The 288,358-nt window shown below is 43.4% G+C and overlaps 3 protein-coding genes, 1 long non-coding RNA gene and 1 other non-coding gene across 15 annotated transcripts; 2 read left to right on the top strand and 3 right to left on the bottom strand.

Annotated features, from left to right (window-relative positions):
- Positions 1 to 8,254: 8,254 nt before the first annotated feature.
- On the bottom strand, positions 8,255 to 12,936 carry LOC118587402. 2 transcript variants are annotated; one of them, XR_004945455.1, is made up of 3 exons: positions 12,603 to 12,936; positions 9,531 to 9,653; positions 8,255 to 8,586 (listed from the first exon to the last, which is right to left on the bottom strand). It is a non-coding gene; the product is annotated as an uncharacterized LOC118587402 (long non-coding RNA). The 2 variants fall into 2 exon arrangements; XR_004945454.1 differs by lacking the exon at positions 8,255 to 8,586 and adding an exon at positions 8,988 to 9,017.
- A 98,665-nt stretch (positions 12,937 to 111,601) lies between these two features.
- LOC118587635 (translation initiation factor IF-2-like) lies at positions 111,602 to 112,733 on the bottom strand. Its single transcript, XM_036193638.1, has 3 exons — positions 112,633 to 112,733; positions 112,134 to 112,589; positions 111,602 to 111,862 (listed from the first exon to the last, which is right to left on the bottom strand). The coding sequence occupies exons 1-3, from the start codon at positions 112,731 to 112,733 to the stop codon at positions 111,724 to 111,726; spliced, it is 696 nt and encodes a 231-aa protein (XP_036049531.1). The 3' UTR covers positions 111,602 to 111,723.
- On the top strand, positions 112,466 to 144,974 carry Atp1b3 (ATPase Na+/K+ transporting subunit beta 3). Of its 4 annotated transcripts, none has more exons than XM_036191816.1 (8): positions 112,789 to 112,840; positions 128,028 to 128,126; positions 129,706 to 129,834; positions 132,822 to 132,929; positions 137,513 to 137,697; positions 139,348 to 139,398; positions 142,653 to 142,739; positions 144,333 to 144,974. In XM_036191816.1, the coding sequence occupies exons 3-8, from the start codon at positions 129,768 to 129,770 to the stop codon at positions 144,501 to 144,503; spliced, it is 669 nt and encodes a 222-aa protein (XP_036047709.1). In that variant the 5' UTR covers positions 112,789 to 112,840; positions 128,028 to 128,126; positions 129,706 to 129,767; the 3' UTR covers positions 144,504 to 144,974. The 4 variants fall into 4 exon arrangements, with proteins under 4 accessions (XP_036047708.1, XP_036047709.1, XP_036047710.1 ...); XM_036191817.1 differs by having other exon boundaries at positions 112,826 to 112,840; positions 128,025 to 128,126; XM_036191815.1 differs by lacking the exon at positions 128,028 to 128,126 and having other exon boundaries at positions 112,466 to 112,840.
- A 14,726-nt stretch (positions 144,975 to 159,700) lies between these two features.
- Positions 159,701 to 278,039, bottom strand: Tfdp2 (transcription factor Dp-2). Of its 7 annotated transcripts, XM_036192393.1 has the most exons (15): positions 277,796 to 277,852; positions 272,508 to 272,665; positions 272,071 to 272,132; positions 249,434 to 249,537; positions 239,801 to 239,867; positions 203,369 to 203,472; positions 188,630 to 188,751; positions 185,804 to 185,851; positions 181,968 to 182,130; positions 179,227 to 179,373; positions 176,565 to 176,633; positions 169,625 to 169,776; positions 166,031 to 166,197; positions 160,988 to 161,093; positions 159,701 to 160,778 (listed from the first exon to the last, which is right to left on the bottom strand). In XM_036192393.1, exons 4-15 carry the CDS (start codon positions 249,446 to 249,448, stop codon positions 160,595 to 160,597), a joined length of 1,344 nt encoding a protein of 447 aa, XP_036048286.1. In that variant the 5' UTR covers positions 249,449 to 249,537; positions 272,071 to 272,132; positions 272,508 to 272,665; positions 277,796 to 277,852; the 3' UTR covers positions 159,701 to 160,594. The 7 variants fall into 7 exon arrangements, with proteins under 7 accessions (XP_036048286.1, XP_036048285.1, XP_036048287.1 ...); XM_036192392.1 differs by lacking the exon at positions 272,508 to 272,665 and having other exon boundaries at positions 277,796 to 277,857; XM_036192394.1 differs by lacking the exon at positions 272,508 to 272,665 and having other exon boundaries at positions 179,227 to 179,370; positions 277,796 to 277,857.
- Positions 278,040 to 285,414: 7,375 nt separating this feature from the next.
- Positions 285,415 to 285,518, top strand: LOC118588091. The gene has a single exon (XR_004945498.1). It is a non-coding gene; the product is annotated as a U6 spliceosomal RNA (small nuclear RNA).
- Positions 285,519 to 288,358: the final 2,840 nt, after the last annotated feature.

Here is a 288,358-nt window from a genome sequence, read left to right as displayed (position 1 = left end):
CGTGGGACCTTTTACAAGTAAAATAATCACCTTTATAATTGTCCTAACAAAATTTAACCATTTGGAAAGATCCAAATCCGCTACTTGTATCCAGCTCTCCTTTCCTCCCACAGCTGCCCCAGCTGCTGTACAGTAGTTAGTCCTCTACTGACTAGAGAGGCAGGGCTGGGGTCCAGTTCAGTTGGTAGAATGCTTGCTCAGCCTGTAGAAGGCCTGGGTTCCATCCCTGTCATGGAGTATACTGGTCTTAGTGGCCAATACCTGTAATCCTAGCACTGAGAAAGCAGAGTCAGGAAGATCAGAAGGAAATCCAAGGTTATCCTCAACCACACTTAGGGTGCCAGTTCAAGGTTAGTCTGGGCCCAGGTCCTTGTCCCAGAAACAATAACATAAGAATATGACAGGAGAGTGGAGCATGGCATACATGCATGCCTTTAATCCCAGCAGAGGCAGGTGGATCTCTATGAGTTCAAGGCTAGCCTGGTCTACATAGTGAGTGCCCCAGGGTGACCCTCTCTTAAAAAAAAAAAAAAAGGACAGGAGACATGGAAAGGGGCAAAGGTACCCAAATTGCTCATGGAAAAATCAACCTGAAAACTAGAAAGCCGTGGCTCAGTGGTTAAGGCACATACTACTCAGGAGTCTGTTCAGTTCCTTGAAACTACATCCTAACCACCTGTAACGCCAATTCTGAGGGAACTGATGCCCTCTTCTGGCCACCATGGGAACTGCATGCATATGGTGCACAGACATTCAGATGAAGTACTTAAAAATAGTAATAAATTGGTTGGGGATTTAACTGAGTGGTAGAGCGCTTGCCTAGCAAGCCGCAAGGCCCTGGGTTCGATCCTCAGCTCAAAAAAAAAAAATAGTAACAACCCCACCCCCCAAAAAAACCTCTTTAAAATCACAATGACATACCAGTAAGGTTTAGCCCCCACCCACTACCAGACACAAAAACTCAAGTTTAAAAGGCTGGTAACAGTCAGTTAGCAGTACTGGAGAAAGTACAGGGAAAGTGGGGTAACCACTTGAGAACAGTGGGGCAGTATTTTTGAAAAGTTTGATATAGGGATTAGTGAGATAGCTCGGCAGCAAAGGGCACTTGCTGTCAAAACCGACAAACTGAGGTTGATCCCCAAGACCCACATCAAGGGCGAAGAAGGTCAACTCCCATTGTCTGTCCTCTAAGCTCACATGTGTGCTCTGGCAAGAATCTACACACATGCAGTAATTCAAGAAAGAAAAGGAAAAAGAGTAAGTTTGGTACACACATATGCTGTGAGCTAGCAATTCTTTCCACAGGTGCTTGCCAAAAAGCAGTGAAGACTGGTGACCACAAAAAGACCTTTAAGGGATTACTCAAAGCTGTGGTTTCATGTTATATTAGTAATAATGGCCTTGTCCTAGTTAGAGTTCAGCTGCCGACCAGAACAAGCCCCAATCTAGAAACAGCACGCATGTCAAACAATAGAATGGTATAAAATAGAGGTGAATCCAGAGCAGGGAAGAACAATCTAGAAACAGCACAAATGTCAAACAATAGAATGGTATAAAGTAGAGGTGAATCCAGAGCACGGAAGAACATCAATAGCTAAGAGCAAAACACCACAGGAAAGCATTGGGTGTGTGATGGAAACATTGTCTTCCTTCGGAGACAGTGCATGAGTATATACATTTGCCCAAATGCATGGCCCGCTACACTTAAGGTCTGTGTATTTCTCTCTACAGGAAATAGACTTGAGGAGCTGGGTGTGTAGCTCAGTGACTGAGCATTTGTCTAGCAAGCAAGTAGGTTCAATTCCTTGCACCAGGAAAGAACAAAAAAGCAGTAAACCAGAATGCTTTTAAACTTACAAGTGCTTACTTAAGAGCTCATCAGCAAACACCCTTTTAAGTTTGCTAAGTGCAAATGTGGGAAACTGTAAATGGTGTTCCATTTGTCTTAATGCTCAAGTCTTCAAGGAGGCACTTGAATCAAAATAATTGCGCTTCTCTTCTTGTTCTGGTCCCCTGTGGAGGCAATCTGAGAAAGCTCCGTGGAGTTCATTAGAGGCTCTGCATTTCAGAGGCTTATCAAAATGGACAAGAAGTAAGAGGTGGAAGAGGTATTTCTTGGGGGAAAATATTTAATTCATGCCATGTGACTTTGGGAATGTGTCTCAGGGACTTAAGGGTTGGTGTGGTCTGAAGTTTTCCTCTGCCTTCTGGCCTCTCTGACAAGAGGCTTAGCATGTCTTTGACTTTTTGAGTTTTAAGTCTTTTTTATTTGGGGGAACAGAGTCTCAGTCTGCAGCCCAGGCTGGCCTTTTTGTCGGCCTCTCAATGGCTGGGATTACAGGTGTGAGCCAACATGTACAGCTCTCTCTCTCTTTCCTGTAAAGTGCTGGGGTCTATCCAGAGCCTCAGATGTGCAGGTAAGCTCTCTACCACTCAGCTGTAGCCGCCACCTTAGGTTCACTTTGTGTTGGTTAGTTGGTTTTAAGAAAGGAAGAGTTAATTTGGGCTCATAGCTTGAAGGCACAGTCTGGCATGGCAGGGTGTCATGATCCTGAGGCAGCAGGATCAGGAGACAGCTGGTCACATCATGTCCCACTTCTGAGTGTAGGAAGCAGAGAAATGTCTGCTGTTGCTGCGCAACTCAACTCTCGGGCTCCCCCACCCCCACCCCCCGCCCTTTTATTCAGTCTGGGGCCCTAATCTGTGAGATGGAGCTACTCACATTCAGGGTAAGTTTTCCCTCCTCTGTTAAACCTTTTTAAAAACACCTTCCTTCACAGGCGTTCCAGAGCTGTAGAGGATACTCAGTCTAGTCAGGTTGGCCGTGAAGATTACCCATAACACTGCCCACCCCCATTCCCCATGTCTTATACTTAAAATAGCTCTTCCTGGCCCTGAGGCTGGAGTGTTATCTGTGAACCCATAACTAAGGTCATGTGAATGCATATAGTCATCTCTATAAAGCCCAGGATCTCCGGGGTCCTTCCAAATCCACCGTGTGACACTGTTAGGTCACACAGTAAGACACTGTCTCAAACCAATAAGTAAATAAATATATTCATGTCCCAGAATCCTCGTGCCTTGCTTTCTTTTCCTCAGCACTTGCCATCTAGAGTGTGGCTACAGTATTGAGCAGCTCCTCTTATCAATCTAAGGCGGTTTTGTCCTGACCAAGAGAACATAGAAGCCGTGATGCTCCAGTACCTCAGGACCAAGTCTCTGCCTGGGTCCTTTTGGAAAGCAGCCCTGAAGCCATGATGCTTTTAGGATGCCTGAGAGGAGAGACCACAGGAGTCAGGTAGCTGAGCTACTGCCCCACCCCCACCTGCTGCACACAGCCCTGACTGAGCCTGCGCAGAACCAGAAATGGCTTCACTGTAAGCAAACAGTTGCCCAGCCAAAGCAAATATCAGTACGCAGATGTGTACGTTCTTGTGAAATGAACGCAGAGATGGAAGAGATCAATGAAAAGCGTGCGGGAGACTAATATGGGGCAAAGTGACCTGGTATGACTACACCATCACCAACAATGGGCTGGAGATAACTTTGGCCCGGGGTGGTGATAAGGAAATAAGCGAAGGCAGTGATAGCTGGGTCTGTGGTGGGGTGATGGATTGTTAACACTCCCTAGCTGGGCGGCGGGGAGGGGACACAGGCGTACTTGGGGAAGCAGATCCCACCCTCCACTCCCTCTTGCTTCCCAGCTGCAGGTGGTCTTGGGAGCACCTAGGGTACACCATACGAGATACAAAATGTTAACTGAAGGACTCCGTGATAAATCTAAATCTGCTGTGAGGATCACCCATGATGGGTCAGAATTTTGATGATTCATTTGTCTGGGGTGTCTGTCACCCATAGTCTTGTAAGCAGCCCCTCATCTATACTCTTAGAAAGCCCAGTGAACACAATGCCTTCCCAAGCTGGGCTTGGATGGACTCCTCTGTCTGTCAGGGTACCCTGTGTAGCAAATGGATGTTTGCTCATGTGCCCCAGGAAAAGTAACACAACACGTGGGTTTCGTTCGCCGCGTCGTGGTAACACCCACACTACTAATTTCTTCTTATGCATCACGGGATGCGGTGTTGGGTGAGGTGGTAAAGTGTCACTGAGTTGGGTGTAGTGCATGCCCTGAGTCCAGCTTTCTGTCCTGGCCGCTGCCTGGGGACATACAGACTCCAGTTACTTCGTTTATGAAACTTGGGTTTGACATATTTCTTAGCATAACTCCTCCCCGAGCCGTGTGGTCCAGACACTTAAATTTTTCACTCTTTTCTTGTAATGCCTTCATTCTTGCAATTCTCAAATATTTTAATTTTCCACAGAGTGGGGGAGGGAGACTTTTACAGAGTTGACTTGCTAAAATTTAGAGCAAACCCTTCCCATCTCTCTATTCCAGAATACAGTGTTTTATAGTCTTCTAAAAATAACCTGAACTCTGGTGCCCTCGTTTCGTTCTTACATCCACAGAGCTTTTTCCCACACAGTTCCCATGGATTTCCCGCAGATGAAATCAACGTCTTGTGGAACTGAGTTTGCTGTGCCCGCTAACATGGCTGTTTAGTTCCTTCTGATCTCTCCCTTCCAGAGCGGTAAGAGAACTCTGAACTCACAGTTCGTCTTAGATTTCATAGTTACCATAACTCACTCCACGCTGACTCTCTGTCAGGACGTATGTGTCATCTCCTTCCAGTAAACCAATCACTCTCTCAGCTTTCGTTTTTATTTTTAATTCTTTAGACAGGGCCTCCCATTGTAGCCATAGCTGGCCTCACACAGAGATCTGCCTGCCTGCCTCAGCCTCCCAAGTGGAAGGCTCCACTTTTTGTTAGGAAGCATACTCCTAGCTGGATGTTGTAGCTCATACCTTTAATCCCGGCACTGTGGAGGCAAAGGCAGGTGGATCTCTGTGAGTTCAAGACCAGCCTGGTCTACATAGTGAATTTGAGGACAGCCAGGGCTATTATGTAGAGAGATCTTGTTTCAAAAACTAAACGTAATAATAATAATTTTTTTAAAAGCACACTTCTTGTTATGGGTGTGTGGTCATTGTTTAAATAATTCGCGTCTCATTCAGAAAGGACAATGTTTATGTTATGCCAGACTATAGATCCTAAAGGTCGATGTTTATGTTATAGATGTAAGTTAGAGTGGAAATAAGAAACTCGGAGCAGGGCTACAGATTTGATCTTTCTTCTTAGAGCACGTGAGCTTCTGTCTGAAGTAGCTTCAAAGAGCACAGTTCTCAATCTGTGCCAGTACGAACTGGGAAGTGGGTCCGGCTGCCTGTGGAAAGGGTGTTTTCTTTAGATGCACAGAACTTTTCACTGTTGACTGGAGAAACCAGGGACTCAGCTGTTAGCTCCATACCACAGTACCACTGAGCTTGAGGCCTCGCAGGAAAGTTCTGTCGTTTTCGTGGGAGTTAGCATCCTGTATCATTTGTAAATGTCAGGCTGTATTCGTTTATCTCAAGAGCTCTCTGCGGGGGAGGGTGCACCATGAGATGAACCCAGATCAGAAAGTGACACCCTGAGTTCTAGTCCGAGTCTAAGGCTAATTTATTTCATTTTATTCTTCTGGTCTCAGTTTTTGTCACATGCAGTAAGACCTCAGAACGGGTCCATGCTAGGGCTACTGGCATTTAACAAGCAAGCGTGTGATTGGCAGACAATGCTTGCAGTTAATAGGAAAACACTTCGTGGTTTTTGTTTGGTTGTTTGGGTATTTTTGTTTGTTTGTTTGTTTTGAGACAGGGTTCTCTCTGTAGCCCTGGATGTCCTGGAACTCCCTCTATGGAGTGGCTGGCCTAGATTATCTGCCTGCCTACTGAGATTAAAGGCATGTGCCACCACCACCTGGCTGAAAACACTTTCTGGCATTCCCAGCAGACTGGAGCATTAATTGCTCTCTCTTGCTCATTACACTTGGTGCCTGCCTGTATAATAGCTTTTAAGCACACTGTATCCTGGTGTTTACATAATTGAGTTCCCAGTCATCAAGCCTTTACAGTCAGACTCTCTCTTCTCTCCCTTCTGGGCTTCCAAGGCCCCCTGCCAACTTCCCAGGAAACTTGAGTACTTTTTCCTCTATTTCAGCCTTGTTCCACTTACCAGCTTTCGGTGTGTATTAAGAAGCACCACTGTTTTTCTCCCGTCCCACATCTGTATTAAGAAGCACCACTGTTTTTCTCCCCTTCCCACATCTGTATTAAGAAGCACCACTGTTTTTCTCCCGTCCCACATCTGTATTAAGAAGCACCAGTTTTTCTCCCCTTCCCACATCTGTATTAAGAAGCACCACTGTTTTTCTCCCGTCCCCACATCTGTATTAAGAAGCACCAGTTTTTCTCCCCTTCCCACATGTGTATTAAGAAGCACCACTGTTTGTCTCCCGTCCCACATCTGTATTAAGAAGCACCACTGTTTTTCTCCCCTTCCCACATCTGTATTAAGAAGCACCACTGTTTTTCTCCCCTTCCCACATCTGTATTAAGAAGCACCAGTTTTTCTCCCCTTCCCACATCTGCATTAAGAAGCACCACTGTTTTTCTCCCATCCCACATCTGTATTAAGAAGCACCACTGTTTGTCTCCCGTCCCACATCTGTATTAAGAAGCACCACTGTTTTTCTCCCCGTCCCACATCTGTATTAAGAAGCACCACTGTTTTTCTCCCCTTCCCACATCTGTATTAAGAAGCACCACTGTTTGTCTCCCGTCCCACATCTGTATTAAGAAGCACCACTGTTTTTCTCCCATCCCCACATCTGTATTAAGAAGCACCAGTTTGTCTCCCGTCCCACATCTGTATTAAGAAGCACCACTGTTTTTCTCCCATCCCACATCTGTATTAAGAAGCACCACTGTTTTTCTCCCGTCCCACATCTGTATTAAGAAGCACCACTGTTTTTCTCCCGTCCCCACATCTGTATTAAGAAGCACCACTGTTTTTCTCCCGTCCCCACATCTCTGGTTCCTTCACCGACTAGGGTCTGCTGCAGCTACAGCTTTTCTCTCTTCCATCTGCTGCTTCCGCTTGCAACCCTGCTGTGCCACTGAGAGTGTCATTGAAAGCCAGGGTGCAGTAGTGAATGCTTTTGATACCAGCTCTCTCCGGAGGCAGAGGCAGGGGGATCTCTATGAGTTCAAGGCTGGCCTGGTCTACATAGTGATTCTAGGACAGCCAGGACTATATAGTAAGACCTTGACTCAAAGAAGAAAAAAAAAAAAAAAAGGTGTGTGTGTGGGGGGGTGTATTCCAGAATCCCACACTGTTGCTGACATTTCTCTGCCATCTGCTTTCCAGCCTCCAAGCAGTATTCCAGGAGTCAGCCATCACTAAGGAGTCAGCTTAGCCTGTGCACCATACTTTCCTGGACATTCCTTTGCAGGACTGGTCCCCCCTTCCCTTACTTTTAAATGTTAATGATCCCCAAGGCTCAACTCCTGTCCTGTTGTGTATCTCTCAATAGTTTCTCCCTTGGATTCTTCAGTACCCACAGCAGTTACCTCACACCACTGAGACTGGATATTGTTTGTCTGGCCAGGCTCCCCTCGGAGCTCCCTCCAACTCCCCACGCAGCAACCCCATCTGGATGCCTCACAAGCACCCCCAATCTGAACACAAACTGAACCTTTTCCTGTCTTGGTGGATGACGTAACTGTTGCATTTTAAAAATGGTGCTGCACGGCAGGAAGGAGTCACACCATACAACAGGCCCCCGTGGGAGGCTTATTGAGGGGAGGGGAGAGAAGGGGCAGAGAAGGGGGCAGAGACCGGTCCCTGGGGATGAGACAAGGAAGAGAAAGAGAAGGGAGATGTAAAGGCCCACCTTCTCTAAGGAAGCAGAGCAAATGCTCACAGGCGGTGCTCATAGTGGCTGCTGCTGAGGTCTATCCTGTCAGGACCCTAAGGGCGGTCAGTACAGAAGCCTAAATGCTGACATTCCTCCCTTTTGTTTATTATAATAAGGTGAGGGGTTAGAAAGGGGTAGCAGGTGAGGCGGGGATGAGGGCACCATGTTCTCAAGACTGCTTCCTGCTGGCCTGGGGGGCATCAATCATCTGTGGGGGATCTGAGAAAAGTAGGGTGCTGGCCACGTCCTGGGGTAGCTGGCTGTTTCACTTCACTGTCCAGGCTCTGTGGAACCGTCCAACACCTCTTGAACCTGGCAAGATGCTGTTCTGATGGATTCAAGTTGACTCCCTGGAGCTCACAAGAAATCATGAGGAGGTCACCAGCCAAGATGGAGGAGAGCCACGTGGTTGCTGTTAATAGTCACATGCACACACACACAGGATAAACAGGAGTTGAGTAAATAGAAGGGGAGAACCGGTGTGTGCTGAGCAAGACGAAGCTGGCTTCTCCCTCTCTGCTTCGCACGTTGCAGCAAACAGGACATTTAGAGAGAAAGAGCAGACAGACACAGCAGGTCTTGGAGCAAAGAAAAAGAAAGTGGACAGTTCTTTCTTGGTTCCCCGACTGCCTGGTCCACGGAATACTGAGGTCAGTCTCACACCCAGGGGAATGGTCAGAGGCGGGTAGCCCCACCAGAGACCCAACTGTTGGTACTGGATGGAAGGCGAAGCTGTTGGTGAATGAGAAAGCAGATTTGTTACAAGTGGAGGAGAGCAAATTTGCTGCGGGTAGGGTCCTAGCATGAAGTGGGCATCCTTGGCGGGCCCTGCCAAGCATACAGCACTAAACAAACACACCCACAGGCAACAAGGTTACTACAAGAGGTTTTTGTTGTTGTTTTTGTTTGTAAGGATTTATTTATTATATATATAGTATATATAATGATATATAACATAAATAATATATATAATTTACTTATTTGTTGTAAAATATATACACACACACATATATATTTTGTCTGCATGTATGCCTGTAGGCCAGAAGAGGGCGCCAGATCTCATTACAGATGGTTTCTTCACAACCATGTAGTTGCTGGGACTTGAACTCAGGACCTCAGGAAGACTAGCCAGTGTTCTTAACCCCTGAGTCATCTCTCCAGCCCTAGTACAAGTGGTTTGAAGGAGGGGGAGAGCAAATGAGTAAAAGGTTGCGTTAGAGAAGGGACTTGATAAGAGAAAGCTTGAAAGTCGGGTACCCGCTTCTGGCAGAAGTTGCAAGGGCCCTGTGAAATACAGGGATATGGGGGACAGATAAGTGGCCATTTTGATTGGCATCGAGTCTGACTGCAAAGGCGGGTAAGTTAAGCCCTTAAATCAGGTGCTGGACATGGAGGTGGGCGTCTTTTCCATGAGTGAGGTATAGAAGGTCCAAGGGCTGGAATCTCCAGCATCCCAGAAATTCAGCAAGAACTGACAAGGAGGCACAAGCTGCTCGGTGGACCGTCATCCAAAAAAGCAGAGGCCGATGAGCTACGAGCCCAAGTAAGATGCAATCGCCTGGTACCAGGGCTTCGAGAAAAGCCAGCAGGCGACCACCGTGCTCAGGAAATGAAGACTCATTCTGGGAAATGGCCAGAAGCGGGGGTGGGTGGGGTGTGGAGGTGGAGATGCTTACCAGTCCTTGGTGTTGAAGGGAGAGAATGGGGAGCCCAGCCATTCATTAGGTGGGAAAGTGGGGTTGGCACCAGCAGCCTGGGTTCCAGGTCCCGGCATGTCTCAGACGGTCAGAAGAGCCTAGCTGAGTCATGACACAAAAAGTTGTATTTTAAAAGTGATGCGGTGGTAGGAGGGAGTCACGCCATACAACAGGCCCAAGTGGGAGATTTATTGACAGAAAGGGAGAGAAAGGGCAGAGACTGGTCCCTGGGGAAGAGAGTGAAGGGAGAGCAGGGAGGTAGGTGTACAAGGCCTGCCTTTTATAAGGAAACTTAGCGAATGTGCACAGGTGGTACTCTTAATGGCTACAGTTGAGGATATAGCCTGTCAGGACCCCAAGGGTCCTTACAGATACCTAAGTGCTAATAATAACCAAGGCAGAAACCCCAGAATCTCCCTTCATTGCTATCATCCTTACCCTCTACGTCAACAGATCCGGTCCACTTTTTTTTGTTTGTTTCTTTGTTTTTCGAGACTGGATTTCTCTATGTAGCTTTGTGCCTTTTCTGGCTCTCACTCTGTAGACCAGGCTGGCCTCGAACTCACAAAGATCCGCCTGCCTCTGCCTCCTGAGTGCTGGGATTAAAGGTGTGTGCCACCACCGCCCGGCTCCGTCCATTTTGTCTTTAGAATAACTTTAGACTCCTGATTTCTATTTGTTTGCCCAGGTTGGTCTTGAACTTAAGACTCTCCTGTCTTGAACTCCAAGTGCTGGCATAGCAACCCTGCTAAACTGGACTTGCCAGGATCTTTGGGGTTTTTGTTTGTTTGAGAGTTCTCTCTCTCTCTCTCTCTCTCTCTCTCTCTCTCTCTCTCTCTCTCACACACACACACACACACACACACACACACACACACACACACACACACATGATTATATTTATCCCCATTTCCCCCAACACTAGGGTCATTTGAAACACATGTTGCAGATCTAAACGCCAGTGGTCTCCAGTTGTTCTCAGGTGACAGATCAAATCCTTAGAAGGATACCTCTCCATGGATAATGGCATGGGAATTGTTCAGACCATGATCCTATTTACTCCAGGTATTTCTCTGATACGTACCCCTCATGGGGGGTTACCTCATACAACCTTGAAATCTCCATTTCCCAGCCTCCCCTCCTCTCTACTTGCTGAGCAGAATTTGCCAATGGAGAGAGATGCCAGATCCTCTGTCCCTCTTCAGCTTCCTGGATAAGGTCTCTGGCAGATGAGGCCTCTCCTCCACTATTTCTGCTCCTGCTGCAGGCCCTGTGTTCCTGTGGCTGCGGAGTGGATTGACACAGACTGAGTGTCACAGAATCCCCCCAAACTGACCCTCTCATCATTTGCCATTAGCACTCTAAAATCCAGCTGTTCGGCCGGCTCCCTAGGAACCCGAGGGAGACTTCCACCCCCCTGCCTGGTGCTGATGGTGCCAGGCACCCTGGTGTTGTCTGGCTTCTCAAAGCATCTCCCTCCACCCTGCCTCTCATCCAAGCTGCTTTTTCTGTGTTTCCTCTATGTTTCTGTTCTCCCCCTTGTCTTATGAACACACCATTCTTTGGATTTAGGGTCCACTCTACTCCAGAATGATGTCAATTAAATTTTATTACCTCTACAGAGTCCCTATTGATAAACGAGGTCACATTCACTGGTACCTGGCACTAAGATTTTATTGCATCTGGTTTTTGGGGGGGGGATAGGAGAAGGGACACATACATACTCATGAAACACACACACACACACACACACACACACACACACACACACACACACACACTGTTTACATCTTAAGATGCCACAGGGCAGGTGAGATGTCTGGATAGGTAAAGACATTTGCCATGGATCCCTCTGGAACTGGAGCTATGGATGGCTGTGAGCCACCAGGAAGGTGCTTGGAACCAAGCCTGGTTGCTCTGCAAGACCAGGTGCTCTTAATGATTGAGCCATCTCTCCAGCCCTTGTCAGGTAATTTTTAATTAATAAAAGTAAGATTTTTGTTATTGTTTTCTTATTTTTATGACAGAATCTCATGTAGCCCAGGGTAGCTGTAAACTTGCTATGTGGCTGGGGATGATCTTGAACTTTGGATCCTGTCTGCACCTTTTTAGTGCTGAGGTTACAGGCATGTGCCACCACACTTGGTTTTATGCCTATAACTCCAGTTTCAAGGGTCCTGTCCTCCTTAGGCACTGCACACAGAAAGTGCACATACAAACAGGCACACACACACACACACACACACACACACACACACACACATACAAGTAAATAAATCTTTTTTAAGAAGTTCAGCATGCTGAATGATGATGGTACATGCACTTAGGAGGAAGAGCAGGTAGATCTCTGAGTTCAAGGACAGCCTGGTCTACAGAGTGAGTTCTAGGACAGCCAGAGCTATGTAGAGAGATCCTGTCTTGAAAAACCCAATAGAAAAAAAGTCCAGTCTATGCTGTACAGGAAGTGGTCATAGAGCATTACCATGTGGCTACTTTGAATTGAGAAATGCTATAAACATAAAATATAAACCAGAATGTAGGTGGACTTTTCTGTCCTGCCAGTCTGCTCCAAAATAACCACACAGAGATTTACTATTATTATAAATAATCAGCCAGTAGCTTAGGTTTGTTACTAACTAGCTTACAACTTAAATTAACTCATATTTCTTATCTATGCTCTACCACCTAGCAGTACCTTTTTGCAGCATGGCATGTTCATCTCCTGCTTCCTCTGCATCTGGCTGGCCTACTCTACCCTCCTACTTCCCAGCATTCTCTCAGTCTGGCCCTCTCACCTAATCTCTTTCTGCCTAGCTATTGGCCAGTTATCTTTTTATTAAACCAATGAGAGCAAAACATCTTCACAGTGTACAAAAGGATTATTCCCCAACACCAGGATCTGAAGACTCAAAAAAGATTAGATAGCCTACTGGTGTTGTGTGACAGTTCCTGACAAGACACAACAAATGTCTACTAACCCCAGACATGGAACCCATGACAGACCAAAGTATGGAGGCCACAAAAATCCAGCTTGGTGAGCCAGTTACTTACAGGATCAGAAATGACTCAGCCACATCACCAAAGCCCACCCCAGCATGGGTGACAGCTCACAAAAGCTGAGAACCTGGAGCACACTGCATAGGCTGCAGGCAGCCCAAGGGGTTGGAGAGTGTCCTTTCTGGGGGCTCAGTTGGTCTCAGCCTCTTCTGAGCAACAAGGTCTTTGTTTCTTCTAGGCAGTTCAGCCAGTGTCTGTTTGCAGTTGGCTTATCTTCTCTCAGCTCCTTCCAGGCTGCTCAGTCTGAGACTCTCCTAAGCAGCTCGTCTTGTCTGAGAATGGCTTGTAGATGTAACCGTCTTGTTAAATAAGAAACACAGAACCAATTGCACAGTTAAAAACCACGAGGTCAGAGCAAGAGCGGGAAAACCTTACCCTTCACTGCTTCTGCAGTTCCTCCTCTCCGCAAGAGACCTACTTCTGTGTGTCCTGTCTATTTAAAGACTTTCTGTTCTGTTTTCTCATTGGTTGTAAACCCAGCCACATGACCTCCTTGTCACTGCCTGTTTGTACAGACCTCCAGGTCTTCTGTGGTTAGTATTGAGATTAAAGGCGTGTGTCTGCCATGCTGGCTGTGTCCTTGAACACACAGAGATCTACCTAGCTCTGCCTCCCAAGTGCTTGGATTAAAGGCATGCACCACTACCGCTCAGCTTCTGCTCTGGCTTGTTCTGACCTCAAGGCAATTTTATTAACATACAAGTAAAATCACATTTCAATACAAATAAAATATCACTATAATGGCTCACATCAGTCTTTGATTGTATTCTTTTTTTCCCCTCAAATAATTTATTTATGCTTATTTTGTGTGCATTAGTGCTTTGTCTGCATGTATGTCTGTGTGAGGGTGTCAGATCTTGAAGTTACAAGCAGTTATGAGCCACCATGTGGGTGCTGGGAATTGAACCCAGGTCCTCTGGAAGAGCAGTCATCTCATTGAGCCAGTCCCTCACAACTGTCTTTATCACTTACATACTTTTAGGGAGGGAGGGACCTAGTGAATTTGGTCAGACTCAGGGACTTCCTGAAGCTATTTTGAGTCACTTACTTTCTGAGCTTCCTCCCTGCAGGATGGGAGTGTTTCACCTCTTCTCAGAACATCCTGTTGTCTCCCCATCACTCTGTATAAATAAAGTGCTGATTGGCTAGTAGCCAGGCAGGAAGGATAGGGTAGGCGGGACAAGGAAGAGGAGAAGGCTGGGAGGAGACACTGCCAGCCTCTGCCATGAGAAGCAACATGTAAAGACACCGTAAGCCACAAGCCATGTGGCAAAGTATAGACTAACAGAAATGGGCTAAATATAAGAGTAAGAGCTAGACAATGGTAGGCCTGAGCTAATGGCCAAGCAGTTTAAATAACATTGAGTGTCTGTATGATTATTTTATACGTGGGTTGTGGGACCGCGGGGGCTTGGTGGAACCTGGAGAGAAGCTCTCCAACTACAATACCCTGTTGTTTTCCTTCCCTTCCACATTCTGTCTTAAGTTTCCTCCAGGATGGAAGGTTTTAATCAGAGGAAACTGCTATGCAATAATTGACAACCTCAGTATCAAAGGAGCGTGCTAGGTTAAGTGACTCACTGGTTTAAAAAGGATCCACAGAGGCCCACAGCACATACCGTTGTCAGTGAGGTACTTTTCCACTGATGATCTCATCAGATGTCTGTGTGGTGGGAAAGGTACTTTTTCCTCAAATGTCTGCCCTGTGGGTTGCTGTGGCATTCCTAAGAATCACAGGAAAGGGCTTTCCCTCCGTGGAAGACATTCTCATACTGATTTTTCACTACTAAGAAACGTGGGTCTGGGATAATAGATTAAGTACAACAAAGCAGGGCTGGAGGGATGCTCACACTTGCTGTTCATCCAGAAGACCCAAGTTCAGTTCTCAGCACCCTGTAAATCTAGCTCCTGGGGATCCAATGCCCTGGACTCTGTAGGTCCCTGTGCATGCATGCATGCACACACGCACGTGCACACACACACACACACACACACACACACACACACACTTTTAACAGACCTATAATAAAAGAGAAAAAAACAAAGTTGGGCCCTCCTACAGGTATTAGAGCAGATGGCATGAGGCCCCTGGTGCCCCTCACCCATCTCTGTGACACAGGTGATTGCAGCTCAGAAGGCAAAGCCAAAGGGTCGCCTCAAGTTCATTACATAATTCTCTGAGCTGCATCTGCTCTGGGAAATAGTAGGGGCTGACTGGCAGTCACTGCAATGTTTTGACAGTGTGAGAGAGGTTGTTTGGGGGAAAAACATCTCTCTCTCCCTCCCTCCTTCCCCCCCCCCCTCTCCTTCTCCCTCTCTCTCTCCTTCTCCCCCCCCCCCCACCACTGTGCCTTCATACTGAATGACTTTGTTTTTAAGCTGTCTTAGCCTTGATGTGTAAAGGCCTGGCTATTCTCCCCCTCAGGACACAGTTGTTATTTTTGGAGCAGAGGTACTACTAAAACAATTTCTGCCCTTTGTGAGCTCCCAGGCCCCTTGCGCTCCGACCTGAGAGACTTCCCTGTCCTCCAGCCTTGCTTCTGGAGGCAGGGATGTAGACCAGCCCCCTGGAACATCATTGCTCTGGTGTCCCACAGACTCCTTGGCACCCACAGTCCATTTGTTAGACTGTGTCCTTGAAACAGTCAGACCACGTGCTCCAGGGCGGTCTGCTTCCTGTCTTTGGAGTCATGGAAAATTCCTTCCTCATTCAGAGCCCACACTCCAAGCTGATTCCCTTGTCTCTTTGTTTTAGGAATTTGGCCTTTTCTGCTTTTATCACTTACTGTTTAGGGTCAGGATGACCCTCCTGTTTCGTTTTAATGGAAGGTGTGCCAGGTCACCACGTCCTCAGGCCCAACCCAGCTTTAGGTGAAGGATTTTGCAGGCTGCCGGGATGCATCTTGTATGGAGAAGCAGCAGTGCTGCGGATATCCAGAGTAGCCAAGTGTGGTGGGTTGAAAGAAAATGGCCCCCAAAGGGAGTGGCACTATTAGGAGGTGTGGCTTTGTTGGAGCAGGTGTGGCCTCCTTGGAGGAAGTGTGTCACTGTGGAGGTGGGCTTTGAAGTCTCAAGATACCACCCAGTATCTTAGACTACTTCCTGTTGCCTGCAAAATGTAGGACACTCAGCTACTTCTCCGGCACCATGTCTGTGTGCACGCCACAATGTTGTACCTTGATGATAATGAATTAAACCTCTGAAACTGTAAGCCACCACAATTAAATATTTTCCTTTATAAGAGTTGCTGTGGTCATGGTGTCTCTTCACAGTAATAGAAACTCTAACTAAGACATCAGGCTTCTTACTGGAAACCTCTTTGTTGGCCTTGGTGGGTCCCAGTTGCAGACCAGCTGCCCCATGGTCAGTCCCTGCATATCAGTTAACTCAGGCAGCACACAAGTCATTTGGTACATAACCATGGTGGACATGGGAACCTGAACATGCTGCTCTCTACTCCACTGACCTGCGGGGCCTAGAATTACACTGCACAGGCTGTGGACAAAGAACCCCCAGGAAGAGGGACAGGCCCTGGTGATCTGACCAAGGTCCATGCCCAGATTCCTGGACTTCCTGGCCAATCCCTTCAATCTCAGGTGTCTGCCATGGAAACTCTTGGAGAGGTGATCTGAGTTAGACAGTATCTCACCCAGTTCTGTGTGCTGGGGAAAGGTGCCTGGGGATGGATAAATGTCCCTGAAAGCAGGCTGGAGGAGGAACCTCCAAGCCCCAAAGCCACTTATCTATTTATTGGTTTCAAAGACAGCACAAGAGACAAACAAAATGTGGACTTTCTGAACTCTTGCTACATGTCTTTGACACCTGCGAGAATGACATAGTATGAGATGGAATTCTTTTTGAGTTAGCTGTCACAGTGGTGGTGTGAGAAGGATATCTCACTAAGAAAATACACATCTTTAAGAGTGCCATGGCCACTGGGCAGTGATGGCGCACACCTTTAATTCCCGCACTTAGAGGACAGAGACAAGGGAATCTCTGAGTTCGAGGCCAGCCTGGTCTACAAAGTGAGTTCCAGGACAGTAAAGACTAAACAGAGAAACCTTGTCTTGAAAAACCACACACACACACACACACACACACACACACACACACACACACACACCAAAAACAAAAAGCAAAACAGCTGGGCAGTGATGGTGCACGCCTGTAATCCCAGCACTTGGGAGGCAGAGGCAAATGGATCTCTGTGAGTTCGAGGCCAGCCTGGTCTCCAAATCGAGTTTCAGGAAAGACACAAAGCTACACAGAGAAACCCTGTCTCAAAAAACCAAACCAAAACAAAACAACAACAACAAAAAAACCCAAAAAGCAAAACAAAACAAAATGCTGTGGCCAGCTCATCAGTGTAGAAAGCCATTCTGATGGGAAGTTCATAAGATGTAAAATTAATCCACCATCCTCCCCACCCGGACAGTTCTAAAGTGTCCAGTCCAGTGAGATTCAGCATTCACAATGCTGTGAGCCATTCTCTCTAATTCTAAGACATTTTCATCACTTCTATACTCACTAAAAACTGTTCCCCACTCTCCTACTTCAGCCACTGACCATCACTGGTCTGCTTTCTGTCACCGTACACTTGCCTCTTTGGGACCATGTTCATGCTCCCATGATGGAATGCCTGGCGTAAACAGCTAAAAGGAGGAGACTTTCCTTTGGCTCATGGCTTCGTGGCTCCGAAGATTTCAGTCATGCTAGGTTAGCGCCGTTGTTACCGGGCCTACAGAATACAAGAGCATCGTGGAGAGGGTATACTAGAGCAGAACAGCTCAAGGAAGGCAGGAAGTGAGGGAATGGTGGAGGGTTGGAGGAAGGGGGAGAGGGGAGAGGGTGAAGGGGAGGAGGAGGAAGATGGGAAGGCAGCAGCGGACACCAACAGCAGCCTTCATTGTCTACCGCTCTGAGCCTTTTCCTAGTCCTACTGCTTCCTAATAAAGTCATTAAATTATAAACCCACCAAGGGACTAATCTCTGGTTAGATTAGAACCTTTATGATCCAATCACTTCCCAAAAGTCCACCAGCTGGCAACCACACCTTTACCACCTGCGCCATCAGGAGACAGCTCAGATCCAAACCAGAACGTGGATTTTCCTCCAGTGTGTGGCCTTTGCGTCCTATTATCTGAATATGCAGCGTATCATGTATCCACCCACCTGATGGTGGGCACTGGGTTGCTTCTACCTTTGTGCTGTCGTGTGTATCAACACTGTGGACATTCATGGGCAGGCATTGTTTGACATGTTACTTTCATTCTCCGTAGCATATGCTTAGAGAGGGTGTGGGGGAATTTTGAGTCATATGCCGATTCTTAAGCTGTGAGGGACCTCTGAACTCTCTTCCATATTTCTGTTCCCACCAACATGTCTTCATGTCTTTGCCATCTCTTGGCATTTTCTGTTTTGAGTTGTTTTGTGTCGGGGGATGGGATGCCGGCCATCCAACCTAGATCAAGGCAAGCCCTCCACCCCCAGCTTTTTCCTTTTCTTTTCCATTTATGGCCAGGCAAGTAGTTGTTCTCTTGGACCGATTTCCAAACACTTTTCTTCTTCCTTTCTCGTGGCCATCTATTTTTACTTCTTCCTCTCTCTTTCTTTCTCTCCTTTAAGGTCTTTATGGTCCTGGTGAGAAATACTGGTAAGATGTATACCCATAAGAAACTGGACAAGGAGCTGGGTGGTGGTGGTGCTCACCTTTAATCCCAGCACTCAGCAGGCAGAGGTAGGTGGATCACTGTGAGTTCAAGGCCAGCCTGGTCTACAGAGTGAGATCCAGGAAGAAGAAGAAGAAGTTCTAGCTAGCTCAGAAGAATTTGGAAGGTGGGTGGGAGTCAGGAAAACTAGATGCGGGGTTACAGCAGAGGCCCAGGCAGAGACCACGGGGCCTGTACAGACAGTGGACTGAAGGAGACCACGGGAACTGTACAGACAGTGGACTGAAGGAGTGGGAGCAAGCTGCAGCCTTTGGGAAGAGCTCCTATGGGACTTGGGGACTTACTTTGTGTGAGAGGGTTTGTAGCTCCAGGGGTCAGAGGAGAGTTACCTGAAGAGGTGTGTGCAGCAGCTTATTCTGTCCGTGGTGCTCTTAGAGTGGAGGTGGGAGTAGAGCTCTCTGGGCATCTGAACCTGCACTTCTGATGCTGTGAGGAGGGACCGACATCTCCAGATAGAGATCTGGAGTCATCGTGGGAAGCTTCAAGCTCTACTAAATCAGTTAGGAAACAGCCAGGGAGGGAAGAGGAGCAGAGACAGAAGCGGGTAAACACTGAGAGCTGGGTGGGGGCTGTGTGTCACAGGGCCAATGGGACAGACTAGACAGGACTTTTAGATTCCTGTGGAACAAGGTGAGGGACCGGACATTATTCCATCAGTTCATCAGTTAAAAGGTGATAAGATCAGCCGGGTGGTGGTCGCGAACGCCTGTAATCCTAGCACTGGGGAGGCAGAGGCAGGTGGATCTCTGAGAGTTCAAGGCTAGCCTGGTCTACCAGTCGAGTTCCAGGAAAGGCGCAAAGCTACACAGAGAAACCCTGTCTCAAAAAACAAACAAACAAATAACAACAACAACAAAAAAAAAAAAGGTGATAAGATCGACTTCTGTATAATTTCGGCTTTTTCTGTGCCTTATAAGATGCTGCTGTGGCTCCAGCCATCAGGATCATGTTCCAGGCAGAAGAAATAAGGAAGCAAAAGTGGAAACACATTCTTGTCATCCCAGTCCTTGAGAGGGGAAGGGGAGAGAATTGTGAGTTTTAGGCTAGCCTAGGCTGCATGACCTTGTGTCAAAAAGGAGAGGAGAAGAGGAGGAAATTGGAAAAGGGTACACATGGGGCTGCTGATTGTGCCTGTCATACGAGCTTTCTTCAAAGCACATCCAGCAGCCTACACCAGCTCTCATTGGCTGGGCCTGCATCCCATCGATCCTGCCTGCAGGGAACCTATCATGGCATGGTTTTCAGGTTTGCTGTTTGGTTTTCGGGAGCAGAGGACGCTCTGGTCAGGTGAGGAGAAGCCAGGCTGGCTCTCAGCGGTAACTGGCGACCTGGCTTAGTCAGGTTTTCTATCTCTGCGACAAAACACCATGACTGAAAAGCAGATTGGGGAGGAAAGGGTTTGTTCTGCTTACACTTCCATATTGCTATTCATTGTTTCATCATCAAAGGAAGTCAGGACAGGAACTCAAGCAGGGCAGGCACCTGGAGGCAGGAGCTGATGCAGAGGTCATGGAGGGGAGCTGCTTAATGACTTGCTCCCCATGGCTTGCTCAACTGGCTTTCTTATGGAATCCAGGACCACCAGCTCTAGCTGTCCCAGAACTCAAATTGTAGACCAGGCTGACCTCAAACTCAGAGCAATCTACCTACCTCTGCCTCCTGAGTGCTGAGATAAAAAGGCTTGAGCCAGCACTCCTGGCTGAAGACATTTTCTTAACTGAGGCTCCCTCCTCTCAGATGACTTTAGCTTGTGTAAGTTGACATGAAACTGGCCAGCATGTGGCCTCTGGGAAGGGGACCAGAAGAGAGGAAAGAGCTCATAGGGGAGAGTGGTGGGCAGTCTGACTGCCGCAGAGGCCACATCCTGGGGGGGATTCACAAGTAAGGAACCCCAGGATCCTCAGCAAAAGCACACTCTTTTCATTTATTTATTTATTCATTCATTCTTTGTAGTTAGAGTTTTCCTGCCTGGCCCACAGTCAGGACAAATCTCTCTTACCCGCCAGTCCCACAGTCGCTCAGACCCAACCAAGAAAGCACACAGAAACTTATATTGCTTATAAACTGTATGGCCGTGGCAGGCTGCTTGTTATCTACCTTTTCTATCTTAAATTAACTCATTTCTGTTAATCTATACTTTGCCACATGGCATGTGGCTTACCAGTGTCTTTACATGTTGCTTCTCATGGCGGCGGCTGGTGGTGTCTCCCCAGCCTTCTACTTCCCAGAATTCTCTTCTCTCTTGTCCCGCCTATACTTCCTGCCTAGCCACTGGCCAAACAGCATTTTATTTGTACAGAGTGATATCCACAGCACTTCCCCTTTTCTTTTTTTTTTTTTTTTAAGGAAGGTTTTAACTTTTACATAGTAAAATTACATATAACAAAACAATTGTCAAGCAAGAATTACAGTTACAATATTAAAGAAGATATCCTATCTATCTTGTATTTGTGAGTCTAAGGTTTTATATCTAACTTATCTTTTATCATAACTGAGGAAATTATAACTATCTAGTCTTCAACCACATCAAAGACCTCAGAAGGATATAATATTACCTGAGAACCGGGAGAAGGATGTAAGCATTTTTCAGGAGTCTTGCAGGGTAGACAGAGACAGCTGGCAGCCTGGACAGTCACCTAATGTTCCTTTGTAAAGTTGGGGCATGTGTCTTCAGCCCACAAGGGCTAGAGTCTCTTGGTCACTTCTCTCAGTGTCCTGTAGAATGTCTGGCAGTTTCCTCTGCGAAGCAGGAACCTGAAGGACCATTTTGTCAAGCAAAGTTCAGTGGTCAACTTTCTATGGGTCCTGCATGTCCAGTTGATCAAGCAGTCCAGGCAAGAACAGTTTCTTGCCCAAATGGCTATTTTTGCCAAGGTGAAGATAAACTCCATACGAAGTGTCTTCAATGCCCATCCTCCTCTCTGAAGTAAATCGGTGCTGCCAGGAGCAGACATGTCTCACTGTCCAGAAAGTCTAAATTTTAAAAAGCCATATTCTGTAGGTCTTTGAAGTATTTGAAGATTACCTATCTATCTGAAATATGTCTATGTATATCTACAAGACTTAACTAACATGGCTACGAGTATGATTATCATAGATGACTAATTATTAATCTATTTTTAATTATCCATTTCAATTTAAAATGAGCTATACAGACATAATACCTTAAACACGATTAGAAATATACACACAGTATAACAAAATTAACTTTAAGTTTGTATCAATAAACTAAAATCTAAACCAATGTAAAACATTTTAAACAAGTTGTTGCTCTTTAGAAGTAAGTTCCCTAATCTACCCTTCATCCTATTATATCTATATCATATCCCCCTTTCTTCTTTAGAAAGAGATCTCATTTATAATCAACCTGCTTTAAAGAAAAATATTGGTTTTTCTCTGTCCCACACCAGAGGGCTCTTCTGATTTGGGACACAAGAATCTCTTAACCATTTCTTTTAGCAATATGTCTGGGTTTAGAGAAGGAGTGAGCCAATTCCATCTCCAAAGCCAGCTTGATAATTTTGGGAATGTGGGCGTAGTTTCTCTTACTACTTCCTGCTGGAGGGGGGCGCTGTATCTTATGGGAATACAAAGAAAATTTTAGGATTATAGAGTAGTCCATTAGGGTGAACCTCTGAGCCAGTTGCCTTGAAACCATTCTGGATGTCAGATCATCTGGGCCATGGTGCCATCGGAGACCTTTCAGGTGGTCTTGGCTGATCAAACCTGATGTATCTTAATCTGGAACAAATCCATAGCCTCTGGCTTTCTGTGGAAACAAAAGCAGAGACTCTTTTCCAAAGCAACATATCCTTATATCCAAATTTTGAAGTCAAGCTAACTTTAAAATTTACATAATTGTTTAACTCAACAGCTTTTATGATCAAATCTTTTCCTGTAGTTAAAAATCCCAAAGACAACATAAACCAGATTCTCTGTGTAATATTCATCTGTGGTTGCTGGCTCCGCCCACCTCAACTTCCCAACATGGCGGTGGTACAGTTTACCGCCAGCTCTGGGTCTGGAGCCATGTGTACCATCAACTCTCAGAAGCAGTTCTATCAAAGCAGCGCATAGCCCAGAAATCTTTTTTTTTTTTTTTTTTTTTTTTTTTTTTAACTAGCAAAGGCTAAATCCACCACGCAGCAGAGTAAAGTGTCGCTTATAGATTCCTCATTCCCGCGATCACGCCAGGAACTCGCCATAGTAGCTCAAACCCGCAGGCTGCTGCTAACTTGAGAGAGACAGTTAGGAAGCTGTTTTTAGCTCCGTTTTAAATTCTTTTTTCTCAGGTTTTAGGTGGAAACTCTTGCCAACACGTTGGGCGCCATTTGTAGTTAGAGTTTTCCTGCCTGGCCCACAGTCAGGACAAATCTCTCTTACCCGCCAGTCCCACAGTCGCTCAGACCCAACCAAGAAAGCACACAGAAACTTATATTGCTTATAAACTGTATGGCCGTGGCAGGCTGCTTGTTATCTACCTTTTCTATCTTAAATTAACCCATTTCTGTTAGTCTATACTTTGCCACATGGCTTGTGGCTTACCAGTGTCTTTACATGTTGCTTCTCATGGCGGCGGCTGGTGGTGTCTCCCCAGCCTTCTACTTCCCAGAATTCTCTTCTCTCTTGTCCCGCCTATACTTCCTGCCTAGCCACTGGCCAAACAGCATTTTATTTGTACAGAGTGATATCCACAGCAATTCATTCATTCATTTATTTATTATCTATTTTTTGGTTTTTTTGAGATAGTAGCTTTGTGCCTTTTCCTGGAACTCACTTGGTAGCCCTGGCCGGCCTCAAATTCACAGAGATTCTCTTGGCTCTACCTCCCAAGTGCTGGAATTAAAGGCGTGTGCCACCATGGCCCGGCTTTCATTTATTTCTCTCTCTCTCTCTCTCTCTCTCTCTCTCTCTCTCTCTCTCTCTGACTCTCTGTCACTCTCTCTGTCTCTCTCTCTGTGTCTCTGTCTGTCTGTCTGTCTGTCTCTTTCTCATTCATTTTTAGATCTATTTATTTTATTCTACCTGGATGAGTGTTTTGCTTGTGTGTAAGTATGTGCACACCCCTGGCTGTGTCTATGGCAACATTTTCAGAAAGATTTAATGGAGGAGGGAAGACCTGTCCTGAATGTAGGTGGCTCCGTCCCAGAGCTGGAGTCCCAGGCTGAATTAAAAGGAGACCTGCTGAGAACCAGGATTCTCTACATGCTCCGTGGCTGTGGGCATGACCAGCCGCCTCACGCTCCTGTGGACAGTGGAGCTGTTCTTACCACCTTCCACACTGTGCAGCATGGCTTCTATTAACTTGACACAAGCTGAAGTCATCGAGAGGAGGGACCCTCAGTCAAGATCAGGCTGCAGGCAAGCCTCCAGGGCAATTTTTATTTTGTTTTTCGAAACAAGGTTTCTCTGGGTAACAGCCCTGGCTGTCCTGGAACTCTCTCTGTAGATGAGGCTGGTCTCAAACTCAGAAATCTGCAAGAAAGCTGGCTGAGCAAGCCATGAGGAGCAAGCCAGTGAGCAGCACTCCCCCATGGCCTCTGCATCAGCTCCTACCTCCAGGTTCCTGCCCTGCTTGAGTTCCTGTCCTGACTTCCTTTGGTGATGAACGGCATTAAGGAAGCATAAGCTGAATAAACCCTTTCCTCCCCAACTGGCTGTTTGGTTCTGGTGTTTCATCACAGCAACAGTCACCCTAACTGAGACACTGAGACAGGATCCTTCTATATAGTTCTGGTTGTCCTGGAACTCTCTATATAGACCAGGCTCACTTCATAGAGATCTATCTGCCTCTGGCTTTCGGGTGCCATTATTAAAGGCATGTGCCACTAAACCCAGCTACAAAGCCTCGTTTTTAATGGCCTAAAGGGCTCAGTAAAGCTCAGAAGGTTGGGCCAGTGGAATGGCTCAGCTGATGAAGGCACTTGCCACCAAGCTGACAAGCTGAGTTTTAAGATCCCATATGGTCAAAGGAATGACTCCTGCATATTATACTCTGGTGGGCACACACACACCACCCTCAACACACACCAAATAAGAACAAACTCAGGAGGCTCCCTCTGCCTGCATGAAAGCCAAGTGGAGGGAGCAGGAACATGTGGGCTGAAGCACGAGAGAGAGAGAGAGAGAGAGAGAGAGAGAGAGAGAGAGAGAGAGGAGGCAGAGGTCCAAGTCACTTGCTTGTGTGTGCACCCACAGCACAGGGGGACTGAAACAAGAATCCAGGAGGGGAAGGCTGGAACAAGTTGTTAAGCTGCGTGCTGCTGTCTAGAGCTGGCTTCTTGCTTGACCTCGGCTGACAAGCTCACCTCCTAGGGACCCACCATGCCCTGCCCAAAACACTCCCAGCTGCTCCTGTCTCTGCACTCTCTGTTCTTGGTTGGCTGAGTATGTAGTGCGTGTATTATAATTAGCTGCTCTCCTCCCTCCCGCCCCGCCCTTCCTCTCCCCCACCCCTTCCTCTTTATAAGGCTATGTAGTACACAGTGACTTTGAATTTCGGATCCCTTTACTTTGACTGATTCTATAGCCTTAATTAAAAAAAAAAAAAAAAAAAAAAAAAAAGCCAAACCTCAAATAAGAAGGCTAGATATAGTGACATATATGTATGTAATCCTAGCACTTAGGAGGCTGGTCAAGAGTTCAAGGCCAGCCTAAGCTACAGGAGACTCTGTCTCAGAAAATAAATGAATAAATAAACAGACAAGTAAATAAATAAACAGGCAAACAAACAGTGGTGGTGACGCACATCTTTAATCCTGGGTAGAAGCAGACGGATCTCTGTGAGTTTGAGGCCAGCTTGGTCTACAGAGGGAGTTCCAGGACAGAGAGCCAGGGCTACACAGAGAAACCCTGTCTCGAAAAAGTCAAAACGAACAAAACAACTCAGGTAAGCATGTGATGATACTAGACTATTGTGCCAATCTGCGGGCGGTGGTGGCGCATGCCTGTAATCCCAGCACTCGGGAGGCAGAGGCAGGCAGATCTCTGTGAGTTCGAGGCCAGCCTGGTCTACAGAGCTAGTCCAGGACAGGCTCCAAAGCTACAAAGAAACCCTGTCTTGAAAAAAAAAAAAAAAAAAAAAAAAAAGAATATTGTGCCAATCTAGTCCAATGTAAACACTAACCAAAAGCTTAACTGAACCTCCAGCAGAGGAGGCCCTCAGAAAAGAATATCGTGACCACACAGAACAATGGTGACTGGTGTCCCAGAGCCAGCCTCCCACACAGGCACGACACAATAAAATGTTGCCCTGGCCACTATTGACCTTTATTTTTGTTTTGTTTGAGACAGTGTCTTACTCTGTAGCCCAGGCTGGAAAATGATTCTCCTACCTCAGTCTCCTAAGTGCTCCGATGACAGGCCTGAGCCACCATGCCCAACTGGCATTCATTTTTAATGTCTTTGAGCTACCCCTGCCTGGGCCTGGCTGGCAATGACATATGCACAGTGAAACGGACACATATTAATTTTCAGTGAATCTGGAGAAATGTAATTGGAAAAATAGACAGAGGAGCAAACACTGGGAGTTTTCAAACTCCCAACATTCTATTTAGGGAACAATGACCTTCAGATTTTATGCAACATGAGTCATTAAAACTTGATATTTTGTCAGGAATGGGAGTGAAATTGGAGCAGGAACTTAGCAGCTTGCTCCCTGTGAGCTCTCCCCAGCCTGAAGCAGGGACTGACTTCTCATACACTGAAGGACCATGGGAGGCAGAGGTTAGCCATTCTGTTTGTTCTGAAGCCTCCATTTTTACCTGGTATAGTGTCAAAGAAATTGTGCTTTGTAAGAAGCTTTGAACATTTCCTTTGAAATGTCCACTCACATCTCAGTCCATGGGAGGTAAAGAGTGAAGGATCAGGAATTCAAGGTCGCCCTTAGCTACATAGAAAGTTGGAGGCCAGCCTGGGCTACATGAGAATCTGGCTCAAGAAAAACCAAACAAAAAAGAACTTACCACTATCGTCTGGTACAGTGTTGTGGTTGCTGAGACTCAAACCCAGAACCTCAAACTTGCTAGACAAGCATGCTACCATTAGACTACACTCCAGTCCTCAGGATTGGTCTTAATGCTTTTTCATTCCATAGGCATCCATCGGTTCATTCACTCACACATCCAGGATGTAGCACCTCCTGCCTGACAAGACCATGCTAGGTGCTAAGCAGCATGCTAGGACAAAGCATGGGCCCACTGATGTTCACAGTGCTTCCATCTGACAGAAGAGACAGAACTTACATAACCAGGCATCTAATAGGCTGAGCATGGTGTCTGAGGCAGGAGGATTATAACAATTTAGAGGCTACCCTCAGTTACAAAGAAAGACCCTGTCTCAAAATAAAAATAAAGCACACGACAACAAATCACATTCAATGGGCATATGATAACAACAAATACCAAGTGGACATGTGGTTTCAGTTACAGCAAGAGTGTTGTGGAGCTTGACTTTCTGAGGAGGGGTTAATATGTGATCATCAGAAAGTCAGTCATGCAGAAATCCTTGCTGTCAGGATCAGAATGGATAGGGTTGTTTTTACCTAAGTTGTTCTATTTACCAATAAAGACGCAGCATTCAAATACGGGGTTGAAAACCTGCTAGATCAGAGAAGCTGAGAAGCAACCAGTTGACCCTTCCTTTTCAGCTGGAGACCCAGCAAGAGAGCATCTCTCCATACTGTCCCAAACCAAAGAGGCCCTCGACTCAAGCGTCTCCCTTCTCCTTCCTATGTATCTGTCTAACCTGTCTTGCCAGGTCTTCAGTATTCTCTATAGTTAATTCTTGTCAACTAGTGGCTGGCTCTGCCCCTGATCCAAGGTTACTTTTATTAACACACTCTCAGAGTTTCACAGTGCAATCAAATATCTCACACAAGGATAGGCTTGGTTTGTTAGTTGCCTGGGTTTTGAGAGAGGGTCTTAGTTTGTTGTTTGTTTTTGTTTGTCTGAGACAGGGTCTCTTACATAGCCCTGGCTGTCATGAAACTCACTATGTAGACCAGGCTGGCCTGGAACTCACAGAGAACCACCTGCCTCTGCTCCCTGACTGCTGGGATTAAGGTATGTGCCAACATGCCCAGCAAGAGAAGGTCTTACCATATGATCCTCCAGCCTGGTCTATCAAGTGTTGAAATTACAGGAATGTACCCCTCAATCCAGCAACAGGTAGGATTTCACTCAGTACAGTGGATGAGTTTGTGTCTCCAATAGGGTTCCTTAAATCAAACTCTGCTTCAGATTATTCATGGATTTTAGGGGGCAGAATTCTTGTGGGTTTCAGGCAAGGCAGGCTTGGGAAGAGGGAGAAGGTGACCTTTAAAAAAGGGGGCAAAAAAGCCTGAGCCAGTCCTTCAGGGAACTGGAGTTGGATGGTTGTTCTGAGCTGTCCCAAACTGAGGTGGGATCCAGGCCTCCAGATCTCTAAGGGACCCAGTCAATGACTTGAACAGCTTCAAGAAAGAGGTGGAAGCCCAGGAGACAGTTCCCTTCTACAGAAGAGTGCAGATGTTAGCCATGGGCAGTTAGTGGCCTTATCACAACTGTCAACATGATTTGCAGGGCTCAGTATGAAAAGAAAATGTGGTACTCCTTATGAGAATATCAAGGAAATACCCAAGCTCTAGTCATCTGGCCATAGTGTTCACCTCTCTTTTTTGTTTTTAAAGGTAGGGTCTCACTTTTGTAGCTCAATCATCCAGCTTCAGCCCTCAGAGGGAGTGGCACTATTAGGAGATGTGGCCTTGTTGGAGGAAGTGCGTCACTGTGGTGGTGGATTTTGAGGTCTCTTATGCTCAAGCTACACCCAGTGTCACAGTTTACATCCTGTTGCCTGCAGATCAAGATGAAGAACTCTCAGCTGCCTCTCTTGTACCATGTCTGCCTGTAACAGGAATCTTAAAGTTACTTGATAAAAATAAACCCGAGGCCAGTTATCGGGGTGAATGCTGGAAGATCAGAGAAGCAGAACAAGCCACGGCTATCTCACCTTGCTAGTTCCTCAGGTGATCCTGTTTCCTCAGGCTGGAAGCTTCTGAGTCCTCCTCCACATGAATCTCAGCTGAACTGTGTTGCTCCAAAGTCTGAACACTTAACCAACCAAATGCTTAACTAACTACATGCTTTACTCCTTACTTCCTGGTCCTCATGCTTTATATGCCTTTTTCTTCCTGCCCTCACTCCCTGGGATTAAAGGTTGGGTTTCTGGGATTAAAAGCTTGTGTCACCAGGTTTAGCTGTTTCTAAAGTGGCCTTGAACACACAGATATCCACCTGGCTCTGCCTCCCAAGTGCTGGGATTAAAGGTGTGCACCACCACCGCCCAACTTCTGTTATGGCTTGCTCTGACCCATTTTCTAGCTACCATTTTTGGCTTTGTTCTAGTGGCTGTCTGTTCTCTGACCCCAGATAAATTTATTTTGGGGAACACACAATATTTTGAGGAACACAATACCACCACATCTGACTGCATGCTGCCATGTCTCACTATGATGATAATGGACTGAACCTCTGAACTATAAGCCAACCAATTAAATGTTTTCCTTTGTCAGAGTTGCTGTGGCTATGGTGTCTCTTCACAGCAACAAAAACCTAAGACAGAAGTTGGTACCAGGGACTGGAGTATTGATGTGATAGGCTTGACTATGCTTTTGTTTGGAAGAATTTGGACATTGGTACATTAGAGGGTTAGGAAAGCAGTGGGATGCTTTAAGCGCTGCTTAATGGACCACACTAGTAGAAGCATGGAAGACAGAGGTGCTGAGTGTGATTTGATGAACTGTGGGGCCTGGCTCTAGAGGTTTTAGAGGAGAAGAATATTAATATGTGTCTTAGAGATCATTCTTGTGATATTTTTGGTGACAAAGGTGGCTGCTTTTTGCCCTGCTCCAAAAAGTTTGCTTACGACTAAAGTGAAAAGTTTTAGATTAATTCCTGTGAAAGAGGAAATCTCAAAACAGTCTAGTATTGATTCTGTTGTGCGGTTATTAGTGTTAACTCTAAGGAAGATTTATAATGAAAAGGCGCAGGCTGAGAAAGGAAAATACAAAATGTACAATTTGAGGAGAAAAGGACCTCAGGGCAAGATCCCATCCAGCTAAGCCTATAATTTGTGAAAAAGAATTAAAGAAAAGTTCAGAGCTAGGTGTGGTGGTACACACCTTTAATACCAACACTCTAGAGGCAGAGGTGTGGTGATATATTGTGTACCCTAATAAAATTTACCTGAAGATCAGAGAACAGAACAAGCCACTACATTAAATATAGAGGCCAGGTAGTGGTCGCACACACCTTTAATCCTAGCACTGGGGAGGCAGAAATCCATCTGGATCTCTGTGAATTCAAAGTCACCCTGGACTACATGAGATTGATTCAATCTAGGAGAGAAACAGAGCTAGGCAGGGAGTCACATGCCTTTAATCCCAGTACCTGAGATCTCATGCCTTTGCTACCAGTATTTGGGAAGCACACACGCCTTCAATCCTAGCACTAAGAAGGAAGTGATGGCTGGATGGAGAAAGGTGAATGAGGCATGAGGAGACAGGAACTAAAAAAGCCTTTTGGCAGAGAGAGTTCTTTCAGCTGAAGACTCATTTAGTCATTTAGTCAGATTATTGGTGGAGTTGGCAGGTAAGAGGTAGCTGTGGTTTGTTCCTTTGTCTCTCTGATCTTTCAGTATTTACCCCAATATCTGGCTCCAGATTTTTTATTAAAGACTGTTTAAGGGATTGGGGATTTAGCTCAGTGGTAGAGTGCTTGCCTAGCAAGTGCAAGGCCCTGGGTTCGATCCCCAGCTCCACATACATACATACATACATACATACATACATACATACATACATACATACGTAAAGACCGTTTAAAATTCATACAACACAGAGGCAGGTAGATCTCTGAGTTTGAGGTCAGCCTGGTCTACAGAGCAAGCTCCAGGACAGCAAAGTTTAGGCAGTGAAGGTAACCATAGAAAACAGAAAGCTGGTAAAGATGTAATGGAAGGGGAGGGCCATGTTCCAGCCCCACCAAGCAGCAGAACTTGGCAGCTTTGGCCAGCCACATGGTTCTGGGTTTACATTCAAAGATAGAAGAAAGGGAATGTGGAACTTTCCTCTGTGACTAAGAAAAGCTGCTGAGGCTAGGCATGTGTCAGGGATGTCTCAGAATGGAGGCCTTAAAGAAGCCATTTCATGAAGCTGTGAATTCATGAAGCCTAGATTTCCATGGAGACTCCAAGATGTTGGAGATGCCAGAATCAAGGGGTACCTGCCAAGGAGAGCTGCTAACAGAGAGTGGAACCAGCCCAAGAGAGAGAAGTGTGTTGCAGTCAACAAAGCTGAGAGAAGTTGGAGATCTGAAGAGCGCTTTGATACCAGACAGGGAGATGCAGAGTTTGCAGTTTGCCCAGCTGGTTTTCAGCCTTGCTTTGGTCCAGTATTTCCTCACTATGCTCCCTTCCCCATGTTTTGGAATAATAATATATATCCTGTGCCATTGTCTGTTGGAAGTATGTGATCTGCCTTTTAATTTTGATTTTATAGGTGATTACAGTTAAGAGATTGCCTAAATCTCAGAATAGATTTTGAACTTTAAAACATTGTTTAGACTGTGATAGACTATGGGGACTTCTGAAGTTAAACTAAATGCTTTTTACATTATGATATGGTTACAAGTTTATGGGGGCCAGGGGGTAGAATGTGATAGTTTGGATGTAATTGCCCACCCCCTCATACAGAATGACACTATTAGGAGGCGTGAGTATTAGAGGGTGATAATGTTATACCCCCTCAGACTCTGGAATTCCCAACCAAGTGTATGGAAGAAACTCTCACAGGAACCCAACTCCCACTGTACATGACTTTAGGGGCCAAACTAGTAAAAGTCATTGGGATAGGGAAATAGACAACCAAGAACTCATTCCTAGAAGTCAACGATATGGTAGCAGGTGGTACTGTGTATGCTGAGGCTCCAAGTCCTGGACCCTCTGCTTCATGCCTCACTGTTAAGAAACATAAATTTGCCAGGCAGTGGTGGTGCACGCCTTTAATCCCAGCACTTGGAGGCAGAGGCAGGTGGATCTCAATGAGTTCAAGGCCAGCCTGGTCTACAAAGTGAGTTCCAGGACAGCCAGGACAGAGAAACCCTGTCTTGCAAAACAACAACAACAAAAAACAAACAAACAAAAAACCCAAAAACAAAAAACGTAAATTCAAAGAAAAATTATCACAGATGCCAACAATCACTACACAGCGTGAAGCTTAAGTATAGGGATGTGGCTAAATTCGGGGTCCTGTTCAAGATCACTAGAAGCTGTTCTGGGCTCAACCACTGGGTAGAAGAGGCTGAGATGGATCCAGAGTGAGAGTGTTGGTCCATTATCCACACTCTGGCATGATGGGAACAGCCAGAGAAGTGGTCTCTGCTCTGTGGAAATGAGGAAAAGCATGTAGTAAAATGCTTCATGGACCAAACAAAGCCTGTGAGTGGTGGGGGCCATGCTGAGCCTGGTATTGCAGGCCATGAAAGGATTTCCGTTGTTAGTACCTTGGAGCCCTGCAAAGCCTTTAAAAAGATTTAGCCAGGGGAGCAATCTGCTTAGCATTTTGCTTCGGAAAGGTTATCCCCAGCGGAAGTGAGAACTGATTAGAGGGACTTAGGGAATGTGGTCATTTGAAATCCACAGGAGGTATGGCATGGCTCAAGAGGTAATGGTGTAGGCAGAGCACGGTGGATACATTTGGGGATTAGCTGGATGGCTGTGGGGTCAAGAGAGAGGAGATGTCAAGGATGGTCTACCACATGTGTCTGGCTGCCTCAGTGGCATAGATTTAGGTCCCGGGTATACAACAGAGAACCAGGGAACAGTCTGGGTTTTCACGAAGCCTCAGGACAGGGAAGAACCCAGCAAGCCAGTCGGCAGCGACCATACTGTTTCTGTTTACTGACAAAAATGCCTGAGTTTAGAACATAGGAAAGTTTCCCAACCCTCCATGGGGACATGGGGTCACAGGACCTGGAAGGGCTTACAGGACGAACTAACAACCAAGTAGAAGTGCAGAAAGCTAGAGAGAAAGGGGGGCACAGGTGACCAGTCTGCTGCTGCCACAGCAAGGCCAAACCTTCCGAAGGTGTGAGTCAATGTCTGGAGACAGCTTTGGTTGTCACTACTGGGAATGTGCTTTCAGCATCTACTGAATCGGGGGCAGAACAGCCCAGCGCAGCCCTAATACAAAAACGAGCCAGTTCACAGTGGCCAGGGGCAGCTGAAATACCCTAAGTGTGAGGCCCACTGCCCAGCCCCAGAACAAAGAGCTCTGCACCTGCCCGGAGCATGGAGTCACAGGGACAAGGGGGTGACAAGGATTCAGACAGAGAGCCTAGTGGGTGCCAGGTCTTAAAGGGCTGAAGGCATTGGACACGGGCATTTGAACCCAATGCCAAGGGTGCTGGGGGGGCAATGAAGGTTTCTGAGCAATGAAATGGGGGGAAAGAGGCAATGTCCAAGCTTGGACTCAGGGACTCAGTTTTTCCTGCTATGTGCTTACAACACAGGCACTTCTGCCCCAGGTGTATGTAACGCGTAGATCAAGCGAGCAAGCATCTTCGCTGTGGACCTCAGCTGGGTCCCCCAATTTAACTCAATTCTTTTCAATTTATTTACTTACATTCATTTTGAGAGAGGGTCTCATATAACTTAGTCTGGCCTTGAATTCCATATGTAACAGAACATGACCTTGAACTCAACTCCAATTCTTCTGCCTCCACCTCCAGAGTGCTGGTATTACAGGCATGCAGCACCACACCTGGCCCTCATTTCACTCAATTCCGACTCTCTACCTGGAGACAGCATCAGATCCCACAGACTGAGGGCAGAGTCCCCAAGACTTCACCCCTCCCTACTTCCATTTCAGATATCAATTACAAGCTCAGTTTGCTTCTTTGTTTCTTTGGTGTGGTGTGTGTGCGCGTGCGTGTGCGCGCATGCCTGACCCTTTGCAACCCCACATGGAGACCTGAAAGGGATACCAGGTACTCTACTCTATCACTGTCCACCTTTTCCCTTGAGACAAGTGGACCTGGGGCTAGGCTGGCAGCAAGCCCCGGGAGTCTCCTGTTCCTGCCCTTCATAACACTGATGTTACCAATATGCATGGCCACACCCAGCTTATGACAAGCCAGGATCTGAACTCAGATCCTCTGCACAGTGAGCAACCCTACTACCCACTGAGCCACTTCCCCCATCCCATCAAGTTGGCTTATCTGTGGTCCTGACCTGTCTACTAAAAATTCAGTTCCTATCACCCCTCTTTGGTGTTGATATATACTCAAGCAGCTCACAGAACCTGGGGACGCATGCTTGCTAGTTTGTTAGTACAGCCACTATAAAAGGTACATACTGAGCTAGCCGCCTGGGGTAAGGAATGAGGAAAGAGGGCATTGAGAAACCCCCAGCCTTGTCCTGTCCTGACACCTTCACAGCCTCCATGTTTTCAGATCGCTGAAAGCTCTGAACTCTGCCCTGGGGGCTTTACAGAGTTTTCACTGAAGTATGGGAGGAAATATAACTGGACAAAGGGTGTGAGCTAATGCTGACAGATCAGACGGGAAGCCAGTGAGGCCTGTCCATGTAAACTCTTCCCTCAGTAATGGGGCCCAATCCTATCACCTACTATCAGCGAAGCTAGGTGATGGTGTGTGTGTGTGTGTGTGTGTGTGTGTGTGTGTGTGTGTGTGCGTGCGTGCGTGTGTCTTCTGTTACTTTCTTGGCGGGAAGTTTTGAACCCAGAAGTATAGAGGAAAGGAAAAGCAGAGAGGTAGCTCAACATCCTCAAAGGAAAATCAGAAAGAGGGAGGGGTGAAGCAGAGGCTTGGGGACGCAGATGCATAAGGACATACCTCCAGGAAGCTGTGGGAGTTTGAATGGAGAGGCCTGCCGGGGATGAAAGGAGCAAGCTGTCCTGTGGCGTAAGGGTCTAGGTGATGGCATCTAACTTGATAAAGATAGGGGTTGGAAGCCCAGAGTACCCACTTTGCTCACACACAGTGAGTGAAATGTGGTCCTGGAGCAAATTGGAGTGGTAGAATCCTGCATGCAGATGGGCAGGCTGACTCCTCATGAGGGGTGCCAAGCTATGGGACAGGGAAGGGGTGTCCCATCCAGCCAGTGCCCCACACACCAGACCCATCAGAGTGTCTTCCTGTTGGCATAGATTAGCCACACAGGCCCATCACAGCCCAGCATAAAGACCCAGGTAGTTCAGACATCTTCTCTAAGCCTGGTCATAAGGCATGTCTGTCTAGTCAGGCTGACGGGATGACTGAGACACAGGAGGGACCCAAGTGAAGTGGCATAATCCTATAATCCCAGCATTTGGGAGGCTGAGACAGGAGAATTGCACGGTGCAGGCCAGCTGGAGCTGCTTAAGTGAGGCTCCTGTTTCAAAAGGAAGGAGAGGGAATCAATTGGAAGAGTGTACGTCTAGGACGTACTAAGCCTTGGTTGGGTCCGATCCCCAGAACTTCATTATCTTGGTATGGTGGGCACACCCGTGATCCCAGCACTTAAGAAATAGAGACAGGAATATCAGAAGTTCAAGGTCATCCAAGTCTGGGCTGCCTGAAACACAGTCTCAAAACAAACAAAAATGAAGACGTCGATGCAAGCCCCTTGGCCACAGTCCCCACTGGTGCAGAGCAGTGGTCTCTGCAGTTGGATCTGAGGGACCATGGGCCTCCAGGTCCTCAATGCCCAGGCTGGGTGAATGTAGTTAGCCTAGCCCTTGTCTTTTGGCTGAACCCGGGCACCTGCAGTTGTCTTGCCTCCTCTCAGCCAAAAAATGCAACCACGTGGGGTCCGACTTGCAGTTTTATTCAGCCGAATTAGAGGCACAGTCGGAAATCTGCCACATCTTGGGGGAGGGAGCGTGTGTGGAGCGGAGGGAGGGTGAGGGAGGAGGATTGAGAGGATCATGAAAACACTGCAGAACACTCGGTGAAAGCCCAGCTGCTGAGCGCTGAGTGTGCCACGCCCTCTCTTCAAAATGATGGCGCCTCAAAGGGTTGTTTGGTTCTCTTGTGTCGCTGAAAGTAACCAAAAACCCAGGCATAGTGACAATTGGCTAACACCTGTTGAGAGCCCTCTGGGGCCAAGATTTGGGAAGGCCTCCAAATCTCGGATGGGGCTTTAATCTTCCCTAGGTGGCTATTGAGGCTCAGAGAGGTTAAGCAGCTGGTGTGACCGGCTAGAAACCACTAGAGCTAAGATCTGAACCAGGGCAAACGGATGCCAGGACGAACAGATTCCGCCCTAGACAATCACGGCACGAGACATCACTATACTAGGACACCCCTCTTTGGACTCCTTGTGAGACTCTCTGAAACTCTGTCCTCCCAGGGTTGTCAAAGAAAACAGGAAGCCCCCCTGGGGCGGCTCACCCTCCCTCTCCCACAAGCCAGGAAGTGGCTGGCAGAAAGACCGATACCTAGCAAGGCCAGGAGCACCCGGGTTGGGAGCCTGGGGCCGTCATCGGGCGGAGCCCGGAGCCAAGTCCCCTGGGGTCCTAGGGCTGCATTCCTCCGAGGTCTGCAGAGGCCACCGCTTAAAGGCGCAGAGGAGCAGCTGGGAACGAGAACAAAGCGGCCAGGCCCCCCTCGGAGGAAGGAAGGAGCGAGCCCCAGGAAGCAGCTGATAGCGCTAAGCTCAGCTTGTTTTTTCCTCTGCTCAACAGTTCTCCTGCCACGGCAAACAAAAGATGTACGTTCTGATTCCCTCCGGTGTTTGGATTGCGCCGCGGACTGGGTCTGCTTTGTGATGAGCTAGGGGAGAGGCATCCCGGGCGGCTTCTGGCTCGCCTTGCCAGATGATGGCAGCGCTGTCCGCCCTGCCTGTCCTCTGCCTAGACGCCTAGCCACACCAGGCGAGCATTGCTCTTGAGGATGGAATGTGATGTAGTGAGTGCTGCAGGTTGACTCGTGACCTTGGCTTTGGAGGGACTGCAGCTCAGAACACGTAAAACTGTTAAGATGGGAACCCTGGCCTCTCTCAGCTCCATCGAGAGGCCCCGCCCGGCTATGGTCTCAGCCAAAGTCACATCCCACTGTGGTGCAAGGGCCGCGCTGGGAATACACAGGGTGCAGTGTGCCCTGCCCGGACCGTGCCATCTTTCTCCCATGGGTCACAGCAGTAGTAATAGAGGGCAGGTGCAGGATCCGGGTCTGTCCACCTTCAAGGTCACCTGTGAGTGACAGGTGGGTCTAAGCAATCCACTGAGTTTGCAGAACTAGAGTGAGTTCGTACTGGGGTCTGAGGGAGGGAGTAGATCTTACCAGCGTTCTAAACCCTGGACCCAGGCAGGCTGAAGTGCGATGGCGATGTTGGGTATGCTTTGTTTTGCCTGAGCAGGTGTGGAGCGTGTGGCAGTACCAAAGGGTAACTAAAGCCAACGGCAAACGCACACGAAGCAAACACAGGGCTCCCACTGGTAGGTCTGTGGGATCCCTACAGCCCGGGACCGGGGCAGTTCTGGTCACTTGGACCAAGGGACTGTTTTGATGACAGAGATAAATGTGCAGGACGATCTGTCACCACGGGAGTTAAGAGAGCAGCAAGAGACCAGCGTGGTTGGACCCTGCGCCCAGCTGCCTGGCGTTCTCTCCGCCCACCCCACTCTGTGGAGGTAGTTCACATGCAGAAGACAAAGGGCATAAAGAGCAGGCAACTAATTTTTTCAGCTGGAGGCTGTGATGGAATGTGGGTGTCTGGCATGCGCCTTTGCCTCTGCCTCTATTCTCAGGGAAATAGCTCCCAGGGGGGCCCTTCAGATTCCAAATTTTCTCTTTAGGAACAATAGGTAATTTAGTCCTGAAAATCATTTGGAATGACTATAAGGCTACCCCGAAGGTGATCTTGTGATCTTTTTGCTACATCAAGGGCCCAAGGACTGCACAGACGACAGGCCAGTTCTTCTGTTTGTGGTTTTTGTTTACTGACACAAGGTTTCATGTAGCTCAGGCTGGCCCCAGACTTACTGTGTAGACAAGGCTGACCTTGAAATCCTGGTCCTCTCAGGTGCTGGGATAACAGATGAGTATCACCATGCCTATCTGAGGGGACACTTCTTCATGTGTTTCCTTGGGGAGGGAGAAAGGTTGTCTCAGAGTACACCTCAGGGTCTAGTTTCCTAGTCTCTGGAACCTCTGTTGGGTGGATAGGAGAGCCAGCCTAGTGAGCAAAGACAGGCAAAGCATGGAGAATGTACTAGAATAGAACGCAAAGAAGCATGTTGGGCAGTGGTGGCGCATGCCTTCAATCCCAGCACTCCAGAGGCAAGTGGATCTCTGAGTTCCAGGCCAGCCTGGTCTACAGAGGGAGTTCTAGGACAGCCAGGGCTACACAGAGAAACCTTGTCTGGGGGAGGGGGAGAAGGACGCAGGGAAGCATCTTAACATAACAATGGATGGGACTTGGGACTGAAGAAAAGCTACTAGACTTTTCTATTGAGGTATTGTGATGGAGGGCTGAGGGTAAAGCTCAATAGTGGGGCACGAGGGCCTGGGTTCAAAGTCAAGTGCTGCTACTGCTGCTGCTGCTGATGATGAGGAGGACAATGATGGTGGTGATATATGTCTGTTGGGATGGGATGTGTGGTGATATTTTGTTGTACTCTAATAAAATGTGCCTGAAGATCAGAGGACAGAACCAGCCATTAGATTTAACAGAGGTCAGGCAGTGGTGGCACACATGCCTTTAATCCTAGCACTCGAGAGGCAGAGATCCGTCTGGATGTCTTGTGAGTTCAAGGCCACTCTGGGCTACATAAGATTGATCCAGTGTAGGAGAGAAACAGAGCCAGGCAGTGGTGACACATGCCTTTAATCCCAGTATTTGGGAAGCACACACACCATTAATCCCAGCACTAGGAAGGTTGAGATAGGAAGTGAAATGGATGGGCGGAGAAAGGCGTACAAGGTGTGAGGAGACAGGACCTAGAGACCCTAGGCTGAGGACTCAGAGGTACTCAGTGTGAGGATTCATGGAAATAGGATCTTCTCTTTTCAGCTGAGGAGTTGGTGAGGTGAGAAGTGGCTGTGACTTGTTTCCTCTGATCTTTCGGCATTTATCCTAATATCTGGGTCTGAGGTTTTCTTTTTTATAAAATCATCTAGGATTCATGCAACAGGGGTGTAGCTCAGTGTTAAAGCATGTGCTCAACCTTAAATTTGATTCCCAGAACCATATTAACAAAACAGACAGGTGTGGTGGCACATGTAGGCATTTAGGAAGAAGAGGCAGGAGGATCAGGAATTCAAGACCAGCCTGGGCTACATAGGACCCTTTAAAAAAAGAAAGAAAGAAAAGAAAACAACAACAACAACAAAGACACCAAATAAACAAAATACAGGCTTGTGTTGGAAATTTAGGAGGGCAACTTTAGGCAATATTCAATATCCTTTTTTTTTTCTTCTTTCTTTCTTTCTTTTTTTTTTCTTGGTTTTCGTTTCTCAGAACAGAGTTTCTCCTGGAGCTCTATAGACGAGGCTGGCCTGGAACTCACAGAGATCCACCTGCCTCTGTCTGCTGAGTGCTGGGATTAAAGGCGTGTGTCACCATAGCACAGCTAATATTTAATGTATTGTTATTCTGTTTTCTGAGCTGCAAAATGAGGAGAAATGGCTGTCTCATAGGGTCAATATGAAGACTAAATAAGAAACAAATTTCAGCCGGGCAGTGGTGACGCACACCTTTAATCCCAGCACTCGGGAGGCAGAGCCAGGCAGATCTTTGTGAGTTCGAGGCAATACAGACTCCATCTTAGGTAGGGCCACCATCTTAGACCACCTGCTATACTCAGGAAGGACCTCAGGGATGTACCATGACAACTTGAACAGATATAGGGCAGTATGCTCCTGCAGACATTCTGTCTGCGGTTTATGGCCCTTGAAGCTATCTAGATAATCCTATTGAGCAGTCCAGATAATCCTGCTCAGCAAGTTGAGGTTCCCCGCCAAAAAGTCTAACCCAATGGCTTCAAATGTGGTTTTGTGCCCAAAATCTAGACCAATAATTTCAAAAACTCACCTTGCCCTATATCCCATCTACCTAATCACAAATTGCCAAAGCATGAGGTTTGAGGTTTTTTTTCTCCCAGTTTGAGGTTTTTTTCCCTATAAAAACTCTCTACTCCTGGGCCCACCAATGCTTCTGCATTTCCCCTCATCTGCCATGTGGTGGCTCAGGTTCAAACCTGACAATAAAAGGACCTGTATGTGCTTGCATCAGAAACTGGCTCCTTGGTGGTCTCTGGGGGTTTCTTGAAACGGGTACAACAGAGGAAGTTTCTCTCCAGCCTGCCTGTTCCCAAATACCCAGCAGCCACTTCCCAAATAATTGACTCAGAGGCTTAATATTATTTATAAATGCTCGGCCAATAGCTCGGGCTTGTTAAATAACTAGCTCTTAGATTTAAATTAACCCATAATTCTTATCTGTTTAGCCATGTGACTTGGTACTGTGGTGGGGGTAGAGGCCCCAAACAGCTTGACCACACAGCTGCATGACAGGCTTAGAGGCCCTGATACACCTTCTGGCAGGCAACACCCTGACCTAGGAAAAGCCATAAGCTGACCCCACCTGCATCTAAAGGAGCCTGCATCTAAGAGGAAATACCTGACATTCTAAACAGTCCCTATACCCCTAGACAAATGTCAGCCAATCAGGGTCCTGAACCCTAGAAATCCCCTCACTCCAATCTCTGCTATGATAAAAACAAACAAACAACAACAACAACAACGAAAAACCCACCCTGCCTGTGCTGTGGATGATTGATTGGTGAATAAAACACCAATTGGCCAGTAGCCAGGCAGGAAGTATAAGCGGGACTAACAGAGGAGAACTGAGAAAACAGGAAGGCACAAGGGGACACTGCCAGCAGCCGCCAGGACAAGGAAGATGTAAGGTACCGATAAGCCACGAGCCACGTGACAAAGTATAGATTAACAGAAATGGGCTGAATATAAGAGTAAGAGCTAGACAATGGTAGGCCTGAGCTAATAGCCAAGCAGTTTAAATAATATAAGCGTCTGAATGATTATTTTATAAGTGGGCTGTCGGACTGCCAGGGCTTGTCGGGGCTGGAGAGAAGGTCTCCAGCTACAAATGGCACACAACGGCTCGAGTTTCCACCTTAAACCTGAGAATATTTAATAAGCAATTCAAAACAGAGCTAAAAACAGCTTCCTAGTTGTCTCTTTCAAGTTGGCGGGTTCCTGGTGTGCACAGTTGACCACCAGTATGGCGGGAATGAGGCGTCGGCTAGCGGCACATTATGCTGAGTGGTAGATTTAGCCTTTGCTAGTATTAAAAAAAAAAAAAAGAAAAGAAATGGTTTCTGGGCTACACGCTGCTTTGATAGAACTGCTTCTGATAGTTGATGGTACACATGGCTCCAGACCCAGAGCTGGCGGTAAACTGTACCACCGACACTTTGGGAAGCTGAGGTGGGAGGAGCCAGCAGCCACGGTAGCTGTTTCAGTCCTAGAAATGCTGCAGTTTAAACCCATAGGTTCACAATAAGGCAGATTCAGATAAAACAAGACTTTAAATGCTTTACAATGTGCATTAAAATGTATGTAGGCTTGAAAGAGAGAGAAAAAAGGAATATATACAGTTATATAAAAAATACATAGTTTTAAAAAATAAAGTCTTTAAAGAGACAGTAAAGGTAGTATAAAAAATAAGCCACATAAAGATGGATATTACACAGAGAATCTGGATTGTGCTGTCTTTGGGATTTTTTTTTAAAGATTTATTTATTTATTATGTATACAGAAGAGGGCGTCAGATATCATTACAGATACCAGTTTAAACTTAATTTTGCTATACTGTATATATATATATATATATATATATATATATATATATATATATGTTTCTACTCTTATTTGAGGTATTATGTTTATGTAACTCATTTAAATTGTAATGGATAATTAAATAGATTAATAATTAATCTTCTTTGATAGTCAATCTTGTAACCATGTTAGTTAAGTTTTCTAGGTATACATAGATATATTTCAGATAGACAGGTAATCTTCAACTACATCAAAGACCTCAGAAGGATATAATATTACCTGAGAAATGGGGGAAGGATCCACCTAATATCCATTCATTTGTAAGTTACGCCACTAAATAAACCTCCCTTTAAAAAAAAAAAAAAAATGGAATGGATAGGTAGGTTGCAGGGTCTGGGAAAGGTGTGGCGCAGTCTGTCAGTGTTCTCTGGAGAACTCTGCTCGGTCTACCTCCAGCGTCCAGGGTTCAGCATCCTCTCTCAGCCCCACTTTGTAGGTGTGACCATTACCGAAGTCTCAATGGGGGTTGGAACTTCCAGGTCAAAGCTGGAATGGCTACCCACTACACTGCCTGGGCTCTGGGCTCTCTGTCCCCACTGCTGCATCAAACAGAGAGCCCAAGCTTTGAGCTTGAAAATAAAGGCTCTTTGCTTTTATATATGGGATTTGGTCTCCTTGGTGGACTTTTGGGGGTCCCTGAGATCTGGGCATAACAGTACCTTTTCTCAAAACAACATTCTTATCTTGCTTCCTCTGTGACTGGCTGGCGACTCCCGACTCCACCCTCCTTCTTCCCAGCATTCTCAGTTTGGTTTTCCTGCCCTGCTACCGGCCCATCATTGTTTTATTAAAACAATTCAAATGACAAATCTTTACAGTGTACAAGAAGATTATTCCACAGCAGTTATCTTTCAGAGATTGACTGTGAAGCACCAATAATATGATGACTGGTGTCAGGGGAGGGAGAATAAGGCCCCAGAAGGAACAGGATTGCCCATGCTTGGCAGTCACTGAAGCCAGGCAGAGGGTACAATCTGTTCTAGATAGGCTGCTTTTGGATGTCTGAAATCTCCTGTGATAAAATGTCTTTTTGTGGGCTGGAGAGATGGCTCAGAGGTTAAGAGTGCTGACTGCTCTTCCAGAGGTCCTAAGTTCAATTCCCAGCAACCACATGGTGGCTCACAACCATCTGTAATAAGATCTTGTGCCCTCTTCTGTATACATAATAAATAAATTTTTTAAAATGTCTTTTTGTTTGTTTTTTTAAGTAGAAGATTGTATAAAAAATAAAGGAAGGAGGCTGGAGAGATGGCTTGGTGGTTAAGAGCACTGGCTCCTCTTCCAGAGGACCCAGGTTCAAGTCCCAGCACCCACATGGTAGCTCACAACTGTCTGTAACTCCAGTTCCAGGGGACCTGACACCCTAACACAGACATACATGCAAGCAAAACACCAATGCTCGTAAAATAAAAATAAATTATTAAAAATGAATAAGTAAAAATAAAAATGCTCAAGATGGTGTTATGGTTCCTAAGTATAAAACCCAAGATTCACCATCAAAAAAAAAAAAACAAAAAAACAAAACAAAACAAAAAAAACCATAGAGGAAGCCCCTCCCACTTTAAAGAGTAGAAGAGAGGAATGGATGTGTCTGGGACTTGTTTTTTAAAGATGGGATCTGAGTATTAGACCAGGCTGGCCTCGGACTCAGAGATCTGTCTGCCTCTGTCATTCATCACTAAGTTTGGGAATCATCAAAACGGTGAAAATAATAAATCAACATTTACTCCACTAAATTAAAAAATAAGAAAAGTTTTTAAAAGGTTAAGAAACAGGGAAAAACAGAAGAGAGAAAACGACCAATTGTAGAAGGAGATTGGTTTCTGCTTTGAGGAGTCCATTCAGAACCAGCACAGAGCCATGCTAGAGTCCACAACTGGAGAAACTTCATAATGTCAGGCCCTGTCCCACTGGCCGCAAACCCCTCTACACAGCCCTCTGCCTTGGGCCGACCCTGTTAGGACTGCTCTAGGTCAGGTTGCCTTCACGTTCTCAGCAGGATGAAGTGTCATGCTGTGCAGTGGTTGAATGCTAAGTCTGGGGGTACAGACCTGTTAGCTTGGGGATAAGTGCTTGACTACCTGTTTGGGAGATGGGAGGGACTTGGTTCTCCCTCTGATCTCTCGTGGCCCCTTTCAGAAGAGTCTCTCAGGCCTGATCGGCGGCCAGCCCAGCATTTCCCACCTCTATATTCTAGTATAAAAAAATTTCAAATACACAAGAAAGTTGAGATATTTTTACACCCAGGACCTGGGAAATACCCACTGTCCAGAGTTCACTTTTGGTCACTTTACTGAGCTGTAATTTAAAATAAAAGAAAATCTACCCATGGAAAGTCTGTTGGGTTTGTTTGATTTTAATTTAAAAAAATTTAAATGTATGTGAATGGGTGTTTTACCTGTGTATATGTCTGCGCACCACATGCATGCCTGGTATCCAGAAAGGCAGGAAGAGGACATCCCCTGGGACTGGAGTTATAGAGGGTTATGAGCCACATGTGGGTGCTGGGAATTGAACCTGGGTCCTCTGGAAGAATAGACAGTGTTCTTAACCACTGAGTTATCTCTCCCTCCAAATTGACTGCTTATAACAGTCATAGAGATAAGCACATGCTATCAAAATCAATCTTAGAACATTCCTTTGCCCTACCCTCAAGAAACCATGTACTTTTAGCATTCACGCCTGTTCCTCCCCCCTCCTCAGCAACCAACAGTCTACATCCTATCTCTGTGGAACTGTTTTGGACCTCTGATATTAATATGCTTATATAAAATACAGTCATTTGTGACTAGTTTCCTTTTGAACATAAGGTTTTCATGGTCCATCAATGTCATAGAAATTACTGATGCTTTGTATAACCAACAATATTCCATTTTCTGCCATTAACAGACTAGATTTATCACATGTCTATCCAAGTAACCATCCTCCATCCATTTTACCCATCATATGTCAGTTCTGTTTCCAAGCAAGCCCCTCGCTCTTTTCCAGTTCTTAGCATCTTCCACTTGTACACCTCTCAAAGCTCACACCACACCATACTACTCAAAGGTACAACAAATGTGGCAAGTTGCCATCTTCAGGCATTTGGCTTGTATGGTAGGTGGAGGCAGAGAGATGGGGAGTGGAATTTGCTATATTGTCACAGAATTTCTCAATCTCATCCATACCTCTGATTGTAATAGCCCACCCCCCAGACCTTAGCACAACTGACTCCATGATGGAAGTACCATTCACTCCATAAGAATCAGCAAGAAGACAGCACCACCTGCCAAAACTAAAACAAAGTCCCTCAAAGTCTGTAGTTCTGAGACACTCTCTAAATGTACTAACCTGCTTTCCGGCATCTGTAGGTCCACTTCTGGCTAAATGTTCTTGAACTGAAGTGTGTCAATCCAGGATATGGTTTTTGTGCTGAAAAGCTCACTCTGAGGAAGCCTCAGAGCTTTATTGGGATTCAGAACGCCCAGTGTAGTCCTCTGCTGGCTAATGCTTTCTGTTGACTTAACCCCATGTCTGAACAGTCTTCTCTGGTAGATAGCCCTCAACAGACAGACTCCACATCCATTACAGCATACCACAGATTCACAGATTTCACATTCCTGAAATACGGATTCCTCTAAATTTCCCTGGATATTTTCCGTATTTCCCCTGGTTCTATGTCTTGCAATGCTCATTACCTGGATGGCCTTTCAAGTGTGACAGATCCACTCTCTCACCATGGTAGAGCTCTGTGAATTACCCAACACACACACACACACACACACACACACACACACACACACACACACACACACACACACACACACACACACACACACACCACTTTATCCTTGTTCCACATTCCATTTTACCATTTACTCCACTTTATTGAATTGACCTTTTGACCTGTCTGGCTCCACCAGTCTAAATTATCAAAGGCAGAGTGAACTTTCTATGTCTCGATATCCTGGGAACTCATTGCAGAGTATGGCTTAATAAATGCTTGCTGCACACTGACCTGGAAAATAGCTCCTTGCTGTTGTTTACTTAACAATCATGGTGTTGGATGTGCACCAAGGAAAACTCTGTGCTAAGTGTCTGGGTTTGGATACAAAGATGAATAAGGCCATTCTGGGCCTCAGAGACGACCACAGGATCCTCTTGTCTGGACAAATGCAAAATCAGATGAGATGTCAGGATGACAAATGTAAACCAGGACTGTCCCAGGCAAACTGGACTATGGTCACCCAAATTATATACTGGCTGTGGTGACAACAGCAGTGTCACGCTGATTTATGCCAGCCTGTCGACCCAGTCATTGCCAGCCTTTTTCTCCCCCCCTAATAAGACAGGGTCTCACTATGTAGCCCTGGCTGGCCTGGAACTCTGTGTCCACCAGGCTGGCCCCAAACTCACAGAGATCTGCTGCTCATCTGTGCCTCTCGAGTGCTCAGATGAAAGTTGTGTGCCACATGCCCCACCAGAACTTTTTTTTAAAGAGGGGGTTTCATGCAACTCAGGCCAGCCTTGAACCTACTATGTGGATCAGGACATCCTCAGATTCCTGATCCTGTTGCTGTGTATACATCACTATATCTGGTTCGTGTGATGCTGGGAATCATACATGGGGTTAGTACACAGGCAAGCTACATGCCCAACTTTCAAAGTTGTCCAAAAATATGTTTATGAATTTGTTGAGAGTTTCTTGTAATATATTGTGATCATATTCACCTCCCACCAGTCTCCTTAACTCCTCCGGAACAGACCACACCTCCTTGTCCTCTCCTTTTATCCTCCTTTTTATCATTTGAGACAAGGTCTTACTATGTAGTCCTGGTTAGCCTGGAACTCGATATGTAGACCAGCCTCAAAACTTACAGAGATCTACCTGCCTCTGCCTCCGGGTTCTGGGTGTGAACAGCCATCCATAGCTGACCTTCTTTTATTTTCCTTCTTTCTTTCTTTCTTTCTTTCTTTCTTTCTTTCTTTCTTTCTTTCTTTCTTCCTTCCTTCCTTCCTTCCTTCCTTCCTTCCTTTCTTTCTCCTGTCTTTTTTTTAAATAACCCACTGTCTAAGTTGCTTTTTGTTGTTGTTGTTTTGTTTTGTTGCTATGAGGAGACACCCTGACCAAGACAACTCTTGGAAAGCATTTAATTGGGGGTGAGTTTACAAGTTCAGAGGGTTAATCTATCTGATACGTAAAAATAGCTCCCATTAGTGGGTAGCTCTGCCAATGCAATAAGCCAATCAAGTTGAATTAATAAGTCCAGGTTTAATAAAAGAGCAGAGCAACTCCGAGGTGACTCTCGGAAAGGCAGGAGAGAAAATCACGTGGCAGATCTGGGGACCAGGTCTTGAATGCCCTGTAGGTGTGGTCTTGAGCAGCCCAGGGGAGGAGCTGACCCTTGGCAGCTTTCTGAGGGTGGGGTTTGGAGAGGGCAGCTCCAGGGGAGACCCCCAACACTATCATCACCGTGGTGGGGAGCATAGTGGCAGGCAGGCACGATGCTAGAGAAGAAGCTGAGAGCTGTGTCCTGACCCACAGACAGCAGGCAGGGAGACGCTGGGTCTGGCAGGGGCTTTTGAAACGTCAAAGCTCACCCCCAGTGACACACTTCTCTAACTGAGGCCACACCTTCTACTTATTCTAATCCTCAAACAGTTCCACTCTCTGTTAACTAAGCATTCAAATATATGAGCCTATGGGGACCATTTTCATGCAAACCACCACGCCCACCAAGTTTAGTGTGTTGCCCCTCCACTCCTGGGGGTCAGGCTACTCACTGGGACTAGTTACTGGGACGCGGACTACATACTAGGAGGCACACCTTTAAGGAAAACTGACTTCCCACTAAGAAGCCATTGGCTGTCCATAGCTCCTCAGAAGTGGAAGGTTAGAAATCATCCTTTCATGCTAGGAGGTTGACCGGCTCGATCTGGTGCAGGTCTTCTGCGGGCAACCTCAGCTGCCGGGAGGTCCTGAGTGCAGCAACCTGTCATGTCCAGAAGACACCGTTGGCTTGAGTCTTCCCTGACCTCTGACTCTCAGCTTTCAGGTTTTTAAGAGGAAAAGAAGCAGAGAGAAAGGAATTCATGCATCTCAGAGGCTTGTGGACACAGGAGGTGGGATGGCTCAGCTCAGCTCTGGGTAACACTGTCCAGGCATCTGCCTTGGCTCAGGAGGACACCTCCTCATACAGCAAACATCGTCTCATTCAGATGAATTCTTCCAAAACACAGCGTTGGAATGGAAGTGTTGGCAGGCTTCCCCTTTCACAGAGCAGCTGTTCCCTGTAAGCTTTTCCTGCAATGTCACAGTTTTATTTGAAACAGTCACAACAACAGATGCTTTCCGAGAGGGGTTTGCTGGGTGAAGCACTGCTGGCAATGACCCAAGATAGCATTTTTCCCCCGAGGAAGTTTGTCAATATTTCAAACTTGTAGAACCAAAGTGTACTGGCTTGCTTTCTCTTTTCTTTCTTCCTTCCTTCTCTGATTGGGCTAAACTGGCTGGTCAGCAAGCCCAGTATTCTGGCATGCATCAGTAGGCTCAGAGTTGTTATTATTATTATTACTATTATGATGATTAGCTGTTCTTTGTTTCTGTTTTTCAAAACAGGGTTTCATGGGGTGGTGGTGGCACACGCCTTGAATCCCAGCACTTGGGAGGCAGAGCCAGGTGGATCTCTGTGAGTGTGAGGCCAGCCTGGGCTACAGAGTGAGATCCAGGACAGGCACCAAAACTACACAGAGAAACCCTGTCTCAAACTGCCTCCCCCCACCCACCCCCCCAAAAAAGACAGGGTTTCTCTGTGTAGTTTTGGTGCCTGTCCTGGATTTCGCTCTGTAGACCAGGCTGGCCTCGAACTCACAGAGATCTGCCTGACTCTGCCTCCCCCGAGTGCTGGGATTCAAGGCTTGAGCCACCACCATCTGGCTGAGTTATTTTTGTATTGCTTCATTGTTACTGTTTTTGAGAGAGGTCTCTCCCTACCTAGTGTATTAATTATGCTCTGTTGTGATAAAATACTATGAATTAAGCAACTGAAGTAAGCAGAGGTTTGTTTTGGCTTATGGTTCCAGGGAGATAGAGTCTGTTGTGGCCGAGAAGGTAGAGCAGCAGGAGGATCACATTTCATCTGCAAGAACTGGCAAGGTTAAAGCCGGACTCCACTGACATACTTCCTCCAGACAGGCTGTATCTTCTAAATGTTCCATAACCTCTCCCAAACAGCGCCACCAACTGGAGACAAATGGTAACTACATGAGCCGGTGGGGGACCATTTCTCATTCAACCCATCATACCCAGGCTGGTCTGGAACTCCGTGCAGCCAAGGATGAATTTGGTCCTTCTGCTCCTACCTCTCCAGTGCTGGGATTACAGTGTGTCTCACCACTCTCTTTACAGGTTCTGGAGTTTGAGCACAGTGCCTCGTGCATACTAGGCAAGAGTTCTAACTGAGCAACCCCCAATTTCTCCAAGGAATTCTACTTTTTGTTTTTCAAGATTATTTAGCCAGGCATGGTGATATACTCCTTTAATTCTAGCACTTGGGAGGCAGAGGCAGGGGAGTCTTCATGAGTTTGAGGCCAGCCCAGTCTACATAGTGAGTTTTAGGCCAGCCAGGGTTTTATAGTGAGACCCTGCCTCAACAACAAGATTAATTTTAAATTGTGTATGTGTGTGTATGTGTATGTTGGTAAATTCAGACAGCTGCAGAGATCAGTAGAGGAAGCCAGGCCCCCTGGAGCAGAAAATGCTGGTGATTGGGAGCTACCCAATGTGAATCAAATTTAGGTGCTCTGGAAGTGCATATGTGCTCTTAAGACTCAGCCATCTCTCCAACCCTCAAAGCAATTATTTATATCATGAAATTGTCTTTGCAACTGAACTGGAATGGGAGAGAGGCTGCCGCATACTTTGTATGGTTAGGATGCTTCTTACTAAAGCTTTCCAGCTGCCTCTTGCTATCATCTCCTTCCCCACAGAGAAAAGTCAGGGGACCCAGCAAACACCCTTACTTCAAATTAGCAATCTCCCTGGCCCCGAAGCCGGTGTAGTGGATGCCCCTGCCTGTGTCAGATCCTGCAGTGGTTTATGTTAGGCGTAAATGATAGGATCCCTTCAGAGGTCTGGGTGATGGGATTCCGTGACCAAGTGTAGCATGAGTCTTAAATAGTCTTATTAATAATATCAAACCTAAGGCCAGTTATTGGGGTGAACACTGGAAGATCAGAGAGACAGATCAAGTCACAGCTACCTCACCTTGCCAGTTCTTCAGATGATCCTGTTTCCTCAGACTGGAAGCCTCTGAGACCTCATTCAGAATGGATCTCAGTTGAACTGTTGCTTGAAAGCCTGAATGCTTAACCAGCCAAATGCTTCTAGTTTCTGGTCTTCACGCCTTATTTATCTTTCTGTTTTTGCCATCACTCCCTGGGATTAAAGGCTCTCTTCTTGGCATTAAAGGCGTGTGTCACCATGCCTGGCTGTTTCCAGTGTGGCCTTGAACTCACAGAGATCCAGAGGGATTTCTGTCTCTGGAATGCTAGGATTAAAGGCGTGAGTGCCACCATTTTCTAGCCTCTATATCTAGTGGCTGTCTGTTCTCTGACCCCAGATAAATTTATTAGGGTGCACAATGTTTTGGGGGAACACAATACCACAACCAAGCTAAGTTCTTCCAAAGATTTGCAGTGGGTGCGCCCCCCACTGAGTGGCGGGAAGAAATGTTAGAAACGGGTCTCTTTGCGGAACTGCAGGGTTGTAGGAAGAGAAACCCACTGAGACTGGAGTATATTTGTTACAGATTGTTGTCTGCTGGGGGCAGCAGGCAGAGGGAGAAGGGAGTCTTCGCTGACAAGGTTCTCCGTGGCGCCTAGCCTGTTCCTGAGGAAGGGCCCCAAGGACAGCCTCCTGAATGGGGACTGATAATCAGAAGGGGCAATTCTATCACAGAGCAGTTTGAAAGGCAGATGAGCTCACAACCAGGACACATTTTCTTCTTTCTCCCATGGCCATCGTGAGGTCACGGTTTTCACTGAGGTCAGGAGAAGGAACACTGGTTTATTTTGATAACGGAAAGCAGGCGTGTGCCATCATCTCTGTGAGTTCCGCAAAGCCCCCGGGAGCAGAGAATGGGAGCTTTGTGGTATGCCCGGGAAATGCGCCCTTCACATCCTTAGCAAATACTCATTTTACTGTCCTTTGTATCCCTCTACCCTTTGTCTTCCAGCATCAGCTGCTTCTTCCGGGGTGGGGGCAGGATTTAAAGCTGGAAATAGATGTTTTCCCTGAAAAGTGCTCCAAAGGTTGACAGTCTTGGTGAGGAGGCGTTGAGGATGAACCCCTCTCTTGGTCTACCTTGGACCCCTCCTCCTGTTTCTCTGGTAACTCCACACAAGTAAATATCAGCTTCGCCACTCTACTCCCTAGATTCAAATTGCCAAACAAAAAGTGGAGAGGTGGGGCTGGTGTTAAACTCTGGTCTCTGCTGTCAGGAGATAGCCTTAGGTGAATCTCTGTGAGTCTGAGGCTAACAAGGGCATGCAACTCTGACCTCACTAAATAAAGTTGAAGGGAGCTGAGCTTGAGATCCAGTAAGATCCCGACTGTTCTGAAACTGGCTCTGTAGACCAGGCTGGCTTCGATCCTCTCTGCTTGCCACTGCTCTACCCCCAGCACTGAAGTTACAAGGGTCCACAGCCATCCCTGCCTTTATATGAGTATTGGGGATCTGAACTCAGGTCCTCACACCTCTGTAGCAAGGTCTCTTACCCAGTGAGCCATCATCCTAGCCCCAATTATGTCTTTTTTTTTTTTTTTTTTTTTTTTGAGCTGAGGATCAAACCCAGGGCCTTGCGCTTGAGCGCTCTACCACTGAGCTAAATCCCCAACCCCAGTTATGTCTTAATAAAGCTGGATGGTAGGACAAATTAATACAACTAACTAAAGACAAGTAGCCCAATTAAAAACCTGAACGAAAGAGGGCTGAGGATGAGGCGCATTCGATGGAGTTGCTTCCTTAGCACGCAGGAAGCCAGGGTTTGACCCCCAGCACCATGCTGACAGGGAATCAACTGGTTAGGTTTTTGTCAGCATGACATAGCTGGAGTCACCTAGGAAGAAGAAGCCTCTGTTGAGGAATTATCTCCATCAGATTGGGCTGTGGGCATTACTATAGGGCATTTTCTGGATTAATGATTAATGCAGGAGGCCCCAGCCCGCTGTGGACAGTGCCACCCCTGCTTGCATAAGAAAGCAGGCTGAGCAAACCACAGGGAGCAGGCAGCAAGCAGCAACTCCTCCATGGCTTCTGCTTCAGTTCTTGCCTCCAGGTTCCTGCCTTGGCTTCTCTTGTTGAGGTCCAATGTCTTAGTTAGGGTCCTGTTGCTGTGAAGAGACACCACGACCATGGCAACTCTTATAAGGAAAACATTTCATTGGGGTGGCAGCTGACAGTTTCAGAGGTTTACATGGTGCTGGAGAAGGAGTTGAGGGTTCTGTACCTTGATCCAAAGGCAACAGGAAGTGAGCTGAGACACTGGGTATGGCTTGAGCATACATGAGACCTCAAAGTCACCCCCCCCCCCACAGTGACACACCTCCTCCAACAAAGCCATACCTACTTCAAGAAAGCCACACCTCCAAATAGTGCCACTCCCTATGAGCTTATGGGGGCCAATATATTCAAACGACCACACCCTGTAACATGTAAATCAAATGAAATTCAGTTTCCTCCTCAAGATGTTTTTGGTCATGGTATTTATCACAGCAGCAGGAGAAAGTGATGCACATCTGTAATCCTAGTACTTGGGAGTTGGACTCTACATGGTGAGTTCAAGGATAGCCTGGGCTATTGGAGACCCTGTCCCAATGAATAGTGAGGAGGCTAGGATATATCTCAATGACAGGGGGGAAAATGTCTGAAAAGAAACACAAGAAGATTTAAATATCTTGATGCATTGGTTCTTTAGTATACATCTTTCCTGTTTTTTTTTTTTCATTTAAAAAATCAAATGTTTCATTTCTCAGAACTAACTCAGAAAAATAGCTGAATAAGTAATAAATAACTAAATAATAAATAAGAATCACCATGTGTATTGAGGTCTAAAATACACTGAGCCTTTGTGTGCTGGGGGATGTCCTTCTCTATGCTGTGAATATGTGTTGCTCTCATTGGTTGATAATAAAGCTGTTTGGCCAATAGTGAGGCAGAATAAATTCCGGCAGTACAATCAAACTGAAGATGGAGATGAAGAAGGGTCAAGTCAGGGCAGATGCCAGCCAGCTGCCGAGGAAGCAAGATGAGTAGAAAATGAGGTAACAAGCCACGAGCCACACGGCAAAGCACAGATAAGAAATATGGGTTAATTTAAATGTAAGAGCTAGCTAGCAATAAGCCTGAGCCATCGGCCAAGCATTTATAATTAACATAAGCCTCTGAGTGATCATTTGGGAAGTGACTGCAGAATGAGGCAGGACAGAGAAAAGCCTCCTTTTGCATTTGTGGATTGCTGGGAAGCATCAAAGAGAAATCAGCACTCCAAGAAAGAGCAGAGAGAGGAGGCCTGGGAAGGAGACTAGACTGTGGGAAACAATGAGCAAGTATAAAGAAACAGGTCCAGGTTCTTGGTGAGAGTCAAGTAAAGGCTTAGATAAGATGTGAGCAACTGGGTGTGGTGGAGTATGCCTTTTGTCCCAGCACTCAGGAGACAGGAATAGGTGGATCTCTGGATCTGAGTCCAGCCTGGTCTACAGAGTGAGTTCCAGGACAGTCAGGGCTACACAGAGAAACCCTGTGTCTTAGTTAGGGTTTCCTCTTTGTCTTTTTTTTTTTTTTCTCGAGACAGGTTTTCTCTCTGTAGCTTTGCACCTTTTCCTGGAACTCAATTTGTAGTCCAGGCTGGCCTCGAACTCACAGAGATCCGCCTGCCTCTGCCTCCTGAGTGCTGGGATTACAGGCGTGCGCCACCACCGCCTGGTTTTTTTTTTGGTTTTTTGAGACAGAGTTTCTCTGTGTAGTTTTGGAACCTGTCCTGGAACTTGATCTGTAGACCAGGCTGGCCTCGAACTCACAGAGATCCACCTGCCTCTGCCTCCCAAGTGCTGGAATTAAAGGTGTGTGCCACCACCTGGCTCTTAGTTAGGGATTCTAATGCTGTGAAGAAACACCATAACTACAGCGACTCTTATAAAGGAAAATATTTAATTGGGTGGCTTACAGTTCAGAGGTTCAGTCCATTATCATCATGATGGGACATGGTAGCATGCAGAAAGACATGGTGCTGGAGAGGTAGCTGAGAGTTCTACATCTTGATCCACAGGCAACAAGAAGTGAGCTGAGACACTGGGCAGTATCTTGAGCATAGAAGACTTTAAAGCCCATCCCCACAGTGACACAGTTCCTTCAACAAGGCCACACCTCCCAATAGTGCCACACCCTATGAGTTTATGGGGGCCAATTACATTCAAACTACCACACCTTGTCTCAAAAAAATGTAGGCAGATGTTGTCTCATCAGAGGAAGGAAGTGATTTTTAGAAAAGGAGGAGATAGAAGGATTGTGGGAGGAGATGGAAGGAGGAAATGGAATGGAAGAAATGAAGTAATTAAACTTTAAAGCATAAATTAAATTTTATAAGAAAATACATCTTAAAAGCTGGGAGGTGGAGAAGTGGGGGATGGGGGTGCCTTTAATCCCAGCACTCAGGAGACAGAGACAGGTGGATCTCTGAGTTTGAGTCCAGCCTGGTCTGCATAGTGAGTTCCAGGAGAGCCAGGACTACACAGAGAAACCCTGTCTTGAAACACCCCAAAAAAAGAAAGAAAGAAGAAAGGAAGGAAGGAAGGAGAGAAAGAGAGAGAGAGAAAGAGAAAGAAAATATATTTTCTATTGAATTTAATGGAAGATTTGTTATAAGCAGAATAAATAGAGTCACATAATAAATATACATTACTTTTAAAATAGCACTTGTTTATTTGAGGGATTTTTGTTTGTTTGTTTGAAACAGGGTTCATTATATAGCCCTGACTTTTCTGGAATTTGCTCTGTAGACCAGGCTGGCCTCGAACTCACAGAGATTCACCTGCCTCTGCCTCCCAAGTGCTGGGACTAAAGGCATGTGCCACCACCGCCCAGCAAGACTTTTTAAATTTTGAATTTATTTTTTGACCATTTCATACTTGTGTACAATGGATCACAATCACATCCACCCACACTACCTTCAACTCCTCCAACTCAGACTTCACATCTTTTCCTCGTTCTCTTCCTCCTCCTTTTAATAAATCACTAAATCTAGTTAGTGTTGCCTGTGTGCTTGTGGAGTGGGACCATCCAACAGAGCCTGGCAATGGTCACACCCCCAAAGAAAAATGAGCCCAACTGCCCACAGCTCCTCCGCTAGGGGTGGGGCCTCTCGAACCCTCCCCTGTCCAGCCTGGAATGTTGCCTGACTTGATTTTGTATAGGCCACTGTAGCTGGGGTGAGGTCATGAGTACAACAGCCATGGCATGTCCAGATTAGCAGTGCACAGCTCTCCTCCCCACCCTCCAGTTTTTACATTCTTCCTACCTGTTCTTAGGAAATGTTCTCGAACCTTGTAGAGGTTATCCAGATGTCCCATGTAGGGCTGAGCAGCCGATTGTCAACACTTTTGAATTGCGATGGGTCCGTGCATTAACCACCGTCCACAGTTTCTCTGCCCAAGTCTAAGAGCAGCCCAGGTGGATGGGTATAAACATAATATTTAGAAGACAATTTGATGGCATGTCCATTTAGCAAAGCAACAGTAGTAAGTTCTCCCCTAGGGTCTCTGCCCTCCACAGCCACAGGTTTTTGACCAAGTTGACAGTGACAGACCTGACTTCCCGCCTGTGGAGAACAGCTCCGGTACATTCAGAAGTGGCTGGTTGCTCTAACGGTCATGTTCCTATTGTGCTCATAGACACATCTTGCCTAGCAAGTCAGTATGTAGCATGCAGGATTTACCGCTCTCCCATCAGCCTGCATCGCGCTTCGCAGCACTAGGAAAGCCAACAGAGAGGAAGTTTCCAGGTCAGTTCCAGTCTGATTTCTCAATGCTCTGCAATGAAGGTGTGTGACGCCTTCAGCGATAAGACCCGACCATCGGTTATGGTGGCCAATCAGAAGCAATGGCAATAGCAGTAACAGTAAAAAATGGCACTGGTGGTGGTGCTGGTTACCGGCGGGGAAAGTCATGAACCACGGCAGAACCCAGTGACTTTTTTAGAGCTTTGTTAGGAGGGAAAAGAAAGAGGGGAGCCAGGCCTGGTGGGGGAGGGAAGCAAGGGGGAGGGAGCAGAGCAGAGAGCAGAGAAAGAACACACAGAGAGAGTGTAGGGGTCTGAGTCCAGCTTTTTAAGGTGGGTACGTAGTCATCTAGGCCCACTGATGATGTGAGACGCAAGATCCCAGGCTGAGCATGTGCTGGAGTGAGGGCAAGTTCCTAATAAGCAGGGCATAGTGGCACACACCTTTTATCACAGCACTCCAGAGGCAGAGGCAGGCAGATCTCTGTGAGTTCAAGTCCAGCCTGGTCTACATAGTGAGTTTCAGGACAGCCAGAGCTGCGTAGTAAGACCCTGTCTCAAAAAAAACAAAAGCAAAACAAAAGCAATGGCAATGACTTGTGTTGTTTTAGCGGTCTCTAACATCTTCCTGACCAATAACTCATAGGAGGTACCCCATACCTGGCATTTAGATTTCTCATTTACTAATGCGTGTCTTCTGGGAGAAGCACTGTACATCCATGTAGAGTACTTTTGTTCAAACCCCTTTGATTTTTTAAAATTGGCATACAAAGTAGTGGGTTTCCATAAGCCTTTTCCACACATTCTTAGTTTGGTTAAATCACCACTGCCCCTTCTGTGTCCCATCCACTGCCCCCGTCCTCTTCCATCTTTGTGTGTGTGTGTGTGTGTGTGTGTGTGCGCACTCACACATGTTGTTAGTGATTGAACCTAAGGCCACATGCATGCTAAGTAGGCTGCCTACCCCTAAGTTAATTACCAGTGAAGAAGTAAATTTTATTCTTCTGTTGTGTTTTTGTTTTTTGTTTTGTTTTGTTTTTCAGGATTATTTTGCGATCTGCTTCTTAAGAAGTTCTAGAAGATAGATTTTGTTTGGATGGCTCTGGGAATGAAACCCAAGGCCTTGAGCATGCTAAGCAGCCTGCACCACTGATTCCTATGCCTATCCACAGAAGACAGATCGGACGAACTGTTTGAGGGGTCTTAGAATGTCTTTGCAGATCAGAAGACATGGACGATATTTTCATAGAGAAGAGCGACAAGCCCTCAATTTTGGATGCTGCAAGCCACGGAAGGTTAAACTTTGTCTCAGTTTAAAATTACTGTTTATTCATTTGCTTGAGGTTGGGTCTCATGTAGCTTAGGCTTGTCTCAAAGTCAATATGTGATGTAGGCTGGCCCTGAATTCCTGCTTTTCCTGCCTCTACCACCCAAGTACTGGGATTACAAACATGGACCATCATGCCCAGCCCTCAGTCACTTTGTAAAGATCCTTGTACCTGTATGCATCATGGGGGAGCTGAGCAATGAGACTTCATTCTTGGAAAATCTTGAACAATAAAATATGATGATTCAATAGTTGTTCTTAGCAACATGGTACCAGGAACTGAAGGAAAAATATCCATGGAAATATTAGATTTACTATAACGATTTTCAGTGTCTTAAAATACAGATACTTTGCTGAATTACTGGATTATCTAGGGGAACAATTCTAGAGATTTCTATTCAGTCATCTTCTCAATAAATCTGGGTTCCTGTCATGTGCTGGCCTCCATTTTGGTTTGGGGAGGTATGCTAGGTTGTGTCTCTCTGGGAGCAGTAGATTAGAAAATCTTTTAATGTTCCCCTGTGGAGAACAAATCTTTATATCTCTGTAAATGGACACGGATTCTATAATTTGCACATTTCAGCAAATTTCTACATGCAACATGTCTTCATATATAAACATGTGATTTAAAGCAAAAAGAGACCCATCATAACCGGAGTAGGGGGAGGTACATGCCTGGGATGACTGTGGCCAAAGCTGGTCCCCACTCTCAGACACCCTCCTTCCCCAACAGGGTATGGGCCTGGGTTCCGGGCATAAGTCCAAGAGTCTGAATCCAAGCCGGTAGTCTCCCTGGACACAGCCAGCTGGCACCCAAGGTTGGGCCAAGCAGTGATTGCACAATCTGGATCGTGAACTATCTGGTCAGAGGTAAAGTTTGTTTTTTGTTTGTTTATTTATTTATTTATTTATTTATTTATTTTTTAACTATAACTCAGAGAAATAAAAGAGAGGACAATGTGGCCAGCCTTCCACACACTTTAGACTATTTTATTTTATGGGTAGTTAAAATGTTCTTTTTAATGAATTAGTTGCTATTTGCCACAAGTGAGCAGTGGAGACCGTATGGCCAGCCCTCAAAAAAATTGCATTTTGAAAATTTCCTGACTCATGTAATCTCACAATGGAATCCTTAGGCTGAGCGACCTTGAGCCACATTACAATGGGAGGGAAACATTTGTGCTTCAGCAGAAAACAATGCATAGTGTTATAGGAGCTTCTACACATGTCTATAAAAGGCCAGATCCTAGGGCTGAGCAGATGGCTGATTTGGTAGCATTAGTGCTGGTCTGAGGACCTGAACTTTTTGTCGCTGTTGTTTTTCAAGGCAGGCTTTCTCTGTCCAGCCTTGGCTCTCCTGGAACTGGATCTGAAGACCAGGCTGGCCTGGAACTCACAGAAAGCTGCCTACCTCTGCCTCCTGAGTGCTGGGATTAAAAGCATGTACCACCACCGCCTGGCAGGACCTGCGTTCTACCCTGAGCACTCATATAAAAAGACAGCTGTAGCAGTACACACCTATCATCCCAGCATGGAGGAAGACAGGATGATCCAAGACAGGAAAGCTCACTTGTCAGTGAGCTCCATGTTTAGTGAGAGACCCTGACTCAGAAAAATAAGATAGAGAGTGATTGAGGAAGATAGTAGATGTCAGCCTCTGGTCTCCACTTGTGTGAGCTCACACACACACACACACACACACACACACACACACACACACACGGATAGTAAATATTTGATACTTTGTGGATGATAAGTACTTATCTCTATCTTTGTATTGTGTAAATGACCATGAGCAATGTGCAAAAGATTGAGGATGGCTGAGTTCCAATAACACTTTATTTACAAAGCCAGGCAGTGTACCTGGATTTGGCCCACACAGTGGTTTACTAATTCTAGTTAGAAATTAACTTGTATTGAGCTAATGCTTTAGTTTCATGATAGATAGATTGCCTAGCATATGTGAAGCTCTGGATTCAATTCCCAGCACAAAGAAAGAAAGGAGAAGGAGGAGAGAGAGAGAGAGAGAGGGAGAGAGAGAGAGAGAGGGAGAGAGAGAGAGAGAGAGAGAGAGAGGGAGAGAGAGAGAGAGAGAAACTAAGTCATTATTAAGCTGACTGGGTTATCTGACTCCTGGGAGACATTCTACAGCTCCAGACAGCTAATGGAAACACAAATGATTCTCATCACAAGCATGCCTCTGTGTTGGTCAGCTTGGGCTTTCATAACAGATTCTCAGGCTGCATTGCTTAAACAGCAGAAATGAGGAGGCAGGCATGGTGGTGCATGCCTGTGTCCGAGTTCCATTCTGTTGACCAGAAGCAGCATAAGAGAGGAAAGGGTTTTTCATCTCCTCTCCCAGGTCACAGTCTGTCCTGGAGGCAAAGCAGAGCAGGAGCTCCAGACATGAACCTGGAGTGGAAGCCATGGAAGGATGCTACTTGCAAACTTTCTCAGGCTCCTGTTCAGCTAGCTTTCTTATACAGTAATAGTACTGCTCACAGTGGGCTGGGACCTCCTTCATCATCAAGTAACAATCAAGACCATCCCTCATAGACCAACTGATAAAGATAGTTCCTCCACCTTGGCTTTCCTCTCAGACGACATTAGGCTATATCACATTGACAGTTAAAGCTAACTGGGACCGTTTCTAACCCCAGCTGTGTGTGTGTGAGAGAGAGAAACAGAAAGACACTCGCAAATGAAATAAATCTTAAAATAAAGCAAACTCCAGAAATTCAGGAGGTTGGGTGTGGTTCAGTGGTAGAGTACAAGCCTGTGCAAGGCCTGAGGGATGAGCCCTGGCTTGAGAGGCTTGACATCTGAGATCAGGGCTGGCTTCTGAGGCTTGGCTCCTTGGCTTGTAGTGACTGTCTTCTTCCTGTGTAATCTCGAGATCCTCCTGCTATATGCAGCCCAGTCTCCTCCCAGATGTTGGATTAGGCCTCAGTTAAACATAATTACTCCTTTAAGATTCGAGCTTCAAATATCAGCATTTCTGAGGGGATTGCAACTTCAACAAGAGAATTTTGAGAAACACAAAATACCCTGAAGATACCATCTAGTCAGGTCTATTTGCTCACTCATTCTGATATCGCTTTACATGAATTTGTCTCCTCCATTTACTTCTTTGAGGTTATCATAGTACCTTACCAGTGTCTTCATTATTGAGTTAAACCAACTCTTCAGTATATATTCACTTCAATTTCTGTATGGCAGTCATGGTTTTACCTGTATTTGAAGGCTAGCCAGTCACACAGCCTAAAATCGCTATGAGGTCACAGAATCCAAGGCTTATTTTGGAAATTCTCATTCCATAAGCGAAAGTTTTTCCCTTTTGTGCTCATGAACACACAGAATGAAGAGTCCTTCAACAGAGGGGGAGAGGTGAGGGAGGGGTTGGTGACTCTGGAAGACAGCCAGCGTTTCCCAGGGGGCTTTGGGTGAGGCGCATGTGGCCAGCTGACTATTGGATATTTTCAAACCAGCTTGCCCCTCTGCCTTGCCAGCTGTCTAGTCCTTTGCTGCAGCTAGTCCCTGCATGTAGCAAGAAAAGCTGTTGGGCATGAGGAAATCAAGGGGGGAAAGCCAGGAGCCAAGAATACGAGGAAGATGTCAATGGCTCATCCGCTAGGAGTGCAGCGTGTGCTGAGCCCCAGGGCCGTGGTGCAAGCCGCATTCCAGGCACACCCAAGGCAGGTGTGGTTCTTGGGTCTCTTCATGGCCTTCCCTGAGGACTGCCAGGTAGAAAACGCAGGCTGGCCAGTTAAATCTGCATAGAAACAATGAATGAGGCTCTTCTATATGTGTGAAACATTGTGTGGGTCACACTTACCGTAAAAAATTACCTGTAGTCTCCATACATAGATCATCAAGTAAGATGAGACTGTGGCCAGGCTCAAAGAAAACACAGGGGAAGTTAACCCAGTACACGCAATGTGCCCTGTGGGACGCCAACCTGAGTCTGACACGGACATGCCAGATATGTCTTTGGGTGCAGCTTCTGAGTGTTGTGAGGTTTTGTTTCTTTAATTTTTTTCTATGTATTTATCCATTGATTTGTGCATGTGGGTGGGCACACGCGGAGCTCGGGGGACATTCTTTGGGAGTAGGTCCTTTCCCTTTCTCATGTGGCTTCTGGAGATTGAACTCAGGTTATCAAGTTTGGGAGCAAGAACCTTGCCTGCTGAGCCATCACGCCACCAGCTTCTGGCTATCTTAGGGGCAAGTCCACCAGTATGTTTTTTTGGTGTTGCTGACCAATGCTTTGGGAAGAACCCACCCAAGGGGCACATGCTTCATGGAACACATAGTATTCGAACTTTTTGGAGTTACCACCTCCATGCTCACAACCGTCCTGCAAGGCTCTGCTGTTGGCGTTTCACAGAGGAAGAGTGGAATCACCCAGAGGTTTGCTACCTGCCCAAAGACTCAGAAAGAGCAAAGATAAACCCAGGTCTGTCTGTAAGGACTTGTCACCCTAAGGCAGGAACTGATTCTGTACATCTTCCTTAAAATATCTCCCACAGAGGAAGAGGTGGAGCTCAGTTTGTAGGGTGCCTGCCTGTTATGCACAAGGCCCTGGGTTCAATTCCCAGCACAGCCTAAACTGGTCATGGTGGGACATGCTAACTTGGGAGGAGGAGGCAGAAGAGGAGAGGAATTTAAGGTTATCTCCTGATACACAGAAAATTAGGCACCTGTTTCTTTGCCTGAAGCTCTGTCTAAATAGTATAAAAACAATAATAACACCTCTTCTACAGAGCTTAGATCAGTCTCAGTGGGCTAAGAACAAACAAACACTTGTTTTGAGACAGGGTACTTGCTGTGCAGCTGGGGATAGTCTTGAACTTTGCTATTGTTTTGAGACAGAGTTCGATATATCCCAGGCTGGCCTGGAACTCTACATAGCTGAGAATGACCTTGAATTTCTAATCTACCTGTCTCCCTGTGGATTCGGATTACAGGTTTGCACCGCCATGCCTGGCTCATGTTGTGCTGGAAAGCACACCACCATAAGCTAAACTACATTCTCAGTCCCTGTTCTTGAACTTCCGATCTTCCTCAAGTACTGGTATGCCACCCTGTCTCCTGTCTGTGGTGCTGGGGATTGAACCCAGGGCTTTGGGCATGGCTAGGAAGACACAGGTTTTCATGCAATGAAATCTAGCCTTGAACGCCCCAGGCTTCTGCTTCCATTTCCCAAGTGCTGGGATTAAAGGTGTGTCCCACCACACCCAGCTTTACCACATTGGAAAAAACAATGATAATTTATTTTCTCACAATTCCTTTTTTCAGTTATAATTATTTGAGAATTTTATATATAAGTACTGTATTTACATCATTCCCACCCCTCCATTTTCCTCCCCCAATTCCTTCCATGTACCTCCTGTACCCTCTCAAATTCAAGACCCTTTTATAATGTATAATTAACATATATGTGCACATATAAATGCACGCACATTTACACATACACACATTTATACATTCTACTGAATCGAATTACTGTTGCCCATATACACATGTGTGTAGGGCTGACTAGGGAAACCTTTCGGGGGGCTCATCCCTTGAAAAAATGGATTCTCTCCTTCCCTCAGCAGCCACTGACTGCCTGTAGATCTGTAAGTGCGGAGGCTTTGTGAAAATTTCCCTTGGCATGTTGACTGCTGTGGTCTTGTGTGTGAGCGACCTTGTCTTTGAGGGTTCAGAGAGCAGCTTCCCTGCCATGTCCAGAACACTATCTCACAGAAGATGTCCTGGTCCTCTGGCTCTTACAGTCTTTCTGTCCCCTGGTCTGAGATGTTCCCTGAGGGTTTTTTGTTTGTTTGTTTGTCTGTTTTCCGAGATAGGGTTTCTCTGTGTAGCCCTGGCTGTCTTGGAAATCACTCTGTAGACCAGGCTGGCCTTGAACTCACAGAGATCTGCCTACCTCTGCCTCCCAAGTACTGGGATTAAAGGCGTGTCCCACCACCATCCAGCTGTTCCCTGAGGTTTAAGCATAGGGCTTGTGTTGTACAAGTCCCAGTTGGGGCGGGGCTCTCCATGAACACTTCCTCTGTGACTTTGGATTATTTGTGGATCTCTAGAGGAGGCTCCATCTGCTACAGAAGAAACTTTTTTGATGAGGGATGAGAGCTGCACCAATCTGCAAGTGTGTGTGTGTGTGTGTGTGTGTGTGTGAGAGAGAGAGAGAGAGATGTGGTGTGGTGTGTGTGTGTGGTGTTCGAGCAGGCTTATACATATATACACTCACACACTCATCAAACATAAGTTTTGGGAGTGCATCCGGGTGGTCAAACTCAGCCTGTCAGACTTGTGTGCATTAGACCATCTCTCAGGCCACTTCCTGCCATTTTTATCTGATGTTTTATGTTTTAGTGGATGTCACGTCCAGTTTCCTCTTTAGGAGAACTCAGAGTTTCTGATAGAGAATCTTTGTCAAATTCAGTCTCATAAACCCTCCCAACACCCCCACAAAAGTGGAAAGTTACAGCCAGGCTGAAAGACACATCCCGACTGGGGCTGGCAAGTGTTGTCCTAACGGATGCCAGCAGAAGGAGGGGGCGAAGGCTGATGCCATGCGTGTCATGACCAGTAAGGCAGCAGACAATGGTGAAAACAGCCCAGGCACGGTGGCCATGCCCTTGTCTGCACCTCACTTCTGGGGGGCGGCGTGCCCTCCAGGCCTGGCCTCTCTGCCTGCTCCTGTTCTAATGCCAGGCCCACAAAGGCACAGCTGACTCAGCACATGGTGCTGTCCCAGCATGTGGGTCTGCAGCATTGTTAGACCGCGCATAGCTTCAGCAGCTGCTTCTCACGCCCTCCTTTCGTGTTCTACCAACACTTAGGCGCTCACGACTGACATGTGGCCTGGAGTCTGTCTACCGCATCTGTCTATCTGCACAGTCCATTCTTGGTCATTTTGCTGTTCACTGTGCTCCACTGAGAGACAGAGAAAGGGGGGAGGTAGGAGAGAGAGAGAGAGAGAGAGAGAGAGGAGACATCCATTTGATTTTGGAGCAGGAACTTACAAAGACCAAAGCCCTTAAGTGAAATCTGGGATTCAGTTAAGAAATTAAATAACAGTTCCATCTGCTCACCTTCTCCCGCCCACCCACAGCCCCTGTCTCTGCATAGTCCTTAGACCAGTCAGTGCAAATAATGAGCCACAGGTGTTTCACTAAATCAACAGTTTCTTGTTCGCAATGCTGGAGACATGCAGAAGGTACAGATAGCCTTTGGGGGGTTGCCTTCTGCACCCCTTTGTGAAGAGGCCGGTGATACCTCAGAGGGGTTAGGAGGCAGGGCAGTGGGTAAGAGTGGAAACCAGTCCCAAATCCAAGCCTGGGCTGGTGGCGCGAACTTGTAATCTCAATACAATTACCTGGGAGGTAGCCATGGGAGGATCACGTGCTTGTGATCTTCTTCAGCTGCATAAGAGTTTGAGGTCAGCCTCAGCTACCAAACAACAAAACCAACCAAAAGGAAGCAAATTCCAAATCCCTGGGGAGATGTGAGGGTTTCCTTCGGAGAAGATTCCAGAAGGTTTAACTCGCTCCTCTCTGTGTAGAGGAAGCTTGGCCACTGATACACTAGAGACCCTGCGCTGCTCTCTTCCCTCAGGAGCAGAGTGGCCATTCATGAAAGATTCCAGGTTTGAAGCCAGCCTACACCGCATCTTGAGATGTTGGTACCAAAAACCAAAAATGAAAACAGTGTATGCTCTGTTCAGGTGTGGTGGAAGGCACCAAGTCGGTCCTCAGCACTGCAGAGATGGAGCAGAATCATGCTCACCTTGAGTTTGAGGCCATCCTTGGCTACACAGTCAATTCCTGGGCTGCGCAGCAGACTCTGTCTCGGAGAAACAAAGGAACATTATGCTGGAGAAGCCAGGTCAGTGGTTAGGAGCACTTCTGGCTCTTCTGGAGACCCTTTTCCAGCTCCCGCATGGGGTTCACAGCTGCCTGTAACTCCAGCCCCAGGGGATCTGACACTGTCTTCTGGCCTCCTCGGGCATCCACTCACACATGTCATAATCTCTCTCTCTCTCTCTCTCTCACACACACACACACACACACACACACACACACACACACACACACACACACACACATTTACATTTAAACATTGTCTAAATCTTTCAAAACTTCAATTTTATCCTAAGAGCTTGAATACTTTTTCGGTAGACTGGGTTCATTAAATGAGGTGAAGCTTTTGGGGGGTTTGGTGGTTTGTTTGCCACAAATCTCACTGCACAGGCCTGGACCTCACGGCAGTCTCCTCTTCTTCAGCCTCCAAGTGCTGGGACAGCAGGTGTGAGCCACCCTGCCGGCTTCGGTGTGTGCTTGGCCGGCAGTCACTTCAGTTTCGGAGGGTCTGCCGTCTCGTCCATTTATCATCCCACAGCTGCTCTTCTATCTCTTTGCTTACTCAGCAAAGGAAAACTACGGCTTTTACCTTGGAGCAAACCATTTCCCTGTTTCCTGACCCTGAATTTGATCTTGATCCTGGCCCCGCCCGTGTACTTTCCAGGCCCGAGGGAAGGACTTTAGGGGATCAAAACGGGTTATATGACAGCTGCCCCTCCATCCTGCATGCAGGTGACACACTATGGCAGGCCGTGCAGCCTTGCCTACAGGATGGATTTCTGCCTTTACTGTGGGATTATTTGTAACAATGAATGTCCCACGCCCAGTTTCCTTTGTGGGTGATTGGTACGGGTGAGGTCTTGGCAAAGGGTAGCCATCAAATGCTGTTGGGATGCTTTCTGGATGGTTTTTGCTTTGTTTTGCTTTTCTTAGTCTAGGAGAAGGACGCATGAGATGTATCTTTCTGAATGCTCTATCATATTCTAAGAGGGCAGTGATGCCTGGGCCTGTAGACTTTTGAGGTCACAAACTATGAATGCTCTCACAGATAAGAGCAACGTGCCAAAAAGCAGGTAGGCACAATGGACCAGCAAGATTCCAGATGGCATCATGGAACCTGCCACAGCCAAGAGAATCCCTACTCTCTTCAGACTTCTGAACACTAAAAGCTTTGTTTAATACTTTGAAAAAATTTATATAGCACAGGTTAGCCCTAAACTTTCCATCCTCCTGCCTCTTCTAGCAAATTTGGGGATTGCAGGCATGTTCCACACCCAGTCTCTTTACAGCTTAAATGAATATTGACAGCTGAATTTGAGTCTTTGCTGTCTGTCATTTAAGGAATAAAAGTGGGCTGAGGTATATAACTCAGGGTGGGACATGTAAAGACACACACAGAGTACCCAGTACTCAAGAGTCCGAGAAAGGAGATGATGGCTAGACAGACAGACAAGACAGACAGACAGATAGATGATAGATTTTTCTTATTTACTTATTTATGTTTATTTAGGGTTTCTCTGTGTAGCCTTGGCTGCCCTGGAACTTACTCTGTAGACCAGGCCGACCTTGAACTCAGAGCTCTGCCTGCCTCTGCTTCCTGAGTGCTGGGATCAAAGGCCTGCACCACCTCTACTTAGCTCATCTGATTTTCTTTTTTCTTTTTCTTTTTCTTTTTTTTTGAGACAGGGTTTCTCTGTGTAGCTTTTCATCTTTCCTGGAATTTGCTCTGTAGCCCAGGCTGGCCTCGAACTCACAGAGATCTGCCTGCCTCTGCCTCCTGAGTGCTGGAATTAAAGATGTGTGCCACCACCACTACTACTACCACCACCACCACCACCACCATCATCATCACCACCACCACCACCACCACCACCATCACCTCCACCACCACCACCTCCACCACCACCATCATCACCACCACCACCTCCACCATCACCACCACCTCCACCACCACACCACCACCTCCACCACCTCCACCACCACCACCACCATCATCATCACCACCACCACCTCCACCACCACCATCACCACCATCATCATCACCACCACCACCATCATCATCACCACCACCACCTCCACCACCATCATCATCACCACCACCACCACCACCACCACCACCACCACCACCACCACCACCATCATCATCACCACCACCACCATCATCATCACCACCACCACCATCATCATCACCACCACCACCACCACCATCATCACCACCACCACCACCACCACCGCCTGGCTCATCTGATTTTTCTTAAAGGCTCTTTTTTACACTTGATCTTAGCTAAAAGGCCGAGAAGCGATCTGAAAGGCTCTTTTTTTATTTTATTACTTGTGTGTGTTATGTGTACACATGTGGTGTGTGTGTGTGTGTGTGTGTGTGTGTGTGTGTGTGTGAGAGAGAGAGAGAGAGAGAGAGAGAGAGAGAGAGGGAGAGGGAGAGAGTCAGTGTGTAAGCCGGAGGTCAACTTCAGGTGTCTTTTCTCAACCTTAGCCTCCTTGTCTTGTGAGACAGGTCTCTTACTGTGACTTGCTAATTAGGCTAGACTGTCTGTCTAGCAAGCCCCAGTGATTTGCCTGTCTCTGTCTCCCTGTGTGTGTGTGTGTGTGGGGGGGGGATTATGAGCACATGCCACCAGGCCTGTTTTGTGTGTGTGTGTTTGTTTGTTTATTTTTGGAGACAAGGTTTCTCTGTGTAATGCTGGTTGTACTGGAACTCACTCTGTAGACCAGGCTGGTGTAGAACTCCCAAGATCCGGCTGCCTCTGCCTCTCAAGTGCTGGGATTAAAAGTATGTACCACCACTGCCCAGTTTTGGGTTTAAAAAAAAAAAAAAAATCAAGACCTGTTTTTTTTTTTTTCCTTAGCACTGAAGAGCCAATTCAGGTCTTCATGTTGTCTTTACCATGTGATCCATCTCCCCAGCCAGCTTCTTACCCCACCTCTTTTTCCTTCTTCCACAGAGTCTTATGAGCATCCACCTCACTGCACTCCTGAGGGTCCCTGGAACTTCTTCTGCCTCCTCCTCCTGAGTGCTGGGATTACAGGTGTGTGCCAGTGCACTTGGAGTAGTCTGCTGGAGAGCTACCCTGGGTCTCATGCGTACCAGGGACGTTCTCTACCAGCTGTGAGATCACCAGCTCACAAACTAAGGTGGAGAATCAGCTGAGGAAGATACAATGCTGACTTCTGGCTCTGCCAAACCCACACACGGGCATGCACATATGCGTACACCCCCCACCACACACACACACTAAAGAGTTTAAAAAGCACACAGAGGACCAGTTGCTGGGAAACTGATAGAGTCCTATCCTCGCCAAGGTTGGCAAGTGTCAAGGTGTCAAAGAGAGGTACCACTCGTTCCCCTTCTTTTGTTGATTCTTTGGTTACATTTTATTTTTATTATTTTTAACCATTTACAGGTCTTTCCTATATGTTCTGTCATCTGCCTTCACAACAGCCCTGAAAGCTTGGCAGCACAGATCTCACCATACAGATAGGAACGTGAATCTCCAAGCCACAAGCCTGTTCACGGGGCTACAGTTGGCAAAAATTTGTATAAATGGCAGTCTTTGGCCTAAAAATTCAACACCTAACCTTCCCTTGTACTCACCCTACAGACTTCACAGGGATAATGAAGATAAAATGAATTCAAGCCTCAAAAAAATACTTTTTGAGGAAAAAATAAACCGCTATATAATTACCTGGAACATATGGCTCATCCCCACCCCCAATCCTCGCTCAGGTGTGAGCCCAGAATTTTATATTGCCCCTCTTCTGTCCTCAACTAAATATGGCAGGGGTCGGGAGGTAAGGGTGTGGTCCTCTTGCCAGCTATTCTGAAAACAACACGGACCAGTGTGGAACCGGGACTCACTAAAGCACCTCAAAGCATAAGTGTGAGCAGGACTGTAGAGAGGGAACGTGTGGTGTCAGGCTCACACCGGCACACATGCGGTTATCTGAGGCAAGATGGAGGCAGAGAAGAACTGCACATTGCGTAAAGGAGCAGGAGATGCGTGGGAGCATGGGCCTTGGAGCTCACCAGCAAAGGGGGATGGCCAGCTCACTCTGTGATCTCCCTGTCTCTCTCTCCCTAGCACTGGGTCTGCTGACAGGCACCACAATGCCCAACTTTCATGTGAGGGCGAGGAGGCAAACTCAAGTCCTTATTCCCACAAGCCAATGCTTTATTGACAGCAGCATGCCAACCCCCACTTCATTATTTTTAATAAAAAAAAATGCAAACAGTGTAACTCTAGACTTTAAGAGTCAGCCTGGATCTTATCTGACCAAACTCTCTCATTTTATAGATGAGAAAATTTAGACCTAAGAGCACAGAGATCATTCAAAGCTGAAACTCTGGCTGATTTCTGCTATGGGGGAGTTATTATGCCATCAGTCTTGACAGTCTATAGCTAAGATCTGTTGAGAATTTCCTCCATGATTTCTACAGGGTGACCATTTCATCTCTCCCCAGCCCCAGCCCTGTAATGTTGGTACAACCCTAGCCCCGCTTTACATACTACTTAAGGGGCACCAAGGGGAACTGAGGAACTGGACCAAAACCACAAATACATAGGGAATTCCATACTAACTTATAGGTGTTAGGTTTCAAAGCCAGTGTCTGTTTATCATCCCAAAGCAAACGCTAGCTGCCTGGTTCTTCCATCAGTCCCTGCCTGTTACTGGGTCCTCCTGGCTAGCATATCCTGCCCATACCCTGAACTCTCCAGCCCAGGGACTGGTCTGCCCAACCCCCAGATGCCCTTCCCTATATAATCCAAGTATTTTGGTTACCCATCCTCTTTCTGGGACCTCCTGGCTGTCACACCTACCTAGTTCCTCTCTCCCTTCCCCAACCCCCATCTCCTCACATGGCTCAGGGTTGTGTCCACTCTGGATTCTCCCAGATGTTTCTGCCTCTGGTTCTATTCTCTCTCTCTCTCTCTCTCTCTCTCTCTCTCTAATTTATTTACTTATTTATTTATTATGTATACAGAAGAGGGCGCCAGATCTCATTACAGATGGTTGTGAGGCACCATGTGGGTGCTGGGACTTGAACTCAGGACCTCTGGAAGAGCAGTCGGTGCTCTTAACCTCTGAGCCATCTCTCCAGCCCTCTGTTCTCTCTTTTACCTATAATAAACTCTCTTCCACCGTACCTAGAAGCAGTCATGTCCTTTCCTTTTTCATTTTTCATTCCCTAGGCAGTTTCCCAAACCCAGATTTGGCTAAGGGTTCTCATCACTTTTATTTGTTCGAGACAAGGTCTCATGTAGCCCAGGCTGGTCTCAAACTTGTGATTCTTCTGCCTGCCTGCTGGGATTACCAGTGTGTGCCACCACTCCCAGATCATCCCTTGGTTTTTAAACTGCTGACAGGTCCTTCCCACACCCGTGCCCCAGCAGTTCTGAGAATGCAACTCAGGGCTTCACGCATTCTGCAAATATGTCTATCACCGAGCCATGCCCTTAGCCCCTGAAAGAAAAATATTCTCTCTTAGGTTCCTTTCAGGCAAGGCTGGTCCCCACCCAATTTTCCAGTAACCCGTGTGTGACTGGAATCTTGTGCCTGCTTTTTACGACACCTACCCCGACACCTACATGCTAGGCCCTAACGGAAAGACTTAATTCCAACTTGGGGAATAGAAAACTGTCATTCTCTGAGCAAACCATTTCCTGGCCTCCTTCGAGAGGCACTCATAATCCTTCTCACGGAAACCTGGTCAGGGCTGAACTTCTAGGCTTTGGGCTCTACAAATGACAGATGCTCCCTCACTGTGTGTTGTGAACAGTATGAATGGACTGCTCTTCCTGTCTGGAGAGAAGCAAGCTGGCTGCCCCTTGTTATTACTGGTTAAAACAATGAAAGCGCTCCCTGTAGCTGAAAGATGTTTCTATGCCTTGGAATATCACACTGCAGACTCCCTTAAGTCTCTCCGCACAAACCAAGGCAGGTTTTAAAAAAACCTCTTTCATCCTGACATCCCCAAAGGTAGCCATGCATAATGAACCACACGGCCAGTCAGGGACTGCTGTGGCTGAGCTGCAGAGCTAGCCAAGGGGTCATGGCTGCAGTCCTCCAGGGAAGGGCCGGCAGGGACAGTGAAGCTGCTTATAACAAAGACCTTTCATTGCTACTCTTGCCTAGGTCCAGGCCTAACCTACACTTAAAATTCTGAAAGAGAATACGGTCATTTCTGAATAAGACAGCCTCAGGCAGATTGCAATCTTGGAATAATAATTGTATGTGTGTGAGAAAGGAGAACCCCACCTCATGAATCATCCAACCATTGTTCTTTGTTTGGTTTTTTTTCTCAGCTTGTTTCCTTAGTTTTTTCAATTACCTTTTTTTTTTTTCCCCTGCTTGAGAAAAAAATTCATTTCAAATTAATCTCCTGTGATGCCAAAGCTTGCCCAGCAACATAAGCTCCTTGTTTTTTTCAGGGCCAGAAAGGAACCACCGTAATGTGTTCTGTGATGTCTGGGACTGTGAGCTGCAGACAGAGGGTTGTGACACTCTGGACTTTCTCCCCAGCATTGGTGGACCTGTCACATGGCTCTTTGACACCTCTGAGGGACACCAAGAAGGCAATTTAGGAAGGATGTTAAGAAAACAGAGAACATCCTAGACACCTACCGAATTCACTCTCTCTCTCAGTCTCTGGCAGGATATCTCAGCCTCCTGACACCCTACACAGCCCAGGCTAGCCTTGAACTCTCTACATAGTCCAAGCTAACTCCCGACTCCAGATCTTCCTGCCTCAAGCTGTGATTACAGGTATGTGCCACTATGCCCGGTGAATTTTCTTTACACAGGACAGGTCTGCATGTTAGTGGCTTTTTTGGCAGATCTTATGATTATTAAACATCATTATTTCTATCTCTATGTGCAACACTTGACTTCAGCACCCTGATTTCTGGGGAATGAGGCCTGTTGATTCCAGCTTGTTAATTCTTCTGTTCTCTGAGGCCTGTTGCAGATCCTTTCTTCACTCTTTCCTCAGGCTTCACCACCATCATCACAGACATTATACACACATTCCCCAGGGATGTTTGATTTGAAATAAACTCCCTCACTAGGCCCCAGCAGAACAAATAAAAATGGAGTCACTCATGTTCCACTTCCTCCCCAACAAGCTGAAACTACCCTGTTTATTCAACCTTCTGAGAAATCAGGATTAGAGAGATCAGAGCCAAATTTTCCCCGACAGACAAGTTTCAATAGTCTTAATCCTTTCACAAGACAAGCAGCCTGAAGTAACCTACTGCCTACCCACCAGCCACTTTTCCATTGTTCCTCCTCTGTGTCCCCAACCTTCAAGCGGCCAATCCACTTTCTACATTCTTTAGGCCTTTTCTGATGTTACAACCCACCTCAACCCCCGTACCTCTTGGCTGGGGGCATAGCACAGTTGGTAGAGGGCTCATCTAGCACACAAAAGGGGCTATATTACATGAACTAATGGGATGGTCCATCACTATAACCCCAGCACTCTGTAGATAAAGAGAGAAGGATAGGAATTTCAAGGCTATCCTTAGCTACATAGTTTGAGGTCAACCTGAGGTTTTTGTTTTTGTTTTTTGAGCTGAGGACCGAACCCAGGGCCTTGCACTTGCTAGACAAGCTCTCTACCATTGAGCTAAATCCCCAACCCAACCTGAGGTATTTTAAAATGAAAGGGGAAAAAAAGCCCAACTTTTTCTACTGTTCTCGTGGGAGCACTTCATTGCATTTTACGTAATGAAATGTTGCCCAATTCCAGACCCAGAAACAAAGTCGAGCAAGCTCGTAAACCCAGACTGTAATTCTATCCGGTGAAACTTCATTTTCTCTCTGAGGACCAAGCAGACATCCTTGACTTTCCCCAGGCAGTAGCTCCATCTTGAAGAGGCCAGTGCTGCTGCATTAGTTGGAATTTTCCTGCCGTTTTCACAAGTGCAGCAGGTAGAGCGTTTGGCACCAACACTGCGGGCCACTCGTGTCTTTGAAATGTGTTCTGAATACTCATTTTACACAATTACATAATACACAATTTTAGAATTCTGGAAAATATAAATATGGCTAACTTGTGTTCTAGAACTTTGAAAAATCTTAATTAAATTGAGAGAGAGAGAGAGAGAGAGAGAGAGAGAGAGAGAGAGAGAGAGAGAAGAGTAGGCATGTTGAACCTAAACAAGGGACACATAGCTACTTTTGTGCTGGAGACCTGAGATGTGTATCAAGAGGCTATTGAGCTGGGTGGCAGCACACATTTATAATCCCAGGTACTCAGGAGCTGGAGGAAAGAGGATTGCAAGTTGAAGGCCAGCCTGGGCAATTAAGTGAGAACTTGTCTCATAATAACAAGGGATAAATATGTAACTCACTAGTAGAGCACTTGTTTAACCTGTGTGAGAGACTTTTTTCAACCCCCAAGAAAACATACATGTGTGCGCATGCGACGTTTTGTTTTATAGACAATTATTTTCTGCTTATTCACCCTTCTTGTTATCCTCTACCACCTATGTAAGCCCCTGCCCTTCTCAGTATAGAAATACCGACTTTCCCTCCTTTCCTTGGCATGCTAATTTAGCATCGTTTGAACCGGTGTCTCCCAAATTTCAGTTCCTAAGACCTAAATAAAGTTGTTTACTTTTGAGAGTTAAGTTCTAACTGACCTATACATTGCACTCAAAGAAAAAAGTTTTGTTTTGTTTTTACATTTATTTAGTTAGTTCATTATTTGGAGGGGCTGCACATGCCACAGTGTATATGTGGAGGCCAGAGGACATCTTTCAAGAATTGGTTCTTTCTTACAACATGTGGAGTCTAGGGATCGAACTCAGGTTAGGCTTGGCAGCAAGCACCTTTACCCACTGAGCCATCTCAAAAGTCCGAAAAGTTTGCTTTTTAAAAGTTAGGCTAAATTTCCAAAAGATAAATAAATAATCTTGTAAACAGTCATTGTTGTGGTGAGTAACCTAGCTGATTGGACGGATGAATAGTGGGAAATGGGAAGCACATGGCTTCAAGAATCAGAAGTTCAAATCCCACCTTTGCTTGTTTGTTTTTGTTTGTTTTGCTTTTGTTCTTCAAGACAGGGTAGCTCTGGCTATCCTGGAACTTGCTCTGTAGACCAGGCTGTCTTTGAACTCACAGAGATCTGCCTGTCTCTGTTTCCCAAGAGCTGGGATTAAAGGTGTGTGCCACCACTGCCAGGCCAAAGCCTACCTCTTACTAACTGTGTTATTGGTCTCTGTGATGGTTTGAAAGAAAATGGCCATCAAAGGGAGTGGCACTACTGGGAGGTGTGGCCTTGTTGATGTAGGTGTGACCTTATTGGAGGAAGTGTGTCACTGTGGGGGTGGGCTTTGAGGTCTCATATATGCTCAAGTTACATCCAGTATTTCAGACCACATCCCGTTGCCTGCAAGTCAAGATGTAGGACACTTGGCTACTTGTCCAACACCGAATCTGCCTGCACAGCCACCAGGTCACACCATGATGAGAATGGACTGAACCTCTGAACCTCTGCACTGTAATCCACCCCAGTGAAATGTCCTTTATAAGAGTTGCCATGGTCATGGCGTCTCTTCACAGCAATAGAGCATGGACTAAGACTGTCTTCTTCCCTTGTTGCTCATCTACTGCATGGAAATAGAGGAAATTACCCATCCCACAGGAGTGCTGGGACGATGAAGGATATCACTAGTTTGTAAAATATTGGACTGGGGAAGCCATCTTAGTGGGTAAAGGAATTATTGCAAAGGCAAGAGGACCTGAGCAAAGATTGCTAGAACCCAGGGAACACTGGATGTGCCAGCTAAAGTGTCTGTAACCTCGGTGCTCCTGCTGTGGGATGGTGGTAGAGACAGAATTCCCAGAAGCTCATTGGCCCTCTAGCCTGGAAAATGCAGCTGCAAACAAGGGATCTCCAGCCAGGTAGAAGGTGAGGATGAACACCTCAGGCTGTCTTCTGGTCTCCACTACACACTGTGGCATGAATGTGTTTGGACTCACATATGTCAACACACACACACACACACACACACACACACATTAGTTACAATTAAGCTATTTTTATTATTAGTTAAATTTATGTCTACTTATATTTAAATTTATAATCGGTTAAATTACTATTGGAGTTTTGTATTGTCCATGTTCATGTGTATGAATGTGCAGCCATGTGCTCATGCATGTGTGGGTCAGAGGACAATCTAGTATGGTTCCTCTGGTGCCATCCACTTTTTTGGTAGATTTGAACACAATGGCACTGTTGGGAGACAGTGGGAGGTAGGCAGTGGGCAGAGCTGGAAGAAGAAGTAGTAGTCCACAGCCCTGGAAGGAAGGGTTATTAAGCTCAGTTTTCTAGCATCCTCAGGCTTGGTCCCATCTATCTGCCTCCTACACATGGGAATTTCTGCTCAATAGAGTATTCTCTGCCCCTTCCCATGACACACTTTTTTTTTTTTTTTTTTTTTTTTTTTTTTGACAGTTCCTGTTAGTCTTGAACTCTTGGCTTTCTGGAGTCAAATGATCATTTCATTTCAACCTCCCAAGCGGCTGAGAGCACAGGTTTGTGCCTCCAGAGCTGGGAGGAATCTCTGTGGTCTTTGCTACCCTGTGCTTATTTATTCTCTATTGTTTGTTTTACCTTTGTTAGAGCTTGAAATCAACTCCAGGACCTCACACATGCTGGGCAAGCACTCTGCCGCTGACCCACACCCCTGGCTCTGGAAATGCGGGCCGTGGGACAGCTGAGCACAATAACAATGCTGTGCTACAGTGGCCTTTTCCTTTTCTCTGACCTTTCTTCAGGACTCGGCACAGATTTCCAGTCATCTGCCACAACGAACCGACAAGAGGAGACCCGGAAGGGCCGTTGATGAAGCCCCAGCCCCAGAACATGTCAGCGTGTGACTTGACTGCCCCAGAAAACACTCACCATTTCTAGACACAGATGGACTCAAGAATGCAGAGTGCTAGGCACCGTGAGACTCACCTGTAGTCCTAGCTTCTCTGGAGGCTGAGGCAGGAGGATCACTGAGAATCCTGAGACCCACCCAGGAGTTCAAGTTCAGCCTGGGCAGTGTGAAGAGACTACTGTACAAAAAAGGAAAGAAAAAAAATTACACATACACACAGAGACCAGTATATATAATATAAATATATATATGATATGTATATAAAACTGTAAAAAAAGAAAGAAAAAATTTTAAACTGTGATATATATATATATATATATATATACCTCACATCATATATATCACAACATGCACACACACATATATGTATACATATTGCACAAAATGTAGGGAAAAAAAAAGGACTATAGAAGTATTTGAATTAAAAAATCCCCAGTGAGCCAGGCAATGGTGGCACACGCCTTTAATTCCAGCACTAGGGAGGCAGAGGCAGGTGGATCTCTAAATTCGAGGCCAGCCTGCTCTACATAATGAGTTCCAGAAAACCCAGGGCTACACAGAGAAACCCTGTCTTGGAAAATTAAAACACACACACACACACACACACACACACACACACACACACACACACAAATCCCATATGATTTATCCCCACATCAAGAAATGGTTCATCGTGTTATCCAAACAAATACTTTTCTGTATGAAGGAGAGAAGGGCAGTCTCAGAAAGAAGTGGGAAGGCGAGCAGTCCCCACTGTGCTCTCCTACCACCACCAGCTTCCCACACAAGGGGCTGTGCTTCCTTAGAGAGTGAACAAGAGTCCTTCCTCCTTTAAGTTGTGTTATGTCGAGTATTTGGTCACAGAAACAAGGAAAGTAATTCACACAATCCTCTTCCTATGAGAGAGAGGGAGAGAGAGAGGAAGGTGGGGGAGGGGAGGAGGAAGAAGAAAGGGGGAAAGAGGAAAGGAAGAAAAAAGAAAGCTAGTAAGCTGGTGTGGTGTCTGTCACATGGTTGCAACCCAACACTCTGGACACTGAGGCAGGAAGTTGCTGCAAGTCTGAGGCCAGCCTGGGCTGCATAGACAGAGGAGGGAAGGCAGGAGAAAGGCTTGCCAATAGCACCTAGAAGCCCTTTCGTGACCCCTTTGGATCCTGTATGGAATCCATTCCTTTTTTAAAAAAATTATTATGTATACAGTGTTCTGCCTGTATGTGTGCCTGCACCCCAGAAAGAGGGCACCAGATCTCAGCAGATGGTTGTGAGCCACCATGTGGTTGCTGGGAATTGAACTCAGAACCTCTAGGAGGTTAAGTCAGCACTCTTAATCTCTGAGCCATCTCTCCAGCCCCAATCCATTTTTATACTTTTTATACTTTACAATCATGTCTACACACTGTAGCTGCTTCTTGCCCTTTCCCGAATCTTGTATAAATGGTGTCATTTTAAAGTCCATCTTCTGGGATTCTTTCAGCTAATGATGCATTTGCAAACAGCTTCCAAGTTTGGGGCAAGGGTAGTTTGGGTTTTTCATTGCTACGGTAATCTATTGTGTGATTGCACTGCAGCTGATTCATCTGGTCTGGTGTCAGTGGACACACGGGTGCTTCCAGTTGGAGACTGTGATGGGAAATGGTGTTTGGCAACCCCTCCCATACTGAGTCAGAGGTCATTTTTACAAACCCACAGGTGTTTTCTATCTCTCTACTATCCAGAAACAATGTTTTCCCTACAAACACACCCTTCCCCACCCTTACCACCTTGTCTGCAGTTCGGTTGGAAATATTAAAACCCTGCCACACAAGCTGGGGACCTCAACTTAGTAAAGATGTAAGAGGTCAAAGACTTCCCGGAGGCCCCCCTTCCTTTCTGCTTCAGATTTGACTTACGATAACAATAGCAACACACACAAAATACTTAAAAGCATGTAAAGAATTCTTACTCACTTCCTTCAGATTTGGGGGAAACGGTAGGGAAAATGCTGAGTTTTGTGATATCAATGATAATTAGGCTTTTAGAAACCTCAAGCTGATGGGGGGGGGGGGCGGTGTCCATCTCTGCACAGGGGAGGGACGACTCAGAGCGACAGGCACTAACGCCTGCTGTCGGGGCTTCTACCCCGATCCAGGACCTGATCTTTAGGCAGTTTTGGAGGACACAGTGGAGCCAATAGCTGCAGACCATGCAAGAAGGGCAGGGAGCTGGGTGGGACCGGGGTTTGCTGCACAGCCGGGCTCCTGGAAGGTGGTCCTGGAGGAGTGGCAGGCAGTGAACAGAGCCACTGTGTGTGTGGCGGACCGTCTCTCTGACCTGCTGGCTGTTTGCAGGGGAGCTACTGATTAAGCCTGAACAAAGCAAGACCTCCGTGCAGGGACTGAACCAGCCCTCGAGGCTCCCTCTGTAACACTAGGCTTCCGGAGGATCACCCGAGAGAGGAACCACCCGACCTGCGGGCTTGTTTTGTGTTTGCCGTGTTTCATGGTGCTCCAGTCCACCAGGGGCAGGACCGTGACTGGCGCCATGTTTGCATGGTTTGGTAATGAGAATCAGAAGCTGGGAAGACGTTCATGCCCTTGGCCCACCACCTCTGCTTCTCTGGAAGTCACCCTGAGGAAGCAGTGAGACAATACACATTCAAATGCTGTTTAGAAGACGGGAAACTGGAGACACCCCAGTCACCGCGAGGCACATCCTTCTGGAAATGCTGTCCAAGAACATGCAGTGGTGTGGAACGCCGTTTAACACAAGAGAGGAAAACATTGCAAAATGGTATTTAACAATATGATATTTGGTTTTGAGGAAGAGTCCTATGTAGCCCAGGCTGGCCTGGAACTCACTGTGTAGATGAGGATGACCTTGAATGTCTGATCTTGCTTTCACCCCACCCCCCCATGGTTAGGATTACAGGTGTGAGCCACCATGCCCAGTATAGGTGGTGCTGGGGATTGAACCAATGGCTTCTTGCATGCCAGGCGAGCCTTCTGTCCTCAGGGCTACTTCCTCGTTCTAACAATACCATCCTAAGGGAGAAAGACTGAACAGATATGCATCACCATAGAAACACTCCATTTGCACATTATTAAAAGCCAGCATATGTTATGTGTAATTTTTTAATTTGTTTTGTTGTTATTGCTTGTTGCTAGGAGAGACACTAGGACCTCCCACATACTAGGAAGTGCTCTACCACCGAGCCACACACCAGCTCAGTCAGGTTTTCTTTCTTTTTCTTTTCTTTTTTTTTTTTTAACTGGAAGCTGGCCTCAAACTCAAAAACTATGCAGCATAGAGAATGTTAAGACTCAAAGAAATTCAGGACAGGTGTCACGCAGTGCCTGTGGCTCCTCTCTGCGCTTCTCACCCTGCCCCTGCCCTAAACTCCTCCCCAGGCGCTGGGCTTCCATTCTTTTTCCTGTATAAACAGCCTTTTCAACTACCCTCTTGGTTCTCTGGGCTCCTGGTCCTCTCTCTTGCCTTCCCCTCTCTCTTTCTCTCTTGATCCCCCCCCCCATCCCCATCTCATGGCCCAGTTAAGTTTGGACTCTTCCGGATGCCTCTGGCTATTTTCTCTAATATCTACAATAAAACCTTCTCCTCAGCCATACCTAGGAGTCACGTCCGCAGTTTTCATTCTCCAAATCTCCGGCTTCTGTCTCTCAGCTGCTGGGGTTGGAGGCTTGTACCACCATACCTGGCTAATGTTTCTTGATATAAAATGTTCTAAAGCTGGGTGTGGTGGTCCAAGTTTGTAGTCTCCACACTGGGGAGGCAGAGGCAGGCAGATAATGGGAAGTTTGAGGCCGGCCTAATCTACATAATGAGTTTCAGGCCAGGCGAGTCTTCAAAGTGAGACTGTGTCTCAAAAGCAAACAATTTTTAAAAAATCAGCTTTCCTTAACAATTTGGTTTTAATTATCTTTGATCACTAAAAAAAAGTTGGGGCATGGTGGCCATAGAAATGGCGGTTAAGAGCACAAATTGCTCTTGCAGGGACCCAAATTCAGCTCTCAGCACCCACATCAAATAGCTCACAACTGCCTATGACTCCAGCTTCAGGGGATTCCTGACTCTGCATGCGCCTGCACTTATACATGTGCAGAGGCACGTAATTAAAAACTGCTTTTTAAAGTTCAGTGCTGAACTGTTCTTCGGGATGAGGCAGGCACAGGGATTGGGCTCCCATTAATGAGGAACAGCAGGTTCATGGCACTCATTATTTCTTACAGGTTCGTATTGTGTTCAGAAAACAAAGCCTGGGGTCTCCATTTTCTCTGTGGCTGCACCGGAATCCAGTTCACACTAAAGGCTGGATGGCCTCAGTTTCTGGGGGAAACAAGTATTTTTTAATGAGACTCATTAAATTTAATGAAATTGCTTGAGCGGTCTCCTGACTTAGTGAAATCAGGAGGAGGATAATGATGCTGAACTCCATGAACACACACACACATGCACACACATACGCACACAATAGGACCTCATCTATAACACACGTATGTACACATGCATACAACAGGACCTCATCTATACACACATGCACACAAGACCTCATCTATAACACACATGCATATACATGTGCACACAAAAGGACCTCATCTATACACACATGCACACAAGACCTCATCTATAACACACATGCATATACATGTACACACAAAAGGACCTCATCTATAATATCCAAATAAGATTTGATGCCTTTTGGTGATTTGGCTAAACTTGCAGAAGATTCCAGCTTTCTTCCTCTTACGAATGACAAAATGAGATTGTGACTTCCTTTATTTCCCTTTTTTCTTTTGAGACAGGGTCTCGCTGTAGCTCTGGCTGTCCTGGAACTCACTAATGTAGACCAGGCTGGATTCGAACTCACAGAGGTCTGCCTGATTCTGCCTCCCAAGTGCTGGAATTAAAGGTGTATACCACCTCCACCATCACCCGGCTGAGATTGTGACTTTTTATGTCTAGTTTCTGATTTAAAGCAAAACATCCTGAAGACAGAAATTGGCCTTCAGTCTAGCTATTTGGTTTCTTGAAGATTAAAATTTCTCTAAAGTATTATGCAACCAAAGTTAAACTTTCCATTGTGATAGTCAAGGTTTTTTTTTTAAATCTATAAATGTACATAGATATAGGTAGATTAGATAGATAGTGAGAGATACAATTAGTAATATACTGCTATTAATGCAATAGAAGTATACCTTTCAAGTCATCCAGTCCTCCACCTGTTGGTTCACTCAGTCCTGAAGGACGAGGACCCAGCCATGCACACATTTACATTTTGGAAGGACTGTTCTTGAGCGAGGAAACAGAGAGAACAGACCCTAAGTGAGGCTGGCCTGGGCTGCGACTTTCTAAGAAAGAAGGGATCTGCAAAGCCAGAGCACATATGTAGCAGGTTTTCTCTTAGGCCACCAGCCGGCTCCCAGATCGTGACATGGAAACTTTTATTAGTTATGAATGTTCGGCCTTCGCTTAGCTCTTATTTTAATTAAAAAAGATAATTTATTTTAATCTCTATGTTTTGCCTCAGGGCTTTTTACCTCTCTCTCTCTCTCTCTCTCTCTCTCTCTATATATATATATATATATATATATATATATATATATATATATATATATATATATATATTTCTCTCTCTCTTTCTGTATATCTTACTTTCTTGCTGTCTGTCTCCATGGCTGACTGGCAGCTGCCTGGCTTCTAGCCCCTGGCCTCCGGTGTCCCTCTCTCCCTGTTCTCTTCTCTCTTTCCTCTTGCTCTCTTCTCTTCTCCTACTTGTTCTCTCTGCCTGCCAGCTCCTCCTCTCCCTGTCCTGCCTAGCTATTGGCTATTCAGTTTTTTATTAGACCAATCAGGGGCCTTCAGCAGGCAAGGTGAAACAAATGCAATGCATTTTTCCATAATTAAACACACATCCTTACATCATTAAACAATTGCAGCATAAACAAATGCAACACACTTTACACAGTTAAAGTAGTATTCTGCAGCATAAGCAAATGTAATAATCCTTACACAGTTAAAGTCATTTCCACAACAGGAAGAGGTAGGGGGTGAGGTCATACAAGCTGACGTCAGGACAGAAGTGTAGACTGGAGATAAAAATCTGGAAGAAATCAGAGGATGGGTGGTTTTTCAAGCCTTGACGTTGGATTCAGAATTTCTATTGCTGTGATAAAACAGTGTGGCCAAGAGCAACTTGTTGAAAAACGGGTTTATTTAAGCTTACAATTCTCAGGTCACACTCTGCCACCAAGGAAAGTCAGGGCAAGAACTAAAAGCAAAAAAACAAAAAACAAACAAAAAACAAACAAACAAACAAAAAACCCCTGAGGCAGGAGCTAATGCAGAGACCATGGAGAAATGCACTTACTAACTTGCTCCTCATGGTTTGCTCAGCCTGCTTTCTTTTAGAACCCAGGACCACCTGCCCAGGCACGAGTCCCAGTGAGCTGGGCTTGCCCATATCAATCACTGATCAAGAAATCCCCCACAGACTTACCTACAGACCAATCTTATGAAGACATTTTCTCAATTAAAATTCCCTCTCCCTAAATATGTTTAGATTTGTGTCGCATAGACACCTGCAGTGATGGTGGATAAAGAGGAGGGTGTAATGAATCTTTCTCTGTCCCACCAGTCAGCTCCCAAGTAACAACATGGAGACTTTTTTTTTGTTTTTTGTTTTTGTTTTTCGAGACAGGGTTTCTCTGTGTAGCTTTGTGCCTTTCCTGGAACTTGCTTTGGAGACCAGGCTGGCCTCGAATTCACAGAGATCCACCTGCCTCTGTCTCCCAAGTGCTGGGATTACAGGTGTGTGCCACCACTGCTCGGTCTGAGACTTCTTACTAATTATGAAAGCTTGGTCTTAGCTTAGGCTTGTTTCTCACTAGCTCTTATCACTCAAATGAACTCATTTCTATTCATCTATGTGCTGCCACATGGCTCGTGGCTTTTACGCCCTGCTCCCTCTGTGTCTGATGGGCAACTCCTCCTATCCTCTTCCCAGAGCTCTCTCTGTCCAGAAGTCCCAACTATACTTTTGCCTAGCTATTGGTCATTTAGCTTCTTATTAAACCAATCACAGTAACATATCTTTAAACAGTGTAATCAAATATCTCACAACAGGAGGAAATATCAAGGAGGTAACTTCCCAGAAGTTCAGTGAAGACATCACTGAATGAATGGAGACCCCTCACCTTCCCCATCCACCTGACTTCATGTTCTTTCTATCTCTTAAAAACAAAACAAAAACAAAAATTCCTTGGTCCCGTGTACAGCTCCATTCTTTGCTTCCCTTTACAGTAACATTTCTGGCGTTTTCTAGATGTTCTGTTTTTCACTTCCTTTCCTTCCTTTCTCCTTTGAGTCGACTCCAGCCATTTGCTCATCTCTTCCTCTCTACCTAAATGGCACTTGCAGATGTCAGCAAGGCCCTTATAGTAGCAATTCACTGAGAGTTTCTTGTCTTCTCTGGTACTCTATTTCAGTTCCTGCTTCAAGGTTCCTGTCTTGAGTTCATTCCCTGACTCCTCTCAGTGGTGGATTGTTATCTGAAAGTGTAAGAAGAAATAAACCCTTTCCTTCCCGAGTTGCTTGTGGCCAGTGTTTTATCACTGCGATAGAAAGCTAATTAGGACATCTTTTGACCTCTGCACACCCGTAGTGGCACTTGTACATCCACATTCTCACACCCACACACACAGGAAAGCGAGAGGGAGAGATTAGAAAAGTTAAACAAAACAAAAATTACCCACCCTATTCTCTTGGCCAGTTCTCTTCACAGGTACACAGAACCCCTGCTCAGTATGAGTAATGTCGAAGAATTTGCAGCCATCTTAAATATGCCATAATTAGTAAAAGGTAAACTGTGTTTTTGTGCAATGGAACAATACACAGCCAGGACAACAACCATTGCTTCTTGCAGGAAGTGAATGGCAAAGACATAATGCTAAATGTTAGGCACAAAGGAACACCTTCTACAATGGTGCTTTTGTTTGAATAACCAATGGGGGTATGAAGTTTGAAGGGGTGGGGGTGTGTCCTTCCCTACGTAGGATGTAGGAGTGCATTCAGAGGAACAACAGTTCCCTACATCTTGATCTGGTGCCAGTAACACAGGTGTAGGAGTATACACACAAAAGTTCACCAGGGACACACTGCCATTCTTCAATATATCTAAAGAGTGCATACATTTTATTCTCTGTACTTGTTTGTGTTTTTTTAGACAGTCTCTTTGTGTACCCCAGGCTGGCCTCAAACTTACAACCTTCCTATCTCAGTTTCACGAGTACTAGAATTACAAGCATGCACCACCACCACCTCCCCACACACAAGGAATATCTATCTATACATTTTTAGTTTTGTTTTGTTTCCAGAGCTGAGGACCGAACCCAGGGCCTTGCGCTTGCTAGGCAAGAGCTCTACCACTGAGCTAAATCCCCAACCCTTTCTATACATTTTTAAAAGATCTAGAGCAAAACAATTACGCTGCAGAGAAGAGAGGAGACCATGGCTGGAAGGCCGTGCCAGAGAGGCGCAGGCTCCCCGTGGAGGCTGCTGTGTGGCAGCGGGAGACCTGTTTTCTCCTGAGAAACAGGCAGCTGGGACCCGGCTAGGGGGAGGGGATGGAGAAGTGGTCGGAGCCCAGCGGCCAGACGAGCCGCGTGGGAGGCCCTTTGCCAGTGCTCAGCAAAGCCCGGCCTCGAGTGTTATTTGGTCATTCATTTCCAAAGAGGCAGGGTCTCGATGCTTACCCTGTCCAAACTCCGCTGGGCACAGGCAGAAAGGCTTTGCCAGGTTTGGAAAGAGGCAGGGGCAAGGAGTTGGAGATATGGAAGGAAAAAAACAGATAATAAAGGTCCCGGCCAAAGAAGGGAGTGTGGGTCACACAGAGCTAAGGGTGCTGTGTTAGGAAAAGGGAGTTGAAGGTACAAGTGAGGCAAGGAGGGGTGAGGAAGGGCGAGGCAGGGGTGATGGAACAGGGGAGGTTTATTGGTAATCACAGTGTTCGACACCGGGATGGGCAACCAGGTGTGTATCCATAGAAGCTGACTGACAGATAGCCGAGAGCCACTGGAGTGTAGGCGCCTAGCACACACCGGTTGATTGCTGACTTTCCAATCACAGTGTGCTGTGAGTTTTCCTTTGGTGCTGCTCCAGGGCCTCAGCACCGACCTCTGGCTCTCTCCATCAGGCTCGGAGAAAATGAGTGTGCAGGCAGGGGACTATTTATTCCTTTGTCCAGAACTCAGAAGCCACACCTAACCTCAAAAGAAGAGAGAGGAACTAATAGATCTCGTGAGTAATGAGCTGGCTTCTGACACAGGTGGGAAGTCAGGGTCACTGGGGGAGAGGTAGTCACGGCCAAGGCACTGGCCGGCGGGTACTGGCAAGTCTGTTCGTGTGGGTTGTGGAATTATCATGAACTTGCAAAAAGTGACAGAGAATGAAACTCTAAGAAATGGAGAGACATGACCTCAGAGTCAACAAAGAGAAGTGTTTCATAAAGAGTCACAATTGAGCCTCTCTCTCTCTCTCTCTCTCTCTCTCTCTCTCTGTCTCTCTCTCTGTGTGTGTGTGTGTGTGTGTGTTTAACACTGGGAGTGGAACCCGTGGCCTTGTGAGTGCTGGGCATGCACTCTACCATAGAGCTAAACCCCAAGCTCCAGATGAGATCTTTGGATCTTATAGTTTTGAAATAAAGGTACATTTACCTCCTCCTCAACTGAAGTAAATCCAAGCTGTGCAGGGGGAGAATACAGTCTGCAGAAGCTTCTGGGGAGGTGCGTTCTCTCCAAAGGATGGGGTGCACTGGGCAGCACCATTCTATGTGAGGTTCACTGTCTTAAGACAGGGGTGGCAGCAATACTTTCCTGGGATGGTTGCATGAAACACGGAAATACCTGAAAAGTATTTGGCATGCATGACATAACTTCTTAGTGTCACACAGACAATGTAAAGTTTCTCCTTTTTGTTTCTCTCTTTCTCTCTCTCTCTCTCTCTCTTTTTTTTTTTTTCTGAGACAGGGTCTCTCTGTGTAGCTTTGCACCTTTCCTGGAACTCACCTGGTAGCCCAGGCTAGCCTCAGACTCACAGAGATCTGCCTGCCTCTGCCTCCCGAGGGCTGGATTTAAAGGTGTGCGCCACCACCGCCCGGCGGTTTTTGTCTCTTATTGCTTATGGTTTTTGTTGTTGTTGAAACGGGGTCTTATGTATCCCAGGCTGGCCTTAAACTTGCTAGTATCCAAGGACGACCTTGAACCCCTTATCCCCTTGCCTCCCCTCTCCGTGCTGGGATTGCAGGTGTCTTAACCATGACCAGCTCTCCTTCATCTGTCTTCTTTCTCTAGCTCCATACTTTCCTACATGTGAGCCTTCACTGGGCCCTTCTTTAGAAAAATGAAAGCTGGATTAGCTCTGCCCTTGTTCTAGGACCTGATTCACAAGTGAACTCATCGCTTTCCCACAAACTTAGGCTGCCACTCAGAGTAAAGGTTCAGCTTTGACACCATGCAGAAATTCATTGAATTTTCAACTAGTTTGGGGAAAAGGGACATGTATCGTCTATAAATAGAATCAGAATCTCATTTCAAAAGGGTGGAGAAAAAAAAGCTTTTTATTAGAACAGGGAAGTCCTGGGAGGGGTGTGGTTCCTTTCCAGATTACAGTTAAGGAAACTGTACCCTCACCCCTCTGTCTGACACAGACGTGTGTGAATGACGAAGAGTAAGGAGGAAGAGTTTGGGCGTTTTCTCCAGGGCTGCGTTGTTTGACCACATCCCCTGTGCCGTGCCCAGGGCAGCAAAGGCGTCCATGCACGTGGTCTGTGGAAAGAGCCTACACCCACGTTCAGTCGGCACTCTGTAGACTGTTGATAGCCAGAGGGGATGGTCCACACACCACTCTTCAGCTCTCCCTCCAGAGACCCAGGAGCTTATCCGAATTCCCTCTGCCTTAGGACTGTAGGTAGGCAGATAGCTACTTGTTCAAGTCCAGCCTGGGAGAGGAGAAAGATGATTCTTCTGCCCAAGACTAAGTAAAAACAAGGGGAAGGGATGTGGCATGAGGAAAAGCCATGCGTGGTATGTATGCAAAAGGTCCTGCATTTCACCCCCAGTACCATATTAGGAACGATCAACAGGGCTGGGTGTGGTGGCCCGTGCCTACAGTTCCAGAACAGAGGAGGTAGGAGCAGGAGGATCATGCAAGTTCAAGGCCAGCCTGGGTGACACATTCAAACCCAAACAAAAAGAAACAAAACCAAACCAACAAAAAAATAGCCCATTGGTTAGAAACCTCTATCTTTACATCATTAAAAACAAACAAACAACCCAAAGAAACTCTCGTGATGGCCAGATGGCTCAGCGTATAAAAGTGCTTGCTACCAAACCTGACAACCTGAGTCCCGGGACCCATGTGGGAGGAGAGAATTGACTCCTACAAGTTGTCCTCCGACCTCCACACACTCACTGAGGCCCAAGAATGCCCCCCTCCATGTGTGCACACAGAATAAATACAAAGGAAGTAATAAGAACAGGGGATATGAAGGGGAAGGGCTGAGGGTGGATGGGGGAGGGGGGGATGGGTGGGGAGAGGGATGGAAGAGTAGAGCAGAGAGGGAAGGGGAGGGGAGGGGAGGGCTAACTCATACTAAGGATATTTGAAAAGCCCGTATGGTATTTTATAAGCTGTTTAGTTTAGTCATGTAATAGAGTCTAATTGGAGTTAAACTCCACAAGGTGGGCTATTTTCCTCCCAGCAGCCGTAAGTCACTAAATAAAAAGCCCAATACTAGCTTCGGGATAGTTTTCCTTAAGTTGTTGGTCAGAGGTATCTTGGCGAGCCCCATAATAATACAGGCTCTCATGGTTTTTGGTTGCCCACAGAAACTCCATAGTAAGATCTTATTGCTGGAGACATAAGATACATTGCTCACAAGAGATGGAGAAATCAAGTTGGTATTGCCCAGGAAGCTCCCTCCCTGCTGGCTAGCTTCATCGCGCTGGAAGACGCTATGTAGGCTATCATGAAGGAATGAAGTCATGAGTCTTACCCAGTAGTGAACTCTATGAACTCCAGTAATGACCTGTGTGGCAAGATATACCTGTAAGTACAATAGTGGCACAAATATGGGGGTAACCAAGCACTTTCTGGTTGGATTTAAGGACTGACTGCAGGAGGGAATGCATGCTGCTTTCTATTCTATGGACATAGTATCAAATTGCCCTCGAAATTTCTCTCTCTCTACTCATAGATTAGTGCAGCGTTCAGATCTCACCAGAGAAGTTGCTTTGTACAGTACATGATGATTAACACAGAGATTCACAACTGGTCAAAGTGTAAAGAGTAAGGGTCATTGGGGCACTCAACCTGAAGTGAATTAAAAGTTACAGTGAAACATTATCTTCTGATGGGACTGCTGCTCTCTAGGACTCAGGATGGCTGTGTCACCTGCTCTGGATCAAGCCAGTTGACAGTCTAGTATGGAAGGGAAATGGTTCACAAGCAGTACCACCCCAACTAAGGAGCTATAGCCAGTTGATGGCTTCAGGGAGAGGGAGAGTCTGTCCTTTTAAGAGTGTGACCCGGGTGTGAACACGCTCCAGCGAATGGCCACACCCCCAGGAGTGTATGAGCTGCACAAACTGGAGTCCTTGAGTTATTTAGAAAAAGAAAAGAGGACACAAGGTTGGGGGTGGAGGTGAGGTGGATCTGGGAAGAGTTAGGGTGAGGATTGGGGGAGGTTGAGGGGGTTGGGAAGGGGGGTGAATGAATATGATCAAAATACATTGCATGAGATTCTCAAAGAGTTAATACACATACATTGGAAAATTAAAATCTCTTATGTACATGAGTTACCAGGTTGCCTATGGGGGATTTGATGGTTTTATGAGTCTCCATTGCCTATCAAGTCTAACATGCCAGGAGACCTGATAAGCAGTGAGGCAAGGCAGGGGTGCTCAGCATGCCCCAGTTTAAAAAAAAAAAAATGAGAACGGAGAGTAAAGAATTCAAGGCGCCTTCTGAATAGGAAATGTTTTAACATTCTGCGGTACTTCATCACACCTCCCTGTAAATTCCCTTCAGACCCGCGTCAGAAAGGTGCTCTCTTTATTTATAGATGAGGGAGATTTTTTTTTTTTTGAGCGGGCTCGCCGTCCTTGGGTCACACAGTTATGAGAAGTTGGTAAAGGCTGGTTCACAGTGCTCCTCTGATGTCATGTTCTGTCTCTTGCACAATGCCTGCCCTGTCCTCTTCTTAAAAATTAAACCAAAACGACATTAAACACTGCTTCCTCTTCTATATCATCCTGTCCCGGAACTTGTGTGACCAGTGATCTCTCCCAGCTGCCCAACTAGAAGGTAGCCACAGCCTCCAATGGCTCCCGACTTTCCCCAGGAAAATCCTTGGGCTTGAGAGTCTAACACAGATGGAAGCAAACTGCTTTTCAGTGACTTTTATATCTTAATTTTTTTCAATAATCCTTGTGTATTAATCATCATTTACAAAGTAGGAAGACAGGTTTCGGAGCCTGAGCATTAATTTAGTTTGAACCTAAATTTAAGAACTTGACACAGAGCTGGGTGGTGGCGCTCACCTTTAATGCCAGCACTCAGTGGGCAGAGGCAGGCAGGTGGAGCTCTGAGTTCAAGGCCAGCCTGGTCTACAGAATGAGTTCCAGGACAGCCAGAGCTACACAGAGAAACCCTGTCTCAAAAAAAAAAAAGGAAAAAAAAAAGGGTGGTGGTGGTGGTGGTGGAGGGGTGGGATCCAAATCCAAGAAGAAAAACAAACCAGAGCAAAAAGAACCTAGCATTAATTGCCTCCTCCTCCACCCGTGAGAAACGAGCAGTTTCAGTTACGGAGTCCCATTTTACTGTTTAGCCTGGAGTTGAAGAATCCACGTCGTCTAGCCTTGCACCACCGTTCAAAGTCCTTATTTCTTTCTTTCTTTTTTGTTTTGTTTTGTTTTTTGTTTTTTGTTTTTCAAGACAGGGTTTCTCTGTAGCTTTTGGAGCCTGCCCTGGACTAGCTCTGTAGACCAGGCTGGCCTCGAACTCACAAAGTCCTTATTTCTACGTGAGTCTCTGCCCTCTCCTGCAGGTGCATCCCAGTGGGTACTATCCTTTCAACTTCACCTTCAAACAATAAACTTCAGCTGGGTGTGGTGGCACACCTCTGTGATCCCACTCATCACTTAGGAGACTGGGGGAGAAGGACTGCAAGCCCACGCACACCTGATTATCTTAGTTCCTTTTCTGTTGGTGGCTGTGATAAAACACCATGACCTGGGCAACTTATGAAAGAAAGACTATATTTGGGCTAGGGTTCCATCATGTCGGGATCCATAATGGCAGGGACATCACAGCAGTAGGCAGAAGACATGGTGGATGGAGCTGGAAGCTGAGCGCTAACATCTTGAACCACAAGCGTAAAACCAAGAGCGAATCGGGAATAATGTGTGACAGGCAGGTCTTCCAGCGAGGCCACACCCCTAAGGCTACCCAAATAGCACCACCAACCAGAGAGCGAGCATCCAGACATCTGCACCCACGGAATCATTCTCACCCAAATCACCCATCTATGGAGTGAAACTCCAAATACCAGAAACTTCCTCCTAGCCCACAGGGCTTTATTCCAACCACAGCTTTTGTGCTCAAGACAGAAAGAAAGGATTCCTCCTTCTTGACCTCAGTGGTACTGATGGTTTCATGTATTGCGTTGTCTTCGTTGACAGTGTTCATTAACTAAATGACTATAAAGGACTGTAAACCACTGTAGCAACTGTTTATTTTGAAATGCTGGGGATTGAGCCCAGGGCACATGCTAGGCAAGCACACTAATACCAGGATACAACCTCAATCCTTGATTTTGTTTTGTTTTGTTTTGTTTTGTTTTGAGACAGTCTCATTGTGTAGACCAGGCTGGCCTTGAACTCATGATTGGCCTGGCTGTGCCTCCCAAGTGCTGGGATCACAGGTGCGAGCCATGACCCCTCACTTGTGAGTAACTAGCTCTGTGTGTCACCCAAGAAGCTTGTCTGCTGGAAGGGGATATTATCTATGATCGCTTGCCTGATTTTCCCCTGTGGTATGATGTTTATATTCCAGAGACCAGCCCAGCATCCCTGACTCAGGGCCTCCTCCCTATGAACATAGTCTGGCCATTTGGGAAGCAGGGTAAACAGCGGTGACTCTTCCTGAGAGCTGAGGTGGCCTTTGGCTCTCCATTCTTTGGTTCACTGGACAAAGGGACAAATCAGGCATCAACCCTCTTAGAGGTGGGGCTGGAGGCGGTTGTGAGCCGCCTGATGAGAGTGTCAGGAATTGAACCCTGGTCCTCCAGAAGAGCAGCAAATGCTCTTACTGCGCAACCATCTCTTCTGTCCCAGATATTTCACTTTTTGAGATACTCTCATGAAGCCCAGGCTGCCTGCAAACTGACCTTGAACTTCTGAAACTCCTGCACACCACCCAAGGGCAATTATAGATATGAGTTATTATAGATGGGCATTGCCAAGCCTGGTTTATGAGATGCTGAGAATTAAACCTCACACTGTGTGAATGCTGGCCAAGTTCTCTGCCAACTGAGCGACATTCCCAGCACTGTTTTTTGTTTGTTTGTTCTTGCTTTTGGTTTTTGGTTTTTGAGACAGAGTCTCATGGTAACCAAGGTCGGCTTTGACTTTGCTGTGTAGTGGCGACTGTCAAGCCCTCCAGTGGCCAGGACCTGAGGACCTCCAACTGCCAGACTCTCCCACAGAATACTCTAATAGCCATAATGCTGGACCCAGGCCCTCCAGACACCTCCAGATCCCTCCAGAGTGAAAAACCCAAGCTCAGGATTTAAAAACGCATCAATCCTCACCCTGGAAAGCTCCATCCTCCAAGAAACCCTATATAAACCCTGTCTCCTGCTCAGTTCTCTGCTGCTTCTCTCTTGAGCAGAGGCAGCCACCCTCCTGCATTTTTCCCTCCCAATAAATCTCTTGTGCGAGGTTCGTTGTGTGGTGTGACTTTGTGGTATTCCTTCGTTCCCGACTGCTTTCCCTTCAGAGCTGTAACACTGACAGGCTGGGGAAGGCTAGCCCTCAGAGTGAAACACTGAGAGGCTGGGGAAGGCTAGCCCTCAGAGTGTAACACTGAGAGGCTGGGGAAGGCTAGCCCTCAGAGTGTAACACTGACAGGCTGGGGAAGGCTAGCCCTCAGAGTGTAACACTGACAGGCTGGGGAAGGCTAGCCCTCAGAGTGTAACACTGACAGGCTGGGGAAGGCTAGCCCTCAGAGTGTAACACTGACAGGCTGGGGAAGGCTAGCCCTCAGAGTGTAACACTGAGAGGCTGGGGAAGGCTAGCCCTCAGAGTGTAACTGACAGGCTGGGGAAGGCTAGCCCTCAGAGTGTAACTGACAGGCTGGGGAAGGCTAGCCCTCAGAGTGAAACACTGACAGGCTGGGGAAGGCTAGTCCTCAGAGTGAAACACTGACAGGCTGGCCTTGAGTTCCGATTCTCTGTCACTACTTCCCAATGCTGAGGTTATAGGCCCATGCCGCTATGACTGCCCCTAATGCAGTTAAGTTATGACTTAAGCAAGGATTATCAAGTGATGTTAAAACCTACATAGGGGCTGGACAGAGGGCTCACTGGTTGAGAGCACTGGCTGCTCTTCCAGAGGATGTGGGTTCAATTCCCAGCACCCACATGGCAGCTCACACCTTTCTGTAACTCCATTTCCAGGGGATCTGACACTTTCACACATGCAGGCAAAACACCAATGAACACATAAAGTAAAAACAAGTTAAAAAGACAAAACAAAAACAAACACATATTTAAGTGGATGATCTTCTAAGGAAGCCAGGCCAATTTTCGTAGAGAATGTATCCTCTTTAATCCTGTCTGTTTCTCCACATAGATGTGAAGCTAAACCCTCAATTTCATCTCTCTAAGCTTGTTGTCAACATTTAGCTACACTCAAGCTCAGTACTTTTGGTTAAAACACAGATGTGTGGCATAAGCAAGATCTAACAGCTGATACCAATAATGGTGCTGAGGCATCAACTCCCACAGGTACCACACTTGTTGTGTAGACCAGGCTGGCCTCAGACTCACAGAGATCGGCCTGTCTCTGTCTTGAGTGCTGGTCTACACACTTCCAGGCCAGTCAGGGCTACGCAGTAAGACCCTGTCAAACAAGAGAGGCACTAGTATAGGTAAAATGGTGCTTGAAAGCCATAACGAAGAGGAACGTTAGAGTCTGCAGAAACCAGCTGTAAAAGACACTTGGGTCAGGAGTGGTAGCACACACCCTTAAGCCCAGCACTTGGGAGGTAGAGGCCAGTAGATTTCTGGGAGTTTGAGTCCAGCCTAGTCTACCTATCAATTTACAAGCCAGCTATGATACACAGTGAGATCCTGTCAAGCAAACAAAGGCATTTACAAACAAAATTAAGGCATTAAATATGTATTATTAAATACTTTTTGAAGACAATAGATGAGAAAAGGACACAACAAAATCCATTACTTTGTATGCTAACCTAAAAAATTAATAAAGAAAAAAGAAAATGTTATTTGGACCGCATAGGAAAATATTCCTTTTGTTTGTTTTTAATTTTTTATTATTTTCATATTTTTTTTACATGCATTGATGTTTTGTATGCTTGTATATCTGTGTGCCAAGACAGGGTTTCTCTGTGCAGCCTAGGCTGTCCTGGAACTTGCTCTGTAGACCAGGCTGGCCTCGAAGTCACAGAGATCCACCTGCCTCTGCCTCCAGAGTGCTGGGATTAAAGGCATGTGACACTGCTGCCCAGCTATGCTTGCTTTTTTTAATTTTTAAGGTGGAGCCCTGCCAAGGAAGACACCTAACAACAACTTCTGGCATTCACATGTATGTGGGCAACCTCCCCGCCCCCTCACTTCTTAAATGAAGATAAAAATGGGGCTCCACTGTGGACTTTATTTCTTCCATGTTTTATTGGTCAAAGCAAGTCACATGTTCAAGTCTAGCATCAGTGAAGTAAGGAAGTCTAATTCTCCCACAGGGAAAGGCAGTAGAATTATCTAGAAATCAATGACAAGCAGAACAAAGCACACCAAACTTAGACATAACGAATTGTTTATTAGGGAGAAAATTGCAATCTTAAATCCAGATGTTGGAAAGCAAAAAAGAAGGAAAAGTAAATGAACTTGGCTTTTACCTCCAGAAACTAGAAAAGGGATAGCAAATAAGAGAAGAGAGGGAAGGGATTAATAAAGTGAAATAGATAATATCACATAGAAAACCAAAAACAGTAGACCTAAGTTCTATGTTTTGATAAGATCAGAACACAGAAAGCCTTTGGCAAATATAAGCCAGAAAGAAAAAAGGCACACTAGCATGCCAAATAAAAACAGGATGTGGAGATGTCAAATTCCTTTAGAGGCTGCATCCCCATTTATTCCAATGAATTTAAAGATTCAGATCACCAGGAAAAATATAAATTACCAAAAAGGATTCAGGAAGCAGAAAGGTTGAATTTACCAACAAGAGACAAATAATCCAAGAATTACATTCAAAAGAGAGAAAAGCCCTTGTGGCTGGGGGAAGTGGCACATGCCTATAATCCAAGTGGGGGGAGGAAAGACGGTCAGAAGTTCAAGCTTATCTTTGTTTACAAAGTGAGTTCAAGACCAGCCTGGGCTTCGAGATACTCTTACCTCTCCACACCAAATAAAGAATAGAAGAGAAAAAAAAGTCCACATGAACCATAAGGTAAGGGTCCCAGGGATATTTAAGGAGGGCATGGACCCCATCTGTTGGGAAATATCTCCTGGTGAGAGACTGTCTCATTATCTAATGTCTCATTAGTGAGAGATGGAGAGCTTCCTAAAGGTAGAGGAAATTGCCATAGGACCAGGAGCTGGTCAGTGAGCTAAAGAAAGAAGCTTCTAGGCAGCTGTTTTTGAGAGGGCTTTCAGTGGCATTCTTAGGGAGTTCCCTCTCTGTCCTGTCCTCTCACATAAATTTGCATTTTCACAAGTCGGTGCCTTTCATAGTTGGCGGCTTGCCCTCAGGTACCTTTTGTCCCAATGAAGGGAGCAAGAGTTCTCCATAGCGGCTTTCTCTCCCCATTGATCTGAAGAAGAGCACTGAGAAGTAGCTGTGCCACAGACTGAACGGAATGCTATCAGAAAATTTTCTCCACCAAAGAAAATAGACCACCATTCCTGCATTCAGCCTCACTCAGTTCTCAGGGCATGGGCAGAATGCAGACAGACTCTTCCCCCTCACTCCTCTCTTTTAGAGGATCTTGCTATGTAGCTCTTGGGTGGCCTTGAACTCATAGAGACCTACCTGCCTCTACCTCCTAAGTGCAAGTGTAAAGTCATGTACTACCACTCCAAGCTTGCAAACAGATTTTCTTTTCTTTTGGGGAGCAGGAGATTTCAAGACAGGGTTTCTCTGTGTAGCCCTGGCTGTCCTGGAACTCACTCTGTAGACCAGGCTGGCCTCGCACAGGGATCCACCTGCCTCTGCCTACTGAGTGCTGGGATTAAAGGCGTGCACCACCACCTGGCTTTCTTTTCTCTTTTTAAAACCAGAATACAACATGAATGTCCAGTTCCAACAGTCATGTTTCCCCTATGGAGCTTTGTGAGCCCAACCTTGACTGTTTTCTCTGAGCGTTCTAGGCTTCCAAGTTCCTATCAGCATGTCCCATTAAGCTCTGCTTTTAGCACTTTGGGGCTTTGTTACCCACAGCTGCAAACTCTTCTACCTCTACCTCCTACACACCCCAAAAACCAGTTCTGAAGACCTAAGAACCATGTGATCAGGTCCATTAGGGCAACAGCCCAACTTCTCAGTAACAATAATTTGCATTAGTTATTTGTCACGTTTCCGGACGAAGTTCCTGATAAGCACAGCCTGAGGGAGGAAGGGCTTAATTTGGCTCACAGTTTGAGGGTACAATCCATGGAGGGAAGCCACGGCGTCAGGAGTTTGAGGCAGCTGGTCACACTGTTCCACATGCAGAGAGTAGCCAGCCATGAATGCTAGTGGCTAGCTCATTTTCTCCTTTTTAGTCTGAACAGGTCCCCGGCCCATGCAATGGTGCTTCCCACAGTTAGAGTGGGACTTACCACTTCAGTCCACTTCATCTAGGTAATCTCTCACAGGCATGCTCAGAGTCTGATCTCTTAGGTGAGCTCTTATCAAGTTGGCAATCGATATTAAATATTACATGATATTAAAATCACATGGACAGACAACAAATGAATAACACATATTATGCTTTCTGCTTACTAAACATTTCAAAATCAAGGGTAAGTGAATACATGCTCTATGCCCCAAGTAAAAAGATGAACACTGGAATGCCTTTGCTGAGGGAGCTGCCAAGTGACTCCAGGCTCAGGAAGTATGGCATGTGAGGTGGTGAATCAGGCAGGGGGTTAGGACAAATCTAGTTAATAAAGCAGAGAAGGCAGCCACCTCCCTGAGGACCTGGGAGCGCAATATAATTGCTAGGGACTTAGAAACAAACCTGGGGTGAGTCAGAGATGGGGAAATGAGGCAGGCACTTGCTTGCCAGGAGTCTGGAGGCCAAGGTGAAGATAGAAAAGGATAAAGCAAAACGGGCCAGTCTCAGAGTTTTCTGGAGTTAGAGGCTGAAGGAATGAGCCTGGAGGTAGGCAATAGGGCTAGGGAAGGTCCAGGAAAGGTCCCAAAGAGAAGCTCATTACCCTAGACACATCAACTGTTTCCTTAGTATTTGGATTGTTGTCAGAAAAGGCACACAAGATATTGCTATGAAAAGAAGCCAGCTGTGATGTGCACACTGTAATCTCAGCATTGACATGTGGAGGCACACCTGTAATCCCAGCACTGATATGTAGAGGCAAGAAGATCTGGAGTTCAAGGTCATCCTTGGCTACATAGTGAGTTTGAGGCCAACCTGGGTTCCATGAGATATGGAGAGAGGAGGTGGGAGAGGATAGAGGATAGAAGAGAGACAGGGAGAGAGAGAGGGGAAGAGGAAGGGAGGGAGGGAGGGAGGGAGGGAGAGAGAGAGAGAGAGAGAGAGAGAGAGAGAGAGAGAGAGAGAGAGAAATCCCTTGACTTCCTGATGTAGGAGGAAATGACCCTTGGAAGAATTCATGAAGAAACCATCTACATCTTGGGTTTGGTGTGTACACCCACTCGCCGACCTCCAGGTTAGGCCCAGAAATCAAAACTCACTTGCTTTAGAAAGCTGGTTCATCAGAGGAGTCCAGAGTATCTGAGGACATCACCTAGACAGGCCCTTCTCCCAAACACGAGGCGAGTAGATGAGCTGCTATGAGCCCCGAGACAAGGGCTGCAGAGCACGGGAGGGTGCAGGAACATCGGTGCAGAAAGACCTTCCAAAGCCAGACTAAGAGCCTCTCATTGGAGATCAGCCCTGTTTGGAAACCGAGGAACACAGAAGGAAGTTAATGTTAGTTGGCACTCTGTTCTCAAGAGAGTTCGTCCCTGCCAGGCAGTGGTGGCGCACGCCTTCAATCCCAGCACTCGGGAGGCAGAGCCAGGCAGATCTCTGTGAGTTTGAGGCCAGCCTGGGCTACAGAAGCGAGATCCAGGACAGGCACCAAAACTGCACTGTGTTGAAAAAACAAAACCGAGAGAGAGAGAGGGAGTTCATCCCTAAAGGCCAGAAGTATCAGAAGTGGTCAGCTCCTGGGGAAGGCCCTGCACACAGCCCAAGGCCAAGCCTGGATCTGGGTTCCCTCTAGGCTTACTTACATTTGTCTTCGAATAGGCCAGGGAACTAGAGAGAAGGCTCAGAGGTTAAGAGCACTAGCTGTTCTTCCAGAGGACACGGGTTCAATTCCCAGTAATCACATGGCAGTTCCCAATCAGCCCAACTCCAGTTCCATGGGATCTAAACTCTCTCCTGACATTGCAGACACTGCATACACATGGTCCACAGATATACATGCAGGGAAAACACTCAGACACATAAAACAGTAGAAATAGTTCAGGCCTGGGCCTGTGGTGATGGTTCTGGCCGCAGAGTGCTTGTTTTTCAAGCATGAGGACCTGAGTTTGATTCCCTAAAGCCCACATTAAATAGCTAGGTTGGTGTGTCAGGTGTGTCTGTCAAGCAGGTACACATGAACACACACACACACAAGCAGGTACACGCGAACACAAGCACGCACACTTGCACATAATAAAATAAATTAGACCTTTCTACTAGGTGGCCATTTTCTCCCTCACCATCACCTAAAGAACATTGGCACAACATCTGCCATAGAGCAGATAGTCCCACTCTGTAGGAATCATGAGGGAGTTTACTCCGCAGCATTTGCCAGCCTTCTATTTTCTGCTTCTCTTCTGTTCTTCACTTCCTTTCATCCCTCCCAGCTTCGCTGTAGGTGTGCATTCCCTGAGACCTCGAAGTTAGAGCAAGTACTAAAGCCCAAACTATGGGGCCCAGAGTATCCCACTAGACACCAAGAAAAGGAAATACAAGTGGATCCCCTCGATCCGCAGAAGTAGCCAGCTCAGACAGACAGACATTGGGAATGGCAGTCACAGGACCTCCCTCTCTTCATGGATGTGATTTCTTGGGTCTTTCAAAACACTGTGTCTAGGGGGCAGGCCCAGTCAGGCGTGGTTCCCTTGTGCTTCCCAGGCCTTCGTGTGTTTTCCCAAAGGGAGCCTGAGGAAAGGCCTTAGTCATCCCTTATCGCCATGCAACTTCCTGCTCTGGCAGCGGCAATGTCCAAAACGTATGAGTAAGTCTCAGGCCTTATTTTATGTAATGCACACAGGAGAGAGATTTAGTTTTTTTTTTTTTCGAGACAGGGTCTCACTAATGTAGCTCTGGCTGTCCTGGAACTCACTTTGTAGACCAGCTGGCCTCAAACCCAGAGTTTCTCCTGGCTCTGCCTCCTAAGGGCAGGGATTAAAGATATGTGCAACTCTATGCTTGGCTGAGGTTTAGTTTTCTGATCCAATTCCAAGCAGGGTTCAGTGGACTGTGGGGGCAGGGAGATGGAGACCCCCTAGGGTCAGCTGCTAAATATTGTAACTACTTCATCACTCAATCCTAAGGTGATTTCTCCAGAGAAGTAGAATGTGCCGGCTCTGCTTGGTGGTTCAAAATTTAGCACTGTTTCAACTATCAACATCAAATTACAATATCATTATTACATTGCACCCTCGTTTCAAGTGCTAGGGACTGAACCCAAGCCTTGCATAGACTAGATAGGCACTCTGCCCTTAAATTACATTTCCAGTCTTAGGGAGAATCCAAGAAGTCTTAAGTTGTGGGTTAGACTCACAGTGGTTATCAACCTGTGGATCGAGACCCTCTTGGAGATCGAATAACCTTTTCATAGAGGTCATCTATGACCATTGGAAAATACATTATGGAAATTAATACAATTTATAACAATAGCAAAATTACAGTTATGAAGTGGCAACGAAAATAATTTTATGGTTTGGGATCACCACAACATGAGAAACTTCATTAAAGGGTCGCAGCATTAGGAAGGTTGAGAACCATTGGTTTAGAGGAATCTCTTCAGCCTCCAACTCCAATAATGAATGATACAGTGGGAAGATGTGCATGCCTGGTATGGTGTGTGAGTGGCTGATTGGTTGTTTGCTTTTCCTAGAAAGCTGAAAATGTGAGGAACCACTCTAGAAATAAGGCCATTCTTGGGGAACTGGTTTCCCTAGTGCCTTTCACAATGCTGCCCATATTCTAAGGTCCAGTTCTTGCTGCTTGCTCTTGCATGGAAATGAATGATCTCAAGGCAAAGGCAGGACTGATTACATGTCTCAGGTCAGTGAGTTCAAAGTCAGTGTGAGGTACACAGTGAGATCCTGTCTCCAAACCCCAATAGACGGGGTACGGATAAAGTAGTTCAGTGTTTGCCCAACGTGTTTGAGACCCTGGGTTTTAGCCTTAGCAAGGGGAGAGGGGGTAACTTCAAGGCCTTGTATATTGTGAGACAAAGAAAGGTTTATTAGTAAATACATGAGTGACTGAATTCAAGTGCTTGTGTGTGTGTGTGTGTGTGTGTGTGTGTGTGCGCGTGCGCATGCTGGGGATTAAGCTAAGATCTTGTTTATGTTATAGGTAAGTGTTCTACTATTGAGCAACATCCCCAGTCTCTGAAGGCATTTAAATAGATTATAGATTTTCTCTCCCTTTTCTTCTTAACACTACTTCAAATTTCTGAACCATTACACACAGGTCAAGAGTAGTGTCTTAGGCTTTACCCATCAACATACCCCTTTTCTCTGGTCTCCATGACTGCTTTAAATGAACATAGGACCTCAGTCAGGGTCACCAAGGTCAATGACATGGCCTGTGGGAGTTTTGAGAGTTTGTCTTTTCTGTGTGAAATCCTGCAGGCCTATACACTTCTGAAAATAAACCATGAGGTAATGGAACAGTCGATGAAAAACAAGATTCAAGGATTTGTTTAGATCACTTGGGCACCGAGCCAAACTTTCTTGATGCCCGTAACCTCTGGACTTTCCGTCAGTGTTCACCTGTAAATTCCCCATACTGTTCAAATCAGTTTCATTTTCTTTCTTGCTTATTTATTTATGTATTTATGTATGTATTTTCTTTTTATTATTTCATACCTGTTTAGCATGTAGTAATGTATTTTGATTATATTCACCCCAAATATTATCCTCTCTTGTCCCAACACACTTTGTGTGTGTGTGTGTGTGTGTGTGTGTGTGTGTGTGTGTGTGTGTGTATTCTTATTCTTAACCTCTGAGCTATTTCTCCAGCCCCTAGGGTTGTTTATATAAGCACAGGTGAGGTGTCATTTCCCTTTGCCAGTCTAGGTGAAAATCTCCCATGCCCCCAGCAACCATTAACTGTCAATAGCTCTTCAGGCAGGGGTGGAGCCTCAGGAGTCCCTTCCCCTGTCCATCACAGAGTATTGAAGAGTCCAACTTGTGCAGCTTCTGGGAGTTAGGCATGTAAGCAGCCATGTTGTGTTGGAAAGACAGCATTCCACAGCATCCCTCTCCTTCCTCTCTTCTGACCTCTCTGCCCTCCTTCGAGGTTCTCTGAAGCCCGGAGGAGGTGATGCAGATTTCCTATTTATGACTAAACCCTTAGCAGTCTCTGATTCTCAGCACTTTGATTGGTTCTGAGTCTCTGCAGTAACTGTTGTTCACTACAAAAGAAGCTTCTGTGACCAAAACTGAGGGATAAGACATCTCCCTCATCTTGGGCATTTGAATACTTGGTCCCCAGTTAGTGGTGCTGTTTGGGACACTTAGGAAGTGTGGTCTTATTGGAGGAAGTATGTCATTGAGGATGGGCTCTGAGAATTCAATGATTCACACCATTCCCAGAGTTTGCTCTGTGTTTCATGCATGTGATTCAAGGCGTGAACTCTCAGATCTTAGTTCCAGCTCCAGCCTCCATGTCTGCTGCCTGCTGCCAGGCTGTCCCCACCTTTAGGGACCACAACTCTCATGGACCATAAGCCCAAATAAATCTTTCTTCTGTAAGTTGTCTTGGTTATGGTGCTTTATCAAAGCAATAGAAAATGAATTAATAGAAATATGAATATTTAGAAAGCAGTTTGACAGGCATAACATGTCCAGTTATCAAACCAACATTATAATCTCCCAAGCCACAAGCAACTTAAATTGACTTAATCAGTGAGGGGACTTTCTACCTTGTTTGCATCATCAGGCTCGAATTCCTTCCTGGGAAGCGGGTCACAAGTCCAATCAGAAAGCAGTTGTTTACCCCCATAACAGTGATGCCCCGATTGTACCAGTGTGTACACCGTGCCTAGAAGGTCAGCAGTGGAGTGTAAGGGTCCACAGTTGAATAAGATTATTGATGACTTCCCCCATACTACCCTGAGCATCCTGCGTCATACCTACCAAGACTATAAAAGCCAGACAGCAAAGAAGAAACTTCCAACTTGATTCTCTGTGTTCTGCAACCAACATGTGTGTTGTCCTCAGCAATAGGTTATTTGTTTGTTTGTTTGGTTTGGTTTTTTGAGGCAAGGTTTCTCTCTGTAGCTTTGGTGCCTGTCCTAGATCTCACTCTGTAGACCAGGCTGGCCTTGAACTCAGAGATACGCCTGGCTCTGCCTCCTGAGTGCTGGGATTAAAGGTGTGCGCCACCACCGCCCAGCTCAGCAATAGGTTTTTCACCTAATTCTGGTTGGCAATCAAGATCAATGCTGTCCTGGTCAGTGTTCTATTGCTATGAAGGGACACCATGACAATGGCAACTCTTTGTTGTTGTTGTTATTGGTGGTGGTGGTGGTGGTTTTTCAAGACAGGATTTCTCTGTGTAACAGAGCCTTGGTTGTCCTAGAACTCACTCTGTAGACCAGGCTGGCCTTGAACTCACAGAGATCTCCCTGCCTCTGCCTCCCAGGTGCTGGGATTAAAGGCATGAGGACCATGGCAACTCTTATAAAAGAAAGCATTTAATTGAGGCTTGATTACTGTTTCAGAGGTTCAGTTCATTATCATCATTGCAGGAAGCATGGCAGCACACAGGCAGATATGGTGCTGGAGAAATGGCTGAGAGTTCTTCATCTGGATTTGCAGGCAGCAAAAGAGAGCCACTGGGCCTGGCTTGGGCTTTTGAAATCTCAAGTCATCTCAGTAACACACTTTCTCCAACAAGGCCACACCTACTCCAACAAGGCCACTCCTCCTAATCCTTCTCCAGTAGTGCCACTTCCTGATGAGAAGCCTAAGCATTCAAATCTATGAGCCTATTGGGGCCTTTCTTACTCAAACCACCACAAGTGCCAATAGCCTTGGATAGGGGTAGAGGGTCACAGGGAACTCCCTTACGAACAACTCATGGGTAGGTATCCAAAATGGAACTGGAAGGTTTAAGAATCTGTGGTTTATGTACTCTATTTCTTGGGAAATATAAATAACGAACACAACTTTATATGATTTTTAAGAATGTGAAACACAATATGAATTTATGGAGGTTTCCTGGTTTCCAAATCAACATTTAACTGAAAGACAATTTTTTCTCCTTAATATTCCTTGTATTTACATGCTGGGCATTGGAACACAGTGGATATATATAAAAGTAATCAAGCTATGGTCTTCAGCAGGTGTTGGCAAAATAATTAGAATAAAGGAACTGGAATCCCCACCCACCCACCCCAACACATTATCAAGTCCCTCGGAAAATAATGAGCTGATATTGCCAATGGTGCCATTTAAAATTTCCCTCATGTTCCCCTAGCCAGTTTGTGACAGACTGTCTGTGTTTAAAAGGACACAGTCACTTCCATGACACAATTATTTTTCACTAAAAACAAAACATCAAACTGATAGGGAGAGATAGCCCTTGTACAACAGCATGCCAGCCATTTACTAACAAAATCCAGTGATACCATCTTCGTAACTAGAAAATTAGATTCCAATTTTGACTTGTTCCAGCTTTGTTCTAGTCCAGCAAACCAGGAGCCGGTGGCTTCTTTTCGAATAAGAGGGAAGGAGTCCTGACCACCTGGAGGCTTTGTATCTACTGGCTAGCTTTCAGAGTGCTGGAAGGTTCTATGTACACTTCCGGGGGAGAAAAGCCATCAGCAGTCTTACCTCGTTGTGAACCCTGAAAGGCACAAAATGACTGGCCTGGCAAGATATACCCACTGTTGCCATAGTGGCATACATGTTATTGGAGTAAGCAACCACTTCCTGAATGTATTTAAAGCCTGCCCCACAAGATGGAACTCATGCTTGGTACCATTAACTGGGCCAAAAGTCTGTGGCTGACTAGGTCATAGACCCTAGGGAAGAATCTGGTACTATTACTCTGCTAAACAATAGTAATAAAATGCCCTATAAGATCTTATCTTTATTTTTTTAACTTTATTTTTATGCATAAGGGTGCTTTGCCACATCTGTCAATTCACCACATGCGTGCAGTGCCCAAGGAGGCCAGAAGGTATCAGATCCCCTGTTACTGGAGTTACAGATGGTTGTGAGCTGCCATGTGGGTGCTAGGAATTGAACCAGTGTCTTCTAGAAGAACAGCAAATGATTTAACTGCTGAGCCAGCTCTCTTTGTAGCCCCTTATTTTCATTTTTTTATGACTGATTTTAGCGTGTGTGTGTGTGTGTGTGTGTGTGTGTGTGTGTGTACCTACATGAGTTTATGTGCACCATGTGCATGCAGAGGCCAGGAGGTATTGGATCCTGTGGATCTGGAGTGATAGGCAGTTGTAATCTATCTAATATGGGCACTGGGGACTGAACTCAGGCCTCTGGAAGAGCAGCCAGCACTTTTAATCACTGAGCCATGAGTCCAAGTCCTTTTTTATTGTTGTTGTTGTTGTTTTGGCTTTGATTTTTTGAGACAGGGTTTCTTTGTGTAGCCATGGCTATCTTGAAACTTGCTCTGTAGACCAGGCTTGAACTCAGAGATCTGCCTGCCTCTGCCTCTGAGTGCTGGGATCAGAGGTGTGCGCCACCATGCCCGGCTCCTTCTTTGTATTTTATGTACTATAAAATTTCAAAATCATGCCAGTGAGTAGCTCAACAGGCAAAGGCATTACAACCAAACCTGATCATCTGAGTTCAGTCCCTGAGACCCACAAGGCGGAAGGAGAGAACCAACTCCTGAAAGTTGTCTTCTGACCTCCACGTATGTGCCATGGTATACATGGCCCCCCATACACACAAGCACATAAAATAAATAAACAAAACATAATTTTTAAAAGTTACAAGGTAAAGTTACATATCAGCGCATTTTCATTGTTTTGCTGAGCACTTTAGTTCTTTCAGTCTGAAAACATCTGTATGTCCCTTTGCCTCAGGAAGTTTTCTTATATTTGTCTCTCGCATTTTCTTTTCTTTCCCATTATAATAGCCATCGTTCTTGTAAAAATCAAATTATTTAATGTATATTTTCAGCCGTTTTAGATTTTTTTTTTTTAAAGAAACCTCCCCTGCTGCTACTCTCTTGGGCGGATATTCTTCAGGCAGCCCCCTTATCCTCTCGACTTCTTAGTTGCCGGTGTGTTGCTACATTAACCCTGTCTCTGGACTTCTGACAAAATTTCCTTTCCTCTGTCTTTTCCCTTTCCTCTGGGAGTCCACTGAGCTTTCCTTTCAGCCCTTAAGTTTGTTTTGCTTTCTTCCATTTTTGAGATAAGCCCTACATAGCTCTAGCTGGCCTTGAATTTGTGGCTGTCCTTTTTCCTCTGTCTCCTGAGTACTGGGATGGCAGATGTGCACCACTGTGCCTGAACTGATGTTTTTGTTTTTGGAACTAGTCTCCTGACTGTGTTGGCCTCGAAAACAATACGTAGCTGAGAATGGCCCTGAACGCCTGATCCTCCGGTTGGAGTTAGGGCTCATCTTTCTCTCAAGTGTTGAAGCTATAGGTGTGGGACATCTATGTGTGCTAGGACTCAAACCAGTGACCTCATGCATGCTAGGGTAGCACGCTGTAAACTAAACTTTATCCTTAGCCCTGATTTTCTTTTTTAATTTTAGAAAATTTTAACTTCTAGTTGGGCCTTGTAATACAGGCCTGCCATCCCATCCATCTACTTAGGAGGTTGAGGCATTGATTTCAAGTTTAAAGCTAGCCTGAATAAGTGTGTGAGAGTCTGTCTCAGAATAAAAAGAGGACTAGGGCTTGCCAAGCAGTTGCTGACGTCCCAGCCTCTTGTTTTGTTTGTTTGTTTTTTTGAGACAGGGTTTCTCTGTGTAGTCTGGCTAACCTAGAACTCACTCTGTAGACCAGGCTGCCCTCGAACTCAGATCTGCCTGCCTCTGTCTCCCCAGTGCTGGGATTCAAAGTGTGCACCATCACCACCCGGCAACCCAGCTTCTATTTTTAGTACTAAACACAAGTACATGCGCTTTCTGGCAGCTGTTAACTACTGATAGCTTCGACTAGTGGCCTCATGTGCTCCCTTTCAAACAACCAGAAAAACAACAACAGCAGCAGCATTGGATTTATAGCTCCTCTGCCTGTTTTTCAGCCAAGTGAATCAGAAAAATACGTATCAGGGAGGTTGCCTATCCCCTGCCCATATTTGGCCCTAGGATTAAATTCAAGACATCATGCATGCCACTAAAGTCCTGGTGGTTCTCTGAGTACTGCCAATACACTTAAAAGGGCCTACTATGGGAAATTTCAAAAATACACAAAGCAGACCAAGTTCAGTGGACCCCTTGAATCCATCTACCAGCTTCAGTAAATCAGCACCTGTGTTTTACCTCCACTCAATGCTGCAAAACTTTATAACTGAACTGAGTGAGTAACCTCTCACAGTGAGTCAGTCATTTGGATTTATTATGTTATATCTGGTTTGTTCAGTTTTTTTTTTTTTTTTTTTTTTTTTGAGACAGGGTTTCTCTGTGTAGCCCTGGCTATCCTGGAACTCGCTCTGTAGACCAGGCTGGCCTCAAACTCAGAGATCTGCCTGCCTCTACCTCCCGAGTGATGGGATCACCACCCAGGTTGTTTTTGTTTTTTAATTATTTATTTTATGTACACTGGTGTTTTCTCTACATGTATGTCTGTGTGAGGGTGTCTGATCCTTTGGAACTGGAGTTAAAGACAGTTGTAAGCTGCCATGTGGGTCCTGGGAATTGAACCCAGGTCCTCTGGAAGAGCAGCCAGCGTGCTCTTGACCCCTGAGTCGTCTCTCCAGCCCGTTTGTTTGTTTGTTTGTTGAGACAGGGTTTCATTCCATATCCCTGACTAATCTGGACCTAAAGCTGTGTCAATCAGGCTAGCTTCAAGCCCACAGAGATTCTTCTGCTTTTGCTCAACTGCTGGGAATTCTAGTGTGTGCCACCATACCTGGCCTGGATCATGACCTTTTTCTTTAGAATCGCCAAACACAATTGTTATATAATGTTTTATGTTGCCATAAGCAAAGCCTTGAAGCTGATGTGGTCCCCATGGACTGGGGTGTTTGAATGCTTGGTCCATAGGGACTGTTAGGAGGTGTGGCCCTGTTGGAGGAAGTATGTCACTGTGGAGGAGGGCTTTGAGGTCTCATGTATGCTCAAGCTCTGTCCAGTGTGCCTCACAGTTGCTTCAGCTGCCTGTGGATCAAGATGTAGAACTCTCAGCTCCTTCTCTAGTACCATGTCTGTCTGCAGACCACCATGACAATAATGGACTAAATCCCTGAAACTGCAAGCCAGCCCCAATTAAATGTTTTCCTTTATAAAAGTTGCTGTCACTTGGCGGTGATGGCGCACACCTTTAATCTTAGCACTCAGGAGGCAGAGGCAGGCAGATCTTTGAGAGTTCAGGGCCAGCCTGGTCTACAAAGTGAGTTCTAGGACAGCTAGGGCTCTTACACAGAGAAACCCTGTCTCGAAAAACCATTAAAAAAAAAAAAAGAAAAGAAAAAGAAAAAAGTTACCATGGTCCTGGTGTCTCTTCACAGCAACAGAAACCCTCAGATAGCTGGTTGCTTTATAAAGAAATTAAATTTGTTTAGCTCACAGTTCTGGTGCTCAGGAGCACAGCACTGGCATTTTCTTGCTTCTTGCGATGGTATTCTGGCAGCACCACATGACAAAGAAAAGAAGTGGTCCACTTGCCAAGGGGCTCAGTGAATGGGGCAGCCTTGCCCTAAAGCAAGCTGCCCCTGGAAGAAGCAACTTGCGTGTGAAAACTGAGTCAATCCCTTCAAGATAAGCCACATGATCTAATTACTGTCCCTTCCTCTGAGCTCCGGGCCTCCTCTTCTTCCCTCCTCCTCTTTTGACTCTCTCTTTTCCCCCTGTCAGTGTTGGAGTTTGAACCTGGGGCATCTGTCTGTTAAAGGCTCTCCCACTGAGCTACATCTCCAGGTCTGGGCTCTGAGTCTTCCTTTAATTTTTTTTTTATTCCTTGAAAATTTCATACATGCACACCATAATGATCATGTTCACTCCCCCTCCCCTTCCCCTAACTCCTCCCAGATCTGCCTCAACCCCCTCACAGCTTCGGGTTTTCTTGCTTCTTGTTTTCTGCTGTTTGACTAACCTCCCAAGTCCAGTTTGTGCCGCCCATAAACTCCACTCCTGTGTGGGACCATTCACTGGAGTGTGGTCGATCTACCGGGGTCACACCCTTTAAAGGAAACTGACTCTCCCTCCCTGAGAAGCCACAAGCTGTCCACAGGCCCTCATCTTCAGCTGGGGTGGGGTCTTGTGAACCCCTCTATGTTGGAATGTTGACTGGATTCTATCATGGCTCCTGTGAGTTTCTGAGTGCAGTGGTTCTGTTGTGTCCAGAAGACACTTTCACTATGGCCCTCCCTGACCTCTGGGCTCAGCCCCCAGAGCTAGGCCCCATTTCTTAAATGTTCTACTACCTCAACACCACTATACTAGGAACAGGGTCCTTTGAGAGACATGCTCAGATCACATCCACACCATGGCAGCAGCTGACAGTATTTACAATCATAACAACAGGGGTTGGGGATGTGTCTCAGAGCCTATGATGTGTGAGGCCCTGGGTTCCATTCTCCACAATATGGTGCAGTGAGTAAAGGTATCATGGCATGTGTACTTGCATACATACACATAAAAAAATATTACATTTATTTGTCTTTTATTATTGAGTGGCTGGGGGATTTGTGTCATCATGCACATGTAGAGATCAGAAGAAAACTTTATGGAGTTAATTATCTCCTTTTGTTTTTTAAGAGGTCTCACCAGGATTGAACTTAGGTTGGCAGGTTTGTGCAGCAAGGCCTTTATCTGCTGAGCCATTTAGCTGACCCTTTAAAATTTTTTATTTTTTGCTTTTTGAGAGAGGGTCTACTATGTATCCCTGGCTGTCCTGGAACTCACTATATAACCCAGACTATCCTGGAACTCAGTATGTATCCCATGTTGCCCTCAAATTTGCAGCAATCCTCCTGTGTGGTAGTCTGAATGAGAATGGCCCCATGTGTTTAAATATTAGGTCCCCAATTGTTGGATCTGTTTGGGAAGGATGAGGAGGTGTGGTCTTATTGGAGGTGTGTCACTGTTAGCTCTCTTTCTGCCTTGTGTTTGTGGGTCAAATGTAAGCTCTCAGCTACTGCTCCAGCATCATGCCTGTCTGCCTGCTGCCATGCTCCCCTCCACGATAGTTATGGACTCACTCTCTGAAATTGTAAGCCCTAATAAATTCTTTCTTCTATAAATCGTGTTGGTCTTGGTGTTTTGTCACCACAACAGAAAAGTAACTAAGACACTTCCAAACTGTTGGGACTAAGGGTGCGAGCAACCATTCCCTGCTGCTCATGACATTTTGTTTTTTGAGTTTCTGAAACAGGGTCTTACAACATAGCTAGGACTGGCTTTGAACTCACTATGGAGCTCAGGCTGGTCTTGAACTGACAATCTTTTTACCTTCACTTCCCAAGTGCTGGGACTACATGCTGTGCTTAAGACAATCAACACATGTGTCTGTTCTGCAATCCGCAAGAGCGTAGAGATGCCATTTGCAAAAGGATTATTTAAAAGCACCCAGTAATAAAATCAGTCAAGTAGGAAATGGCTTTGCTCTGCAGAAAGGAGTATGTGAACATGACTCTCAAAAACAATGAGATGCCAGCACAGTATTTGTAAGGAAACTTTGTCATTTTTGCTGTTGTTGAGGAAGGGTCTCATGTAGCTTAGGCTGACCTCAAACTTGCTTTGTAGCCAAGGCTGACCTCAAACTCCTCCTGATCCTCCTGCCTCCCTTGTGATGAGACTAGAGGCAGATGCCACCAAGCTTGGCTCAGGAAATTTTAAAATCCATTCTCTCAGGGACAAAGCTTCCAGCGACTCAGTGCCAACATCATCATATCCGTTTTAAACCCATGTACAAAAAACAAAGTCTGGGTTGGGGATTTAGCTCAGTGGTAGAGTGCTGGCCTGGCAAGCACAAGGCCCTGGGTTCGATCCTCAGCTCAAAAAAACAACAACAACAAAAAAACCCCAAAGTCAGCTGGGCGGTGGTGGCGCACGCCTTTAATCCCAGCACTCAGGAGGCAGAGGCAGGTGGATCTCTGTGAGTTCAAGGCCAGCCTGGGCTACCAAGTGAGTTCCAGGAAAGGCGCAAAGCTACACAGGGAAACCCTGTCTCGAAAAACAAAAAACCAAAACAAAACAAAAAGTCGTTAGAAGAACCCAAACTCTTTTTTCTATACGTGCTTCTAAAATTCAGGAATGAACCTAAGATTTTCAGTAAATTAAGGGCCCAACAATTCTATCTGAATTCCCAGAAAGAAGGAAATGGATTTTGCCACCCAGTAAGTGGCCTACAACTGAGTCTTCCTTTCGATTCCCTCACCTTCATGACTTTTTGCCAGATGTCTACCTTGGGCAGCAGAAGAGAGATACTTAAATCTAACTGCTGCTATTTGTTAGCGTTGTGACCACAGTGAATTAGCTTCTCTACACATCGGTTTACTAATTTATAAAATTAGGCAAACACTTTCAGATTTGGGTTTTTGTGAAGATTATGAAATAAATCCCACTAACCACTCAGTCCAGGGCAAGGATGTTAGTTATCTTATGCATGGTCATTATTACCGTGGGTTTCCTATGCTTGTCTTCTACAGGTAGGTAGGGCTGTCAGATTCACCAAATACAAATATAAGATACTCAAAGTTGAATGCACCTATATTTAAATTTCAGATAGGTAAAACTCAGTGTTTTTCAGGGCAACTATCCCGTTATTATTATTTTAAATTTATTCCAGTTATTTATTTGTGTGTGCTTGCAGATCCCACAGCACATGTGTGGAGGTCAGAGGAGAACTTGTAGGAGTCAGTTCTTGCCCTCCACCATGTGGGTCCTGGGGATCAAAATCAGGCCCTCAGACTTGGCAGCAAGTCCCTTACCCTGGCAAGCCATCTTGCCAGCCCTGTGCCAAATATCATACTAAAAATACTTATACTAGGGCTGGAAAGATGGCTCAGAAGTTCAAAGCTCTGCTTGTTCTTCCAGAGAACCTAGGTTTAATTCTTAGCACTTACGGGGCAGCCTGCGATGGTCTGTAGCATCCAGGGACGTGCCCTCTTCTGACCTCCTTGGGCACTGCACACATGTGTAGTGCAAGCAAGACACCCACACATATAAAGAAGGGGAAAAAATAAAAATATGTATAATAAGAAAGTTATATGCATCATTTCTGAAATTCAAATTTAATTTGGCATCCTGCATTTTACCTTGGCAAACAACTTCTCTTGTAAAATAGAAGGTTACCTACAAGGAATACAACTGACTGAATTTGATAGTGCATCTGCTCATATTTGGCAGGCTAATATCCCAAGACAATCAGTGTTTTCTCTTCCAGGTCATGCTCAATTATTACACAGAGGAGAAACAAATAGTTCCCATATTGCTGGAGTAGAGTAGAGTATTTTCCAAATTGAAATCTGTTGGAACTAGCTGCTGTACTGACTAGACTAGCCAAGGGTTTTGAAAGTGTTTACTGAATTATATTTGTATTTAAACCCTTATTTAGAAAAACCACAAAGCACTAAGTATAAAAGCCATATTATGGCTACTAAAAACACAGAAACTGAAACTCCAGACAGTCACTAACATCTTTGAAACACAATTTCATAATGTTCTTATTTTCCATTTTCTCTGTGTAGACCAGGTAATTACTTAAGTATGCTTGTTATTAGCACACATACACACACAAATTAGCAGACAGGTTTTATATTTAATTCTTACCTAAACTAAAAAGCTTGTAGTTAATTCTGTCAGCACTCTAGCTGAACCTTTGTGTACAGTTCAGTTTTTGAGGTAAAATTATTTCTAATCCTTAGTCTTTAACCTTGCCTGTAATCTAAAGAAATGTACTCTAGGCTCCTTGCATGATATTTTGGTGTTTCTAATATCAGCTCCATGCCAAACTCTACAAAATGGCTTCTGCAAAACTTCTGATGTTATTAGCTTAAAAAAATAACTGGAGGGCTGAGCTGGTAATGTGCTTGTAGTGTATGTATGAGGCCATGGGTTCCATTCTTGCCCCCAAGCCCAAACCCCAAAAACAAAAGTTAAAAACTGGAAATCAGGATGGCAGCACATGCTTGTAAACTCAAGAAGCTGAGGCAGGAGGACTGGAGCGTGGGATACATAGTGTCAAGTCAGCTGAAGCTACATAGGGAGGGCCCTGTCATAAGCCAAACCAAACTTGATTTTGGATAGTCATCATAAATGGGGGGGGGGGATTAATGAAGAAAATCATTGCAAACAAAGTGTGTTGCGTTTATTCATTTGTTATTGTTATTTAACAGAGGCAATGCTCCATTTCTTTTCCGGGGGAAAAAAAAAATCTCAGCTTCTGCTCCAACTCCCATTTTGAGTCTTTAAAAACCCATCTATGGTGTGAGAGCACTTTGCTCTTCAGCTCCATCTCCTGTAGAAGGCTGCCGGCATCCTCCGCTCCTCCCCGGCACAGCGGCCACCAGTGGCAAAGAAACACCAGCAAAGTGGTTCAAGCATCCACACTCCATCAAGTACTGTAGTTAACGATTGGAGTGACCTGGCAAAAAAGATCAGGGCATCTTTCAGTGGACAGGAATCTCGGGAAAACATTTACATTGACTTCATTGATAAGCTTAACTGAATCTGGAGAAAACGTAGGCAGTACTCCATTTCGTTAACAATAGCCTATTTAGAACAAAACTGCCATGCCCGAGGCCCTGGGTCAGGTGGCCCACAGCAGCCAGTCCACACTGAACGCCACAAACGCTGCCGAGGCCCGGCCGCAGGTGTCTTTTAGCGACGTCACAGAGACCCCGAGGAGAACGCACATCGACTGTTTGCAGGAGGCTCCCGAGCTGAGGACACCCTCCAGGCTTTGACGGCTACACCTCAGGCTGATGGCCCGAGGCCTGGGCTTCCAGTGGAGAGCGCTGCAGACTCGGGTGCCCACCGTCCTCAGGCCACCACCCAGCTGGTCACTGTGCCCTCCAGACTTCCGCCCGCTGCCCCGCGGTGCTAGCTTCCTCGCACCTGGGCGGGGGCCACAGGCGCGGGGAGCCGGGGCGGGGCCTGCCCGGGGGCGGGGCCCTGGCGTCATGGGCGTGGCTGTCGGGGGCGGGGCCATCCGGGCGGCGCTGGGCCTTCGGGCCGCGCCCAGCCGGGCGGGAGGCAGCGGCCGCGGTGCGCGCCAGCGGCGCGGGGATTGGCTGCGGAGGGCGGAGACGTCAGGCTCCCGCGGCCCCAGCGGCCGCCCGGCCCGGCGCGGCGCAGTCGGCTCGAGTGGTCTAGTAACGGAGAGTTGTCTGCGGCCCTGCCGTCCTCTGCCGCAGTCGCTGGGCTGCGCCGCCGTCGCCAGGACGCGCCGCCGAGCCCCTCGTCGCCTCCAGCCCCGCGGCCTGCGTTCGCCTCGCCTTCCGCACGCCCACCATGACGAAGACTGAGAAGAAGTCCTTCCATCAGAGCCTGGCCGAGTGGAAGCTGTTCATCTACAACCCGACCAGCGGAGAGTTCCTGGGGCGCACCGCCAAGAGCTGGGGTGAGCGCGCGGCGGGGCGGGCGGCGCCGCGGACGGCCCCATTCATTGCCCGCGGCCTGGTGGCCCGGCTCCGAGGCTGGGCGGCCGCTTCCCCGGCCCGAGCGGGGCGCACGTGCTGCCGGTTCCCGCCGCGAGCGGCGCCGGAAGCGAGACCCGCCGGCCCGGCCAGGCCTCCTTTGTGGGGAGCGCGCCCTGGAGGCCCGGGCCGCGCCGACTGGGGAAGCCGGACCTGCCCCTCGCCTGCCTGGGGAGAGGAAATTTCCACTGTCCGCTATCTTGTGACTCGGCGACGCTGCCACCCGGACGCCCGGGAGAGTGCGGGCGAGCGCTGTGTGTGTGTGTGTGTGTGTGTGTGTGTGTGTGTGTGTGTGTGTTGCAGGGACGTGTGAAGGTGGGGTTAACCACTGGGGCACTTTGTCCGCGAAAATGCACTTGAATTCCGACCGAGAAAGGCCGGCTCGGGGAGGGCTTCCTCGTGCTCGGAGGTCACAGCGCTTTTCTGCCTTGCGGATTTTGTTTTGGGGAAAGACAGTCCTATCTAAACACCCTTTCCCCGCGCGCCTGCCCCGAGCCTTCAAAACACTGGACTGGTGGTGGTTGAATGTTAGCAGCTCTCCCCGGCGTGAACTCATTGTTTTAAAAAGAGATAGTGAATCCATCTTCTGGGTGTTGCGCTGCTGCTTTAAGGTGCCCTTTTTGTTAGAAAAAAAAATGTTAGGGAAGAAGTTAGACAAGCGAGTTCCATTATTACCTTTATGCTTTCACAATTTTATCTTTTTGAAATCCTTTTAAAGAGTATTTTGTTAGGGGAATCTTGACAGATTTTATTTTTCTTTCATTCCGAGCAAGACTAGATTTCTAGAGCTGAGAACCATTGGGCATGGCATTTTCAAGAGAAGCATGAGGACCTTAAATGAGCTGTGGCTCAGAAAACAACTTGAAGTGAGCTCCTCCAGGGTGGAAGGCTTGACGTCCTGTCACCAGCTGAAAGGGGCCCTGGAAGGGTGGTTTTTTGTTTTTTGTTTTTCTTTAAATTCCCAACCTCCTTCAGAAATGAGGAAAATGAGACCCAGAGGTTGTGATTTTGCCTATGTAAAATTACATATTCCACGGGGCCAAGAAAAGAGCCCAGTCTCCTTTAATCCCAGTCCAGTGGTTGTATTATCTTACAGATGCCTTGTCTAACTGCCCAGTAATCATGTACAGTTTTTATTTAAATTGCTGTCTTTTCTTGGGAGCTCACTATGTGATGAAGAAATAAATCTTCCACCCAGAATTAAAGGGAGAATGATGAAAATTGCTTGTTTCTGGAGTATACTTTGAACCGAAGCGATTTGGGGTGGGGGTGGGGGTATTTTTGAGGATTACCTTGTGCCTTTCTGTCTGCCTTTCTCAATTCTAGTACTGCGTGTCTGCACTTCGCCCGTGCTTCTGCAGGTTCTCGCTGTAGTCTGGACTGGCCTCAGACTAACTGTTGGGTAGTCAGGTCTCTTGTCTCAGCCACTTACAGGAGTGGACCATCATGGCAGCTCAGACAGACAGTGCTGTTGCAGGAGAGATTTCCTTGGGAATATGCATTTAAATAGATAAGTTGTGCAAACTATAAGGGGTTGTAACAGAACAGAAAATAAAGCTGGGGTTAACAGCTTTGAAAGAATGAGGCAGAACTTCTTTACTGAATCAGTATTTATTTCCCTTATGCTCAAATAGTAAATTTTGCATTTGTTGTAATTGTAAGCCAGTCCAGATTGCCTGACTAGTTGAAGATTCCTGCACAAGGCCATTCTTTTAAGAAAATGTGGGTGAGAGGAGGTTGGAGTCCACTCTCAGCCTTCAAGGCTGAGGACCTAGTAGTCATGGTGGGTCTGCTTTGGAGAAGGGCTCCCACACTCAGACTCTACCAAGCTTTGGCCAGCTAAGTGCCTATGGGGCTGTCTGCCAAGAGGGGTGCTTTTTACTTAAAACCATCAAAGCCCTGTATGAGCCAGCTGCCTGATCCACCATTAACATTCTGGTATGTCTTTTTGCAATTTGTATGATTTGTTTGTTTGTTCTTTTTTAAGTCAAAAGAGATCATAACCATATAATCTTCTAAGTATTTGTAAACACCTTCCCATGGTAAAATGATCTATATCACAATTTTTATTTATTTCTTTACTTGACTGGTGTCCCACTGTATAAATATCCTTTTTCCCCACTATGTGGACTGGTCCTTCCTTCATTCCCTGCCCCCTCCCTTGTTTGTGTACATTTTCCCAAATGTATTTCCTTGGGATCTGCTCACCAGTAGGATGTCTAGGCTGCTCATACAAACCTTTCAGAGTTTGAAAGCATGTTGTCATTGGTGCCTTCCTGGAAATTTGTCAGTATATTCCCACCAGTAAGGGTGTAATGGTGTTTTATCTTCCACACTGAAGCGATTCTTAACTTTGTGATTGCTTTTGCATTTTCTGGTAATAGCTTTTTTATTCTTGGAAAAAACCTCTTTATGTGGGCAAATATTTATAATACATTTAATGTAGGTGGTTGTAAAGAAAAATGGCGCTTTTTTTTTTTTTTTAACTTTGTAAAGTTGCTCAGTCTGTTTTGTATAAAGACCTTCCTTCCAAGATTTTATAAAGATGTCCACAGTTTTCTGGTTTTATTATACTTAGGTCTGCATCATGTTCCATCTTGATCTGAGGTGTTTCCCTTTAAGTGTATTAGATATTTTAAAAATCTTTTATTTAAAATAATTTTATGCCAGTCGTGGTGGCACATGCCTTTAATCCTGGCAGTTTGGGAGGTAGAGGCAGGAGGATTTCTTTGAGGCCAGCCTGGTCTACAAAACGAGTTCCAGGACAACCAGAGTTGTTACACAGAGGAACCCTATCTGTACTTTTGCTGTAAATATTTTAGACAATGAAAAGTTTTTTGCTTGTTGCATCACGTTACCATATTGAAAACAACTGTCTGAAGTTTTTGAGTAGCTGCTGCCCTGTGTATTTACTTGATAATCTCGCACACCGGGTTACAGTAGTCTCAGAATGCCTACATACCACCTCATTTAGTTTCCCTAACAGCCCTGTAAAGCAGAGGCAGTGTGGGGATTGAGGTATACCTAGTGTTAATTTCTCAAACTGAACAGTAAGCACACAGCAGGAATAAGTATTGCCAATTTTGACAAAACAGAACAAAAAATGTTGGTGCCTGGTGGCTGATTTTGCAAACATTAAATAAGCTTGTGAATTAAATACAATTAGAGCTAATGTAGTGAGGTTTGGATATCATGTAGCGTTAAGGTAGGCAGTGTGCCATGTGTTGCAGTTAAATTTGTTTGGTTGTTTTGAGTCCTGTTGGCTTCAATTTCAAGCTCTCCCACCTCCACTTCCTGAGTGCTGGGATTATAGGCATTTGTTACCACATCTGGTTTATAAGTAACATATAATTATGAAATATAGTAGCAAAAAAAATGTATCTAAGGAAGAGTTGTTTCTTATTGTTTCTGTATATTGTGTGTATAGATACACTGTAAAAAATAAATTTACATCAGGTACCTAATACTGTGATGTAAGAAATATGTTTTCAGTAGGAATTGTACACAAGACATAGGTGAGAAAAGTCACTTAGTGAGAGGACAGAATCCTAGATCAGAGGTTTTGTTTTTGTAAATTATGCCTGGCATGGTATCATTAAAGATAAACTTGGCATTCTTTGGAGTCCCTTATCTTAATTTGGTTTGTCTATTGATAAGTGTTGTAAATTAATATTGACTTACAACTCAAGATTCTGATTACTTTACATAGTAACATAAATTCTGGTCTATGACTAGCCGACTGCATGTGTTCATGTGCCTGATCTTTCATTGTAGATCCATGGAATGCCATTTGGCATTCTGCTGGCTTCCATTTTGGGTCAGACCTTAGCAAATGTTCTGCACAGGAGAATAGATTCCATCTAATGTTAGTGTCTAGCTGTAGGAGAAGGCAAGTGTGTTTATCATTCCAGTATTCTGTAGCTTTATAAGGTGGTTGTCTTTGTCTAGTGAGTAAGACATTTGTGAACTTTTACAGATATAGGCACTTTTGAAAAATCACAAGCCTTACCTTAACTTGTGTGCAAGACAGTGAGGGAGGGGCAGCCCCAGATCAGGGCCTGTACTGAACTGTCACCAGCAAGATTAAAACATCACTCCTGAACTATACAGGAAGACCGTAGTGGATGGGAGGGAAGGAACGTCACAGGACCATTGTGTATAATGTACGCACTTTAATGTTGTTAAAGAACCTCAATCCCAAATGGTTTGTTTGCTTTTTCCTCCTCAAAGTTGATTTCTGGAAAAAAAAAAAATTTTTTTTTTTTTTTAACCAGAGCTGAGGACCGAACCTAGGGCCTTCAGGGCCTTACGCTTGCCTAGCAAGCGCTCTACTGCTGAGCTAAACCCCCAACCCCGATTTCTGAAATTTTATCAGAATTAAACTTGTACTAATAGGTAACTTTTATTTTATTTTCTAAAGCTAGTTAATAGGCCAACATGACAACCCACATATGTAATTTTTGGAGATAGAAGATGGAATTACGAAGCAGAGGCAGGAGGATTGCTGTAAGTTCCAGGCTATACTAGATTATATATTTAGTTCAAGGACAGCCAGGGCACCATAGTGAGACTCTGCCTTAGAAAAACAAAACAAAGACCTACCTACAGTAACAATTTCACAATGGTTTATTATTACATTTGATTAAGGACTAGTTATATAAACATTGATTGTGTAAAAGAAAAAACAGTTACTTTATTAATATTTACTATTTTTACATTTTTTTAAGATTTTATTTATTTGTATGTGTGTGGTTGTTTTGCCTGCATGCCTGTCTCTGAACCCTGTGTGTGCTTGGTACCCTCAGAGGTCAGAGGAGGCTGTCTAATCCCCTGGGACTGGAGTTATGGATGGTTACAAGCTGCCATGACGTTGCTGGGATTCAAACCCAGGACTTCTGGAAGAGCAGCCAGTGTTCTTAATTGCTGAGCCATCTCTCCAGCCCCCAAAACATTTACTTTTGAAAGATAAATTTATTGTTTTCTGATATTTGTATTGATTTTAAGTAGAAATACTTTTGTTCTCTGACCATTTCATGTAATTGCTGTTAACATTCTAGTAATCTCTTTTCCTGTATGTAAATAAAAGTTTAAAACCTATAATACTTAAAATATAGATAGCTGATTTTTGTCATTCTATGTTTAAGGAGAATGACTTTATCTTTTTAAAGATTAGTTAATACATTAAGTATCCGCGTTTCATTTTTCCTATTAATTATATATTTGTGTGTGTGTGTGTGTGTGTGTGTGTGTGTGTGTGTGTATGCGCATGTGAATGTTTCAACAGTGCATGTGTAGAGGTCTCAAGACAACTTGTTAGAGTCGATTTTCTCCTACTGTTGTGGGTCCCAGGGTCATCAGGCTTGGTAGCAGATGCTTTTACTCACTAAGCTGTCTCATTTTAAAGACAGTTTTACTGTGAAGACTTGAACTTGAGGCAGTCCTGCTGCCTAACAGCCTTAGTGTCTTTGTATCAGGATCCCAGGACTACATGTCTGTCTAGTCATAGGATTTTTATGTTGTTATAAGCCTGCTGCCTAGCAGAGATCTTCATGAGATCTCACACTCCTCTCTCTGTGATAGTCCGCAATGCTCTCGAGGCCCCTTGGTCTGGAATGACCAGCTTCTTCCTTTCTCCATGCTGTTCATTCTCTGCATATTAATTTTCCCTACTTGACTTCTTTTGCATGTCTGATCTGCTACAAGCCTTCTGATGTACTTTAAGTGAAAACAATACCACTTATTTCTCGTAATATCTGAACCTGGTGTGTGTATTCCATCTAGTAGTGTGTGTTTTGGGATGAGCAAAGTTTTAGCTTGTGATTCATTTAGTCCTTGAAGTAAAATTGAGAGTTTTGAGTTAGTTGCTTTAGCTGTATACTGAAAGTTTGATGGCGTTTGTTGTACAAAAAGCCACAATTCAGTCAGCCAGATTACTGTGTGTTCCGCTAAGTTTCCACGGATTTTGAAGTTTCTAGTGTCATAATAAGGGTGAACCTATGCACACGTATATTACTTGAAGTCTTTCAGAAGAGTCTGCTGAGAAGATGATCAGACTGGGACAGAATACAGACCTAAATTCCAGTTCCACATCTGTATCTCAGCTTAGATTTCTCTTTGAAAAGCCTCTGGGCCTCTGTAAAGGGGAAAGGGTATGTAATTACAGATGTCACTGTTATGAAGCCTGTCTGAATGCAGCAAACATTGAAGGACCAGGTGAGTATTGTAGGCTTTGCTTACTGTACAGTGCCTGTTGTAGCTTTACTGGCTCTCCAAGTGGGGGACAGTTGTGTGAGTCTGTATTGATTTACAAAAACAAGTTGCAGCTGTTGACTCTAGACTTAAAAAGTAGTCATTGTGCAGGGCTGGAGAGATGGCTCAGAGGTTAAGAGCACTGACTGCTCTTCCAGAGGTCCTAAGTTCAAGCCCCAGAAACCACATGGTGGCTCACTGCCATCTGTAATGAGGTCTGGTGCCCTCTTCTGGCCTGTAGGGATGCGTGCAGGCAGAATACTGTATACATAATAAATTTTTTAAAAATAGTCCTTGTGGACTGACTCAAGAAATAGTGAAGTGGGCGTGGGCCAGGCTCAGTAGTGCACACCTGTAATCAATCTAGCAACTGGGATGTGGAGCAGGAGAACCAGAAATTCAAGGCCAGTCTTTGCTATACAGCATAGTTTGCGGCCAGCCCCAGCTGTATGAGACTGTCTCAACCCCCTCTTCCCAAAAGAAGGCAAGGAAGGAAAAAACAATCGTGAACTGGTCTGAATGGCATATAGACTCTTGGGTTTTCTATTCTTATGTAACAGAAATAACACACTTGTTTGCAATTTTACAAATAGATAATCGGTAAATCCGTTGCTACCATCAGCCTCTCTGGGTAGCAAATATTATATTTATTTATAATAAATAAATCACTATTATCTGTGTTGGTGCTTTTAAACATGTGATATTTGATGTCTCTATTTTGGGTAGAAGTTTGTCAGCTTCTTATAAAAGCAAATACACACTTACATCCCAACCCAGCAGTTCTCCTATGTGTTTACCCAAGAGAAATGAAAACATGTCCACAAAAACACTTGTACAAGAATGTGCATAGTAGTTCTATTCATAATAGCTCTAAGCTGGAAACAGCCCAGGTGTCCACCAGTAGGAGAATAGACAAACAAACTGGTATGTCTACACAGTGGAATACGACTCAGCTGTAAGAAATGTATTAAGGGGCATATGTGGATGGTGGATAATGCTGAGTGTGGTGGCACATGCCTTTGATTCCAGCAGTTGGCAGTTTGAGGCTAGCCTGGTATACATAGGGATTTCTAGACCAGCCAGAGCTGCATCATAAGACCGAGTATTTAAAAAGACAAGCAAACAAACAAAAGCCCTCATAATTTGATTGGGAATGTTTCACTGAAGAAAGTCCATACTACATGATTTCATTTGCATGCGGTGGAAATGTCCAGAATGGTGGCTGAATTTAGAGCAGTGGGAATAGAGATCTGCTGTGATGGTATGGGGTTACGTCTTCGGTAGGAGTTGGGATTACAAAGAACGGATTTTGCCAAATGATCTGTTGGAGATTTGTTTTCTTGAGTGTAAACTTGCCCCTCAACTTGAGCTGGTAAGATGCTGTATCGTTTTCGGGTGAAGGACATTGACACCTGCTATTTGAACTGCATTCAGAAACCAGACATAGAAAGGTAAAATGTTAATTGTAGACTCTGAGTGGGCTTCTGGGTGATCACTGTTAAATTTCATTCAAGTTGCCTGTGCGTTTATTTGTAAATAATACTGACTGGAGAGATGGCTTAGTGGTTAAGAGCACTCACTGGCTGCTCTTCCAGAGGACCCCGGTTCAATTCCCAGCATCCACATAGCAGCTAACAACTGTGTAATTCCAAGATCTGACACCCTCACCCAGACATGCAGGCAAAACGCCAATATGTATAAGAAATAAAAATAAAATTTAAAAAAATTACAGTTTCCCATCAGCTCTTTTCTTTCTACTTTTATATGAAAAGGTAGAGTTTGGGATTTTTTTTTTTCTATTTACTGTGTCTTGCCTATGTTTCAATACCAGTATATGTAGATTAGTTTAATTCTTCTGAATAACTGCAAAAAATTCCCTCGTGTCAGACTTATAGATTGCTTTTTCTAAGTTTTATTTAGTATTTGTGTTCTGCATGTGAAGGTGAGAGGCACCGTTGTTGAGTTGGTTCTCTTTCCACTGGGGGTTCTGAGGATTGAACTCAGATTGTAAGACTTGTACAGCAAGCGCTTCACCCATTGAGCCGTCTTGCCAGCCCCCACCTTGTTCCTTGTGAGCCACTTCTCACTGACCTGTAGCCCAACAAGTAGATTATGATGGGCAGCCAGTGAGCTCCAGGGTTCTGCCTGGCTCCACCTCACCACAGTGCTGGGATTTCAAACCCCTACAGCTCCTGCAACAACCTTTATGAGTGCTGTGTGCATGTGAGTGTGTGTGCCCCGTTGAGTGCATTTGGAAGCCAGAGCAGAATGTCAGGAGTCTTCCCTTGTTACTTTCTCCTACTTTCTCCGTTACTACCTTGAGATATGGGGTCTGTGATGAACCAGAAGCTCATGTTTTGGCTAGGTAGGCTGACTGGGTGGCTAATGAGCTCTGGGTATCTGCCTGTCTCTGCCTCCAATGCTGGAATCACAGGCAGGAGCATCAGTGCCCAGCTTTTCACATGCATACTAGAGATTTGAACACTTACTGATTGAGCTACCGTCCCAGACCCATATTGTTGTTACTGCCTTTGTATATTTTTATAGTGGTTTATGCTTTTCTTTATTCTTTTTAAATATTTTAATTTTATTTTTAGTCTACATTTAGTGTGCATGTTCATTATTGGGAATTAAACTTAGTTTTGTGCATGCTAGGTAAGTGCTGTACTACTGAACTATATCCCCACTGTTGTTTTGAGACAAGGTCTCACTATGTGCCCTGGCTGATCTGGAACTGGCTATGCAGACCAGGCTGGCCCCAGACTCAGTTTTTCTGTCTCATTCTACCAAGTGATGGCATGAGGCAACTACAGCTACCGTGCCCAGCTTATCCCATCCTGTTTATTATTTTAGATATATGTGTTTTGCCTGTATGCATTTGTGTGCATTGTTTGTGTGCCTAAAGAGGCCAGAGGAGGGCATTGGAGCTGCCATGTGGGGGCTGGTGCCCTTAACTACTGTGCTTTCTTACTAGTTTCTCTTTTGGGTGTTTTGAGACAAAGGTTCATGTGTAGCCCAGGCTTTACTCCCGGTGTTTCTACCTTAAGTTGTAAGAAATGATTTTGTTTGTTTGTTTTTTCTCGAACTTAAGCAAGGTCTTACAGCCCAGATTGTCTGGAACAAAAAATAGCCTAGGATAGCACCAAACCCACAGAGTTGCAACAAATTTACTTACAATAACTTTGAACTTCTCATCCCCTTCCTTCAGAGTGCTGGATTACAGGCCTCTGCCATCACACCTAGTTTCATGCTGTGCTAGGAATTGAACCCTGGACTTCATGTGTACTAGGCAAGTACTCAAAAATCTAAGCTATGTCCCCAGCCTGGTTTACTCTTCAACTAACTGAAAACCTGACATTTGTTCATCTCCTTTTAAAAGTCAGTATTTTTTTTTAATGTGTCTTAATCATTTTTAATATGTATGTGGCGGGGGATATGCAAGTGAGTGCAGGTGCCAGCACAAATCGGAGACATCAGGTACTCCAGAGTTGGAGTGGGAAGAGACTGTGACTACCTGCTGTGGGTGCTGGGAATTGAACTTGAGTCATCTGGAAGAGTGAGTGGGTAGTTCATGCTGAACTGTCTCCAACTCTAATGAATACACTTAGACTATAGGTTTTACTTTGGTTTCTGATTTGACTACATCATTTTGGTATTCTATTTCAGTATTTACAGTGTTTTATTTTTATTACACTTATTTACTTTGCACGTGTACTGTTGCACATCATAATGTGGGTGTGAAGGTGATAGGAGTCAATTTCTTCTTCCACCATACAGGTTCTGGGGATGAATTTGGGTGGTCAGGTTTGGTGCTAGGTGTCTTTACCTGCTGGCCTACCCTACCAGCCCTTTCTGTGTTTTGTTTAATGGTATTGAATCTAGGGCACAAAAAGCAAATGTTTTGCCATTGAGCTGTCTCCACAGCCCAGTTTTTCTTAAAAAAAAAAAAAAAAAAAAAAGTATTTTAGCCCAGTGGTTAGTTCAGAGATCATTTTCTAAACTTTCAGGTTTTAGTTTTAGAGCTTTATTAGGAGGAAGAGGGGTAGGAGAGAAGAACCAGGCCTGGGACAGGAGCCCTGTGCTGAGAGGGAAAGATGGTGGGGAGAGACAACAGAACAGAGAGCAACTTTCGGGTTCTTGAGACAGGGCTTCTCTGTGTAACAGCCCTGGCTGTCCTGGACTAGCTCTGTAGACCAGGCTGCCTTGAACTCACAGAGATCCGCCTGCCTCTGCCTCTGCCTCCTGAGTGCTGGGATCAAAGGTATGCTTCACCATGCCTGGTTTATTTTTCTTTTTTGAAACAGGATCTTATGTAGCCTTCATTGGCCTCAGACTATGTAGCCAAGGATGGCCTTGAACTCCTGATCCTCCTGCCTCAGCTTCTTAAGTGCTGGGATTACAGACATGTGCTACTACTGTACTTGCTTTGTTTTTTAATTAAAAATTTAAAAAATAGTTTACTGGAGGTACAAGAAATACCAGTGATTGAGCACCAGGGCCTCATACCTGCTGAGCAGGAGTTTATCACTGAGCTACACCTCTAGCCCACTTTTTTTCATTTAGTTCATGGCTAATTTGTGGGCAAATGCTCTTAGATTTGAAGAATGTGTTTTTTGACTACGAAGTTCTGTGTATCTTAGGCACCCTGGTTGTGTTTGAAAAATACTTGCTGTCCTTGTTAACACTCAATTTCTGGACATCTGGCAAAGGTACATTGAGTCTTTATTCATGATTGTGGGACTATCTGTCATCTATCTATCTATCTAAAGCAAGAACAGGACTGCAGAATTTGAACCCACACAAAGTCCTGGAGGTTCCTAGCTCTAACACTGTCTCTTTTAACTTGAGTCAGGGTATCATGTAACCAAGCATGCACAAGGCCCTGACATCGGTCCCCAGCACTGCAAATCAGTAAATCAAAATGCTAAACAGGACTGAAGGTCTAGCTCAGCTATAGAGTGTTTACCAGCACCCCGAGGCCCTTGGTCTGATCCACTACAGCGGGGGCAGGGACCTCGCTAAGCTTAGAAGTACATGAGACCCAGCGGTTCAATATAGAGATAAATACCTAAGAGTATTTGGGGAATATTCTAGCATAGTTTGTAATGGTAGCTCAAAGGTCAGTGAAATGTATATCAATACAGTTTCAGCCACAGAAAGGGCTGAAATGCTCATACATTTTTAGATATAAAAGAACCTTGAAAGAAGTCATTTCTGTCTATGTGACATTTTTAGAAAATAGGTTAAAAAAATTGTGATTGCAGGAACCTGGTGAGGTAGAAGACAAAGAATGAAGATAAGTATGAGTGGGTAGGAGATATAGATCTTGTTTAAAATATTCTGAAATGTTTTGTGGTAGAGTTGCATAAATCTGGACATAACTAGAAACAGTTGAACTATATAGTACATTTGAATGTTGGTGGCAAACCATATACTAGTAACACTCTAGTTTTACTTTTACTTTTTTTCTTTTTTCCTAATTTGTTGTTGTTGTTTAAACTCTTAACAACTTGCACAAAGCCTCACAAGATCAGTCAGCATCGCAGCATTACAATAAAATAAGTGAAAGAGAAGAATGGGGAGTGGGGAAGGGAACAGAGGGTACAGAATGAAGATTAAAATTCAGACACACTAGTGTGACGCATAGAATTCCTTTTTATTAATTAATTAATTGTGTATACAGAAGAGGGCGCCAGATCTCATTACAGATTGTTGTGAGCCACCATGTGGGTGCTGGGAATTGAACTCAGGACCTCTGGAAGAGCAGTCGGTGCTCTTAACCTCTGAGCCACCTCTCCAGCCCCATTTTTTTTTTTTTTTAAAGAATGCTTGCTGCTACCTTAAAACAATTAAAACTATAAACAGAGTGGTTATTTATCAGGTAAAAGTTTCAGGCCACAGAATCATCTGAGCTGTCTTTCATGTCAGGTTCCTGTGGGTAACTAGAAAATTTGCAGAGTAGTGAACCAAATCCTAAGGCTCAATGCTGAGGGTGTGTGCTCAGGGCTGCTTCTGTCTGGGTTTTGTCTTTCTGAGCCAGTGCCTCCCACTGTAGCCCAGGCTGACCTCCACTTCACTGCTGTACTTTTGCCCAGCCCTCCAACACTGGCAGTGCCTATCCAGGTTTTGATGAAGCTGGTGGTGTATGTTGAAGAACTTGGTCTTCATCCTAGGTTTCTGACATGATCTTTAAAACCCTGGGATTTTCTGGGTCATAGTCTTTGTTATGCTGGTGAAGAAATTAAGTTAGATCCCTGGCTTCAAGATGAGGGCTGGTTACCTGAAAGGCCACCCAAGGACCCAACGGTTTCCGGACATTGAACTCTGTTGACTTCCAGGGAAGAAAGAAGGGGTTGTAAATTGAGTTCCTTGAGCAGCCTAGGATTCAGTCAAGCCTCACTAAAAGATGAGACCCTAGTACACACAAAGCTGTATCTTGGTGGGTCCCCGGGGCTTGGAACAGATGTGCTGCAGGCTTGCCCTGACCCCAGGACCTGTAGAAACCCTGCATCCCTTCTGGACCTGTGTGCTTGCTTTATGACTCAGAATCCCAAATACAGCTCTCCTGAGTTCTATTGGGGTTTTCTAGCGAGGAATGGAAGCTGAGGGCTGAGGAGCAAATTATTTCCAAGATATTGCTGGGCCCCAGCCTCCTGCTGTGGAGGCATTCTGGTGGAGCATCTAAGGCCTGTATTCACTTGGTGGCAGGACTGCATTTTACAGTTAGAGCTGAACCAGAGTGGTAGGGCAGGATGGGACTTGTTTCTTTCTTTCTTTTTAAGATTTTATTATTTATGTATATGAGTGCTTTATCTGCATGTACAACTTTATGCCAGAAGATGGTATCAGATCCCACTAGAGACGGTAGTGAGCCACCATGTGGTTGCTGGGAGTTGAACTCAGGACCCCTGGAAGAGCAGGCAGTGCTCTTGACCACTGAGCCATCTCTCCAACCCCTGGGACTGGTTTCTTTAGTGAGACAGAATAAACCTTGGCCAGATTTCTTGCTTCTTAGTTGTATAGATAACACATGAACCAGACCTCAAGTAAGCCTTTTCTTTTTTCTTTTTTTTTCTTTTTTGAGTAGATGAAGTTGATTAAGTTAAACTTAACCTCGAGTTTGCTGTGAAACCTCATTGCAGTTCCATTCCAAACATGTTTCTTTTATCAACTCTCTTGAGTTGGAACCTGAGGCCCACATGCTGGAGAAGAGGACCTGGGAATTGTCCTGCCTGCCACAGCTGTCCCACATGCACACAAGAGTGAATGGGAATGTGAAAACACCTCGACTTTCTGAGTTTTCCTTTCTGTAGACTGAATACTGAGCTAGATACCACTGTTAACTTCTTTTGGGGGGTAGGAGGTGGGAGTGGAAGTTGAGAACTAGATTAGAGTGGGGTCAAACTAGCAAGACCCTTGTTAACAGTGGCTCACTGGCTCCAGCTGGAGCTCTGTCCTAACAGTGCCTCTTCATCAGAAATTAGGGAGGTGCAGTTTGAAAGCTGGCCTTCTCAAGAAGATGCATTAAAGTCTGGGCTGGTAGTGAAGTACCGGCCAAGTATCTTGGAGGCCCTGGGCTCAGACCCCAGTATGATGGGAGAAAAGGAAAGGAAAGCAGGAGGAGGTCAGCCGTGCCCCTGAAGAGGGAAGGCTTTCTAGTTGTCGTCCATGCTGGCAGAGGTCCTGGAGCAGAAGGTCAAGTTGGTGGGGACTGCTTGCTGTACAGTAAGGGTGGCTTTTGCGGAGAATGCTGTTCAGTAATAAACGGGACCCCTTCCCTTCTCTTTCTTTCTGGCAGGGTTCTGCTATGTAACCTTGGTTGTCCTAGAACTCACTTTGTAGTCCAGGCTGGCCTCCATTCTGTGACTAGCCTCCCACTGCAGCCTCCCTTGTGCTGAGATCACAGCTGTGACTTACCATGCCCGGTTGGCTACAATATTTCTTCAGGGTTTTGTTTGTTTTTTCTTTCTTTTTTCTCTCATGTGTGTTTTGCCTGCATGCACGCAAGTGCTTCACAGGCTTGCCTGATACCCTTCAAGGGCAGAAGAGGCATTACACTTTCTGGAACTGGAGTTAAGGGTGGATGTGAACCACCAATGTAGGGGTTGTGATTTGAACCTGGATCCTTTACAGGATCAACAAGTGCTCTTAACTGCTGCTGAGCTGTCTCTCTAGCCCCATTTCTTCAGAATTTTTAAGTTCATGTCAGTGTCTTTTGGTTATTTTGGTGATGCTGTGTGGATTGTTTTTTGTTTTGCTTTATTTTTGTTGTTTGTTGTTTTGGGGTTTTGTTTTGTTTTTTGTTTGTTTGTTTGTTTTTCTAGATAGGGTTTCTCTGTGTAGCCCTGGCTGTCCTGGAACTTGATTTGTAGACCAGGCTGGCCTTGAACTCACAGATCCTCCTGCCTCTCTGTCTCTCAAGTGCTAGGATTAAAGGGGCGCACACACCACCACCGCCTGGCCCTTATGTGAAATTTTAACACTTTTTATTGTGTAATGATTCTTTGGATAGTTTGTTCATATTCATAAGTTTCATTTATACTGGTTTTCCTGGAAATTTCAAGTTGGAAAATGTGAGAACATTTTGAGGTGATTCTTAAGCACTTTCTTCCATGTTGACCTCTGAGCTTTCCTGGCCGCAGTCTTTCTGTGTTCTGTCAGTGTGTGTACTCCTTAGGCTGCGTGCTGCTTGACTCTGGTTTTATCATTTCCTGTGCACCTGGAGCTGAATGCCTCACTCTGTTACCTCTTCTGATAGCGGGGGCTGTTTCTTTTCCACTGTAGCATGTGACTCACCCCATGAGATTTTTGTTTTGTTTGTTTGTTTTGTTTTTCTTTTTCTTTTTTCTTTTTCTGCAGCAGGACCGAAGTGGGTGGTGGGAAGCGATGCTGCCGGAAGGTGATATCTGTCTGTCTTCCTTCTGTCTCCTCAACTCTATCTCCTGGTAACTGGGAGGAAGGGTAGGATGCTAGTCGAAAGTAACATGGAATTGGTTAGACTGTCTCCCTTTGAAGTGAGTTCTTGCAAGGCCTGCAATTGAGAAAGTTTATCTAGCTTTGGGCATAATCTGTTTTGGGATCTTGTTCTTTGAGAATCGAAGAAAGTTGTGTATCAACTTGTGGGGTGGGGATGGATAAGAATGTTCAAATTTTCATTCTTATGGACATTTATAAGCCCTTTGAATTTGTTCCTGTGGGAGTCCCTTAGGAATCCCTGCCATGTCTCTACTAGGAAGGGACTTTGGCAAATATTAAGATGGGAGTAAAGTAAAACTGGTAAGATGTCAACTCAGTGGAGTTGAATGTTGTTTAGTTTTTCCTTAGCATCCCCCCATCATTTTTAAAAACATTGAAATAGAAATCTGATATATAATTTTGAGGATAGTTATTTCTAATGTTAGAACATGGAATGTAAGTGAGGGGGGAAAATACTGGTTATTTTTTGGTGTTCCCAAAACAAATCATTGGCTTGAGATAGACTTAAGTGTTTTCCAGTTGGAGGGGTGGGATTAAGTTTGGGTGTTGAAATGTGTCTGTCATAGGGCGCTTTCAGTGTAGCTGCAGAGCTGTGCCCCTGGAGCCCAGAGCTTGCTTCTGCTCTTCTCTTCTCTGTGCATGTCTGCATGAGCCTTCTACTTAACCAATGTTTTCCAAACTTCACTGAATTTCATCTTCATGATTTTTTTCCTTCTCTGCACATGTCTTGGTTTTTCTCTAAGTCAACTTACCCTTTAAAACATAAACGAAAAGCCAGATGTGGTAGCATATGCCTTTAATCCCAGCACTCAACAGGTACGTCTTTGAGTTCATACCAAACTTCATAGCAAGTTCCGAGCTAGTCAAGGCTGCATATCAAGACTTTGTCTCAAAAAAGCTTAAAAAAAAAAAAAGCAAAAAAACCCCCACCAAAACAAAACCCTAACAACTTTAACATATATAAAGTATCTGAAATACAGGAATAGAGGAGGATTTTTTTTTTTTTTTTAAACTTGCCACTTAAAGAAACCTTTAAGTATGTCAGGGGAGGCTATCCCACCTAAAGTCATCTTAGTTTTGAGGGCATGAAATTCTTCTTGGGAAACACTCCCCTGTGTGCTGGACTTCTAAAGCTTTTTGTTTGTTTGGTCTGGTTTTTTCAGACAGGTTTTCCTGTGTAGCCCTGGCTGTCCTAGAACTTGCTTTGTAGATCAGGCTGGCCTTGAACTCACAAAGATCTGCCTGCCTTTGTTTCCCTAGTGCTGGAATTAAAGATGTATGCCACTGCCACCCGGCAAAGTTCTAACTTGAACCAGCGTATGAGTAGTGGGAACTTTGCAGGAAGGACAAGATGAGAGGAGGGCTCCTGGGGCCCGGGGCAGCTGCTTGCCACAACTCCTCTTGCTTAGGCAACTTCCGTACCCTCAATCTGAGGATACTTGGCTGCATGCATGGCAAAGCATGGGTTCATAGCCTTGCAATGAACAGTTGGTTTGCCCCTTATAGCCCAGTGTGAGTCCCTGTGTATATCTCTACGTCTCACTTGTGTTCATCTCTCCTGCAGGTCTAATCTTGCTCTTCTACTTAGTTTTTTATGGGTTCTTGGCTGCACTCTTCACATTCACAATGTGGGCCATGCTCCAGACTCTGGATGATGAGATTCCGAAATACCGAGACCAGATTCCTAGTCCAGGTAAGGGTGTTGACATTATCATAGCTTTTAAAAATCACAGCATCTAGAAGTTAAACCTTAAGAGTTCGGGAATGTGAACGATTTCTTTCATACTTACCTGCTGGTTTCACTTACTGGTAAGTTTTGAATCCTTTGACAAGAATAAGCAGAAATGAATGATGGAATCGTTATGAAAAGTTGGTATGGTTTCATGAATACTGTATAGCACTTTCATGTTGCCTTCAGTGAGTTTCATATGAAGCACTTATTTTGGCTCTGGCTTTAGTTATACTATTAGTCTTATAAAATAGATGCCTTGTGGTTTTAATTGCTTGTATGAAAGTGGTAAAAAGGTTACATCACTAGAGAATAAAATCAGTGTGTTCTTTATATGCCTACTTCTCTGTTGTCATTTAAAAATCTGTTTTACTAAAAAATAGACTTACCTGAAGTGTTGGTTATATAAACTACATTTTCTTTTTTCTTTCTTTTTTTTTCTTTCAGTTTTTCGAGACAGGGTTTCTCTGTAGTTTTGGTGCCTGTCCTGGATCTCTCTCTGTAGCCCAGGCTATCTTCTTACTCACAGAGATCCTCCTGGCTCTGCTTCCCAAGTGCTGGGATTATAGGCGTGCGCCACCACCAACAGGCTCTAAACTACGTTTTCTTCACCTGATTGTATTCTTTTGAAACAGTGTTTGAATGCTAGTTCTGCCTCAGGGGTGGGACAGGGCCCCTGGCCTCAAGGGACTGACAGTGTTTGTTTGGCAATACTGGAAACTGAACTGTGTATCCATTACCACTCCCACCCCACCCCACGGCAAAGGCTAAGTAAGTGCTCTAGCCCCAAGTTACAGCCCTAGCCTCTAGCCTGGTCCTGGCCTTTTCCAGCAGAGACTTACTGGAAAACCGACTGCTCTTCCAGAGGTCCTGAGTTCAATTCCCAGCACCCACTTGTAATGAGATCTCGTGCCCTCTTCTGGCCTGCAGGGATGCAGGAAGAATACTGTATACATATTAAGTAAATAAATCTTTAAAAAAAAAAAAAAGTAAGAGAGGCTAGTGAGGACCTGGTCTTGATGACGTTTCCAGAGGAAAAGCTTTGCACAAGATTCCCAGATAAACACATTGTTTAGACCGTACCTGTTCAGGGGAGGAGTCTTTGGCTAGCAAAGAGAATGAGGCCCAGCGGGTGGGCAAAGTGGGAAGCTGCTCTCTAATTTGGATGTGTCTTCCAGGCACCCCTTGGCAATGTCTAGAGTCCCTGTTGGCTAGTGGAGCTGGAGTGGTAGTTGCTAGTAGAAGCCAAGGATGCTGCTGAGCAGGACAGCCTTCCTTCCCAGCCAGAGTGTCAGCTCAGACTCATGCTGAGGCTACGGAACACTCCATACCAACTTCCCGGCCACTTTTTGTTGTTCTAGTTTCTCTTGTTTCCACCTAATATGCTTTTTTGCCCTCTGCTTACACTAATTTAAATTTCATTTTCTTGCCATCTAAGTTGTATGACTTGGTTATTATCAACCATAGTCTGATCTACTTCAGAAAATGCTAAGCTGTTTGTAATTGTATAAACCATTTAAACAGTAAAGTGTGTTCAAAACTGAGTTCTATAATATTATCAGTTGTATTGTAGTTTTACAGTATAAATAAGTAAATATATAAGTACATATATGTATTTAGTACAAATTAGGTATGAGAAATGTTTACATTAAAGTTGGAAGCCAGGCTGGAGAGATGGCTCAGAGGTTAAGAGCACCAACTGTTCTTCCAGAGGTCCTGAGTTCAAGCCCCAGCAACCACATGGTGGCTCACAACCATCTGTAATGAGATCTGACACTCTCTTCTGTATACATAATAAATAAATAAATCTTTAAAAAAATAAAAAAATAAAGTTGGAAGCCATATTATTCTTTATAGACAAGTATGTTTGCCTTTTCTTTGCTCTATTAATGCATGGGTATCAACTTCTGATGTGAAATTGTTACTGACTGTGACCCAAATTTGACATATAACAAACATATTTGAGTGCTGGAGCAATGCTTATTGAAGGAAGAATATTTACTACAGGGTTCTAAATGGAAACTCTGTAACTGAAAAGAGTAGGCTGTCTTTGATGTGTTTTCAGGGTTGTATTTTGAATGCTAAAATGCTTAGACGGAGCAGGTGTGCACCTGCTGGTGGCTTATATTACATTCTTAGTATTCTGGTATGCTCAGATGCTTCTTGTTTACCTGTAGCAGCAAGCATACAAAAAAACCTAAAACAGTATTTGATAGAAACCTGAGTTTAGAAACTTCAAAGTAAGAGCCTGAGAGATAGCTCAGTGGTAAGAGAACTTGCTATGTGAACGGGAGGCCCTGAGTTCAGATTCCTAACATTCAGTAAAAGCTAGGCATTGCCACTTGTACCAGTAACTCCAGTGAGGAGGGTAAATGCAGGAAGGCAGGCCATGGGCTTGCTGACCAGCCAGCTTAGCAGAAAAACTGTCAGCTCCAGATTCACAGAGACCCCAGGTCAAGGATAAGGTAGAAACTGATAGAGTAGGACACCTGATGTTGTCCTCTGGTATGCACGTGTGCATACTCACCTCACCCACGCACAAACACATGCATACAGCACTTGTGGGTTTGTTTTGTTTTGTTTGGAGTTTGTTTTGTTTTTCGTTGAAACTAGCTCTGTAGACCAGGCTAGCCTTGAACTGACAGAGATCCACCTGCCTCTGCCTCCCAAGTGCTAGGATTAAAGGCACACAGATCTGGCAAAACATCATATCATGTTTTAAAGGAAGGAGTGATGGTTATAATTAACTGAAAATAATAAAATTTAGGGACTGTTTCTAATTAATTTGTCCAACTAGTTTTAAAGACTTGAGTTCTTTTAGATGTCTTTCATAATTGGATCCAGATAGAGAGTTGTTGATAATGGTAACATTTGTAACCTGTCTGTTGACACCTGGCCCCAAGGAAAGAGGAACATTTCTTACTACTGTTAACCCTCCCTGTCTCCTTTAGGACTTATGGTTTTCCCAAAACCACTGACTGCCTTGGAATATACATACAGCATGTCTGAGCCACCTACCTTTGAAAAGTTCACCGGAGACCTGAAGAGGTTCCTAAAGCGTAAGTGTGTTGTCCTAGAAGAGGGAGAGCTTAGAGTTGGTGCCCAGCCCAGAGCCACACAACTGCCTTGAGAAGCAGCACCTTTAGTCTGTCTTCTGATCTTATTCTCCCCCTTTCAAACACAGACAGCTGGGAAGATCCGCAAGTAAACTCACTGATAGTTGTAAGAATAAAGCCAAATCTGTGTCCTGTACAGCAGTGCCTCTGTGGTGCTGGAGATGGAGCATGGTGCCTCCACTGCCCAACACACCCACTATGGGACTCTTTTGTATCTGGGATAGTACCCGTGTCAGATTCTAATGTTTTCGTCTTAAGTTTGTTAAAGAGTCACTAGTATGTGATGCTCTTTAGTAAGCATTATAGTCTACATCTTCCTTCTTCTGGCTGGCTTAACCAAATTCATGTGAATATAACAAGAATCAAATGAATAAGTAGTTAAAGCTTGGATTCACGTGATCACCTTGTCCCCTCAGCTGTGATACAGTACGCTTGTTCCTCAGTTGCCGGTCACTGAGCAGCTTTCCCACACCACTGTGGCTTTCTGCCAGTACCTGTGCTAGTGGTTCTCAGTGATGGTTTCACTAATCTCAGCCTCTTTCCGATAGCATTCTTCCTCATCTAGTGTTTGTTTGTTTGCTTATTTGAGACAGGGTTTCTTTGTGTAGCTCTGGCTGTCCTAGAACTCGTTCTGTAGATGAGGCTGGCCTCAAACTCACAGAGATCTGTCTGCCTCTGCCTCCCGAGTGCTTGTAAAGGAGTGCACTGCCAAAGTCTGCCAATTACTTGTGATGGAGCTGTGCTCTGGATAAAACCACATAATTTCTGGATTAGCCCTACCACCCTCAGGTGGCATGCTTGACTGCCTGGTGACCCATTGTCTTTCTCTGACTCTAAAGCTGTGATTGCTGCTAGCCTTTACTCAGGCCTCTGATCTTTTTCCTTCCCCTATAACTTACCTTCTTCATACAACAGAGTATCTTCCTGTGAACGATAGAAGGAAGACCAGGCTGGGACTGTAGCTGTCAGTGCTCGCCTGGCCTGCAGGCTTCCACCCCACTTCACCATTACATTTGACAGGATACTTCTTTCTAAGCTCTGTTGGTTGGTGGAGGCAGGAGGATCAGAAGGTTAACATCATCCTCAGTTAAATAGTAAACTCAAGGCCACCTTAGGCTACATGAAAGCCAGTCTCCAAAGAAGAAGAGATAGTAGAAGTACTCAGGCCAGTGTTCTTACAGTTCCTCCGTTACTAGTAAATACCTGTACTTGCACCTCTTCATGTGAGGACACCTGTACACGTGCTGCTTTGGCTCTAGTCCCTCCTTCTGTCTCAGAAGACTAGGTATGCTCTATTGAATTCTCCTTGTCAACTACTTCATTGAATTTTTATTATTAATTTTTTTGGGGGGACAGGGGGGAGGTTTGGCTTTTCAAGACAGGGTTTCTCTGGTAGCCCTGGCTGTCCTGGAACTAACTCTCAGGACTAGGTTAGGCTCACATTTAGAGATCTGCCTGCTTCTGCCTCTGGAGTGCTGGAATTAAAGGTGAGCCCCAACACCTAGCTGGGCTGTGAGTTTTTGAAGGCTGATCTGAGATGCCTAGGTGATGCTAACCCCTTAAAGATGAGGGAGCCAGAGAAGGTTCATCAGAGGGAGAAGGCTGGATACAGCAAGCCAGGAAGTAGTTGGAGATGGACATTGGGGCTTAAAGGAGGACTGGGTTTTGAAGGTCCTTAGAGACCAGTTGTTTGTCCTTGGCTCCTATAACTGACCAAGATGGGAGATTTAAGAAGAGATTATACATGGATTGAACTCATGTTTGAAGAGTCCCCAGGATGGCTTTTGAAACCAGAGAATGGAAGAGTGGAAGCTGTTTTAAGATTGATTGATTGATTGATTGATTATGTATGCAAAGTTGTGCCTGCAGGCCAGAAGAGGGCACCAGATCTCATTACAGATGGTTGTGAGCCACTATGTGGTTGCTGGGAATTGAACTCAGGACCTCTGGAATGGAAGAGCAAGCAGCCAGTGAGTGCTGAGCCATCTCTCTAGCCGTTTTCTGTTTCCTTATTAGTACAATTTTTCTTTTCTAAGGTAGAATCTAGCCCAAACTGGCCTTGAACTTAGGCCCTCTTGCCTTAGCTTCCGAGTGCTGAGCTTACAGGCCCTAGTCATCCCCAGCTTGCATTTAAATTTCTTTATTTCAGTAAGGCTCTAAAATTAAAGTGCTTTTTTGGATTTCATTCTCAAAACCATTTTGCTGGAAAGTGATGAGGCTTTTCAGTGCATCCTTGAAGTATTTCTTACTCAGCTGTTTGCGGGTCTCCAGGACCGCTCTGCGTTGGGTCTTATGTTTCTCTCATTTTTGTTTATATTTAAAAAACTCGCCAGAGCTGATTGTACCATTTAATCCCCTTGGAGTTTTGTTTTTATTTTGGAGTTTTATTGCTTTAAAAAAAAAAAAAATGGGAGTATAGTGCATATGTTTGTCGACCAAAGGACGTCTTGTAGGAGCAGGGTTTTCCTTACATAGGTTCTGGGATTGGGTTCAGGGCATCAGGCTGGCGAAGCTGCTTTATCTGCTGAGCCATCTCACCTACACTGGTTTTGTTTTCAAATATTCACCTGGCATTGTTGATTCTTAGGAATTTCCTTTTCATGTCTAAAAGACAAATACCTGGTTTAAAAATAAAGGTTTTTTTTCCCCCTCCTGATAGATTCTAAATTGAAAGTTTTATTTTGTTGAAATTAACTTTTTCTTTATTACCTTTTTTTGGGGAGGGGGTCAGTTTTGAGACAGGATTTCTCTGTGTAGCTTTGGAGCCTGCCCTGAAACACATTCTCTAGCCCAGGCAGGCCTCGAACTCCCAGAGATCTGCCTACCTCTGCCTCCCAACTGCTAGGATTAAAGGCATGCGCCGCCACCACCCGGCTTTAGTATCATTTTTATTTCAAGTTTTCCTCAGGTGTTGGGACTCTGGCTACTCCGAAACTGGTAACTGTCCGTGTTCCCATGATGCGCTCATACCTCCCAGCTCCTCATTTAATTTTGTATAGAAATGGAAGTCTGCTTGACAAGCAGTCTAAAAGCACCTTTGCCTCAGTCGACGCTCTGGAGAGATGGGGGTGGAGTGAAGAGGGTAAGAGCTGCCTCCAATAATCCCACTCATTCTTTGCTTTTAACCAGGTACGTGTAGTTGGGTGTAGCTCAGAGGCAGATGACATGTTTACCATGTGTGAAGCCAGGAGTTGTCTCCACCGTTCCTCTCAAAGACAGTTTCTCTTGTGTTACAGTTTGCTTGCTGCTCCGATAAACACCACCACCAAACCAAGTCAGGGAGACCAGCTTAGGGTTCGTCATCGAGGGAAGCTGGTCAGCACAGAGCTGGCTGGAGGGGAGACCGTGGAGAGCTGCCTGCTGTCTTGCTCAGATACCTTTTTTATACAGCCCTGGTGCACCTGCTCAGGGATGGCACTGCCCACAGAGGACTGGGCCCTTCTACATCAATTAGTAGTTAAGAGAATTCCTCAGTGGGGGCTGGAGAGATGGCTCGGTGGTTAGACCATCGGGTGTGTTACACAGGCAAAGTAACAGGTTCACAGAGTTAAACAAAAGTAACACACCTTAAAGTAATATTCTACAACAGTGTATTTCTCCCGTTTCCTCCTTTCTGGTTTCTACACACGTTACTTCTTTGGTTTACTAGTTACCTCTGTCGTCACCATGCTCAGCTGGCGTCTTACCTTTGTTACATTAGGAGTCTGTTTCACGTTCTAGGTCACTATTCTTTTCTGCATGGTTCTCTCTGCATAGCATAAATACTAACATAGATGTCATCATTTATGACCACTGCCTGGTATAAAATCTTTTAATGGAGCATCCTGCTACTTTGTTTTTGTTTTGTTTTGTTGTTTTTATTTTGAGACAGGCATTCTCTGTGTAGCTTTGGAGCCTGTCCTGGATCTCACTCTGTAGCCCAGGCTGGCCTCAGACTCACAGAGATCCGCCTGACTCTACCTCCCGAGTGCTGGGATTAAAGGTGTGTGACATTGCTGCCTGGCACATTGTGGTTCCTTTGGCAACCCTTCTGCCTCAGTTCTTCACAGTTTTTACAAAATTTACATGGTCCAGCTTCTGTCTTTCTATATCCTGCCTGTCTCCTTCTTTCACACATTCCTCTGCTTTCAGGTCAGTGGGTCCCCTGCCTTAAACTGTTAGTGCTGCTTCTTTCCACAGCCCCGCAGTGATGAAATGATACTGTTTCCACCACTAGACTGGAAGCCCCAGGGGCAGCACCCATACCTTTGCACATGCTTGCCATTGTTGCTGAGGTCGGGCACATACAGCATTTTCTGATGGTTCTGTAGCTGGTGCTGGTGCCAGACAGAAGTGAAACAGCTGTCTGTAAGCCAGCCTGGGCACTCTGGGAAGTGGGAAGCTTAGGGCACTGGCTGTTGTTACCTGGTAATTCACATTGCTGTTGTTGTCTTTGAAAAATATTCATTTGGGGAATAGTTTGACTTGTTTCTGATAATGTTTGGTATCTTTTCTTGGCTAATCTGGCACACACGTTTCCTTTCTAGCATACTCTGTAGAAGAACAGAAGAATCTCACAGACTGTCCTAATGGAACACTTTTTAAACAGACTGGTCCAGATTATCAAGCATGTCAGTTTCCAGTTTCCTTGCTTCAAGAATGTAGTGGTGTGAATGATGCTGATTTTGGCTATTCCAAAGGACGACCTTGTATTCTTGTGAAAATGAACAGAGTACGTACTTACTTTCCCTCTGTTCCTCATTTCTAACAGTCATGTACATGTGGTGCAGCAGCTAAGCTGATAGCTGCTTTTCAGACTGTTTTGCCTGAGTTGATGCCTTATTGAGTGTCATCTCATTGAGGTAACTAACTTAAAATGCCAGCAGTGCTAGTTAATGCTTGGGGGAAAGTTAATGCATATGGCAAAAGGTTTGTATAGTTTAATTGTGGATTTTATGCAGTTCCCTAAATAGTACTAAAGCATATAGTAGTGCATATAATTAAATAGTGGGAATATAAATAAACCCTCATACTAAAGAGCACAATACAATGCTGTAGTTATAGCCAAGGCTAGTGGGATGTTTAACAAGACATAACTAAGAAGTAAGGCCAAAACAGTAAGCCAGAAGGAATGTGGGACTTGATCTGTGCTGTACGGTGAGTTAATACATTCATTTTAATGAGGATGTCTTCAGTAACACTGGCCTGCTACATCTGCCCCCACTGTGTCTGCTGTATTGCTGGAAAGCTACTTCCTGTTCAGAGGACCACCCTCTGAGTTTCTTTTCTTAGAAATGGCCTTTGCATGATGGGAATCAGAGGCCATGCTTGCTTTACAGACGGGCTTTGCAGGCTCACAGGGTGGGTCAGATCCAGCTGCTGTGGTTTTTCTCATGAGTTGCTTTCAGGGCTGTTAGAAGTGGAGACGAGCTGCTGCTATCCATGCTGTTCTATAGGCTTCAGCAGCTTGACTTTTGGACATCTCTTTGTAGCTTGCAAACCTTTGCACAGAACTGCATTTGAATTCAGAATGCGGAACAACAACAGTAAAACCTTAGAAGATAGGGCTGGTGGTGAAGGCACTAGCCGCATCCTGAACTGAGCCTGACTCTCCATTACCCACATGGTGGAGGAAGAAAACCAAATCATGCAGTTTGTCCTTGGTCTTCCACCTCTATGCCCTTGGACACACACACACAAAGAAATGAAGAAAGCGAATTTCTAAGTAGATGGGTGACTGCAAATCCAAAAGCTGGGGTTACAGCTCAGTTTTAGTGTTTACCTAGTATGGTCCAGGCCCTGGCTTTCATCCTAGCACCACAAAAACCTACTGTGGGGGACATAAGTTGGGATGCTTCTCAATATGTGCCTTTAGGGGACAGGATAGCTGCGAACATATTTCATAATGATTTTTTTTTTTTTTTCTTTGAGCTGAGGACCGAACCCAGGGCCTTGTGCTTGCCAGGCAAATGCTCTACCACTGAGCTAAATTCCCAACCCCATAATGAATATTTTATTGTATGTGATTGTAGTGGTTTGTACCTGTCATCCCAGCATTTGGGAGGTGGAGACAGAGTATGCTCAAGGCTAGCCTAGGCTATGAGCAAGCTCTTTTTTCAAAACAAGTAAGCAGAATAGTTTGTTATACTCTGTCCCTGTAACTTAAGGGTTTGTTGTTTTAAATGTGGCAAAGTACATGACTGAATTGCTTCAGTACAGTACTTCACTATATTGGAAGCTTTGTTTTTATGTTGAAAAACACAGGTTAGTATGACTGAGATGAATCTGCAGAGTAATGTTAATCTTAGCTGCTGTTCCCTGATTCCCAGCAACTGTTGCATTTATCTGCACTGACTGACTCCTCCATGTTTCTTAATCTTAGATAATCGAATTGATGCCAGAGGGTTTACCACGGATAGCATGTGAGACCAAGGTTAGTATTTAAGTCACTAAAGCTTTCATGGTGGTCCTTTTTTTTTTTCCTTCAAGACAGGGTTTCTCTGTAACAGCCCTGGCTGTCCTGGAACTCACTCTATAGACCAGACTTACCTCAGACTCACAGATCTGCCTGCCTCTGCCTCCTGAGTGCTTAAAGGTGTGTGCCACCACCACACCAGCACTTTGATGTTTTTTAAATACTTAAAAGTGGGTATCACCAGGCTTTTTAGGGTGATCCCATGTTAGCTAATACACCATTAAAAAGGGCAGTTTCTATTTGTTTGTTTTGCATACACTGCATTTCATCAATCCTAGGATGTATGTTTTTCTAGTTTGGTAATGAAGTTGGCATTACACCACCAGCAGTCCCATCCTGTATCAGGATTTTTTTCTTTCAAGTTTTAAAATTGGTGTGCTTATTATCAGTGTCACCGGGAATTAATGCAATCTACTCCTTTTCCTTAAGGTAGAGGAGACATTCGTTTTCTTCTCTGTCCCTTTTTCCTCCTCTCCTAACTTGCTTTCTTTCCATGCTGCAAATACAACTAAGACATATGTGTAGACAATGGGCCAAAAAGGTCTAAAGAAGCTCAGTTGAGCTCTGAATTTGTCAGTGTGCCAGGTACTGGCATTCATCCCCAGTTTATGGAGAACTAGCTACCTAAGATGTTGCATTGAACCTCAGTTTTAAAGTTGAGGAAAAAACAGCATTTCTTAAGTCAGAGATGAATTTCTTACTTGGGCAGAGACTTTGCTCTGCAAATGTCATCATGCCACAGAATCTCTTGGGCTTGTTGGTTCCCCATTCCTATAGTTCTGACTCTTAGTTTTTGGGGAGAGTCCGGGACTTGTGTTCCTGGGTCCAGGTGCTGCTACTGTCCAGGTCTCACTGAGCTGTTGCCATGGAGCTGCCTTTGCTAGTTGAGAGTGTCAGCCATGCAGGGTGAATGAACAAAGTCTGTAGCTCCTCTTAGGTGGGTGTGCAGGTTACATGCCACACTCAGTTCTCCAAGGAACTTAGAAAACTAGAAGCTTAACTGGGCCTGGTGTCACATACCTGTAATGTCTGCTCTCAGGACGATGAGACAGGAGAATTAAGAATGTGAAGCTAGCCTGAGATACATGGTAAGATCCTCCCTTAAGCAGGGCATGGTGACACACACCTTTACTACCAAGCACTTGGAAGACCAAGGCAGGCAAATCTCTGAGTTTGAGGCCACCCTGGTCTACATAGTGAGTTCCAGGCCTGCTAAGGCTACCTAGTGAAACCCTGTGCCCCCAAATTTAATGAAACAAGACAAAAACCCTAACTCTGGGGTGAAGGTAAGCCTGGTGTGGTGGTGCACCCCTTTAATCCTAGCACTTGGGAAGTTGAGGAAGGTGGATCTCTGAGTTTAAGGCTACATAGTGAGTTCCAGGACAGTCAGACCCTTTCTCAAAAAGGGAGTTGATTTAAAATAAAACTATATGCATGTCACATGTTAGCTGAAGAGTTTGTTATTCGATGTTTATGTATATATGTGTGTGTATGTGTGCACTTGTACAAGCACATGTGTGAAATTGGAGGAAAATTCCTTTTCTTTACTGTATGAGTCCTGGAGATCAAACTCAGGCTGTCCGCTATGGCAGTGGGCAGATTTGTCCTCGGAGCTTTATCTCATCTGCCCAGTAGCTGAACTCTTCCTGATAAATTCTTGTAAAAATCTAGTTACCATATACTTCTGAGCTCTTAACATGAACACATACGATTGCTTGTAAGTCACATTAGTGTCATGTTCAAAGTAAAATAGGTTCGGTGAAAACTAATATCTTAACACGGAAGCACACCCATGAGTGTGTGACTTTTTCTTCATGTAAAATGTAATTCTTGGTTTTTTGAGATAGGGTCTCTATGTAACAGCTCTGGCTGCCCTGGAACTCTGTGGTCCAGGTTGACCTTGAACTCACAGAGATCCACCTGCCCCTGCCTCTCAAGTGCTGGGATTAAAGGTGCGTGCCACCACCGACCACCCTAAAATACAAGGTTGTAAGTTTTCAGCGCTAGGGATTGACCCACTTATACCTATTGTTCTGAGCACACAGTGTAGTGAGCAGCACTTGCCTTGAACACCCCTGATTAGGAACACACCTTTTAGAGTGGTGGTCATCTTAAATGTGGCCATCGTTTCTTAGTCATTATCTCCTGGTTTTCATATCATTTTATCTAGATGATTAGGACTTGGGTTTTCTTGTCCCTTTTTGCTGTTTGTTTTGCTCTATGATGATAAATGCTATAATCTAACCTGGACTACGTAGCCAGTATCTGTCTGGAAAAACAAAACAAAACACCTACAGCACACCAGCAGAAGGCAGGGTGTCATCAGCGTACAGTGCCTTCACACGTGCGTCTGGGTCACAAAGTCAAGAAGTAGATACCACACACAGACTGGCCTGCAGATGTGCTCAGCACCACTCAGAAGTCTTAAGAAGTTCATCCACATCGGAAGCCCGGGTGTTGAGTGATGCTTGTCAGCTTGGGGCTGGTTTGTTGGAGTTCATGTTTGTCTCTGCTAGGGATTCACTTGGGCGCCATGAATGGGATGTGTATGCACAGACACTTAGTGATTGACTTATGTAGAACTTGGTGCTTTTCTCTCTTTATTCATGGACACTGAATGCTCTTTCTGTTGGTTGCGTTGTGGTTTATCCTGATTACAGTTGTTAATGGTTCTGAACTGTAGCCTCCACTTATGGTCTGAGTGCTGCTCTCCTGGTTGTTAGCTTGGGGCTGCCATTATGTTCACTCATTAGGAAAACCTCACCCCACTGTACTGGAGCACTTCTGCTGCCCGTGGCCAAGGAGCTGGCTTTGCCCACATAGAGGGTGAAGAGGAGTTTGTAGGCAGCAGAGCTCGCTATCACCAAGAAGAGACTCTAGGGTGGGTCAGGAAGTTTAAGAAGGACCAGGGTAGTTTATGTTGAAGCATTTCATTATGTAATATTTACAGTCAAGATGAGCAGCCAGGTGTGGTATAGTACATGCCTGAAATCTTAGCACTTGGGAGGCTGATGTGGGCAGATTGCCACAGCTTTAAGGCAAAGCTGGGCTACCAAGTGAGACCTGTCTCAACAGCCGACACAGGCAGTTCTCAAACACACTTGTAATTAATGTGGTTGATGTGTTGTTTTCTTTAATTTTGTCATAACTGCTGACAATAATTTTTAAAACCTTTACTGTGACCTAAAAAGGATTTCTTTTTTCAACTCTAGGATGAAACCATAGCAAATATATCAACTTATCCTGACTTTGGAAATATAGACTTAAAATATTTTCCATATTATGGGAAAAAGCGGCACGTAAGTATTTAGAGTCGTCCCTTGGGAAACTGCATGTTCTGAGGTAGCCTGTCTGTGGTAGGTGCACATGCATGTTGTTCATCGTCCACACTGTCTGTCGGGTTTAACAGTGGTGGAGGGCTAGTGGAGATGCCCACTGACGGACAGCACAGCAGAGATGTATCCAGACTAAAGGGTGGTTGTTTTTAGAGCGGTACTTCCTCTTTTGTTCGGGAAGTTGGTAGGTCCTCTTCACAGGTCAGGTGTAAAAATAAAAACTCATTATCTAAACACAGCAGGACAAGATTTTGAAATATATGTATACAAAAAAGAGTTTTGTCATATTTTAAAAGTTATTTTGAAATGATTCCCAACTCAATGGCTAGAATAATATGTTTTCTGAAAGCATGTTACCAGATTTTAATACGTTTCTTAACCCATCTGTACAGCATTTTTTCACGTGTGCATTATGGGCTGACGTGCAAGCATGGCACCTTTGTAGGCATCTTCCTTGGGAGAGGCCATGCCGGGGCATCTGGAACAGTTCCTCAGCTCCTCCGTTTCATGCTTCTGTATGATTCAGAATGAGTCTGGGATTGGGGGGAAGGGGCTTGATTGGAGTTTGTATGTATGGTGCAGTTTTTTGTTTTTGGAATTTGAAATTTTTTGGTTTTGGAATCAGTTTTTTCATTGATTAAATTTATTTGTGTATTTTTTTGGGAAAGAGTGAATGTATTCTTCTCGAAGTCATATAGGAAAGGTCATTATTGACTGACTGAGTCCATTATTGTGTGCTGACCACAATCTCTTAAGATGGTCAGCTAGGCTTCCCCATTGTAGAGTCACACTTCTTTTGTTCGTCAATAAGAATGTGGGGGGGAATATAAACTCTTGAGTTTGTGCACCAGCTTTTCTGGAAAACTCTAGCATTTGTTGTTCTTGTTGAACCAGTCAGTCATCAGTAGGCTTGTTCCTATGTACTAGCCAGAGTGATCACAAGGAGTGTTGTACATATCCCAATTATGCCATAGAAAGGGTGTGCATAACTGAAATTATCAGAATGGCTGAGTTTATGAACATTTGTCAAGTATGGTAATGTATAATTGAGCCCATAGCAAATATACATCATCTTTCAGCATATATGGAACAGTTAGAATCTCATAAAAGTATATTTGTAAGTGGAATGTATTAATCAATATGTTGGGATCAGAATACAACAATGCTGTAGCTTTAAAATACGCCTACACTGCAGGGGAGTGGAAACATTGAACACCTGGGAAGGAAATGGGGAATTGCCAGGGATCAGGGCATCAGGATAAGTCAACTGGCGGATCACCCACAGGATGCCCTCAGAGCTTGCTGAGGGCGGAGCCGTGGTGAGAAGGAAGGTAAAGAACATAAAATCATAGGCTAAATCCATAGACTTAATTTTACAAAGTAAACAAGACAGGGTAGGAGCATGTCTGTAATCCTGAGGCAGGAGGCTTGAAAATGAAAGATCAGCCTGGACTACAAATTGAGACCTTGTTTCCAAAAAAAAGTTGCAACTGGGCTCCTGAGTGTGGGTGAGTGTACTGCAGACTCTGATCTAACGTCTGTTCCTCCATTTGCCAGGTCGGGTACCGACAGCCCCTAGTTGCCGTCCAGGTCATCTTTGACTCTAGTGCCACCAAGAAAGAAGCGACAGTTGAGTGCAAAATTGATGGATCACAAAACCTAAAGAACAAGGATGAACGGGACAAGTTTTTGGGACGAGTTGTGTTCAAAGTCACAGTGCGCCCCTAGGAGTAGCACATCGCCACAGAATAGATGTTGTGCTGCCTCGGTTTTGTGTCAGCTGGACCTGCCATTCTAGGAGTATGAGGCCACCTTGGAGGAGGTGGTGTGGTACACACTGGGATGACATCGTAACGTGCTTCCAGACCATAGTGTTCAGTGTCCTCTGAAGTAACTGCCTGCTGCCTCTGCTGCCCTTTGAACCAGTGCACGGTCGCCAGATAGGGACCAGTGAGCTCCCAATTCCAAACATGCAGAGTGGGGGTCTCGTCTTCTGTGTGTAATTGCCAAACGTCTAAAGCTTAATGTGCTGTGCTCTGTAAATATTTTATGGATTTAACACTGGTAACTGTCATATTTGGATGCCAACCAAGTTTTAGGGATAAAATGGTACCTTGCCAACATCAAGTGACTTTAGCTGCAAGAAATGTGTGAGAAGTTCTGTATGTGAGGAGGGAAATAAAAGTGGACCTGAAAGTATCAGCTTTGATTCTGTGTATGTGTGAGTGTGCGCGTGTGCATGCTTTAAATTATTTTTTACATGCTGAATGAGATTGGATCTTTTTTTATTGGGAGGACAAGCTTTCTGTTGTAAAACATTTTAAAATACTAACGGGGTGATTTTGAGTGATGGAAATCAAGTCTTCCACATTCATGTATCTTAGACCATGGATGAAACAACATTTTTAAGTTAGGTATATGTACACCAAGTTTTTTTGTTTTGTTTCGTTTTTTGATTGAAATTAAATTCTCAAGACATAAATTGTATAGTTTTTTTTAATGTCTTGTTACTGCTTTTATTTAGCAGAATATGGACGCTAATAAAAGTATAACTTGTGAAATACAAAAACTTCAACTGTTCAAAGCTCAGAAGACATGATGGATTCTTATTTCATATCTTGGCTGGTGCCCTGGACTGTCCCTGTACTCATAGCTGACTCTTGCTAGGACCAACTGGAGCTCCCTTCTCTCTGTCCCCAGAAAAATGTCTCCAATGTGTTGTCTGAAAGCATGATGTACATGCATGGTGCCTGGTGAATGTGGAGCCCAGAAGAAGGCATTCATCCCCTGGAACTGGAGTTACCAGACAGTTGTGAGCAGCCATGTGGGTACTTGAAATTAAACCTAGGCCCTCTGGGAGATCAGTTGGGTGCTCTTCACTGCTGAGCCATCTCTCTAGCCCCTCATTTATTTATTTTATTTTTTATTTTATGTGCACTGGTGTTTTGCCATGTGTGTCAGGTCCCCTGGAACTGGAGTTACAGACAGTTATAAGCTGCCATGTGGACCTGGGTCCTCTGAAAGCAATCAGTGCTCCCAACCACTGAGCCATCTTTCCAACCCTGCCCCGTCCCCATTAATCAGGGACAGTGGGGGTCCAGGAAGAATCTACAACCAGCTGATAATTTAATCTTTGATGAAAGGAAATGAATCTATGTACATGAAACTCCTTTGTCCATACATTTTATTTTTCTCCTACCTCCCAGTTCTCCATATTCTCTAACCCCCCCCCCCCCCCCAAGTCTCACAGGAATCCAGTTATAAACCCAAGCAACAGCAATAACAGCAATCCTCAGTCCTCAGGCAGAGCAAGGTCACCAGGCTTGAATTCTTACTGAGTTTTCCTCAGGCACTGACCGTCAGGTTTTCTTTTACAACCCAAACTGGGAATGGTAAAAGAGGAGGTCAGCTGAGTGCTAATGAGTGGTTAGTATATCAAAAAGGGGTCTATGTGCTCGGTCTACATTCCTAGAAGTGGTTAGGTGAGAAGTTAGGGGTCTGCTAGTAAGGGTGTATAAGAAAAGAGGGTCTCACCCTAAATTGCACAAGAAATAAAGCTGTCTGCTTACCTAGGAGACAGATGTGGTTTTGTTTGGCCTTGGATGCTTGATAGGCATTTTAGATAATTACACTGTTAGAGGAGTTCTTGGAAGCACACAAGAAAATTGCCCAGGAACCAGCTAATACACAAAAGCCAAAATATCACCAAGACTTCTTAAGCCGTGGCTTGACCTTTGGAGAAGTCCTTGACTTTTCCAAGGAGTAGCTTTTGTCATAGTGGCTGAATTCCATTACATTTTCCTGGGGCTTGCAGCACCCATTTATTTCTGTTTGAAGAACAGTTTTAAAGTGGTGGGTGCAGAGCCACAGTTAGAAGTTTTCTATGGTCTGCAAGCCAGGCCTGCCTGGTAGGACAGAAGCCAGCTGGCTCAGGTTGGCTGTTTGGCAAAGCTGAAGGAATTGGGTGGTCTTGCAGCTGGATGGGCTTCTGCGCTTTGGAGGTGGGCATGCTGCCCTGGGAAGGAGCTGTTTCACAATTCTACTGTGAGTGGATGTAAAGCCAAGCCTTTGGTGGTAATCCCAGCATTCAGGAGGCAGCATCACATCATCTCTGTGAGTTCAAGGCCAGTCTGGTCTACAGAGTGAATTCCAGGACAGTCAGAGCTGTTATACAGACAAAACCTGTCTTGAAAAATAACAAAAAAGTTTAAGGCAGAACAGATTTGTAACACATAGCAAGAAAGATGTCATCCCAAGTGAGGTGGATTTTGAAGGGACATAGAGATCTAAGTCCCTAAATCCTACTGGCTCCTTTCCTGGTTCAGTTTTGGACTCAGCCCCCCACCTCCACCCCCCTCGCCCTGACATGGCTTCAGCTGACCTCTACTTTTCTGGTGGTTTTTTTCTTCATCTGCTGAATTTAGGAGTGCCTGCTTAATCTGAAGCATACTGACTGGAAGGACAACCTACTGGAGTCTTTAATGGGAACATGACAGAGCCTAAGAGTGAGTGTGGTTATACTCAGGGCGGGCCTGTGCAGGGGGCTAGAGGTGGTGCTCGGGACTAGACCATTCCAGATGGCCCTCGAGCTTTTGAGGAAGTGGTGTTTGGTTGAGAGGTAAAATGAATAGGAGCTGGGTCTGTGTCCTGTGGGTGAGGAGTTGGCTTTAGGAATGAAGGGAGTCAAGAATCAACTGGCATCTGCCTGGTTTGTCTTCAGCACTTCGGATATGCAGCAGTTGCCTGTGACTTCACTACCTTGCATACTGTGTTTCTGTATATTCCAACAGCCTCCTCTGCCCACACTCTGTTCACTCTGACCATTTGAGTCACTGGACCAGAGGGACGAAGCAGTCAGCTTTGCACATTTGTGACTGAGTCAAACATTTAACCTGACAATATATGAGATGGGGTTTTGACGGTCAGTTATTCGGCCCAATCGTATTTTGAACTAGTATGCAGTATTCCTAACTAAAAGAACATGGGGATACTTTTTGGTTTTTCAAGACAGGGTTTCTCTGTGTAGCTTTTCGCCTTTCCTGGAACTTGCTTTGGAGACCAAGCTGGCCTCGAACTCACAGAGATCCACCTGCCTCTGCCTTGGGGATACTTATTTTAAAAAAGCATTCCAGACTGTTTCTATTTGGGCCTGAGAGTTGACGGTTTTATTTTGGCTACAAATGAACACATGGGCTTTCAGGCTTGTCCTGTGTCTTGGAGCAGCCAGCTTCTGCAAACTGGCATATGTGTGCTTCATCCTATCCAAAGGCTCTACTAGAATTCGTGGTAGTTTCCTTCTTCAGGTGTGTGGAGATGAGGTGAGAGCGACTGGTTCACCTTCTACAAGAGCCAAGTGTAGCAGGACTGCTGAGGGGAGCTGCCGAGCGGGCTGGCTCAGATTCAGATGAGGATTCAAATGGCGTTTGTCACCTTCCATTCTGAACAAGAATAAGAGAATTGCCTTGAATTCTATTTACATTAGGTTGCTTAGCAATCCTGGGTAAATTGCTTAACGGAGAGGTACAGTTATCTGTAAAATGAAAGTGACCCCACCCTTGAGTGTTCAGAGCACACCGTGAGGACATACTTAACAAATGTGTTCTTGAGTCTGCACCTGCTGTTGAGGCTGCAGGCTTGCCCAGAGCATTGTTGCAAACTGAAGACTACCCAGTGGTTTTGCTGCTGAGTTGGAGCATTTATTTGTGGCCCAGAGAGAGGGGTGGGGGCAAAGGCAGACGCTAGGTGTTTTTTCCTGCCTAGAAGCTCACAGAAAGAAGTGTTTGGATGCCAGGAGGAGCTATACCTAATGCCTGGAGCATTGTCCATGCATGGTCTAGATTTTACCTGTTGTTAGAAGTGACAAGACGGACTTGCATTTTAGAAACAGTTTCCAGGCCTTGAAGGCTGTGTCCTGACCCTGAGGATTGGAGCTGGAATACTCGAGTGCTCTTCCCGGTGGCTGGGCTGCTGAGGGCCAGGCCACCAGCCTCAGCGCAAAGTTATAAGTTCTGACTTGGGCACCTGGAGCCATAAATTTGTCATCTAAGACCAGAGCTTAGTCTTTAGTTCTCAGACTTGGAGGTAAGGAGTTCTGAGATGTTAGCACCGAAGAAGTGGACACAAGAACTGCTCACATACGATCTCTGCCTGGTTAGAGAGAAGGCGCCGGCCAGCTCACAGGTCACACCAGAACGTGAGTAAAGCCTCTCCTTGCGAGAGACTTGGAGCTCTGTCCCTTCCCACCCAAGGCTTCTGGGAAGGTGCTGGAGAAGACAGCATCACAAAGACACACAATGGGCTTGTCTATATCTGTTTAGGGCAGAATCATCTAGAGTTCTGTAAGCAGGTTATGTGAAAGGATATTTCTTTCTTTTTTTATTTTTTTTAAAGATTTATTTATTTATTATGTATACAGAAGAGGGCACCAGATCTCATTACAGATGGTTGTGAGCCACCATGTGGGTGCTGGGAATTGGACTCAGGACCTCTGGAAGATCAGTCAGTGCTCTTAACCTCTGAGCCATCTCTCTAGCCCGTGAAAGGATATTTCTTACCAAACCCATTGGCAAGTATTGCTAACAGCTGCCCACACTCAGGTACTCAGGTATAGAAGAAGACAGTGGCTTCTGGGTGGAACCGGCTGGCACTGGAGTGGATGTGGGGTAGGATGAAGTACTTGGTTGGTATTTGAGACACCTGGACAGGAGCTCTTGTTTCACGGGGTCTTAATGGCTACAGATGTAACCATTCTAGTGGGAGGGAAGGGAGCCGTGTGCAAAGGACTCCCACCCCCCCCTGCAGCTAGAAAAGCACCGAATGCTGGACCGGCACTCAGACAGGAGACTGCCCCTCTCCTGCCCAAGACCTCACTTCCTCTCCTTGACTCAGCTCATTTTATGGCTGCTCTAAGCCATTCATTTCCTGAGCCAGGCAAATGCCACACTTGGACACCTTTATATTCTTTTCTCCACCTTGGACATTTAATGCCCAAGAAATGAGATTCTCACCTGCTCCCCTCACCACAGGTAAGCTAGAAAATGACCGAGTCCTGGCTTGAGTACAGGGTCAGTCTGTGGTTGGCCAGCAGCCATGATCTTTCCCTCTTCTTCAGGCTCTAGCCACAGAGAGGCAGTCTCTTCAGAGATTCCCAGCTACCACAAGGTAACTGTGACATAGGACAGGCCCCCGCAAGGCTGTGCAATACCCACACCCTCTTTACCTCTTCTAGGAGTGTTATTTCTTCTTAACAGTTTGGGCTGGGGAGATTGCTCCTTGGGTAAAGTGCTTGCTGCACAAACTGGACCTGAGTTAGGATTCCCAGCATCCACATAAATGCTCCCTGTGGGGCTAGAGAGAGGGCTCAGCAGTTAAGACACTTGTTGCTCTTGCGGAAGGCCCAAATTTAATTCCCAACACCTTGAGTTGGCTCACAACCATAACTACAGTTCCAGGGATCCCACACCCTCTTTTTGACTTCCACACATGCCAGGCAGTACACATACAAGTAAGCAAAACACACATTTAAAATACACATTGTACAATTTACACACACACACACACACACACACACACACACACACACACACACACATATAAAAGGGTGGGGGGAGGCCAGCCTGGTGTGGCTTGTGTCTGTTACCCTAGTGGTGAGGCAAAAGGTGATGGAGGGAGACAGGGATCCCAAGTGCTTGCTAACCACCTAGTCTCACAAATGAAGGTTGAGAGCTGGTGAGCCAGCTCCACCAGTAAAGGTGCCTACCACTCAAACTCAGAGACCCGAGTTCAGCCTCAGCTCCAGGAAATTGCCCTCTGGCTTCCACACATATACTGGTGCTCAAGTACACACATTTTATCTCTCTCTCTGTCTCTGTCTCTCTCTCTCTCTCACACACACACACACACCCGAGGGCTAGAGGAAAAGTTCAGCTGGTAAAAGCATTTGCTGCTCTTAGAGAGGACCAGAGCTCACTCACAACCACCTACTAACCACAGCCTCGGGCAATGACATGCCATCTGCTGGTCTCCATCGGCAACTGCACTTACACGCACATAACACATACCCCCACACAGACATACAGATTGCTAAGAAAGTTAAACATCTTATACTGTCATAGAATGTGATGAACTAGAAAAACAAAAACTGGGCAGGCCCAGAGTGGTCTGGAACTGCTCTGATGATGGTCTTAAACTTGAAATCCTCTTGTTCAGTCTGCCACTGCTAGAACTGCAGGTGTGCAGCCCTGCCATGTCGAGTTGGAAAATCGGGTTACAGATTGGGATGGGAATAACGTAAATAGCAGATTTAAAGAGACATCACATGGTAGCTAACCTCATGTCTTCTACTAGATTAATGAGCTGTTTTGCTAATCCACAGGCTTAGGCAACAGTGCTCTAACACCCAGGCATTCACAGCACCAGGAGGTATTTGTTGAGTCTTGTGACTGAGACACACAGGCTGCTCCCACTAAGGGCTGCCAACACTGGAGTCTTCATCTTGACCTAAGCGCCAGCCTTCCTTCAGGACCTGAAGCACAGCAGAGCTGGCTTCCACGTGGTGAGCCGCCGCCCCCGAAGGCTCCATGGCCAATAGTCTGCCGCATCACCGTGGCTTTTCCTCCATTCATTCTGCCCAGAGCACTTACCCCTGAGGTTTCCCCCATCTGCTCCTTGTCTCTTTCGCCTCAATGACCAGGAGTGGCCACAGCCTGTCCCAGCAGCCACCTGCCTCCTTGGCCAAAGCCCCTGATTTCTTTATGCTTTTACCCTCCAGCCTCTGAGAACCCTTTCAGGAAGGATTTGGGGTGAGAAGGAAATAGGGGAACCCTCTGTCTAGGCAAGCTTATTTTTTCCAGCCAGGCTTGTCTGCTGCCTGCACAATCAATGCATAGACAAGTTCCTTGGCACCAGCCCAGCAGGGAGGCGACAGTTGCTCTTATGCTAGTGACCCTCAAGTGAGGATTTATAGAACTGCCTCGGGAGAAACTGCTCAGAAGCCGTGGAGTTTGTACTGTCCCTGGCATACTCTCTGGAGACAGACTCCCCTCTCTAGGTCTCTGCATTTGGAACTCAGGTAGGATGGCACCAGAGTCCTCAACTTTTCGGCTGCTCGCCTTGTCTGCTCTGCTGCCAAAGTCCAAGTGAACAGCCACAGTGAAAGCTGCCGGTGAGCATACTGCTTGCCTGCCTATTTGGGCCAGGAAGGAGGATGGGTAGATTCTGACCACCTTCTGGGCAATATGATCTAATGAAGTGCATCTTTCCATATGTCTTTACTCTTCCAGCAAGGGGTTGGCTCATCCTCCCTCCCTCCCTCTCCCCTTTCCTTTTTTGGAGGTCTCTTCTGTAGCCCAGGCTGGTCTTGAACTCAGGATTTTCCTACCTTAGCTTTGAGTCCCAGGATTAAAGGAATGAATAATCATAATGCCCAGCTTTTTTGTTTTGTTTTGTTTTTCGAGACAGGGTTTCTCTGTGTAGACATGGCTGTCCTGGATCTCACCCTGTAGACCATGCTGGCTTCGAACTCACAGAGATCCGCCTTCCTCTGCCTCCTAAGTGCTGGGATTAAAGGCGTGTGCCACACCCAGCTGCATTTTCCTGATTAATGACTGATGTAAGAGGGCCCAGGCCACCGTGGACAGTACTACCAATGGGCAATCGAGTGGGCCTGGATTGTATTTAAAAAAAAAAAAAAATCAAGCTGAGCAAGCCACTAGAAGTTTTATGTCCTAGTGGCAAACGTTTCCAAGACTGGCTGAGGATGTAGTTCAGGTAAAGTGTTTGTCCAGCAGATACAGAGCCCTGGGTTTGAGTCCCAGCACCACAGACAACCAGGCATGGTGGCTTAGTTCCAGCACGTGAGAGGTGGGGGCAGGGGATTCAGAAACTCAAGGTCATCCTTCACAACAGTGAGTTTAAAGCCAGCTTTATTGGTTATAGTATTAAGGCCACTCCACGTAGTTAAAAGGAAGGTTTATTTTGTGGGGTAACTTACAAGTGAAGGGATAGGTTACAGGGTCTGGGAAAGGTGTAGTGCAGTCCAGTGGTGTTCTCTGGAGAACTCTGCTCGGTCTACCTCTAGCGTCCAGGAACCAAGAGAGCCGGCACATCCGGATCTTGGTCTTAAGGGCTCCTGTCTCGGCCCGCCTTGTAGGTGTGACAGTTACCGAAGCCTCAATGGGGGTGGTACTTCCAGGTTAAAGCTGGAACAGCTACCCACTACACAGCTTGGGCTATATGACACCCAGCCTTAAAACAAAACACAAAACAAACAAACCAACAACAAACAAAAACAAAAAACCCAAGACCCAAAGACAGTAACTGATTTTGACTAATTGAATGGGCATGGTTCCCCCACCCTAACTACAGGGCTTTCTTCACAGAGCATTTTATAGTCCAATGCAGTGGTTTTCAACCTATGGGTCTCGACCAAAGGGGTCACTAAGACCATCTGCATATCAGATATTTACACTGTAACTTATAACAGTAGCAAAATTAGTTATGAAGTAGCAATGAAAATAATTTTATGCTTGGGGACCACCACTTGAGGAACTGACTGCATTAGGGGTTGAAGCATTAGGAAGGCTGAGAACCATGCTCCAAGGTTTCCTAGAGACAGACTTAAGCAAGAAGCTGGAAAGGACCTTCAGAACATGACTAAGCTAGTGACAGTACTTGGCTGCTCCCAAGCATCAGGCAATTTTCTGTACTGGGTGAGGGCCAAGTGATCTCCTGCAGGCTTGGGGAGAGGCACCTGAATGGAAGGAGGCAGGAGACAGCAGCTATTGACTTTCTAGCAGGCACAGAAACAAAACGGCCCTGGGAGCAGAAAAAACTGAGCTCCGGCAGCTGGTCTTGGATCAAAAGCTGGGCACCGCAGTCAGCTCCTTGGGTTCTGCAGATAGACATCTCCTGTCAACATCATGTCCAGTGACTATTGATGGCCATCAGTTACCCTGCTGGTGACATCCAGCATTCATGGCTACGGGCCCTTGGATACATTAACCAAATGGTACTAAATGCCTGCTCGCAGATGGAGTAGACATCCATCCCAGCTTGGGCTAGCCCTGCAGGGAGTCCACGGGAAGAGGATGGGCATGGGTACCCCCTCCCCCACTCAGTCCAATCAACATATAAGAACTGGGCACAAATTAGCCTCCACTCCTGAGATTATGTGACCATTCTTTCTGTCCTTTAAAAATTTTTATTTTAATTTTCATTCATTTATCTATTTATTATTTATTTATTTATTTTGAGCTGGGGATCAAACCCAGGGCCTTACGCTTGCTAGGCAAGCGCTCTACCACTGAGCTAAATCCTCAACCCTAAAATTTTTACTTTTAAATGTGTATGAGTGTTTTGCCTGCATGTATGTCTGTACCACATGAATGCCTTCTACTCCCAGAGGCTGAAGAGCGTCGGATACCCTGGGACTGGGGTTAGTGAGTGCCATGTGGGTGCTGGGAATCTGACCTGGGTCCTCTGGAAGAGCAGCCCGTGTTCTTCTTCCTTTCTTCTTGTTTTTCGAGACAGGGTTTCTCTGTGTAGCCCTGGCTGTCCTGGAACTCGCTCTGCAGACCAGGCTGGCCTCGAACTCACAGAGATCCACCTGCCTCTGCCTCCTGAGTGCTGGGATTACAGGCGTGTGCCACCACCATCGCCGCCGCCGCTGCCGCCTCCACCGCCACCACTCAGCCCAGCCTGTGTCTCCAGCTCCACTTGTTTAAGACTTGCTGGCATGCTATAATCCTTTCATGAACCACCTCCTGTCCCACTGTGCAACTTGTTGGGACAAAAGCCACCTGGTCATCACCTCCCCTGAAGGATGGGAACTTAGGAGATGTGGAGGTGAACCCGGAGGCCAAATGATAGTGTACTTGAGGCTTGGGGACACCACTATTTGCTGCTGTTTTTCTAATGCCAAGAGAATGCTTCCCAGGCAGTATATGTGCTATGCATTGCGGGGTACCCTGGGGAGCCCTAGGAGCTTCTTTGAAGCTGGGGAATAGAAGCCGAAGGGCCCACTGATGCTGTTACCAGAGGACACAGCCAGTCCCGTGGCAAGCTTTGATGTTGGGGGGAGCCCTTCAGAGACCTAGAACCAGGGCAAAGGAGAATGGGCCTTGTATCTCCTCATTGACTGAAGGTCTCAGTCCTAAAACAGTGTGAGGCTGGGATATTCATCTCCCAGGAGCCATTAACGATGACACCAACATCATTTTAAATTATTTATTTTTCTGTATCTCAAATCACAGAATAGTATGATACAATTTTTCTCAAGCTCAACATACTCATTTCAGATGTTTCTTCTTTTACATTGTGGACAAAGATGTGTGAATTGATGGAAAAATATCACTCAGAGCTTATTAAAACTAATGCTTCCTAGGCGCATCCTGAGCTGCTGTCTGGAGTGGGTGCTGGGAAGTGAAAGAATTTAAATCCCTGTCTATTCTGGGTAGGTGGTCCCTGAGCCACCTGTAGAGGAACACTGCTTAAGACTTGTCGGTTACCTACTGGAAGGCATTTCAAAAAACACAGAAATAAGTATATAGAAATAGCTCTTCTATAAAAAATTCCATACAAAAATAATAGTATTTATGCACAGTTTGAGATACTACAAAATAATATATTAGCCTGTGTACTCAATCTAGGAAGGAAAGTCTCGAATAGGCAGGTGAGATGTGGTTTGCATTTTCCTCTTACCTACTTAGGGCATGACACCAGCGTATGCTTCATGCATAGAAAGAGCAAAGTCACACTCTTCTGGAGACAGTAGAGAGCAGTACATGAGCAGAGCGAAGCATCTCCAGAAGGAAAGTGAGCCACCGGGTGATGTGGGCCATCTCCTGCTCTGTCCGGGTAAAGTGGGGCAGGGTAAACAGGGCCCCCAGCTGCTTCACAGCACTAATGGGGGGGCAGGGTTCGGTTAACAACCAGAGCAGGTGGAGGACTGGTCCCATTTCTCAGAATGTTGTAGTACTAGTGGAAAACAGAACAGTACACCAGGGAGGAGCCACTTTCCTAGAGAAGTAGCTGGCTCATTGGAGATACGTAAGTATGAAAAAACAAAACTGACCCGAGGAGTCTGGACATGCAAAACTAGCACACTTTGTATTCAGATGATGTCTGAGGAGGAGCAGTGGAGTCTGAAGTCAAGCATGGCAAAGTGATGGCTTCTGAAAAGTCCAAATAATTGGGTTGGAAACAAGCCACTATGGCCCAGATGGCAACTCCACCTCTCAAGCCCCTACCAATCTCCAGAAGAAATGGCCCTGGCCTGGGGAGGGTCTCTTGTGACTGTGACCATTTGCACCTAGAATCCTGAGATGCTCCAAGCAGACACTTGCAGGATAGTGCTTAGAAGAGATCCCTCGGGTTCCTCAGATTTCATTTGGCAAGACCAGAGCTATCTGGATGGCCCCTGGTGAAGGTGTGCTTTACAGTAGGTGATGATACCCTGAGGGAAGTGACACCCTGGACTAGACTGCTACAGAAGCTAAGGGACACTGGGCCATGAAGCTTTACACACTTCCATCTCTGTGCAAGCGGGACTCAAGAGATGCTGTCTCCTTTTCTGAGACCCTAGTAGAGAAGACACAGACCAGCAGTCTCCACTGTCACTGCAATGGCTTCTAGAGTAGCCTTCTAAGCAGGGGAGGATCAAGATCCACTCTGCTAGGATGATAAAGAGACCAAGGCACTGGTTCTATAGGGTTTTTTAATATAAAAAGAATAATCCGAGATCTTGCCTTATCTGAAAGAATTATACAGGCCTGTATAAACCAGTAGCTTTCCTCCTGACTCAACACCGTGAGGAGTGGCCACCTACCAGGTCAGTGCTGGCACCTGTCAGGGACCCCCAGGAAACATGACATGCCAAAGTGTTCTGTCCTTATTTTCCCCCCTTAGTAGATTGTGAACATAGATGAATGTGGGAAAAGTGGATCCACAAACTAACTGTAACTTCAGGTACTTTGCTAATATGTAAGAGGCTACTTCCTGAGGTTTGTTATAATTAATAAAGGCTTTTTAGCAATAAAAAGATTAAAGGAAGAATTGTCACATTAAGCTCCCCTTTAGTGTTTGGCTCAAGTATAGGTTTACAGGACACAGGTGAACCGGATTAGTGAGCTGGAAGGCACATTCTGAGGATCACTTAGGTGACATGCTGTAGGCCCCTGGCAAGCATGTTAGTCTTCAAAAACTATGTATTAATGAGCATTAGTGCTTGGAGGCAATTGTCCAAGGAGCAGAGAAATAGGACGCCCATTGGGAAGCTGTCCAAAAGCATCCGAGGATCATCTTCCATGTGTTCAATTCACAATCCACATCTCCATGAATTTGCAACTTAACACATGTAAATTCTCCGTCTCAGATCAGAACAGGTGCAGGTTCAATTCAAGGTCATGGGGCTAAGAACTTTGTGGTCTTGCTACAGTCCTCACTTGGCCTGACTGTACTAAAGCCAGCTAAGTTTGATATTTTAACACCCCCCCACACCCTAAAACAAACCCTGCCCCGTGCTTACCACTAAGAAAGAAAATTTCAAAGCCTTAAGCAGCAGACTTAGTGAATAAGGGAAGTCCGTTTTGTTGGGAAGTGAGCTTATAAAACTGACCAGGCTCCTTGCTCTGGTGTGGTTACAGCACACGCAGCTGAGGCCATTCCTGTCATCTGCTTATTCTGTCTGTCTGTCTGACACACACACACCTCTGTTCAGGCTGTCTCAGGGCATAAATCACACTGCTGTTTCTGACAAGAAGTTGGTTCAGATTCAGAAAGCAGAATTAGGGAGCTATGCAGGGACAGTGGGCCATTTCCTCATCTGGATTATCTGATAGGGTATTCTGAGGACAGCTGGGATTATCTCCCAAAAATGATACAGTACTGCTACTTATAATTATGCCTTAATTATAAATTTTGCTAATAGGAGTTATCCTTATTCATTCTGGCAAAATGGCAGATTTTTCTCCTTACCACGTCTTTAAAACAATCAAATAAGATGTAGAACACGTTGGCCATAAGCCCATTTTCCTGGGGGACTGTTTATAGAGAGTAGGATTCTGTTGAGTCCCTTTCTTCCTAGCAAGGCACAGTAAGTGCAAACGCTGAACAGACTTCCGGCGGGGAATAGTTGAAGGGAGTCTGCTAAGCACTGAGGGCCTGAGCAGCTGTGTAACCTGGTGGAGCTGTTCTCCCAGAGCCAGCTGCCCATGTGATTAGGAGAGTGAGAACTGACTGACCACGGTGCTGTCATACACTTGAGAAATGGGATCTCAAGAGGGAAAGTCTCTTGAACACATCAGTAGTGTGCCCAGAACCTTTAGGGCAGGTAACAGCTGTGTGCAAGGAACCTATGTGCCCCTCCCACAAAGAAGCCAGATGCTGGGACAATTTAACTTTTCCCTTCCATTTGGATTCCAGTTTGATTTGGTGTTGTTGCACCCAGAGGCTATTTTAGTGGAGATAATGAAGACCAGAGCTCATCCTTTTCAACCTCTTAATTTAGGCTCTTCCTTCTTTTCTTCCCCCCAGCATGATTTCATTTTGTTGCCCTAGCTGGCTTCAAACCTCGGGGGACCCTTGTGCCTATCTAGGATTACCAGTAAGTGTTATTACTCTCGGTTCAGTCTGGTTTTTCCCCAGGTAAAATGTTACACCAGCAGCAACCGATGACCACAGCGGTACGATCTTAGATATTCTCAGAAGTACATAACAGGGACAGGACACTCTTGACAGCACAGTGGTAGCTGGGATTGGGGGGGGGGGGAGGCACACAAAGACTGAGTCTTTGGTTGCCCCACTCCAGACAAGGATCTCTTGTAGCCCAGACTGGCCTTGAACTCAGTATGTAGCCAAGGTTGACTTTTAAGTCCTAACCTCTCTGTCTCCATTTCCCAAATGCTGGTTTTAGAGGCATACAACATGCCCAGCAGGACTGCCCTTTTAAAGCCCATGTTCTGTCATTGTAGAGCATACAGCAGCATGGATGAGATAAACTGGAAAGTTCCTTGAGAACTCTTGCAAGGATTTTGCTACCTGGTGAAGGGTGTAATGCATATATTTGCTTTAAGTTCTGAAACATCTTAGGACCAGAAGCTCAGTATTTTGAAGACTAAAAGGGCAACTGTTACCTTTGACCTCTCCAGGTCTCTGCTAGGCTTCCTTAAGTATAGACAGAAATGGTAGTGATAAAAGGAGGTAGCCCGTTGCCTTCTGGATCACTTTGTCTGACAGCCTAAGATGTGTGTGTTCTAGAACTCATGCCAACACAAAACTCTTTGAAGCATGACAGGACCGTTGTGCTCTTGAACACTCGGGCTTGTATGTTAATCGCTTTCTTCTGATACAATGGGTTTCCTCTTGAAGAAATCTAAGCTGTACCTGTGCATTCTCATCAGTGTTAATGACCTCAGAACATTTAAGGCAACTAAAGCTTTTCCTTCTCGCTCAAGCTTCCTGCACAGGACTGAAAAGAGCAGCATTTGGACTGAGCCTGGTGCAGGACCCACAGAAGCCAGAGACACAGGATCAGACGAACCCATGTGACCAGAGCTGGTTTCAGAATTGATTCTCCTACCATTCCCTAACCCCCTCTCCACGTCAAGGCCTTACGTGTTGGTAAGTTGGGTTTGGTTTGGCAGTGGATATCCCACAATCCCCTACTGAGAGGAGCAGAAATCAGACATACTGTAGTAGTCTCATGGCATCTTTGGCTTTGAAACCACATATGACACATCACGCTAGCATGGATGCAGTCAACTGGAGTGTTCAAGGTTTTAACAAAAACACTGAATATTGAGTTAGTTTGAAATGCAATTTACCCAGGAATAAATCTGATAAGATCATTTTGATAATTAAAATATGAAAAAGATAACATGTACAAGAGAACAACGATGTTCATATTCTTGAAATAAAGACAAAAGTAATGACATTTGGTTCATTTTCACAAATTGCACATGGGTAAAATCATACAGTACTGCAGACAGCTATAGACAAGCAATTTGGTCAAAGAATTTGCTTCTTTGTTTCATTGTAAATTAAAAAGCTGTATGAAATGCATAGCTTTGATTAAAACTATAAATACAGTTTCCCTCAGTAAAACTCCAAATTTAGAATGCTGGCAAAAGGCAGTGCTGGCGGTTTGCAATGCACATGGAAATGCGATTCTATTTGGGCTTCCAGAAGTAGCCCTAGAAACTCCTACGCACCAATGCATTGACACACGGTCACTTCAGTTTACCAAGAATTAGTCTACATGTCTTCTAGGTACTTCAAAGTTAGTCAGCACGCTCTCTCTTCTAGAAGCTAAGGCAGCAGATGCATGAAGCACCTCAGCTAGACTTCTGACTAGCTCAGCAGTTCATCTGTGCTCCTCGGCCACAAGGACTGCAATCTACACCCTCACCTTATACCCACGGGCGTTCGGGATCACTCCTGCCTATGTAAGACGGCCCAGCAAGGGAGAGAACCACCATCACTGCATACGGTTCCTGCAGCAATCTCAACTCTAAATGCTCACAAACTGGGGTCTTCAAACCCCCTCCCTGAAAACAAACTTCATTCACTGCCATTCTCTCTGCAGAAGCATACTTTGTTGGCGATGAAACCTCCTGCTGTGCTGCTCAGTTCTCATTCACGCTAGGTTAACTTTCATGTCAATCATCTCAGCCTTATGGACTTTGCTTATTGTGTTTCTCTAGTTCTCACTGAACACAAATGCAAACAAAGGCAAAGACGGAAGCAATCATTTCAAAACACAAGAGCTCACACTAAAGACACACATGAGCATCAAATATTAGGACATGAGTTTTCTCCTGTCTTTATTCCGGGGAGGAGGAGTCTTCCTCCTCATCTTCCTCGTCTTCCTCGTTGAATGAACAGGGGGTCTCGCCACGGGACCCAGAGCAGTGAGAGGCCGCACTGCTGGACTGGTGACTGTCTGGGGCAGGGAACTGCCCGGTTGCTAAGGCCACTTCAGCATCCAAGCAGAAGCCTTGGCTTACACTAGTGAGTAAGTTGAAACACACAGGTTCGTTAATGCAGTGCAGACATTTCTTTTCTTTTTGCACAGACAGGAATAAACACAGGAAGGAGGTGCCAATGGGGAGATCTACAAACCTAACCCACCTGTTGCAGCAGCAACACAGCCCTAGCTGTCCGCAAGAAAGGCAGCTCTCTGTGGCTTTCTTTTCTCACCTTGGGAAAATACATACCTTGATTGGGGCATCGTGGCATTAGTGGTCAGGTCTAGATTTGAAACTGATTGGGTAGAGTTCAAAAGGAGTCCCTGATTTAACCAAGAAGGTCCTGTAGAGATATCTGTAAGATAAAACAAACACCAAAAAAAGAAAGAAAGAAAATGTGGGATCTGAACTCTGTGGCTGCTCTGCTGTGGTCTGAAGTAAGCATGGGTTATGTCTTGGGAAAGCTGGAAAGTTCTCTTGCCCTGTGAAGAATCTGGTGTTCTTCATCATTTTGGGGGGTGGGGTAGAGGCACAAATAAATTCTTGAACAAGAATGGAAAGAATACAGGAAGGCAGACTTCAGGGAGAAAGAATTCTAAGTAAAACTATCACTGGCTCCTTTTAGTTGAAGGCTTTTTTTCAAGACATAGCTTATTATTTAAAAATAATAAAAAATTTTAATAAAAATCACGTGTATGTGTGTTTGTAAAAGTCTAAGCGGGAGTATATGTACACAAGGTGCCCATGGAGGGAAAAAGTGTTGGACTGCCCTGCTGCAGAGCTGTGAGCTGCCCAACAGGAACTGAACTAATGTATTCTGCCAGAGCAGTATGCACTCTTAACCACTGGGCCGTCTCTCTAGCCTTTGTTTTTCTTTATGTAAGACCTGACAAGGTAGCTTACTGGGTATAGTAAGCATGTGGTCAGAATGTGGACTATCTTGCACATCTGGTGTCCTTACCATGAAAGACTATGATTGTGATATTGACAGCCAAAGCCAGGATTGGATAGAGACACAAAAATCAGAAATACCTTAGAACACACAGCTTATGGATCAGGCACACACTCTAATCATCCTTCCCCCAACCTCTCAGATTGCGTGCATGGATGGTGTGTGCAGATGTGTTTCCGAGACAGGGTCTCTCGATAAGACTCAGGGCTTGTTAATCAGCAGGCCAGCAAGCCCCTCCCATCTGTGTCCCTTGGACTGGGTATACTCCTACAGCATCATGTCTGGCTTTTTCCACAGGTGCTGGAGATTGAACTACAGTTGGTCTCATGTTTACATAGCAAGCCCATCACCAGCTGCACCAGCTGAACCAGCTCCCTGCTCCATGGAACTGCCTTTTTAAGTCTGAGGTGAATTCAAACTCACTACAGTTGCTCATCAATGATTTATACTTTTTCCTGACTAGGTTCGCCTCCACCACCACCTCTGGTGTCATTTGCTTAACAATTCAAAATAGTCTTATTTTATAAAGTTGTGCTTTGAATGTGTTAATTTTTATAATGCAATCATTTTTTTAAAATTTATTTTATGTGTATGGGTATTTTGCCTGCATGCATATCTGTGTACCAGTTTCATGCCTGGTTCCCATGGAGGCCAAAAGAAGGCAATTGATTCATTGGAACTCAAGTTACAGATGTTGGTTGTAAGGCACCATGTGGGTGCTGGGAACTGAACCTGGGTCCTCTGAAAGAGCACCCCATGCTCTTAACTGCTGAGCATCTCTCCAGGTCTGCAATCATGGTTTTAGTAAAGGTGACCCAGACAGGAGATGTTTCAGCTGCAGGAAACCTAAAGGGCATGTCCTGGCATCTCCTTTTCCCTGCATATGCCAGGCTTCTCCTCTCACAGCAGATCAGCACTGTACCTTGTAGGATGCCCTCCCATCTAGAATGTTAGCTCAGAGAAAACTGTAACCTGAATGTCTAAGGACCTCAGAATTAATGAATGAACGAATATAGCCTCTTTTAACACTGACTTTTTTTTTTTTTTTTGAGCTGAGGATTGAACCCAGGGCCTCGTGCTTGCTAGGCAAATGCTCTACCACTGAGCTAAATCTCCAACGACTTTTTTTTCTTCAGTTTTTCAAGACAGGGTTTTCCCATGTAACAGCCCCACGTGTCCTGGAACTCATTCTGTAGACCAGGTTGGTCTTGAACTCACAAAGATCCACCTGCCTCTGCCTCCCAAGTGCTGGGATTAAAAGCGTGTGACACCAAGCCTGGCCAACAGTGACTTTAATAGACTGTAAAAAAAGATCTCACATCACTGGGTGCTGGGATGTCTTTCTGTATACTGTGAATATGTGTGGCTCCCACTAGATAATATATAAAGCTGCTTTGGCCTATAGCAAGAAAGCTTACAGTCAGGCAGGAAATCCAAGAAGATATACAGAGAGAAGAAGTTGGGAGAGATGGGAACCAGCCGCACCCAGGAGCAACAAGATGCCAGCAGACTGGTAATGCCACGGCCACATGGCAACACATAGATGAATAGAGATGGGCTATAAGAGCGAGCCATACAGTTTGTAATTAATATAAGCTTCTGAGTAATCATTTTATAAACAGCTGCAGGACCACAGGTGAGAGAGATTTGTCTGGACCTCGGGGCTGGGCAGGACTGGAGAAACTTCTGTTTACAACTGGGCATGGTGGTGACCACCTTTAATCCCAGCACTTGGGAGGTAGAGGCAGGCAGATCTCTCAATTTGAGGGTATCCTGGTCTACAAAGCCAGGGCTACAAAGAGAAAACCTATCTTGGGGTGGGGGTGGGGGTGGGGGGAGAACTCACATTATAAGGCAAACCCCAATGCATACTCAGAAAATAGTTTGTTCAAATAAGCTTTTATTGTACTTTTAAATGTACACTCCCGGGGTTGGGGATTTAGCTCAGTGGTAGAGTGCTCACCTAGCAAGTACAAGGCCCTGGGTTCGATCCTCAGCTCAAATAAATAAATAAATAAATGAATGAATGAATGAATGAATGAATGTACACTCCCTTTCATATTTTTATTTCTGTTGACCTGTGTGACCTGTGTGTGGCTGTGCCATGCATGAGTGTGGTCAGAGGACAACTTCGGCAGTTGGTTCTCTCCTTTCAACATGTAGGTCCTGGAGATCAAACTCGGGTCATCAGGCTTGGCAACAATCATTTACCCACCAAACCATCCTGGCAGCCCTTGAGCTTTTGTGTGTTCCTGTGTCTGTGTAAGCGTGGGTATGTATGTGCATGCATGGCCTGCTTGGGGAACATGTCAGTGGACTCTGGGAGCTGGTCCTTGCCTTCCAGCTGGCTGAGGCAGGGTCTCTTTTGCTTGTGTAGCTGCACTGCATGCTCACAGCTGCTCTGAGAACTTCTGGCCAACCTGTCTCACTTCCTCATCTCCCTGCTGAAGGAATTCCAAGATAAATGTACACTATCACATATGGCTTTCTGCGTGTGTTTTGAGGATGAAGCTCAGGTCGTGAGGCTTGTGCAGCCAGTGCTCCTGCCCAGCCAGACATCTCCCCACCCCATTTATTGTATTATTTTTGTAATTATTGTGCAAAAACCATGAACCTATATGTGCTAAGACTTCTGTCTAGCCACTGAGAGACTGTTCCTGTGTACTAAATGACTACATTAACTTTAGATTGGCCCCCTGAGCCTTTTTCTTCACAGGCTAAGGCAGCTGTGAGGGGAAAAAAAAAAAAAGACTTCAATTCTAAGACGAATAGCAGATTGTGACTACATTTAATAAGAACAAGTCTGAACAAGATGAAATTAGAGCTGGAATCCTGTGCTGAATATGAATTGGTATACAGAACTGTGGAAACTTTCTGCTGGGTCACAACTATTCAGTTGAGAGCATTACAGACTACATCTCCTCTCTACAATGGGTCTGAAAAGCCCACATTTCTTTCACAGTATTATAGGCTCTGCACAGTGGTTCTCACACTCTTGTCCAAAGGCCACTCCCTCCCTTTCACACTAAAGGCACATGTCCCTTTGAACTGACAGGAAAATCTGTAGCCCAGTCTGCAAATGAGGTCATGAAGAGATCAAACCAGAGCCTGCTAATCGCCCTGAACCTTTCCACTGGGATTAAGTGAAAAAACCTTCTGGTGATTTATTGAGTAAGCCCTTTATTCAGACACTGCTGGACTTCCAGTCCAATGAGGCTAATGAAACAGCAAGATCTGTGCCAGAGACCATGGAGCAAAGGGAGCAACAACAGTGCATGGGGGGGGGGGGGATCAGGGAGGTGTAAACTGCCTTGGTCATGGTGTTTTATCACAGCAACAGAAAATTAAGACATTTCTGCTTTGTGATTCAGATCTACTGAATAGATACATACAGCATTCTATTAAAGTGAGGTGAGGTATGTGTTGTATGATATTTTGTTTGTGTTCTGACAAATAAAGCTTGTTTGGAGATCAGAGAAGCAGAGCAGCCAGCCACCAGACTGAATGGGGGAGACCCTGTCTTTATGAGTCCTCAGACTAAATGGGTGGCCAAGATTCTGTCTCCACCCACCTTATATTGCTGTTTCCACCTCCCTAGAGCTGGGATTAAAGGTGTGTGTCACCACTGCCTGGCTTCTACGGTTAACTAGTGGCTAGCTCTGCAGTCTGATCTCCAGGCAAGCTTTATTTATCAGAACACAAATAACAGGTTCTTTTTTTGTGTGTTTTGTTTTTTGTTTGTTTTTGTTTTTTGTTTTGTTTTGGGTAAACTACTCTAAGGTCTCCTGAGAGAATTACAAACAAAAACCAAAACCAAACTTCTATCAATCTTTTCATTTAAAAGCTTTACAAGACTCTACTTAGGGGCCAGAGAGATGGCTCAGAGGTTAAGAGCACTAGCTGTTCTTCCAAAGGTCCTGAGTTCAAATCCCAGTAACCACATGATGGCTCACTGCCATCTGTAATGAGATCTGGTGCCCTCTTCTGGCCTGCAGGGATGCAGGCAGAACACTGTATGCATAATAAATAAATAAATCTTAAAACAAAAACAAAACAAAATAAAAAGACTCTACTTAAACATTCAGAATTACAGAGAAAATACATCATTGTAGACCTAAACCTAGTGATGAGTCAGCCAAGTTTTTGTATAATATATATTGTACAGATGTTAAGTTTGTAATCCTCTAAAAATCATTGATTTTTGAAAAAAAAAGTCACAAGTTTATTATTATATAAAGTATCAGAGAACTCCACCCAGTGAAGCTAGGACAGATTCTGTGAGAATGTTTACGAATTGAGTCTGACACTCAATCAGGAGTGTGTCAGCATCACCAGCATACCTGTGACATAGCCTTCTAAAGCTTTCGGAACCAGTGACTTCGCAATTTTCAGGTCTTCCAGAGAACATTTGCCTGACTCCAGACCAAAGGACATTCCCATCCGCTTCAGGACTTCAATGTCATCATGGATCTCAAAGGTGTTATCAAAGTTAAAAAGGTATTCAAATCTGCAAAATAAGGCAAAGATGGGGAGGGCCAGTGAGATGGCTCCGCAGGTCAAAGTGCCAGACACCAACCCTGACAACTCGAGTTTAGTTCCCCAGATCTCAATCTCTCTCTCATGCATCCCCAAATACATACATTTAATAATTATTTTTTTAAAAGACATAAAGGAGGCCAGGTAGTGGTAGTGCATGCTTTTAATCCCAGCATCCGGGAGACAGAGGCAGGCAGATCTCTGTGTTCAAGGACAGCCTTGTCTACAAGAGCAAGTTCCAGGACAAGCCAGGGCTACATAGAGAAATCCTGTCTCAACAAAACAAAACAAAACAGGGTTGGAGATTTAGCTCAGTGGTAGAGCGCTTGCCTAGCAAGTGCAAGGCCCTGGGTTCGATCCCCAGCTCAAAAACAAAAACAAAAACAAAAAGCAAACAAAAATGAAGGAAAAAAAAGGAAGGAAGTATAGGGTTTGGTGCCACAGAGGAGCTCTGAAAAGTCTTACAGCCTGTGCTTTGCTTCTTTAGTTTACTTATTGTGGTCTTTATTAGACTGGCTTGTTAGTCTTAAGGAAATAGTGTGAATGCTCAAATAGTTTCCCTGAGTCAACAGCTAGTCACAGCATACTCAGTCAATCCTAAAAGCTTTCCCCTTTGTTTTGAGGTGAGGTTGTGCCACCCTGTACAGTTTGGTCTGAACTCTTGTACTCAGGGATCCTTTTAGGTAGTTGGGACTTTAGGCACTTGAACTGAGCGTACTTGAATTAAATGGAAGACAATTTTAACAAGGCGAACCCAGCCAACTCCTGTCTTGAGGAGCTAAGAATAAAATATCTTAAGCAAGTGTCACAGAGCTCAGTATGGTGGCTCATGCCTGTAATGCCATTACTTGGAAGGTTACAGCAGGATGATTCCTATGAGTTTAAAGCCATCTTAGGTTACAAAAGTTCTAGTCCAGCCTAGTCTGCAGAGTGAGAATCTATCACAAATAAAAGTACCACATATAAAGTACATAGCACCTACCAGAATGTAAAAGTAGTCAGTTTAGATGTCTAGCTACACAGCATATCCAGAAGCAAAGAAAGGGTCAGCAAGATGCAGTCTAAGCTTGATCCCCAGCAAATACTGTGTGGAAGGGCAGAACTTAGTCCTTGCCAGGCCTGAGGCCTCCACGCACAGGTCTCAGTTCTGGACTGTTTGTTCTAGTGTAGGTTCTGATTAATAGTGGGTGTTAACTTATTATGGTAAAAGTATGTGATGTTGAGACTTACACATCTTAAACCAGGGCAAAGCTTATACTTATAGCAAAAAGCTGAAGTGTGAGTCTGAATAAAGTATATTAACAAGCTTACAATTAACTGGAAGTGGGTACTTGCCAGAGGGATGATTTCAGGCATTTTTACACACAGATGGCTTTATCAAGTTAATTTCATTGTGGGAAAGCCTCCTGGCTAATTAAGGGTAAGATTGCTTCACCAAAGTAACTGACAGACAAGATTACAGACCTACCTCAAACAAGTGTGTACAAGCTACTCCATGAAGGGATGCTAGGCAAGGCATGAGTCAGTGACCACCCAAGGCACAGAACCAAAACAGATCAGATGCCTGGGTGAACAGTGTCCATAAACTGCTAATGTCAATGGTTCCCAATTTTCCTGACATTATTTTTTAATTCTTCAAAATTTATTTATTTAGGCAGGTCTCTCTTATGCAGTTCTCCTGGCTGGCCAATGCTGGCCAACTCATAGCAACCCTTCTGATCAACTTCCAAGTACTGGGTTTATAGGTTATATACTACATGTTCAGTTGTGGAAGCCCTTTAACCTAAGAAGAGAATGTTATAGTCCCTCATAAAAAGAAGAGACTAACTGTAAGAGTAATTACAGTATGACATTTATAGGTCACTTCCAAAGATGTTAATTGCTTTGAAGACATCTTATGATATGTTGATAGACCTCTTAGACACTGGTTTCTGTAGAGTCTATGGATGTGAATAACTCTGTCATGTAACATTTTACTGGACTAGATATTGTGTAAATGTATCTATAGTTTTTATAAATTGGCAAAATAAATAACTGATCTTAATTTTTTAGTTCTTGAATTCTTACACATTATTTTAATGTGTGTGTACTATGGAACATATGTGGAGGTCAGTGAACAAGTTTTTAAGAGTTGGTTCTCGGGGGTCCTGAGTTCAATTCCCAGCAACCACATGGTGGCTCACAACCACTTGTAATGAGATCTGGTGCCCTCTTCTGGCCTGCAGGGACACATGCAGGCAGAATACTGTATACATAAAAAAATAAATACATCTTAAAAACCAGTGTGGGTTTTGAAGATCAGAATAAGGTTATCAGGTTTGGCAGCAAGCACCTTTATCACTGAGCCGTTTTGCTGGCCCTAACTTTTATTTCTGTGAAGGAAGGAATGAGATCTCAGAGAGGTTAACAAATTTAAAGAGTGACAATTGCTTGTCCCTAAGAACAGCAACTAGCACTTAAAAGTGCTACTTCATATTTGCTAAAGTGAACTGTGTCACTTTTATTTAAATCATTTAAAAGATTTATTGATTTACGTGCTCACATGTGTGGTGGCCAGATGAGGGCATTTGGAGTCCTCCTCTATCAGTCTCCAGTTTTTTTTGAGACAGGTTCTCTCACTGAACCTGACACTCACTGTTGGAGCTAGGCTGGCTGAACAAGCCCTAGCAAACTCCCCGCACTGTTATCATTACCCCGTTCACCCCCTACCCACACTCTCCCTCCACCCCCCTAACATGGATGGGGGATCCAAACCCAGGACTCTATGCTTTTACAGCAAGCACGTTCCTCACTGCCATCTCCCCAGCCTTCTCCCCGGGATTTTAAGGCTCACTTGTTCATTAATCAACCAAAGCAGCGGGTGTTATAGCAGACACCCTTTAACCTCAGCATGTGGGGGTGCTGTAGGAAGATGAAATCAGTGCCATCTTTGGCTACATACTAAGTGAGAGGACAGCCTGGGCCAAGAGACCCCTTCTTAAACAACAAACCAAATAGATAACAAAAAGAAGCATACTTAAGCATGATATAATAAGTGAGACACTCCTTTAACGTCACAATCTGGTCTGATATATTTCCCTCATCAACTGAAACAGTGAGCACCTTGCTCCTGGGCCCTCAGTGGCGGTCTAACTTACTGCAGTTTCTTGCTCAGTTACTACACAAGTGTCACACACGACAACTTGGGCCCAGGTACCACCACACATGTCACAGGCAAGCTTGACGTGGGGTAAGGGACTGTGAATGGTAAATGACGGAGCTCATTCTTGTGAAAGCAGTACCCATGTCTGAGGACACATTGCACATACCCCATGGAAGCCAGTCTTAAAGGGCTGTAGATATCGGAAGAACGTTAACAGAAGGCCAGCCCTGTACCCCTCCCCTAGTTCCCCACTCACTTGTCACTGGAGATGCTGCAATCTATGACTGTTTTTCTGCTTGTATTAATGATTATAAATGGCAGCTGAATGGTGGAATTCAGAGCTGGAGGGCCCTGGTTTTGTTGTTCATTTTGTCGATTTCTCTGTACCAGGTTTTTAAAAGCAATTTGCTGTAATGTTCAATAAACAAAAGTTGGTCATTTAATATAAAAAAGTGACTTGGAATGTAAATGAATTAACATAATACATTTTAAATATCTATTTCAAAATTAGAGTATTTAAACAGGCAGCCCATCTATACTAGCAAATAAAAACGTTAAACATGATAAAAAAAATTTACAGTGATTAAGTTCAATAAACACATTTCAAGAGCAAAACACATATTTTTTTTTCTTCAAGAAACGGTTTCTCTGTGTAATAGCCCAGGCTGTCCTCGAACTCAGAGATCCACCTGCCTCTGCCTCCCAAGTGCTGGGATTAAAGGCGTGAGACAGCACACCCCACAAAACACATATATTTTGATGCTGTCTAACTAAGGTAAATATTGGGACCTCTGGTTTCCATTTCCCAGAGAAACAGGCTCTCAGAGATATAGGAAAGCCCAGCAGCACAGGCAACAGCTCTCTTTAGAGTGACCCCAAGTAAGTTTAGTCTCAAACTCACCTCATACACCATCCTCAGAGTTTAGGGTGAAATACGTCTCATTTTTTCTATCTAGTCCAGAGATACACAATTCCTTTAAATCACAGAATTACTCTCATGCTGACATCTGGGATGTGTGCAACAGGAAACAGAGAAGCAGCACTGACCACCCTGCTGGCTGCAGAAAGATGGGTTCCCAGCCCTGGCAGACTGTTCTGAATCGCTGCCACGGTGCTTTCTAAGGTTTGCATCGCTCAGAACCTTCCCTCAGAGTACCTCTGGAATCCCCAACTTGACACTTTCCTGAGAGGAAACTGAGGCTCAGTACAAAGAATGAAATATATTAAGATATCAACTTTATCACTGCTCATTATAATTACTACTCAAAAGATAAGAAAGTGACCTTAATATTAATCAGGCAAGACGGCTAACTTGAAAAAAAATTAGGCTGCTTCTCTTTTATCTGCTCATGAAACAATGGTTTTTAAAACTCTCAAATTCATCTTACTTAAAAAAAAAAACAACTTAGTAACCTATTTTCAGAATTGTTTCACTTCAGGTTTGAAGCCTTACTAAAATTTGATTTACAAAATTATCCTAAAATGGCTGGGTCTAATCTCCCTAGAAAATAAACATTGTCTCTTAAAATTAATTATTCAGAAGGAACACCAATTTACGCTAGTATTAACTGTCCAATTACCAATGTCAACTACTATCAAAACTATCACTATCACTACGATAATCAAACTTAAGTTCTATTTCTTTGTTATTTTCTGTTCCCAAAAATAAAAGTAGGGGGCTGGAAAAATGGCTCAGTGGTTAAGAGCATCATTGGCTGCTTTTCCAGAGGACCCAGGTTCAATTCCCAGCACCCACATGGCAGCTCCCGACTGTCTGTAACTCCAGTCCCAGAGTATCAAGCACACTCACACAGACATACGTGCAGGCAGAACACCAACGCACATGAAATAAATAAATACAAAACCAAAAAACCCCAAAGTAGTTTATATGCATTCCTCAACTTATTTTACATCCAGAGAAAATGTGCTGAAATTGGAAGTGAGAAAAAGCATGAAGTGGTCAAATATATCTACATAACTTCTCTTCCCTTCTTAGAACACGCTTTGATTGATTGATTAAGTGACTGACTTATAGGTAAGTGTCCAGGTTGATCTCTAACTTGCTGTGTGGCTAAGGATCATCTTCAATTCCTGATCCTTCTGCCTCTCCCTCTCAAGTGCTGGGAGTATAGACCTGCTAGCATGTCCTGTGAGAACACAGCTTTTTAGACTGTGGGTTGAGATCCCATATGAAGCTATGTAAATGAATGTGTGAGTTATAAAGAAAGTTGGCAACAGTAAAAGGCTTCTGTATTATAATGACAAAAGGTTAACTCAAAATCTACCACCACATGAATCTATGGTGTTTCGAGTTCACTTGTGTTGTACTGAGTAACACAACTGAAGCCTGGGTTCACAAAACACAACCTGGCCACTCTGCACTGTTTATGCCCTCACACCATGCAACAATGAAATGCTTGGAACACCTCAGTTAAGACGACTGTATAATATGAATTGCAGTGTTTTTACTCTACAAAGTTTTCTGTTCTTGTAGAAGGTATAATCAATTATGGAAAACAAAAACTTGTAATATTTTTCTATCATCATTCCTCAGCATATAGATATAAAATTAGTTTATCTTTGGATTAAATTGTGTTAGACTGCTTGACTATAAAAATCGTTGCTTGAGCTGCACATGTTGATACACATCTTAAATTCTAGCACTTGGGAGGCATAGGCAGACAGATCTCTGCGAGTTTAAGGCCAGACTTGTCTACAAAAGTGAGCTCTAGGACAGGCAGAGGCTATGTAGAGACCCTGTCTCAAAACAACAATAACGAAGTTTTTTGAGATTAATACATTATTAAATTAATTCTGTCTTGAGATTAGGACAGAATTTTAATAATTTTTGTTATGTCCTAAACATACTTCTACCATGTGTATGATGTAATTATACCAAGTGACATTGTCAACACTGACAATTATAAAATCAAACAACAACTCTGGAAGATGTTGAAAATAGTTTCTGACCTACAGTATCAAATATTTGGCCAAACTTTAACTCTTTAACAAATTTTTAATGTATTACTATTATTGTATGTGTGTGAAGATCCTAGGGCAACTTTGGGGAGCTGGTTCTGTCCTTCGACCTGTTGTCGTGTTCTAGAGACTGACCTCAGTCCAGCAGATTTACATTCAAAGTGTCTCTACCTACTAACCATCGTGCTAGCCTCAACTGTTATGTAAAAATGAAGAGCCATATTCATCATGAGATTGTAAATCTGCTTTTGTCTTTAATAAATGGTAAAATTATTTTCTAACACAGAATTCTTTTGAAATAAATTTATTTATGGTTCATTTGTGTACCTATATACTCATGTCATATCAGATTCCTCAGACTAAAAGGAGTCATTCAGTGGGAAGACTTGAACTAGACCACATTATCTTGGGAGATGTTCTGACACTGTACTGATCTTTGTGACCCTCATGCTGTGGGAAAGTGTAACATCTAGAGGAGTATAAACAGCTATACGAAAGAGTACTTACTCTTACTTACTCTTACGACTCACTTTTTAATAGCATCAAAATTGTTGTAGACAATGAAAGCAGTTAAAACATACTGTTGTTGTAGTCCTGTTTGATTTTGCAGTGCTGGAGATTGAACCAAAGGCCTTGTCCTCACCAGGCAAGCACTTTGTCACTGAGTTACATTCCTAACCTAATACTGTTATTTTAATAGTAAAAATAAGTTACCTCCTATGTACTGTGGATTGAATGCCTTATTTGTTGCCCTTTTATTGACTCCCTTTGGCTTTTTGTTCTTTTCAGACTCAGTATCATCTGTTGCAGAGGCTGAACAGTTTTATTAAAAGTGTGTTCCTGGCCGGGCGGTGGTGGCGCATGCTTGTAATCCCAGCACTCAGGAGGCAGAGGCAGGTGGATCTCTGTGAGTTCGAGGCCAGCCTAGTCTCCAAACCGAGTTCCAGGACAGGCTCCAAAGCTACAGAGAAATCCTGTCTCGAAAAACCAAAAGGTGTGTTCCTGGGGTTGGGGATTTAGCTCAGTGGTAGAGCACTTGCCTAGCAAGCGCAAGGCCCTGGGTTTGGTCCTCAGCTCCAGGTGGGGGAAAAAGTGTGTTCCTTATGGAAAAGGCTCAAAGGCAGGAAAGGACAAGTATGTACATGAAAGTAAGGCATGAGTTATCTATAGGTATAATGTAGTCAAACTACTTATCTCAATTGTCAGCTTGATGAGAATCACCTGAGAGATGGACTTCTGGGCATGCCTGTGTGGGACTGTCTTGATACTATTAAGTGAGGTGGTGCTCTAGTTACTTTCATTTGCTGAGAGAAAATACTCTGACCAAAAGCAACTTAGGGAAGGAAAGGGTTTATTTCAAGTTATAGTCTATCACTTTGTGAACTTAACAGAAACTTGAAGCAGAAACCATGGAGGGATACTTGTTGGCTTGCTTGCAGATCCTTACTTAGCTTTCTTATACAGTCCCAGACCACCTGTCAAGGGAATGGTGCCATCCACAGTGGGCTGGACTCTCCTACATCAATTAACAATCATGAGAATCCCTAACAGACATGCCCAGATGCCATCTGATCTGGGAAATCCTTTGAGATTCCTTTCTTAGAAGACTCAAGGCTGTGTCAGGTTGATAGTTAAATCTAACTAGGGCACGTGAGAAAAGTAACTAACATACAAAGATAAAAGGAGGTGGTGGCATGTAGTAACAGTCAACCTGTGTCATATGAACAATAAGTTGTGACATCCTAAGAAAAATCAAACCAGTTTAGCCTCACACAAACAAAATTAATGTGCAGGGACATCTTGCATAATTTATTTTCTATGACTATTTTGTAAATCTCATTTGATAAAAAGAATAAAAATGAAACATTAAGAGGAAGTAAGTTGTATGACAACAGAAAATCTGCAGTTACTGTTTTCAGTAATATCTTGAGTTTCATTTACAGTTTGGAGCCACCTGGTTCTATAAATGCTATCAGGCTGTCCTCTTCTATAAATGTTTGGCTTGAGAGAAAGAGATGAAGAAAAACTTAGGACTTACAAACTATAGGCATGTTTCTGCTATAAAGATAAGCAAAGGAGCCGGGCAGTGATGGCACACGCCTTTAATCCCAGCACTCAGGAGGCAGAGGTGGGTGGATCTCTGAAACTGAGGCCAGCCTGGTCTACAGAGTGAGTTCCAGGACAGCCAGTGCTATGTAGAAAGACCCTATCTCACTCCACCCCGCAAAAAGGATGCCTCAGGGGATCCTCATTTATAATGCTATCAACTGGCCCAATTCTGTAAGAGAGGGAAAATGAGCTAAAGTTCCCTCCCTATGGTCAACTTTTTTTTAATCTTCAAGGCTACCTGAATTGGCCCACAATTGTCAGCTAGGTCCTGCACCTCTGTAATCAGGAGACCCCCTACCTAGCCCTATAACCCCATCACCTAGAGGAACTCAAGAAGTTCACCTCGAGTCCCTGGCATGGTTCTCTTGCAAGAGATGAAGGGAGAATTCAGACCCACCTATGTTTAGAGTCTTTTTGTAAAGATATTAAAAAGGGAATTAGTTCCACTGAGAGTCTTGATCAGTACATACAGACCTTCCAGCATCTAAACAGACTTTACAGCATGGCCTGGGGAGATTTCACGCTCCCTTGAGATCAGATCTTGACCTTAGATGAAGAAAGGTAAAAGAAAGGGCACTAGCGACTGGTGCTGACTAACATGGCCCAGAGTCAAGACTCACAGGCCCAGGTTCCCAGAGGAGTCCAGGAGGTTCCTCTCAGTAATCCATCTAGAAACCCCCATGGTCATTAGAAGAGAAAGCATTTTATCATATTTCTGAGGATTTAAGGAAAGTGGAGATCAAATCTCTCAATTACTATTAGCTGAAGGTCATTTCCAGAAAGAAAGTAAATCTTCCAGTATTTTTCTCCCAAGACTATTAGAAAACATACTAGTGTAACACCAGAGTCCTTGGAGGATGTCCTCCTGAAAGACAGAGTCTTCACCCAATCAGTTCCAGATATCCAAAGAAAATTGCAAAAACTGGTGGCTAAGCCAAATGAGAACCTGGACCCATCTCTCTCAACCACTACCTCAATGTATTTCAAACAGAACCTAGAAAGGGAGAGGTAAAAGAAAAAAATGACATAATAACCTACTGGCTGTTAAGAGAGCTACCCAAGGAAGAGCCACCCTGAAATAGGACATGCTTCCTCTGTGGCCAGCCAGTGTACTTCTGAAGAACAGGACAGAACTATTATGTCTCAGGGTTGGGGATTTATCTCAGTGGTAGAGCGCTTGCCTAGCAAGCGCAAGGCCCTGAGTTCGTCCTCAGCTCTGGCAAACAAACAAAAAAGAATTATGTCTCACTCTTACCTGAACCCTTTCCCACCTGCCAGGGCGATAAGTGGAGGGCAAGATGGCCCTTGAGTGACAACAGCTTGAAACCAGCTCCCCAACCTAAACATTGATGGGTCCTGGGACTTCCCTCACCAGGGTCCACTAATACCACTCCAAGTTGAGGAGCCCTAGGTAACTTTATAAGGTGGTACACCCTGAGCTTCCTAGTGGATACAGAAACCTGACATTCCATGTTACCCTTTTCTCCAGGTCCCTAGTCCCAGAAAACAGCCTTTTTCCCCCCAGGACAAATTGGGCTAGTTCCTGAGATGTATTCCATAGTCTACTGCCTTTCAATGGGGAGATAATCTTTTCCAACACTCATTCCTCATTTTGCCTTCCCTTTGGGGCAGAAGTATTCTTCCTCAGCATAAGTGGGACTTGTCCTGCTTCTGACAGGGACTCTATGTCTGCTTCTAGTGGAGGACAATGTAGACCTTTTAGTACAGACTAGATGGGAGACTATAGGTCAGGCCACAACTGCTTACCAGTTCTGATACTTCTAAAAGATCTCCTTATGGACAAAACAAGAAGCAGCAAAACTCCTTGACAGTCCAACTTCTAGGTAAGGATGAGCACCCAAAGGAAACAAACACTGCACTCCAGGTAGGAACCTGGGAATTAGGGATGTGGTAAATGTGACAGCTGGACCATCCGAAAGGCTAAGCATTCAAGATCCATGAGCTATGATGGGTGGGTCTGTACTGGTATTCTTCTAGATACCATTTGATGGTACTACAGCCACAAAACACACTGGCTTTAGAGGTAAATAAGCAGAGAAACACTGTGTGGGGAAGGAAGGTAACGAAAAAATGTGCCAACTCTTTACCTGAAGGAGAAGTTCTTGTAGCTGGGCCCGCTTCTGCTTTATCCGTTCTATCCGCCTCTGCTTCTCTATCTTTAAAACATGTTATAAAAAAACAAGAAGCAAACCCTTAAGTCAATTTTTAAGATTTAATTTTATGAGTGTTTTACCTCCGTGTCATGTGTATCTGATGTCTGGTGTCCTTGGAGGCCAGAAGAAGGCACTGGATCCCCTGGAGTTATAGACCGTTCTGAGCTACTATGTGGATGTCAGGAGCCCAAACCTGGTCCTCTGCAAGAGCAGCAATTGTGCTTGGCCACCGAGGCATCTCTCCAGCCCCAAACAATTCTTTAAGATGAAGTTATACTTTCATCCATTGTTCAGATAGGGTTTCCCTATGTAGCCTAGGCTAGGCTCAGACCCAAGATCCTCTTGCCTCTAGACTGGCCTATGACATTACATCCAGCATGCTTTCTTCTTTGACACATCAAGTAAAACACCTTTCTTGTCTGTTCCAACAAATTACTTCCCATTGCTCCTTATCTACTCTGCTCTACACTAGGAGCTCTTTTTCACAGTTCTACTAACCATCACACCCTTCGTATCGCTTAAGAGTCACATGAAGATCTGTGTGGCACTGCTGTAAGAATAAAGGCTAAGCCCCTACCCGTCAGTTATGCCCACAGCCAACCCGGCTAAGCTACATCTGACTCTTTCCATAACATGCCTCTCTGATCTCACCGTCACTACTTAACTCAGATCATAGCCAATCCTTCCTTCTCTGGACCATTTCCCGCCACTCCTACCAGGTGTTTGTCATTAGTGTTGCTATATAACTCAGACATGACAGGATCTTGTGATCCTCCTGCCTCTACCTTCCAAGTGCTGGGATTACAGGTGCACACTGTTGGACTCGGCAATTTAAAAAGAGCTTCCCATTGTTTCCATATGGGTCTACACTGCCTAGCATTCATAAATTTACTGTATCACTTCTCTACATCCATATATCCTGACCACTCTCAGCTATAAACCTAATTTCATGTGCCTGTCTTGGTCTATGTAATGCCCTGCTCACCCTTAAACATTTGGCAAAGTTTTGTTCCTCTCTCAAAACTGAATTCCATGATTATTTCCTTGGTAAAAATCTCCTCTATCCCTCCTTCCAAGAGAATCTTTTGTTCACGGGTGTTCCTTTTCTCTCCCTTCTCCTTGTTCATTCCTGAGATAGAAACTATGGCCTCATTCATACCTGGCAAGAGGTCTACTTCTGAACTGTATCTTGAGCTCAGATTAAATCATATTTTGGTAACTCTTCTATTTTTCATCTCCTTTATTAGAGCAACAGTTTAGTTTCTTGGGGTCTTGATTTTAGTGTTAAACTTTGTCTTGTTCTGTGGTTAAGGACATGGTAATGTCAGTAGATTTTAGCTTGTAAGTTAATGTAATTAAAATGATGTTCAAATTCTCCTCAGGAAGAAGAAAAAGAGAAAGGGAGACATTTCTACCATAGCACATAAAAGCACTATTCTGTAGCCTTTGATGAGTGTGTGTTGTTTTTTTTTTTCTGTCATTCACAAGAACAATAATAGTAATTTTAAAAAAATTTTCTAGGTGGGGGTGGAGTGCAAAAGTAAAATCTGAAGTCAACTGTAATTATCTCCAAGAACCACTGTTAACCTCAGTTCATATTATTCATGGTCTTAAGAGTAAAATTACAACAACCAATTCAGAAACACTGTGTCAGAAACACACTCATTTAGAGAAAATTTTCTATGATGTTTAAAGTTAACCAAGCTAAAAATACTTTTTAACATTGTTCCAAAATCAGTGAAGGCCACATACAAAATGCCACCCTGCCACTTATTGATGGTAGAGTCAAAGGTAAATTTAACTTTTATAGTTATATTTAGGATATTGGATAAACAACCCAGGAAACAAACTACCAGCTTGAGCTATTGTTTGGAAACATACAGATTTACTTTGCATCAAAATAATTAAAAAGGTAAAATTAGATCTATTAGATGACCTATCAAAAATTTCTTGGCGGGTACTTAGAATGAAATTAGAATGAAATAAAGATCTTTTCTAAGGAACAACAAGAATGAAATCCATTCATTTAACTTTGCTGCTGTTGCTATGTCTGTGGTGGACTACTGGTTGCTAGTCTGCATTGAGAAAGGGTATGGACTCAGGCTAGGTGGAGATGACCCTGACCCTTGATCCTACTCCTACTTCCAAGTGCTGGGGTTCCAGGTGTACACCGTCATCACCTTCACACCCAGACCACTCACTGACATTCTGTTACTCAGTGTCATGATTTATAAAACAAACAGCAGATTCTATCTCCAAAACTCTTCCAATTCAAAATTCTCCACAGAATCTTAAAATAATGATAGCAAACATGAATAACCAGGAATAGTTTAATATTACATTATTATATATATATTTTTGGTTTTTCGAGACAGGGTTTCTCTGTGTAGCTTTGAAGCCTGTCCTGGAACTCACTCTGTAGCCCAGGCTGGCCTAGAACTCACAGAGGTCGGCCTGCCTCTGCCTACCGAGTGCTGGGATTAAAGGCATGCGCCACAACCGCCTGGCTACATAATTACATTTCTAAATGAAAGTACTGCATGTCAAAAAAACAACCAAACAAAAACCCTACTATCCAATAGTGCTTCCTACTTACCTCTAGGTTTTGACATTCCTGAGCAGAATTGGTAGGCAAGCCAATCCACTTGATTTCTTTTTTTTCCTTTGAAATTATGTTCATTGCCATTAGCACATTTAAAGCATCATAAACTCTTCGTCTAATGTTCTTCTGATCATAAGCCTGCTAAAAATATTTTTATTAAGTGATAATTTTTTGTTGTTGTTGTTGTTGTTGTTTTGTTTTTGTTTTTTGAGACAAGGTTTCTCTGTGTAGTTTTGGTGCCTGTCTTGGATCTCGCTCTGTAGACCAGGCTGTTCTCGAACTCACAGAGATTTTAAGGGTTATCTTTCACATGCTGTTGGTGTTGATAACAGTATTTCCTGAATACTGAAAAAATTCTACGCTCAGTGAAAACATCTTCAGAATTCAAGTAAACATTTTTTATTTATTTATGTTTACATTTTCACTTGTGTGTGTGTTGCAGGGCACAAATTCTTGCCATAGTGTCTGTCCATGTGGAGTTCAGAAAGCTTCTGTGAAAGCTCACTCTCTTCTTTCATAAAACGAATCCTGTGGCTATCTCAGGTCATCAGGCCTGGTGGCAAAGTGCCTTTATTGGCTGAGCTGTCTTACTAGCTCTGAGGACACTATCTATTTATTTGTTTATTTATTTTCCAGAGGCCTCGTGTTTATTTTCTGAGGACTGAACTCAAGGCCTCGTGTGTGCTGAGCAAGTGCTCTCCCTGGGTTTCCCTATCTCCACCTCTGAAGACACTTTAACACAAAATAACCCCAGAAACAAATATACTACCACCAAATTGGCAGTGAAAAATACTAAGGGACTTTGAGTGGGAGAAAGATTATTAAAATGGAAACTTGAGAGATGTAGAAAATATAAATATATGGGTAAACTCAGCTGTATAAAAGTTATCTTATAGCCAAGGCGGTGGTAGCCCACGCCTTTAATCCCAGCACTCGGGAGGCAGAGACAGGCGGTTCTCTGTGAGTTCGAGGCCAGCCTGGGCTACCAAGTGAGTTCCAGGAAAGGTGCAAAGCTACACAGGGAAACCCTGTCTTGAAAAACAAAAAAGTTATCTTGTAGAACCCAGAATATGTAAATATCAATATCCATGACAAATGTACATAGAGAGGTAAAGTATCAAAAGTGCCTGCGTTATTAGGAAGAATTCTATACTTTAAAAACATCAAGGGTTAGGGAGGTAGCTGAGTGGCCAAGTGCTTGCTGTGAAAGCATGAAAACCTAAGTTACCCGTGGAAAAGCCAAGTGCAGCAGGCAGCCATCTGTGCCACCAGTACAAGGGCAGTGAAGACACGTGGATCCTTACTGGCCTCCCAGCTAGCCAATCACTAAGCTTCAGCTCCAAGTGAGTATGCCAGGAATGATACCACACGTCTTTAATCCCAGCACTTGGGAGGCAGAAGCAAGTGGTTCTCTGTGAGTTCTAGGCCAGTCAGAGATATAAACTGAGACCCCATCTATAAGTAAATACATAAACAAACAAATACATAAAAATAAGGTGATACATAACAGATACTTAATGTTAACCTCTGGCATCTGCACAATCATGCTTTAGCCTCCACACACACAGACATCATATACATATGCACATCCGTATCAAAGATGGATGTTTTAAAGTTTATGGAAAACTGTGCTTCTTACAATGTGGTTCATGGAATAGTGCTCACTTGCTGTTTTCAGTCTATAGTGAGAACTTATCCAAAAATATTTCTGTACTCTCAGCACACTGATTGGTTCAGCTAACCCTTTCCTTTCTCTTGGTAATAAACTTTTATCGAATGAATACATTTATATTAATTTGTATCATGAAGTTCTTATCGTATTCTAGATAGGAAATTCTGGGTTTCTTTCTTTCTTCTTCTTTTTTTTTTTGGTTTGGTTTTTGAGACAGGATTTCTCTGTGTAGCCCTGGCTGTCCTAGAACTTATTTTGTAGACCAGGCTGGCTTCTACTCAAAGACCTGCCTGCCTCTGCCTGGTGACAGGAAGTTCTTAAAGACAAAACTGAATCATTAAATGTCATGATAATAAAGGATAGTGGGGAACACTGAATCCATCCAAATATAAAATGAAATCTAAATCAACAGAAAATTTAAATTATGGAACTGAATGCAAATATTGTATTGTTGACATTGTAGACTACATCTAACATCAATTTCTGGGTGAAATCCTAGTATTCTGAACTTTTCTACTTCGTTTTTTGACACAAGGGTCTCATTATGTAGGGCAGGTTAGCCTTGTATTCACTATACATTGCAAGCTGCCTTTGAAACTGTGGATTTTCTCCTGCTTCAATCTTGTTAACTGCCTTAAAATTGTCAAGGCTCCAAAATTATTGGGGGTTAGCAACATGGAGCAGCTGGGTAAAGCATTTCCCAGATGAGCCTGAAGTCCTGAGTTCAATCTCTAGAACCCAGGTGAAGGCGGAAGATGAGAACTGACTCCACAACATTGTCCCGACTTCTGAATATATGTCATGGCATGTGTGTGCCCACATACATCATACATGCAAACATAAATAATAAAAAATTTCAAAATATGTATCTGTTCAAATAAAAAAGAAGAGAATATTTCCAAAACAAACCAAAAATTTACAATAGAAATGTCCTCAACATGAAAGAGAAACTCTCAGTTCAAGGATTCTCTACTTCCTCCATTCCTCAGATCTATCAGACAGACTCCCAGGTAAACGGAATCATCATGTATCATAATCCGTATGACAGTCATGATCCACTTACCGAATCAGCTGCCAGATGGTTACTTGAATTGGTAAACTCAGACACCAGCTCATCGGCTACTTCATTGTATGATGTTGTACCTTTTCGCTGAACTTTCTCACACACTTTCATTGAAAAATGCCTCAAGCCTTTCCCATTTTTATCACCTTTTTTACTTCGTTTACTAGAAAAGAAAAAAAGATTATGAAAAAAACCATATGCCATTATCTTAAAGAGACTTCCTCTATAAAACCATGCAAAAAATAAAACCAGAAAACAATCATTTAGTTTCTATGTTTTAGTTAGTTGCAAATGAAGAAAATTTAAATAAAGGAGATGTTTTCAAATTTAATTTTTATCTTAAGAGCTTAACAATATACAGAGCGTTTTTCTATACTGTCATTCATTTAGTAAGCAAGAATTGAGAAATTACTGTTATATGCTAGTCAATATTAGACACTGGAAATTGTGAAAAGTTATAGTAATTCTACCTTCTAGAGATTATGTCTTAGTTAATATTTATTTTTTCTTTGACATTAAAACTATCATTGTCTCAGTTCTTAGCCATTAAGACTTGAGGGATCAGTTTAGCTCTAATAATATGTAAGAACTGTTTTCGGGACCAGAAGTATAAAAATTCAGGTGAAATTCCTTCCTTCAATGAATCTTAGAGCATGATGATGAAACATATTCACAATGGTGGGCAATTCCAAAGGTAAAAGTGCCAGGCCACAGTTACTCAACACTGTTCTGTGGGAAGAGGGAAGATGGACAGCTATTTTAACCTACAGGAAGGTGACTTGTGGGGAGAGTCAAGGTCAAAGGAAGGACGTGAGGAGAGCATGAGTCAGGAGAAGTAGCAGCAAGCAGAGGATGGAGAAAAGAGGCAATGGGTACGGAAGAGTAAGAACAAGGAAGGTGGGCCACCTGATTAGAACGCAGGGTGAGCAGAGGCAAACATGGGAGACCAGGCTGTGACTCAAACACGAGGCAAGCAAATTTCCCCTTCATCTCATGTTTATCAGCGTAATCGGTCTTATTAATAAATTATTTACATGTTCTATGTTATGTACCCCCCCCAAAGTATTAGACATGCTCTTTTGCAAAGAATGAGATAAGAAGAGGATATCTATTTTCTGTTCCCTACATTCTTGTGATGGTTATCAACCTGACTAGAATCAACTAAAACACAAGCTGCCAGGTTTCTTTAATTTTTATTTCTTGAGACAGCATCTCACTATGTCCTCTAGCTAGCCTGGAACTCACTACAGAGACAAGGCAGGCCTCAAACTCATGCAGATCTACCTACATCAGCCTTCAGATCTTCTTTCCTTTTTTTTTTTTTGGACTTTTTGAGACAGGATTTCTCTGTGTAGCCTTGGCTGTCCTAGAGCTCACTCTGCCTTCAGATTTTCTTAATCAGATATCTGAAGCAAGAAGATCCACCTTAAATCTTGGCTACACCTTCTGATAAAAAAGGACATGGAAGAAGGAAACTTTGCTTTGTGCCTGCTTGCCCTTGCTCTCACTGGCAAGCTCATTTATCCCATCCCTGAGGTATCCTTCAATAGTATTAGAATCCAACTTGTTCAGGATTTCAACATACGCCAAAGACCAACAGCTCTCCAGGAATCCTCCAGGACTCTAGTACCAGATTGCAAATGCTGAGACATCCAGTAACTATGGGACTGAGTAACTACGGGCTTCTTGGCTTTTTCTACTGTGAAACAGCCATTGCTGGAACATCCAGAACGTACCCTGTAAACCAGTCTAAATTGTCTTTTAGGGCTGTGCGTGCGTGCGTGCGTGCGTGTGTGTGTGTGTGTGTGTGTGTTTCAGTCTGTTAGTTCTGTTCCTTTAGAGAACCCTGACTAATACAGTTAGGAAAGAATCATAAATGTATCCCTAGAGTACAGGCACTGTAGTACTGAAATGCAGTGAAACTACTAAGTGACTGAGTTGCACAGTGAGATACTAATGTGGGCAGAAATTACTGTGTTGAAGTTGAAGGTGAATTTTATGAGGGAAAGGAGGTGAAAGAAAAACCAGCTAAAAAGCTATTGCAACAGCTGAGGTGATGGCCTAAAATTAGGTCAATAGTAGAGAAGAGGAACAGACAGGACCACAAATATTGAAAGGCAAAAAGTATTAGAACTAAGCATCTGATTGATGTGGAAAGAAAAGAACAGAGAAACAACAAAATCTGAATTGAGTGTTTAATAGTAAGACTACACTCTGAGGGGCTGAGAAGTGGTTCAAACGGGTAGAAAATGTTAGAGGCTAGAGATGCCTCAGCAGTTAAAACACAGAGTTTGGTTTCCAGCATCCACATCAGCAGCTCACAACCACCTGTAACTCCAGCTCCAGGAGATCCAATACTATCTCTGGCCTCCAAAGGTACCTGAATGTCTGTCTGTCTGTCTGTCTGTCTATTTGTCTCTCTCTCTCTCTCTCTCTCACACACACACACACAAATAATCTTAAAAACAAAAACCTCTTTAACTGCCAAGCATGGTGATGCGTGCCTGTAATACCAGTACTTAGAAGGTTCAAAAAAGTCTGACTAGAGAGTTGACTCAGTAGTTAAGAGCCCTTGTTGCTCTTGCAGAGGACCTGGTTGGTTTCCAGTATCAACATGGATCTCACAACCATCTGTAACTCCAGCATTAGGAGATCTGATGTCTTCTCACCTCCTTGGGCACTGAATGCATGTGGTACATATACATATATGCAGGCAAAATACTCACATGCACAAAAACAAATAAATCTAAGAAGATTTTTTAAGAAGTTTTTGTGAGTATATATATGAATTCCTGTTCAGCACATACTTAGAACACTGGTAAGTCAGGGTTTATCTATGTTCAGTTTTACAGATAATGCCAACTTCCAAAAACTATTGTGCTAATTTATACTGCCGTCAGTAGCACAAGGGCATTCTAGGTACTTTATATACTTGTAAAAGTCAATAATGGTGTCTTTTTTCCTGGTGGTTATTTAGTAGATATAGAACAGTACTGTTCACTTGTTGTTTTTTGTTTTTTTTTTTAAATGACTAATGCTGATGAGTACTTTTAAGTAAGTTTATTAACCATTTGTATTTGTTGCTGGAATAAGAGATTTTATTATTTTGTTTTTTTCAGTTGAGAACAAGGTCTCACATTAGCCCATGCTGGCTTGTAATTTCCTATGTAGCTGAGGATGTTGTAAACATCTTATAGAGATCAATGGACTCTGAAATGACTACTCTCATTTCAATATAGTGTTTTACTAATATGGCACCTAGTATGGTGGCTTGCATGACACTTTGAACTTAGGTTCTAACCCAATAGACCCTTTCTTTTGCGGCTAGGAATGGAGTTTAGGACTAATGAATGTTACATAAGTGCTCTACCACTGAGCTATATTCCTAGCTTGCAAACTGACAGTCTTTAATGCCAAAGGCAACTGACTGGAGAGATATTTATACTTGTGTAAGAGAGACCACAATAATTCTGATATATAAAAGTAGAACTACTATACTAATATCCTAAGAAAAGATGATCTTATACCCCAAAAAGTATCTAAAGAAACAAGTACTTACTATGATCTAGAACTATTTAAGAAACAAACAAACAACTTGTTTAAAAGTTTGAGCATGTTAGGATACCATGGAATATTTACTTTGGAAGAACATTTTCTTTCATAAAAGAAAGGAGGGGCCTAAATGACTAATGTCACAGGATATCTAGTGAAACTTTGCAAATAAGTGAATTAGAAACCTCAGTGCAGAATGAAATAATGGTAGCAACTGAATAAAGTTATGCAAAGGACCCCTCCTTTTCATAGTGGAACATGAAACAAAATATACTTATACTCACCTTTCTGAAAAATCTGAGTCTATAAATTCTCTAGCTCGTTTTCTATCACTAAAAAGACAAAAAGACAGCTTAAGCATAACACATAACACAACTCTGTTTCTAAAATAATTCATTATAATTTGTCTCATTCTACACTGAATGTACACATAAGAAAACTTAATTTTTACTATGGGATAAAGACACGATAATATAAAAATCCTTAAATTGGAATAAGCTCAATGAATACTTGGGTAGGAAAACAGTACAGATTTGCAAATGAATTTTTATAAAACTTTTTTGTCTATGTGGATATATATCTGTCAATCTGTATAAGGCATAAAGCACTTGACAGAGCTGTTACTTCATTAACTTACTTATCCTTGAAACAGGGTTATTCTTAATAAAGATTTACTCTTCGCTCAAACTCACATAGGGTAGAACCCAAGTAGTATATTACTAGATATATAACTCCTCAAGTAATAAAACTTCAAAAGTGATAAAATAAGGTTGGGGTATTATTTTAATATTTTCCTTCTTCCTTTTAATTTTTATTTATATGTATATGCCACACGTATGCAGGTGCCCACAGAGGCCAGAAGATATCAGACACCTTGGAGCTGGAGTTAGCAGGTGGTTCTGAGCCTCCTGATATTCAGGGTGCTGGAACCAAACTGTTCCTTTGTAAGAACAAGTGTTCTTTGCCCACTGAGCCTTGTCTGCAGCCCCTCCTGCATGCTTATGCACCTGAGAGACAAGGTTTTACTGTCACTAGACTGGCCTTGAACTCTCAGTGTCTGAGATTACAGTAACGCTCCACCACTCCTGGCTTCATTGCCTTTTCCAGAAGATGGGGTGCTGAAGTAACAAAGGAAAAAGCACTTTAGAGACGAAGGAGAAACAAAGGGGTTGATAGACACGGTGGCAGAATAGTAACATAGAAGGGTGTCTATTTCATTACCTACTACTTACTTAAAAAATCAGGGAGAGTTGTAGTGAAAATATTAATATATTTGCCCTCTTTTCCTAGTTTCTTGTCTGAGTTTTAAAAAACTCAAAGGGAAAATCATGAGTAAAGCCAACACTTAACCTAATTCCTTTCTTATGTGTTAAAACAATATAGGATCAATTTTTATATCGCCAAAGTAGCAAAGTATTATAATCATAAAAATAGGCCTATTTCAGAGTTTTGAAAACTCAGAAGGTCTGGTTATAACTTGTTAAATTGTTTTTCTCAGCTTAAATAAATATGGTTGTACTCAGGGGTGGAGAGATGGCTCAACAGTTAAAAGCACTGGCTGCTCTTCCAGAGGTCCTGGGTTCAATCCCCGCACCCACATGGCAGCTCACAACTGCCTGAAACTCCAGTTTCACTGGGTCCAACACTTTCACACAGACATACACACAGGCAAAACACGAACGCAAATGAAGTACAAATGAAGAAATTATAAAAATATGGTTGTACTCACTGACAGGGTAGCACTGTCCATGGACAACTGTAAGTCAGAGGCAAGCCTAGGCTACATACAAAGCCCAGTCACAGCTGGTGATTTTAAAGCATATGTTAGGTTCTAAAGATCTGAACTAACTGGGCAGAGGGGCACATCACTGTAACCTCAGTACTCAAGAGGCCGAGGCAGAAGGATGACTGAGAGTTCAAGGCCAGGCAAGGTTATACCTCAAGTATCAAGTTAGCCAGGGTTCTATCCTAAGACTGTCTCAAACAACAGCAAAACCCATCAAACTCACAGCAGCCTGTGACCAGCACTCAGAAGGTGGACGCAGTTGGACCAGGAGTCAGGATGATCACTTAGCTGACTTAGTGAGCTGGAAGCCATCCTAAACTACATGAGATCCCCATCTCAAAACCTCCCCAAAACAAAATAAATAAAGCCCCCTGCAAAAAAAACAAAACAAAACAAAACAAAACAAAAAAACCCCACCAACATAACTAGATTAACAAAAGCAGAAGAGAATCAAGACCTGGGGAAATGACTCGGAGTAGAAAACACTTGCCATACAAGCCCAAGGCCCAGACCCCAGCACACACAGGAAAGCAGGGAGTGGGGGCAACCTGCCTGTATAACAGTATTCACTCAGGGGGCCAAGTGAGGAGATTATTGGGGTAGGCTGGGGTAAGATGGCTAGATAGACTAGTCAAAGCAGCAAGATTTGGCTTCAACCAGAGACCTCACTCAGTAAATAAAATGTAGAGTGATCACGGTAAACACCTGTTGTTAACCTCTTGCCTCCATATATACATGCATACACATATATGCTCACAAATACATATGCCCACAAAAATGTGAACATTTACATCATACTCACAGACACACACAAAACATCTTTTTGAAAAAAGGAAATGCTGAAGAGACAGCGCTATGGTTCAGAGCACATACTGCTCTTTCAGAGAACCAGGGTTCCTTGGTTTACTGCATCCACCTTGGGTGGATCACAACGCCTGTAACTCCAGCTCCAGCCAGCCAACGCTCTTTTCTGGATTCAACAGGCGCCTGCACTAATGGTCACACACCCCAGCCCCTTACAAACACACATGCACATAATTAAAATAAACTCTTTGGGCTGGCGAGATGACTTGGTGGGCTAGAGGCCCCTGCTGGCAAGCCTGACAAACTGAGTCTGATCTCCTGGACTCACATAGTGGAAAGAGAACTAACTTCCAATGTTCTCCTGTAACTTCCACACGCGCTACACAAGACGTATGTGTGTGCACATTTGCCAAATAAATAAATAAAGGCAAAATGTAGAAGTGGGGAGGTAGGAAGACGAGGACCAGACAGCAGGACAGTAAGGGGTGGGCTTAGAAACAGTCATTTCTGACCCTCTTACCTGGGAACCCAGCCGGCAGCCTCAGCTATGTGTGTCTGAGTGACCATTGCTGGTGCAGAGGGATATGGACTTCCAATCAGAACACTTCCTGAATTGGTAATTCTCTGTGGTGTGCTTATAATCTGTAGAGTTGGTAACAAGAAAACAAAAGTAAGTATTCATGCCTTTAATCCCAGCACTAGGGAGGCAGAGGCAGGTGGACCTCTGTGAGCTTGAGGCTAGCCTGGTCTACAGAATGAGTTCCAGAACAGCCACAGCTACATAGTGAGAACTTGTCTCAAACAAATGAGTAATTTTAAAAGGAAATGTTTAAATTATTACTTTAAAAAAATGTAAAGGGGAGCTGGAGATGGTTCATGCAGTTAAGAGCACTGGCTGCTCTTCCAGAGCACCCAGATTTGACTCCCAGCACCCACATGGCAGCTCACAACTGTCTGCTATTCCAGTTCCAGGGGACCCAATGCCCTCTTCTGGCCTCTGCAGGCATCAGGTGCATACACGGTGCATAGACACACATGCAGGAAATAAACAAACAAACAAACAAACAAACAAATAAATAAATAAATAATCTGACCTATCAGTAGTACCTTCCAAATGGCCGTTCACCTACTTGGATCTACATTGTGATATCATGCCAGGAATCAGGCTCCTGGTGCTTTAGATGCTAGGATATGAACAAATCAAAGGTACTACTGATGGTTTAGATACTAGGATATGAACAAATCAAAGGTACTACTGATGGTTTAGATGCTAGGATATGAACAAATCAAAGGTACTACTGATGGTTTAGATACTAGGATATGAACAAATCAAAGGTACTACTGATGGTTTAGATGCTAGGATATGAACAAATCAAAGGTACTACTGATGGTTTAGATACTAGGATATGAACAAATCAAAGGTACTACTGATGGTTTAGATGCTAGGATATGAACAAATCAAAGGTACTACTGATGGTTTAGATACTAGGATATGAACAAATCAAAGGTACTACTGATGGTTTAGATGCTAGGATATGAACAAATCAAAGGTACTACTGATGGTTTAGATGCTAGGATATGAACAAATCAAAGGTACTACTGATGGTTTAGATGATTGGTATTAAGAGCTGTTCAGACAGCACTTCCTTCTCCTGTGTTAGCGCTGCAACGTCTCACTTATTTGTTTGGTTGTTTGGTTAGTTTTGTTTTCTGAGACAGGGTTTCTCTGAGTAGCTTTGGAGCCTGTCCTGGAACTCACTCTTTTAAACCAGGCTAACCTCAAACTCACAAAGATCCGTCTGCCTCTGCCTCCTGAGTGCTGGGATTAAAGGTGTGCACCACCACCGCCAGACACCACTTTTGTCTTTTTAATGTTTGCTTTCTCTAAGGCAGGGTCTCATGCAGCCCCAGCTGGCCTTGCACTCTCCATGTAGGCGGGGATAGCCTTCACCTCCTGGTCTCCCTGCTTCTACCTACTAAATGCTGGTGAGCTACTACCATTCACCTCTGCCTGACCTAAAGTCCTTCAACTATTAAATTAAAACCTTGGAATGTATTACTTTAGTGTCTCACTATCATCCACCAACCACAAAACTAAAGAGTGTCAGCAGGTACTATCTGAAACCTATAGCAGAATTCTCCCTGCTAGCTGATATTCCCATCAATGTATCTGGTGACTATAAAAGTTTATGAAACTTCTTCATGGTGTTATTCAGGAGGTAATACAAACCATGATCCTATACCATGGCCACTCACACTATCCTCAAAATAAACTTTTATTTCCTTTGAAGTGACAGCTGTGTTTTGTGTCAGAATGTGTAACCAAAACTGCTTTTTAGGGCTTATCATTTTCACTGGTAAAAACATATTTTTAGCAAAAGATGAAAAAATACAAAATATTTGTTATTAGATAATAAAAAGTTTTTGTCTTTGCATAGTTTTTGTTTTATTTATTTATTGGTTTTTGGTTTTGTTTTTGAGACAGGGTGTCTCTGTGTAATCCTGCCTGTCCTGGAACTCACTCTGTAGATCAGGCTGGCCTCAAACTCAGAGATCCACCTTCCAAGTGCTGATATTAAATGTATGCACCACCACCACCTCCCCCCCCCCCCAACTTATGTGGTTTTAATGAGCTGTCTGCCATAGCCTTGGGCATTTGAATACTTGGTGCTGTCTGGGAGGGAGGTTCAGGAGATATGGCCTTGCTGGAAGAAGTATGTCAGTAGGAGTGGGTTTTGAGAGTTTAAAGATTCCAACCACCCCAGTTCACTCTTTGCTTCATGCTTGTGGTTCAAGATGTGAGCGAGCTCTCAGCTTGATACTCCAGCTGCTAGCTTCTCTACTGTTACCCTCTCGAACCATATTCCAAATAAAACCTTGCTCTATAAACTGCCTCCCTCATTTTGTTTTAAATAACAATAGAAATGTAACTAATACAACTTAAAAAAAATCAGTGTGTGGTGCATATATGATGGTCAGACAGCTTGTGGAAATCACTTCTTTCCTTCTATCATGTAGGTCCCAGGCACTGAATTCAGGCTGTCATGTCTGGTGAGATGCTAAGCCATTTCACGAGATCTTGAAAGAATTGTTACAAAAAGGCCGGGTGGTGGTGGCGGCAGTGCACGCCTTTAATCCCAGCACTTGGGAGGCAGAGGCAGGCGGATCTCTATGAGTTCAAGGCCAGCCTGGTCTCCAAAGTGAGTTCCAGGACAGGCGCAAAGCTACACAGAGAAACCGTCTCGAAAAACAAAAAAACAAAACAAAACAACAACAAAAGAATTGTTACAAAAAATAATTTTTAAGAAAGAAAAGGTTTGGAAGCCAGGTATGGTGGTGCACTTCTATAATCTCTGCACAAAGAAGGCAGAGTCAGAAGACTCCTCCACATGTTCAAGACCAACAATTGTGTATGTAGCAATTTTATAACCAGCTAGCTAGAGTGAGACCCTGTCTCAAAAAAGCATGCTCTAGTGAATGGGAGTTAATGGAAGAATACTGGCCCCTCTTTGGATAATAGATGCAGCATCAAAAATTCTGCTTTCATAACAACTTGAAAACTTCCATACTAGTCAAGTTTTGGTGAAGTCTCAAGAGAAAAAACATCTATACAGACTGTAAAAGAAACAATCCTATGTGTACTGTCTTCTGAAAGTTGAAATGCTAATCTGCATTTGTCTCCATACTCAAACTTTGGCCCCTCATTTACTAAATATTGAACAATCTTGATTATCATTTGTTTTGGCTTTGGTTTTGGATTTTCGAGACAGGGTTTCTCTTTGTAGCTTTGGTGCCTGTCCTGGATCTCGCTCTGTAGACCAGGCTGGCCTCGAACTCACAGAGATCAGCCTGGCTCTGCCTCCCAAGTGCTGGGATTAAATTGGTTATCATTTGTGCTTGCATCTAGCATCACACTAATTTGAGTTTAGGGAAATGTTAGTACATATAGATGCTTGGCAAGTAATTTTATCAAGGTGATTCTATAAATTAAAAAACAAGAGACCGTAATCTGACAGATGTCTGAAAAATTCCACCTTCAAAATAAAAAAAAAACAGTATTAAGAGCTGGATACAGGTATGGTGGCACACACCTGTGAGGGGGAGGCAGGAGGGTCAGAATTCCAGTCTAGCCTGGACTGTGGGATACTTTGTCTTAAAAGAAACAACAGGGCAGTGAGATGGCTCAGCATCAACCCTAAAGACCTAAGTAAGTTAAAGCCTAGTGGAAGTAAAGAGATGATGCAGGACCTCTATACACCTCTATGGCACTGGTGTGTTCACACACACACACACACACACACACACACACACACACACACACACCGACCATACACAGTCTCTAAATTAGAAACAAAAACAATAAAAATAATCTAAGGTATTCAGAAGTCTGCTTCATGAGAGAGAAAACATGAAATTGATCATGTGTGTTCTTTTCATAAAATTCTGTCTTGCATTCAAACATGTTCATAACCACCAGCCCACACAACTCACCTTCCTACTTCCATTTACCTCAGTGTAACACCTCTAATGGCAGAGAATGTGCCTTCTGTACCACATCTTTCTGTAAGGTCTATACAACGCCAAGAGACACTCACAGAAAAGCTGGAAGTGGTTGTTCAAGTTTGTAATCCCAGCTCTTGAAAGACAGACACAGATCTCTGTGACTTTGAGGCCAGTCTGATCTAAAGACCGAGTTCCAGGTTGTCAGGACAACACAATGAGACCCTATCTCACAAAACAAAAACACTAACATGAAGGACATAGTTCTCATTAATTTTATCATACACTAAAATGTTCTCTATTAAGCAGAATTTGGATATGGACAGCTTAGAAAACAAATGTGAGATCAGCAGGAAGCTCACATTCAGAGCATTCGCCTAGCAAGCATAAGACCCTAGATTTAATTCCCAGTACTGCTGTGGGGTGGGTGGGGGATCAAATACTAACAGAAGGAAACTGGAGTACTCCATCAGTCTATCTAATCTACTTTATTCCAACAACAGGAGTCTCTACAAACTATTCTAAGCACTCTAATTCAATGTCTCACTTATATAGTATTGTTACTAAAGAATTCTTCTCTGTTATTGGCAGCCTGGAGCTTAGTGTTACTGATTTAAAGGACTCTGGAGGATGAGAAAGAAGACATAAGGAAAATCGGTTTCCTTTATTGAGAATAACTCTGGAAAGGAATTACTAAGTTTTAGTTTGCTTTTTCTTTTGTTTCTCAATGTCAAACTGTCACATTTTACACAGCAGTTTCTTAAAATTTTCTTTTCTTTTTTTTAGACAAGTTCTCTCTTTGCAGCCCTGACTGGCGTAGAATTTGCTATGCAGACCAGGCTAGTCTCAAACTCACAGAGATCTGTCTGCCTCTGGGATCTTAATACTTTCTGAGTGGACAAACTGTAGAGATGACAGAGTAGAATTTGTAATGCAAATTCAAAATGCACATTCTTTTAAACCAGGATAATAGCAATGATCATTAAGAAACAAAACAAATGCTGGGTATTGTGGCACACACATTCAATCCCAACATTAGAGGCAGAAGCAGGCAGATCTCTGTGAGTTCAAGGCTAGCTTGGTCTACAAAGTGAGACAAAAAGACAGCCTACAGAATGGGAAAAGACCTTCACCAACCCCACATCTGACAGAGGACTGATCTCCAAAGTATATAAAGAACTCAAGAAACTAGACATCAAAATACCGAACAATCCAATTAAAAAATGGGCTAAAGAGCTAAACAGAGAATTCTCAAAAGAAGAATCTCAAATGGCTGAAAGACATTTAAAGAAATGCTCAACATCCTTAATCATCAGAGAAATGCAAATCAAAATGACTCTGAGATACCACCTTACACTTGTCAGAATGGCTATGATCAAAAACATTAACAACAGTCTAGGTTAGAGAGAATGTGGAGCAAGGGGAACACTCCCCCACTGTTGGTGGGAATGCAATCTTCTACAACCACTGTGGAAATCAGTATGGCGGTTTCTCAGAAAACTGGGAGTCATAAGGAAAATCGGTTTCCTTTATTGAGAATAACTCTGGAGAGGAATTACTAAGTTTTAGTTTACTTTTTCTTTTGTTTCTACCTCAAGACCCAGCCATACCTCTCTTGGGCATATACCCAAGGAATGCTCAATCATACCACAAAGATACATGCTCAACTATGTTCATAGCAGCATTATCTGTAATAGCCAGAACCTGGAAACAACCTAGATGCCTGTCAACTGAAGAATGGATTAAGAAAATGTGGCACATATACACAGTGGAGTACTACTCATCAGAGAAAAACAATGACATCATGAGGTTTGCAGACAAATGGATGGAACTAGAAAATATCATCCTGAGTGAGGTAACCCAAACCCAGAAGGACAAACATGGTATGCACTCACTTATAAGTAGATACTAGATATAAAGCAAAGAACAATCGGACTGCAACCCACAGAACCAGGGAGGCTATATAGCAGGGGGGACCCTAGGATGACTGTGGCTTATAATAAGTTTTGGTTTTACTCAATTACTAGGCAAGCCTCAATGAAACATTTCACTATTAGGATAAGAATTTATACCGTATCAAGCTGATGATAGATAGATAAGATAGATAGATAGATAGATAGATAGATAAAAATGAAAAAAGAAAAAAGAAAAAGAAACAAAACAAATGCTGGATATGGTGGCACACAAATTCAATCCCAACACTAGAGGCAGAGGCAGGCAGAGCTCTGTGAGTTCAAGGCTAGCCTGGTCTACAGAGTAAGACCCCATCTCAAAAGCAAACCAAAACAAAACATAAGACAGACATGGATGTGCAAGACCTGCAGTACCTGTTGCACAAGAGGCTGAGGCAGAATTGTTCAGGAGTTCCAAGCAAGCCTGGGTAACCGAGTAATGCAAAAACAGTAAAAGTCAATCTACTTCCAAATGTAGAAAAATAAGTCAGGTGGACAACAAGTCAAAATATGCATATGTGTGTGTGTGTGTGTGTGTGTGTGTGTGTGTGTGTGTATATATATATATATATATATATATATATATATATATATATATATATATATATATATATATATATATCACCCCGTGGCTGGGGAGATGGCTCAGAGGTTAAGAGCACCGACTGCTCTTCCAGAGGTCTTGAGTTCAATTCCCAGCACCCACATGGTGGCTCACAACCATCTGCAATGAGATCTGGCACCCTCTTCTGTATATATAATAAATAAATAAAAATTAAAAAAAAAAATCACCCCTCACTCCCAAGACAGGATTTCTATGTGTAACAATTCTGGCTATTCCAGAACTCAGTTTGTAGATCAGGATGGCCTTGAACTCAAAGAGATCCACCTGACTCTGCCTCCCAAGCACTGGTATTAAAGGCATGTGGCACCACTGCCCAGGTGAATCAAAGCATATTTTATATCCTTGAACCTTAATTTTAAAATTCCAAATTCAAATAGGAGTTAAAAACATACCTCGAGGCTGACAAGAAGGCCATGTTAGATAAAGGTTGCTTTATCTAACCTATGACCACCAAGCCTAATGACTTGAGTCAGTTTAATCTCTGGAACCCACATGGTAGGTAAATGACTCCTCGAGTTCTCTGATCTCCACATGTACACACTGTGACACATGTGGACAGACATATATACATATGAAAATAAGTGTAAACATACCTCTAACTTTGAGCTAAGAGAAGGAAAAGGCATTTTAAATCTTAGAATCCTCAGAACCAAACCTCAAATATCTTTAATCTTGTCTGTCATTTCTAGGACAACTGATTAGTTAGGATAGGAAAATCAATGGTAACTAAATACCCTTAGAAAGAAGACTGGTTAGGGTTGGGGATTTAGCTCAGTGGTAGAGCACTTGCCTAGCAAGCGCAAGGCCCTGGGTTCAATCCTCAGCTAAAAAAAAAAAAAAAAAGATAAAGACTATTTAAAAAAAAGAAGACTGGTTAGACTGGTTATCTTCAAAACATCTCTGAAGCACTACTGCCATCTACAGTTAGGTAAATCTGAGCGCATATTTATTCTGAAAAAAAATTTTCATAATTATAAGGTATTATATTCAATTTATATAACATTTTTGTTTTCACTAAGTATATAATTTCTATTCTTCTGAAATAAGATAGCCATAAGATCATCATAATATACACATGAATACTCATAAGATATATATCCTTTATATGATAAGCTGTGAGAAAAGGTTGAGTCTCCTAACTAAAGCAAGTACTGCTAAGCTAGCTTCCCAGGTTTGAGAGATGGTTCAGCAGTTACTTGCTGCTCTTTCAGAAGACCCAAGTTAGGTTCTCAGCACCCATGCCAGCATCTTTAATTCCAACTCCAGGGGGCCAGTGCCCTCGTCTAACCTCTACCAGTTCCCCAGATCTGGTAACTAACCCAAGACTAGGACATCTGAAGTAAGTGTTCTAACACTGCTCTATCCCCCCAGACTAGACAATGATTAAAAGTGACAAGAAGAGCTGACAAATGGTTATTCAGCAGGTAATGGTGCTTGCTGCCAAGCCTGACCACCAGAATTCATTCCATGGAACCCAACATGGTAGGAGGAGAGAACTGACTCCCAAACAGTACTCTCACCTCTACACATGCACTTGAGTGTACACACACACACACACACACACACACACACACACACACACGGCCTTATAAAAAGAATTTTCAGTGGTTGTGAAACATACAAGCAAATAAATGAAAAAAAAAAAAAAAGGTGACAATAACCAGCCAGGTATGTGGAACACGTCTTTAATCCCAGGTGAATCTCTGAAAGTTTGAGGGAAGCCTGGTCTAGAGATCCAGACCGGCCAGGACTACATAATGAGATCTTGTCTCAAAAAATAAAATTTAGCCAGGCAGTGGTGCACACCTTTAATCTCAGCACTCAGGAGGCAGAGCCAGGCGGATGTCTGTGAATTCAAGGCTAGCCTGGTCTATAAAGAGAGATCAAGAACAGGCACCAAAACTACACAGAGAAACCCTGTCTTGAAAAACAAAACAAAACAAACCTTATATATTTATTAATTCATTTGTTTATTTAATGTACATGGGTGTTTTGTTTGTGTGTATATATATATATATATCTGTGTATCACTTGTATTCCTGGTGCTCATGGAAGCCAGAAGATGATTTCAGATCCCCAGCAACTGGAGTTACAGAGATGGTTGAGCACTGCCATGCAGATGCTAGGAATTGAACCCGTTCCTCTGGAAGAGCAGCCAGTGCTCTAAACCACTGAGCTCCAGCCCCTCAATTTAAATAAACTAATCAATTAAGATAAAAAATAATAAAGTGACAAAGGCATCAAAGAAAACAGAAGAAGCTGTAACTCCAGCACTTGGGAGGCTAATGCCAGATGATTCAAGGTCAGATTTGGCTAAGGAAGGAAAAAGAGTAATGAAGAAAGGGGAAGAAAACAAAGAGTTCTGGTATAACAGCAGGCAGGCTGTAGGGAATCAACACACTGGCAGACTACTAGACACCTTGTGGTAACAGGCAGTTACACTTCTTATGATAAGTGGGCACAAAAACAGGTAACCACGGGCAACTGTTAAGACCAATGACCATCAAGGTGACCATCCACGAACCTCTAGAATAGCTTATTGTAATTTAGCACACATAATAAGATCTCTGCTCAGGAAAGAAGCTGTAACAAACACATTTTGAGCAATATGCAAAACAGTAAACATTAAATTTTTACAGCTCCTCAAAAGCCACACGAATTCAAAAGCTTTCCTGGAAAAAGGATGACTATTTCAATCCTTTCCCATAACATTAAACATTCATCTCTGTTCCTGCCTACTCTGCCCTTGAGAGGGCCAACTCTGCGTCTTCTTTTCATGGCCATTCTACTTGTGGGACAGTTCTACTGTATTGCTTTTCCACAATAAACTTCCACTCTTCCTTGACTTCAAAACAAATCCATATCTAATTTCCAACCAGTGAGAAGCCACATAGCCAAAAGACAGTCCCGGAAAATGACAAGTCTCACATCATAGCAGCAGCATATTCAGAGTCTGGTGCAGCTTGATCTCTCCTTATTGATGCTTTTTGATGCTACCTGTACAGAAGGGCCTGGGGTCTAGTTCCTGAGCGGCAACTAGACATGCCCTGACAGCTTTGGAGGCCACTGAAGACAGACCTTGCTCTCAACATCAACTCTGAACCCCACCTATGGTTTCTCTACAAACACTACCAAGGAAATCTCTCAAGATTCAAAGTGCCATATAAAAAAGCAGAGCTGTCAAGGTAGGGCCCGTCAGAGGAAAGCTATGTCTGTTTGGTCAAAACAAAACAAAACAAACTAGAATCTGACTTCTAATTCACCCCAGATGAAAAAAAATGCTGTCTAAATCATTACATACTACTGTCCCCAGTTTTAAGAGTTAACCCAACTGGGGGTAGAGAGATGGATCAGCAGTTAAGAGCACTGGCTGCTCTATCAGAAGACACAGGTTCAATCCCCAGCACCCGCATGACAGCTCACAACTGTCTGCAACTCTAGTTCCAGAGGATATGACTACTTTTTCTTGCCTCGATGGGTACTGTACATAGGACATATATGTAGGCAAAACACCTATACACATTAAAAAAAGATAACGTAGTTTTTAAAACAGCCCTAATCCAGCTGGACCTGCCAGTATTCTGGCTAGGAAATCCTTCCTTAGAAAAGCTGATTAACTTGAAGATAAACTAAGTCTATAAAAGAATAATTATTTTCTTTTTCTTTCTTTTTTTTTTTTTTTTTCATTCAAGACAGGTGGTTACTCTATATAAAAGTCCTGGCTGTCTTAGAACTCACTTTGTAGACCAGGCTGGCCTCAAACCCACAAAAAACCATCTGCCTCTGCTTCCTGAGTGTTGGGATTAAAGGCATGCACCACCACTGTCCAGCAATAATTATCTTCTTTTTTTTTTTAATCTTTATTTTCCGGAGCTGAGGATCAAACCCAGGGCCTTGTGCTTCCTAGGCAAGCACTCTACCACTGAGCTAAATCCCCAACCCAATTATATTCTTAACGAGATAACGCACCTACATATCTCTAGAGCCTCTCTCCTTCAATGCAGCTACTTGTATATCTTCATTGTTACATCTCCCAACCCCACGTATCTCTAGCCAGTGGCCATATGGAGGATATAAACTGTGCTAAACTTGACTTCTGGGCACCAGGACTCACAATTTCCCTTAACACTACCATCTCCTTCAAGCCAGGGACCTTGACTTAACTGAAGAGAGGGAGGGAGGGAGGGAGGGAGGGAGGGAGGGAGGGAGGGAGGGAGAGAGGGAGGGAGGGAAACAAAGCGGCACAGCAGAACTGGACACACAGATTCCTGACCAGGTGTGCTGCTAAACGGCCAGGTATAGCGTCCCAGGGCCTCTAGGCAGCTGCTTCTGTAATAGGGCGGAGGCACTACACACATACTGTAATCAGGGTTAACTGTTTTTAGCAAGTTGCTCCCGAGGAACTTGGATGCCCATCAGAAACATGGAAGGTTATAGATCCGTCAGATCTCAGACCACACCATCTTCACAGGGGGATGTAGGATCTAAACTGTGGAATGCTTTCCCCATGCACTCCGATGCTAGAGAGAAGGATGGGGAAATTTGGGGGACAGGAAGCAGCTCATACCCCAGGAGCTGATTAAAGTCTCCTGCCAAATGAAAAGTAAGAACTCCTGAACAATCAACATTTGCTATGAAGGTTGCTAACACAGAAATAATATTTCCATCATATGTGGACATTTTATCTTAAGGTAACAAATAAATTAGGCCTAAAATCTGAAAGTATATGACCTTGGGTAGGCCCCCATTCCACTCCTCCGACATTGCCTGAGAACCTCAAATGAAACTGTTTCCTGCATTTCTGTGGGCTAGGATTTTATATTATCAACTATCAGGTGTCCCCCAGGAAACACCCAGTAATAATATACTAACTTCAAATGCCACAAAAATGCTATATCTAACCACTGTACAAACCAGAAGCTGCTACTCTCTTAGAGAATCCTATAACCATACTATCTAGTATGCCTTACTTTATTCTGAGCGTCTCTTTCACAACCCCGATGCTTACACCTATCTTAAAATATCTTTAATAACAGGGCTGGAGAGAAGGCGTGGTTAAGAGCACTCACTGCTTTTCCAGGACTCAGGTGTGATTCCCAGCACCCACATAGTCACTTACAACAGCCTGTTAATGTAGTTTCTGGAGATCTCACATCCTCTTCTGATCTCTACGGGCACTGCCCGAACACAGTGCGCAAACAGACACATAGGGAAAATAGCCGTTCACATAAAATTAAATATGGTCTCTTTAATAAAAATCCCCAATTTTACTTCATTAAGTGGTTAGTCCTGAAGTTCTTTTCAGTGTGGAAGCCACAAATTCAGGTTTGGCCCAAGTTAAATCCTTAAAATTCCAAGAAAATTAATCAGGTTGCTCCCCTTAAGCATTCTAATGAGGTCTCTCCAGAGTGGCCATAACCCTGTACTGGTTATCTACCTGGTCCCTGAGGGGTTCTTTGAAATCTAGGTGGAATCAGCATTCTGTTGCCTACTAGAGATGGACACATGGACACTGCTGCCAAGATATTGTTATCTGCACCCTCTGAAGGCCTGACTACTATGCCTGCATTGGACAGAGGTACCTTAGAGCCACACATGCAATGATGAAGGAATATCTCCCAGAACTGAAGGTGGTAGTGGCAGGCATGCCCATGCTCCTCTTCTTCTTCCTTCCCTATAGTCTAGGACATTGGATGGAGAGGAATGCCTTCAGCTTCAGTACCTTCTTGTCACCAGTTTTCACACCTCCATCTTTTATGTCCACTAACAAAAGGTCATTTGGCCATCTCCTTACTGCTCTGTTCAGAAGAGCTTTTTAACTCTCCCGATTTAAAGTATGACCAGCAGGGTGGTACCTATAATCACAGCACTCGGAAGGCTGAGGCAGTTGGCTGGCCAGGGCTACACTTTAGAAACTACCTCTAACCAACTCCTCAACCAACCAACAAAGCACAAACGTCTACAAGAAAATAATCCAAACAAAGTAAGGCTGAGAATTTTCCAAATCCTTAAAGTTTTGTTTCCCTCTGATTATAAACTTGTTAACTCCTTCTCAAATATTTCTATCATCAGTAAAGAGAAGTAATAACTACACCCCCCCCAGCACGCTATACCTTACTTCACTACTCCTCAGCTCTTCCTTCTACAAAACACCAGGACTACATACATACTTCAGTCAAGCTCTTTGCCATCTTTAATAGGATGGCTTTCTTTCACTTTCCAATGTTTCTAATTTCTACCAGGAACCCGGTCAGAATGTTTTCCCTAAGCACCCAGGAGGCTGAAGCAGGATAACCAGGAGCTCAGTCATCCTATCTAAGAAAGGAAAGGGCTCTCCAAATATAGGCATATTCTAAGTGTACCATATGCATAAAAATCTGTTTCATTTTAGTACTTACATGATTACATTTCAAAGTGCAGACTTTAGCTAAGTGTCTCATCTCATCTGTGCCTACTTTAGTGGCTGAGAGGGGACAAATGCTTAGCCACTGTCTGAGCTACTTTCAAATTCGGACAATTTATTTGAGTCTTCGTCTCTATGGGGTTTGGAGATAGATGACATTTTTCACATACTTTTACAGTAAATTGTTTTTATCTTTAAGTTGAATTTTGCAGATGATTAACTGTCTTCACCTGACCAAAAAAAAGTCGTTCTTATAACACCTTTTAAAGACTTCCTGAAACCAGTAAGAATGCAAAAAGATAGTTCTACCTAAACTTTGCATTCAACATAATCCACAGAATGCTCTGTTACAGACAAAATTTACTGGTACTATTCTATAATAAAAAGATATAAACAGGGGCTGGAGAGATGGCTCAGTGGTAATAGCACCGACTGCTCTTCCAGAGGTCCTGAGTTTGATTCCCAGCAATCACATGGTGGCTCACAACAACCTGTAATAAAATCTGGTGCTCTCTTCTGGCCTGCAAGGACACATACAGGCTATACATTGTATACGTAATTAATAAATAAAATCTTAAAAAAAAAAGATATAAACACTGACAATGAAGAATTATCCTTTAATATTTAAATATAGTTCCTTTGAAATGATTCGGGGTAAAGGTATCTGTCATCAAGCCTGACAACCTGAGTTTTGATCCCAGGAAAGAGTAATTTAATGCAGCTGATATTATAAACAAGTTTTTCTGAGAGTGCTCCATATTTCTAGGTCTAGCAGAGTTAATGAATGCCTCTAGAGAAACACATATTATTTTTCATTCACTGTTTCTAGGGTTAAGAATTAGAATGGCCAGGTTGGAGATTTAGCTCAGTGGTAGAGCGCTTGCCTGGCAAGCATAGGGCCCTGGGTTCGATCCTCAGCTCAAAAACAGAAAAGAAAAAAAATTTAAGCCGGGCGGTGGTGGTACACTCCTTTAATCCCAGCACTTGGGGAGGCAGAGCCAATCGGATCTCTGTGAGTTCAAGGCCAGCCTGGGCTACCAAGTGAGTTCCAGGAAAGGTGCAAAACTACACAGAGAAACCCTGTCTTGAAAAACCAAAAAAAAAAAAAAAAGAATTAGAATGGCCTACTGTTGTGTCCCCCCTCCCCTTCCTGTCCCTGTTCTTCCCCCCTCTTTGCTGGGTCCCTCTCTCCCTCCAGACAGGGTTGCACTATGCAGTCCCCCGATTACTCGGAACTCACTAGGTGGACAGGTTATCCTGAAACTCTCCTGTCTCTGCCTCCCAATGCAAGTTCAAATATAAGCTGGCCTACAATAATCTTTTAATGGAAACAATTGAAATCTATAGCTCCAGCTATAAATTCAACTTAATTATAGTGGCGCACATATATAAATTCAGTTACACAACCAATTTATATGAGAATTCATGGTTTTCACAAAGGTTATTTTATAGGAAAATGAAAAAGAAAACAGAAGGCAGGTAGAATATAATAATTTCAAGTTAATTAAACAACAAAGGAGATACTGCATAAAGGGAGCAAAAACCTTAATAGTACACTCAGAACCCACAGATTAAAATGTTAAAACTAAACATTAAGAGCATAAAAACTTTTATTAATATTTAATCAATTACAAGCACAGAAAAGTAAAACTTTTATTTAGAGTAAATGAGATAACTAAAATTAAAGAGAGTATCTGCCAAACATCTTCAGCGTAATTATTCTATACATTAGTCTTGCCTAAGCACAGTGTCAATCATAAGATTTGATAGTTTTCTTACCATTTGGGGTCCAACATTCACATTGATTGGCCCTAAGGTTTTCGGTAAAATCTTTGTTGGTGAGTTGGTGCTGGAGACTGGAAACGCAACAAGCGAAATGTTACCTGAAAGGACAGCAAAACCGGACGTCAGTGCTCTGCAGTGTCAAGCTGGCACCAGCGGTCCTATCCCATTCTGCTAGTTTACATTTAGATACTTACTAGACCTGGGGCAATGGTACACACTTTTCATCCCAGCACTTGGCAGGGGGAGGCAGGCAGATCTGAGTTCCAGGACAGCCAGGGATACACAGAGAAACCCTGTGTCAAAAAAACCAAAGAAACAAAACAAACTAACAACAACAAAACCAAGAAGTATTAACTGAAAATACATATAAACCTCTTTGTTGGAGTGAGTTTAATCAGTTCTGTTAAATATTATTTGTATTTTACAGGAAATTTATAAAATAGTTTGTCTACTTAACAACAACAGCAAAAAAGTTGCAGCATCATAAAACAGGTGTTTTATGCAGGTACTTTACAATATTTTTGTGATGATGTTACTGTACCAGAAACATTTTCTTTTGTTACTTGCTTTTTAAACTTAGCCACTTGAGAAAAAAAAAATCTGACTTGGCAGTAGGGGTGTGTAACCTTTAATCCCAGCACTTGGGAGGCAGAGGTAGGCAGACCTCCAGGTTTAAGGCCAGCCTGGTCTACATAGTGAGTTCCAGGACAGCCAGGGCTACATAGAAAAACTTAAAAAAAAAAAAAAAAAAAAAAAAAAGTCTGTTTATGGCCAGTTTGCCTCAAACCCATTCCAAGTTGTGTATTTGTTTTCCAATGAAAAATTACAATACACGCCAGGCAGTGGCAGCGCATGCCTGTAATCCCAGCACTCGGGAGGCAGAGGCAGGTGGATCTCTGAGTTTGAGGCCAGCCTGGGCTACAGAGCTAGTCCAGGACAGGTTCCAAAGCTATTCAGAGAAACCCTGTCTCAAAAAAACAAAACAAAACAAAATTACAATACACAAAACCAGATGGATCTTTATTACATAATGTATAAAGTATAATGTGAACATAAAGTATCCAAATTTATAGTATAATCATAGTAAAATTTATGGTTTTATTAGCATATATTAATTATACTTAATGATTTCCAGTATGACATTTTCTTATATGCATACTGTATTTGAGTATATTTACCTGCTCTTCATACCCTCTCCTGTCTTTCTCCAACTCCTACTTACCTATTTCATTTCATGGCTTTTTTTTTCTTTTTTGTGACCCAATGAGTTTCATTATAGGTGGCAGGTTATTTGTAGGAGCATGGGTACCTTTCCAGAGTCGTGCCACTGAAGAAAACACCTCCCCCTCCTCCAATAATCATTCATGACCTAGAGCCCCTTGGTGGGAAGCTCATGAGTCCCTCTCCCCACTCCATGATGAGATGCTGACGGCCCCTAATGTGTAGGTCTTCTATAGGTCATCCTAGCCATGTCACATTCAGAAGACATTGCCTAATACTCTGCCCGACCTTTGGCCCTTCCGCTCTTTCGAGCCCTCCTCCTACAATGCTCCTGAGTCTTGGACGGGGTGAGATAGAAGCTCCACTTACACATGGACATTAGACAGTTTCTTGTCTCAGCATCAGGAGAGACGTGAGTGTCTGCAGTTTCTGCCCCCTGCTTCAAAAAAGCAGCTTCTGTGACCAAAGCTGAAGCAGCTGCGGTTCATGTTTTCAGAATGCCAAGTGGATAGATTTGGGGCCTTTGTTGTTGTGAGCCTAGCCTTTAATGGCTGAGCCATCTCTGCGACCCTTTTTAATATTTAGAAAAAATAACTAGTTTTGTTATTTGTTGTTGTTTTGAGATGTTTCAATCAAAACCAAAGTATCACATATTCTAAGCCAGTGCTGTACTGCTGAACCTGAGGAAGCTGTGGCTTGTTCTGCTTCTCTGATCTTCCAGCGTTCACCCCAATAACTGGCCTCGGGATTGATCATATTAATAAGACTCTTTAAGATTCCTGCTACATGAACCCCCCCCCAACCCCAGCTACATAGTCATAGATAGAATCAGGAAGATTGATGCAGTGATTTCAAGTGGCCTTAACACTTTACAATTACAAGCTAATTTAGCAAAGTAGTTCCAAAACACAGACAAAACCAAACACACTTCCCTCAAACAAAAACAGTCCATTATATTTTAAATTACAACAATTACTAAACTTTCATGGACTAACAGCTTCTCATGTTTCACTTAGAAGCTAACAATACAATCAAAAAGGACATCACCCACAAAGGAAGTCAAAAGGCAGCCAGAACTAAAATGATACCTCGGGGAAAACCAGAAACTAACATTTAAGAACTGACTAGAAAGACACCTCTTTTAGTTTCCTTCTTTAGATGATCTATATCCTCAAACTTCCAAAGCCTGATCATATGCAGGCATGGTGGCACACACCTTTCCTCTCAGCACTTGGGAGGCAGAGGCAGGTGGATCTCTGTGAGTTCAAGGCCATCCTGGTCTACACAGTGAGTTCCAGGACAGCCAAGGCTATACTGTGAGAACTTATCTCAAAAAACTAGAACCAACAAAAAGCCTGATCACACTCCTTAATCTCTCTCACTTCTCAGTCGTCAGCAGACACCCATCACCTAGTTCAGTAGGGAAACCAGAGTATCCACACAAAATTACACCACATCCTCTTGTCTGTAAACAATTTGTGCTTTCCTTCATTACTTCTCTTTCAATTGCAGTATTTCTCATTTCTTTTTATAAATTTAATATTTATATGTATGAGTGTTCTGCCAGCCTGTGTCTGTGTACCATGTATGCTTAGTGCCTGCAGAAGCCAGCAGAGGGTGCCAGATCCCCTGGAATTGAAGTTACAGACAGTTGTGAACCACCTCGTAGGTGCTGGGAATCAAACCTGGGTGCTGAAGAGCAGCCAGCTCTTAACCACTCAGCCACCTCTTCCTCCCCCAAGTCTTACATGAATGACTTCCTTCCTCTCTGCTGCTTGCATTTTCCCTCAGGGATCTCATTAATGCTTAAGGAACAGCTTTTCTACACAAAGAAACTCAAGTTCAATGAAGTGGTTAAATCCAAGGTCAAGTCTCAACTGTCAGCCCCAGGTAACCTCTCGGCGGTATTTCACATGCTGTGACCACACTCCTGGGAAACTATCTGTTGTTGGTGTCTGAGCTACTCCTCTCCTAGTTTTTCCTAGCCAACTGGCAGTTCCAGTTCTGGATGGCTGGCTCTCCTCTCTGAACGGTTCTGGAGCCCTCAGCTCCAGTCTTCCCCCTCTACCTTTCCTAACTGATAAACAGCTCTCAGTCTCACGTCTTTAAATATGCCGGAGAGTCTGGTGTTTCTATGGATTACACTTAGGTTAGGAGTTTGTCAACATGACACAATTGAGTCATCTGAGATGAGGAAACTCAATCGAGAAAATGCCTTCATAGGACTGGCCTGGAAGCAAGCCTCTTTCTCCCCCGGGTTGACCTAAGCTATGCTCTTTATCATAGCAATAGAAAACAAACTCAGATAATTCACACAGCCAGCTGTCTCCTTATAGCTCCATTTTGATGCTGACAAGTATCCAAACTTAACTTATATAAAAGGCTAACTGCTGAATATTCCTACCCTGCCCCCAAAATGTCATTTTCCATTTCAATAAACGTCTATTCTTCAACTGTCCAGATAAAAAAGATCATCACTGATTCCTCACTTATAGCCCATACTTAATCCATTTATAAATCCTGCTGATTAGATAGTTAACTGTCTCTTAACTACAACTACTTCTCATACCCTCTACTATTACCACTCTGGTCCAATTCATCACCTCTTGTTGGGTTACTGTAATAACTTCTAGTTCACCTGAATTAAATTCAATTCAAATTTAAAAACTAAACCAAGTCAGGCATGATGGTATATACCTATAAGTTCAGCACTCAAGAGCTACAGGTAGAAGGATCAGGAGTTCAAGGTCATCCTCAATTCTAGGCCAGCTTGGGTTACAGGAAACCCTGTCTTGTAACACAAAGACACCCTAGCACTTGGGAGGCAGAGACAGAAGGACCTCTGTGAATTTAAGGTCAGCTTGGTCTAAATAGCAAGTTGCAGGCCAGTCAGAGCTACCTAGTAAGATCTGTCTAAAATACAAAACAAATAAACAAAAAAATAAGGACAAAAACTAAAGCCTTTTCTCATTAAGCACAAGCTTACTGTTGTGCAGTATTGTGTTTCATTTCACTTTAAACATTCAGTCATCTAAATTTAGATGTGCTGTTACACTTGGAAGGCAGAGGCAGTCAGATCTGAGTTGGAGGCCAGCCTAATTGACACAGTGAGTTCCAGGACAGCCAGGGCTATTGTGGATAGACCCTGTGTGTGTGTGTGTGTGTGTGTGTGTGTGTGTGTGTGAGAGAGAGAGAGAGAGAGAGAGAAAGGAAGGAAGGATTTATCCTTAAAATTCACATGACAACTCAAGGCTGAAGCCATAGACTTCAGGTAAGGTCTTGAGCTGACCCAGGGTACTCAAGTTCCATGATGGAACCCAGAACCAATTCAAGGACAGGTCCACAGGTTCAGGAAGCTCCCCAGCTTTCAGAGGAAGCTGAGGACTCAGGCAGGAGGCTGGAGCTAACACCAGATAAAAGGACCAAGGTTGGAGCCTTCAGCCCTGAATACCAGTCCCACGGGGCAAAGCACTCCCTCAACCTGACATGACCATGACTCAGTCCTCTCCTGAACACTGTTATCACCTCCTGTGATCTGATTTTTTTTAAAGATTATTTATTTATTATGTATACCGAAGAGGGTGCCAGATCTCATTACAGGTGGTTGTAAGCCGCCATGTGGGTGCTGGGAATTGAACTCAGGACCTCTGGAAGAGCAGTCGGTATTCTTAACCACTAAGCCATCTCTCCAGCCCTGTGATCTGAATTTTTACCAAGAAAGGAAAACTAACAAATTCCAAATGCACAAGTGCACAAACAAAAACAACACCCAAAACCAAAATAGCATGTCTTTTCCAAAAATTACTATTCCCATAGTAATGCTCCCAGTGAGAACTATTTGGAAAACCTTCCAAAGAATTCAAAAGAATATAAGCATATGCAAACAACTCAAAGACGACATGAATTCACTTCAAAAGGAAAAATAAAAGAGCTGAATGAAATAAAGAAGTAAACTCATGATATGGAAATAGAATTTGATAAAGAGAATTTCTAAAGACCAAACTGAAATGATGTTAGAAATAAAATGTGGGGAAAAAAAAGGGTGGGAGGTGGTGGTGCATGCCTTTAATCCCTGCCAATTGGGAGGCAGAGGCAGGTGGATCTCAGTGAGTTCAAGGGCAGCCTGGTCTGTCTATAAAGTGAGTTCCAGGACAGCCAGAACTGTTATACAGGGAAACCTTGTCTTGAGAAACCAAAAATAGAAAAATAAAAAAATTAAGCCAAGGGGCTCTGAGGAAAAGCATGTTCCTTCCCAGTGCCAAGAGACCCACACAGGCCCACCAGGGGCTTCAAGGAGAAAAAACATGAGCCTACTGCCGGGCAGATGGGGTGCTGTTACAGTGAGCAAATGTGTGCCATCTGAAGAAGTGAAAGTGGCGAAGAGCAGGCTGAAGTGGGTGGCTTGACTGGCACTCAATGACAGGACGATGTCTGGGTCTGGGCTGCTTCGAGGCCCACGCCTAGTCATGGCTCTGATGCAGCCAGTCTGTGCTGATGTCGATGTCCTTGGTACCACCAAAGGCAGAGACATAGGGCTGTGCAGAGTTGGTCCTGCTCCTCACTGGCTGCAACACTAGGGAGAACTGGCTCTGTACCTCATGGCTGCAGAGCTCAGGAGACAGGGCCCTAACATCTCACCTGGGCAGCACAGTAGAGCTGACTCTGTTCATAGGCTCATAGGAGATCTGGCCCTGAGGGCATAAGGATGGGAGAGCAGGTCACGACCCTCTTGTCTGCCATGTGGTAGCATGGGTGAGGGAAAGATGCCTTCCTCACACAGAAGGTGGGAGACCTGACCCAACTCATCACCAACTGCAGCATTCAGGAGAACAGGCCCTGCACCTCACCTGGGCAGTACAGTAGAATAGACAGACCCTGTTGACAGGGGCAAAGGTAAGCCAGCCCTGAGGACATGAGAGTGGGATAGCTGGTACTGCCTCCTTCATCTGCAGTGTGCTGGTAGAAGTAAGGGAAAGATGCCCTCTCCCTTTGCCCCTACGGTTTCCAGATGACAAGGAAGCTGACCCCTTACTAGCTCAACACTTGGAAAACAGGCCCTGTACCTTATCTGTGCAGTATAGTAGAGCTGATCCAATTGACAAGGGCACAGGTGAGGTGGCCCAAGAAAATGAAATCTGCCATATGGCAGAAGGATGAGGTAGAGATGCTCCTTCCATCAATATCTGAGACAAGTGGGAGTGCTGCCCCTGCCCACCACCAGCTGCAACACAAGCCCTGAACCTCACCTGGGCAGCACAATAAAGCCAACCCTGTCGGTGGAGCTGTGGGTGAGCCAGCCTCAAAGCTGTGAGCAAGGGAGAGCTGCCCCGCCCCTTATCAGCTGCAGCACTCGGGAGAGTGGCCCTACTACACCTTGACTGGGCAACACACTAGAGCTGGCCCTGAAAGTGTAGGTGTGGGAGAACTGACCCTGAGGATGTGAAGGCGGCAGAGTTGATTCCAACCCTTGCTCATTGCTGTAAGGGGTGAACTGGCCAGGGCAATGCTGGAGAGCTCACCCATGTCTTTGGATGTAGTCAACTTCGTAAATCTTTTCTCTTAAAGATTTTAATTTGAGGGGTTGGGGATTTAGCTCAGTGGTAGAGTGCTTGCCTAGCAAGCGCAAGGCCCTGGGTTCAATCCTCAGCTCCACAAAAAAAGAAAAATTTTAATTTGAAGCCAGACGGCGTTGGCGCTTGCCTTTAATCCCAGCACTTGGGAGGCAGAGGCAGGCAGATCTGTGAGTTCGAGGCCAGCCTGGTCTACTGAGGGAGATCCAGGAAAGGTGCAAAGCTATACAGAGAAACCCTGCCTTGAAAAACCAAAAAAGAAAAAAAAGAAAATGAAGGATGTCAAAGTAATGTTGGTTTACTTTTGTTCTCCAATCTGAAGTACACACCACATGTGGGTAAACGGATGGACAGGCAGATGGACAAGACAGACACATGGTCATAGTTTACTTATTTTAACAAGTTGTATTTCCAGTTGTAGACTATTATAAATTATCAATATAGGCAGTAAGTTTATTAAGAACCTCAAGGTATACCTCCAGCCTTCTCCTTTAATATTTTAAAGACATTCACCCTCAAAACACGTCTCACCTATGATTCTGCTCTAGCTATTTTTTTCCACTCGATTCTCTTTTTTTCCATTCAATTCTTTATATTAGGTTAAAACATGATTTTGTTCTTTTTCTATTATCTTATTCAGTTTTAGAAACCTTTAATTCATAATTTTCTCATGTCTCTTCCACCCAACCCAATTAACACTTATTTTTGGTATAACATAATTTTTGACAAATAATTACTAAGTTTATTTTTCATCCAATTCTTTATAGTGGTCCCTCCCAAACGTGTCTGTTTACACTATGCACCAGAAGAAGAGGTAGAGTAAAGCTCTCATTTAAAATGCATTTCAGAAAATCAAAACCCAAAACAAACAGCCAGGCAGTGGTGGCGCACACCTGTAATCCCAGCACTCAGGAGGCAGAGGCAGGTGGATCTCTGTGAGTTCAGGGCAGCCTGGGCTACCAAGTGAGTTCCAAGACAGCCAGGGCTGTTACATAAAGAAAACTCTGTCTTGAAAAACCAAACCAAACAACAATAGCAAAGCATATTTCAGGGATCCACTGGACATCTAACGAATCAGAAACTAAGTAGAAATTCATGTTTTTAAAATCGCTTCAACTGATTCTTGTAACTGGGCAAGATTGGGAAGGACTTCTTTATGCCTGCATCTCCTTCGCTGTTCCATTTCAAATTAAGAAAATAATAGCTTTTTTTTAAGTAAAGTACCTCTCCCACACTGCATTTACCTTTCTGAAGGTAGCTCATTTCTATCATCTCTGCACGTGTTTCTGAGTTCTTATGTTCAGCCGTTTTAACCACTGCGTGGGGTTCTATCGCTGTCCCCGACACACTCAGCAGACAGCATAAGAGAATGAGCAAAAAGAAGCATATTTTATCTCAGACGTGCAGCCACTGAGTGGCTGTAGTAGATGGAGGTGGCGGGGTGTGACCACAAGGATCAGAATTTATACTGAAATACTAAATAGTACTTAATTGGAAATAATTCTCATGAAGCTTATGAATTCCTCTCAGAAGGCATTCACACTTCTCATTTACACTCAAGTAAGACATTTTCCTACTATTTATAAAAATTAACAATGATTACAAATAGATCTTCAATTAAAAAGTCAGGCTCTGAGGATTTTATAACTTTAGGACATAAGCTCAAACAGCACACAAGGCAGTTCTTTTCCTTAGAAAATAAAAAAGGGGATCACTATGTTCCGTAACATCACACTAAGCAGATCACTCAAACTGCTGTAAGTTACTCATGTTCTCATTGGACAAGAAGATCCACTCCAGGAATACTATAATAATGAAGCTTCCTACATTAACACTTTTTTGGGGGGAGGTAGTTTCCAGATAGGATTTCTCTGTGTAGCCCTGGCTGCCCTGGAACTCACTCTGTAGACCAGGCTGGCCTCTAAACTCCCAGAGATCTGCCTGCTTCTACCTCTGCCTCCTGAGTGCTGAGATTAAAGGCGTGTACCACAATAACCCGGCACCACTGTCCACACATTTATTTCTGTGTTTACAGCTGTGGCACAAGGGCAGGACCACTGTCCACACATTTCTGTGTTTACGGTTATGGCACAAGGGCAGGACCACTGTCCACATATTTATTTCTGTGTTTACAGCTATGGCACAAGGGCAGGACCACTGTCTACACATTTATTTCTGTGTTTATGGTTATGGCACAAGGGCAGGACCACTGTCTACACATTTATTTCTGTGTTTACGGTTATGGCACAAGCATGGAGGACAGGGCCACTTGCAGCTGTTTGCTTCCACCACACGGGATCTGGAGAGCAAATTTTAGGTCATCAGCCTTGGTGGTAAATATCTTTACACTCTGAGCCTTTCTGTCAGTCCCGTATCTTTAGAAGACAACAAAAAGCAAGAAATCTTATGGTTACATATCAACATCAACAAAAACTTACTGTGCACTAAACACTTACCCACACCTAGGCCTGAAACCCTAGCTACTAGAGAAGGTGAGTCTAGAGGGCTGAAAATTCCAGGCCTGCCTGAACACTCAGTGAGACCCTTCCTCAAAGAGTAAGCCAAGCCAGGAAGATAGCTCTGAGAAGTGCTGCTGCCAAGCCCACCAACCTGCTTTTGATCCCTGGAATCAAATTTTTCTCTAACTTCCACACATGTGCAATAATGTGCTGATTGATGTAGATACAGAAACATACAGGACAAATAAATGCTTAAAAAATACTTTTATGTTTGTTTTGTTTGAGACAGGGTTTCTCTATTATGTAGTCCTTGAACCAGGCTAGCCTTGAACTCAGCAGAGATCCACATGCTTCTGCCTACGAAGTGCTGGGATTAAAAGTGTGTACCACCACATCCAGCTCAAAAAAAATCTTTACTTTTCCTTTAAGTGAAAAAGAAGGCTGGAGATGCATCTCAATGTCTGGAGTGCCTGACTAGATACACAAGGCCCTAGATTCAATTTAAAATACTAAGGGGCGAGGGAAGAACCCACATTATCTATTAAAAGACATTCTGGGGTATCACATTCCCATAATCCAACTGTAACTCCGCAACATAGAAGGCCGAGGAAGAAGCATGAGTCTGAGAGCAGCCCTGAGGACATAGCAGGTTCCAGGCCAAAGTCAGCTGCATACTTTCATTACAAGTTCTATCTCTGCGGGCAGAGAGACATTTCAGCAGTTAAGAGCACTGGCTGCTATTCCAAAGGTTGTGAGTTCAATTCCCTGCACTCACAGGGAGGCTCACAACAATCTATAAGGGATCCAATGCCTTCTTCTGGTGTACAGAAAAAGCACCCATATACATAAAATCTTTTAGATAGTTCTAACTCCTTCATCCTTCCATGAGGATTTATACACAATTAACGGTTGGTAACAGAAGAAATATTTTTTTCAGTGCTAACAGCCACTTTGTAGGGTACACATGTACATGAAAGCAAACTCTCACATATGCTTCTATGGACAATCCTAATGAAACTCACTGGGTCACACACACAAATCAGAGAGGGGAAGGAGTAGAAGGCAGGCTAGCTGGGAAGAGGAAGGGGATCAGAAGTAGCAGTAGGGAAACAAAGGCAAGTAAGGGGAGAGTGACTATGATCAAGATATGTGCATGTATAAAAGCATTATACCGAAACCCATCATGTATAATTAGTAGATACTAATAAAACTCTAAGAAAAAAGTCCTTGTCTTCCTGTCACGCAAAAAGTATTTCAAGTCAGTGGCTTTTGTAGCATAAATCTGCCACATTTTTACCACAAATGAGTAGCTTACCAAAACCAAAGTTCTGTGCTATTTATTTCCAGAGAGCTGTCACCTAAAAACGTACTTGAAAATCTGTTGCCTGAAACATGGTAGAAAACACTGTTACTACACAATAAAGTCCTGGATCCTCACCAGCACGGCAGCACATACCTGTAATCCTAGCACTTGTGAAGCTGAGGCAGGAGGATTATAGGGAGTTTAAGGCCAGCATATTTAACAAGAATGTACACACACACACACACACACAGTTCCATAGATGCATTAAAATGTTACTCGAAGTATAGTATTCATGTATTTCTAAACAATGTAAAAGGTTTCTTTCCATAAAAAAATATATATGCAGTAAGCAAATTTTCCATCTTACATATAAAGCAGTGAGAATAACTACATCAATTACTTTCTGGGTGTACTGACTTAAGGAAAAATAATAAGTAAGACTGACTTCCCTAAGACCTTAGTTTTAAGTTGAAGAGTTCACAATGAAGACAAACCCACAAGTACACCTTGTCCTAAAGCCTTCTATCATTCTATGCTTTGAATGATATACTAATTGTGGTAGAGCTTAGTGGAAATTAAGGTATGATGGCATATGTCTACAATCCCAGTACTCTGGTGGCCAATATAGGAGGACTGTGACAAGTCAGAAGCCAGCCTGTACTACATTTATATTAGGCCAGACAAGGCTATTTATTGAGACCTTGCCTCAAAAAAGGAAAACCTCCCATTCATAAACTGAATGTGGTAGACTTCAATTGTAACCCCAGCACCTGGAAGGTGGAGACATGAGGATCAGGAGTTCAAGGCCCTCTTCAATTATGTAGTAAGTCTAAGGCCAATCTAGGCTACTAGATACAGAAATAAAGAGAGAATATGAATTAAGGAATACACGTGCATGTGTGTATATAAAAAAAATTATCTCGGGCTACATACTGAGTTCAAAGTTGCCTAGGGTACAGAGGAAGACCATGTCTCAATAAACAAACTGCTGTATGGTGCTTGTTAGTATGCACGAAGTCCAGGGTTCCATATCCAGAACCACATAAAACAGTGGTGGTACATGCCTGGAATCCCAACACAAAGGAGGAAACAGTTCTATCAGATGTTTAAGGTTGTTCTTAGTTATATAGTTTAAAGGCAGCCTCGATTACAAAAGAGCCTGTCTTACAAGTAAATAAAAAAGTATAATTCTGTAGTGTACTAAAAATGTGTTATTATATAGGGTGAAAATAAATGTGTGCCAGTGAGATGGTTCAGCATGTAAAAACATTTGCCACAGAAGTCTGACAAGTTGAGTTCAATCCCAGAAATCCACATAAAGGTAGAAGGAAAGAAACGACTCCACAAGGTTCTCTGAATACCATATACATGGTGGCATGTATATAGACATCCATGTATCACATGCATATACATTATATGTTGAACATATAATGACTGCCTAATTGACTTCTACAGCAACACCAGGTGGTTGATCCTCTTAAGAAAATTCAGCTGATGTGCTTCCATTTCTTAGTTTAGAGGTCTTAATTTGAAGGGTCATAATCGCAACAACTTCTGTACTGCCACTGCTGCTTCCTTCATTGTGTAATATGGTGTCCTGTCTACATGTGCAATATGAACGACACTGATGCCTGACACCTGCAGGCTACAATGCTATTACAATTATACACTCTGCACAGGGCCAACCACGTCTTTAAAGGTTGTCTACTCCATTGAAATTTACATTCCTTGGTCAATATTGTTGTTGTTACTCCTTTAAAGTGTATGTAGATCAACTTTAGAATCTTAATTTTAATTAAAGCAATGAGCTGATAAACTTCAAAACTCTCTAAACTCGGTCATCCTTATCTGAAGAAAACCTTCAAGGGAGCCTACAGATACTAGCCAAAAATGAGAACATTTTAATATTTTCCTTTAACGTTGGAATCATTTCCAGTCTTTTTAGACCAACTAAATATTTAGGGGTTGGGATTTAGCTCAGTGGTAGAGTGCTTGCCCAGCAACCGCAGGCCCTGGGTTCAATTCTCAGCTCGACACACACACAAAAATATTTAGAAACTACGTAATATTTGACCAATGCACAAAATTCAAAATGTAGCTGAAGAATTTTTTTGGCTATTAAATATTAGTACTAACTTTACACAGTAAGATATGGAAAATAGTAAGTGTATAACCAAAGATCTGGTGCTGGAGAGGTCCTTCAGAGGTTAAGAGTACTAGCTGCTCTTTCAGAGTTTCAGGGGATCTGATGCCCTCTTCTGGTTTGCATGGGTACCAGGAACACAAGTGGTGAGCAGAAATGCCTGCAGGTAAAACACCTACACATATACAATTCTTAAAAACATTTGGTGCTTAGCACCAGTTTTCAAAGACTAAGTTTGCCTTAATTCCAGCACTCTGGAAGCAGAGGCAGGCAGATCTCTATTTGTCAAGGCCAATTTGGACTACAGAGTGAGTTCCAGGACAGCCAGGGCTATGGAGAGAGACCCTGTCTCAACAACAACAACAAAACAAAACAAAACAAACAAAAAACAACCAAGCCAAACAAACAAAAGGTTAACTTTCAGAAAAGCATAAGGGGCCCAAGATATGCATAGCTCAGTGGGTAAAGTGTTCCTCAAGCCTGAGGACCTGAGTTCAACCTCAGGATCCAGGATCCTGTTTTAAGGTGGGGAAAGAGAACTGACTCCATACTTGTGCTATGGCACTCACGGCCCAAATAATAATAATAATAATAATAATAATAATAATAATAATAATAATAATAACAACAACAACAACAATTTTTAAGGAAAAGCATAAAGGCCAAGGATACAGCTAAATGGTAGCATGCTTGCCTAGGTTCAATCACCCATACTATCACAACCAAAAGACCCCCATAAAGATAGATGGGAATGGTGGCCTACTTCTATCATCTTAGAGCTCTGGGGACGGAAGCAGAAGAACCGAAAGGCCCAGCATGGCAGTTTACAATTTAAAACCAGCACATGGAGGATGGAGGGAGGTGGATCTCTCTGAGCTTCAAGCCTGTCAGAGCTACATAGTGAAACCATGTGTCCTGCCCACCCCCGAAAAGTCCTAACAGTCTGAACTGTTACTAAACCTATAGTCTCTCCCACCCCACAAATAGCTGGAACATGTATAAGTACAAATTATACAAGAGCACAGGACTCCTGTGACTTATAAAGGGAAAGGTTTTTATTTTACTCATAATGAATCTGATAAATACGAAACTTCTAAAAAATACATGACTGCTTTCATTATGTGCATATTACCTTCTTTCCTGCTCTTTCCAGCAATAAACATCACCCTTTTTCCATGAGCAACCAAAGTAGGCTTATGATTTTTCTTTTCATAGACAAACCACAACATATCACTTCAATTACACTCAAAACATTTCTCCCACATTTTTCACTCAGAAAGTCTTTGGAGTAAGTCTCATGCTTCTTATAGAAATGACCTATTACATGGACAACTGATGTTTCCTATTTCATTTTATGCCTTTGTACCGATTGTGCAATTACAAACTTTTGCAACTAAGCATTTCCTATATATATATTATTTGACTTTGGTTTTAAGTGTTATATCTAATATAATGACCAATTTCCTGTAACTTAAATGCACTAAATTAACTTTCTCTATTTTCATTACACAACTTTTGAGGTTTCTTTAAAACAGCCTCTTTAACAAAAACTTATACTCATTTTTGTTATGCTGATTCTCAAATCCTGAATATAAAGGATGAATTTTAAATAAATTATAAATGATAAACGGTTGTTCTATTTATTCATCGGTCGGATTTATGACCCCCTCTCTCCTCATTCCAGCTACTGTTGAATTTTGAATGAAACAACTTCAATTGTAACAGAAGAAACATCTGTTGCTTTTTTTTTCTTCATCAGGGCTTTCCTAACTGAAAGAAAGGCGCTCTGCCCCTCTCCAACTCCCCCTCCCTACCCATACTAAGTTCCTTAAACTTTTGTCCTTAAATTTGTTTGAAGTATATTACTTAAAACATTGCCATACCCATTAAAATATTATAGCTCACAAAAAATTTATTTTCTTATTAAAGTAAAAAGAATGATATTAAAAAACAACAGCAAGATTGTGCTTCGCTGACTATAAATTGTAGCCACAATGCAGACTTCAAGAGTATACTTGAAATAATCAACTCCATCAAGCTGTTACACATTCCTGACTCACTAAGAATTGTTTAGGGATAAGATTTTCTTCACAGTGTCCAGATTCTGTATAGCATCTTGCATGGTATATTTTCTTTGCCAATCCAAAGCTAACATAATGGCAGTCACTACCCTAAGAGGCAGACACCAAATGGTGCCACCCACTCTCACACTGTGCCTCATAATAAACCATCAAGCAGTGGAATGCACCGGCTCCTTTATGAGCAAACAATGCTGGAGCTTCATTAGAATACAGCTGACATTTTCAAAGCACAAATACTTTTAAGAAAATTGTACTGGGGTAAAAAGGGAACAAAACAACCACAAAGGCTGATTTTTTTTCTTTCCTGTGAAGGTTGATTTCTAGAGATTCTGAGGAAGCATACTTTGTTGCTGACAATTTAAAAGTTTTCATAAACAGAAAACATATTTAATAAGGGCAAATCTTATTTTATTTACTGGAAAAAATGAAAATAAAAACTACTACTAGAATTGCTTCCATGAGGAATAACCATGAGGTATCTCTTAAATGACTGATATCTTCAACTGCTTCTTTAACTTTTAAATGAAACAAAATGAATTCCAGAATTATTTCTACATTTGAATTAATTTATATAAATAGCTAAGGATAAACTAGGCTAACTCTACCCCTCCCCCATCCCCTATCCCCATGCTCTGTAGTTTTTCTAGCTGTAACCAGCAAGGAGTCTTGAAATCAGCGTGTTCCTGGCTACTTTCCTATTTAGCGTGGCAGCTGCCTAACAAATACAAACACGGTAAAAACTCACCAGGCTGTGAGAAAACAAACTGGTCTCTCTTACCTGGTCTAAGGAAGCATGCCTCTCACTGCAGTACCAACAACACTCTACAGTCTTTGTTACCATTCAGTGGAAACTTGAGACTGTGTCAGACGTAAGCAATCGAGCTCAGACAAGCTCAATTTAAAATACTTCTCAATAAAACTAAAAAGATGCTCAAGAAAACCGGTCAAGTGGCTTGAACAGACGTGTGCAACTGACCAAGTAACAAAGACACGTCCAAAGAAACTCAAAACACAGGTACTGAAAAAGCAGCTTGTCTGCATGGAACTTGGTTTTCTTGCTAAATTATAAAGGCTTTTAAAAAATTTAAAAAAAAAAAATGCTTAAAGGTAGAAGGTGATAAAATGCCTAAGCCCAAGCTATCGTTTCTCTAAATATCATTTGAATCTTAAGTAGTTTAAGAAATAAAATTAACTTACTCACAAGACCTGCATAATTCGAATTATACATGTCCGACTATCTGCTGGCTCCGGGCAATCAGTCACAAAGCAGAAGACCTTAACGCATTTTGAAAGCAGAGCAAATGCACCATGAATTACGGAGAGAAAAAGGAGGAGAAACTTGAAAAACTGCTCGGAGCTTTCTGAGCCCTTAGAAACTGTCCAGCCCTTGTGGGAGGGAAAAACGTCCTCGTCCTGCCCCCTGAGATAGGCCATGCTTCAACGCCAAAGTGAATGACAGGCCCGTTTCTGATATCAACAAAGAGCAGCTTAGTTGTGCTCTATTTTTCTCCCACTTTCCCACACAGCTAGAAGTCTTAAACTTTTTGGGTTAGTCCTTTTGTATCTAGGGTTAAGTACCTTTCTCCATTTTCTCAAGAGATCACCCAATTACGTTGTCCTAGATTTTAAATGATTAATTAAAATTATATACCTAATCATCTTACTCCATTTTCCTACACAGGAAATTTAACAAAGATGACCTTTCAAGTTCATGTCCAAGTCTACTCTTTACAATATTAGATAACTATCAGATCAGCTGTCAATATTGATATGCTTTTGCTGCAATACCATTACAAATAAGGCAATGGAAATAAAATTTCCAACTGGCTACATGTAAAAAAAAAATTATTAAAGCATGTATCTTTAAGTAAGTTTCAAACAAGTACTTCTACCCACAAGTACTTACTGAATACTGATCATAAGCCAGGAACTACTTTGGGGCTGGGGATACAGTAGTACTGAAAACAACAGGCAAAGCCAAACAAATGTCCCTGTCTCCAGGGGCCTTAGTTTTCCATCTCTCCGCTCCCTGTGAGTACCATTACCCACAATGACTGAGGTGCCTTTCCTTCTCTATCACTCACCACCTACACAGGAAAAATTCCCCTTTGAAACAAGGGTTCTTGTTTGTTTGCTTGCTACACAGAGCTAGATAGTGATTACAGTTCAAATATAATTTACCTTGTCTATTTTGTTTGGGACAGGCTCCTACTTTGTAGTCCAGGCTGGCCTAGAACATGTGGAAATTCTACCACAGTCTAAGTGTTGGGATGATAGGAATGAGCCACCAAATATATTTTTTAAATGTGTTTCCCAACAATAGCTCCAGGAAAGCAAGAATTTTGTGCTTTGCTTTTAATATTGTATTAGCATCTTAAATAGTACCTGTCTGATATTACAATCAATATTGACTGAAAGAGACCAGATGGTTTTCTTATTCAAACTTTTCTTTTGCTAACACATATTACACTAATATGCACCAACAATGATATAATATGGGGTATGAATTAAGTTGGTTTGTAAACATGTTAAAATTGAAAATACAACTTAAAGGACCCCAAATCCTTTCATATTCTAATGCCTTAAAGTATCAATGGTGAGTCTATTGTATTTGCGCAATCTATTAAAATTCAATGAACTGGGACTGGAAGGATGGCTCAGTGATAGGAGCACTTGCTGCACTTCTAAAAGGATCCAAGTTTGGTTTCCAAGTTTAGTTTCCAGCATCCATGCTGGGCTGCTCACAACTGCATTAACTCCAAATCGAGAAGACCTGACACCTTCCTTCTGATCTCCATGGTAACACACACACACACACACACACACACACACACACACACACAATTTAAAATTCAATTAACTAAGTTTATATGGCGAGTCAGATTCCAAAAGAAATTGTGAATAAAAGAAGAAAGTTGAAAATTACACAGAATCTAATCAATTTTGTATATCAAAATCTTTGGGCTGGAGAGAGATCAGCAGTTAAGAACTGGCTATTCTTTCAGAGGACCAGGTTCAACTCCCAGCACTGACATGGCAGCTCACAACCACCTGTAACTTCAGTTCCAGGTCATCTGGCCTCTGCAGACCCCAGCCATACAGATGGTGCACAGAAATACATGAAGGCAAAACATTCAAACACATTTAAAAAAATTAAATCCTGTCTAAATCACTGAAAATAGTTTTCAACTCCCCATATGTTGCATTATTCTTAATCATCTTAACAAAGGATCTTTATGACAGAAAAAGTAAGTACAAGTCTCTATAACCTGTCAGATCAGCTAGAGGGTTTACCCGTGACACTAGAGACTGGGACATTTGGGAAGTCGATGAGGTCATATCTATTTTACAGTTTCAAAGCAAAAGGAAATTAGATTTAAATCTACTCACCATACCACTCAGCTACAAATCATTCCTCTCATTACCCAAAGCTGGACATCATTTACAAGTTCAAATATAATTTACCTTGTATATATTTTTAATGACAACCCCAATATCAGCCCAAAGACAGGTCAAGTACAATAGCAAAGATCTCACTGTTCTTGCAGGGAGCGTATTTACTTCCTAATCAGCATTCATTCTTTGGTCAACAAGTACAAACTGAGTACCTGTTCCCTACCAGTCACTGAACTAGACAGCAAACTGACCTGTCATCTGTCTACTCCACATGCGCCCCTTCAACCCACTCCTGCCCCCTGACGTTTCCATCTTGCTGCTTAGTTTACTTCCCCATTGGTATTCTTCAGTCTACGGCACTCCCTTGTCTCTCTTAGCAGGCAGAATAATCATTACCCTCTACGATCCTTTACAGGAGTACGACACAGTATGGGAAAGTGCATACGACTGTCCACTGTCACAATAAAAAGCATCTTTGGAGGGCCAGCAAGATAGCTCAATAGGTAAAGGCACCTGCCATCAAACCTAATGACCTGTGCTGAATCCCAGGATCCCAAGATAGAAGGAGAAAACTGACTCCCGCAAGTTGTCCCCCAGCTTCCATATACACACCTATACACACCCATACATACCCACACCCACATAAATTGATTTTTAATAATTTCAAAGCATCCTCTTGAACAATTTCTTCTTAATCTTTACATACAAACTCTATTCAGGCGTTACAGAGATGGTTAGGCAGTTAAGATCACAGACTGCTCTTCCAGAGGACCCAGGTTTGATTTCCAGCATCCACATGGTAGCTCACAATCATTTCTAACTTTAGTTCCATGGAATCTGATGTCCTCTTCTGGACACTGTGGGTACTGCACACATGTGGTACACAGATACATGCAGTCAATATCCACACACAAAGCAAATTTTAAAAATCTATTAATCACAACTATTGGCTAGAAATCACCAGATGGGGCTAAGTATCTCTCCTCTAGGTTTGTATACTGATTTTTTTAAACTGGAATTTGCTATGTTTACTAGCAAATTGACCAAATACATGTAATGACAGACATGAATATATAAATAGAAATGATACCAGCAGTACAATGATAGCTAGTGGGCCACATAAACAAATGGCCATTAGTAAGTTTGAACTTGTGCTTTCTTACATATTAAATAAAATTTCTAATACTGGTTAACAGTATTAGACCTAAGCAAAAGATCCCTAAAACCACCTGAATGAATAAATATTGATTTCTTAAAATGTCACATAGTAAACAAGTTTACCTTTGTCGTACCATGTCTTACTTTTAGCATAGACATTCTCCAAGGTTCTACCCTTGATGTTTGCTGAAGTCTAGATCTACCCTCTCTCTCAAAGAACTTAAAAGATATTAAAAGCTTTGGTGCTAGCTGGGCGTTAGGGTGGCACATGCCTTTAATCCCCACACTTGGAAGGCAGAGGTAGGTGATCTCTGTTGAGGCCAGCCTGATTTACACAGTGAGTTGCAAGTCATAATATAGTGATATTTTATTTGTATTGAAATGTGATTTTATTTGTATGTCAATAAAGTTGCCTTGAGGTCAGAGCAAGCCAGAGCAGAAGCCGAGCAGTAGTGGGGCACGCCTTTAATCCCAGCACTTGGGAGGCAGAGCTAGGCGGATCTCTGTGTGTTCAAGGACACAGCCAGCATGGCAGACACACGCCTTTAATCTCAATATCAACCATAGCCAACCTGGAGGTCTGTACAAACAGGCAATAACAAGGAGGTCATGTGGCTGGGTTTACAACCAATGAGAAAACAGAACAGAAAGTCTTTAAATAGACAGGACGCACAGAAGTAGGTCTCTTGCGGAGAGGAGGAACTGCAGAAGCAGTGAAGGGTAAGGTTTTCCGCTTTTGCTCTGACCTCGTGGTTTTTAACTCTGCAATCGATTCTGTGTTTCTTATTTAACAAGCCGGATACATCTACAATATCCGAGGCTACACAAATAGAACCTGTAAAATGATGATGATGATGATGATGATGTTTCAGCCAATAATCCTGTTGGGAGGTAGCAGAAACTTTTAAATATAGGGTCTAACAAGACCTGCCTTTAAAATAGGTTTTGGTGGGGGGGGAGCTGGAGAGATGGTGTAGAAGTTAAGAGCAATGGCTGTTCCTCCGGAGGTCCTGAGTTCAATTCCCAGCAACCACATGGTGGCTCACAACCATCTGTAATGAGATCTGGTGCCCTCTTCTGGCCTGCAGGCACACATACAGACAGAACACTGTATACATAATAAATGAATAAATGTTTAAAATTCATTTTCTCAGAGGCTGAAGAGATGGTTCAGTGGTTAGAATGCTGATTACTCTTACAGAGGACTTGGGTTTGTTTCCCAGCACCCACCTGGCAACACAAAAGTATCTGTAACTTCAGCTCCACGAGATGTAATACCACTTCTGACTCTGTGGGCCCTTGTACTCACAGTATACATAAACTTCCCTTTCTTGTGTCAGTGTTTGAAATGTGGCTAACAACACAGTAATGGAGAATGTAGATATATAGAACATTTCCCTTACTGCAGAAAATTCTATAAAACACTATTAAACAGTAACATTAAACTTTAAAGTTAGTTGTCCAAATTTTCCTTAATCTGGTCCAAATTTACCCTTCTATTCTACTATTTTATTTACAGAAACAATAACAAAAAATTATTGACCCCAGCTGCGTGGTGGTGGTGCACACCTTTAATCCCAACACTCAGGAAACAGAGGCCAGCCTGTTCTACAGAGTGAGGTCTAGGACAGGCTCCAAAGCTACACACAGAAACCCTATCTCAGGAAAAAAAAAATATTGACCCCAGCATTTGGGAGGCAGAGGCAGGCAAATCTCTTTAAGTTAGGGCTAGATTGGTTTACATAATGCATTCCAGGACAGCCAGAGCTACATAGAGAAATTCTATCTCAAAAACCAACAATCTGTATGTTGAAAAAACTTCTTAAATTTCCCTAGGTTTTAGTCCATTTTCATGACTATAATTAAATACATGAAGCAAACTAATTTTATAAAGGGTTTAAAGAGGTTCAAGAACTGGCATATCAGGCCGTGGTGGGGACTTTCACAAAGATTCATGGTGAGGCAGGAACGTGAAAAGGATGTAAGACAGACAGTGAGCTCTGCGGTCCAGAGTCCACTTAGAAACCTCTCAGCAGCCGACAGGAAAGAACCCCAACACGTGGGCTGGGAAGACAGCTTAGGGAGTAAAGGCTTGCTGTACAGGCACGAGGACTTGAGTTTGGATCCCCAGCACTCACATCAATGCCAGGCATGGCAGCATACCTCTGCATCCTCAGCACTGGGGGTGGGAGTGGTGGGATCCAGGAGTTCTCTGGCCAGTCAGTTAGCTAAAACAGCAAGCTCTAGGTTCAGTGAGAAACTGTCTCAAAAAGTAAGCTGGGAAGCAATAGAGGAAGACATCTGGTGTGACCCTCTGAACTCCACGCATACACCTATAGGTAGGTATACCCACACACTCATGCACACACTCAGTTAAAATAATTAAAAAGAAAGAACTCCAGCACAATTAACATTTGCTATGAAGATGGCCTACAAAAAGACAATATTCAGTTTTTTTGTTTTTTGTTTTGTTTTTTTTTTTTTCAAGACAGGGTTTCTCTGTGTAGTTTTAGCACCTGTCCTGGATCTCGTCCTGTAGCCCAGGCTGGCCTTGAACTCACAGAAATCTTCCTGACTCTGCCTCCCAAGTGTTGGGATTAAAGGCGTTAGCCACCACCACCCGGAGACAATATTCCTTTTATATATGAATATTTTCAAATAAAAGTATTAAAATAATTATGAACTATATTTAAGACCTAAGCATATATGACCATACCCTTTTCCTAATCAAAAACCATAAATTTAAGGGGTTGGGGATTTAGCTCAGTGTAGAGTGCTTGCCTAGCAAGCGCAAGGCCCTGGGTTCGATCCTTAGCTCCACAAAAATAAACAAACAAAAAAAAAACCACATAAATTTCTGGTAAACACACAAACAAAATTATAAATTTTCATTTACAAGCATGTCGAACTATTTAACAATGCAATCTTCAAAGTTCATGTTCAAGAAACACATGGATTACAAAAGATAACAATAAACCCCTCATGTTAAACATGGTATGGTGGTGCATGCATGTAATCCTAGTATGGGGTGGGGGGAGTGTAGAAGCAGAAGAATCAGAAGGTCAAGGTCATCTTCAGCTACTCAATGAGTTCCAGGCCAGCCTGGCATACACTTGGAATCAAAAACAAAATAAGGGACTGGAGAAATGGCTGAGTGGTTAAGAGCACTGGCTGTTCTTCTAGAGGACCGGGTCAGTTCCCAACACCCACATGGCAGCTTACAACTGCCTGTAACTCTACCTCCAAGGGATCCAACACCCTCACAGAGACATGCATGCAGGCTAAATACCAGTGCACATAAAATATAAATAAAGTAAATAAACAAACAAGACAAAATAAAACAAATGAAAATCCCATCATCTTTTAAGTTCACCATTTGTGTTGAACCAGATTCACAGCAATCCTCAGCTGTATACAAGACACACCAGCTAATTTTCTGCATAATACTCTGACCTGAGGTTTTATTTTATCAGCTGTAACCCTATCCAATGCACCTTAGGAACAACCCTACTGACTCATCTAAGTTCCTCAGCAACACTTCGAAACTTTAGGCACCACCAAAATGGTATATATGGCTACTGTAAAGACATTTAGAGAAAATTCTCCCTTGAGAAGCCCATGCCCACAATTGCATGTCTTTTTTTTTTTTTTTAATTTTTATTTTATTTTTTATTTTTCAAGACAGGGTTTCTCTGTGTAGTTTTGGTGCCTGTTCTGGATCTCACTCTGTAGACCAGACTGGCCTCAAACTCATAGAAATCTGCCTGGCTCTGCCTCCCAAGTGTTGGGATTAAAGGCATGCGCCACCACCACCCCACCCAATGCTTATTTCTTAATGAACTCATGACACACACACACACACACACACACACACACACACACACACACACACACGTACACACACGTACACATGTGCAATGGCATGGATTTGGGGATCTAGAGGACAACCTCCAGAACTCAATTCTCTCCTTATACTATGGATTTCAGGGACTGAACTCTGTTATCAGGTCCCTGCAGTAAGTGTTTTTACACACTGAGACATCTCACAGGCCTCTAAAAGATGAACCTTTGAAGAACAAGCAAAATCCATTTGTCGTAACACTACAGCAAAAAGCTTTTTGAGATTTTATTACATAGGACTTTGCTATAGTTTAGATATGACTGTGTTCCCAAATCACTCATGTGCTGAAAGATGGTTCCTAGCATAGCATTGTGAAGAAGTAGCATATTTAAGGGATGGAAATTTTCAGAGATGATTTACAGGCTCGAATCTCATGAATACATCGATGCTGGTCTCAAAGAATAGTTAGGTCCTAATTTCTGTGTGCATGAACTGTTAGAAAAAGATGGTCCTTGACCCTTCCCACCTCCCTTTCTTCTATCTTGCTGTGTTCATATTTTCACTCTCCCTCTTTCTTCTTCCCTGTCGTGATATTACCATTCTACAATACAATGATTACAGATGGAAGGCCCTCACCAAAAGGCCAACGTGATTCTGTACTTGTAGCTCCAAAACTGTGACCTGAATACATCTCTTAAATTTGTTTTGTTTTGTTTTTCTGAGACAAGTTTTCTTCTCTGTGTAGCCCTAGCTGTCGTGGAACTCGCTCTGTAGACCAGGCTAGCCTCAAACTCATAGGCCTGCCTCCACCTCCCAAGTGCTGGGATTAGAGGTGTGTGCCACCACCGCCTGGCATACATCTCTTATTTTATTAAGTATTAAGGTATTTTGTTATAGCAACATGAAATGAACTAAGACAGACCTGAAAAAAATGCAAACTATTCCAACTGATTGTCTTTTCTTTCTTTTTTTTTTCTTTTGGCTTTTCAAGTCCCTTCACTGGACCGCTCCCAGTCTCCCATTTGCCAGGCATCATCAATTCAGGCTCCCGAGCTCAAAGCGAAGGAACCTGGCTCCACCCTTCCTCTGGAACTCCTGCATACACACTCACCCAGACCACAAGATTAAAGGGAATCCTACACAGTCTCCACCTCGGGTCCTATACCAGAGACAAGAGCAAAACCCTACTGATTTTCTTTCCTGCTCCTTCCTACTAGTAGTCTCTTTATTAAGGAAATACACTATATCCTATAGAGAACTGTGTCACCAAGGAGGAAGTACAGGTGATTAGAGAGTTCCGGATGCCATAGAGAAGACTTTGCAACATGGGGAGAAGCTGCAAGTAGCTAAACAGGAAGAGCCCCACTTCCTTAAATTTGCAAGTATGTCCCTGATAGTCTGTCTCCAGGCCTGACCTTTTTGTTTTGTTTGAGACATGGTCTTTGTAAACCAGGCTTGCCTTAAAGCCACAGAGTACTTGGGTTAAAGGTGCGAGCCACCAATGCCCTGCCCTGATGTCTGCTTTTTAAGACAGGGTCTCACTCTTGTAGCCTGTCAAGCCTTAAATTGATTCTCTTGCCTTATCCTCCCAAGCTCTAGAATTTCAGGCAGGAGTCACTATACTGTGTTGGCTTGTTCTTTCTTCTTTTCCCTCTCCACCTCCTCCACCTCCCCCACCCCCGCCAGTGTCACACACAGTGCAGGGTAGCCTTACACTCATATAGCCAAGGATGACTTCAAACCCTAGAATCCATCACTCAAGTACCAGGATTATAGGTATGCCATACCACGCCTGCTTCTAAAGTGTGCTTCAAAAGTCTTTCTAAAATCCCCACCACAGACTGGGGATGTGGCTCACTTGATAAAGTGCTTGTCTACCTACTATACATGGAGCTGTGGGTTCAATTCCCAACACCACATAGATCAGGTGCGATGGAGTACAGTACAACATTCCAATCAGGAAGAGGAGGAAGGAGGAACAAGAGTCAAGGCCATTCTCAGCTACACAGTGAATTGAAGACAAGCCTTGGCTATGAGACCCAGTTAGCATTCAGACCCGCCCCTTGGGGACCTGGCCAATACATAGGCAATACCTTGGCATATTCAGGGTCTTGACAACATGCACTCATTGCTCTGTGGTCTCTCTGCGCATGTGCTAAGTCCCCTCATTAAAGGTCGGGGCCCTGCCCACTTTCCTTCTCTCTATTCCCACAAGGTCGCATCTGCATCTCCTTTCTTCCCCCCTCTCCAGTCTCTTCCTCTCTTTTTCTTCTTCCTCTTCTCTCCTCAGCTTTCTTCTCTTCCCTTCTCCCCAATGAAACTCTACGCAAGTGCTGTGTTCATGGTGTGTGTCTCTCTCTCACTTGCCACGGGGCCCCTCAGCTCTAACCCACCAAAGTCTCTGGCCCAACGTTCCCGACGTTTTAAAAATACAGCAGACCTTATCTCAAAAACTAAAATAAAATTAAAAACTCAAAAGAATAGCAAGGTGTTGCTGTTGCACACCTTTAATCCCAGCTCTTGGAGGGCAGAGGCAGAAGGATCTCTGTGAGTTCCAGGGCAGCCTAATTTACACACACACACACACACACACACACACACACACAAACTCAAAAGAGCTAGAATAACTAAGACAATTTTGAAAAAGACTAAAATTGAAGGACTTACAACTTCTTGTTTTTAAGGCTTAATTAAAAGCATAGCAGTTTTTCAAACTTGGCACTATTAACATTTTAGACTGTTAACTCTTTGAGGGGACTCTCTTGTGCATTAGAGATGTTTAGTAGCATCCCTAGCCTCTCTCTCCAACTACCAGGCAACTTTTCTACCTCCAGAGTGAAAATAAAGATGTCTCTAGATATTGCCATGTGTCTCCAAGGGATGAAGTTGCTCTTAACTGAGAACCAATGCGCTACACTGGGTGCAGCACTGGGGGAAGACAGACAGATCACTAGAGCAGAGTCTGAATTCAATCCTCAATTATACCCACCCGACAGGACAAAGTACAAAATAATTCTATGAGAAAGTGTAGTATGCTCAATAAATGATGCTGAAATCATTATTCATTCACATGCAAAAATAGCAATTTTACCCCTTATCTCATTCCATATACAAAAAATTTAAGAGCTATAATTATGCACTCAGAAGGCAGAGGCCAGATCTCTGAGTTCGAGGCCAGCCCTTCTACAGAGCCAGTTCCAGGACATCCCCACCTGTTGTTACACAGAGAAACCCTGTTTTGAAAACAAACAAATGAACATACAAAAGAGCTATAATTATAAAACTTCTAAATACATAGGGAATTTTTTAGTAAGCTAAGCCCATATTTTTTTATGTTTTGAAACTATGTATCCTGGGCTGGCCCAGAATTCACTATATAGCACAGGTTGGCCTTAAACTCTATGTCTTCCTGCTTCTGTCTTTAATTACAGGCATGTGACACAAGCCTGACTCCAAACCGAATTTTTAGTTGGGAAATTTCATAGTAAGATGTAAAAATAACTGCTCTTCAAAACTTCTGTTAAAAATAAAACTTACAAGGTAGGAGAAAATGTGTGCTCTACACACATAATAAAGGACTCATCCAGGATTAAACAATAAGGCAAAGAATCCAATAAGAAACTAACAACAGAGGGTTGCAGATATAGCTCAGCCAGTGCTTTCCTAGCATGCTCAAAGCTCTGCTTTTGGTCCCTATAAACTGTACATGGAAGCCGAAGAATTCAAAATTTAAGGGCATCCTCAACTACATTTAAGGTCAAGACCAGCCTGGGATCTATGAGGCCCTATTTCAAAGAGGAAGGGATGGGAGAGGGAGAGACTTAAAGATGATTTAAATAACTATCTTATGAAAAAAGATACACTGATGGAAAAAAAAAAAAAAAAAAAAGCACACAAAAACATTCCGTAACATCATTAGTCACTGAAATCCTGACACAGGGCCAGCGAGATGGCTTAGCAAGTAAAGATACTTGTTGCCAAGCCTGAGGACCTGAGTTCAAATTCCTGGAACCCACATGATAGTAGGAGAAAACTCACTCCTGAAAGTTGTCCTGTTTTCTACGTACTTGTGATGTAGATACTCTGGATGTAGACCTTCTTAAATAGTTTTGAAATTTGTTTCTGTGTAGTATTTTAGCTGCATATGTGTTTGTGCAGCATGTGTGTGCCTAGTGCCTGTAGAGAAGAAGGTATCAGATTCCCTGGAACTAGAGTTACAGAAGGTTGTGAGCTGCCGTGGTGCTGGATTCAACCCATGTCCTCTGCAAGAATAGCCCATGCTCTGAACTGCTAAACCATCCATCCCTCTAGCACTGCTCCCAAAACAAACAAAAACAAACAAAAAGGAAATAACTAAATAAGCTTGAAACAGCATACAAACTCACTTTAACAGAATGAAGAAAGCAAACAAAATCAAGCCCTGACCATTCTAAGTACTTTGGAAAGAACTGAAAGGCATTGCTAGTGGGGATACCAACTTATGTGATACTTTGGGAAACATGTTTTTAAAACACATACTTACCATACGACTGAGCAATTCCACTTCTAGGTATTTACCTTAGGAAAATGAAAATGTGTGTCAACACTGAATGCTCACAGCAGTTTTATTCATAACCTACAACTGTTGGAAACAAGACCAATGTTCAACAACTCCTGAGCAGATAAACAAATTGGGTACACAGTCAAATTGCTACCAGCATAAAAAATTCTGGAGCCCAGCATGGTAGCACCTGCCTGTAATCCCAGCACTGGAAAATTTCTTTTATAACTGATTGAGTATTCAAGGCCATCTTTATCTACAAAGTGAGTCTGAGTCCAGACTAGGCAATAGGAGGCTCTGTCTTGAAAGAAAAAGGTAAGTCAATAGACAGGGAGAAGCTTTTAATTCCAGTACTCAGGAGGCACAGGCAGGCTTGTCTCTGTAAATTCATGGGGAGTGGTTAGCAAAACTATTTAAAGGGCTGTAGAAAAGGCTCTGCAGTTAGGAGCACTTATTGCTCTTACAGAGAAGCAGGTTCAATTCCCACACCCACATAGTGGCTCATAACCTTCTGTAATTCTAGTTCCAGGAGATCAGACACCTTCTGACTTCTGTGGGGACCAGGCAAACACATGGTGCATATATGTACATGCAGGCAAAATACTCACACATAGAATAATAAATCTTAAAAATAAACAATCAAACAAAAAGACTCCACTATTTATGTGTCTAGAATATGCAACTGAAAACTAGAACAATGTTATATAACTCTACCCACCACAATATATGCTGTGAAGGCAGTTAACACTGAAGGTAAAAACGTGGTGCCCAGTCTCTTTTCACTTTGGTCTTTCCCTTATCTTTTGTTTTAAACTACTTGATCTTCTTTTCTTCCACTTTTTGCTACATGTGTTTGTTTCGTCTTTTGAGATGGAGGTCTAACTCTAGCCCAGGTTGCTCTTGGACACCTGATCCTCCTGCCTCAGATTCTCAGTGCAGATCTAGCACTAGCACCTGCTACTACATCTGGCTTAGATTTGTTTTCATTTTAAAAAGTTAATTCTCATTTATTCTATTATTGAGCTATTTAACACGACAAACCTATCACTGTTATTTCAATATACTTTATATTGAAGATAAACAGAAAATACAAGCAAGAGGAAATGATTTGGTATTGTACATCCTTCAGAGAAGACTAGAGTGAACAGGTCACTAAAGAAAACTACTTGCAGAATAGTTTGCAAGCGTCTATGTTCAGATCATTAAGATATTTTAAAATATCCTGAAACCGAATACAGACTCAAGGATTAAGCCAGACGCATTGACTACGTTCACTAAAATACAACATCCATCAAGCCTAGCCCAGTTAAGAAAGGCCAAACTCACCCTAACATGACCTTATCTTCAGAAGTCTGCCAAGGAACTTTTATAGAAACAGTAACCATATGCCATTTTCCTATTCTTCAAAGTAGTAAAAAATAAAACAGAAACTTCAGTACAAATATTGCAGGACTTGCGTTGTCAAGTAAATGGAAGAAAATATGGTGCTGTGTATAGTATGTGCTTGTAATCTAAGAATTTGGGAAGTGGAGGCAGAAAGATCAGGGATTCAAGGACAGTGTTGGCTATACCAAAAATTCAAGTTCAGTCTAGACGACAGGAGACCTTTCTCAGAAACAAACAAATGAAACATGGGGCATAAATCAGCAATCTGTTGAACTGACCATGGAACTCTATATTTGTCAAGACTCTGAACTCGGCTGGGCATAGGAGTGCAAGCCTTTGATACCAGAGTCCTTGGGAGGCTGAGGCAGTCCAAAATTTGAGAGTTTAAGGACAGCCTGGTCTACATAAAGAGTCTCAGGATAGCCAGGGCTGTGTAAAGAGACCGTGTCTCACAAAAGCAAACAACAAAAGATTTTGAACAATGAAAAAGTCTTTGTTTAATGATGAATGACTTCCTTCTTAAACTTTTCAAATTTCTCTAACCTTTATCCCATTCTCAACAAGTAGTCACATTTTTACCTGGAGAGAAATTCATTATTATGGTCCCTCTAGAGAACTACCAAGCAACATTTTAAATAGCATTTAGTGGTTTCCCCAAAATCATCTCTTGAGATTATAAAGGATTAAAAACAACAGTAATAAAGTTGGGGCAATATCCCAGATGCTGAGTTACACATTTCTTTTATAACTGACTGTTTGGTTATGTTGAGATAATATCAGTGTGCATCCCAGGCTGACACTGAATTTATGGCAGTATCTTGCCTCAGCTTCCCAAGCCCTAGGATCACAGGCCTGAGCTAACGCCCAGATAACTAAATGGGCTTATCTAAGAAATTCAAATTTGGTTTGAAACTAAGAATCAACCAAATTAATTTATCATATTAATGAGCTAAAAATATCCTATCACATAAGCATTGCCAGCCTAGCCCAAACAATGAGCTTCAGACTCAGTAAGATCCTATCTCCAAACCTAAGAAGAGTAATTGAGAAAGATACCCAACACTGAACTCTGGCTTCCGCATGTGTGTACACACACACACACACACACACACACACACACACACACGAACTTCCTTGATTATGGGGCAACGTGAAAAAAAAATCTATGACTAACACTCTATTTAAATAACAAAGCAGAAAGTTTCCTCCTGATACAGGGAAGGATTTCTTATTATTCAACCTCACAGACCTAATTAATGAAATAAGAAAAAAATGGAAACAATTAAGTAAAACTGTCTTTACTCACAAAAAGCATTGCAATATAGGTTTAAAAACATGCTAAAGAATCTACAAAAGAGCTACTAGAATAAATGGTGGCTTCACAAGGTAGCAGGCTGTAAGATCACTGTCCATGTTTTGCGTTATCTGCGATCAAGAAGTCAACAGTGGTGTAAAAGTATTCCAGAAGAAAGTAAGTCTGTCAAGCTTTACCCTGAGACGTGTGAGAAAATCTCATACTATCTTGTTCCATCTCACCAAAGATGGTGAATGCTCCCCCAGGGTATCTATGCTAGGCATGATATCCACTCACCATGGGTAGGTGGCATACAATTAGCTTCAGGCTAGCCTTTGTTTCAGCCAACCACACAACTCTTATAATGCTTGTCTTAAAACAAAGAGCTTAAAGCCGGGCAGTAGTGGCGCTCACCTTTAATCTCAGCACTCCGGAGGCTGGAGACAGTTCAAGGCCAGCCTGATCTACAGAGCGAGATCCAACAAGCACCAAAAACCTACACTGAGAAACCCTGTCTCGAAAAACAAAACAAAACACAAATAAAAATGAAGAGCTTAGACATGTTCCTCACTAAGTACAGTAACATTTTGTTTCAAAAGAATGTGCTAAGACACTCACTTCTCAAAAATTAAATAATTTGATAAAAACTCTAAGTATGTTATAGCAAATAAGCTTTTATAGCTCAATATTTACTAACTGTAGACAATGAGACTCTGAAAGTAAAACTATGAGAAGGACCTTGCCCTCAAAGAGCTCTCAGCCTAGTAAAAGAGAATCCTATCAAGAATGTCACGTGACAAGGCAGGAACAAAGTGTGCAAAGTTCAAAGGTAGCATGTGCACGCAAACAAGGGGGAACTCAGAAATTCCTGTCAGCTAGATTTTAAACTAAATAGGTAAGATGAGAGAGAAGAGAGGAGAGGAGGGAGGGAGGGAGAGAGGGAGGGAGGGGGGGGGAGAGAGAGAGAGAGAGAGAGAGAGAGAGAGAGAGAGAGAAAAGGATGGCACAAAAAATGGTGTCAAAAGGCTGGGGAGACGATGGATGAGTTGGTAAAGGACTTGCCTCACAAGCATAAGGACCTGAATTCAATCTTCAGAACCCAAGCTGAAAAACAGAAACAAAATCAAAGGATGGTGGCATTTGTTTATAATCCCTGAGGTTCACTGGCCTACCATCCAAACCTAGACCAGTAAGTATGAGTCTCTTGCTTTCTTCTTTTGTTTTTGTTTGGAAACAGAGTTTCTCTGTGTAGCCCTGGCTGTACTGAAACTCCCTTGAACTCAGAGATCCAGCCTTGAACTCAGAGATCTGCCTGCCTCTGCCTCCTCCTCCTGAGTGCTGGGATTAAAAGCCTGAGCCATAACCACCAGAGACTCTATCTTAAAAACAAACAAAATAAAAAAGCTATGTATAGTGCTCAGCCCCAAGGCCAGCAAAGAGTAGGCAAAGACAGGAGAATCACTGCAAACCTAGGCCACTCTGGTCTACATGGCAAGGGCCAGGACAGTCAGGACTTCAAAGCAAAACCACTTCAAAAACTAAAACAGAAAAAGGAAAAGAAACAAGGGATGGGCTCCTAGAGGGAAAGTAGAAAGTGTGGAGTTCACGGGGAGATGCACCACACGACTAAAAAGCTTCCTGAGTTTGCTAATTCATTCAAGCGGAAGTCTGGAGACTATGTGTGGGAATGGGATTTAAGGCTGTGGGATAATGGTAGAAGGAACATAAGGCTGGATCAGGCTGAGTTTATTGACACTGGTCCTGAGTGCAGAGTCTAGGTTTAATGTGGAAGCTCGCACAGTTAAAAAGGGTGTCAAAAGTTTGTTTAAGGAGAAATTACAATGCTAGAGTGTGCTGTATAAAAGCTAATCCTCTACAATGGGAAGGCCCAGGTGGCAGCACTGAATCACCAAAGACAAGGTGATCTTATTGATCCTAAGGGACAGGATAGAAAGAGCAATGAACATAACAGCCTAACCTATAATGGTCAGCCCAGGCAAAGTGAATTTTATGGTGGCATGACTCATATGGATCTTTGGTACTGGCTAATCAATCATGGTGTTTCCAGGCATGAAATAGGTAAGAAGCCTACTGAATTTTTGTTTGATCTATATAAGCAGGAAAATTCTCAAACAAATGAAAGAAAGGCTACATTGGTTCATGACAAAAGGGAATCTCAGCCTGTGAACCAATTTCCAGACTTGAGCCAGCTTGCAGACCCAGAACCCCTTTGAATGAAGGGACAGCCAGGTTCCCCGAGGAAGAACTTGATAAAATAAATACCTAAAGTCCTACTGTCAGCCTTTCCCTGGTCCTTTTCCAGAGGGACCTACGGTCCTTTCAAGGGTAACTGTACCACTAGGTGAAAAGAAACAATAAGACTTTCAGGGATCTATTAGATCCTGGGTCTGAACTGATGCGGATTCTGGGAGATCCCAAGAGACTTGTAGCCCTCCAGTTACAGTAGGGGCTTATGGAGGTCAAGTGAATAATGGAATTTTGGCTGAAGTCCAACTCACAGCAAGTCCAGGGGCCTCCCAACTCATCCTGGTTACTTCCCCAGACCCAGAATGTGTAATTGGGATAGGTATACTTACAAGTTAAGAGAATCCTGACTAATACAGTGATGTAACAAATCTCAGGTTAGATTGCACTATCTAACAAGATTTTACCTTAACAAAAAAAAAAATCAAAATAACAACAAAACAAAAACAACAAAGAGCCCCAAAATAACCACCAAAAAACCCCAAACAAACAAACCCAGAATGAAGACTTGAGTTGCTGGTGGCTGGCCACATGGCTAAGCAGGTAAAGTGCTTGTCTTGGAGCCTGACCACTACCTGGGGCTAATGAGATATGGAACTAGAACCACCACTTTTCTAAGCCAGCATACTTCCTAACTGCATTCTATTTATCCTTATATCCATAAATAAGAGTCGCTCTCACGCTCATCAAAAAAACTTCCCTTTGCAAGCTGGGCGGTGGTGGCACATGCCTTTAATCCCAGCACTCGGGAGGCAGAGCCAGGTGGATCTCTGTGAGTTCCAGGCCAGCCTGGACTACAGAGCAAGATCTAGGACAGGCACCAACACTACATAGAGAAACCCTATCTCAAAAAGCTGGGAGGAAGAAAAACAAAAAAACAAAAAAACAAAAACACCTTTCCTTTGCAGCAGAGACCATTAAGAAAAACTGCACTGGTCATAGTGCAGAAAACAACTAACTGTGGGGTATCCAACAACAGTGGATATACATTCAACACAATAGCACTCGAGGCTCAGGACATTATGGAAGAGGGAACAGGAATGCAGAGCTAAAGGACAGGAAGTCTGCTCCAAGAGTGTGTCTTCTAGAAATGTTAGGGAAGCTACACCCATGATACCTCAACAACATGGCTGCCTAATCCCCCCAACACACACACACACCCCGCACTATGGTGGCACACACCTTTAATCCCAGCACTCAGGAGGCTGAGGCAAGTAGACCTCTGTGAGTTTGAGACCAGCCTGGTCTACATAGAGTTCTAGGACAGCCAGGGCTGTTCCACAGAAAATCCCTGTTAATAATAATAATAATAATAATAATAATAATAATAATACTTTTTTTCTAAACCCGACCCTTCTATCTTCAACTTTCCCAGTTGTTCTATACAGTTAAGCAAGCTAAGAAGGCTTTGCTCTGTAGTTAAACTGTACTAGGATTTCCATACGATGTAGCATTTATCTTAAAAGTTCTTATTAATAAAAACCTGGAGCCATGGGGTCAACGCTGGAAGATCAGAGAAACAGAACAAGCCACAGCTACCTCACCTTGCTAATTCCTCAGCTGATCCCGTTTCCTCAGACTGGAAGCCTCTGAGTCCTCATTGAAATGGATTTCAGCTGAACTGCTCCTCAAAAGCCTAAAAGCTTAACCAGGCTCTAGTTCCTCGTCCTCAATACCTTTCTGCTTTCTGCCATCACTTCCAGGGATTAAAGGTGTGAGTAACCATCCCTGGCTGTTCCCAGTGTGGCTTTGAACTCAGAGATCCAGAAGGATTTCTGCCTCTGGAATGCTAGGATTAAAGGTGTGTGTGCCACCACTGCCTATCCTCTATGTTTAATATTGTTGCTGTTCTGTTCTCTGGCCCCAGATAAGTTTATTAGAGTGCACAATATTTTGGGGAACACAATACCACCACAATCCAGGGCAAACCTTTTTACCCAGTGTTCTTCCCCTTTACATGCCCATTTCATCACCTCCTTTTCTCCTTACCTTGGGACTTTTGAAGGCCTGTTTTCAGTCACCATTGCCTTTTATGATTTGCTGTGTTTTCCCTTATTTTCCAAATGTTTACATCACTCATCATCCCCACCACACTACTATTGTTTTCCCTTTCATGCAGGCTCCTGGGTTTTCCTGACCTGCACATAGTATGTTGTTACTAAAGGAGAGAATCCCAATCACATATTGAAAGTTTTAAGTGTACTAAGATACTGATTTCCTTCTGCCCCATGGCTTGGCATGGCTATAGTTCTTAGGTATCACACCTATAACCTTTAACAATCCATTTTTTAGCCCTAGTGCATTCAATAAATTTTACATTACCATTTTCTATGTATGACATCATGTAGGGGGAAAAACAAAAAACACCAAGACAAAATATTTCTCAAATACTTTTATAACACTCTCAGAGTAATTACTATAGATTATTAATATTACTTATTAAGCTATATATTTTTACACCAAGTAGAAACTTCCATAGTCCCCATGGCACATCTCATACAGTAGACAAAAATCTTTTAAGGAAGCTGGTGTTTTCTCAAAACTGTAATACAATGACAAATATGTTGTTCCTACTCTGTACAGTGGAAAATGTCAAGTATTTACAAAGCAGGAAAAAAAATGATACCCCACATAGCCATCACTCAGCTTAAATACTCAATCACCTTATAAAGAATATTGTTTTATCTGTAATGCCCACATAGTCCACCCTCCTCACATTAGATTATTCTGAATCCAGCTGCAGACATCCTATCATTTCATCTATAACTATTTCATGTATGCCTACATGCTAAAAGATACCATAGAGAGATGTATATAAAGATGTTGCCAGTTTTCATGGAAGTCCTTATGTTGGTGAATCATATTTCTGATATTAAGTATGCCCCAGTAAGTCATGGATTAGAGAAATTTATCTATTAGGAAACACATATTTATTACATTTTTTCTCTATTGCATTTTCTTGCAAGTTAAAACAACTTGAAAGCAGAAAATCGAGGAACAGTTTTTAATTTTAAATGTTTTACTAGCATATATTAATTATACATAACAGATTTCATTGTGACAGTTTGTACATATATACAATATGTTCCAATCACACCTGTCTCCCTGTGACCTTCCTCTGTCTCCCTCCAACTCCATTAATCCTCTTCCCTTCCCAACTTTCCTCTTCGTACTTTGATGGTTTTGTTTTATTCTATTTTGGGTTTTGGGTGATCCAATAATTTCCATTAGTGGTGTTTCAGGAGCATGGCACCTTACCAGTAGCTACATCACTGAAGAAAACGTCTTTCCTTCCTCTATCAGCCAATGACTACATATAATGAGAAGAGAGGAGCCCATTGAGCCCCTCAACTCCCTCCCACCTTGTTTGGTTTTATTTTGGAGACAAATACTCACTCTATAGTCCAGGAGGGCCTGGAACTGAATATAAAGCTCACACAGGTCTCAAAGTCATAGCAATCCTCCTGGCTCAGGCCCCAAAACATTAGAACTATAACATACGCTATCATACACAGAAAAAATAGATTTAACAGTGTCAATTGGAGTAAGATCACTGGTTAAGGGGCTTTGAGACTTCTAAAGAATGAGAAAAATTGTACACAAAGACCTTCTACTTCCTAGAGACAATTGACATTCATATGACTCATTTGGTATGTGATGACATCCTAATACTATGTAACTATTGTACACAAAGGAATTCTTGTAATTGTATATTTTATAGAACTGCAACAAAATTAAATCCAGAAATTTTTCATCCAATAATCCTTACCTTTTGTTGGACTGAAATTCTGATCTATAAAGCCCCTCAGTTCTGCACTTGTGGATGTCAAACCAACCTAGATTAAAAAAAATTAATACTCGGATCTGAAGTATTATAGCATTATTTAATAGACTTTTTATCTTCCACCAGAGGTCTGTATCAAGTCTTACATATAGGCTTATGAAATAAATCAATTATATCACCCATAGGAATATATTACTAAAAAGAAAATGTTACCATATTGCTTGAAATGGGAAAACTAAGAATTCTAGATTAAAAATTAATGGAATGTTACTTATGAGTTAAACCAAAATCCACAAATTTTCTAAATATTTTGAAGGCAAGTAATATGGCAGCTGCCAACAGATAAATCACAATTCCATCCTGAGGCTGGAGGCTTGGCTCAACAGCAGAACACTTGCCTAGCATGTATAAAGCCCTAGTTTGAACTCTAGCACTATAAAAATAAGAGTAATTATATCCTCATTGCTGCCCTTAATTTCTAATGTTCTTAATCACTTCTAGAATGTTTTTAAGAACTACCACAGAAATATCATGACTAACTCAAGTCCATTCATTTATCTGGGTCCACAACTGGCCCATAAAGCCCACTGTTATGTGCCCTGGTCAAACCATTCAAATTACAAATTTGCAAATTAGAATGTGCTGCCAGTACTTACCAATTCTGGTTGTTATAAAGACCCAAGGAGATAAGTAATACAAAGTATGCAGCACAGTACATGGCACACACTCTTCAATCTATGTCATCATTCATTAATAGTTAGTACTATGTATCAGCAACTCTCTGTGGCAATGGCCTTCAGATGGTTTATTTCACTTAATGTAATATCTACAGGGCTATTTGGTATCACAGTTGAAAATGCAGTACCATAAGAAATAGTCATTTTCTGTTGTGGATATAAGGCCTCATATATCCCAGGCTGGCCTCAAACTGTACAGCTGAGGATTAATCTTCTAATCCTCCAATCTCTATCTCAAGAGTGCTGAAATTACAGGAATGCATGACCACACCTGATTTTCATAAAAATTCTAAAAATTTGTTTCAGAGCTTAGGGGAATCTCGACTTTGAAAACTTGACACAGGGGCCATCAAGACTGTTCAGTACATAAAGTGCTTGCTGAGTAAGCCTGAAAATCTGAGTTCAAACTCAAACTCACAAAGATAAAAGGGAGAATCAATTCCACAAAGCTGTCCTCAAGAGCACAGTGGCATCAGGTAGTTCCCCCCATTACCTCTACCCCTGCATCATACACACACACACATAAGATTTTTATTTAAGATTAAAAAAACTTAGCTCAATCTCTAAATTCAAGGCCACCCTGCTCTACAGAATGAGTTCCAGGATAGTCAAGGTTATACAAAGAAACCCTGTCTCAAGGAACAAGGCAAACAAACAGCTTAGCTCAAAGCAAGTTATAGTAAATGGATCCATTATTACATAGTTTTATACATTAAACAGCTGTAATCTTATAACATTACAAACCTGCAATATTCTGCAAACTTTGAATATTACAAATTTGTAGTTTGATACCTCAAACCCTCTTTTCAAATATATCTTTAAGACAGTTGGACTGGAACTCATTATATGGCCTCAAATTATTGATTCTTATCTTGATGCTTTGATACATGTCTAAATTATTAAATGATCACTATAATCAAGCTAACTACAAATCCTTACTTTTATGGTAGGTTGTATGCGTGCCTGAGTATGTGTACTGAATAGATTTAATATTGATCTGTGCTGGTATAGCTCAGCAAGCTTTGCCTTGCATGCCCAAGTCTCTGGGTTCAATTCCCAGTACTGTCCCTACTTCCCAATAAAAGTATCCTCATAACAAATTACAAGTATATAATATGATACTTCAATGAGCATCACCATGCTGTAAATCAGTTCTTCAGTAACTTAAAAGAATTTTAAAGAACATGAGGCGTTGAAACTTTGTGCACTTGACTTTAATTGTTTTGTTTTTTTTTTTATTTTATGTATATAGGTGGTTTGTTTGTCTGCATGTACATCTGTGCACCCTGAGTGCCTGGTACCCAGAGAGGCCAGAAGAGGGCATCAGATCCTTTGGAACTATTGTTACAAACAGTTGTAAACTGCCATATGGGTGCTAAAAATCAAACCCAGGACTTCCAGAAGAGCAACCAGTGCTTTTAACTGCTGAACCATCTTTCCAGTCCAACACTGGACTGGATTTTTTTTTATTATTTAATATTTTACATTATATATTCTCCATAAGCACTCATTTGGTGTTATCAATTTAATAGTTTAAGAGCTAATGATTTCATTATTCAGTGGTTAAAATCCTTTGCCAAGTGCAGTTTCCTTTTTTTTGTTTGTTTGTTTTTTGGTTTTTTGAGACAGGGTTTCTCTGTGTAGCTTTGCGCCTTTCCTGGGACTAACTTGGTAGCCCAGGCTGGCCTCGAACTCACAGAGATCCACCTGGCTCTGCCTCCCGAGTGCTGGGATTAAAGGCGTGAGCTACCACCGCCTGGCTGTGCAGTTTCCTTTTACCAAAATATTTCTATGTATCATTCAACACAGTTAAGTAATTCTGATATAGCAGACAAATGGCACTTAACATCAAATTTTTACCACAGAAATTGACACTGAGATGTGTAGAAACAAGCTTCTCAATTCTATGCAATGGTGTAGCTGCTTTGCACTGAGATTTTAAGTTCAGCTAGCCTTAAAAAAAAAAAAAAAAAGCAACAAATAGCCACACCACACTCTCCTGGGTTGTTCACAAGTATAATGTAAACGTTCAAGCAGCTGAACATCTGCTGAGTTGTGTGCTGTCATCACTAGAGAGCCCACTCACACTACAAGCAATTCAGCTACCAAGAGAAGTCAAGTTTAGTCTGTCCTACCTTGAAAAGAAAGCAAATGACGAAGATAACTTTTAAATATATTTGCCCTTGTCTAATGCAGGACAATTTATACATACAATAGCTTCAGGAGAGTTACTTTACATTTTTCTTAAAATAACAGTTAAAAAAAACCTCAACACAAACCACACATTCACAGTACAGACTTCAGTTACTGGGTTACTGTTAGGTTTCAGCACCTGCTCTTCACACCAGTCTCTGCAGCAGAGTAAAGCAGCAAACAAACATACAAACCTTCAAAGCAGCTGCACACCCGTGCCTTAACTGTACAGTTACAAATTAGACAAAGGTCAAATAAGTCTCAATATTACAGCCTAGTTTTAATCTTGGAAGACAGTTTAGTCAAACGTTCATAAAAATACTACCAAAACCAATTTATTAAATCAAAGTACATATTAAACTTGATTTTTATACTTCATACTCTGAAGATTCAAAGTATATTACTTAAAAGTAAAAAAGTTGGCTAGGAAAGACATTCTAACCAATTAGTAGTGGCTCATGCCTTCAGTCCCAGCATGCAGGAGGGAGAGACAGGATCTCTGTGAATTTGAGGTCAGTCTGATATCATAATAAGTTCTGCACAGCCAGAACTATATTGACCCTATCTCAAAAAACAAAACAAGCAAAAAACCAGGCAGATGGTGGTGGCACACACCTTTAGTCCTAGCACTCAGGAGAGGCAGAGGCAGGTGGATCTCTGAGTTTAAGGCCAGACTGGTCTACAGAGTGAGTTCTAGGACAGCCAAGGTTACAAAGAGAAACCCTCTCTCAAAAAAACTAAATAACTAACTAAATAACTAAATGACTGGTCTACAATGTGAATTCTAGGACAGCCAAGGTTACAAAGAGAAACCTTCTCTCAAAAAACAAAAGAGAGAAAGAGGTGTTCTTTCCTTTTCCTTATTCTATCTATTTAAATAGAATTAAAGTTAGGGTATGGTGGTACTAGACTTTACTCCTAGTGCTTGGAAGGCAGATTTCTGTGAGTTCAAGGCCATTCTGGTCTACACCCAGGGATCATGAGATCCCGTTTCAAATGAACAAACAAGTAAGTAAGTAAGTAAATAAATAAACAAATAAGGAATTATGAGGTTGGAAAGAGTGGTTAAAAGTCGTCATTGCAGGCTAGAGAGATGGCTCAGTGGTTAAGAGTACTGGCTGCTCTTCCAAAGGACCTGGGTTCAATTTCCAGCAACCACATAGCAGCTCACAACTGTCCGTAACTCCAGTTCTAGGGGATCTGACACCTTCACACCATTTCACATGAAGTTAAATAAATTTTTTTTTTTAATTTTTTAAGTGGTCATTGCTCTTACAGAAGATCAGATTTGGTTCCTAACTTTCAAGGTGATGGATCTCACAATCTCCTATAATTGCAATACAACAGGATCCAGGGGCCTCCTATAGTCTCCACAGACATCTGCATGCACATGTATATCCACATGTCTACACACACACAGAACCAACAAAAATAAATCTTAAATATAAATGAATTACAGTAAGCAAGAAACTAAAGGGGGCATGGTGATATAAGCCTGTGATCCCAGCATTTGAGGGGCTGATCAGGGAGAAACCCAAATCAAGGCTAACCTTGAATACATAGTGAATTCCAGGACAGGCTAAGCTACCCAGTGAGATCCTGTCTCAGAAAAAAACAACAAAAAGAATTTTTCATTGAGCAGGAGAAAATAAAACTCACATTTCATGTTATACTTTTTGCCTAATCAGATACTAAGAAATGTCTTCTATCTGGGTATTTCACTATAAATTTTCTTAATTAATTAAAACAAATTGAATGGGTTTAAGGTACAGATATGATTTAAGATAAATAAATATGGAATAATATCTGGGTATTCTAATGCTGTACTATAAACTGTGAGCAGTCACTAAAGGTATGCTAAATAAAAATACCTAAGTCTATTTTTGCTTTGTTTTGTTTTTTTGTAAAATGTTTAGCCCAGGCTGGCCTGGAACTCACTGTAGACCAGGCTGGCCTCAAACTCACAGAGATCCACTCTGCCTCCTGAGTGCTGGGATTAAAGGTCTGTGCCACCATCACCTGGCCCTAAGGCTATTTTTAACAATCAATTGTATTCTCAATAAGAATATTATAAACTGCACTGATATTTAGTATATGAGAATGATCTGTACTTAATGGTAAGCTCTACCTTTCACAGGCAAGATGATTTTGGAATCATCATTATACAATGTACATATGTAAACAACAGACTTGAATACCTTACATCAAGTAATTGTGCATAGTTGTTTATAGTGAAGTAATATTTAAGTTTTAGTTATTATTTAAATGCCAATAGCTTCCAATACATCAATATATACAATTTCCAAACAGAAATGTAGATACCAATAAACACAAAGAATATTAGTTTAGCCTTACTAGTAATCAGAAGAAATCACATACAACTTTTTGCTGGTTAGAGTGGCTAAGATTAAAAAATAAAAGCCAGGCAGCTGTGGCGCACACCTTTAATCCCAGCACTTGGGAGGCAGAGCCAGGCAGATCTCTGTGAGTTCGAGGCCAGCCTGGTCTACAGAGCGAGATCCAGGACAGGCACCAAAACTACACCAAGAAACCCTGTCTCAAAAACCAAATAAATAAACAAACAAACAAATAAATAATGAAAACCTCTAGACAGTATTCTTGCTACTGTTGGGTTCATTGCCCCTTGTAAATGTGTGTGTAAGCATATACATAAGAGAAATGTCACTCTCATACATTACTGGAAAGTAAATAAATAAGCAGCTTTTAGAAAACATCATTTAGCAATATGATTTAAGAACTCTTAGAGCGGAAGCTATAACTCAGTAGTAAAGTACTTGCCTCACATGCATGAGGTCCAACAACAATATCTACTACTACTAAAAAAGAGGGGAAAAGATAATCTCTGAAAAAAAAACATACACACTCAATAATATGACTCAGAAAATTTCTAAGCCTTTTGTCTGATGGAAATAATCTAACAAATAAGCAAAATAGTACAAAAATGTGCAAAGTCAAGTATTCCTAAGAAGAAGCAGAATGAGTTCTAAGACAGGCTAGATAGATCAAGACCTAGGACACAGCAATATCCTGTCTTTAAAGAAGAAGGCCAAGGAAGGTGGCTCACACCTGTAGTCCCACCAGTTGGAAGACGGAAGCTGGATGACTGCCATGAGGAGGAGGCTTGGATTACACAGTGAATTCAAAGCCAGTCTAAGCTACACAGTGAGATCCTATCTCAAAACAAAACTCCTGAAAACGCTGGAGTGGTGCGCTTACCTAGCAAGCGCAAGGCCCTGGGTTTGGTCTGGCAAAAAAAAAACAAACAAACAAAAAAAAAAACCTAGTTTCAAATTACAAATATGGCCAGAGAGATAGTTTGATCAGTAAATCTGCTTCACACAAGCCTGGTGACCTGAGTTCAATCCTGACATCCACCGTGGAAGGAGACTCAATTCCTGAAAGTTGTCTTCTGACTGGCACAAGCAACCTGTGGCTATGTGCACACCTACACACAATACAGATTCACCTATACACAAATTAAAACAAAATGTAGTACACCTTGGTTTATTTGTCCAATCTTCTTTTGTAAGACTGGCTAGAGAGCAAGACACTGTCTCCAAAAGAAAAAAAGAATCTATGTTGTATACTAGATGAACTTAAAATATAATATACCTGAATTTTTGGTCTAGAAGACTCACTGGATAGTAAGTACTATTAGATGGGATGCAGAGAATGTATGTCAGTACCTCATCTCATCCTCTTTGCAAAAGGACCCATGCCATGTCCTGTGTTATTCAGACAGGAGACATTAATGAGGGGCTCCTGGCCCAGGTCTCACACCTTTGGCATCCTACTTCCTTCCACACACTGTCTAGATCTGTGAGCCAAGCGCGGTAATCACACTGCTTCTGTGGAATTTGAAAATTGATTAGCAAAAACTGAAAGTCTCTTCTATCCTCTTATAAACTGAAACACTACAGGACCCAAGTAAGCCATTATGCTGCCACCTATACAGCCAAAAGGTGGGGTTGGGGGACACAGTACATGATGCCACCCTTCAAACCCCTAAACTAGAGGTAGTGAAAGCCAGAGAACGCTAGACTTTTCAGTTAAATTAAGCAATATATTTACTCTTTGGCTTAAATAGAGTTTTTCTGTGATGACTGGTTGGTTTTTTTCTTGTTTTGTTTTTGAGACAGGATCTTGCTACATTAGCTAGTATAGCCTCAAACTCACCGTCCTCCTGCCTCAGGCTCCTGGATAGCTAGGATTACAGCCATACACTTCCATAACTCGCTCCTTAATAGTTTTGAAAAGGATTTTGGTTTTTCCTCATCATAAGTATGATCTAAAAGACAAAGGTAACTGTCTGTGTCTGTGTGCACACACACACAGAAGAGTTCTCTGTTCTCAAAAGAGAAATGCGAGCCGGATGGTGGTGGCGCATGCCTTTAATCCCAGCACTCGGGAAGCAGAGCCAGGTGGATCTCTGTGAGTTCGAGGCCAGCCTGGTACAGAGCGAAATCCAGGACAGGCGCAAAGCTACACAGAGAAACCATGTCTCGGAGGAAAAAAAAAAAAGGAGAGAGAAAAAAAAAAAAAGGAGAGAGAGAGAGAGAGAAATGTTTTCCTAGAGTCTGCAATTAGAAGTGACAGGAAGAAAAGGATCTGTCAGCCTGCTTCTCTCCCTCCTGTATATCTCTCGCAGAATATGCATGGAAGACACAGTGAAAGGCTGGCTATGGACCTAAGGTGATTTTTCAGGTGAGAGAAGGAAGAAATGAAGCAGATGGATAACATCAGAAAGGGATGAGCTATGAAAACAAATAACTGTTCCAATTCCTGACACTCTAGGTTTTGGGTCCACATCTTTCTGAGGTGTAGACAAATTGCTAAATGGTCATATTAAATAAAAAACACAGAGCCACAACATCTCTAGTCAAATCAAATGCAAATCAAAACGACTCTGAGATACCTACCACCTTACACCTGTCAGAATGGCTATGATCAAAACCACTAATGACAGTCTATGTTGGAGAGGATGTGGAGCAAGGGGAACACTCCTCCACTACTGGTGGGAATGCAAACTTGTACAACCACTGTGGAAATCAGTATGGCAGTTTCTCAGAAAATTGGGAACCAATTTACCTCAAGACCCAGCCATACCACTCTTGGGCATATACCCAAGGAATGCTCAATCATACCACAAAGATGCATGCTCACTATGTTCACAGCAGCATTATTTGTAATAGCCAGAACCTGGAAACAACCTAGATGCCCCACAACTGAAGAATGGATTAGGATAATGTGGTACATATACACAATGGAGTACTACTCAACAGAGAAAAACAATGACATCATGAGGTTTGCAGACAAATGGATGGAACTAGAAAATATCATCTGGAGTGATGTAACCCAGACTCAGAAGGACAAACAATATGTACTCACTCATAAGAGGATACTAGATATAAAGCAAAGGACAATCAGACTGGAACACATAGATCCAGGAAGGCTAACTAGCAGGGGAGACCCTAGGATGACTGTGATTTATAATAAGTTTTGGTTTTGCCCAATCACTAGACAAGCTTTAGTGAAACATTTCACTATTAAGATAAGAATTTGTACTATATCAAGCTGATGAAAGAAAATGCTGGCTGTACTTTCAGAAGGGGAGGTTAAAATCTTTTTAGAATATGGATTAGCCTACAGAAAAATGTCTGCTGTAAATCAAACAAACAGTGAAGGGGAAAATGAATAGGAATCTCACTTACACAACTTAAGAAAAACATAGCTCTCTGAACAGATGAAGATAGGTTTATTCTGTATACCAGAATCTAATCAATATTTTTAAGTATAATTCAGCTATCATTTGGCTTAAAAGGGCTTATTAGGAAATGTTATCATTTATACTATTTTCTACAGGGAAAATGTTTCACTGTTTAAAATAACCCTGGACTTTTAAATTACAATCTGTTTTTATGTTCAAAGGAAAAACAACAACAAACATGGAGCCAGATATAGGGGTAAAAACTGAGAGATCAGGACAACAGGAAAAGCCACAAGCTTACCTCACCTCACTCACCAACCTCAGTCTCATGTGGACAGCACCAAAGCCTTCATAAAGTGCAGCACAGTAGCTCTGTTCTTTGCTGCACTGAGGGTTTACTAAATTCCTACTTGTGAACCTAAGACAGCCCTGCATCTTTACAATAAAGATATAAAGAAATGATCATTTAAAGAGAGGGAAGAAATTACATAACTTTCCCAACACTTCTAAAGTTTAGATGGTCTTCAGGGAATACCTCAGGGAATGCAGCAATCTGCTTCCAAATAACGTCAGAGCACACATTTCCCTGAGCAAACACAAAAGAAAAAAATAAGCCAAAGAAAGCAGAGATGTGCTCAATAAGGCCAAGTAACTGTCTAGCAACCAAAACAATTTGTAACAGCCCCCAGAAAAAAGCCAAGTTGGAAACTTTCTAGAGATAGCAATTTGCAGCTGTTGAAAAAGAAAAGCTTGGCACCAATCTGCAAGAATCCTCTAATAGCTATGAAAGGACTATATTCAATAGTATTAAGTTTATCTCACACACTACACAATCAAAAACAATTATAAACCCAAGCAACATTTTGAATTTTATTAACCAGAATAGTGAGAAAATATGTATAGCAAAACAGCATAGGCTCACATTAAAACGTTATTTTTTTAAAAATTACAAATACTTACACTTTTTGCCGTCATGTCAAACTTTATTCTATTTAATATTCTGCATAGCCATTAAAAACATACAAAAATAAAAACTTTCGTCTTCAACAATCCTTTAAAATATCCTGTTAAAGGGAAAAAGAAGGAATAGTGATGTAATAGTAGGCAATATTTATGTCACATTTACTGAGACATGTACTTCACTAAGTGAACTGTCTAAATTAATCCTTAGGACAGCACGAGGAAAACGTATTATTTTGACTTCCATTCCAGATAACAACTGGGGTTTAAAGCAGTTAAGTAATTTGACAAGTCTACTCTGCTCTCCAGGGACACAGCAGAGTTATACTATGTTGCTTTAGATAATGCACTGAAAGAAACATCAGGGCTTCATAGAGAAAGGGCTGGTTCCAAGGTAAGGCAGGAAAGGTGCAAGATAAACCTTGTATATTTTACTGTTCCAAAGGACAAAATGTTCAAACACTGGCAAGACACATATCAAAAACACACATGGGCCAACTTAAAGAGCCTACAACTACACACTGAAGCAATTGGACACCAAAATATCTTAATGATAGTAAAATTATAAACCCAGTCATGAGAACAATTAGAAATGATAGAGGAAAATGTAAAGCATCAATAGAATGCCAACTAATAAATATAATGAATTCAACAGTTGTTGAAATCACCACCATATAACCATCACAATAAACTAGTACAGGAAGAATCATCAACAAAGGGTAACACTAGTTACTAGAAATGTGCAACAAGATATTAACATAATATTGAAATATCTCCTTATAAAGTATCTTAATTCAGCCGGGCGGTGGTGGCGCATGCCTGTAATCCCAGCACTCGGGAGGCAGAGGCAGGTGGATCTCTGTGAGTTCCAGGCCAGCCTGGTCTCCAAAGCAAGTTCCAGGAAAGGCTCCAAAGCTACAAAGAAACCCTGTCTTGAAAAACCAAAAAAAAAAAAAAAAAAAAAAAAAAAAAATTTATATATATATATATATATATATATATCTTAATTCAAATTTTCCAGTAAAGAAACATTGCCTACACTACTTTGATAATCAAAGTTACCAAATGGCCACCAATAATTAGATAAGTCCTCATTTGTCCTAAGTGCACTGAGATGGATATATCATTTGAGATATTACTGTCACCCAAGATGAAAACCTAGCCATGAAAACAAAAACAAAATCAGAGAAATACAAAGTGAAAGATGTTCTTCAAGATAATGGCCTAAACTCCTTAACTCCTCAAAATCATTAGTGTCAAAAAAAAGCAAAGGAAGCTAAAAAAATTCAAGCGTAAGGCCCTGGGTTTGATCCTCAGCTCCAAAAAAAAAGGAAAGATCGATTCAGTGTGTGATTTTAAAATAAACACTGGATCAGAAAAACATGATTCCTAAGAAGACTAATATTAGGGTAACGGGAAAAGACCACATTCCAGATAATGGGGTGTGTGTGCGTGCGTACGTGTGTGTGTGTGTGTGTGTGTGTGCGTGCGTGCGTGCGTACGTGTGTGTGTGTGTGTGTGTGCGTGCGTACGTGTGTGTGTGTGTGTGTGTGTGTGTCTGTCTGTCTGTCTGTCTGTCTGTCTGTCTGTGTCTGTCTGAGTGCTATTTCTTCTTTTCTTAGAGAACCTTGCTTCAGAGCCCTGGCTAGTCTAGAACTCAGATGTAGATCAAGTGGCCTGAAATTCAGGGCTATCCTCTTGATTCGGCCTTCTAAATGCTAGATTTACAGGTATAAGCAACCAGGCTCAGATTTCAGTGTTGTTTCTGGATATTAGTCCATAAACTATAGGGTCTTTCTATAAGTGGAATATCCTTTATCTTAGAAAAACAAAAACACTAAAATACTCTAGGAAGCAAGGGGCATGATAACAAGAACTAAACTTCAAATGAAAAATATATAGAAGAAATGAAAATGGAACATAAAAACGTTTATAACTGGTGGATCTGGGCAAGGGCATTCAGGAGTTCTTTGCCCTGCTTCTGTAGCTTTTCTCATTGTGTGTCTATTTCATCTTTGGACAGAGAGTCTCACATTACCTTTCTATTAAAAGTACTTTGCTAATCAGAGGAGCTCACATCTATAGTATCATTATTTAGGAGCTAAGGCAAGAGAAATTACAAGTGCGAGGCCAGCTTAGGCTACATAGTAACACAGTTATCCAGGCTAGCCTAAGCTATACAGTGAAATTCTTTCTGCCTCAAAAATAAACAAACAAACATTAAATGATCTCAAACAGAAGTAGAGGCTATTAAAATTTTAATGTTGACTTTAAAGCACTAGAGTTAGGAGAAAGGCGGAAGACAAAAAGACACACCTAAGAATGTAGAGGTAGGAAGAGCAATAATTAAAGGCCAACCTTAGATGACAAGTTCCAGAGCAGTGTGAGCTACATGAGACCCTGGGCCAGAGATGGCTGAGAGGGTAAAGGTGTTTGTTGACCCTGGATCCAAAGTAAAGGAGACCTTCACATGCACGCTGTGGCATGTGCATCCACACACATCACATACACTCATAATAAATAAAATAGTTTTACAATTTCCCCACACCCATGCACACACAGCCAGCATGACCTAGGCTCAGTGAGATATAGGAGAAATTTATAAAATAGAAAAGGGCGTCTGAATGTTAAGAATCGTAAACACAGCTACCAAGTGAGTCCCAGGAAAGGCGCAAAGCTACATAGAGAAACCCTATCTCAGAAAACCAAAAAAAGAATTGTAAACACGTATAAAATACTCAAAGAATAAATTAAAAAAAATACTTTAAAACATAAATAACGCCAGGCGGCAGTGGCACATGCCTGTAATCCCAGCACTCAGGAGGCAGAGGCAGATGGATCTCTGTGAGTTCGAGGCCAGTCTAGTCTACAAAGCGAGTTCCAGGACAGCCTCCAAAGCTACAGAGAAACCCTGTCTCAAAAAACCAAAAACCAAAACCAAAGACAAAAACCATAAATAACATCATAAATATACACAATAATAACATTAAAGGGGGGACTGGAGAGATGGCTTAGTAGTTAGGAGCACTGACTGATCTTCCAGAGGACCTAGGTTCAATTAGCAGCACCCACATGGCAGCTCACATCTGCCTGTAACTGCAAGATCTGACAGCCTCACACAGACATACAAGAAGGCAAAACACCAATGCACACACACAAAAAAATAAAAATAAAAAATAAAATAAAATAAAGTGTATTACTCATTAAAAAAAGAAAATAGAGCCACCCGGGCATTAGTGGCGCACGCCTTTAATCCCAGCACTCTGGAGGCAGAGGCAGGCCTGGTCTACAAAGTGAGTTCCAGGAAAGGCGCAAAGCTACACAGAGAAACCCTGTCTTGAAAAATCAAAAAAAAAAAAAAAAAAAAAGATTACGACCTATTAAAATACAATTCCGACAGAATATAATGAAATCTTTTCCAGAGAAAATATGATTTGGACTCATTAAGATTTATGAGCTTTCTATGTATAGATCCAAGGCAGATATTATTCCCTGTTATTTTTCTCTTCCCTAAGAAGTTGAAGGTAGCAATGTGTTCACTAAAATGTTCCCCTCTCCTCCCTCACAGATGGTCTGACCACATAACATACGACTTAGTGCTGGCCAACAAGACACAAGCAAATACTAATGAAGTGAGCTAGCAGATTTGGCTACAAGGGATCCCTTTTCTCTACCTCACTGAGCCCAGAGCATGGTTGTAATGACTACAGCTGCTTTTCTCTATGCATCTGCTTCATTTTTGTACTCAGTATTCAATACTGTATCATATTTCCTAAAATTCAGGCTACTGAATGGCACTGTGCAATTCATTCTGTTTATTCAAGCAAATAAACAGAAACTAACAAAAGGCTGGAGATGTAGCTCAGTACTAGAGTGCTTACCAAGAGTCTAGGTTAGGCTCCCAGGACTCTCCACATGGAAGAGAGGAACAGTTAAAAAATTAGGAAATTAACAGAGTCTATTTCAGAACACTATAGTAAGAGGCTACCTATAAAATTACTGTTTGGCAACATCAATGGAACTGACAGAGCCATGGATAACTGTGTTCAGTATTCTCTTTGAATCTTCTTACCAGAGCTCAGCACAGACCGGAATCTCTAAATGTTGTCTAAATGATAAATGATAAACATAGAGCCAAAAGTGCCTAAATGTTTATTGAACAAATTTACCATACTATTTCTGTGCCTCAATTTCTGTTTCCTGCCAAGCACTAAAGATATATATACTTCATTAAATAAGATGATACATATAAAATCAATAAGACATTGCCTTACACAGGACAAACAATGTAGGGGGAAGGTCAGTTTGGATTTCCCACAAAAAGTTAAGGTTTCTTCTTACAAAATAAGCAATGAATAAACTACCTAAAGGAGAAACGAAAAATACCCCAACATAAATCCCCATTTCCAAACAGAAAAAAGAAAAAAGTTTTCAATTACAATTAAAAAGGTTAAGTATCCTAAACATTTTTAAAAGATTTTTTCTTTTGTATTAACTAATATAAAAATTACCTGCAAATTTTCAGTCTGTAACTTTAATAAACTTTCCAAAATGTCAAGAAGACAAAGGGACACCAAATGTTCTCAGAAGTTGCTATCTCTGACACTGCTGTTGAGTCTCCGATCGAAACCAGCCATGTGTGCTGATGCATGATGTTTATCCAAACTCAGTAACTGAACACTCCTTTCTGTTTCCAAGGTCTTCTGCTAGTTAAAAACCTAAGTCAGATTTCTTCTCCCAGCTTCAGGAACACATATGTCAAGCTCAAAAGTCAATCTTCCGACCTCACCATCTGGCATGATCTCTTGTCAACTTTCAGACAATTTAGCTCCCACAGATGGTCTCGACATGCAAACCCTTTCACATTCCAATCACAATTTAGAGGCTCCAGTGTAAAACGCAAGATGATATACTAGCCAAAATACAGGAAAAAGCAAGCAATATCACTTCAATCAGAACTTGTAGGCTTTCTAATAGTGCTAAGTAAAAGAAGCTACAAAATTAAAGTTCATCAAAGTAGCATGTAATTAGCAGGCATTACTAATTTTAAATACATTCCCATGATTGGAAATTTAAAAATATCCAAAATAAGCACTTGGAATAAAACTCAGTGGTAGAGCGACTGAATACCCAACACCACAAAAATACATATATAAACAGATGAATTAATGAATAAATAATAAAGTACCAGCCTTAATGGGAGTATAAATCAGGTAAAGAATGTGTGCTTAGTTCTTACCAAACTAATGCCCCTATTGTTTGCTGATCCAATTTCACTACCTTTTTTTTTTTTTTTTTGGCTTTTCGAGACAGGGTTTCTCTGTGTAGCTTTGTGCCTTTCCTAGAACTCACTTGGTAGACCAGGCTGGCCTCGAACGCAGAGATCTACCTGCCTCCCAAGTGCTGGGATTAAAGGCATGCGCTACCACCACCCAGCCAATTTTACTACCTTTAAACAGGGAAAAGGTGTTACTACTTTTGGGGTTTTTGGTGTGTGTGTATGTGCGAGTGTGTGGGTGTGGGGGTGTGTGTACATAAGTGTATATAGGTACACATGTGCCACAGCACACGTGTTGAAGGAACTGGCTCTCTCCTTCCAACATGTGGGTCATGGGAGATTAAACTCAAGCTATCAAACTCAAACTCAGGTCATCAACCTTGGCAGTGAATCCTTCACTTAGCAAGCCACCTCTTTGTCACTTTATTAATCTTTTCACAGTTCTTCATAAACATATTCTTCCTATCGAAGGCCCTCTGTACATGCTGTTTCTCCTGCCTCCAAGATTTATCTGGTAAATTCCTCCAGATCTCTTCTCAAGATGTTCTCTCCTCAAGGAAATAATCTCTTTTCCTCTGCCCAGACTAGGTCAGAGCTTCTACTTCCTGCTTAGCTACTTTCTCTTTTCAGAGATTATAGTGATATTTTATTTGTACTGAAATGTGATTTTATTTGTATATTAATAAAGTTGCCTTGGGGTCAGAACAAGCCATAGCAGAAGACAGCAGTGGTGGTGCATGCCTTTAATCCCAGCACTTGGGAGGCAGAGCTAGGCAGGATTGTTGTGGATATCGCTCTGTATAAATAAAATGCTGTTTGGCCAGTGGCCAGGCAGGAAGTATAGGCAGGACAAGAGAGAAGAGAATTCTGGGAAGTAGAGACTGGGACAGAGAGAGATACACCAGCTGCTGCCATAACAAATGTAAGGTAATGGTAAGCTACGAGCCATGTGGCAAAGTATAGATTAATAGAAATGGGTTAATTTAAGATAGAAGAACTAGATAACAAGAAGCCTGCCACGCCATACAGTATGTAAGCAATATAAGTTTCTGTGTGTTTACTTGGTTGGGTCTGAGTGTCTATGGGCCTGGCAGGTGAGAGAGATTTGTCCTGACTGTGGGCCAGGCAGGAAAACTCTTAACACAGGATCTCTGTGTTCAAGGATACAGCCAGCATGGCGACACACGCCTTTAATCTCAATACCAACCATAGAAGACCTGGAGGTCTGTACAGACAGGCAGTGACAAGGAGGTCATGTGATTGGGTTTACAACCAATAAGAAGGCAGAACAGAAAGTCTATATAAAAGACAGGACACAGGAAGTAGGCCTCTTGGGGAGAGGAAAGACAGAGCAGCAGTGAAGAGTAAGGTTTTCAGCTCTCAGCTATTGCTCTGACCTCTTGGCTTTTAACTTTGCAATTGGCTCTGTGTTTCTTATTTAACAAGACGGTTACATCTACAAGAAATACCTTGAGTAGCCATAACAAATTTATTCATTTGATTATCAGACTGTGGTCTGTCTCTGCCAACTAAAGTGTAAAGTCTATGAGGGCATTTAATTCATTATAAATCCAAAGCCTGTACATGGAAGGAGCTCAGGGAGTGTTAAGTGAAATATGTATCAGTATTTTTAAATACGTGAAAAGCCTATTCACTATAACTCAGCAGTGGAAAATGAAGACATAAACATTTAGCACATACACACATCTGAACTGTTGGTAAGCTACAAGCAGAATTCTGAGTATCACAGTCTCATCACAATGAACAAAAGGATTTTAGAACTAGCATATTTTTTTTGTTTGGTAATTTTTAAAAGTTATAATGGAAATATATTTGTAGTAGAGAACACAACTTCACTGTTTGAAACAGAGCCTCAATTTCTTGCTTCTAGGCTATCTGGAATTCATGGTAGCTCTAGCTGGTCTCAAACTTGTATTGAACCTGTTTCTTCCTCCAAGTACTAGGATTACATAAATAAACCAACACATTCAGCTAAATTTTACTATTAATATAAAAGGAATAGATAAAAATTCATTTTTTAAAGTGAAGACTAAGGGGCTGGTTTAGATAACTTAGAGTTAAAAGCACTGGTTGCCATTCCAGAGGATCTGTGTTCAATCCCCAGCATCCATACGATGGCTCACAGCGGTCTGTAACTCCAATTCCAGGGGATCCAGTTCCCTCTTCTGGCCCCGATGGGCAGAGGTTCTCATGTGGTACACAGACATACATACAGGCCAATCACCCATACACATTAAACAAACAAACAAATAAGTAAGCGACAGGGCTAGGGACAAAGCTCAGTAGTAGAATATTTGCTTATACAAAGCCCCAAGTTTCAGTGCCAGAACCACACACACATAAGACAAAAAGCATCCCAAGATGGGATAATTTAAGCCACAGAATGAACAGCAGTACTGGATGATAAGATAAACTATAAAATACACATGCATAAATCCATAGTGATAAAAATAAATGAATTGAATAAATAAATAGAAAATAGAAGACTTCTTCTATGCCTGCAATTACTATGACCACATTCATTGTATCTTATCTCTAGAACTCAGCTTCCTTTAAATGATAATTGTCTTCACTTGATCTTACTTAGAGGTAGATCATTTCTATGTGCAGTACAAGGAACTTGCTGAAGTACCAAGACAAAACTCAACTGAAAGTGCTACCCATGCAGAAGAAAATTAAACTATCTAGTCATGATTTGCAAGAACATATCTTATGGATTACTAGAAAGATAGGGACAGAGATGTTCTCCTATAGCTCCAGGAGACTGGCTTTGCTTTCTTTCTCTGAATGAGAATGGGACCTTGCTGGCATTACAGTGGTTTCAGATGCAGGAAAGCCTGATACTGGGAAACTCTTAAATGAAAGCAGCATACATTGTAGATGGCACTCTTTCTAAATAGTACTATAAGCTCTGATTACAACATAATGAAGAGATAAACAAATTTGGGGGGGGTCAGTTAGGGCCCTGTGGAATATTCCTTTACACTGTGTGAATATATGTCCCTGTGATTGGTTTAATAAAGAAGCTGATGGGCCTATAGCTAGACAGGATAAGGTTAGTAAGGAGAACCAGACTAAGGACATTGGGAAGAGGGGTAGAGTCAGAGCTGTCACCAGCTACACGGAAAGGAAGCAGGACCTGCAGGAGAGGTAAAAGCCATGAGCCTCAGGGCTCACAGATTAATAGAAATGGGTTAATTTAAATTGTAAGAGCTAGTTAGTAATAAGCCTGAGCTATCAGCCAAGCATGTATAATTAATAATAAATAAGTCTCTAAGTGGTTATTTGGGAAGTGGCTAGAGGAACAGAGCTGTTAGTGGGACCTAGAAAAACTCCGCCTACAAGGGCCCACATGGTGGAAAGAGAAAAACCAGCTTCCCAAACCTGTCCTCTAATGTAATACTAATACACCACCAAGACAGCACAGCAAGAAAAAGTGCTTTGCACTAAGCCAAACAACCCGAGTTCAATCCACACAAAATGCACATGGTTCACGGAGAACCAATTCCCACAAGCTGTCCTGTGCCCTCCATCATGTAGCACTAATCTTAAAAGGTCTTATTAATAAAAACAAACCTGGAGCCAGGTATTGGGGTGAATGCTGGAAGATCAGAGAAGCAGAACAAGCCACAGCTACCTCACCTTGCCAATACCTCAGCTGATTCAGTTTCCTCAGACTGGAAACTTCTGAGTCCTCATCCAAATGGATCTCAGCTGAACTGCTTCTTGAAAGCCTGAAGCTTAACCAGCTCTAGTTTCTGGTCCTCATGCCTCATATACCTTTCTGCTTTCTGACATCACTTCCTGGAATTAAAGGCTCTTTTCTGGGATTAAAGGCGTGAGTCACCATGCCTGGCTATTTCCAGCGTGGCTTTAAACTCACAGAGATCCATGCCTCCAGAAGGCTAGGATTAAAGGTGTGTGTGTGTCACCATTTTCTGGTTCTGTTCTCTGACCCCAGGTAAGTTTATTAGGGTGCACAATATTTTGGGGAACACAATACCACCACACCATCACATATTTGTACACACACACACACACACACACACACACACACACATAAAATGAGCACACAAATGCACATATGCTCTCTTTCATGCACGCACGCAAACACGGGCACACACACAACAAAACCAATGTAATATAAAATAATAACCCTGTTCTTAATGTTGAGGGTTAAACCAAGGACTCCACATATGCTAGAATAACATTCTATCACTGAGCTACACTTTCAGCTTAAGTCTGTACATTTTTCTTTTCTTTTAAGATAGGGGATCTCTACATAGCCCTGGCTGTCCTGGAAGTCACAGAGATCCACCTGCCTCTGCTTCCCAAATGCTGAGATTAAAGATGTGAACCATCACACCCAGAATGTACATTGTTTAAAAAAAAAAAAAAAAGACTGGGGTTGGGGATTTAGCTCAGTGGTAGAATGCTTGCCTAGCAAGCACAAGGCCCTAGGTTCGATCCTCAGTTCAAAAAAAAAAAAAAGACTGAATTATCTTTCTGTTCATTGCTCCTATTTTAGTTTTTTAAAGCCAGATTTATATAAACTTTTACCTACAATAATCCTACAATGACAAAACCTATTATAATAAAACAAACAATACCACATGTGTGCACTGAAATGATGGGAAAAATGTTATTTTAGCTTTATTAACTCATTTATTAAATAAATTGCTCCTGATTATCAGCTACACATCAAACACTGAATAGTAAAATGATCATTAAATACCAAATATTAAAGATACCATGGAAAACAATGACACAGTCTGTGCTTTTCATGGTGTTTACACTTTAACTATGAAAACAACCAACTAAAAGTGAATATCATGGGACTGGGGATTTAGCTCAGTGGTAGAGCGCTTGCCTAGCAAGCGCAAGGCCCTGGGTTCGATCCTCAGCTCCACATACAAAAAAAAAAAGTTAATATAATTAACTACTTAATGACAATTAATACAACTGTTAAAACATACATAAAAGATAAATGGACCTGGGTTTGATCCTCAGCTCAAAAAAGTAAATAAATAAATAAATGGAAAGATGGTGGTTTTATCAAAGATTTATTTGAGTTTGAACAAAGCTCACAAAACAATGAAACACATATATGCACCAAGTAACAACAACAACAACAAAAAAAAACAGTAAACAGCTGGCTGAGAAAAAGGGATAATCTACAGCCAAAGAGTAACAACATGGGGGGAGGGAGGGATCAGAAGAAGAACATAAAGTAAGTTCTAGGAAGTCTGTTCTTAAAACAAAGGGGGGAGGTGCTAAGAGATAGGTTAGAACCTGATCATATAAAATAATGTCCCTTTTCAGATTAGTGCAAGCAGATCAAAGATTTTAAATAAACAGCTACAATACCTGAAACAGAAGTTTAGGTTCCAAAAGTTGAAAACTTATTTGCATCCAAATTCTTCAGTAATTTACTACATGTGTGTATATATTTATTTTGTGTGTGTGGGTCAGAGGATGGGATGCACGTACCACAGCCCACATGTGGAGGTCAGAAAACAACCTTCAAGAGTCAGTTTTTTCCTTCTGTTATATGGCTCCCAGGATTCAACTCAGGTCATCAGACTAGGCAGCCAGACCTTTTACCTACTAAGCTATCCTGTTGGCCCTGTATTCTAATTCCTTTAAACATAGCTATATTTCAGTTTCTATTATTTTTATTTGGAGGCAGAATATTGCTATATGAAACTCTCAATCTTGCTTTCTCCAACCTCCTTGCCTCTATCTCCCAAGGACTGAGATTACAGTAGTACATCACTATACTCAGCTATTTTCTTATTCATTTTTGCCTCCTGATTGCCTTAAAAAAAAAAAAAAAAAAAAAAAAAAAAAAAGACAGTGTTACATGGAACCCAGACTGACATTATGTAGCCGAAGTATAAGCCAAGCTTAAACTCTTAATCCTCTTACCTTCAACTCCCAAATGCTGGGATTATAGGTATGTGCTATCAGTGCTAAAGATGGAACCAAGGGCCTTCATGTATGTTAGACAAGTACTACCAACTAACTCATCTACATCCCTAGCCAAACAAAGCATAAGCTCCATGAAAACAACAGATAAATAAATTGGACTCAGCAAACAACTATGCCCAATACAACAACTCAGGCAAACCCTCATAACTAACACAAAAGGAAAATAAATACCACTAATCTTAGACCCCTGTACTTATACAAGTATCTGACTCATAGTCAACTGAAAAATAAAACTACTTTATAATTCACATTATCATAAAAGTTTAGTAAGCAATTATCTCCTAAGGGGAAAAATAAAGTGGAACTATTAAAAAGGATGAAGAGGAAGAGAGGTGATGAATAGCTTGTTATAATCAAGATACAATATGTACATGTACAAAATGTCTCAATGAAATCCACTGTTTTGTATAATGTATGCTAGCAAAAAAGTTGAAAATTATAAAAAACAAAATTAATTTCAGCTGGGTGGTCATGGTGCATGCCTTTAATCCCAGCACTTGGGTGGCAGAGACAGGTAGATCTCTAAGTTCAAGGCCAGCCTGGACTACAGAGCAAGTTTCAGGACAGCCAGAGCTACACAGGGAACCCTGTCTTGAAAAAAAAAAAAAAAAATTAATTAATTTTAAAAACTAAGCAATTCCTCACACTAACTCTAGAGAATAGTTATCTCCATCTTACAAGAAGGAAAATTAAGTCTGAGAGTATAAATGACTTGTCCAAAGTCACATAGAACTAAAATATATTAATGATATAAATAAAGGGGAAGATATAGGGTTTCATTTAAAGTAATTTAAGATTTTAAAAATCATATTAAGTGAAGTTTGTGTTACTTGTAAATGTTTGAAAATATAAATTCAATATCATATTGTTTAAAATTACCCAAAAGAAACATCTGGCTGAGAATAGAGGACCATGCCTTTAATATCAATGCTCAGGAGGCAGAGGTAGGCTGATTGAACTCAGTGAATTCGATGACAGCCTGGTCTACAGAGGGAGTTTCAGGACAACTATATAAAGAGACCCTGTCTCAAAACTAAAAAACAGAAAAAGGAAAAAACAGCCAAACTTCTGGAAAAATAGTTTAAAAAAATATCACTTGTTTTACTTAAAGAAAATTAACTAGATAAGTATGCATACCACATATATTAAAAAGCCATACCCTATCAGGCTCTAGAATACAATGAAAACTCTAGAATAATAGTAAGTTAACAAACAGTTGTCACTGATTTTTCAATTTTCAAGGAAGATAAAGATTTTTTTCCTTTTTATTTATTTATTTTTTGGTGTGTGTGGGGGGTGTCTTGATTTTTTTTGTTTTTTTTGAGCTGAGGATCGAACCTAGGGCCTTGTGCTTGCTAGGCATGCGCTCTACCACTGAGCTAAATCCTCAACTTGTTTGTTTTTTTGAGACAGGGTTTTTCACTGTGTCCCTGGCTGTCCTGGAACTCACTTTGTAGACCAGGCTGGCCTCAAACTCACAAGATCCACCTGCCTCTGCCTCCAGAGTGCTGGGATTAACATCGTGTGCCACTATACCTAGCTCCTTTTTCTTTCCTTCCTAAAAACCACTTTTGGAAAAGAAGGATAAAGGAGAATGATTGATATGCTTGCCATAAAAAAAAAAAAAAAAAATCAAATATATAGAAGAGCACAAAGAAAATGAAAACTTGTTAACACAAAGTAAACCCTCAAACCTTGCCTGTTCCACCTCAGCCACAATGCTCACCATTAAATGAGTAATATAAACAGAAATGTACTAAATTTTTTGTTTTTGATTACATATATTCTGAAAAAAATAACTAAATTATAGGTACCTGAAAACATTGTGTTCATAAAAATCTAAATACAGATAAGAAAACCTCCCTAACTGAATACTTCAAATCTCATTTATAATCCAGTGTTAGTATGGTAAATATCCCTGCAGAGAGCTCATTCTATGTATTTTCACCTAAATATCAACATGCAAAGAAATGTAGCACCTGGGCAAGATGATATACAACTGTAATCCCAACACCTGAGAGAGTGAGGCAAGAGAACCTCAAATTTGAGACCTGCCTTGGCTATGTCCTTAGCAAGACTCTGTCTCAAAAAACAACAAAAGGCTGAGATGCAGCTCAGTGGGAGAACATCTGCCTAACATATACAAGGCCCTGAGTTTGACTGTCAATACTGAAGGGGGGGGGGGTTTACATATATATTTATAGTACATGGCCTGGAGAGATGGTTCAAAAGTTAATTAAAAGCACTGCCTGCTCTTCAAGAGGACCTGAGTTCAATTCTCAGCAGCAACATGGCAGCTCTGTAACAACCATCTGTAACTCCAGTTCCAGGTAATCTGTTCCCATCTTATGGCCTCCACAGGCACCAGACATGCATGTGAAGCACAATCATGTATGCAAACACTTAGGCATATAAAATAAAATAAATATAAAATAGAAAAACTATAGAAGCGTGTAGATGCATCTTTATTGCTTCTAACATTCGTGATAGCCCACTGCATTTTTTTCCTCATTTAACATATTATCTATCAATAACACTAGCTCTTTTTGTAGTGACAGTTTTATAGCTAGAGTATGATGCCGAGTATACAAATCTGCATGTGATAATATGCCATGAAATTATATATAAAATCATAAAGAACATGCAAAACCTGTAAAATTCATAGCAGTGTTGTGGGATACTATTTTTGTACACTCTGAAGATGCATCTTTGCTAAGGTGCCTTCTGATTGGTTTAATAAAGAGCTAAATGGCCAATAGCTAGGCAGGAGAATAAGCAGGACTTCTAGGGAGAGAGAGGCACTAGACATAAATCTATTGTGTGAGAAATGCCAGTGAGACAGATGTACAGAATGAGAGAGAGGTAAAAGCCACATGACGGAACACAGATTAATAGAAATAGGTTAATTTGAGTTGTAAGAGCTAGTTGGGAACAAGCCTAAGCTAAAGGCTAAGGTTTCATAATTAATAATTAGTCTGTGTCATTATTTGTGGACTGGCAGTCTCACAAAAGAAAGTTAGACTACAGTACAGTTGTGCATTATATCAAAGTCAATTTCCTGGTTTTGACAATATACTGTAATAATTTATGTATGTTATCATAAGAGGGAAAATGAGTAATGGATATATGGAACCTATCTGTGCTAGTCTACAACTTCTTGATTTTACTATCAATTTAAAATAAAAAATAAGGGCTAGGGTTGATAGCTCAGTGAAGACCTGAATTTAAATCCTTTCGACCAAAGTAAAGCCAAGCACAACAGCACATGTCTATAATCACAGTGGTTCTTCAGTGTGATGGGAAGCAGAGATAAAAGAACTCCAGTAGCACTTCATTCAGACAGGTAGTCTGGCTTACAAAGAAGTGAAAAAAAAAAAAAAAAAAATCTGATTTTAAACAAGGTAAGTAAGGACAGACACCAGAGACTGTCATCTGACCTACATACACACACACACACACACACACACACACACACACACACACACACACACACCACAGCACATGTATACCCAAACATACATCATACACACATGTATGCATACACATTATATACAAATAAGAATCAGGTATGGGGCTGGAGAGATGGCTCAGTGGTTAAGAGCACTGACTGCTCTTCCAGAGGTCTTGAGTTCAATTCCCAGCAACCACATGGTGGCTCACAACCACCTGTAATGAGATCTGGTACCCTCTTCTGGCCTGCAAGGACACATGCAGACAGAACACTATACACAATAAATAAAAATAAATTTAAAAAAAAAGAGAGAGAGAGAGATTACACCAAAGCTTTAAAAAAAAAAAAAAAAAAAAAAAAAAGAATCAAGTATGGCAGAGTAGTCCTGTAAGCTCAGAACTATGGAATCTAAGCTAGGTGACTCACAAGTTCAAAGCCAGCCTGAGCTACATAATGAGATCCTGTCCAGATAAAAAGACATATAGGGACAAAGAAAACATAACCACAGAACTCTTATCGTTAATCATTTATATTATCAGTATGCATAAAGAAGAAGTCCAACAATAAAAAAGTACCTTGAAATGCCATTTTCTAGCACTGTTCTCTACCTCCCTGTTCTACACCTACCTCATTTTTATCTCTGCATAGACAAGCATCATCCTGGTCTTCTTCATGTTTCTTGTGTTTTTACCTCAGGTTTCTTTTGTTCTTTCTTTCTGAGACAGGGTCTCCCTACACATCCCTGGCTGGCCTAGAACTTGTTGTGTAGACCAGGCTGGCCTAGAACTCACAGAGGTACAACTGCCTCTGCCTCCCTAAGTGCTGGGATTAAAGCCATGCACCACCTGCCTGGCTTTCTTTAACCATATAAATAAATAACATGAAAATATTCTATTTTTGCATTTTTTTAAATGGGCCTGGGGATCAAATCAAGAGGCCTGGAGCCAAGTACGTAGCTCAGATTGTAGAAGGCTTACCTGACATACATGAAACCCTTTGTTCAAACCCCAGTACAGACACGTTAGATGTGGGGACACATAACTATAACCCTGGTACTCAGGAGATAGAGGTAAAAGGGTCAGAAGGTCAGCCTGAACTACATGAAATTCTGTCTCAAAATAAAACTGATGCTTATGAACCATTAAAATGACCAGCATGGCCAAATATCCCAAAGGTTCAACAGTGGTACTTGTATTTTGGCACTAATTAACAACTGTCTAATGGGATTCACAGTGCACCCAATAGGAGGTACTTTATGCCTAGTACTATAAACCTAGCCAATTACCCATGACTGATAAGGAAAATGGAACTTAAGAGAACCAACTACAGCCACTTTCCCAAATTAGTATAATCGCTAACTACATTCTTAGTAGTAGTTAGTCTTTATCTTAGTATTACCCACCTTTAAGAGTGCCTCTGTGCCAGGTGGTGGTGGCACACACCTTTAATCCCAGCACTTGGGAGGCAGAGCCAGGCAGATCCCTGTGAGTTTGAGGCCAGCCTGGGCTGCAGAGCAGGATCTAGGACAGGCACCAAAACTACACAGAGAAACCCTACCTCGAAAAAGAAAAAAAAAAAAAAAGAAAAAAAAAGAGTACCTCTGATCCCATATCAAAGAAGCTTCTTTTTACAAACAGAAACAGAAAACTACACCTGGTCAAAATACAGAAAACTACTATCCTTGGGGTGCCCAGCCTCAATAGATAACACAACCCCTACACCTAAAGCTCAGGGGGCATCATAGAACAGGAGGCAGGCCTGCAAGAACCAGAGGAACAGGGCATCAACTGTGTGAGATACTGTCTTCCATACATGAGAGGGAAGCTGTACTTATGAAATCTCCACAACAGAACTGCTAAAAGAAAACTCAAACAATGACATCACCAGTTGCCATAACAATGTGAATGGAGAAAAGCTCATAAAGCCCCCTATGGAGAGCTGTAAGAAACCACCGACAGCTGAGAAAGAGACTTAGTCTTCTCCAGGGAGGAGCTCCCCTAATTGATTATCCAACACCAAGTGGTCAATCGAAAAAATACTAAATGGACTCAGCAGGTCCTTTGCAAGAACAAGTGCTCTTGACTGCTGAGCCACCTCCAGCCCCATAAAAAGTATGACAATGGAATGACACTAATGGAGGGACATTATTCCTACTAGACACTGCATGCTACCAATACAAACCAGGAATAGGTTACCTCTTTTTGAGTTGTTGGGCCAATGGGATCCACAGGCCCCAAAACCTTACAAGTTATTGTCAGAAGGTTAAGACAGGAGAATTCTCAGTTCAAGGCCAGCCTGGGCTATATTAGAAAAACTTAAAAACAAAAACAACAAAAAACAAGCAAACAAAAGTATAGACTGTATTTAACGAAAACTTGTCATTTCTGTTCAACAAAAAAGTGTTGACTGGGTCAGCAAGACGGCTGGGTCATTGATCACCTGGAATGCAGCACAGGTAAGGCAGAGACAGTGGATCCCTGATGCCTACTGGCCAGCCAGCCTAGCCAAACTGTTGTCTCCAGGTTCAGTGAGGAGACCTTGTCTCAAAAAATAAGGTTGCCAGGTGTGGTGGCACACATCTTTAATCACAGCACTTGGGAGGCAGAGGCATGCAGATCTCTGAATTTGAGGCCAGCCTAGTCTACAAAGTGAGTTCCAGGACAGCCTCCAAAGCTACAAAGAAACCCTGTCTGGAAAACCAAAAAAAAAAAAAAAAAAAAGCAAATGAAAGACACCTAATGTCAACTTCTAGGCTACACAATGAATGTGCATGCGCGCGTGCACACACACACAGAGGAAATGTCAAGTATTTGCAAGGAGCTTTGTGCATTACTGCTGGTGGGAATATAAAATGATACAGCTATGATAGAAAACAATATTGTGGTTGCTCAAAAATTAAAAACTACCAAAGCTAGAGGTATCTCTCAGTGGTACATTGTTCACCTACTATGTATGAGGACCTAGACACAATTCCCAACACCACAAAAAAATAAAACAAAAGAACAACCCACCAAACTAATCGTGTGATGCAGTAATAATCCCACATCAGGGTACATATCCCAAAGAACTAAAGTGAAGGCACAAACAAGTCTTTGTTTTAGGTGTTTGGGGGATAGGGTCTCACTATGTAGCCCTGGGTAGCCTGGAACTGACTCTGTAGACTAGACTGCCCCCAAACTTTTGGTGATCCACCTGCTCCTGCCCTCCAAGTACTGCGATTACAGGCGTGTATCACCACGTCCTGCCTTAAACATATATTTGTATGTTCATGTCAACAGTAGCATTAGTCACAACAGTTAAGATGTAGAAAACTAAATATTTATTGAAGGATGCCTCTATAATCAAATTGGAGCATATAAATGTTATAGTGCATTAAGAAGGAAGAGTTTTCAAAAGGAATGAAATTCTCATATACGCGCTGTAACAGTGATGAAGCCTAAAGACATTATCACAAGTGAACTAAACCAGTCACTCAAAGATAAGAGCTTTATGACTCACTTGACGTAACTAGAGAAGCTACTTCATAAAATAAAATGGTGGCTGCCAGGCCTTGAGGGAAATAAAATGGGGAACTACTATTTAGCTGATACAGAATTTCAATGTTGCAAAATGAAAGAAGTTCTGAAGATGGATGGTGGCTGGTGGTTGTACAAAGGCATGAATGTACTTGAAAAAACACTAAACTATACTTTGTTTGTTTATTTTGTTGTTGTTTTGTTTTTTGGGACAAGGTTTCTCTGTGTAGCCTTGGCTGACCTGGAACTCACTCTGTAGACCAGGCTGGCCTCAAAGTCAAGAGATCAGCCTGACTCTGCCTCCCGAGTGCTAGGATCAAAGGTGGGTACCACCACTGCCTGGCTAAACCATGTTCTTAAAAACAGTTGAGGGGTTGGGGATTTAGCTCAGTGGTAGAGCACTCGCCTAGCAAGCGCAAGGCCCTGGGTTCGATCCCCAGCTCAAAAAAAAAAAAAGATTCTTAAAAACAGTTGAGATATGCTGGGCGGTGGTGGTGCATGCCTTTGATCCCTGTGAAATGACTGCCTAGAATGACAAAAGCCCTGGGTTTGGTCTCTGGTATAGCGCAGCTGGGTGACCTTGGACCAAACCAGGCAGGCAGAGAAAAACAAATTATCTACAAAGGATGACACAATTACACTGCACAAGTTCTGAAACAACACTAGAAACAAAGTAATACCCTCAAGGTACTCAAGAAGTATGGAATCAAGCCAGAATATCAAAGTAGTTTTCAAAATGTGGGTAGGGAGCTGGAGAGATGGCTCAGTGATTTAACAGCATTTGCTGCTCTTGCAAGAGGACCTGGGTTCAATTTCCAGCACCCAAGTTTGACTGCTACACCCACATCAGGTAGCTTACACCCACCTGTAACTCCAGTTCCAGGAGAGCTGATGCACTCTTCTGCCTCCTCAGGCACCTGCCTGCACACACAGGCCACACAAACACACACATATATACATATACATAAACAAAAATAAATCTTTCCTTAATGAGGGGAAACAAAGATAGTTTCAAATAGTTGACTTTCAAAGCCAAGTGTGGTGGTGTACAACTGTAATCCCAGCATGTTCCACGGTTTCCTCCTGATGGACAGGAAAATCAAATGTTCAAGACTATTCTCGGCTATAAAGTTAGCTCAAGGCTAGCCTGAATGACAAAAAAAAAAAAAAAAAAAAAAAAAAAAAGTTGCCTTTCAATACAGACCCTCTAACAGCCCACCTCAACTATTTAGTAAGCTCAAAGCCAGCCTAGACTACAGGAGACCTTCCACACTATGTGCTTCTGGAAAATAGAAACTACTCAAAATTCAAAGCAAATTCAAGATAGATAAACCACTAAAATAAAAAAGTTCTGAGTATAATACAGTATATGTAAACATTCATCAGTTCTGTGGGGGCATACTAATTTTAGAAGATAAAGCTAGAGGAAGAAAAAGACAACAGAAGGAAATGTACCTGGGCAACTATAACACGAAGGTAGATCTTTGACCAGCACTTAAAATTTCTAAGTCATACATGAATCGGAAGTACTGAAGGTTTTAGTTTATAAACTTTTTTCTACACATGCAGAAGTCAGAGGACAATTTTCAAGGAGTCGGTTCTCTCCTACCACATGGGTCCTAAGGATCAAACTCAAGTCATCAGGCTTAGTGGCAAACACTTTTACCTGCTGAGCCATCTCACTGGCACAGGAAGTACTGTTTCAAATTACAGAGGCCACTAAAAAGATAGGCAAACACTATATATATAAATAAACTGGGCAGTGGTGGCACACACTTTTAATCCCAACACTTGGGGGGCAAGGCGGATCTCCTAGAGTTCCCTGATTTACATATCGAGTTCCAGGACAGCCAATGTAGCTTAGAGAAGGCATTGGAGGAACCAGAATTGTTAAGCACAAGGCCCATTTTCTTCAAGGGAAAAAACAACACCTGTTCACCCAGAAGGCTGGAGTCGGTGTTGTCTAACAACTTGGTGATTCTTCGTTATTCTATTAGAAGCCTAAACCTGAATACCCCAAATCCTGAGCACTGTTTAGACCCTAATCCTTAGCTTTGTCTCCATGGATAAAACCCATCTTTATGAAAGTGGTCCCATGTACTTTGCATCCTCCATCAATAGAACCCATTTTTTTTATTGATTGATTGATTGATTGATTGATTGATTTTGGGTTTTCAAGTCAGAGTTTCTCTGTGTAGCTTTGTGCCTTTCCTGGATCTCGCTCTGTAGCCCAGGCTGGCCTCAACTCACAAAGAGATCCACCTGCCTCTCCCTCCCGAGTGCTGGGATTAAAGGCGTGTGCCACCACCGCCGGGCTTAGAACCCATTCTTATGCTTATTACAAATCCTTCCTTCCTAAACCTTTACACTGAATACTATTTATCAGTCAATAGAACTCATTCTTATTGTAAAGGTCACCAGTGCTTTGCTAATTTGCAAGGAAGTTTCGATGGAGCCATTTCTGAAGCTGAGCTGTGATCACTGTCACATGGAGGTCTTTTGCTAAAGTTTTACTGTTTAAAGTGTAAGGAAAGTAAGAGGAGAGGTCACACTCTGAGAGCTGAGTGATGCTAACTGAATTTCATTCTTCACCCAGCCTAGACGTGTCCCTGCCAGCCATGACATTTGCAGGGACACCAACAAGCCAGGACTACACAGAGAACCTATCTCAAAAGAACCAAATATAGTGAGAAAGTTAATGAAGTTCAAACAAGGTCTACAGTATATTTAATAATATTGTGTTTCCTAGGCATAGTAGCAAATGCCTATAATCCCAGCACTTGGGAGGTAGAGAAACATCAGGAGTTCAAGGTCCTTCAGCTACATAGTAAGTTTAAGGCCAGCCTGGGCTATAAAAGAGCATAAGACTCACCAAAAAAAAAAAAAAGAATAAAAAAAAAAGAAAGAAAGAAAAAGAAAGAAACAAAGACAAGAAAGAAAGGCAGGATAGATATGATCATTTGTGTCAAAGATGTCAGATGATCAAGAGGATAACCACGAGTTGGAGGACAGCCAGAACTAGAGTAAAATTCTATTTAAAAAGAAGGAGGAAGAGGAAAAGGCGGGGACACTGGAAAGATGGATCAGTGGTTAAGAGCATTTGCTCCTATTGCAGAGGATCTGGGTCCAATGCCCAACACCCACGTGGCAACTCTCAACCACCTGTAACTTCCTGTAGCCTCTGTGGGCACCAGGCATGTACATGATGCACATACTCACAGGCAGGCAAACACTCATATCCAAAGTAAATAACAATCTAAAAAACAACTTCACACAGCAAAAGACATCATCAAGAGGATGAAAAGACAGTTCAGCAGTGGCACACACCTTTAATCAGTAGACAGAGGCTAGTGGAGCTCTGAGTTGGAGAACAGCCTGGGGCTACACAGAGAAGCTCTGTCTCATTAAAAAACAAACAACAAAGAGCAAGAGCGAGAGCGAGAGACAGAGACAGAGAGAGACAGAGACAGAGACAGAGACAGAGAGAGAAGGAGGCAAAGAGGGAAGACCTGCCACAGACTAAAAGATAAGCAGAAGTTAGATAATCATATTTAAAAAAAAAAAAGCCAGGCGTGTGGTGTTATTTTATTTGTGCTCTAACAAATAAAGCTTGCTTGGAGATCAGAGGACAAAGCCAGCCACTATATTAAACATAAATGGCAGGCAGTGGTAGCACACGCCTTTAACCCTCACATTCGGGAGGCAGAGATTCAGCCAGATCTCTGTGAGTCCAAGGCCACTTTTTTTCCCCTGAGACAGGGTTTCTCTCTGTAGCTTTGCTCCTTTCCTGGATCTCGCTCTGTAACCCAGGCTGGCCTCGAACTCACAGAGATCCGCTTGCCTCTGCCTCCCCAGTGCTGGGATTAAAGGTGTGTGCCACCACCTTTAATCCCAGCACTAGTTAACCATAGAGGTCTGTAGGTCTGTACAGACAGACAGGAAGTGATGGAGCTTGGTGGAGAGAGGAGGTAAGATGGTAGCACAAAAAGGATAGAGGAGTGAGTATACAGGAGTAGCTCACTTGGGCTGAAGATTTCCTAGTGGTAAGAACTTTGTGGCTAGCTTGTTCTATCCCTCTAATCTTTCAGTTTTCACCCCAACATCTGGCTCCATGTTTTTTATTAATAAGACTGTTTAGCAATTCGTGTTACACAGGCATGGTGGCATACATCTTTAATGCCAGCACTCAGGAGACAGGGGTGGGGTGGGGAGGGGATGGGGGGGGGTTGAGGGGGTTCTGTGAATACAAAGCCAGCCTGGTCTACCTTGCGAGTTCCAGATTAGTCAAAAACACAGTAAACCTGTCTAAAAAAAATTATATCTATGTTTACATGTATATTTACATAAGCAAATAGATGCAGAGACACAAACACATACAGACCTAGACAGTCTATCAAGGTCCTCTGTTCAGCAGTTTGTCATGACGCTCACTTCAACACCAACCTAGAGTAAAGGGAAGAGAGAAAAACTTTTTGTGTAATACTTTCTACTTCTGTAATAGAGGTATGTATGACCTCTCATTTTTAAACACACCATTTTCACGGTTACATATTTAATTAACCAGGCATACCCATACCTCATTATGTTCATAACAGCAACATTAGCCACAGCAACTTTATTAAGTACTGAGGCTAATAACAGATGGCTATTGCATTCTTATATTCCCTTTGAAATATACTTAGTTTTTTTTCTTTTTTTAATACCTCTTAAATTTATAAAATTTATCTTATTTGTTGGGGGGGGGGTGGCACACATGCCCCAGCACTGGCGTGGAAGTTAGAGGACAATTTTATGGAGTTAGTTCTCTTTCCCCTTCACCTGGAATTGGCACTGAACGTCTGTCATCAAGCCTGCACAGCAAAAGCCTTTCCCTGAGCCATCTGGCCAGTACTCTTTCAACAGTTTTTAGGTCTTGTCATTTCATAATATCCTCTTTACTTCTGGCTGACACCGATTTAATTTCCAATAAGTCAAACCTGTAATGTAGCAAGAGAATAATAAGCCTTAAATATTTTGTTACAAAGAAATCTGCTTGGGATTGAGTGAGGCTCAGCAGGCAACAGCATTTATTACTCCTACAGAGGACCCAAGCTCAATTCCCAACACTCATGGAGAGCAGCTCACAACCACCTGGAACTCCAGCTCCAGGAATCTGACACCTTTGGCTTTCTTGAACAGCTGTACTCAAATGGACACATCCCACACAGATGCACTCAGATACACATTTATTTTTAAAAATAATACAAGTAGCTGGCTGGTGGCAGCACACTTCTTTAATCCCAGCACTCAGAAGGCAGAGGAATGCGAATTTCTGTGAGTTGGAGGCCAGCCTGGTCTACATAGTGAGTTCCAGAATAGACAGCTGTTACACAGAGAAACCCTATGGCGGGTGTGTGCGGGTGTGTGCGGGTGTGTGTGTGTGTTTGTGTTAATAATAATAATACAAGTAAGTCTAGTAGTGTGGCTCACGACTCCAGCTCTGGGGATTTGATGCCCTCTTCTGGTCACTGCAGGTGCCTGCACACACACACACACACACACACACACACACACACACACCACCACCATCAAATTTAAAGAGAAAAACTGAGCCAGGTGATAGTAGCATACGCCTTTAATCCCTGGACTTGGGAGGCAGAGGTATGCAGATCTCTGAGTTCCAGGCCAGCCTGGGCTACAAAGCAAGTTCCAAGACAGGGTCCAAAGCTACAGAGAGAAACCCTGTCTCAAAAAGAAAAAAGAAAAAGTAGCAGAACCAGGCATGGTGGACTATGCCTGTGATTTCAGTCAGAGAACAAGTTTGAAAAGAAGAGCAAGACTCTATCTCAAAAACATCATCAAGACTTAGGAGTGCATGAACAAAACAACTTAGTTGGTTCTCTATTGAGAAGTGCTGGCACATACTTGGGTGTTTGTAGCTGTCTTTTGAAGCCCTCTCCCTTCCTTAAAGTAGAACTTAAATCCTATGAAAGAGATACTAACATTAATCTCATTTTAGAGATGAAGAAACTGAGGCACACTGTACAGGCAGGATTTAAAACAAGGAAAGCCAGCTCCAGAACTTATCTTTTTGTTTTGTTTTGTTTTGTTTTTTTGAGACAGGGTTTCTCTGTAGCTTTGGAGCCTGTCCTGGACTAGCTCTGTAGACCAGGCTGGCCTCGAACTCACAGAGATCCGCCTGCCTCTGCCTCCCGAGTGCTGGGATTACAGGTGTGCGCCACCACCGCCCAGCTTATCTTCTTAATTAATATAAGAAATTAAAATTCTGATATCCACCCCAGGCACAATGACTTAGGCCTATAACGCTGGCATTCATGAGACTAAGGCAAGAGGACTAATGAGAGTTTAGATCAGCTGAAGCTACATAGTAAGTTCTAGGCCAGCCTGTGCTACAGGGTGAGGCCCTGTCACAAATAAGAGTTTAATTTATATGAATTAGTAGGATGGGACTACCAGTGAACCAGATCTACTGTTTTAAAACCAGGGTACAGCCAGGAATAGTAGCTCACATCTGTATCCTTACTAGTGCTGGAGGAGGACAGGGGGAGGAGAAAGAGGTGGATACCCAGCCAGCAAGCTAGCCAGTCGAGCCAATCAGTGAGCTCATGGTTCTGTAAGAGACTGTCTCAAATAGACAGGGTGGAAAGCCCTAGAAAAAGGACTTGACCTCTAACCTCCATGTGTGTGCTTTGTTCACAGACAATGGCATTCCCGTGTGCACACACACATTAAAACGCTGGGGGGGGGGGGGCAGCCTGGAGAGATGGCTCAGTGGTTAAGAGCACTAGCTGCTCTTCCAGATGACCCAGGTTCAATTCCCAGCACCCACATGGTAGCTCACAACTGTCTGTAACTCTCGTTCCTGGGGATCTGACACCTTCACAAAAGTGTACATAAAATAAATTTAAAAAAAAAAAAAAAAAAAAAAGCCAGACGGTGGTGGCGCACGCCTATAATCCCAGCACTCAGGAGGCAGAGGCAGGTGGATCTCTGTGAGTTCAAGGCCAGCCTGGTCTACAAAGCTAGTCCAGGACAGACTCCAAAGCTACAGAGAAACCCTGTCTCGAAAACAACAAAAAACAAAAAACAAAAAGAAAAAAAGGAAAGAAAAATATTTTTGTCAGCCAGATATAGTAGCATGTACCTATAATTCTAGCACTCGGGAGGCAGAGGTAGGTGGATCTCTTGAGTTCGAGGCTAGCCTGGTCTATATCATGAGTTCTAGGGCATCCAGAGCTACACAGTAAGACACTGACTTGGAAAAAAGGGAGGGCAGAGGAAGGAAGAAAGAAACTAAGAAATTTTGTCCAAAGAAGAAATAAACTACCAGGTGTGGTGGCACCCTCACGTAATCCAAGCATTCAGCAGGCTGAGGCAAGAAGATGCTCTAAGTTTGTGGCCAGCCTGAGCTACCTAGTGGATAAATGACCAGTCTGAGCTCCTCAGCAAAACCAGTAGACTAGAAAGGCTGAGGGTGGGAAAGGAAGAGGAGGACAAGCAGAGGACTGTATGTATCCTGAAGTATCTGGAACAAGAACATACTGTGAAAACACAATTACCAGGTCAATAAAAGAAATAGCCAATAGAAATTGGTCAGGTGTGGTGGTACCTGCCTGTAACCCTAGCAACTGGAGGGTGGGGGGGTGGGCTAAGGTATGAGGATTCCTGCACACCTGGGCTACATAGTCAGTTTAAGGCAAGCATGGAGTACATAGCAAGATCCTGTCTCAAAAAGACACACAAAAAGTTAATCAAGTAACTTTGTCTCTGAAACTCTGAATGACCTCTCAAAAATGTTTAAATACAAATGATTTTGCAAGCCACTTCTAAGGGTTCATTAGCCTTCATTTAAATCATTTATGGACATTTAGAATCCTGTATCACAGGTTGAAATGGAAAAGAGTAAAGTATTAAAAAGCAAGTATAGGGCTGGAGAGATGGCTCAGAGGTTAAGAGCACTGGCTGCTCTTCCAGAAGTCCTAAGTTCAATTCCCAGCAACCACATGGTAGCTAACAGCCATCAATAATGAGATCTGGTGCCCTCTTCTGGTGTGCAGGCATACATGGAGGCAGAGTGTTGTATACATAAAAAATAAATAAATCTTAAAAAAAAAAAGAGCAAGTATATTTAAATTTTCTACCTTTTTTTTTTTTAAAGACAGCACAGGTGTGGAAAAGCTAGAGGATAACTTTCAAGAGTGAGTTCTCTCCATGCACCCTGTGGGTCCCAGAGAAAGATCAGTTTGTCTTGGTGACAAATACCTTCAGCCAGTGAACTACCTTGCCACCCCCAATTTACATTTAATCGGCTTTAAAATCCTTACAAACTCCCAACCTGGATTCTTCTGAGATCCATTATGACACATACTGCAGTTGAGTCAGAAAGATTAGGAAAAGCAGCACACCCTATTTAAAGGTGGGGTTTGCTGTTGCCCTCTTATTTTTCTGGTGCTGGGCATCCAAACAGGGTTTAGCTCATACCACCGAGCTATGGCCCAGCCCTCAAGTTGTACTGGGAGCTCATAGCTCAGTTAAGAATTTTGGCTGCATGGGAAAAACTTGCATATGCCAAGGACTACACATTCACAAGGGTGGAAGGGAGGGAATTATGGTCACAAAATATTAATACGAATAGTTAAAACTCAATTTTCTTTCTTAAGTAAACAGCATGTATTTAAGTTAACTGAGGAGTTTAATAAGTCTGAGGCCTTTCTTAACAAATGTAAGTGCTGCATTCCTGAAACTGCAACCACATACCAGCACTGTGCTACAGACACCATGTCTGCCATAACGCTAAGCTAGTTCCAGGCACAAAATGTTCTAAAACTAAGTCCGTCGAGAGCCAATACACAAGTGTGACAGAACCTGGGGTCTGGCCGCTGATTTATCTCCTGATGCAATTTGAGAATGTACACTGACATTAATTCTAGTAATGGGACAGTGGTGTGGTGAAAAGCTTTACCTAAATCGTTTACGTTAACTCCAGTGAAATGGGAAAAGCAAAATGCAGAATAGATTGAGTAAGCATTTTACATTCAACTCTGAATTCTGCCACACTGCAAAAAGACACACAAGTTAAACCGTATTTCCTAGTTAAGATGATGTCAAACCATTAAGAGAACAGAAAACAAGTGACCCAGAAAAAACTACAAGTCAGATGAAAAACAGCAGCTGACTGTAGAGGAAGGCAGGTATGTGGGTTGGGGAGCGGGAGCCCCTTGAGATGGACTGAGGAAAGACGGAAGTATTCAAAGACTCAAAGGCACTTTCAGCAGCTATTGTGGGAAAAGAACGAACGTGTTAACTTCTGTCTCTGCGGCGTTGGGAGTCAAACCCAGGGCTTTAGGAATACTAAGCAAACATTTTACCACTGATCTACAACCAGGCCACAAGCCTGGCAACGATTTCAACTGAAAAGGTGAAACAACATGGGGTCCCGAGTCTCGTCCCGCATCCAGGGTAGTTGGGCATTTAATAGCGGTCAACTCTGTTTCCGGTGCATCCGCGAGTTCAAACCTTCTTCCTATCGCACCACCCTCACACAGGCAGATGAACAAACTGAGCCCACAGAAAGCTCGGGAACACGGGCGAGTGTCCACGCACTTCGCTCTCTGCGGGAGCCCACGGACACTTCCCCACTGTTCTGAGCATCGCAACCATGGGCCTGGCAGAATTCCTCCAAGAACTCGCGTCGAGAATGTAACCTCTATTGGAAAGGGAAAGTTACTTTGGGGAACCTGGGGGGGGGGGGTCTTCCAGGTACGTAGAGCTTTGGGATTCTGAGAAGCACCCGGCAGAAGCAGGCGAGAGGCTTGGGGATCCCGAAGCGGCGAGGAAAAAAAGTCCGAAGACCTGAGCGAGAAGCTCAAGTCAGCCCTTGCCCTTCCTGACCCTGGAGGAGGGCGAGCCTGCAGGCTTCCCAGCCTCATCAGGCACTGGGGGTGGGGGGCTGGGGGTGCTCGGCAGGGCTACCGAGAAATCCTAGGGACAATCAGCGAACCTCACGACAAGAAGTCCCGCGACAAGGCAGGGAGGGCCAGCCTGCGGGGACCGCGCCCGGTCCAAAGGCCCCGGCGTGCAGGCCCGCGCCCTTCCCCGGACCTTACCGCCGCTCGGTGCAGAGGGGCAGGCGGCCCGCACAGTCCTCGGCCCACGCCCGGGACCCGTCTTCGGGAGCTGCCGCTGCTCAGGCAGAGCCGGGCAGGTCGGGTCAGAGCGAGCTTCCACCCGCGCAGCCGCGGCCTTCGGGGCGCTCCAGCGCGCGTCGGAAGCCTGCCGCGCAGGAAGGGTCAAGGCGCGCCCCGCGTGCCAGGCAGCGACGGCCGCAGAGCCCAGCGCGCCCGACGCCGTCCGCCCTCAGCGACACCGCCGCGGCGCCGCTTCCCCCGCGCTCGCTTTGGCGGCGGAGCAGCACGGTGCACGCCGATTGGTCCTCGGGAGGCTTGACGCGCCGCGACGCTCTCCACGGATTGGCCGGACCGCGGTGCGTGTAGGGAGTAAACAATACCCGCCCCCAGGCTCGCCACCCAGGGGAGGGGCCGAGGTGGGTGGCGGGCTCCCGCTCCCTGGGGCTCGCACTCCCCGCTAGGGGCCGCCCCGCCCCGGAGCCCTGGCCTGCCCCTGGTTGGGGGGCGGCTAGGTGGCCTGAACCTGAATGGCTAAGCTCGCCCTTCCCCCTTCAGCCCCTCACCTCACCTCCGCCCACCACCTCGCCTCTCTCTTTTTCCATCCCGTCTCTCTTGAGGAGGTCGGAACTGAGGGCCTTTACATCTCGGTCACGGACTTTAGATGGGCCACTTGCTCCAGGAGGAGCAGCTGGGAGGCAGATGGACAATAGTGACCCTGAGGCCACGCGTGGACCACAGAGGAAGTGGTCCTGCTTCAATTCCTGGAGAAGTGCAGATACAAATTAGACTAGATCATGCCAATCAAACATCGAAGTTGAACAGATGGAGGTACACGCTCCCACATAGCTGGTCATTTATTAAACACTCAGTTTGGTGTGGTGGCTCTTGTCTTTAATCCCAGCACTGAGGAGGCAGTTTGAGGCCAGCCTGGTCAACCTAGAGAGTTCAGAGCCAGGCAGGGCTGCACAGTGAGATCTTGTCTCAAAAAAAAAAAAAAAAAAAAAAAAAAGCTTTTTGCCTTTTCAGGTGCATGTGGAAAAGGCTGTGTGAGCAGGAGTTACTGTGGAAGTTTGGAGGTAAAATAGGAGAATCTGACTTTTAAATGATAATCTCAGGACTCAGAGGCAGGCAGATTTCTGAGCTTGAGGCCAGCCTGGTCTATAGAGCAAATTCCAGGGCAGACAGGGCTACACAGAGAAACCCTGTTTTGGAAAACCAATTAAAATAAAATAAAAATTTAGATACTTTGATCTTTCTCGTTTTAATTTTTTTTTACTTTTTATTTATTTATTTATTTATTTATTTATTTATTTATTATCTATTATCAGCTTGATATGGTATAAAAAAAATTTTTTTTTGAGCTGAGGATCGAACCCAGGGCCTTGTGCTTGCTAGGCAAGCACTCTACCACTGAGCTAAATCCCCAACCCGATACAGTATAAATTCTTATCCTAATAGTGAAGTGTTTCATTGAGGCTTGCTCAGTAATTGAATAAAACCAAAACTTATTATAAGCCACAGTCATCCTAGGGTCCCCCTGCTGTATAGCCTCCCTGGTTCTGTGGGTTGCAGTGCAATTGTTCTTTGCTTTATATCTAGTATCCACGTTTAAGTGAGTACATACCATGTTTGTCCTTCTGGGTTTGGGTTACCTCACTCAGGATGATATTTTCTAGTTCCATCCATTTGCCTGAAAATTTCATGATGTCATTGTTTTTCTCTTCTGAGTAGTACTCCATTGTGTGTATGTACCATATTTTCTTAATCCATTCTTCAGTTGTGGGGCATCTAGGTTGTTTCCAGGTTCTGGCTATTACAAATAGTGCTGTTATGAATATAGTTGAGCATATATCTTTGTGGTATAGTTGAACATTCCTTGGGTATATGCCCAAGAGTGGTATGGCTGGGTCTTGAGGTAGATTGATTCCCAATTTTCTGAGAAACCACCATACTGACTTCCACAGTGGTTGTACAAATTTGCACTCCCACCAACAGTGGAGGAGTGTTCCCTTTGCTCCACATCCTCTCCAACATAGACTGTCATTAGTGTTTTTAGCTCAACATCCTTAATCATCAGAGAACTGCAAATCAGAACGACTCTGAGATACCACCTTACACCTGTCAGAATGGCTATGATCGTTTTAATTTCTTAATAGCTCAATAAGCCAAACACAATTTGTGATGCTGGGGACACATGTACAAAAGAGACAAAAGTTCTCAGCTTCATTGAGCTTATGTTACAATGAAGTGGGAAAGATGATCCTCAAAATACTAAAACAAACAAACAAAACCCCTCAAGTTACAGTAATCCTAGTACTTGGTAGGTGGGGGCAAAAAGTCAGAAGTTCACAGTCATCCTCAGCTACAAGGCCATTTGGTGCCAACCTGGACTAAATGAAGCTGTATTTCACACAAAAACAGACCCAACAACAACAAAACTACTACATTCCATGTTGGTCCAAGTATAAAAACAAATCAAACACAGAACTTAAGTAGTATGATATGGGAAAGCAACTCAGTGTGCCATTAAGTAAATATCAGCCCAGAGTGGTGGCACATGCTTCTCAGAGCAGAGTCAGGAGTTGGAGACCAACCTGATCTACATGAGATCCTTTTTCAAAAACATAGATGGGAGGCCAGAGAGATGGCATAGTGGTTAAGAGCACTGACTGCTCTTCCAAAGACCCAGATTTAATTCCCAGCACCCATATGGCAGCTCACAACTGTCTGTAACTCCAGTTCCAGGGGGCAGGGGACCCTCACACAGACATATACACAGACAAAACACCAATACACATAAAATAAAAAATAAATTATTTTTAAAAACATAGATAGGTATATAGATAGATAGATATAGAAAGACAGAACAAATGCAAAAATAGGTCAAGGAGGCAAGAGAGCAAACACTTTTGGCTCTTTCTTTGGAAGACTTGGAGACAATTTCTGTGCAATGTTCATCGGTAAACTCCTCAGAATTCCAAAAATGCCATACACAGTAGTCCTGTGACTGATTATAAAATCTCAAACCTCAATTGAATAATTGCCTTTTCCACTGACAAGTGAATTCAGATTTATTTATTTCCCAAGAAATTTTGTTAGGGTATTATGTTCAGCTTATTTAATAAATACTTACCATGCTGGGTGGTGGTGGCACACATCTTTAGTCCTAACACTTGGGAGGCAGAGGCAGACAGATCTCTGAGTTTGAGGCCAGCCTGATCTACAGAGTTAGTTTCTGAACAGCCAGAGCTACACAGAGAAACCCTGTCTTTAAAACAAACAAAACAATTACCAATCTTGGCATTAAAGATACAAAAATCAATGTGGCAGAAAAAGAAATCATTACTTCAGTCAAATAGAGAAGAATTATGAAGGGTGTCAACATGTATAGCCACAAGAGAAGCAGACACATTAGATGCTTAGGTTAATGTGGAGAAGGGAATACCCAGAATCTCACCACCTGTCAAGGAAACACTACATGTCCATGTTGGAATGGGAGGGATGGGTAAGTGTAGAGATCAGAATACAACTTGCAGAAATTGGTCCTTTTCTTCTACTTATATGGGTCTCAGGGATTAAAATCAGGTTGTCAGGTTTGGCAACAAATGCCTTTACCCTCTGATCCATCTTGCCATATTCCCTTAACCTCTTTTTTTTTTTTGAAGATTTATTATGTATACAGTGTTCTGTTAAGAAGAAAGTGCCATATCTCATTGCAGATGGTTGTGAGCCACCATGTGGGTGCTGGGAATTGGAACTAAGGACCTCTAGAAGAACAAACATCTAGTGCTCTTAACCACTGAGCCATCCATCTCCTTAAACTTTCTAAAGTGAAAGCTTGAAGACAAATAATAAGTTAACCAGTCACAGTGATCCATACCTTTAGTCCCAGCACTTGGGAGGCAGAGACATGTAGACCTCTTTGAGTTCCAGGCCAGCCTGGTCTACATACTGAGTTCCAGGCAAGCCTGGGCTGCATAGAGAGATCATTTCTCAAAAAGCCAAAGGGGAGGGGGGAACCTAGGTTGAACAATAAGAAGCTACCATATTGTTTGGTGTCCTCTTGTGAGAGTTAGCGTAAGATATACAATATGAACAGTAAATGTTCACTAAGTATGCCTGTTATTCTTTAGCACTGCTTTTGAAATAGACAGTTTAAAAGTCCACATTCCACGGTATCTCCCAAAGCCACAGAGCTTAATTCACAGTAGAAGTCTTCAAATTTTCCATCCACTGGTTTGATCTAGCTGTGAATTTCCATGACCTAATGAGGGATGCTGTAAAAGACAGTAAATGCTAGCTTCACAGCAGGCCAAGAATCCAGAACAAGGAAGAACAGCTTGGTTTTGAAGCCAAATACTCCAAGTTCTCTGGTACAGAATAAATTGAGTTGCTACAGGGATGAAAATTCATGTAAGTCAAATTTTCATTCCCACTCACAGCTTCATTTTAGCAGTGTGCACAAACAGCTTTCTGTCTACCTTCTCATTTCCCCATTAAGAGATCCTATTCCCTTTGAAAAAGAAATTAAGTCTTTACCATCTCCAATGCCAGAGAGTTAGATGTCTGAACTGTGACTGCACATTTATTGATTCAGCACTTATTAAGCACTCACTGTGTGCCAAACACTACAACAATTGGAAATACAAACATCTCAAGAGCTGTTAAGCGCTTTGTGCGATCTTAGAAAACCCCTTGGCTCACCCAGTTCACTTTATGCCTTATCAGCTAAACTTAGCTTACTCCAAAAAGGAATCTCTTGGCCACCCACACCCAGCTCTTTCGCCATAAAATTTTGTCTGCCTTTCTAACATTTATTAAAGCTATAATGATCCACTTGGATCTGCAGCCTGTTGGGTTCTAAGTGCCTTCCGAGTCAGGGCGACTCATTTTCAGTGCCATTATTGACAAATATATGGCAGCTAGCCAGTAAGTATATTCGGAAGGAGAAGTAAAGTGTAATGAACAAGGTGTGGTAGTGCACACCTGTAATCCTGGGTACTCAGAGACTGAGACAGGAGAGTTGCAAGTTCAAGACCAACCTAGAGTACATAGGGAGTTCAAAAGCAACCAGAGAAACTCTGTCTTAAACTAAATTTAAAAAGGACGGGAAATGTAGCTCACTGGGAGAGAGCATTTGACTATCACTTCCAAGGCCCTGGGTTCAATCACAGCTGCAGAAGAAGAGGTACCCAGATAAAGCCACTCTTAGTCGGGCGGATGGTTCCTGCTCTACTGGCAGCACTTTGGGGAGGCAGAGGCAGGAAGATCCGGAATTCAAATCCAGCCTTTACCACATAGTGAGTCTAAAGGCAGCATGAATGAAGGAACTCTACAAGAAAACATGTCTCAAAAACTTCCAAACACAGGGCCGGTGAGATGCTCCATGAGTATCTCAGTCAGGGTTTCTGTTGCTATGAGGAGACATCATGACCCAAAAAGCAAGTTAGAGAGGAAAGGATTTATTTGGCTTACACTTCCTCATCACAGTCCATCATCAAAAGAAGTCAAGACAGGAACTCAAACAGAGCAGGAACCTAGGGCAGGAAGCTGATGCAGAAGCCACAGAGGGGTGCTGTTTACTGGCTGGCTGCTCTGCATGGCTTGCTCAGATTGCTTTCTTATGGAACCCAGGACCACCTAGGGACGGCACCACCCACAAAGCTAATTTAAAAAATGCTTTACAGCTGACTCTTATGGAGGCATTTTTCTCAACTGAGGCTCCTTCCTTTCAGATGATGTTGGCTTGTGTCAGGCTGATGACATAAAACTAGCCAGGAAAATTGGTAAAGGCTCTCGCCACATAATCCTGGTGGTCTGATAATGAGTTAAATTCCCAGAGCTCATGGAAGGAAAGAACCTCACCACGCCTTCAAGTTGTCCTCTGACCTTCACATCATGGCACACCCAGGTCCGTACTCACAAACACAGTAACAGTAAATGAGTAAAGAAGTAAACTCTTAGAAGCCCACCCTCCTTGTAAATATGTGGGCCACAGAATCACCAACGGAAAGAGAACTGTGAAAACTGCAGGCTGCTTCAAGTCTAGGACACTCCAACTTTAATGTCCTAGGAATCACCCGGGGAATTCTCATTAAACTTTTTATTACAAGGTGTGGCCTAGATTCCACATTTCTTACAAACTCCCGAAGGGTTGCTGATGCTGCCTTACCAGCCAAACACACTGGAAGCAGGAACAGCCGCACTGACACTTTTTTAACCACACAGAAAAATCTGCTGTCAGAACTGTTCCAAACAGGATTTTTTTTAAAGCATCCTCTCCAATACCCAATCCATTCATTGACTGAAGAAAGGAAAAACACTTAAGGGAAATGTCAACCCTTTGTTGTCTGGGAGCTACACTCCTAGTGTGTACGGATTAATCACTGAAGCAGTACAGGATGGGACAGAGGCCTTGAATTTGACATACGCCTCTCCCTTGTTCATTCCTCCAAGCTGAAAATTGGAGTAGTAGAAGAATTTCAGTTACTCTTCCAAAAGCAATGTCTTAATTTCACATGTAATCTTATTTTCCTGCCTAGAAAGGATCTCACTTTTGTAGCCTAGGCTGGCCTGGAACTCTGCTTTCCCCTGCTTCTTCTTGGCTAATAGAGAATTCAAGTCCAGCCTAGGCTTAGAGGAACCCCTATCTCAAAAAGCAAATAAGTTAAAAATATGTATAAATTCTCTTACCGATAAGCTTTTTGGTTTTTTACCTTTTTTCTCCTATTTGACGCTCTGAATTTCCTTGAACATGTCTCTTGCATCTGTAGAAATAAAGTCTTTGGAGTTCTCAGTTATATATAAGGGTGAGAGTCAAAATATTTAACAACTGGGGCTGGGGAGATGGCTCAGCACTGGTTGATCTTCCAGAGGACCCAGGTTCAATTCCCAGCACTCACATGGCAGCTCACACCTGTCTGCAGCTCCAGTTCCAGAGCTTCTGACAGCCTCACACAGACATACATGCAGACAAAACACCAATGCACATGAACAGAAAGAAAAAATGACAGTGCAGAGATCTGTTTGTCTGCCACAAACATTTTGACAACGATTAGTTTTTGAAAGATTTTGTTTATTTAGTGTGTAGTATCTGCATGAATGCACACATGAGCACACACGTTCACCTACATGTATCTGTGGAGGCTGGAGGTCAACACTGGGTGTATTTCTCTGTTATTTTTAAGACAATATCTCTCGATGGGGGGTGGGGGGTGGGGGAGTGTGGTGGTGGTGGTGGTGGTGGTGGTGGTGGTGGTGGTGGCAGGCGAATCTCTGTGAGTTCGAGGCCAGCCTGGTCTACGGAGTGAGTTCCAGGAAAGGGGCAAAGCTACACAAAGAAACCTGTCTTAAAAGGAAAAAAAAAAAAAAAAAAAAAAAAAAAGACAATATCTCTCATTGAACCTGGAGCTTGCCATTTGGACAGCCAGGCAGCACTGGGAACCTCCTCTCTGGCCCACTTCCTCACATAGTTGTATGCTGCCCCCCCTTTTTGACGTGGATCCTGGAGCTAGAACTCAAGTAGGTTTCAGGCTGCCATAGTCAGTGAGCACTTTACCCAACTGTCATCTTCCTGGTCCCCTAGAAAAGTAGTGTGTGTGCTTGCTTTGGCAGCACATATACTAAAATTGGAACGATACGGAGATTAGCATGGCCCCTGTGCAAGGATGACACGCAAATTCATGAAGCGCTCCATATTTAAAAAAAAAAAAGAAAAAAGTAGTGTGTGTGTGTGTGTGTGTGTGTGTGTGTGTGTGTGTGTGTATGTGTGTGCTAGGATTAAAAGTGTGTGCCAAGGGGCGGTGGTGACGCATGCCTTTAATACCAGCACTCAGGAGGCAGAGGCAGGGGGATCTCTGTGAGTTGCAGGCCAGCCTGGTCTACAGAGTGAGATTCAAGACAGGCTCTAAAACGACACAAAGAAACTCTGTCTCAAAACAAACAAACAAACAAACAAAAAGTGTGTGCCACCTGAACCCAGCTTGACATAAATTATTACGTGCTGGTGGTTTATTTATTTATTTTTTAAAGATTTATTTATTTATTATGTATACAGATCTCATTACAGATGGTTGAGTCACCATGTGGGTGCTGGGAATTGAACTCAGAACCTCTGGAAGAGCTCTTAACTGAGCCATCTCTTCACCCCCCCAGTTTTTATATTTTCCTTGTGTGTGTTTACGTGTGCACCCATGTGTGTGTGTGTGTGTGTTGATACTGGAAATCAAACCTAAGAACTCACATATGCTAGGTATATCTATACACACACACACACACACACACACACACACACACACACACACACTGTTGTTGTTTTTTTTGAGATGGGGTCCAGTATGTAGCTCTGGCTGTCCTGGAACTTGCCATGTTAGACCAGGCTGGCCTCAAACTCATGGGGATCTGTCTGCCTCTGCCTCTCAAATGTTGGGATTAAAGTCACGTACCCCCATGTCCAGCCCATACATACATATTTAAGCATGAAAGTAGATGTCTTTCATGCTTTTTTTTTTTTTTTTTGGACCAGAAGTGATTCTACATAGGACATGCCTTAGTTTCACTTCCTTTTGCTGATAAAACACTTGACAAGGGGCTGGAGAGGTGGCTCAGTGGTTAAGAGCACTGACTGCTCTTTCAGAGGACCTGGGTTCAATTCCCAGCACCCACATGGTTGCTCACAACTGTCTGTAACAGACAGGGAATCTGACACCTTCACACCAATGCATACAAAATAAAGTTAAATAAATTAGGGGGGGGAAGACGCTTGACAAAAGCAGCTCAGGGAGAAAGGGTTCATTTGGTTCTCAATTCCAGGCTACAGAGCATCATTTTGGGGAAATCAAGGTGGCAAGTACGCAGGGCAGCTAAGGACATTCCATCCATAGTCAGCAGTGGGGTGGCTGTAGAGGTGGCTCAGGGGGAGGAGTGCTTTCTGTTCTTCCAGATGACCTGAGTTATGTTCCCAGCACCTACCTGGTGCTGCTCACAACTGTCTGTAACTCCAGTCCCAGGGGATCTGATCCTCTCTTCTGGCCTCTGAGAGTACCTTGCACACATATGGCATACACATACAATAAATAAAAATAAATCTTTAAAAAATACGATAGAGAGCGATGAATTAATTCATTTATGCTATCATTCAGCTTGCTCTCTCCTTTAATTCAGTTCAGGGCCCCGTCCATGAAATGATGCCACCCACATTGAGGATGAGTCTTCCCACTCCCATGAATTCACAAGCCAAGATGATCCTTGCTGATAAAAATCAGCTCCACATAATGTCTTTTTACCTCCATAGTGCCCTTGTTCTTCATCCTCCTCTTTAGACTATTACTTTGAAAACACACCAACAAAACCTCTTCCTTTCCCAGACTTCAGTGTTTGTCATTATCTGAATGTCCCACTACAGCGGTGGTTCTCAACCTGTGGGTCTCAACTCCTTGGGGGTCAAATGACCCTCACAGGGGTCCCCTAAGACCATTAGAAAACAGATATTTACATTGTGATTCATATGAGTATCAAAATCACAGTTTTAATAATTTTAAGGTTGGGGGTCACCACAACATGAAGAACTGTATTAAGGATTGCAGCGTTAGGAAGGTCACTGCACTATGGAATGATACCACGGACTCAGAGACAGTAGAGAAGCCACCTTGGCTAGGGAACCTGACTAGATAATCTGGCTGAATCTTCCATCATTAGGTTGTCTCTAGTTATGTGTGCAAGTTCAACACAACAAATGAGATACACCCAACCAAAGTGACTCTACCATACCAGCATTTATAGAGCAGTCGCCCACTCATGGTTTCATGGTAGTTTCCTTTTAAAGAATCTAAATCAAAGTTTTTGGAAAGGATGGTAGGATCTGTAGGGCTAAGTCTACTCTATTACTGCATCAAATTATCTTTCAGTTATTTATATAATCTTTCTCAATATTTTAAAAGATTGTATAGCTTTACAACAAATTATATGTTAGTATTCTGACCTACCCCGAGGCCGCCCTGTGTCCTGATGTAAACCCTTCATTTTAAGGAAAAACCCCTCCCTTCCTCTCTCTCCATTCCGAGGTGTGTACTCCTTGACCCTTCTCCCTCTCCCCTCTCTCCTTCTTTCTATCTTTCTGTATTTTTCTATCAAATAAACTCTCTCCATGTATATGCAGCACCTGGGTGTGAGTGACTGTCCATTCACGCCTACACCCACCACTCCATCTGCCCTCACGTGTGAGACTCCCTGGTCCAGTCATCTGGGCTCCCCACCTCCACCCCCACCCCATGCACAATATCATAACAATATCCCCAGTCCCAAAGAATAAATCATCTTCTCTGATAATTTCCTTTGTGTAAGAATGTAACTATAGAATAAGAAGTCTAGAGAGGACCTGAGAGGTCTAATGGGTGGATCATGGTTACAGTACCAGCCCTTGGGAGGTTGGGGAATGTGCACTGCCATGAGTTTGAGGCCAGTCTGAGCTGTGTAGTGAGATCTTAAAAACAAAGTTAAATAAAGAATATCCAAAAAGCCATGTGAGGTGGCTCTTTGTCTGCA

This window comes from Onychomys torridus, chromosome 7 (assembly GCF_903995425.1).
Source record: "Onychomys torridus chromosome 7, mOncTor1.1, whole genome shotgun sequence".
NCBI classification, from domain to species: Eukaryota; Metazoa; Chordata; class Mammalia; order Rodentia; family Cricetidae; genus Onychomys; species Onychomys torridus.
Note: the sequence above shows the minus strand (reverse complement) of the source record. Positions and strands in the feature narration are given on the sequence as shown.

What these genes read in the sequence shown, in the direction of transcription:
- LOC118587635 (XM_036193638.1), bottom strand. Translation starts at nt 112,733, where the DNA reads ATGGTGGGCGTGCGGAAGGCGAGGCGAACGCAGGCCGCGGGGCTGGAG. An exon ending in GGCGGCGCAGCCCAGCGACT is followed by an intron (nt 112,590 to 112,632) that starts GCGGCAGAGGAC and finishes CTCCGTTACTAG; the next exon opens with ACCACTCGAGCCGACTGCGC. An exon ending in GCCTCCTGCAAACAGTCGAT is followed by an intron (nt 111,863 to 112,133) that starts GTGCGTTCTCCT and finishes CTTTTTTGCCAG; the next exon opens with GTCACTCCAATCGTTAACTA.
- Atp1b3 (XM_036191815.1), top strand. Translation starts at nt 112,732, where the DNA reads ATGACGAAGACTGAGAAGAAGTCCTTCCATCAGAGCCTGGCCGAGTGG. An exon ending in AGACCAGATTCCTAGTCCAG is followed by an intron (nt 129,835 to 132,821) that starts GTAAGGGTGTTG and finishes TGTCTCCTTTAG; the next exon opens with GACTTATGGTTTTCCCAAAA. An exon ending in GGATAGCATGTGAGACCAAG is followed by an intron (nt 139,399 to 142,652) that starts GTTAGTATTTAA and finishes TTTCAACTCTAG; the next exon opens with GATGAAACCATAGCAAATAT.
- Tfdp2 (XM_036192392.1), bottom strand. An exon ending in TGAATGTTGGACCCCAAATG is followed by an intron (nt 188,752 to 203,368) that starts GTAAGAAAACTA and finishes CCAACTCTACAG; the next exon opens with ATTATAAGCACACCACAGAG. An exon ending in GCTGCCGGCTGGGTTCCCAG is followed by an intron (nt 185,852 to 188,629) that starts GTAAGAGGGTCA and finishes TTGTCTTTTTAG; the next exon opens with TGATAGAAAACGAGCTAGAG.